This window comes from Ambystoma mexicanum, chromosome 6q, assembly GCF_040938575.1.
Source record: "Ambystoma mexicanum isolate Mex_15411 chromosome 6q, UKY_AmexF1_1, whole genome shotgun sequence".
Lineage (NCBI taxonomy): Eukaryota > Metazoa > Chordata > Amphibia > Caudata > Ambystomatidae > Ambystoma > Ambystoma mexicanum.
Genome location: NC_090937.1, coordinates 375,489,324 through 375,777,681, shown reverse-complemented (window position 1 = coordinate 375,777,681; position 288,358 = coordinate 375,489,324). Strand labels below are relative to the sequence as shown.

Genomic DNA, 288,358 nt, shown 5'->3' with positions numbered 1-288,358 from the left:
AATTGAAAGCCATTGCTCCATGGGTAAATTGTGAAAGTGAAATAAAATCCAACAGTGAACTATGTACATACTAACAAGCCAGGGTCCATTGTCCCAACCAAAGAAATGAAACCTATCTAACAACACTAACTAATAAACTAAACTATATACAAAAATGTGGCCAATGTCCAAAAGGTCCCAAAAAAATCAAAAAACAAAGGAAACCTAACACTAACTACATAACTATTTACATGGGCAGCGGGCAAGTCCAACGGCTCACTGGATGTTGTCATGGGCCAGGGCATCATCGAACTCCTGTTCAATGGCTTGGAGGCCGGCATGTTCACTGGCCCCGAGGTCTCGCAGGGATAAAGCAGTGTCCAGCTCCAACTCCCTGCGAAGACCCTCGAGGCACTCAGCCCACCTCAGCGCCCTCCGCATGGAGTTCTCCGCCCTGACCATTGTGAGCCGTTCCTCCTCTGCCCGCTGCCGCTCAGCACCTATCTGCTGGCCCAACCGCTCCCACACGGAAGCCACTCCCATTCCAGGGTTCTCCTGCCCTCCGGCCGATACCTGCACCCCTGATGTTGATGGCCCCGAGCCATGATGCCTTCCACGTCGAGCCTGCCGCTGCCTCCGACGCAACTGCCTGTGCCAGCACGACGGCATCCAGGCTGATGGAATCCACCGACGCCGTCGTGCACGTGCCCTGCCCGATGATGCCGTCACATCTTCCATCTGCTGTGGTCTAGTTGCTGGTGTGTCCACCCCTGCTGGACCTCCGACTCCAGACTGTGGCAGGGATGGGATCCCCACCGAGCCGGCTGCATTGGTCGGGGCAGGTCCACAGGGGGCCCTGGTGGCATCTGGTCCGGAAGACGGCATCGAGAACGACTGGTGCATAGTCTCCACAGAGGAGGAGAGGGTCGCCAGATTGGCCGACACATGTAGGAAACCCCCGACCATGGCCGATCCCAACTGGGCCACGTCGGCACGGTGCTCTCCATGATGACGTGCATGCTCCTCCCGGGAAGCACGCACCTCATCACGAATTGCACCTGTGCGCAACGCGACACCAATCAGGACCTTCTCCATACGGCCAGGGGTCCCCTCGTCCGCAGGTGGAGGGGAGTCAGATGACATGGACATCCCCTCTACCTGCGGATGGGCCTGGGATGGGGCATCCCTGCTGGTGCATGGTGGTGCAGTCACAGTGTCAGGGACAGTGACATGCACAGGCCCCTCCACGGCGACCTGTGCTGCCTCCTGCCTATGCCCCTGGACTGCAACACTTGCACCAGCAGGGATGCCCCCACCAGTCCCCATGTGCGCCTCAGTAGCGGCCTCCTCCTCCTCTGTGGAAACCACCAACCTGGATGGCTCCACCCCATCTTCCGCCGTTGCAAGCCCCTGTGAGGGCTCACCCACCCCTTCCGCTGCAGCCGTGGGGGTATCCCCGCCGCTTTGCTCCACAGAGCCGTCTCCGCCCTCTTCTTCACGTGGCGCTGTGTAGAGGGAGACATAGAACACAAGCATCAGGGTACTGTACAATGGTCCCCTAGACAGGAAGCAGTAGCAGATGAGTGGCACTGTCAAAGATCACTTCCATCATGTCCCTCCACAACACATGGCTCAGTGCAGGTAAAACACATGCCGTAACAGGCATGGCGCATGCTATGGACATTAGCATACATGTCCAAGGGATTCTTGGAACATACAATGTTGTTTTGGAACTCACATGCATCATGGGCCATGCCTATCACATGCACACACTTCACCCTAGTTTCATCCATCTGGCCTCGTACACCACAGACACAGTGGATACAAGGATAACTAGGCTGCATCAGTGAACCTGAACATTGCGACAGACATGTGTCATGCATCCCTGGCATTCACAAGTCACAGACACACAGGTCAGACACACAGACATGGACAGCATACATGTACACGGCATCAGCACGCATCCCTCACCCCCACCCATGTCCAGGAACAGAGACTGGCATGCTTTCATGTGGCCATTCCGCATAGGGCAACCCATGTTGCATTTGAACACATGCACCAACCGTGTGGTTCACACATTACTGGTCTCACATGCATGACGTCCCTGCACACACACATGCATACATGGCCTATGTCACACATACAGGCAAGTATCAGACAACCAGCACACTGCGACATGCCCTCTCTCACACAGCAATGCTTGGCCACTTACCGCTCAACTCCAGACGGGTCTGCCTCTCAAGGATCTGGGCGTGGAGCGCTGGGCCTATGCGTTCCAGGACCTTCATCTGGATGGGACTCATGCGGCCCCGGCCCCCCTCCACGAGGCGCCGGGCCTTCAAGAGGGTCCTGGACCTGCAGTCATCCCAGCGCTTCTTTACATGTTGGTAGTCACGGACTTCCACCCCCTCCGCGTTGATGGCATTCACGATGTCCGTCCAGATCCGAGTCCGCCCTTCCTTGTTGGCGCGCTTACTTCCGAAGAGGGCATCATACTGCCCCAGGACTTGCTCCACCAGGACACCAACTTCGGTGGTAGTGAAGCTGGTGCCCCTCTGCCTCTCTGGCCGGGGGTTGCCAGTGGTGCCAGATGTTTCAGTGCCCGACATGGCAACCCCAGAGGCAGGAGTGGGTGGGCAACTGGGTCCTGGGGCTGGGCTGTGGAGCGATGGTATCCCAGTCAGGAGTCTTCTGTTCCAGCAGGGGTGGACACAGCAAATGGACCCCTGCAGATGGCTGATGTGCAGGCACCAAATGGCAGGGCACGGTGGCAGCAGGCATGCAGGCAGGCAGGCAGCAGCGGATGGCTCGTGGGAGGCTGCTCGGGGCTCTGGGGGGCAGTAATTCGGCCTTTTGGGCAGGAGCGTGGTCTTCCGTGTGGTTACGCGTGGCCAGCTTGATACGGAGTGAATTGGCACGTGAAAATCCTGCACGTCTGCGTGTAATTCGAGGAAAGGCCCTTAGCGCGTATGCACGTCAGCACGCATATGCAATTTCATTGGACCAAATGCCCTTAGCGCCTGAGCGCGTCTGTGACGTGACACGCGCGGGTGTTTCCCTCATTGCACGCGATGACAGAACACACGTGGATTTCCACCAATCGCGTGTGAAAGTTCCCGCACACCCCAAAACACACGTACCCAGGCCAATCGCGTGTACGCTCACTTGCCTCCGATCACACGCGATGACACTCGGACGTGCAGTTTTACCACGTGTGCTCTGTCATCACATGTAATGAGGGAAACACCCGTGCGTGTCACGTCACAGATGCGCTCACACGCTAAGGGCCTTTGGTCCAATGAAATCGCATATGCGTGCTGATGTGCATACGCGCTAAGGGCCTTTCCTCGAATTACACGCAGACGTGCAGGATTTTCACGTGCCAATTCACTCCGTATCAAGCTGGCCACGCGTAAGCACACGGAAGACCACGCTCCTGCCCAGAAGGTCGAATTACTGCACCCCCAGAGCCCCGAGCACGCTCCCACCTGCCATCTGCTGCTGCCTGACTGCCTGCTGCCCACGTGCCCTGCCATTTGCTGCCTGCACATCAGCCAGGGGGTCTGTTGCTGTGAGCACCCCTGCTGGAACCGAAGACTCCCGACTGGGATTCCATCGCTCCACAGCCCAGCCGCAGGACCCAGTTGCCCACCCACTCCTGCCTCTGGGGTTGTCATGTCGGGGCAAACACCATCTGAGACCACTGACAACCCCCGGCCAGAGAGGCAGAGGGGCACCAGCTTCAGTGCCACCGAAGTTGGTGTCCTGGTGGAGCAAGTCCTGGGGCAGTATGATGCCCTCTTCGGAAGTTCCCGCGCCGACAAGGAAGGACTGACTCGGATCTGGACTGACATCGTGACTGCCATCAACGCGGAGGGGGTGGCAGTCCGCGACTTCCAACATGTCAAGAAGCGCTGGTGGACTTCAGGTCCAGAACCCTGAACAAGGCCCGGCGCCTCTTGAAGGCAGCGGATGCCAAGGGGCGCCGGGGCCACTTGTCGGAAGATCAGATGAGGGTCCTGGAATGCATATCCCCAGCGCTCCACGTCCAGGTCCTTGAGAGGCAGACGCGTCTGGAGTCGAGCGGTAAGTGTACATGCATCCTGATTGTGAGCTGTGCGTTTGGTGATGTTTCAGTAGTGTGCAGGTTGCACATCTGTTTGTAATGGGTCGAGTATGGGTGGGGGTGTACAGGGCCATGGGGCTAAGACATGCGAGGGCTGGAATGTGTGAGACATGGATGGTGCTTGTGTGTGTAGGCTTGCATGCCAAATGCAGTTGTGTGGGCACACATGTTTGGATGAATGTGTATGTAAGTAGTCATGTCCGTGATGTCACGCATGTATGTTGATTTCAGCTGCATGTATCAGCACTGTGTACATGTGCATTTGTGTGTATTTGACAAGGGTGCAACAGTGATGCAACATGGATGCATGTGACAGCCGGATGTGGAAGCCTGATTGGCAGATGTGACATGGATGCCCTTCTGAACACTGCGACACTTGCCAGAGGTGTACACATGCATGCAAGTGTGGTGGTGTATGTACATGTGTGGTGCACTTCCTGTGTTGCATGTGATGTCTGGCTCAGCTTTGCCTGCTCATGCTGTTGTATGGGTATGGATGGTGCTGGCAGTTGCGATATGGCTGTGGTATGGCTCATGTGTGCGAGTTGAAATGACATGTGTGTTGGGGATTGTGATGGCATGTCTGAGGTTTGCCAATGCCACTCATGTACAACTGTCATGTGTGTATGTGTCCATTGTACAGTGCCCTGATGCCTGTGTTTTATTTCTCCCTGTCTGCAGCGTCAACTGATAAAGAGGACGGAGAAGGTGCTGTGGAGCACAGCGGCGGGGATCCCACCGCCAGCCGGAGATGCAAGGCCCGGCTCACCTCCCATGTTGTCATCTCGTCGGGGAGTGAGGAGTCCGGTGCCGCGTCCCAGGCCGCAGCTGCCGGGGGGAGGTCCAAGAGGCAGAGGTCGGAGTTGGACTCCTCGGCAGCAGAAGGGGCAGCTGGGACCCCACAGGGACCAACGGGGGAAGATGGCACATAGACATCCAGGTTGGTGGGGGGTTTGGTGGAGGAGGAGGCCGTGCAAGCAACAGAGACGGGGTCTGGAGGTGGGGATCCCACTGGTGCTAGTGGTGCAGTGCAGGACCAGGGACAGGAGGCAGCACAGGCCGCCGCGGAGGTGCCTGTGTGCAATCCTGTCCCTGATCCTGTCCCTGCATCATCTTGCACCAGCAGGGATGCCTACGTCCAGACCCGTTTTCAGGCAGGGGATGAGCAAACGACAAATGGCCTTCCTCTGCCTGCGGACGTGGCTATCCGGGTCTGGGTTGAGCCTGTCCTGACTGGTGTGGCGTTGCATCAACGGGCCATGCGAGGTGACCTGCAGTCTTTTCATGAGGAGACTGCACGTCATCTCGAATGGCTCGTTGACCACGTCAGCCTGGGACAGGTCACCCAGTCCGGATTCCTCCGTTTGCTGGGGCTTGCTACGACCCCCTCCTCAACTGAACCCCCTACGCGCCAGTCGTCCTCCGTGCCATCTTCCCATCCATCAGTCACCTCGGTGCCCTGTGGAACTGCCTCTGACGGTGCGGCCAGGCTGGTGGAGAAGGCATCCCTGCCACAGTCGGGAGTCCGACATCCAGCAGGGGTGGCCACATCAACGACTGCACCCCAGCCGGCGGAGGATGTGCAGGCAGCAGGAGGCAGTGCACGGGCAGAGGCACAGCAGCAGCAGCAACGTGGTGGGAGCCATGAAGGCTCGAGGCCTTCAACATCGGAGGGGCAGGCATCGGCCGGAGGGCAGGAGGACCCAGGACAGAGAGTGTCTTCCGTTTGGCAGCGGTTGGGCCACGCCATAGATGCGGAGCGGCAGCGGGCGGAAGAGGCACGGCTCACAATGGTCAGGGCGGAGAACTCCATGCGGTGGGCCCTGAGGCGGGCCGAGTGCCTCGAGGCAATCCGCAGGGGTTTGGAGGTGGACACATCGACGGCCCTGCGGACCCTCTCGGCCATGGAGGAGGACCGCCTCCGGGACATTGAGCAGGAGTTTGATGATGCCCTGGCCCGGGACATCCAAATGTGAGCCGTCAAACTAGCCCACTGCCCTTGTACATAGTAGGTAGTGTTAGGTTTCCTTTTTTTTTTTATTTATTTTGGACCTTTTGGACATTGGCCACATTTTTGTATATAGTTTATTTTATTAGTTAGTGTAGTTAGATTTCATTTCTTTTGTTGGGATAATGGACCCTGGCTTGTTCGTATGTACATAGTTCACTGTTGGATTGTATTTTTCTTTCACAATTTGACCATGGAGCAATGGCTTTCAATTATTATTTCCCATTGGATTTTCTTTTGTGGACAGTGACTTTGGACACCATTACTTTGGATTATGATTTTTGCTTTTGCTTTTTTTCACGGACATGCTTCTTTTCATTTTTGTACATTCCCATTTCTGTTTCTTTATTCTTGAATCTATTTATGTTTCCTTTAATACATATTTTTTTATTGAACTTCAATGTGTAGTATCTCATTGGTTTCATGCATATCATGATATGGGTTTTGAGATTCACATTGGGTGTATGTGAGGGAAATGTGTTTGTTTCGGAACTTGCAATTGGTGTTCTGTCCTGTAATTGGCAATTATGAGTGGGTGGATGCAATACTCGGGTGGGTGTTTTGCATTTGGAGGCTGACCATAGGGTCCAGGGATCTAGATTGTGATGACATTTTGGCTGGGGAACATGAGTTGGACATGGGTGGGGGCCTGGTGGAGGCTGACCCTGCACTGCTGGGGGGTGGGGGTGGTGGGAGACATGGGTGGGGGCCTGGTGGAGGGTGACCCTGCACTGCTGGGGGGTGGGGGTGGTGGGAGACATGAGTTGGACATGGGTGGGGGCCTGTTGGAGGGTGCCCCTGCACTGCTGGGGGGTGGGGGTGGTGGGAGACATGGGTGGGGGCCTGGTGGAGGGTGCCCCTGCACTGCTGGGGGGTGGGGGTGGTGGGGAACATGGGTGGGGGCCTGGTGGAGGGTGCCCCTGCACTGCTGGGTGGTGGGGGTGGTGGGAGACATGAGTTGGACATGGGTGGGGGCCTGGTGGCAGGTGCCCCACAGTGCTGGGGTGTGGGGGTGGTGGGAGACATGGGTGGGGGCCTGGTGGAGGCTGCCCCTGCACTGCTGGGGGGTGGGGGTGGTGGGAGACATGGATGGGGGCCTGGTGGAGGGTGCCCCTGCACTGCTGGGGGGTGGGGGTGGTGGGAGACATGGGTGGGGGCCTGCTGGAGGCTGCCCCTGCACTGCTGTGGGGTGGGGGTGGTGGGAGACATGGGTGGGTGCCTGGTGGAGGGTGCCCCTGCACTGCTGGGGGGTGGGGGTGGTGGGAGACATGGGTGGGGGCATGGTGGAGGCTGCCCCTGCACTGCTGGGGGGTGGGGGTGGTGGGAGACATGGGTGGGGGCCTGGTGGAGGGTGCCCCTGCACTGCTGGGAGGTGGGGGTGGTGGGGGACATGAGTTGGACATGGGTGGGGGCCTGGTGGAGGGTGCCCCTGCACTGCTGGGGGGTGGGGGTGGTGGGAGACATGGGTGGGGCCTGGTGGAGGGTGCCCTGGCACTGCTGGGGGGTGGGGGTGGTGGGAGACATGGGTGGGGGCCTGGTTGCGGGTGCCCCTGCACTGCTGGGGGTTGGGGGTGGTGGGAGACATGGATGGGGGCCTGGTGGAGGGTGCCCCTGCACTGCTGGGGGGTGGGGGTGGTGGGAGACATGGGTGGGGGCCTGGTGGAGGGTGCCCCTGCACTGCTGGGGGGTGGGGGTGGTGGGGAACATGAGTTGGACATGATTGGGGGCCTGCTGGCAGGTGCCCCACAGTGCTGGCGGGTGGGGGTGGTGGGGAACATGAGTTGGACATGGGTGGGGGCCTGCTGGCAGGTGCCTCACAGTGCTGGGGGGTGGGGGTGGTGGGGACATGGGTTGGACATGGGTGGGGGCCTGCTGGCAGGTGCCCCACAGTGCTGGGGGGTGGGGGTGGTTGGGACATGAGTTGTACATGGGTGGGGGCCTGGTGGAGGGTGCCCCTGCACTGCTGGGGGGTGGGGGTGGTGGGAGACATGGGTGGGGGCCTGGTGGAGGGTGCCCCTGCACTGCTGGGGGGTGGGGGTAGTGGGGAACATGAGTTGGACATGGGTGGGGGCCTGCTGGCAGGTGCCCCACAGTGTTGGGGGTGGGAGTGGTGGGGAACATGGGTGGGGGCCTGGTGGAGGGTGCCCCTGCACTGCTGGGGGGTGGGGGTGGTGGGAGACATGGGTGGGGGCATGGTGGAGGCTGCCCCTGCACTGCTGGGGGGTGGGGGTGGTGGGAGACATGGGTGGGGGCCTGGTGGAGGGTGCCCCTGCACTGCTGGGAGGTGGGGGTGGTGGGGGACATGAGTTGGACATGGGTGGGGGCCTGGTGGAGGGTGCCCCTGCACTGCTGGGAGGTGGGGGTGGTGGGGGACATGAGTTGGACATGGGTGGGGGCCTGGTGGAGGGTGCCCCTGCACTGCTGGGGGGTGGGGGTGGTGGGAGACATGGGTGGGGCCTGGTGGAGGGTGCCCTGGCACTGCTGGGGGGTGGGGGTGGTGGGAGACATGGGTGGGGGCCTGGTTGCGGGTGCCCCTGCACTGCTGGGGGTTGGGGGTGGTGGGAGACATGGATGGGGGCCTGGTGGAGGGTGCCCCTGCACTGCTGGGGGGTGGGGGTGGTGGGAGACATGGGTGGGGGCCTGGTGGAGGGTGCCCCTGCACTGCTGGGGGGTGGGGGTGGTGGGGAACATGAGTTGGACATGATTGGGGGCCTGCTGGCAGGTGCCCCACAGTGCTGGCGGGTGGGGGTGGTGGGGAACATGAGTTGGACATGGGTGGGGGCCTGCTGGCAGGTGCCTCACAGTGCTGGGGGGTGGGGGTGGTGGGGACATGGGTTGGACATGGGTGGGGGCCTGCTGGCAGGTGCCCCACAGTGCTGGGGGGTGGGGGTGGTTGGGACATGAGTTGTACATGGGTGGGGGCCTGGTGGAGGGTGCCCCTGCACTGCTGGGGGGTGGGGGTGGTGGGAGACATGGGTGGGGGCCTGGTGGAGGGTGCCCCTGCACTGCTGGGGGGTGGGGGTAGTGGGGAACATGAGTTGGACATGGGTGGGGGCCTGCTGGCAGGTGCCCCACAGTGTTGGGGGGTGGGAGTGGTGGGGAACATGGGTGGGGGCCTGGTGGAGGGTGCCCCTGCACTGCTGGGGGGTGGGGGTGGTGGGAGACATGGGTGGGGGCATGGTGGAGGCTGCCCCTGCACTGCTGGGGGGTGGGGGTGGTGGGAGACATGGGTGGGGGCCTGGTGGAGGGTGCCCCTGCACTGCTGGGAGGTGGGGGTGGTGGGGGACATGAGTTGGACATGGGTGGGGGCCTGGTGGAGGGTGCCCCTGCACTGCTGGGGGGTGGGGGTGGTGGGAGACATGGGTGGGGGCCTGGTGGAGGGTGCCCCTGCACTGCTGGGGGGTGGGGGTAGTGGGGAACATGAGTTGGACATGGGTGGGGGCCTGCTGGCAGGTGCCCCACAGTGTTGGGGGGTGGGAGTGGTGGGGAACATGGGTGGGGGCCTGGTGGAGGGTGCCCCTGCACTGCTGGGGGGTGGGGGTGGTGGGGAACATGAGTTGGACATGGGTGGGGGCCTGGTGGCAGGTGCCCCACAGTGCTGGGGCGTGGGGGTGGTGGGAGACATGGGTGGGGGCCTGGTGGAGGCTGCCCCTGCACTGCTGGAGGGTGGGGGTGGTGGGAGACATGGATGGGGGCCTGGTGGAGGGTGCCCCTGCACTGCTGGGTGGTGGGGGTGGTGGGAGACATGGGTGGGGGCCTGTTGGAGGCTGCCCCAGCACTGCTGTGGGGTGGGGGTGGTGAGAGACATGGGTGGGGGCCTGGTGGAGGGTGTCCCTGCACTGCTGGGGGGTGGGGGTGGTGGGAGACATGGGTGGGGGCATGGTGGAGGCTGCCCCTGCACTACTGGGGGGTGGGGGTGGTGGGAGACATGGGTGGGGGCCTGGTGGAGGGTGCCCCTGCACTGCTGGGGGGTGGGGGTGGGGGGAGACATGAGTTGGACATGGGTGGGGGCCTGGTGGAGGGTGCCCCTGCACTGCTGGGGGGTGGGGGTGGTGGGAGACATGGGTGGGGCCTGGTGGAGGGTGCCCCTGCACTGCTGGGGGGTGGGGGTGATGGGAGACATGAGTTGGACATGGGTGGGGGCCTGGTGGAGGGTGCCCCTGCACTGCTGGGGGGTGGGGGTGGTGGGAGACATGGGTGGGGGCCTGGTGGAGGGTGCCCCTGCACTGCTGGGGGGTGGGGGTGGTGGGAGACATGGGTGGGGGCCTGGTGGAGGGTGCCCCTGCACTGCTGGGGGGTGGGGGTGGTGGGAGACATGGGTGGGGGCCTGGTGGAGGGTGCCCCTGCACTGCTGGGGGGTGGGGGTGGTGGGGAACATGAGTTGGACATGGGTGGGGGCCTGCTGGCAGGTGCCCCACAGAGCTGGGGGGTGGGGGTGGTGGGGAACATGAGTTGGACATGGGTGGGGGCCTGCTGGCAGGTGCCCCACAGTGCTGGGAGGTGGGGGTGGTGGGGACATGAGTTGGACATGGGTGGGGGCCTGCTGGCAGGTGCCCCACAGTGCTGGGGGGTGGGGGTTGTGGGGACATGAGATGGACATGGGTGTGGGCCTGGTGGAGGGTGCCCCTGCACTGCTGGAGGGTGGGGGTGGTGGGAGACATGGGTGGGGGCCTGGTGGAGGGTGCCCCTGCACGCTGGGGGTGGGGGTGGTGGGGAACATGAGTTGGACATGGGTGGGGGCCTGGTGGAGGGTGCCCCTGCACTGCTGAGGGGTGGGGGTGGTAGGGAACATGAGTTGGACATGGGTGGGGGCCTGGTGGAGGGTGCCCCTGCACTGCTGGGGGTGGTGGTGGTAGGAGACATGGGTGAGGGCCTGGTGGAGGGTGCCCCTGCACTGCTGGGGGGTGGGGTGGTGGGGAACATGAGTTGGACATGGGTGGGGGCCTGGTGGAGGGTGCCCCTGCACTGCTGGGGGGTGAGGGTGGTGAGAGACATGGGTGGGGGCCTGGTGGAGGGTGCCCCTGGTGGCTGGGTGTGCAGGGGGACATGCGTTGGTGGGCAGTAGTGCAAGTTGACATCTGGGTTGGCTGGGGGGCATGGCCATTGTGGATGGGGTGCCTGCAGGACATGTGCAGGGTAGGTCCCTGTGGTGTGAGCCACCTGCAGGGGCTGTGGAGGGTGTAGAGGGAACACCTGGGAGGACCCACACGTGCAATTCACGTGTGGTGCTCCCCGCGCACCCCTGTAATACACGTATCCTGATGGAATCGCGTGTGATACTTTCCGCGCACCCCTGATATGCACGTACCCTGCTGATATCGCGTGTGAAACTTCCCGTGCACCCCGAAATACAAGTAGCCAGGACATTCGGGTGTGGAACTTCCCGCGCACCCCTGATATACATGTACCCTGCTGACTTTGTGTGTGAAACTTCCCACGCACCCCAAGATACACGTAGCCAGGAGATTCGCGTGTGTAACTTCCCGCGCACCCCTGATATACATGTACCCTGCTGACTTTGCGTGTGAAACTTCCCACGCACCCCAAGATACACGTAGCCTGGAGATTCGCGTCTGTAACTTCCCGCACACCGAAATACACGTAGCCAGGAGATTCGCGTGTGGAACTTCCCGCGCACCCCGAAATACACGTAGCCAGGACATTCGCGCGTGGATCTTCCCGTGCACCCCGAAATACACATAGCCAGGACATTCGTGTGTGGAACTTCCCGGCACCCCTGGAATACACATACCCTGCTGATATCGCGTGTGAAACTTCCCGCGCACCCCGAAATACACGTAGCCAGGACATTCGCGTGTGGAACTTCCCGCGCACCCCTGATATACACGTACCCTGCTGAATTCACGTGTGAAAATTCCCACGCACCCCTGATGTACACCTACCCTGATGGAATCGCGTGTGGAACTTCAAGCGCACCCCTGTAATACACGTACCCTGCTGAAATTGCGTGTGGAACTTCCCGCGCACCCCTGAAATACACGTACCCTGCTGAAATCGTGTGTGGAACTTCCCGCGCACCCCTGAAATACACGTACCCTGATGGAATCGCGTGTGAAACTTCCCACGCACCCCTGAAATGCACGTACCCAGCTGAAATGACGTGAGGTACTTCCCGCGCACCCCAGTGATACACGTAGCCCGCTTGCCGTGCTCGTACAGGGTTAGCGCAGCCCTTTGCGCTGGATTGGGGATTTTGATGGCTTTTCCCTGCGCGAGAGGCGTTCTAGGGGGCGTAACTGGCGCTGCTGCAGGGTCGCTGCGCCACTGTGCGCCACGGCTGGTTTTGGTAGCTGGAATCCATGAATACGCTGTGCGCGGAAATGGGTTTTGGCGCACGCGGCTGGCGCAGGGATTCGCACGCGCACACTGTGTGCCAGCCGCGTGCGCCACTTGTGCGCTGAATTCTATGAATTACCCCCTTAATGTGAGGGTTCATAAAGGGACCTTAAAGTGGACCATGATGTCATAGAAGTAAAAGTGCACTTCTGTTTGAAAAAGTGCAAGTTAAAGGTAAACAGAAGAAGCAGACGGTACCTGTCAGTACCACCAAGTCACATTGCCAGTGAAACCTCTAGTCTATGTGCCGTAAGATCAAGATCAGCATCTGTGGATTGTGGCAAAATGCGCTCATCAGTAATTTTAAATTTCTTTTGTAATTGATGCAAAATAAAACAACTAATTAATAACAAATGAACCCCAAACCGCAAAAATGTATTTGAGAACACTTACAGAACCCTCTAAGTTGGTGTCTACAACAGGAAATTGTAATACTTATATTACAAAATTCCTCTGATATGAACAAACACAAAGTTATGTGTACAATTAGTTTTAATGTATTTCAATGTAAAAAAATGGGGGCATCACAATATGATCTCCATCACAACATGACAAACGTCTAGGGTACATATCCCAATTGATAAGATAGCATCACTTAAATACCAACCAAAGAGAATAGAGTACGTAATTTGCTTAGTTCATCAAAGGTTTCAACATCCCTTTTGAGTTAGAACAATATAAATGTAGACAACCATGTTTCAATCCCTTCACAATGAATATCGGATCTTCCTCAGGGGCCAAAGACAATTATGTGGGATGCAAATAAGAGAAACCTACAAAATAACAAAACAAAGGATAGTTATTGATCTAAAAAATACGAACATTTAATTTAATTGCAGTAAAAGGAAACATCTTTTACTGACTTCCAAAGTTTGAAGAATTTAAAGTGATGTAATCCAAGCTATGGTTTTCAGAAGAAAGCCTGTCCCCTTAATTACCTCAAAAGTTGATAAGGACCTAGAAGGGACCCAATATTTACAACAAATGCATAGTAACAATATGCATACACCAGTGTTAGCAAAAATGCACATTGGATAGTCATTAGAAAAGTAACTCATGTCTCCCCTGGAAAAACAGATGTATACTGATTCATAGGGCTATTTGCATGCGACAAAAAAAACAATAAAAAAACAAGTCTTACTAAATGATTACCAAATAAGTGGAGATGTTTTTTTTTTAAGATTGCCATCATCACTTTAAGTTAAAAAGAAAAAGAAGAAGAAATTATGCACTTACTGCTTGGTGTAAGATTGTCTCAGTAACTCTCGGACAGAGGAGACGAGCCACAGCAAGATGCAGTACTTGTATTCAAACTGCCAGTCACTGTGCACCCACTCGACTTCCTGTGCAGTGGAATTAGAACTAGACTGTTGCAATCCTTTCTTTAAAAAGACAAAAAACACTTGCATATTGAGAAGTGTTTCTATGATCAAGGGTTACCACAGTGTGAACCCCATGAATAATGATCATGTAACACCAGTCCAATGTAAATCTATTCATATACCTATTCCAAGGACAAGCTTGAATGTTTAAAATAACCCAAAGAGTGAAACTAAATCGTTACAAAAAGGGTTTCAATGTATAAGTGTAAGGCATTAAGTGAAAACAACATGGATTCAACAGTACTGAAGTCAATTTGCACTTTGATAGACACAAACTATACATTAAATCACAACCATTGGAAGTCTTCACTGGGTTTAATGACATTTGATTTGGTCGTAACATGTGGTGTTGTTCCAACATTAATAACATGTATTCTACCTCCATTCCTCCTGTCATTGAAATAATCACAGGCCACGTAAAATCAGTCTCTTTATGTCCTTGTTCCTAGAAATGAGCCACGAGCGGCGACAAAGTATGTTTGTGCTTGATGCAACTCTGATGTTCCCCAATCCGAGTCTTGATCCTCATCATTGCTAGTCCAATATATGGTAACCAACAAAACATTTGATTAAAAGTACAACCTGACTCGTGTTGCAATTAGTCAATTGATTTTGTTTCCATGGGACAGATAACCCTATATCTAGTTTACAAATGACCCTTGTTTGTGCTCATGCTATCCACTGGCTACATGGATAGTGTCTGTGGGGCCAATGTAAGCCCCATAATTCAGTAAAGGTGGGAATTTTCTTGATAATTTTGATATTAGTATGCACAAGAACATTTTTGGGATGGTTGGTACGTTTGTAAGCAAACATTGGTGGCTGTGATTGGCAAGGGCCATTTTTAAAGATATTGCAGTGTTTTACGATTATTGTTTTAGTCTTATTAGACATGTCAGAAAAGGTGTGTTTGTTCAAGCAAACCCTCACAGTTATCATTAAATACCCCTTTTCTACATCTGCAAACCAATCTATTAGGGTGGTTTCTATCAAGAGGTTATTTGATAAAATTGAAGAATTCTCATCTCTAATCTGTGACTAAGTATTATCTCTAAGGATCCTCAAAAATTGTCCATTCTGCAGGTTATCTCTTAGGCACCTTGGATGGAAACTGTAGTAAATGAGTAATTATTTTCTTGTCATCAGTTTAGAATAAAGAGCTACTTTCATAGTTTGAGCCTCCACAAAAATTGTGATGTCTAATAATTTAATGTCGTGTCTATCAATCTGATTTAAAATTTAAGGGATACATTCCAAGTGTTAAGCCATTGCACACATCCCTGTGCTTATGAATGCCATTTCCCAAATAATCAACATTTTGTGAAATACATCTTTTCCAGACAACCATATTACTAAATAATGATTATCAACAGCATAAAAGTATGTTTCTTCCATACATTCCAAGTAAAGGTTGGATACACTGCGGGCTAGAGTGGAGCTCATGGCCGTACTTCAAATTGGTTTGAAAAGTTGTTTATCAAACTTAAAGACATTTTTGGAAAGGGTCATGCCTACACACCACATGATGAACTCATGAATCTCCAGGTCTAAACCAAAGTGGAAAATATCTAAATGGTATTTGACGCCTTCAATACCTTCATCCTGTGGAATACAGGTATGTAGAGATTCAATGTCGCAAGTGATCATCAAACGTGTTTTATTTGTGTCAAAAGGCATCCTCTGTAAGACAGAAATCCAATCTCTGACCTCTTGACACATGTTGTTCTGTGTGCAAAACAGGGCTTGTGTCATGACACAGAGGTGGAACAGGAACCTGTAGAATACTGTAAAAGCAAAATGCAGGTGGAGGTTTTCAACAGAATTGGTGAGAATAATTCTGGATACACTGAAAACCATCACTGATGGTCATATAAGTAATAAAATTGCTCTGCCTTGAAGATGGAGAATAGTTGGACCTTGGTGGAGACAGTGTCAGTGCTGGAGACATGCTCCACTGTTACCTTCAAGGAATAATATGAGTCACTGTGTACATCAATACATATGAGGACACAAACTGACTCTTTATCATATGAAGAAAGGTATTGCTGAATACCTAAACAAAGTAGTGGAATATTTCAAAATAAAGTGCAAATTGTCAAATTCTGACCAAATCAATATAAGTATCCCAGTATCCCATGAATATGATGGTGTTGATGATTCAGTCTAGGAGCATGCTAAGGACAACACTGATGGCACCACTGGTAACCCCATGGATGATATCATATATGATATCAAGAATGTAATCATCAATGACATTGCTGGAAACTATAGCACACAGATGATATCACAGATGACTTCACTAAAGACACCATTTATGACATCATCAATAACATTACTATTAGTGCAGATTACATCTCAAAGTGAGAGAAATGCAATATCTAAATACAAATAATTCACAACTGCACTCTATAAAAAACTGAAGCTGGATTCAAGTGCATTGTTTGTTTGAATTTCACATCTAAAAATGTATACTACCAACTTGCATCACTTTAAAACCTTTGTATTTTAAATGAGATAGTAATGGATGGATAGTTCAAACACAATTTATTCCTGTTCATGTATATGATTTCAACCTCTCTATCCCAAAATGGGTAGCTTTTTTTCTGAAAGAACTTTCTACTAAGTTGCCTACTCAAAGTAAAGTAGTAACTTCAGTCTACAGGATATGTCAAAAAGGAGTCTGTATAGAGGTAGTCATATATTAGAAAAAGTTCAGAGCACAGTCTTTAAAAGCACAGCGATTAACTAAATAGAAGATGTGCTTAGTGTAACTATGAGTTCACATTTGTCCAGGGAAGGATGGGCATGTAAAGCTGAAGTAACAGTTTTCTGAATCATTTGTGTTTCATATGACAACCCACTATCCGTCTGTTTAACCAATGAGAAGATAGACCCATATCATGCAAATGGTAATGCTTAGGTAATATGTCTTCCAAAGGTCATTATGGAAGATATATGGGTACATATTTGTAAATAGTGTTTAGAAGCAGGGAACATACTTTTCTGCATCTTGTTAACTTTTCAGGACATAATGACTGAGTATAGTTCATCTTTTTCAATCTACAAAACATGTATGGCAGTCGAATGCTTCTCATATGCCTTGAAATGAAAGACATGATTTTTTCACACGTATATATATATATACTTTCGATTGATGCCATTGATGATGATATTTGTGTGTTATGGTTGAAGTCGCCAGTGATGTCATCTGTAATGTCATCAGTATTCTCTAGATTCCAATATGTCATGTATGATGACATAAGTGATATGATATGAGATGTCATAATTGATGTCACCAGTGTGCTAATGAAATGTCCAATGGAGGCTCAAAGTTAAGGTCGCATACGTTCTTATACTGTCACATTTCTGGGTTTTGTTGCATTCGATCAGCACCTTAACATTTCAATGGATTTGTTGCATTGAACAGATTCAGCTTGAATTTATTTTAATGAAGGTGTTTTATTATTCTGTTTCTCCCACAATCTCTAATATCAAATGTTCCTCTCATTCTTATTCTCTCATCAGCATAACATTCACATGAAATGAACACATTTTTTTCATATCATGGCTACATGTTGCCCTTTGACTTGTGTTAACTGTAGGAGATCACCAAATACAATGATTTCTTTTCTCCAAACTCTTCGTCATATCCAATCTTACAATTATGACGTGAATGAAGGCTGGTGAAGGTTGGTATTAAGTAATAGTCCATGCTTACCTTATCTGTTAGTAGAACTTTAATTTGAAAAAGAATTCAAACTCATTTAATTGCGGGTTCTGTAGATGATCTGTGAAACTCCAATTTGTTTTAATACTCAACTGGGAGAAACAGGAGTCAATGGGAAGTTAAATCTCCTACATTGTAAGCAAATAGTCATACGGGGCTGTAATAACACACTGTTGTTTATTTCTTATTGTGCAAATGTATGGATTGTTTTATTAGGAACATTTTGAATGAACCTGCTTCATGCCTGATATATAAGAGGAGAGGTTTCTATTTATTACACTTGCAAGTTTTGTTTTCATTGTGTAATCCATTTTATACTTGTTCAGTAACTTCCAGGTAAATGCAGAGCTCGTCATCATTTAACAGCAAGACAAGCAGTGATACCGTTTTTTTATTCTGTTCGCTTGGATTTCACCAGTGCATCCCCCCTCCGCCCCACTCTGTAATATGTCTGCTTCATTTTGAAGACGTGCCTTTCCAGGGGTTCTTTGCTAGCTACAAGGGATGGCTGAATTCCATGAGGAGTATCTTTTCTAAATTCCCTATCTATTTGTTCTTCTTGGCAAGGCTAATCTGCTCACGTGTGTTTGTATTGTTTAAATGTGTCATTAGAAAGGCTGCTTTCAGATGCATCAAAAACAGCATGTAAAGGGTCATACTACCCTATTTATTTTTCTTATTTTCACCAAAGTCCAAATAACTGTCTTAAAGCCATGTAATATAATTATTTCAGTTTTATAAAAAAAAATGAAAAGCAAAGCAATGTTTTTAAAATAGGTGGTATTATTCTTTTACTAGAAACATGGCTGACTAAGGCAATTGTGTTAAATTGATTCACAGTGATCCAACAATTTGCTCACAAACCAAGGGTAGGTCGTCCAGCAGGTGGTCTATTAATTGCGCTCAGAAATTCCAAATTTCATTCAATAAATATATTATCTGATACTACCTCGGATATTCTAGCCATTTCAGTGGAATTTAAAACTGGAGATAAAATTAAATATGTTCATCTTAAATTTATACTGGAACTAGAAGATTTCATAAATCGATGACTTCATAAGTACAATTTTAGATTGTAAGAAGCTGTCTAATAAATAGGGAAACTAATGTGATTATGGCGGGAGACTTAAACTCCTGCTGTACGTTAGACAATGACATTAGAAGAAATTCTAGTACCATCATAGATAGAGACATGGACGAGGAGTGAAGGTATGTGTGTCTTCTGGACAGGGATAAGCAATGGTGATGATTGAGCAATGAGAGTGTTAGAATGGGATTGTATATTGTTGTTTTGACACTCATACTGCAATGGATTTGCCGTGATTATGAGTGAAGGAAAAGGTAAACTGGATACGTAATATTTTTCTGATGAATCCTGGTAAAATTCTAGTGTGCATTTACATGGCATCGTCCCTTACCGCGTCTGCGTAGTCATTTAGGTAATGCATTTGTAGTATAAACTGGAGATCAGTAATGCAGGTTTTTGTGGACACTTTTTAAAGTGGTGTACTTACCTTTAGTGAATTGCAGTGATTCTCGTTATAGATTTATGTCTGGTTGATACAGGTTTATGTGGAAATTATTTTAATAAATGCTGTTTATGTGAATCTTAAACAAATGTATATTTGATGCAGACATGCATAGGCTGTTTTAAATAACCAGCCATGTCTATATTTGAACATTGAATTGGTACATTTTCGACAATGAAACGCACATCTTACTAAATGTGGTGCCCTCTCAATGTGCTGAAAAGGCACACATTCTCTGCTCCTGTTGGGAATAGGCATGGGGGAGGAGTGGAAGAAATGGCGATGTCTCACTCCACCATGTATTTTTTATGTGAATGAGTAATGAGTAAATTCATCCTTATTAGTTACTGTAATTAGGATGAATGTTGCATAGGTAATGACAGAATGGATAAGGATGGGAGTTGTGTGCATAATGAGGGAGATGAATGAAAGGGAAAGTTGAATCGATAGGGATGAGTTTGAAGAGCAGGGTAGTTGTGCGGGTAATTAAGGTATTGGGTAATGATGTGAAAAATTGCGTGGCAATGAGGAGCTGAAATGAGGAGGGGATTGAATGCATATGTAGGTACAGTAATGTAGAATGGATTTACATGCAAAACGATGGACTGTTATGAGGAGTGGTGTTGCATGGGAAATGTTAGACTGAGAACGTGAGTTCTTCACTATTATTTTGTCCTTTTATTGCACATGAATTTACTGTGATGGTGAGTGACGTAAAAGGCAAATGCGTTTGGTTATATTTTTTTGCAGAATAACTAACTTTCTCATGGTCATTTACATTGCCACTCGTGTTACTGCAATTGAATAGTCAGTTGGGTGATGGCTTTGTAGTACAAACTGGAGATCTCTCATTCAAGTTCTAGTGGCCACTAATTAAAGTATTGTGCTGGCTTTCTTGTGAACCGCAAAGATTCTTGTTAGTATAGACTTTATACAAATGTATAATAGAAGCACATTTACATATATTATTTTAAATATGCTCCCTTTGGAGGTTTGCACATTTAGGGGGTAATTCATGGAATCAAGCGCAGAAGTGGCGCACGCTCCCTCTGTGCGCCAGCCGAATGCGCAACTTCTGCGCTTGATTCCATGAATTACCCCCTAAATGTGACGCACCGCGTATTCATGGATTTAAACATCCATAACCAGCCGTGGCGTAGCGTGGCGCAGCGACACTGCAGCAGTGCCAGTTACGCCTCCAACCCTGCCCCGTGCACCAAAAACATCCACACAAATCCTCTACATGGCGCAAAGGCCAGTGGACCAGCATACAGCCCCCCAACAATAAAATCGCGCTATAAACTCCGCTCAGCCCTCACGCGACAACCCAATCGCGTCTAAAACTCCTTGCGTACCCCTCGGAATACGCGTACCTCGCTCGCACCAGGCCAATGGCGTGTAAACTCCTGTACCCCGTTCGCTCCAGGCCAATCGCGTGTAAAACTCTCCACGCACCCCTCAGAATATGCGTACCCAGCACGCGCCAGCCCAATCGCGTGTAAAATCCTGTACCCGCTCGCGCCAGCTCAATCGCGTGTAAAACTCCTCGCGCACCCCTATGAATATGCATACCCTGCTTGTGCCAGCCCAATCATGTGGAAAAAGTCCCCCCTGTGGTGTGGGCTGGCTGCGGGGCATGGTCAGGGTGGAGGGGCTGCCTGCAGGGCATGGGGAGGGTGGATGGTCTGCCTGCTGGGCATGGGGAGGGTGGATGGGCTGCCTGCGGGGCATGTTGCGGGTTGATGGGCTGCCTGCAGATCATGGGGAGGGTGGATGGGCTGCCTGCTGGGCATGTCCAGGGGTAATGGGCTGGCTGAGGGGCATGGTCAGGGTGGATGGGCTGCCTGCAGGGCATGGGGAGGGTGGATGGGCTGCCTGCAGGGCGTCATCATGGTGGATGGGCTACCAGCAGAGTATGGGGAGGTTGGATGGCTTCCTGCTGGGCATGTCCAGGGGTGATGGCTGGTTGTGGGGAATGGTCAGGGTGGATGGGCTGCCTGCATGGCATGGGGAGGGTGGATGGGCTGGCTGCGGGGCATTGTCTGGGTGGATGGGCTGCCTGCTGGGCATGTCCAGGGGTGGTGGGCTGCCTGTGGGGCATGGGCAGGGTGAATGGGCTGCCTGCAGGGCATGGGGAGGATGGAGGGGCAGGCGGCGGGGCATGGGGAGCGTGGATGGGCTGCCTGCAGGGCATGGGAGGGTGGATGGGCTGCCTGTGGGGCATGGGGAGTGTGGATGGGCTGCCTGCTTGGCATGTCCAGAGGTGATGGGCCGCCTGAGGGGCATGGGCATGGTGGATGGGCTGCCTGCAGGGCATGGGAAGGGTGGATGGGCTGGCTGCGGGGCATGTCCAGGGGTGAGGGGCTGCCTGCGGGGCATGGGCAGGGTGGATGGGCTGCCTGCAGGGCATGGGGAGGGTGGATGGGCTGCCTGCAGGGTATGGGAAGGGTGGATGGGCTACCTGCTTGGCATGTCCAGGGGTGATGGGCTGCCTGCGGGGTATTGGCAGGGTGGATGGGCTGCCTGCAGGGCATGGGGAGGGTGGATGGGCTGGCTACTGGGCATGTATAGGGATGATGGGCAGCCTGCGGGCCATGGGCAGGGTGGATGGGCTGCATGCTGGGCATGGGGAGGGTGGATGGGCTGCCTGTGGGGCATGTCCAGGGTGATGGGCTGGCTACGGGTCATGGACAGGGGTGTAGGGTGGTCCCCTTTGCTGAGGGCTGCCTGTGGGTCATGGACAGTGGTGTAGGGTGGTGCCCTGTGGTGAGGGCTGGCTGCAGGGGGTGCATGTGGCTCCTCACCACACTGCTGCGCGAATCTGGGGGTACGTGAGTGAGATTTCCACACGAATTCGCTGGTGCGAGTGGGGTATGTGTATTCAGGGGTATGCGAGTGAGAATTACACACAATTTCGCTGGCACGAGCAGGGTACGTGTATGCCGGGGTACGTGAGTATGCTTTACATGTGATTTTGTTGGCGGGAGCGGGTTACGTGTATTCCGGGATACGCGATTGAGAATTACACGCGATTTTGCTTGCATGGTACATGTATTCCGGGGTACGTGAGTGCGCTTTACACATGATTTCTCTGGTGGGAGCGGGGTACGTGTATTCTGGGGTACGCGAGTGAGAATTACATGTGATTTCACTGGCGGGAGCGGGGTACGCATATTCCGGGGTGCATGAGTGAGAATTACATGCGATTTCACTGGCGCGAGCAGGGTACGTGTATTCTGGGGTACGCGAGTGCCGTTTACACGTGATTTCGCTGGAGCGAGCAGTGTACGTAGATTCCGGAGTACGCGAGTGTGCTATACACATGATTTCGCTGGCGGGAGCGGGTAACATGTATTCCGGGGTACGCGAGTGAGAATTACACGCGATTTTGCTGGCGCGAGCAGGGTATGTGTATTCCTGGTACGCAAGTGCGATTTACAAGTGATTTCCCTGGTGGGAGCGGGGTACATGTATTCTGGGGTATGCCAGTGAGAATTACACGCAATTTCGCTGGCGCAGGCAGGGTATGTGTATTCCGGGGTACGCAAGTGCGCTTCACACATGATTTCGTTGGCGGGAGCGGGGTTCGTGTATTCCAGGGAACGCGAGTGAGAATTACACGCGATTTGGCAGTGTGTGCCCTCCCGGGTGTACCCTCCCCCTCCCCATGCCCCACAGGCAGCCCACACCACAGGCCGTCCCCTACACCTGTGGTCATGCGTGGCACGCAGCCCATCCACCCTGACCAGGCCCTATAGGCAGGCCACACCACGGGGGACCACCATACACCCCTGGGCATGCCCTGCAGGCAGCCCACACCACAGGTGATCACCTTACACCCCCGGGCATGCCCCACAGGCAGCCCCACCACAGGGGCCCCCCTACACCCCTGCCCATGCCCTGCAGCCACCGCCAGCCGGGGACGCAAGGCCCAGCTCCCCTCTAAGATAATCATATCTCACGGGAATGAGGAGTCTGGTGCCGCATCCATGGCCACAGCTGCCGAGGGAAGGTCAAAGAGTAGGAGGTTGGAGTTGGACTCCTCGCCAGCAAAAGGGGCAGCTGAGCCCCCACAGGGACCTACGGAGGAAGACAGCACAGAGTCATCCAGGTTGGTGGGGAGTTTGGTTGAGGAGGAGGCCGTGACAGCCCCACGCACGAGGCCTGGAAGGTGGGATTCCACTGGTGCTAGTGGTGCAGTCCAGGGGCAGAGACAGGAAGCAGCACAGGCCGCCACGTAGGTACCTGTGTGTAATCCTGTCCCCTATCCTGTGACTGCATCATCCGGCACCAGCAGGGATGCCTTCGTCCAGACTCATTTTCAGGAAGAGGATGCGCAAACAAAAACTGGCTTTCCTCTCCCTGTGCACGTGGCAATCCGTGACCGGATTGAGCCTGTCCTAGCTGGTGTGGCGTTGCGCCAATGTGGTATTCGGGATGACATGCAGAGTTCTCGTCAGGACAATGCACATCATTTTGAATACCTGTTTGGGCGCGTCGCACTACTAGGACAGGTCGCCGGCACTGGGTTCCTCCGTGTGCTGGATCTTCTTGAACCCCCTATGCGGCAGTCATCCTCCGTGCCATCTTCCCACCCAAGTATCACCTGGGCCCCCCTGTGGAGCTGCCCCTGAGCCAGCAGCCAGGCTGGAAGAGGACACATCCCTGCCACAGTCAGGAGTCAGAGGTCCAGCAGGGGTGGCCACCCCACCAACTGGACCCCAGCACGGCGGCACCAGAGGATTCCATCAGTCTGGATGCCGTTGTGGTGCCAGAGGCAGTTGCATTGAAGGCAGCAGCAGGCTCAGCGTGGGTGCCATCATGGCTCGGGGCCATCAACATCCCGGGGGCAGGAGAACCCAGGATTGGGAGTGTCTTCCGTGTGGCAGCGGTTGGGCCAGCAAATAGATGCAGAGCGGCGGTGGGCAGAGAGGGCACGGCTCACAAAGGTCAGGGCGGAGAACTCTATGCACTGGGCTTTGAGGCAGGCTGAGTGCATCGAGGCAACTCGCGGGGAGTTGGAGGATGCCATGTCTGCATCCCTGCGAGAACTCGAGGCCAGTGAACATGCCAGCCTCCGGAAAATCGACATGGAGTTCGATGATGCCCTGGCCCGGGACATCAAAAAGTGAGCCGTCGGACTAGCCCGCCGCCTTTGTATATAGTTATTTAGGTTTAGGTTTCATTTTGTTTTTTTATGATTTGGAGTACACAGACTTTGCTCCACTTTTTGAATATAGTTGTGTTTTACAAAGGGATTTTTGTATGTTTCATTTTGTTTTGGGATCATGGACCCTTCAGACTTTCATTGTAAATAGTTACGGACATGTACACAGCACCGTCTCCGCCCTCTTCATCAGTCGACGCTGCAGACAGGGAGAGATAGAACACAGGCATCAGGGCACTGTACAATGGTCTGATACACACATGAGTGGCAGTGTCAAACTTCACGATGGCATCACACTCCCCAACACTCATATCATTTGATCCCACACACATGCACAAATTAACAGGAATCGTGCAGCAGGCACCAGCATTGATACACACGCAACTGCATGAACATCCAAAGGTTGGCATGATGTCACAAGCAACATGAGGAGTGCCGAACACATGTACACACACCACCAGACAGACATGCATCTGTACATCTCCACCACCTGTCACAGTGCAATCATCGGCAACTATGTCACATCTGCCAATCGGGTACCTACATGTCTGCGTCACATGCATCCATGGCGTCTCACAGTCACACCCCCCAAACAGACACACACACATGTACACCGTGCATGTACATGAAGGTGTGACAAACATCCATGTGTTACACCCAGAACATGGCTGAGTACATACACGGCATGCAAACATGTGTGCATCTTCACATGCAGTAGTGCATTATGCTTTGGACACATACACCATTGATGTGCATCACACATGACATGACTCACATGCAGCATGGTCATGTCCCTGCACATACACATCCATACATGGGCAATGTTAGACATATGCCCAAGCTGCACACTCCTGGCACGCCTCAACATGCACTGCATCTAATGAGTACGCATGGACACTTACCGCTTGACTGTAGAAGGGTCTGCCTCTCAAGGACCTGGAGGTGAAGCGCTGGGCGAATACGTCCAGGACCCTCATCTGGTTGGTAGCAAGGAAGACCCGGCACCCCACTGCATCCGCTGCATCTAAGAGACGCCGGGCCTTCCTGAGGGTCCTGGACCTGAAGTCCTCCCATCACTTATGGATGTGTTTCAGGTCATGGGTTGCCACCCCCTCCGTGTTGATGGCACCCATGATGTCCAACCATATCCTCTGCTGTCCATCCTTGTTGGCGCGTGGTCGTCTGAAGAGGACATCATAATGCACAAGGACTTGCTCCACCAGGATGCCAACTTCTCTCACAGTGAAGCTGGCAGCCTTCAGCCTCTCTGCCAGGGTGTCGCTACTGGTCCCAGATGAAGTTTGGCCCGACATGGCAACCCCGAGGCAGGTGTGGGTGAGCAACTGGGTCCTGGTGCTGGGCTGTAGAGCGATGGAACAGCAGTCGGGAGTCTTCTGTTCCAGCAGGGGTGATCGCAGCAACTTGACCCCTGCAGATGGCTGATGTGCAGGCACCAAATAGCAGGGCACTTGGGCAGCAGGAAGGCAGGCAGCAGCAGATGGCTTGTGGGAGACGGCTCGGGATATGGGGTCCAGGAAAATGGCCTTCTGGGCAGGAGTGTGGTCTTCTGTGTGTTGTCGCGTGGCCAGCTTGATGCAGAGTGAATCCGCACGTGAAAAAACAGCACATCAGCGTGTAATTCAAGGAAAAGGGCCTTAGCGCGTAAGGCACGGGTGCATAGTGAATCCGCATGTGCAAAAACAGCACATCCATGTGTGAATGCATGTAATTCGAGGACCTAAGCGCATAAGTGATGTGATGCGCACAGCCTTTTCCCTTGGCACGGGTTAAAGGTGAGCGTGGCCCAGAAGTTCGCTGTATGTGCTTTTCGTGGAGACCGACGCATGTGTTGCTGCTTCTTGTTTCAAGCGCCATCACTTCACAGCGGATCGAGGATGTACCTCTTCTTTTGGTGGGGGTCTTGCATATGCTAGTTTTTCTTTCCCACGCTAGTCAGACGGTGAGTCGCGCACACTATTTTTCCCACTGAGGGTCCCCGTGTGTATTGCATACCTGTTTTTGAGGTCATAGTAGTCTGCGTGTCCCACGCATATGCATTTTTTGTGTCCCTGGGTGCCACCGCTTACTGCGGGAGGTAAATCCCACACACGTGGGCTACCGGGAGTTGCGTGCATGGTTTTATTGCAGATTTGGGGTGCCTGAGCATTGCGTGACCTGTCATTTTCTCACCGGGGTCCCATAGAGCCTTGCAGGAGCACAGGGGTGCTATTTACATCACGTACCCCGCCCCATTCACCCAATTGCCCAGGACAATTGTCGTGTACACCTCCCATTGGCAGTAGTACATCAGTGCCATGGTTGGGAGGCACGAAAGGTGAGGGGCGCCTCAGTTGGGCGTCCTCCATGTGGTGGTTGTGGTCAGGGACATGGCCGGGGTGACCAGGGAGTAGGGGGAGTCCAGGGTGCCAAGGGTGGCTGCAGAGGGGAAAGAGGGGGGGTGCGCCACTTTGGCAGGATGTTCTGCCACGTGTTGGTGCAGTCATGCCACCACCCCCTGCGGCTCCGGGAGATGCAGTTCTTGCATCTGTCACTGGTGCCCATGTGACCCGGCAGTTAGTTTCATCAAGTGCCACGGGCCCAACGGTAGTGGTAGCTGCAGGTGCAGCTGTGGCGACCACCACCCAGTCTCAGGGTCAGCCAGCGCATGATGCGTTGGCAACTGAGGACTCCCAGGCAGAATTCCAGGTGGTCAGGAAGCACAAGCAAATTGCGCGAAGGGTTGCTCTTACAGAGGCACATGTCCCTGGGGCAGTGTTGTCATCTGCTGTCACGAGCAGCCGGGTGTTGGCAACTGCATTGGCAGATGCAGCCAACACCACCCCGGGCTGTGAGTCTGCCACCTATGACAGTCTTGGTCACAGACCTTGGCACAGCGGCTGTTGCTGCGCTGGGTCCAGTCAAGAGCACCCAGCTGCCACTGACGCAAGTCAGGGCTTCCGTCCTAGTTCCACCTGCCACTCCCTTGGTCCAGTCCACCAGCGCCACTGCCCCTACTAATCAGGGCGGCATTTGCCAGTCAGTGTCCGGACCACTGCCCAAGAGGAGGAAGGTTGCACCTGCACAAGAGGCTGGGACCCCAGACACGGCTCTGGCCTCTGGAACGTCGAGGAAGAAGCCTTTCGGCAAGCAGGAACTGGACTTCCTTGTGGGCTACGTGTGGGAACACGAACATGATATGCTAGTAGGCCCAAATTGCCGCACTATGCCTGCTCAGCGTTGAGACCACAGGCCGCATGTTGCGGATGGTGTTAGTGCATTCGGACATGAGGTGCGCACAGCTCAGGACTGCAAAAAGCATTGGGATGACCTCCGACACTGTGCTAAGCAAAAGCGTGCCTCCAATTATGCCATGATTCGGGTGACTGGAAGTGGGCCACCACCTGAGGAGGAAGAACTCACTCCACACGAGGTGATCGCGGCAGAGTTCATCCTGGCAGAATTGGTCGAAGGAGTGGGAGAGATGCAGGATTATGATGCCCCATCTGGTGAGTGTTGTTGCGCGTTTGTCCATCCCATGTGTGGTTTGGTTGTGTGATGTCTTGTGCTTGACTGCCACTACATGCTATGTGTACATGGTTCTCATGTGCGAGTCATGCAATGCTTCACTAATGCGAGCCTGTTGTGATGCATGATGGACATGTGAAGCAGATGGGGACTGTCCTCATCACCACCCATGCACCCTACTCACATGCTAGTCACCTGGCTGCCCCTCCGGTCCATGTTCCAGCTCACTGACCTGTCTGCATGTAGCCTGTGGTGTCTTTCCACTCAGCACTCGGACTATGCCACCGCATGACTGACGTGCATGTGTGTTCAGCCTTCATGTGGGTTCTCCATGCGGGCATGCTTCCTTGCCCCTCCGCCCCCTGCAACTCAATTTAACCATGGCACTGGTGAGTAACATGTTGGTAACAGTATCCTGGCTACCTCCAAGGAGCCAGGTCCGACCCAGCAACCCCAGAGGCAGGCATCATTTCCCCCAGGGGAGTGCCAGCGGGCCCAAGCTGGGGCCCTTTGGACGCAGTCCTGGCGCCTTAGGCGCCAGGCTCATGTTGGACCCCTGTCCTGGCGCCTTAGGCGCCAGGCTCATAAAGCTAGACATGTGTTCAAGTGTTTTAATGTGCACTTACCTGATGCAGACCATGCTGCTACATCCAGGCCCTCTTGAGGCCTGAATGGAACTACTTTACCTGTGGGACTACTTTCCACCCAGGTGTGGTCAGGGAAGGATACATACCTGATCGGTGGAAGGATACACACTGGGAACTTCTTCCAAAGCTATTCAAACCACACCCGATCAACAACTCACGCTTCGCGTTGTTCTGCTCCTCGCAGCTGGACGCTCACCATGTCAGCTCCTGCACTGGACCTCAGCCACGCCTGTCAGTATCCTGGGTCACCTGCAAAGGGAGACAAAAGACCTTAACTGCTAAATCAGCACCACAGAGACATCACACCGACGATCCTGAAAAGGAAGACATCATTTTAAAAGCATTTCGCTACGATCGCTGCAGCGCTGCATTTCACTCACCTATCCTGGACTCCTCCATCTTCAGCAGCGATCATCCGGATCCACAGCCACTTCCCAGAGCCTAGAGAGAAAAAGACAAGAACAAGGTGAGAGAAGGAAAGGAATAGGAAAAGCTCAGTTTCCTTCTAAGACTTCTGTTGGGTCATTCCCATTTCATTTCGGGTCTTGGCGCTTCCAGGCATTTTCCGGACCCCGGCCCCTATGGAGAAAAAAGACAAAGACATTGAATGAGCGAATGCAAAGACATTACCCGAGGGCTCATCCGGAACTTACCTGTCATTTACTGGAACTGCACGTTTCACTTCGGGTCGGCGCCATATCTCCGGCATTCTGCAACAAGACAATGAACATTATTTTTAAGCTTGGACTTTAGAACTTGCAGCAGAACTTTTACAGTGCCTTACCTGAATAGTCAAGCTTACCTGAACTCCCATCAATCCTCAATCCAGTGAAGTAACTGGGTTTCAACGCGCCCCTGCATCAGAAGCAGGATGGAGAGCTCATCCTTCTTGACCCTAAGGTGAGACTTCACGGGGAATCGTGGAAGGGTATCGTGGAGGGCTGGAGGAGAGTGGGAGGCTTGAGCATAACTCAGTCAGTAGGTAATACTCCCTTTTCACGCACAGGGGAATATTCCTGCAAGCCAGAGAAGCCAGAGTAGAGGGGCCCTTCCTGTCCATCTTCAGGGTCCTGCGCTTCACCATTGAAGAAGCACCAGCACTCGAAGCCAGACCTGCGCCTCCGTGGGAATCAGGTGAGCGTTACAGAACGCAAAGCCTACCCACAATTTCCCACCCGGGCGCTATGGAGACTTCCGAGACTGACCAGCTGGCCCAGCTTTTGGGGGAATTGCAGGCAGAGGTGCACTCAGCCCGCCAGGAGACTAACGCTCGCAAAAGAGAACTGATCCTATCCAAGGAAAGAACAGATGACCTAGCCAAAAGGTTATTACAGGCCCAGGCAGGGCACACCCCTTTACCTAATTCCGGAGACATTTCCACATCAATGGGTTTGAATAACCCGGTACAAATCAATCTACCTGGACACATGCCTTTGGCCCCGCCTGAACGTTTTGTGGGGGATCCCAAGAAATATGCCGTCTTTATGAACCAATGTCGTTTACACTTTCTATGCAGACCCGGAGCCTTCCCTAACGACCAGACCAAGGTAGCCTTTATACTATCTTACCTCAGTGGCAGTGCTGCCGATTGGTCTATTCCATTTGTAAATCAGGATGATCCCATTCTCCAGAATTTTCAGGGCTTCCAGGCCAGCATGGAAAGATTGTTCGCTCGATACTCTCAAGGACAGGCCCTTGATAACGAACTGCTATCCTTACGACAAGGTAATCAGGATCTTCTGCCCTACATTGCCACCTTTAACAGGCTGGTTGTGGAAACTGGATGGCCAGAAAACAAAAGGATCACATTGTTTCATCGAGGCCTGCGCGGAGAGCTTAAGGATGTTCTAGCTCAGATAGTAAACCCACCCCAGGTCTGCGCAGACTACATTGACTTGGTGGTTCAACTTGATCACAGACTTCAAAACAGAAAAGCAGATGGGTTCAAGCACGAAACCCGAATACCGATCAAAACCCATGCTAACTCCAAGATTACCGACGTATCCGAACCTATGCAAATCGGTGGTGTTAAAGGACCATTAACGCAGAAAGAACGAGAGAGAAGGCGGCAAATGCAACTTTGTCTGTATTGCGGGACTTCCGGTCACTTTCTTCGAAATTGTCCAGTTAAACCACCTAAGAAGGTGGTTGGAGCTACTGATAACGAACTATTGACACCTGATTCGGGAAACGACCTAGCCCGACAAGCGTAGGAGTCCGCTTGCCGAGCTTGAAAACAAACTCTTTGACCTCGCATTTTGTCATGCCAATGGTGCTCGTGGACCCAAAACAGCCTCAGCAGTCGCATGCTATAAAAGCATACATCGACAGTGGAGCTATTGGAAATTACATAGACCGTGAATTGGCTTCCAGGATTAAGCTTCCTCTCCGCCCGAAAGTAACCCAAGTTGTCATTACTACAGTAGATGGAACCGAAATAGCCTCAGGGCCTGTAACGCATTCCACTGTTGAAGTGACACTGGTGGGTCAGGATGGTCATCGGGAAGCAATCGTGTTTGATGTGATCAAGGCCCCACAATTTCAAGTAATTCTTGGAATTCCTTGGTTAGAAACACATAATCCCAGAATTGACTGGCGAGCAAAGAAGATAAGTTTTCCTGATTGTGAACCAACTTGTTATCCAAGAAATCCAGCTATGGGTCTAGCCTCAGCAACTTCCACCCCTGTACAGTTACCGTCAGAATACCAAGAATTCCAATACGTTTTTCAGAAAGAACAGGCTAACACGTTACCTCCCCATGGGTCTTATGATTGCCAAATCGATCTGGTACCCAATGCTCAACTACCTTGTAGTAGGATTTATGCTCTTACGGAACCTGAGCACCTGCATTTGCGTCAGTATTTAGATCAGTACCTAGCCAATGGTTTTATTCGCCCGTCCAAGTCTCCTGTCTCTTCAGCTCTGTTCTTCGTGCCGAAAAAAGAGGGTGACATTAGAACGTGTATAGACTATCGCGCCCTAAATCTAATAACGGTTAAGAATCGTTATCCTCTGCCCTTAATCCCTGAGCTTATCGACCAGGTGAAAGATGCTTGTGTGTACACCAAGTTAGATCTCCGAGGAGCTTATCACCTGGTGCGTATAAAAGAAGGCGACGAATGGAAGACTGCATTCCGCACCAAGTTTGGGCCCTTCGAATATCAGGTGATGCCCTTCGGTTTGTGCAATGCACCTGCCGCCTTTCAGTACTTTATGAATGATGTTCTTCGGGAACTTATCGATGTCTGTGTCATTGTTTACATTGACGACATCCTGGTGTACTCTTCTTCAGAATCGGATCACAGAAAACATGTTAGGGCAGTTCTTGAGAAATTGCGCCAGCACAGACTATTTGCAAAACTCGAAAAATGCGTTTTTCATACCACTGAAGTTGAGTTTCTCGGATTCATCCTGACACCTCAAGGAGTCCGAATGGACTCGCGAAAGGTGTACCCCATCCTCAAATGGCCATCTCCTAGTTCGGTGAAGGGAGTTCAGAGCATGCTCGGCTTTGCCAATTTCTATCGAAGATTCATCCCGGAATTTTCCCGAATAGTCCAACCCATCACAGCTCTCCTAAAGAAAAACAAACGCTTCGAATGGACTCTTGAGGCCGAACAAGCCTTTCAGGACCTGAAAACCAAATTCACCTCTGCACCTGTATTGAAGCACCCGCACCCAGATCTCCCGTACATTGTGGAAACCGACGCATCCAGTTCGGCCATGGGAGCTGTTCTGTCGCAAAGAGACCTAAAAACTAACCAACTACACCCAGTGGCCTTTTGGTCCAGAAAATTTTCTCCTCCTGAAATCAACTACGCAATTACCGATAAAGAGTTACTGGCCATCAAATCTGCTTTCAAGGCTTGGCGTCACTACCTTCTCGGGGCAAGACACACCATCACCGTAATTACAGACCACAGAAACTTACAGTATTTAAAGACGGCCAAAGCTCAATCTTCATGACAACTCCGATGGGCTCTATTCTTCGCGGAATTTGATTTTGTAATTACCTATCGCCCTGGCTGCAAGAATGGAAAAGCGGACGCCTTATCCCGGATTGGCATGGAAGAACCTAATTCGAGCTTAGAACCTGTGCCCATCATACCTGAGCAAAGAATCTTAGGCTTAACTTCATTGCAAACTATTGAGGACATCCAAAAGCAAGTGAAACAACTTCTAGACTCTTCAACCTTACTGGAATGGAGTCAAAAGGGTCCTCATTACACCGTTAAGGATGACTTACCCTAGTTCCAGGAGAGGTTGTTTCTGCCAAGTAAAGAATTGCAAGAACTTGTTATTGCCCATCATCATGAATCTTTAATGGAAGGACACCCTGGTATAGCTAAAACGGAGGAAAAAATCAAACGCCACTTCTGGTGGCCTTCTTGGAGAAAAGACATAAAGTCTTTTGTTCTGTCTTGCGGAATTTGCGCCCAAAACAAAGCTCAAAAGAAAAGGCCAGCCGGCCTACTTCAACCCTTGGATATTCCACCGGCACCATGGCACACCCTGTCAATGGACTTTATAACCGACCTGCCTCCTTGTGCTGGTTACAACACAATCCTTGTAATTGTGGACCTATTCTCCAAAATGGCCCACTTTATCCCTTTAAAAGGTTTGCCTTCAGCTGCCACCTTGGCCGAGGAATTCCTGGAGAATATAGTTTGCATACATGGTTTCCCTTCCGTATTAGTCTCGGATCGTGGAAGTCAATTTATCTCCCATTTTTGGAAGAAGTGTTGCCGATTAGCACAAATAGATGTGCGGTTATCCACCAGCCACCACCCCCAGACCGACGGACAAACCGAGAGAACCAATCAGACTCTCGAGCAATATCTTCGGTGCATGTTACACCAATCTGAGTTGAATTGGAAAGACATTCTTTGGATCGCAGAATATGCATACAACAACTCAGTGCATTATGGAACCGGACAAATCCCTTTTTATACTTTGTATGGTCACCATCCTCGGACCTCTGACCTAGATCCACCTCTGACCCTGGAAATGCCCGCAGTAAATCATCTGCATTCCACAATAACCCGAGCCTTCAAAGAAGCTGCAAGTCATTTACAGCAATCCAAGAAAAAGTATAAAGAAAACGCTGATTTGCACCGAAGTAAAACTCCTCCTTACCAAGTAGGAGACCAGGTATGGCTAGCAACTAAACATTTACCCCTCAAGGGCCCGCGAACCTTCAATCCCAGATTCATAGGACCTTACCCCATCAAGGCTATAATCAACCCAGTGGCCTTTAAACTGGATCTACCGTCCAACATGCGTATTCATCCAGTTTTTCATGCGTCACTTTTGAAGCCAGTACAACCAGGAACCCGATTGTCCAAGCCTCCAGATCCAGTTCAAATTGAAGGGGAATTAGAATTCGAAGTTAAAGACATTTTAGACTCCAAGGTGGTAAAGTCAAACTCTTCTATCTTGTTGACTGGAAGGGATATGGACCTCAGGAGAGATCGTGGGAGCCTAGTAACCATGTCCATGCACCTCGATTAGTACAAAGGTTTCACTGGAGATTTCCGAACAAGCCAAAACCCCCGGAGGAAAGAACTTTGGGAGGGGCCTTGAGGGGGGGTACTGTCATGATGCCTACCTCCAAGGAGCCAGGTCCGACCCAGCAACCCCAGAGGCAGGCATCATTTCCCCCAGGGGAGTGCCAGCGGGCCCAAGCTGGGGCCCTTTGGACGCAGTCCTGGCGCTTTAGGCGCCAGGCTCATGTTGGACCCCTGTCCTGGCGCCTTAGGCGCCAGGCTCATAAAGCTAGACATGTGTTCAAGTGTTTTAATGTGCACTTACCTGATGCAGACCATGCTGCTACATCCAGGCCCTCTTGAGGCCTGAATGGAACTACTTTACCTGTGGGACTACTTTCCACCCGGGTGTGGTCGGGGAAGGATACATACCTGATCGGTGGAAGGATGCACACTGGGAACTTCTTCCAAAGCTATTTAAACCACACCCGATCAGCAACTCACGCTTCGCGTTGTTCTGCTCCTCGCAGCTGGACGCTCACCGTGTCAGCTCCTGCATCTGGACCTCAGCCACGCCTGTCAGTATCCTGGGTCACCTGCAAAGGGAGACAAAAGACCTTACCTGCTAAATCAGCACCACGGAGACATCACACCGATGATCCTGAAAAGGAAGACATCATTTTAAAAGCATTTCGCTACGATCGCTGCAGCGCTGCATTTCACTCACCTATCCTGGACTCCACCATCTTCAGCAGCGATCATCCGGATCCACAGCCACTTCCCAGAGCCTAGAGAGAAAAAGACAAGAACAAGGTGAGAGAAGGAAAGGAATAGGAAAAGCTCAGTTTCCTTCTAAGACTTCTGTTGGGTCATTCCCATTTCATTTCGGGTCTTGGCGCTTCCAGGCATTTTCCGGACCCCGGCCCCTATGGAGAAAAAAGACAAAGACATTGAATGAGCGAATGCAAAGACATTACCCGAGGGCTCATCCGGAACTTACCTGTCATTTACTGGAACTGCACGTTTCACTTCGGGTCGGCGCCATATCTCCGGCATTCTGCAACAAGACAATGAACATTATTTTTAAGCTTGGACTTTAGAACTTGCAGCAGAACTTTTACAGTGCCTTACCTGAATAGTCAAGCTTACCTGAACTCCCATCAATCCTCAATCCAGTGAAGTAACTGGGTTTCAACGCGCCCCTGCATCAGAAGCAGGATGGAGAGCTCATCCTTCTTGACCCTAAGGTGAGACTTCACGGGGAATCGTGGAAGGGTATCGTGGAGGGCTGGAGGAGAGTGGGAGGCTTGAGCATAACTCAGTCAGTAGGTAATACTCCCTTTTCACGCACAGGGGAATATTCCTGCAAGCCAGAGAAGCCATAGTAGAGGGGCCCTTCCTGTCCATCTTCAGGGTCCTGCGCTTCACCATTGAAGAAGCACCAGCACTCGAAGCCAGACCTGCGCCTCCGTGGGAATCAGGTGAGCGTTACAGAACGCAAAGCCTACCCACAATTTCCCACCCGGGCGCTATGGAGACTTCCGAGACTGACCAGCTGGCCCAGCTTTTGGGGGAATTGCAGGCAGAGGTGCACTCAGCCCGCCAGGAGACTAACGCTCGCAAAAGAGAACTGATCCTATCCAAGGAAAGAACAGATGACCTAGCCAAAAGGTTATTACAGGCCCAGGCAGGGCACACCCCTTTACCTAATTCCGGAGACATTTCCACATCAATGGGTTTGAATAACCCGGTACAAATCAATCTACCTGGACACATGCCTTTGGCCCCGCCTGAACGTTTTGTGGGGGATCCCAAGAAATATGCCGTCTTTATGAACCAATGTCGTTTACACTTTCTATGCAGACCCGGAGCCTTCCCTAACGACCAGACCAAGGTAGCCTTTATACTATCTTACCTCAGTGACAGTGCTGCCGATTGGTCTATTCCATTGGTAAATCAGGATGATCCCATTCTCCAGAATTTTCAGGGCTTCCAGGCCAGCATGGAAAGATTGTTCGCTCGATACTCTCAAGGACAGGCCCTTGATAACGAACTGCTATCCTTACGACAAGGTAATCAGGATCTTCTGCCCTACATTGCCACCTTTAACAGGCTGGTTGTGGAAACTGGATGGCCAGAAAACAAAAGGATCACATTGTTTCATCGAGGCCTGCGCGGAGAGCTTAAGGATGTTCTAGCTCAGATAGTAAACCCACCCCAGGTCTGCGCAGACTACATTGACTTGGTGGTTCAACTTGATCACAGACTTCAAAACAGAAAAGCAGATGGGTTCAAGCACGAAACCCGAATACCGATCAAAACCCATGCTAACTCCAAGATTACCGACGTATCCGAACCTATGCAAATCGGTGGTGTTAAAGGACCATTAACGCAGAAAGAACGAGAGAGAAGGCGGCAAATGCAACTTTGTCTGTATTGCGGGACTTCCGGTCACTTTCTTCGAAATTGTCCAGTTAAACCACCTAAGAAGGTGGTTGGAGCTACTGATAACGAACTATTGACACCTGGTTCGGGAAACGACCTAGCCCGACAAGCGTAGGAGTCCGCTTGCCGAGCTTGAAAACAAACTCTTTGACCTCGCATTTTGTCATGCCAATGGTGCTCGTGGACCCAAAACAGCCTCAGCAGTCGCATGCTATAAAAGCATACATCGACAGTGGAGCTATTGGAAATTACATAGACCGTGATTTGGCTTCCAGGATTAAGCTTCCTCTCCGCCCGAAAGTAACCCAAGTTGTCATTACTACAGTAGATGGAACCGAAATAGCCTCAGGGCCTGTAACGCATTCCACTGTTGAAGTGACACTGGTGGGTCAGGACGGTCATCGGGAAGCAATCGTGTTTGATGTGATCAAGGCCCCACAATTTCAAGTAATTCTTGGAATTCCTTGGTTAGAAACACATAATCCCAGAATTGACTGGCGAGCAAAGAAGATAAGTTTTCCTGATTGTGAACCAACTTGTTATCCAAGAAATCCAGCTATGGGTCTAGCCTCAGCAACTTCCACCCCTGTACAGTTACCGTCAGAATACCAAGAATTCCAAGACGTTTTTCAGAAAGAACAGGCTAACACGTTACCTCCCCATGGGTCTTATGATTGCCAAATCGATCTGGTACCCAATGCTCAACTACCTTGTAGTAGGATTTATGCTCTTACGGAACCTGAGCACCTGCATTTGCGTCAGTATTTAGATCAGTACCTAGCCAATGGTTTTATTCGCCCGTCCAAGTCTCCTGTCTCTTCAGCTCTGTTCTTCGTGCCGAAAAAAGAGGGTGACATTAGAACGTGTATAGACTATCGCGCCCTAAATCTAATAACGGTTAAGAATCGTTATCCTCTGCCCTTAATCCCTGAGCTTATCGACCAGGTGAAAGATGCTTGTGTGTACACCAAGTTAGATCTCCGAGGAGCTTATCACCTGGTGCGTATAAAAGAAGGCGACGAATGGAAGACTGCATTCCGCACCAAGTTTGGGCCCTTCGAATATCAGGTGATGCCCTTCGGTTTGTGCAATGCACCTGCCGCCTTTCAGTACTTTATGAATGATGTTCTTCGGGAACTTATCGATGTCTGTGTCATTGTTTACATTGACGACATCCTGGTGTACTCTTCTTCAGAATCGGATCACAGAAAACATGTTAGGGCAGTTCTTGAGAAATTGCGCCAGCACAGACTATTTGCAAAACTCGAAAAATGCGTTTTTCATACCACTGAAGTTGAGTTTCTCTGATTCATCCTGACACCTCAAGGAGTCCGAATGGACTCGCGAAAGGTGTACCCCATCCTCAAATGGCCATCTCCTAGTTCGGTGAAGGGAGTTCAGAGCATGCTCGGCTTTGCCAATTTCTATCGAAGATTCATCCCGGAATTTTCCCGAACAGTCCAACCCATCACAGCTCTCCTAAAGAAAAACAAACGCTTCGAATGGACTCTTGAGGCCGAACAAGCCTTTCAGGACCTGAAAACCAAATTCACCTCTGCACCTGTATTGAAGCACCCGCACCCAGATCTCCCGTACATTGTGGAAACCGACGCATCCAGTTCGGCCATGGGAGCTGTTCTGTCGCAAAGAGACCTAAAAACTAACCAACTACACCCAGTGGCCTTTTGGTCCAGAAAATTTTCTCCTCCTGAAATCAACTACGCAATTACCGATAAAGAGTTACTGGCCATCAAATCTGCTTTCAAGGCTTGGCATCACTACCTTCTCGGGGCAAGACACACCATCACCGTAATTACAGACCACAGAAACTTACAGTATTTAAAGACGGCCAAAGCTCAATCTTCATGACAACTCCGATGGGCTCTATTCTTCGCGGAATTTGATTTTGTAATTACCTATCGCCCTGGCTGCAAGAATGGAAAAGCGGACGCCTTATCCCGGATTGGCATGGAAGAACCTAATTCGAGCTTAGAACCTGTGCCCATCATACCTGAGCAAAGAATCTTAGGCTTAACTTCATTGCAAACTATTGAGGACATCCAAAAGCAAGTGAAACAACTTCTAGACTCTTCAACCTTACTGGAATGGAGTCAAAAGGGTCCTCATTACACCGTTAAGGATGACCTACCCTAGTTCCAGGAGCGGTTGTTTCTGCCAAGTAAAGAATTGCAAGAACTTGTTATTGCCCATCATCATGAATCTTTAATGGAAGGACACCCTGGTATAGCTAAAACGGAGGAAAAAATCAAACGCCACTTCTGGTGGCCTTCTTGGAGAAAAGACATAAAGTCTTTTGTTCTGTCTTGCGGAATTTGCGCCCAAAACAAAGCTCAAAAGAAAAGGCCAGCCGGCCTACTTCAACCCTTGGATATTCCACCGGCACCATGGCACACCCTGTCAATGGACTTTATAACCGACCTGCCTCCTTGTGCTGGTTACAACACAATCCTTGTAATTGTGGACCTATTCTCCAAAATGGCCCACTTTATCCCTTTAAAAGGTTTGCCTTCAGCTGCCACCTTGGCCGAGGAATTCCTGGAGAATATAGTTTGCATACATGGTTTCCCTTCCGTATTAGTCTCGGATCGTGGAAGTCAATTTATCTCCCATTTTTGGAAGAAGTGTTGCCGATTAGCACAAATAGATGTGCGGTTATCCACCAGCCACCACCCCCAGACCGACGGACAAACCGAGAGAACCAATCAGACTCTCGAGCAATATCTTCGGTGCATGTTACACCAATCTGAGTTGAATTGGAAAGACATTCTTTGGATCGCAGAATATGCATACAACAACTCAGTGCATTATGGAACCGGACAAACCCCTTTTTATACTTTGTATGGTCACCATCCTCGGACCTCTGACCTAGATCCACCTCTGACCCTGGAAATGCCCGCAGTAAATCATCTGCATTCCACAATAACCCGAGCCTTCAAAGAAGCTGCAAGTCATTTACAGCAAGCCAAGAAAAAGTATAAAGAAAACGCTGATTTGCACCGAAGTAAAACTCCTCCTTACCAAGTAGGAGACCAGGTATGGCTAGCAACTAAACATTTACCCCTCAAGGGCCCGCGAACCTTCAATCCCAGATTCATAGGACCTTACCCCATCAAGGCTATAATCAACCCAGTGGCCTTTAAACTGGATCTACCGTCCAACATGCGTATTCATCCAGTTTTTCATGCGTCACTTTTGAAGCCAGTACAACCAGGAACCCGATTGTCCAAGCCTCCAGATCCAGTTCAAATTGAAGGGGAATTAGAATTCGAAGTTAAAGACATTTTAGACTCCAAGGTGGTAAAGTCAAACTCTTCTATCTTGTTGACTGGAAGGGATATGGACCTCAGGAGAGATCGTGGGAGCCTAGTAACCATGTCCATGCACCTCGATTAGTACAAAGGTTTCACTGGAGATTTCCGAACAAGCCAAAACCCCCGGAGGAAAGAACTTTGGGAGGGGCCTTGAGGGGGGGTACTGTCATGATGCCTACCTCCAAGGAGCCAGGTCCGACCCAGCAACCCCAGAGGCAGGCATCATTTCCCCCAGGGGAGTGCCAGCGGGCCCAAGCTGGGGCCCTTTGGACGCAGTCCTGGCGCTTTAGGCGCCAGGCTCATGTTGGACCCCTGTCCTGGTGCCTTAGGCGCCAGGCTCATAAAGCTAGACATGTGTTCAAGTGTTTTAATGTGCACTTACCTGATGCAGACCATGCTGCTACATCCAGGCCCTCTTGAGGCACTACTTTACCTGTGGGACTACTTTCCACCCGGGTGTGGTCGGGGAAGGATACATACCTGATCGGTGGAAGGATGCACACTGGGAACTTCTTCCAAAGCTATTTAAACCACACCCGATCAGCAACTCACGCTTCGCGTTGTTCTGCTCCTCGCAGCTGGACGCTCACCGTGTCAGCTCCTGCATCTGGACCTCAGCCACGCCTGTCAGTATCCTGGGTCACCTGCAAAGGGAGACAAAAGACCTTACCTGCTAAATCAGCACCACGGAGACATCACACCGATGATCCTGAAAAGGAAGACATCATTTTAAAAGCATTTCGCTACGATCGCTGCAGCGCTGCATTTCACTCACCTATCCTGGACTCCTCCATCTTCAGCAGCGATCATCCGGATCCACAGACACTTCCCAGAGCCTAGAGAGAAAAAGACAAGAACAAGGTGAGAAAAGGAAAGGAATAGGAAAAGCTCAGTTTCCTTCTAAGACTTCTGTTGGGTCATTCCCATTTCATTTCGGGTCTTGGCGCTTCCAGGCATTTTCCGGACCCCGGCCCCTATGGAGAAAAAAGACAAAGACATTGAATGAGCGAATGCAAAGACATTACCCGAGCGCTCATCCGGAACTTACCTGTCATTTACTGGAACTGCACGTTTCACTTCGGGTCGGCGCCATATCTCCGGCATTCTGCAACAAGACAATGAACATTATTTTTAAGCTTGGACTTTAGAACTTGCAGCAGAACTTTTACAGTGCCTTACCTGAATAGTCAAGCTTACCTGAACTCCCATCAATCCTCAATCCAGTGAAGTAACTGGGTTTCAACGCGCCCCTGCATCAGAAGCAGGATGGAGAGCTCATCCTTCTTGACCCTAAGGTGAGACTTCACAGGGAATCGTGGAAGGGTATCGTGGAGGGCTGGAGGAGAGTGGGAGGCTTGAGCATAACTCAGTCAGTAGGTAATACTCCATTTTCACGCACAGGGGAATATTCCTGCAAGCCAGAGAAGCCAGAGTAGAGGGGCCCTTCCTGTCCATCTTCAGGGTCCTGCGCTTCACCATTGAAGAAGCACCAGCACTCGAAGCCAGACCCGCACCTCCGTGGGAATCAGGTGAGCGTTACACAATGGCCTTTTCCATGCTCCTGTGTACATGCACACTTCCCCCTGCTAACCTGCAAGAAACATACTGTGGGGTACATTCTTTGTCCTTGATGCAGGGTGTCTCACTCAGACTGTGCAGATGATGGATGCTCCCCGGGGACATGAGTGCCCATTCTTGCTCCATGTGCATCCCATGCATGCCCCTATGTGTCATTGGCAGGATGATCATAGTAGTACCTGTCCAGGATTACATACGTATCATGGCATTTGGTCATCCATTCTATGCTCACTCTGGCTCAGTCCTGCATCACGCACCTGTTTAGGGTGTCATTGGGCCTCATTACGACTCAGGCAGTAAGGGTTTTACGGCGGCGTAAACAGCGCCGACCCTTACCGCCTGAGAACGAGGTCCCTTAGCGCCATGGAGGTTTTAACACCTGTTTTTAGCAGGTGTTAAAATCCATGGCGCTAAGGGACCATGGAGTTAATTACGCCACCGTAATTTACGGTGGCGTAATTAACGCCTTCCCCACTCCCATTATGCCCTATGGGGCAAAATGGGAATGGGGAAGGGAAAATGGGAAAATGGGGATTTACCGCCCCGCCAAGGTTGGAATGGGGCGGTAAATCCGCCAACCACCATGGCGTAAACGTAGTTTACGCCAAGGTGGTAAAGTCACGGCCCAGGCGGTAACTTACCGCCTGGGTCTGTGTGGGGCACAGGCCTCCACCTGTTGCAGGCCCCCATGACTCTGTTCAACTTGTGAGTGCCTTCTGCATGAATGGGTGTACTACTGAGGGTTCGTCATGTGTTCTGCTTACTGTCCCATTATCATCTGCTGTGGTGTCAGTTGACTGAGATGATGCAATTGACGCTAGCCAACACTTTCTGCCAAAACACAGTTCTCTGGTTAACCTTTCATTACCATGCAATACCTCCCTGCATTTTCACTAAGGGGGGGGGGGGGTTACCTGTAGCCATGCAACCCAGTGCATGCACATTGCACATGATGGCTGAACTTGCCCTTACACTGCCTTCATGTTTAGTGATTGACATCATAACGTACTTATTGATGTAGGTAGTTGGTAATGTACACATGTTCTGCACTGCACCCACCCATTCCTGAGCCATGTTGCACCGTTCTTCATGCCTACTCACTGCAGCATTGTCAAAGTGACCTGTCATGTATGTTCAGATTGTCATCCCTTCACTATTACGAAACGCACTGGCACAGGTGCATCCTGTGACACATGTACTCTGTATTGGGACACCCTAGCGGGTGTTTAGCAAAGCTGATTGGTCAATTTGCGGGCTATACCAACTGGTATAGGCAGCAGATTGATTATAGGCTGCCAATCTGGTTGTTATTATTGTGGAGCTGCCTGCACGTGTGTATGTGTACACTTTCACATACATCAAAGCAAGCAGCATTAAAGCTGCTTGCTTTGCTGCATAGGATGCTGTTCATATACACCATACAGGTGTATATGAACACAGGTCTATTTGAACACTTTCACATATACATATGCAAGCAGCTTCAACGTTGTGTAGTGCAACATTGCAGCTACTTTCTTAGGTGTGTGTGAAAGTGTTTATTTACACATGTGTTCTCAGCAGCATTTTTGTTGAATGACTAATATGTTGTTCGTTAACGTAAATGTTGCTGAGATTTCAGCATTGCGCCCGTTATGTTGAACTGGCACAATCCTGAAGATGCACTGTCATGCAGTACGTGTACGTCCAGGCCCACTTAGCAAATCTGGTGGAGCCTCGGCGTGATATTTTGACACACTGAATAATGTTTTTTGGCACATTCAATGCACAATGTGTTGAATCAGGCCCTGAGGGGTGTTCTGGAGGCTTCATGGACCGGCAGCTCAGACCATACTGGCCGTTATGGTCCCTCATGCCTCATTGCAGGCCCTCGCTTTGCTTGGGACATTCACTATGTCTTCATGGCCCATGACGCCCGGTATGGGACGAGCTGCAGATGGATGAAGCTATATTGGTGATGATGATTTAGTGATGCATGTGCACATGCATATTACGCTTGTCATGGTGTGTTTTGATTCACTTGCAGCTGTGGCCATTTGGCTGTTCAGGCATGCTTATGCTACGTGCCATCTCTTTGTTGCCATCTGTCATTTCTGCCTGTGATATTTGCCTGCCAGAGGTGGTGTGTGATGGAGGGGATATACTACATTCAGTACATGTGTAGGCGTCGCAATTTACACACATCCATTTCTGCTTTTGGGATGCCATTCCATATCAATGCCACTGGATGCATGCCAGAATTTCAGTTGTGTGTGACATGTCTGCTTCATGTGTTGGCTGTCGATGTGATGTCTATGTGTGTGTGGGTATTTTATTCTGACATGTGTACTTATGTTTGTTTTTTTCACGTTACAGGTGATGACGCAATGGAGCCAGAGGATGGTGATGTCATTCCAGACACGGGGATGTTATTACATCAGCAACCTGGCACAAGTGGGGGTCGTAGGGTGGTAGACCACGAGAACCCACTTGTGCGCCAGACCATCGTGTCCAGGGCTGGCAATCAGTAAAGCTGTGATGATCACTCTGAACACAATGTTGAGTTGGATGCGCGTCAAGTGCATTTGTCACCGGTGAGTGATCCTGATATGGACGATCTTCTGTCTGCGACACCTGCACTGAGCGAATAGACAGTGTTGAAACATCCGCCTGTGGTGGTTCTGGATGCACAGTCACACTCCATACCAGTTGCTGATGTGCCTGGGGCATCATGTCAACAGAGGGATGTAGTCCTGCAGCCGCGGGTGGTGCCAATCCAGAAAGGACCACAGATCCTTGGGTCCCGCAGGTGTCAAGACCGGCAACGCGGTGGCCGTGAGCCACCGGGGAATACTGAGTGGCAGCAATCCATGTATGCCAGTTCACAGCAACAGGGGGTAGCTATTGATAATATCGCTCAAGGCATGGAAAGTGTGGCCCAATCCGTGCTCCCCCCGGCTAGGCAGGTGGAGCTCCAGCAGCAGGCAGCTCAGTCCATGGGCCGCTCACTCAGGCTGGGCATGGCGGCCTCAAACAGGGCATGCCGAGCTGAAATGGTGTCTCTGCACAAAGCACTTGCTGATCACGCAGAGGCACACATGGAGACCCTGAGGGATGACCATCAATCCCTCAGATCTACTTTGGGTGTGTTCAACAGGAAGCACGCGTATCACGTAAGGTCCTGCATGCTGGCCTATGTGCCATCGCCACACAGGACCGGGCTTACCAGACCTGCAGGCTTGCTGCCGTTGAGGGGCAAGCTGCGCATAGGCATGGTCAGGGAACTGTGCCACGTCCACCTTCTGATTTCCATCCAGAGGGTGACTTGGATGACGACTTATCTTCCACACAGGTCCGGCCGTGCAGACTTTGAGCCCATGGAGGTTTTTTAAAATCTCAACATCATCGCATGTGGGTGTTGCGGTGCACCCTGTACCTCGCTCTCCCTGGGTGCCCCCCCGGGTCGTATGTGGCCATTCCTTTTTTTTAATAATATTGTTTGTCTATTGTGCATTCATGTGAGGGTGTGGTGCTTTGTGGCTTTTGAAAGCATCCACTGTCTGTTCCAGCTGGGCCCATACAAGCTTGTCTCATGTATGTGTTTGTGGCTTGGGGTCCAGACACATATACCACTCCGGCTTCCCCTTTCCATGGGCTTGCAAGGATGGTTCAGTGTGACAGCAATTTACACAAGGGCATTGGACTTTCGTCATATCTGTGACCAATCTGCTGCTGTATTACTTGTGTTTACAACCCTAGTGGGGATTATGGGTGTTTTTTTCATGGCATGTCTGCAATAAATTTTGGTGAGTACATTTTTGAACTGTGCATTTATTGAAGTTGATTGTGATGTTTTTTTTCATTTCTTGCCTGTATACGTGCTTGATGTACTTCATGCTGTAGACAGTAGCCTGCACCCTTTAGCTGTCAAAGCCACACTGATGGTGGGAGGGGGCCAGGTGGTGACAATTTCAAGTTGGTAGGTGTTAGGTTCAGCCCCTCGGGATTGTGGCAAAGTTCGAAGCATTCAGAATGTGACCCAAGAACCACAACTCACGTTCCAGTTCTCACCTGAGATGCCCGCCTAGACTATTTCTCCACTCTGTTATGTTTGGACAGCACAATGTATCTGTCTTCCCTTTTGGACTTCCCTGCTGCGTGATGGCACATTTTGCCTACTGGACTACAGCTTTTTTACTCGTTTTTCACACTCTGGTGCCTTTAGTCCCTGTTTTTCTTCCTGCTACTGTCCTTGTTCAGATCTATTTGCCCTTCTCTCAGGCAGTTATTTCCACATACTCCTACTCTGCCTCGCTTTGCCTCGGTACACTTCTGTACCACAGCAACTCTCTCTCTCTCGCTCCTCCTATCTTTCATCTATTCCATCCATACCATTATGTTGACTTTGGCCTTTTACCAAAGCTATTCAACTGTTCTGGCTCTTAACTTGCTGTCAGCTGTTTCCGGCAATCTCGCATTCACTCTGCATTTCCAGACTTGTGCTGTCTCTGCCTTTCTCCGTTCATGCTAACAATGATTGTTTGGGTTCCAGCTCAACCATCTAGTTGTGCCAGCCTCCTTGGTTATTGTCTACTCAGGTTTCAGCTCTACCCATCAGTTGTAGCATCCTCATTGATTATTGTCTACTCAAATTCCTACCCATCCTGTTGGACCATTGTACAACTGTGCAACCTTGGAAGTTATTCTATCAATAAGCTTAGACATGTACTTGGCCATATTCTACAACTTCAAGTCATTTACTGGAGACTCTTCCAGGGTTTTTTGGTGCTTAGAGGCTTTTTCCCTGGTTTGGGGGTTTGGCTCCTTGGAGTTCTCTGCGATTTGGTATTTTTACCGGTCAAGGTGGCCTCTGAGGGGGCTAGACCCTAATTACATGAAAGGAAGAACAAGGAAACGAAGGAGAAGGGGGATCCTGAAGCCAGGTAGACTAGAAGGAAGAAGCCGACAGACCCCAGAGACAGTTCTTCTGAAGGTCAAGGTGATGAGGAAATGAGGGAGGTGCTTTTCTTGTCAGACCGTACGCTTGGGCTACAGTGATTGGTCACTGTCTGACATTGTCAATGTGCGGTACTATGTACATGATGTTTCTGCTGGTCAATGGATGTTCCTGTGTTGGGTTTACTTTTCAGGTGTCAGGGGATTGGTGTGGTTTGACATACTGGGGTGTCCACATGGGCAATGTTAACATGTGATGTGTACAGGACACTGAGTGTCACTTCATTTCACATGCATGTATTGAGTACATGTCCCTACTGACACACACACGTACACAATGCAACACCACACATACAGCCACCTATCCATGCCCACACATGCACACAGATTGCCTTCTCTGCCATGCTGTGTCCCTGCAGCGCATGATCACTTACCATTTTGGGATTGTGTACATGCGTCACTGGGTCATTTTAGTTGCTTGTCCTTTCTTATATGATGCTCAAGGTGTACCCCCAACACAATAGCCACTCACTGTGCTGTGTGCTAAGCGGTGTGTTGCAGGGGACACACAAAGCACACGGTTTTGGGATTTGCAGATTTGGATTGGCCAATATGCATGCCAAAAAGCATTCTGTCTTTTGTTGATGGTACCGCTGGTGGCATGCATTTGTGTATGACTTTGTATGTGTGGGAGGTTGTTGGTGAGTCATTTCATCTGATTCCATGTCAGGTGTGATTGTCTCAGGCCTGTTTCCATTTATCACGTGGCACTTCGTAACTAATTTGTTATGTGTTGTGCATTTGGTTTGCTCTTTTACTGTTGCATGGCATGTCATGGTGTGGCCGATCAGGGTGATGGGGGTTGGGAGGGTTTGGGTGACATATCAGTGATTTACATGGCCTGTTTTGCAGGGGGGTGGTGTGATATGCACCTTGTATGTGTTCCTTTTGGTCACACCGGATTGGTTATGTTTAGGTAGGTAGGTAGGGATGCATACAATGTAGTACTTCAGTGGAAACATTCTCAGGGTGGTAAGGTTGTGACAGTTGACTGTCTTTTTATCATCATCGATTGTCACCTGGTATATATCAGGCCTGTGTGCACTCCGCAGGTGTGGGAGTTTAGATGGAAAATGTGGCCACAAGCTGGGTCCGGGCTGCCTCGCCATGTGCCCTTCCCCTCCCATGTGTCTGTGGTTGAGGATGTGGGGGTACCACCATGTCCACCGGTTCACACTGCCGTGTTGCAACATTGTGCAGGACACATGCTGCCACAATGATCCTGCACACTACTGGGGGTGCATATAGTAGCTGCCTGCCAGAGCGGTCAAGGGATCGGAAGCGTGACTTGAGCACTTCGAATGTGTGCTCCACTTGCAATGTGGGCTGCGTTGTATCTTACCTGGGGTGGTGTGGGGGGTCATCCTGGCATCATCATGTGGGTGCTCAGAGGGTAGGAACTGTTCCCTGGGGAGGTGATGATGGTTGTCATTAGTTGGCTTTGCGTATTTGTCTGTGTGTGACATGCATGCATGTACACAGACATTTGTACTCACAAATGAGCCTTGTTTCGCCATGCTTCCCAGCTTCCAGGTGCCGGCTCAGGGCGGACATTCTGTATATGAAACTGTCATGGGTAGACCCAGTATAGTTTGCATAGACAGAGGTGATGATTCCATGGGCATCGCATACAACCTGTATGTTGATGGAATGCCAGTGCTTGCGGTTGCCGTAGATGTTCTCAGTGGCCCTAAGTGGACGTAGGGCCAGATGGGTGCAATCTATGGCACTGAGCACTTTGGGGAAGTGTGCCACCCTGTAAAAGTCCTGGACCATGGCCTGCCTTTCTGCGGGTGTTCTGGGCATGTATATGTGCCTGTGGACTGAGGGGCGCGCAGTCATGATTGCCAACACCTGGTGTAGGTAGCGTGACTCTGTGGGCTGTGAGACACCCCCAACTGTGGCAGTTGCCCACTGAAATGACCCAGTGGCCAGAAAATGCAGGACATTGAGCACTTTTTCCAAGGGTCTCAGTGCTTGGGAGCACAAGGTGGGTGATGTGAGCTCATCCTCCCACTCAGTGACCAGGTCTAGGATGATATGAAACCTATACCTGCCATAGACCTCGTCATCAGTCATCCCAAAAAGGCTGGTCCTGGGCAAAAAAATGCAGGGCCTGGCTATTCTGTTCCTCCTGCGGTGTCCCAGGGACGCTTCCGCCTGCCTACGTGTGGCAGACGTATTTACGCCTGTGCCTGTCTTTTGGTGTGCACAGGTTTCCCCAATTCGATTCCATGTATACGTGTTTTTCGCGCACGTGTGGGTGTTCCAAGTATTTCCCAGCAGTACTTCCCCAGTTACGCCCTCATTTTCACAGGTTGTTCCCCATTCTGCGTGTTCCGCCCCCTTTTTGGTGTGTACTACATGTTGTGCACTTTCGCTGTGTGCATTGCGCACGGCGTTCGGGATGTCGCAGTGACGTGTGTGCCCGTATGCGCCACTTCCAGTTTCGGCGCAGCTCCCTGGAAAAACACACACACAGACTTCCATGAATCGCTTGCGTGCGATTCGCATGCGTGTGCTGGTTTTTTCTCGCTTGCGCCACCGATTTCAGCACAAAATTATTCCATGAATCAGCCCCTTAACTGGTCCTATGTGGCATACTGACATGCATTTACTAAATCTACACATAAGATGCACCTTTAGATGTGTGGACATGAGACACATTTGTTGCTACTGTTGGGATTCGTCATTGAGGCATGTGGTAAAAATGACTGATTTACTCTGCCATTCAATTTTCTTTCAGTGTTGCAGCAGCAGTTTTGAAATGCTGCTATTATTCCGGCATTTCTATGTATTAAATAGAAGTGATTTGTTTTTTTTACATTTCAGAATCCTTGGAAACTGGAAGGCTCTTTACTGTGAAAGACACAGCCAGTGACATGTGTGCAGGGAGTTGGTTATATTTTAACACTGGGGGTCTATCATGATAGGAAAACATGTGATGGGTTTGTTCAGTGCAACTTTTGCACTGCTGTAGAGTTTCAGGAAATGCACAGATTCCCTTTGTGAATAAGGCGAACTGTACATTTCGAAAGAAGTACAATTAAGGTATTGACAGCAATGGCGAACATAGAGCTGTGATAAAGACAGATTTATTTCTTTAAAGAGTACTGTATCCAATTCACTATCTGGTAAAGCTAAACATGGATGGTGCGATGGGTACATTTGGTAGCACATTTCAACTGTTTCCCTAAGAATTTTGCACTGCTATTGTAAGTCTATGTAAATAATTACAGCAAACGATTTACCACTTTTCTTTATTTATTGCTGAAGAGATCACTGTAAAATTTGGATGAGATACTTTTTTGTGTGAATCCATAGCTCTCAACCATTTGTGCTGCAAAGGCGGGTGAAATCACCGATTTTGTTTTTGGCGGGTGAGAGGCCCATTGGAATGAATGGGCGTGCATGAGGCTTGGCGGGTGATTCAGCCCTTTACAAGGCGGGTGACACCCGCCAAAAGCGTGTGAGTTGAGAGCTATGGTGAATCTGATTGTTGGATGCCACTATGACTACTTGAATCTAGCCAATCGAAGTGGTTTGGACATATGTGCGGAAGGGGAAGAAGGGATTATTTTTCTATGTGTGTATCCCATGTGATGTCCACAGACACATGCCTTTGTTTACAGACACTGCATGTGTCATCTGGTCACTCAGTCATGGCCTCTTCATACCATGCCAGGAAAGAGGACTTCCAACACTTGAGGACATTCATATATGTCCACAGACATCAGGGGACTCAGTCAACAAGGTGTTCTTTTTGTGAAGGAGGAGATGAAGTTAAAAGGATAAAGGCAAACACTTCTCTCATTCTATGCACTGGTGAAGGCATAGAGGTCAACATGAAGACTGTGTGGGTCGAGGGAGATTTGTGGGTTCATTAGTTGTGCTAAATGCAAAGTGCCATGGTATTTCAAACAACCTTTGGTTTGGAAATTGTGATGGTTTTGTGGTTTGGATTTCATAATATGAAATCGAATCAGGAATTATCAATGTGTTAACACATGGTCATTTGCAAATACCCACAGACAATAATTATTTATTATCAGGTAATAGTTTAGTATATGTTACAGGCATCTGTTTGCAGGTTTTAGAGAACAATACATTTGCGGATCGGCCTGGCAAAATATGAATAATTCTGCCAGTGCATTTCTTTCTGACCACTGTAGGACATATTATGAAAATGCCAACATTTAATATGATGCCATCAATGGTGTTTGAAAGGATGAGGTACATCTGACTGATCTTTTCAATTAGCTATTTTTATGTAAATATCAGGATGCTGCACATTTATATTTGTGGAAGAAAGATACCCAAAAGGCTCTTTTGAGAGCCATCATTGTTGAATGTGAGAATATCTTTTGTATTTATAATGTTGGTAATTCTATTCCATGGTTTACAATCCTCTAGTCTGTGGGCATCCATGGTGTTCTGTGGAAATAGAAGTGGGAGGGAGAATATTCTGTTTTCTAACCAGAGAAGGCAGCTCTGAAAAGAACCTTCTTCATTTTTGTTTAAAAAATATATTTTTTTGTATTTTTTTATATATACTGAACACTACTACAGAAATCATAGGAGCAGGAGAAGGGTCAGAGAAATGGGTAGGTGCATAAAAAACGTTATGGGTGGGGGAAATTCTTTTAATGTGCTTTGACCAAAGATTCAAGGGAACTGCGGAATTGCTCCCCCAGGGAAATGAGAACATTACAATATATACAATGCATAATTGACTATTATAACATCCTCTGGTATAGATTGTGATGTGGCAGGAGAAACACTCTGCCCAACTGGGAAGTTGTAGAGTTGGGCAAAGGTGGAGGAAGTGGATGAGGTGGAGGAAGTTTGGAGGGGTCCTGTGTTAGAGGCAGCTTTCTTTAAGGCAGCCTTGTAAAATATATGGGTGTGGTGGTACATAGATGCCATACCAAATAATTTCTTCCCTCGTTTGCTGTGCCTGAATGTGGCTCCACACTTAGTGCAGTGCACTTGGGCAGCACAAGCCTTTGACATGCCTCCAGTGGTGGGAAATGACTCCAAGACTCCCTTTGTCCTCTAGATGTCTTGGGAACACTTTTCACTATGCAATCTTATTCCTGGCCCACCTGCAGCTCATTTGCCATCATACCCTGCCATGCCTTCCTCCACATCGTCGAGGTAATTGGGTGGTGTTGGGCCTTGGGTTTGGTGTTGCCATATCAACTGCCTTTCTGCACTTCCATGCTGCAATCCAGTCAAGCATAAGGCAGGTTACATCAATACCATTTGGAGTGAGTGTTTATACTTCAAGTTTCACGTTCACGCATTTAGTGGTATACAGTTAGTGTTTGTACCTTAATATTGTTATTCCCACTCTTTATACACTTGATATTTTGTTAGATTAACCTTAACTATTGATTACAAATGCGTCCTGTAAAAATGTAAACAATGCGAAGAAATGTTAGAAGATGAGCGTCATCAAGAAGAACAGATAGAAACAGAAATTGAAAAAGAAACTTCTGAACAGAGTCAACCTTCTCTTGCAGGTAACCAAGAACCACTCGGAGACCCACCTATTCAAAATGAAGAAGTAATAGCACTGAACAAAGTACAAAACATCATGGTACAATCCAAACAATCTGAAAAAGAGTTATCAGTGTTCATATCACAATTACATTTTGAACTACTCAGCATTTACCTGGAAGACTTTGAAAACATCGAACATGGATTACATCATGAGAACAAAACATTCAATTATAAGTATAACAAACCTCTGCTCTTGTATATTAGTTGTGATGCTGGTTCTGGCAAACATGTTCTAATACAAATAATAAGTAATATTTGCAAGAAAAACAGACAACAACCTATAAGGTGTTATTACAACCCACCAAAGTCTATCCTGTTGCAACATAAGAGGTGTAACTTTACACTTACTGCTTCTCCAGCCTGTTGAAAATCAGAACAAACTACAGTATCACAAATTGTCTGCAGAGGCTGCACTTGAATCAGGCAGAATTCTACAACACATGAAAGTTCTCCTAATAGATGCACGTGGTTTCTATCTTAATGCTAGCAAACATTCACCTCAGAATTCTCCAAGACATCCTTAAGACTGGATTAGAAGAACTGTTTGGAGGAAAACATAATTGCATTTGGTGATCTTCTGCAGTTAACAGGATTCAAAAGCCAACATATATATTCAAAATATTAGGTCACAAAGATATGCCTAATTCAGCGGACCCAACATATGCCTATTCTCAAATACTAAAGAGTTTAAGAATTGGTGTACCCACTGAATCGGCAAAACCATTCTTAAGAAGTCGACTTTTACATCAACTATATCGACAAAACAAATCAGGCCCTCAATTGATGGACAAAGTAGCTCTGCAAAATCAACAATGTGTTTATTTAATGTCATCCTTGCAGACTGTACCCAATTTAATAAGGCAATGCTTCAAAATGAAAGGCAACCCATTGTCCATATAAACAGCATAGACACGTTTGAAATTCATGGTATGACAACCCATAGGTGTCAACAAGCCACTGCATGCCTACATTTGTTTTCAACACAGCTGGATTAGAAAGAATATTGACTCTCTGTCTCTCCTGCAGAGTAATGCTAAGACACAACCATGACATAGACCATGTTTTAGTTAATGAAGCAATTGGAACAGTTCCACATGAAAATAATATACAATTTGTCATGATAGAATTTCACAAACTTGAAGAAAATAAACGAAAGTTCCTGTAATGCAGCCCATTTCCTTCTTTTTGAAGATATGTTTGTCTCTTGCATATGCTGTAACAATTCTCAAGTCACATGGTCTAACCCATGACTATGTATTTGTAAACAATGGCAATACAGTATTTAAAAAAGGTATGAGTTATATAGCACTCTCACATGTTCATACACTGACAGGTCTATTTTGGCTCAATTTTGATGAGAATAAAGTCAAAGCACGCAGCTCTTCCAGTCTTGAATATAACATAGAATGTACACTCTACAATAGCATGTGCACCCGCTACCTGAAAAAGAAAACCTTCAAAAAGAGAACCAATGTCAAATGAAACCTCACCAGACCTCTCTGCCATTCGCATTGAAAACAGACAATCACACAGACCTCAACCCCATCTCCTTCCACAACTGCTGGTCCTTCTACATTTTAAAACATCACCAGAGTCAATAGCTAGGCAAATGTAGCCAGCAATCTGCTATTTAATTGGCACCACTTGTGATGATTTCTACCTGCAAGACTCAAATCAACTATGTTTATATCTCCTTCTGCTGAAAATACATGCCATAAATGAGCTACACTGAATCAAGTATAAAATAAATAGTGGATCAATGTACAGGAATTTTTAGATTCATCATAAACACGCAGGAGGATCCATAATAATTAATTGTGTACTTACTGTAAGGTCTAGGGAGGATCACATCCCTACCAATGAAATTCTAGACATTTCAAACACTTGGCACATACACGCTGTCTGTGCAACCATGTTTCACATGATCATGTTCCATATCAATGCTTCATGCATATTTCTATACCAAAGTGTGATAGTGCAGAATTTCAACAACTTCTAAATAATGGAAAACATGCTCACATAACCAATATGTCATACTAATGCTTCAAAGCTGATGTAATTCACATACAACATGTTTCTATCAGTGGAAAGCAGTCAACATAGTAGACATAATATACAGTCTAGGTTCCACAGCAACTTCAGTCCACTACACTTCATAAGTAAAACACACAAGTGGTTGGTTTGAATGTAGTAACACTTTTGTTACTCAAAAACAATGATTACCTGCACAACTACAGAATACCTAATTAATATGCTTTCAAACAATATGCATTCATTAATTTATTCTCCAAATATACAATCTGTGTAATGTTAGAGTAAGCATAGGCTGATGGGTATCCAACTATTTCAAAACGTAAAGTACTCCACATAATAAACAAACACAATAGTCAATAAAAGAAACATATTAACCTGTCTGGCAGAAGTTACGTTTTAAATAAATTATAGTTAGACTACTTTCACTGCACCACAAAACTCAAAACACATAGCTACCAATTTCCCAAAACTAAAATATGTTGTTTCAATCCACCTGGGATTTTTTTCCCTTGACCCAATGATTAGAAGCATGTTAATAAAACATCAATGCACAACACATAAATGGTGTTCAAAACAGGATACGTACAATTAACTTTTTATGAGGGTGACAAATAAACATAAGGTTTGGTATTCTTTCCACATGATATTTACAGAGAATAATCTTTACTTTTGGTTGCAGACATACTGACAAACTATTTTTCAACATTGTACCATTATAACAGCCCTCAAACTGCAACATGAATATGTACACAGGCAATGATCAATGCATCATCAGTGCCATAAAAACGGAGCCCTCCACACAAGACACTCAAACGTGAGCACTTAGTCGATGCCCGGTGGCATTAAACCTTGAGATTTTAAATGTACAAAGACACCAAGCTATGCATTATAACGCGCTAAGAAGTGATAATATAAGTGCTTATATTTGATCAGTACTCCTCTTTTGGTTGAAACATTTGACCCTTAGATTAATGTTACCTTTGTAAATCACCTGTTTTCTTACATACATTTTGTTTCTGTTAGTTGTGTCCCTTGTATATGTTCTAATTCTTTACACCGTCATAAACTGGCTCAATCTTTGTTCTCATCTTAGTGCTATTGTAAGGGCACCCTTTCTTGGGAACGCTTCTGACATTAAATGTGTTATTGTAAGTCATTCCTGGTCTTCAAATGAATACAAAAATGCCTGATGCCTAGCAGTCCCCAGACCTACTTTTTAAATGTTCATTCACAGCACACATTGAATCAAAAAAGTCCAAGAAAAAAAAGAGGGCTCTGGGCCTGGCCGCCCTGATCGTAACAAAACACACACCAACAGCATGACCAGTTAAAAGAAGGCCCAGGACCTGTTCTTCAGTCATACCCAAGCTCACTGTTTCATGGCCCTGACATTACAAAACTCACAACATAAACGAAGTCATAGAAAATAGTCCCAGTGTACATCAAAGCTGCAAAGTGCTAATTTACACTTTCCACTCCTCTTCTCTTTTCTTCCCAAGCCATAACCTGCAACTCTATGAATCACCACCAATCAGACCACCCAGCTTATGGCGATTTTGCGATTTGCAAAAAAACCACAAAATTTGCCTTTTCCCGCTATGGCCGCTATAAATCATTAAATGAGCGCAAAAAAGACACATTAGCTTTATGTATCTTTTTCACGCTCATTTAATGATTTATAGCATCCACAGAGGGGTTGCCAATTGCAGCAGCTCAAAGGTTAACAACTCCACTGAGCAAAAAGCAAATAAACCGAGGGGCTTCAGTTCAAAGGTGTGAACCAGGGTTGACACCTTTGAATTCAAGCCCCTCCATGGAGCTGATCGAGCTGTGGCCCTCTCCCCCCTCCACACCCCAAAATGTTAGGCTGTGGTGACTCAGCCTGGCTGTCCTAAAGAGCGTGGCCAGACAGAACGGGACACAAATGACAAAGGCCTTGCAATTAATTACCATAGCAGCAGCTGGCAATTCCTATACACAGTTATGTTAAAATCAAGTCAATACTGTTGGATTTGCAAATGCTTGTTTTTAGCAGGACTTCAGTGAATGACACTCATAGAAACTATCTTGGGGAAGGAACCCACGTTTTGTGTTTGGCAGAGATACTGGACCTGATTAAGTGTAACAGAGTTATTCTAGGGAGGGTCTGCACTGACACCAAGCTTGCCGAGACCAAGCTTCGGCAACAGCAGTATCCCATATCCTCTTCACATGGCAGCAAGCTCCTGTAAAGCGCATTGCTGCCACAGCTGTGCTGTGACCCTCACAGGTGATGTGGCCTGTCCACCGCACTAAATGACTTAAAGGATTTAAGGGGCCAGGAAACCTGGCAGGATTACTGGCAAGAGCGCTTACTGGATCCCTTGAGCTTAAGAAGCATCTTGAGGGACCCCTTGCCCAAATAACACAGTGTTGCTGTGGAGGATTGAGGCTTTGGGAGCAACTCACAGAACACTAGAAGCGATGGACCGACTGTGGGAGCACCTCAGAGTGTTATGCGGTTTCGAGAGTGCTTCCAGAGGAGCAGGCAGTGAATCTGGTAGAAAGCTGGAATAGGAACTGGGAAGGAGGTGATTTTCAGACGCAGGTGACCCACAGTGAAGACTAAGAGCTAAAGGAATTACATAAATGCCCTGATTTATGCAAAACAATTCTAGCAGTGCGCAGCAACGGACTGGGAGTATAGATCTGGGGGACGAATGCTGGCGAGGGAAGTGCCTTCAGCCTTGGAGGCAAGCCAGATGGCCTGCAGAGGATGCTCCTGTCCTCCGCTGAAGGGAGGATTCTCATGGCTCATTTGGATGGGAGACTGAGCCTTTTTGAGATTATCGTATCGACGTTGTCATCTTTAATTAAGATACACCTTCCATTTACTTTTATAGGGATCCCACCACCCCCATGTTACCTTTGGATTTCCTCTTTCTTCACTACACTCACCCACTATCTATACCCAACGCTTTACTCCCCAGTCTTTTAAAATTTTCGATTTTGGTACTTATCTGCCAATTTAGGCTTTGAGGGTGTTTAGCTCCACTTCAATGTCATTGTTTTGAAATGTGTGGACCTAACCCCGGAGGACTGCCCGTACACATTGGGTTCACATGCCATGACTAAAGAGTGGTAGTGAAGCAGTGATGGGCTTCCAGAAATGGACCATAAGGGTTACCTTAACTAGGGACAGGTGTGCCTGGACGCACCTGTGTGAGAGGATCTCAGTAGGGGGATAGCAGAAGGGGCGCATTTTAGAATTTAGATAGATCAGCAGAGCTGTGTGCGTGTGTGCCTGTATGTGTCTACATCCCAGTACTGAAAATGCAGGGGTTATAGCTGGGCAGCATTATGAAGGTACCAAAGCAGGAGTTGCGTAGAGTGCTGAAAGTCAGGACTGAGGTCGACTGGTAGAGCTATATTTAGGAACCCACAGAATAAAAGAGGAGCTGCAAATCAGGACTGATGTGATTAGGGGAGATGGGATTGAGACCAAGTACTGAAACTGATGTAGCTCGGGAATGGACGGGGGTGCTCAGAAAGCTATGCAATCAGTGCCATTATAGTGCTTATAAATCAAGTGGCAGAAGGCATTAACTCAGAAGACTGCTTTGAAAAAACAATGACAGGCATTTCAGGCTCAGTTTGATGCTATTGCTCGAAAAAGTTAGCTCAAAGGTTTGTTAAAAGTTCTCCACATCACCTCAAACATTCCTGTTTCAATGTGCAACACTCTGTACTGTTCAAGTTCTCTGTTTTTGGATAAAAAAGATGTTAAATGATGTATTTTTCGACAATAAATAATGCCGCAAAAAATGCAGTTGTGTGCCGCAATTTTTTCTTTTTTGTGCCGCAAAATTTTCCATTTCATGCCGCAATATCCTGGAGGGTCTGACCAATGGCTAATAGTATCCACGTATTCCAACAGAAACACCAACCTAGTAGGAATCACATATACACATTTCATTTGGAAGTTAGATACTGGTAGTCGAACTTAAACAGAAAGAAGATTCAATACTCCATACTCACATGAATGCCCTTGCTAATATATTGGCAGATGCTACTCATGTTGAAATGAGGAAACAGCAGCAGAACCCCAAAGCTAATGATGAAAATGCACATCAATGAAATAAGCACAAGTGCTTTGTCATGTGAGTACTGTAGTGTGTTTGTGTTCATGGAGCCAAAACGAAGTCCCCGAATAGGTTTGTGTCTGCAGACATTGCAAAACTAAATAACACGTTTTTCCCTTATCACACCTATTCCACGCCATCTTCACCATCCGCCAACTCCACAGACCTGCTTTTTTTTATTTAAGACGACTGTTATAGTATTCGGCAAGCCTCTGAGCATGCCATTGTCTGCGAACATCACAATGAATCCTCAAACTTTGTAGCACAAATAACTGCATTTTGTTTCCGTTTGCAACGTATATTTGGTGCCACCCTACTCAACCCACACCTCCCCAAAGATTCTTTCATGTGCAAAACAAATATAAGCTTCTGTTTTAAAACTTTTTCCTACTGCACTGTCCGCAAACCATGGGCACTGGTCACGAACGCAACATGTCCTTGGTTTCAAAATATCAGACCTTCCTCATATTTCTCAGCTTAGTGTCGTTGCACGGTGTCCATGAACATTGCGTGGCTCCCTGATTAGTCCAGAAGTGGACACCAAATCCGGAAATTAGTCTGCAGACATGACTGAGATATCATTAATTTTTTTGTCCTACTTTTTGAACATTTAAAAAAAAAATCCATTGGATAGTGAAACATGCAATACATACGATTAAGATGTGAAGTGGTAGCGAAATGTCGAGTGAAGCACACTGTTTTGTGCATGAGTGATTTTTTAATGTGTTACCACCAGAGAGTCAAGGTTACCTCGCACTGTGCTATGAACTCTACAATCTCCCACTCGCTCCCAGACCGCAGCGTCCATAAATGCATCATCAACAGCAGAGGGCTCCTGGTAGTCACAGAGTGTGGCAGTTGCTGGTCAATCTCCAGTGAACGTACAGTTAAGAGCCCTGCCGTTCATGTCTAGGTCACCAGCTATCTTAATGTTCACAGAAGTCATTACCTGATTCAGCAAAGACAGAATACCTCTAAGGTGGTCAGACTGTAAGATTATCTCATCATCCGACTCCCCAGTCCTTTACACTCACCCAGAATGAGAGAAATACTATTCACCCATGTAATTTACCCCTGTGATGCCATCTAAAAAAAAATAAAAAAACAGATGCACAGAGGACCACAACAGAGTAACCATTGGGTCCACAGTCAGTCTGTATTATGCTGGTTTACCATGGCAATACCTCTCTCCCCAACATCCCACAGTAAGAATGTTGTGGGTATTGGTTGGTAAACACTTAGTAGAGTCTGACAGATTCCTGCAGACTCTTGCCATTAAACTGCTACTGAGCATCTCCTCCTAATGAAAGGAATTGCTGGTGCACAGAATGTGGTGTAATCAGATATGTGAACTAGGTGCAGAAACCAGGTCTCTGGGAGAGAAGATATATCTGTTCGACTCAAGTAAGCCTGCCAATCTACAACCACAGCTTCCCATGAATCCCTGACATTTTCCAATAGCAAACCACCAACCTCTCACTTCCAGGGGATGAGTCAGATGGATAAAATATGTACAAGGCGGTGCCAGCAGAATTGAGCAGGGCCTCTGGTAATTAGGGGAACATAAGGGGCTTGCCCTAACTGCCATCACTCATCCGATTGAAAATTCACCCTTTGCTCACATGTGTGCATTGTTTCTCCTTGCACAAGACCGTTCACTATGTTCAAAAGCAGTTTTTTTTTCAAAGGATTCATGTAATCTGAAGATTTATAAGATTTCCTTATCACAGAAATAATCATGGCATGCTGAATTATTAAAAACAATGAAATAAAAACAAGGAACACATAAGAGCTTACATGTTAGTGCACACTGTGGTAGGGAGCCACATTCACCTACATTCACCTACGTCCCACCGTATTCCATGACTCCTGTGCATTGTAGAACAACAGTGGATGAGTAGATCTGGTCTCCTGCCACTGTGTGCACTAAGAACTGAGAAAGAGAGAATGCAGCTTCTGGTGTGGCATTTGGCACATACTCATTTAGTCACCAATGTCATGGGAATGAACTGGGAAGCTACTCAAACCTGTACTTGCCTGAGATGCAAAGCTAAGAGGGACAGATGCAGACCCCAGGCCATAATTCAATCTCAATTATATAGGAACCACCGACTTACAAGGAGCCTGAGGAGTGCAGAGAAGCATGCGGTATATGGATGCTGTGTGAGGCCTGTGCTAAAAACACTGTGAGGGGCACATTCCATATAGTGTTTTTGAATAATATCAGTCCTAATGAAGGCTGTTGAGCAATGTTAGCTGGAAAAGAACGGTGTTAATAAGAAGGCATAAACACAGAGGGGCCATTTTTGAAGTCACTGGAATGTTAACACATGCGTACAAACTATGAGTAAAGGGTTTGCACATGAGTACATGACTTTTTCTACAGTCTGGATGCATTTGCATTTTTTTGACCGGTAGAATGGTGACACAAAATTAAATGAACATATCCAACTCCCCATTCACTTTTCCTGCTAAATACACATGAGTCTTATTTTGATGCTGAAGTTAATTCCTATGGAATATGTTATTTTATGTTATGTTATCGGTACTTGTATAGCGCACCGTCACCAACCGAATTGGTCCCCAGGCGCTCTGGCGGATCTGTAAACAGGAAGGGTTGGGTAGGGTTAGTCAGGAGGAGGGGAGAAGGACAGTGGGAGATGTGGTGTGCTGTTGGCAGCTTCAGCTCGGTATACACCGAGTGCTGGGCTTTGGTGCTGGTATCGGATCGGATGAAGGCCCCTCGAGTGCTGTGGGTGAAGTTTATGTGTTGATACGGTGTGGTAAAGTGCATGCGGATTGCTGGGAGAGAGATGGTTGTGTGGTTTTGTGTGAGTTTAAGTATGCAGAAGATTGAGGGTTGGGTTAGTGGGGTCTGTATCCAGGTTCAGGTACTTATGATTCTGTTAGAGTTGTATACCTGTGGGTTCGGATTTTGCTGGTTCCTGGTGGCCAACTCGATTTGGTGGTGTTGTGCTGATCCAACTGTATCCTATTGAGTATAGTTTGGATCGGTGGGTGCGCCTGAACCTAATCCTCAGGTGTGGTACTGGGTGGGTGATATCTATTCTTCGGTGATCTAGTGTGGCCCTGGTCGGTTAAGGCTTTTAAGTGGTTCAGTGTTGCGGTCATGTTGAAGTGTGTCCTAGTGGATCCGTCTTGGTGAGCGTGTGTATTAGACGTTCGTATCCTTCTGTCGTGACTGATTCTTAGATTTCCGTGGGGTGAACATCCTTGAGACTGTTGTTTAGTTGTAGTTTGTGTGGTGGGGCATTGTGCTTCCTGCTTTGTATTGGTGGACCGTGTGTAGTAATGGAACATTCTGTTTCTCACCCATAGAATTGGGCCCGTGATGCAGTGCTTCCTTTCCCTCTATATATTTGTTCTAAGGGCTGTTGGGGAAGGCCATCGTTCGGTCCTGGTCCTCTTGATGATTCGTTCTAGTCTTTCTGTCTTAGTTTGCTATGTTTACTGTCTTTGGTCGTATTGCGACTGTCTCCCGTTTGGTCCTTTAGTATGCCGTGGGATATTTACCTCTGCTTTTCCCATTGATTGATCGGTGCATATCGCGGTCGCTGTCCGTTCGTTGATGTTTTTTGGTATGTCGGTGCCCCTGTGACCAGTCTTTCTAGTTATGACTGTATATGCCAGCTTTTGGTACCTGCTAGAGTTAGAGGCACAACACAGACACAGGGGGAGGAGATGGCTGTTTGTTATTTTGTTTTTTTTAAATAAAAATGTAGAGAGCAGAAGGGGATGGCAGAGAAGATCGGAAAGGGGGGAGTCGAGATTTAAAATTAATATAGGGGAGATGCTTTCCTACACACGTCTAGCCAGCAGTCACCAAACAGTTCAGAGTCAGGACGTGCAACAGCAGAAGTCCGTTTCTCGTGCTGCTTCAGTGCAGTGGCCTGCACCAGCCACACCTGTGCTGCATCGAGGTGGGGACCTTGCAGACCCCTAACATGAGGGGGGGTCGGCTCAGGTGCATGGTCCTATTTAACTACTGCTGATTGGGAGCCCCCACAATGAAAAGGCCTCTATGGTGGCGTGCAACCTTTGAGGGGAGGTTGTAGGGAGGTGATTGGGACTAGACGGACCGCATCCATTATATTGAGACACTGCAGGAGTAGAATATTACCTGTGTCACTGAAGGTGCCTAGCCGCATCTACCACTTCCTCAGGCAAGGAGTAGCCTCCCATGCCCTGAAGGCTACATTAGCTGCCAGCACTCACATATGTGGCTGTTACTGTTTTATATGAAGCTGGACATGTTGCACTTTGTTGTCAACCGTGGGGTCTGGTATGCAATCACCATATCGTATTCAGGTCGGAATATGTAACTGTTGGTTTATTATACAAAAGCTGGATACTTTTTTCTTTGTTGTCAACAGTTTGGTTAAGATCGTCATATCTGTATTTGAAAAATGGAGCAGTCGCACATCCTATCATTTATAGACTGCTAAGCAATTACCAGTGGAACCGAGCCCACGCACTAATCGACACGTCACGACACGTCACAAAAAATCCTGTTGATGTATGTTACAATAATTTTTTTTTTTAAAGTGTAAACCACACACCGGTTGAAAAAATCTGTGTTATATTACTGCATCAAAAATGCGTGTTTCTATGTTCACTGTATTCTAAATGATCAATTGTGCATCGTATGTAAAAAAGACTGTTGGAAGATATGCATCCGACAAACCATATGGAACTAGCAAAAGTATTATGTTCAAACATTGTTATTTAAGTATTTGTCGTGCCCATGTTTGGTCTTTGGGATGCAGAGTCCATCACTATTGATCCAAATAATTACTTTGCCACACATATGTTAGCGTCCCGACGCCATGACAACAAGGGGCCATGACTCTGTGAGACACGTGACCAGGGCAGGTGACCCGGGAAGGCAAATCCCTGGAGCCTGTATAGGTTACCATGGACACGCCAGGACTCCAAAATGGCAGCTTGGCTACAAATACATGCATTGCCATGACAACGGCAAACGGCTTTCTGCTCGCTGATATGATATGCACAGCGGTTCTGCTGCACCCTTGCGCGGATCGTGCAGTCCTGTTTCGGGGATTAATTCACACCAAATTTCTAATCACTCGGAGGTAAGGATCTGATCTCCATTGCCTTTACATAAGGTACAGGTTCACAACACATTGGTCGGGCCGGCGAATCAAACGTTCCACATGGAAGCATAAGCGCACCAAATATGGCTATCCGCTTTCACAATCTTAAAAGATCATGCTTATTCATGTCTCTATGGTGGCTACCAAAGCACGTTAAATGCCACAGGTGCTTCTAAATCGGCATATGCAGCTCTAGGGGCCGGGTGTAATTCAAGCATTAAACTGGCTACAATCATGCCTGGGCAGGTAACCCCCCCCACTCCTTTTTATGCATAGTGGTGGGTGGTTTAGCTTAGCTGGGACAGATACACTTGAATCCATCAAGGGCTTCTCTTGACCAGTTTAAAGGTCAGCATGCCAACCGTGGGTTTGATATTTCAATATTAAGATATGCCTGACCCCGTAGCAAATCCCTGTGGCACAATCAATACACCTTTTTCCACCCTTTTTCTACAGCAATGGGATTAACTCCGGCCAAGTAATTTACATGACGACCATGAATCCAAACGTCCATTGAAAGGACATTGAGCTTTGTACCCGATACGATTTCCACACAGGGTAAGACTCTTTTGCTAACCACTATCTGCACCACCTGTATCATCTGTACAGAGCATCAAGGGGATAGTGTAGCTTTACTAGCAACACTGTGTTCTTTTATTACCCACAGGGATCCGGGTATTCAAGAAACACCACAATTTCACAGTATCCTTCTAGATATAATCAGCAGTTTCTGACCATTTTGGATCACGCCATGGCAAAATTACAACACATTTAGATCAGTGACCTATTTCTTGTTAGAAATAGGGTCCGCCTTTTTCTAATGAAATCACATCAAATGCACCTTTTAATTGATGTAATTAGTTGCTGAACTAGCATTCACTCTGAACCACACATCTATTGTCATTCTCCAATAGAGAGAAATAGGATACCTCCATTTCAACTTTCTTCCCATCCTGATGAAGACCAACCACTTGCCAGCTTTATGGATTAGCTGATGAATGGTCGAAACACTGTTGTGTTGACTCTCTTGTCCCCATTGTATAGTGTCAATACTGTAAATAATGTACTGCTATATACCATGTTCACATGTTATTTGTTCACCATGATCACTAGATTATGTAAGGGATTATAAATGCCCACATGTAATTAGATCCAGTAACTGGAAAAACATCAATGTATTGTCTAAAAATATTGTTATGTTATCAATTTGTTATCTGTCGAAAAACAACCTTGAAAGCGACATTTTATGCATTAAAATAATTGGACAAAAAGCCAAATTGTCTATATTTCAATCTAGAGCAACATCTTTCATTATGTAGGTTCGAATTCGTGAGTGTACATCAATTCAGTCACCCTGATCATTTCTTTGTATAGTATTAACCCACTGGGGTAGATCAGGATCAATCCAGGAGCCCTTATTCTCACTATGCACACACCATTGGAAATCAAAGAGCTATAAGTGAAATCTGATGGGAGCAATGTTACGTCATGAAGGAAAGAAACAAAGACGCACTGAAACAATAAGCAAATACTTAAAGGATAAAGATGTCTCTGGAGTTATCAGAGAAACATGTAATCAAAGCCAAATAAATCATATGCACCATAGAAATGAGTCAGGAGAGATGAAGTTATGTTATGTTACAGGGATTTATAGCACACACGTTCACCTTAGGTATCTTGGCGCGAGGAAAACACAGGCAGCAGCCATAACTACTGAACAGGAAGCTAGAACAACCAGCTTGAAGTGAAGTGAATGTACATACACAGAAACACATGATAGCTGGGACATATAGAAGCTTGCTGCTTAAGAAAACATAACATGGCTAGGGCGGCCATGAGAAAAAGATGAACACCGGACTTGTGTTGAAACCAATGAAGCTACCTCAGAGACAGGCGAGGATGGCAGAGTCAGGAGACAATGGAAACAGCTTTGTGTGCGGAATAAAGAGTCTGGGATCAAGGATGTCACATAAAGGAACATTTGCAAGGCACAAAGGGAGTCAAGAGGATAAGCCATGTACGTAAGACATATTTCTCTTAGATTAAGAGATGAAAAAAACACTGGCAAGCATCAAGTATTGCAAAATCAAAGATGCAAAAAGCTTTTGCGAGGTGGAGTGAGCAAGTCTCCAGAGGCCAAGAGGTGTAATGACACCCAGCTTAATTAAATCAAATTATCTTGTCTGCACTCTCTGCCTCTTCTCTCTCTCCCTCTACCTCTCTCAGGCCCTCATTTGCCACACCCTCTCCTCCTCTCCTTCTCTCCTCCCTCTCTCCTGTCACACATGATGATGATTCCAGATGAATCCTGTCTGTGAAAGTCTAATCCAAACAAGTGTCCCCATGCTCCTCCAGAACTAAGGACAACATTGGTTCTCTCACTCGAGCCTTGGATGAATTCTGCAATCACTCTTTCGCCACTGGAGTCATCCACTATCCTCTCAAGCACTCCCTTGTGCACCCCCTACTAAATAAGCCTTCTGCTGACCCCTCCATTCCAGCAAACTATCGCCCAATCCCTATCACTCCTTTCCCGGGGTAACTCATAGAGAAGTTGGCTATCTCCCAGCTAACCATCCACACCAAAGCTATTGGTTGTCTCCATGATCATCATTCTAGCTTCAGAGCAACTAGAGGCATGGAAACTGCTCTCCCAAACACCTGTGAAGATCTGCTCTATAACCTTGACTGTAGCTCTCCCTCTATCCTCATTTTCCTTGACCTATCATCTGAGATACCCTGGGCATCATGGATCAGACTCTGGCATGGCTGTATCCTCCTTCTCCTTGCTCATTCCTGACTGTCTATCCGTTATTCAGGCATAGTGCACCTCTAATGAGCTCTGCTTTCATGCCAGTGAGACTGAGATCCTTCTCATTCGGTCCCCTGCTCCCGCTTTTTCACCTCTCAGTCTGGTTGGCCTCCCTGGGCCCTCTGCCCTCAACCTCTTGTTAGGCAAAAAACCTCAGGGTCATCTACGACTCCACTCTCTCCTTCTCTCCACACATCATGGACCCTGTCAGAAAGGCCCATTTCAGCTGCACCTCCTTAGAGTTATTCTCCCTTTTCTCACCTACCCCTAGAGGCTCACTGTCTCCAGAGCCCTGGTTCTCTCTAGGCTGCGTTACTGAAAGGCCTCTTTCTCAAACTGCCTAACTCTACACTTCAGCCTCCACAAATCATCCAGAACAGGGCTGCAAGACTTATCATTGGCATCAAGCCCAGGGATTGCTTATCTCTGGCCCTGAAATCCCTTCACTGGCTCCCACTGACTCCCAGTGACTACAAGGATCAAGTTCAAGACCCTCTGCATCGTCCACAAGGCTTTCTGTGGCCAGGGCCTCACTATCACCAACTCTCTCTTCCTAACTAACTTCCTACTAGAGCCCTCCACTTGTCTATTTCTAATTCTCTGGGGGTGAGTCACTTCTCCAAGCAGTGATTGGGGGGGGGGGAGGTAGACCGCTCTTCTTTGCAGGTTCCTCCCTCTGGAATGGCCTCCCTGTCTCTCTATGCCTTGAGCCGAATCTCCTTAAGTTCCAGAAGCTCCTCAAGACCTTCCCTTTCTCCTCTTCTTCCTCTCTCCTCTTTGCTAACCTTTCCTTGCTCCTGCACCACACTGCTCACTGGCTGCTTGGTGTGCTTGGTGTTACTCTTAGTCTAACAGGACACCAGCCCCCCCCTCACTTATCCAGCCGTGGTGTGGCTCTGACCTAGCTACACTTAAACGTAAGTGTAGGGCGGCTGAGAGGAAGTGGAGGACTTCCTGTTCATCCTCTGACAAACTACCCTGTCGCCTGCTACAAAGGCAATACCGACTCTCTGTCCTCACCAAGAAGAGAGTCCACATTCAAGCTTGCATCTCTGCGGCATCTAACAACTCGGCCGAACTCTTTGAAATCTGCAAGGAGCTGGCCAACTCTGCTGCAGTCTGTACCCCTCATTTTTCCTCCCAGGCTCTTTGCAATGCCATTGCCTCTCACTTCATTTAAAAAACCCAGGACATCCTATCCACCCTCTCCACCCACACCCATCCTCTCCCCTCTCCATCTGTGCTTGCTGACCCTCCTTTAGCCACCGCCCGACCATCCTTCTCGTCCATTCCTCTTTTCTCCCCTGATGAGGTCGCTAGACAAGTTCGATCTATGAAAACCTCGTCAAAACAGGTTCATCCCTGCCTGTTCCTCTAAAACCATCAAGGACCACATTGACACCCTCGCTCCGGCCCTTGCTGATTTTCGCAACCACTCCTTTATCTCGGGATCCTTCCGCTCCCCTCTGAAGCACTCCTTTGTATATCCTCTTCTCAAGAAACCCACAGCTGATCCTTCTTGTCCAGCTAACTATCACCCAATTTCCATTGCTCCCTTTCTGGGCAAACTCCTGGAAAAGTTGGCCATCTCTCAGCTTAACCTTCATTCCAATTCTGTTGGCTGTCTCCATGACCACTAGTCTGGCTTCAGAGCTGCCAGAAGCACGGAAACTGCTTTCCTGAACATCCGTGAAGATCTTCTATCCAAACTTGACTCTAACATTCCCTCTGCCCTCATCCTCCTCGATATCTCTTCTACCTTCAACATGGTCAACCATACCATCCTGCTGAACCGTCTCCGTGAAAACCTGGGTATCACTGATCAGGCCCTGGCCTGACTGACCTCTTTCCTCTCAGATCGACCCGCCCTTGTCCAACTTGGGTACTTCCTTTCATCTATCTTCCTCTCTACCTGTGGTGTTCCCCAGGGGTCTAACCTCTCGCCCTGGCTTTTCAACCAATACCTGGCAACTCTCGACCACTGCATTGCCACTTTCTGCTCAAATTTCCAGTGCTATGCTGATGACACTCAAATCATTTTCAGGCTGCCCTCTGCCACCTCCTCTCCCTCTCTCATCTCTTTTTTTTTTTTTCAACTTTGTTTTATTAGCATTTTCATAATATAACAAAAGGGCGCAAGACATTTTCACAAATTGTGCAAGTAACAGGCCCAAACCCCCCCCTCACCTACCCCAAACGCTCCCACCCCCCCCCCAAAAAGGGAAAAACCAAAAAACTTAGTTCTCATAGAAACGTTTTGCTGGGGAGCTGCTATGTAAGCTCCGAAAGTCTGGAGCTCTAGGAAGAGCGAGAGCGTTGACTTTTAGAATGGCTGATGAACTACCATCATCCCCCGGGCCAAGGGCCCTGTCCACTCCTCGTCCCCTCTGAGGATCAATGCACATCCCAGCCCCATGTCTGCTGTGCCCCGTACCAGTTTGCATGGAAAGAGCCCAAGTCATTGTTCATCATTGCCGTCAGTTTATCCATCAGGTACATGTTTTTTACCTTTTTTAGCCAGTCCTCCTTCGATGGGGTCTCCAGGCTCTTCCATTTCTGGGCCAGTGAAACCCTTCCCGCCCTTAACATTGTCTCCCACATCCTAGGGTATCGGGGTATGTCCGTGTCCTCCGGGGGGAGGCCCAGAAGCATTGTCAGGGGGTTCTGGGGGAGAAGCTCATCAGAAACCTCGGCGATCCATCCCCTCACCTTCTCCCAGTATGCCTGGGCTTTCGGGCAGTGCCACCACATGTGCCCTCTGGTACCGACCTGGTCACATCCCCTTGGGCATGCGGGGGACACTCCCGTGTACATTTTAGCCAACTTCACTGGATCTCTGTGCCACCCCTGTAAGATCTTGAAGTTGTGTTCCATGTCCGCCGTGAATAAGTTCCCATGGAAGGCTATTTTAAATATTCTCGACCAGGCGTCCTCCGAGATCTCATCCACCGCTAAATCATTCCAGAACGAGCGGAGCCCCCTTCTCTCCCCTAGGTTAACCATGTTCAGTAGCTTGTACATTCCTGATACCGCACCCTTCCTGGAGGTTGCCGAGTCCAGTAGTTTCTCGAAGGGGGTCAGCTGTCTTTTCAGGTTCTGGCCCCAGGCCTGGTCACATAGAATTCCCTTCAGGCGGATGTATTCAAATATGGAGAGGGACCCCTGACCGAGGGCATCCCTCAGTTCCTCATATGGCCGGAATTCTCCTTCCCTGAACATCTGCCCCGCCCACTCCATTCCCAAGTCAGACCAGGACTGGGCATTGCGGAACCCCCTGCTTCCCAATTTGAGGGGGTGACCCCAAAGGGAGGACATCGGTGATGGCCACGATGTTAGGTGTGCCGTCTGGGGGCCCTCCCTCCAGATCGTCCAGAGGACTCCCAGGGTTGGGTGGGATTTGAGTCTGTTCGGAATAAACTTGCTAGGGGCCCAGAGGAGGTCTTGAATCTTCAGTGGGTGAGCGTCAATGTCCTCCAGGTATTACCAGTAAGTGCCCATACCATCTTTCATGTGTTCTAGGAGGACGCGTAGCTGGGCGGCCCGGAAATAGAGTTCCCTCTCTCATCTCTGATTGCCTAACTGCCATTCAAGATTGGTGTGCTGCCAATGATCTTTGTCTGAATGCCAGCAAGACAGAGATCCTCCTCATCGGCACACCTTCACCATCCTTTCGCCTCACTCTCTGGCCGGACTCCCTTGGCCCTCTTCCTACCCCCACCTGCGAGGCTAAGAACCTCGGGGTCATCTTTGACTCCACCCTTTCCTTCTCCGGCCACATCTCTCAGGTCTCTAAAAAGTCAAATGTCCTACTGCACCTCCTCAGAGGTACTCTGCCTTTCTTCTCCTTCCCCCAGAAGCTCATGGTATCCCAAGCTCTGGTTCTTTCTAGCTTGTAACAGCCTCTTTCTAAATCTACCTGCCTCTACTCTCCGCCCTCTGCAACTAATCCAGAACAGGACTGCGAGACTTGTCCTTGGCCTCAAGCCCTGGGATCGTATCTCTCCAGCTCTGAAATCTCTCCATTGGCTCCAGTGGATGCAAGGATTAAATTCAAAACCCTCTGCATTGTCCACAAGGCTTTCTGGGGCATAGATCCAAAATAACTTCAGCTATCCCTCCGCAAACACCTCCCCTCTCGAGCTCTTCACTCCTCTACCTCCAACTCCCTCAGGGTCAGTCGTTTTTCAAAGAAATGAGCTGGGGGTAGATCTCTGTCTTCGGCTGGCGCCTCCCTCTGGAACAGCTCCCTGCCACTCTAAAACTTGAGGAGAACCATCTCTGGTTCCGGAAGCACCACAAGACCTTCCTCTTTTCTTCTGCCTTTGCTCCTACTCTCCCCTGCTTATCTGTTCTTTCGTAGCACCGTGCACCTGGCCACCCTCTGTCCTCTGGGCCCAGGTACCTTCCCACCCTGCCACCCTCCCGCACTGCTTCTGGGCCACCCCTTGCACTGGGGTCTGTATCTGTACCCATACACCGCCCCCACTCTTTTTCTTCCTGCACTTATCAGACCTACCCTGTCTGCTGCCTTAAACTTAGCACTTGCAAATTGCTGGCTGCACTACCACTGTTTGTTGCCTTTTTTATTTATTTATTGTTATTTATCTGTTTCTCCTCTGCTTCGCACTTTCCACTTCTCCCCCTTCCATGCACTTTTCCCCTCCCCCTCTCCCATGCACTTGCGCGTTCTCAATGTCACTGGGCCTAGTAAGATCGATGTTTTGTTCTCCCCTGTTCCCGTCCCTTGCCTTGTCGCGCTCTGAAACACCAGTGTACAAGCGCAATAGAAATAAAATATCAATATCAATATCAGTCCCCCTGCACTTGCCTGCTGGCCTCGCTTGCACGATTGGGCTGTGATTACCCTTGGAGTCCAAGTCTTCCTTGCACTTTATTCAGGGCCCTGCTGCTCTGGGTGCACTTCTCCCCGTACCGTCTCTACTGCCCTTCTTGTCTGCGCACTTGCCCAATATAAATGATACTAGGCCTAGTAAGATTGTTTGTTTGTCCTCCGTTGTTCCCTCTCCATTGCCTGGTTGCACCTTGAAACACATTGTTTGAAGGCGCAACAAAAATGTCATAAAATATCATATCATATATCATATCACATCATATAATTTCATATCATATATCATATAAAACAGCAATAAATAAAAGGGTGAAATGGACAAAATCGTGGTCTCCTCAGACATGACTCGGAAGTTGCAAACAAGGGCTATGCATTAAGCTCCAGATGAAGATAATGGGGGGTCATTACGAGGTTGGCAGTAGGGGTTTCACGGGGCCGGTAGAGCTGCCGGCCCCGTTAAACCCCTACCGCCGCATTACGAGGTTTGCTCGCGGGACCCGCAAAGGGCGCCTGGTAAACCCCCCCCATGGGGGCTCAATTGGGAATGGGGATGTACAGGGTCCAGGTTCCTCGAATGAGGAATTACCGGGTCTTCCAAGGTTGGAATGGTCCGGTAATTCCTCATTTAAGGAACCCGGACCCGGTACCCGGTAAGGGGGTAACCATGCCACAAATTGCAGCATGGTTACCTCCTAGGTCGTAATGACCCCCAATGTGTACCTACCCCCCCTTGAAAGTCCTAGAACAGAGAGCAGGCTGCAAGGTCAACTATAAAGAAGTCTTGGCTTATGGCCTGACCAATGAGAGATGATGGTCTAATTGGGCAAGTGAGTAGTAGTTTGTTTGCTCTCTGCACCTGAGTTTAATTTCACTTAAGTGCTGCTAACAAGTCAAAAGTCCAAGATTGGGAGAGAGTGCCAACCAATCAGACGGTCAATGTAGCAACATGCTATACAATGTTGCACAGCCCAACGTTCTGCTGTCATTCTGCTGTAATCTGCATTATACATATTTAGAGGTTGTTCAAGGCGTGCCTATTAGATAAAGGGTATCCAGTGATATTACTAATACTTATATGATATATAAGTACATATGTACCCTTAATCAATCCCTCCCTTCAATAGGTTTTACAGTTTGCCACGTAGGATGACATCATATCTGGCGTACATTGAGGAATAAAACCTATGTGTAACCAAAATTGAAGTGTGAGTGCATGGACAACAGTTTGTTGTTTGCCAGATAGCCCTATTTTATTTGAGCTGACAATAAGTAGAACTTTGCCGTAGTCTATGAGTCTGTCTGTTTATTTGGGACTGAGATTGTTAGTGGAAATTCCATTTAGCACATGAGACACTTCAAGGAGCTAGAGCACATTTTGGTAGCAGTGCGGAATGTTCTGGTCCAGTCGACCTGGGCCCAGATCTTGACTCTCAGACTATCGACTACTTTCGCCATTAGCTGGAAGATCATGTAGCCTCCTGTAGACAGCAGCGCACAATACACACATGTGAAAAGAATTGGTGTGCAGGTCCACTTTGAAGAAATTCCCGTCCAGTCCCTGCAGGTGTCCTGAGGATTGAAGGCAAATGCATCACTTGGGGAAGAGTCGATGTTGAGGGACTCCAGCTAAACTACAGATGTAAGTAGAGCATTGAAAATGGCTAATATAGTGTCTGGGGCTGGATTGTAAATACATGTATATACTTAACAGGACTTAGGGGGATTAGAAGGAATAGAACTAGATACCTCAATTCCTGGTTCTAAGAGGGGTGAACGGGTACACACTAAAACTCCAAATATTGGTATTATTAAAGGCTTCCTGAGACAAGGCCAAAAAGAAGAGTGTGTATCAAACATCAAAATGGGGTAAAAGGTGATATGTGATGCATTTACTAGAGATAGTGAAGAAAGGCGTATGAAAAAATGTAAAGATCACATGTGTATTGGGATATATATATATCAGCATAAAACTTTTATTGTGTCTTGATTAGGAGATCTAAAAGTATAGACAAAAATTAAGGTGATGATCAGATTTTTAAATCAAGAGATTGATGTCAATCTGGAGGATAAAAATCAAAGGAGAATAATAAATAAATAAAGAAGAGATTCTTAAGGTGTCATAAATAAAACAACAAGACAATAAAAACAGATAGAAACTGTTACAAAGCAATGAAAAGAACACCACTGCATAAGATTTTAAAAATTGGTTAAAATGGTAATGGTCAGCGATTGACGGTGCTTGCTCAAATCAATTAGTGTGGTAAATTTGATAAAGTCAATAAAGTCAATAAAATAATAAAAGATCTGGTAAATTTTCACAGTCGAAGTTGAATTGTCACCATGGGGGACACTCCCCTTTTACATCTATCCAGGGCACTGCCAAGATGTACACCCACAATAAGGCTTTACCAAGCGGAGTGGGCAAAGGGCACAACTAATAAAACATTTATGCTGTGGCCCAATAAGGCTAATTGTCAAAAACAGTATTGCAACACATGACAACATACTTGTATGCTACATATAAGTGTAAGAAGTTACAGAAAAGATTGGCCGTTTTAGATTTATGAAAGATGTACCAAAATGAGAAAGAAGATCCATCTGAGAAGGAGTCGATGCTTAATCAGCATAAATAGGAAGATGTAACGCCTTTCGGCTCCTGTTTCCCTTTCGGAAAACAAGAGCGCAGATACTGAGAAGAAGGGATGTCATCCTTTAAAGGAATTGAAAGCAGTGGCAGGGTATGTTTATCCAACATATGAGCAGTGCACAGTGAGGATATGGAAGAGCGCAAAAGTAGAGAAAGCAAATATATGTTAAAATGCGATGAAAGTAAACAGCGTGATGAGAGAAAGGACAGACAAATAAAGATAAAGGAAGAAGTGAAGAGACAAAGAAAAGTGAAGGACTAGGCTAAGGGAGTGGCAATAGTATAGAATGAATGGATGGGAGGACAGATATTACTCAAACTAGATGACAAGGACATTGATGGGGTTAGAGGAAGCGAAAGGAAGAACACAGAAGTTACAGGTAAGGAAATAAAAGGAGAGACTAGAAGAAAAGAAACAAGAGGAAATCAAAACACTGAGATTGAAAGTGCTTAGGTTGCAAAGAAAGCAAGAGGATGAAGAGATGAGAGAGATGAGGGGAATCGACTAAGAATGGAAGAAAAGTAGGGGACTAAGGAATGATGAAAAATATCATCTGTTCAATAAAGACATAATAATAATAATTTTGCATTTATATAGCGCTACAATCCCTCAGGTATCTGAGCGCTGCTTACTATTACCCACCATGTGTGGTGCTCATTTATCGACCTCAGAACGATGAAAGGCTGAGTTTGTCCCTGCCAGAATTCGAACCTGCATTAGCAGGCTCTGCACGGCAAGTGCTCTACTCGCTGTGCCACTTGACCGGCTCAACATGGTGCCAATTGAAGCACGAGAATGATCGGAAGAAGAGAGAGGGTCACAAAAGCCCAGCAGAGAGTTGCAAGGGATGTCAGGAATAAAAACATGGGCTGGCAAGCATGAAGCTGAACACAGAGGGAAAAGGATTGGGTATTTATATAGGAAAATAAGGGATAAAGATGGATCATTGTCAAGGGAAACAGGAGGAAGGTCAGATGATGTACTAACAGACAAACACAGAACGCTGTCTTTAAGTAGACTAGACCTTGATGATGTGGAAAGGGACGAATGACATACAATTTGGGGCATAATGATTTCAGATGAAGAAAGGGGAGAAAACCAGAAAGCACAAAGAGAGGGCTCCTGTGTTTTTTTTTTTATTAGACTCAAGTGTAGAAAAAGGGATAAAACAGTCAGACTTAGAGGACCCTAAAGAAAAAACATCAGAACTGACACATATACTGAGCGACCACTAGCACAAATGTGCAGTACAGTAGATATATCCCTGCCTTATGTAAGCAGATTAAGGCCACTGCCAGGACTGAGACATACGGACGACACTAGCCCCACCTGGAAAACAAGAAGTATAGGTGGGTATGATTACAGATCAGGATTTTCACAATTCCCATTATTAGAGAAAGGGGTGGGGGCGACCACAATATATACAGTGGCTGCCAATACACAAGGATATTTTGAAATGTAAATTACCTAGTTGGACTTCAGGTACAGGAAAATGGATTCATGAGTTAGATAGAATGTCATCAGGAATGATGTTAGCAATGTGTGACATAAAAGGCCTGCTGGCAGTCACTCTAGGGGAGAGGGCTGACTACATTTGGATATGAGCAGGGTATGCAGGTGTGACTGCAAAAAACACGACAATTGGAGAGCACATGTATGGCGGGCACTCAGGGTACAATATCCCGATACCACAGACAGGGGTGCGAAAATGGGTGAGGATGAAGATCCTGTTGCCTTTATTCAAGATATTCAAGAGCGATGTCGTCTCGAGATGAGAGAATTGTAGACTACAACAGTGGCATTATTTTACCACATTTTATGCCAGGGGCTGCCTGAGCCAGCGCAACGGCAGATGAAGAAACAGGTAGGGACGGAAGCGAAGCCATGGCTAGAATACTAATTGATGATTGTTACAAGAGAAGAATAAGAAGAAAGCTGAGAGTAGAAATCAGGAGGAAGAGAAGTTAGTGCAGAAAGCATTGTCAAAACTAGAAGAAGGTGTGATGACACAGGAGATGCAACCAGCACAGCAAAGCAATGTAGTGTACCCTATGGATCAGAGTGGGTACAATTTATGGTCAGAGGGAGTGCGACCAGACCTAGCGGAGGACCTGATGGACTTCAAAACCCTAACGTAGGTGAATGATTATATTGCAGACAGGCAAAGCAGTGTTGGAACTGTGGAAGGAAGGGATATATAGCCAAAACATATACATGCAGAGGGGCATGCAACAATACTGGCAAACTCCAACAGGGGTGATGGGCTATAGTGTGCAATACATTACAGAACCACAGGTGTAGTATGCCCAAGATCACACACAGAAGCAGACATGTGCGCCGCAACCACAGCAAACACAGCAAGCTCCATTACAAATGCAAGCACCACAAAGGCAACAATTGCAAGTGGCTATGAAAACACAACAGATACAAACCCAGCAAGCACAGACACAATAGTTCATGGTACCACAATGGAATATCAATGCAGAAGTCCCACAAGCACCCACACCTAGAACAGGCGGTGTGACCATGGTAGGAGGAACTCCTTTCACATGTACAGGGGTGAATTTATATCCACAATAGGACAGCCTACAGAGCGGCCTGATGTGTTCAGTATTATCAGTGATACCGGACCCCCAAGAGGAACCAAGGGTCAAAGTAATGATAGGAGGCAAGCCATTTTTGTTCCTTGTAGACCCTGGAGCAACTCGTTCCTGTGTCCATGAGGGAAAATACCCAATGTCAGGCATTGCCATGAATGCACAGGGATGCTCTAGGGCAATGAGCGTAGTTCCTTTTACAGATGAATTACCAATCTCTAGAGGAGAACACGACATGTCTATGCCATTATTATATTCTCTGTAGTCACCAGTTAACATATTAGGGCGTGAATTGATGACAAAAAACTAACATGACAATATCTTTTACTGACGAAGGAATAGTTTGCTCCACTCCAGGGATACATTAAATGAATGTAAAAAAGTTTATAGGGGGTGGCAGTCAGGAAATAAGGGTGCCAGATGCCCCATAAAGGCACCCTTTCTGGACTGCCACACTACAACTCAGCAGGCGGGGGCCTTTGCGCCCGGCAAGTCTGAACTCCACACTCACATGGATCGGACTACATGGGAATGGGGACTACATGGGAATGGGGAATGGGGACTAACATTTTCTGGCGCCTGACTACCCCAACCGCCATGACTTGTAATGTCCCTGTGGCACTGCGATATCAGATGCCAGAAATATGTTGCGGGTCCGGCATCAACCCACCGGTAGCACCAGCCGATTTACAGCCAGACTTGTAATGAGGCCTATACCCTTTACAGGCCAGAAGGCATTACAAGGAGTCCCTTTAGGTCCAGAAGTATTTATGTATGGAGTGACTGTTTTATAAACGTGGTTACCCAGGTTGGTGGGTAAAATGTTGAGAATACCTGAAGAGTTTTTGTTTAGACCAGAAATACCTATGGATGATGAAGGACAGGTTATCCCATTAGAGTCAGAAGCAGCAGTGGTCAGAGAAGAAAGGGTGGTTGTCCATGGGACAGATGACAAGGGAAGGAGAGCAGTGATAGTCCTCGGTGAATGATATAGGTTAACAGACTTGACAGACAAGGAGCTTTTCAGGGATGATTATTCAGATGATGAGTAAGTATTTTTAATAAGTCTCACTTATTGGATTAAGGTGGAGAATAGAGACATACTGCAGTGAATGGCAATGATAAAAAAGAAACCATAATTTTTCCAAGATGATTTAGAGAAATTGGCAAGTATTTTATGGACTACAAGTCTATATGATGTGCGTCTATTGAAAGGAGTAGGAGCAGTTACATCAAGCTTAAACCAGGAGCAATCTTGCCATGAGCAAAGCAATATTCTGTATCCAGAGAAGCAGATATTTGAGACTATTTCTGTTCATAATAAAGCAGGGAATATTGGTGTCATCTGAGTCCCCATGTAACAATGCAGTGTACACAGTAAAGAAATCAACTGGGGGGTCTTGGAGATGTATTCAGGATCTCTGTCCCCTAAACAATATTGTTGAATTTGAGTTTCCTTAAGGTCCAAATCCTGCTACATTATTATGCAACATCCCATCTAAGGCCAAATATTTTATTTATAGATTTAAAAAACATGTTATTCTCAATTCCCTTACATGAGGACTCACAAGATTTGACTTCATTTTCATATAGAAATACGTACCTGAACATACTTCTTTGCTTCAGGGGTACTGTGGACCCCCCTCCATCTTTAACAGGTTCCTCCAAATGGACCTATGTAATATACAGCTTGAGAGTGCAATAATTCATTATGTAGATGATATATTAGTGTGCAGTGAGACAGAGGAAAGATGCAAAGAAGACTCAGTATGACTCATGACCATACTAGCAGAGAAAGACTTCAGAACCTAAAACAGCGATGGAAATGCAACAATTTGTATGCCTATATAACTATTGCAGAGTCTAGGTTTTCAACTACAGCACATATATTTAAGAACTTTTAAAAGAACTTAAAGAAGGTAGAAGGACAAATACAATGACTGACAAATTTGAAGAATTAAAAAAGGAAGCCCCTGTGCTTGAAATTCCAGACTAACATGAAGAATTGTACCTATGTGCACATATTGTGTCATTTAAATTGAGAAGTTATGACAGAAGTTCTCACACAGAAAACAACATTGGGAAATGTGAACCTATTGTTACTCAATGAAGACAAGAGCCAAGATAAATCGTCATCACCCCTGTTTATTCATCCAATAATTTGTGCCCTTTGGATGACACGTGTTTTGGCTTTGTGCCTTTCTCAAATCAGGGCATGTTAGTTTTGCTATTAGTGTTAGACATAAACATTAGTTACATATAGTAACAGTGAATTAAAATATATAACCTTCACATTATTTATCCAAAAACATACATTAAATGCATTAACAATAGATATAAAATCATGACAGACAAATCTGGTTGGGGTCAAGGAGGGGTAAAGGAGGTTTCAGAGAGAGAAAAATGTAAAAGAAAATAGGTGAATCAAACAGAAATTCAAACTAGTCGTTAAGAAACCAAACAAATATCCATGTCCCTATATAGTACTGAATTCAATGTCATTGAAACATTTCTGTTGTACCATAATTACTGCCTAAAGGTGATTAAGTTCAATGGATTCTCTATAATTACTTCCAAAATACCAAAGTACATAGGCCCTCATTACAACTCAGGCGTTAAGGGTTAACGCCACCATTAACCCTTAACGCCTGATTCTGATTTTAACGCCTGCTTTTAGCAGGCGTTAAAATCCATGGCGCTAACCTGCCATGGTGCTAATTACGCCGCCGTAATTTACGGCAGCGTAATTAGCATCTTCCCCACTCCCATTATGCCCTATGGGGCAAAAATGGGAATGGGGAAGGGAAAATGGGAAATGGGGATTTACCGCCCCACTCACCTTGGAATGGGGCAGTAAATCCGCCATCCACCATGGTGTAAACAGAGTTTACACCATGGTGGTAAAGTTGGTGCACTTAGCACCAAGGTTGTAATGAGGCCCAACCTGTTTTAACATTGAAATGTCACATGCTGTTCATTTTAGCGTTAATGGTTACCATTAATCCTGGGTGGTCTCATGGACTCTCTCATGTTATTTGGTTAAATTCCTGTAGCCAAAAAGTAGTTTCACTTAGACGCTGCATGTATGTTTACTATAATCCGTTTATTTTCTATAATTTCCATTACTGATTCCTGTTTAAACTATTGTCATATTTATAATTCTATACAACTTTTTTTCCCACAATTGTGCTTGACAAATTATTTGAAATGTAACATGAGATCTGACCACTCAAAATATTTGATCTCAGTTTTCTTGAACATTTGATGTTTCTTCTGCCAGTGTTGGGCTATTAGAAATTTGGGTCTTGACTTGCTATTTTTGCTAGATGTTCCCTTATTCTTATTCTCATTTCTCTAATTGTGTTTCCGATGCATAACTTCCTTGCATTTGCAAATGATGCCATACATAACATACTTGGTCCGGCAATTAATTGCACCTTTAATTTTTTATTTCTTTACCATTCAAGTCCAGGAAGATGCTTGTTTTGTCATGCACATATTTGCACATGGTGCACGTTCCACACTTTCTAAAACCACTGTTGTCAGACTGCAGCCATGTTCTTCCTTAGTTAATAATGATGGGCTCAGTTTGTTATTGAGAGTGTTGCTCTTCTATATATAATCTGTGGCTTTTCTTCCACATATTCTCGTATATGTTCATCTAGTCTCAATAGATATGAATGCTTCTTCAAGATTCTGTTGATTACATAGTAGTCTCTGTTATAGCATGTTACAAACCTTACATTGGTGTATTCCATGTCGTGTTGTTTGTTTTATTTTGTAATGTTTGTTCCTGTGAAAGTTCACATGCTTTTTTATTTGCCTTATAAATGCATTTTTCCGTGTATCCTCTTTGTTGAAACCGCTCATGCAATAGCTTGCATTCCTGTTCAAATTTATGTTGGTTCTGACAATTGCGACAGGCTCTTATGAATTCACCTGTTGGTATATTTTGTGCCATTGGTTCATAATGGCATCTGGACGTGTGCAGCATTGAATTAACCTCTGTTTCTTTCCCATATGTCCACGTCTCTAGTTGACTGCCAACTGCATTTATCATCAGGTCTAAATATGGTGCACGTGAAGTCAATGGAAACAGAAGGCAAACACGGTAGTCTTACTTTGCCAAGGAACAACATCTTAAAACACTCAAGTAATGGCGCCGGCTCCCCGTAGACACTATGTGAGCTGACGCGGATGACTAAGAATGCTGATTAAGCTGGTAAGCACTTTAAAAATGTACACTTTAGCGAGAGATCTGGATATAGCTGTCAGTCCTGCGGTTTCCTCTAGGTTCAATTCACCTCTCTATACTCATGTAAAGCACAATATGTTACAGAACAAGCCAAAATGCATTTATTTAAACACTAGTAATGTTACTTTTCGTGCCACACATCGCAAAAACAGAACAGGCAGCCTGCACTACATTTCCCAGACACACCGGCGTCTCTTTCACAGTAGCAACTATGGTGCTGGTTGGCGGTTGCCGTGGAAACTAGGGTTGCGTGCGGAAGTCGCTAGTATCCAAAGCTCAATGCGATCACGTGACAAAGGCTACTGTATTTAGTTCACTTCTTCCATTACGGCGCTGCTTCTGCTGAAGTGTTGCGTTATTGTTTATTGTCCTGCTGAACCTTTGAACTTTTACCTGTTTTCCGGATTTCTTTTGCTCGACCCTAGCTTGCCTTGGCGTACTGTACATTTTTCTTGCTTGTTTCCTGCCTTGCCCTCGGACCGTCTGACCATCTCTCGGATTGCTAATTGTCCCGCACCTTGGAACTGTTATTGTATTTATCTGGCACTCGACCCGGACTGTTCAGGGAACTCCTCTACTCCCTGTGATCTTGGACACCTCGTTACCTCGACTCGGATTGTGTTTTGGGACTTCCACAGTGTTTCTTCCTCGGAGCCAGCCTTCCGTTTCCCTACCATCAACAGAGCCTGCTGTTTTCATCAGGACCCATCCTGTGACCAACCGGTACTCAGAAGTGGAGCACAACTCAACTGCCCAGCTGCCTTGCGCGGACTGTGATCCATACTGGCAGTACTCCTATAGGCGTACGCGTGCCGTCGGGATAGTCGGTGGGGCTAGAGACTTTCTTCCCGTTTCATGCATCCTCGTTTCATCCGGTTATTCCACTGAGAAGCTCCTCCTTCTGCAGTACCAACTACACAGAATGTACTTCCTTACTTGTGGTAAGTCTTGTCAGCTTCTACTTATTGCTCAGATACCCACTATCCATCTTTTAGCACACTACACTTAGTCTCCTTCTGTTCATGATTACAGATTTTGATAATACTGGGTAATACACTCCTCATCCATTGAACCATTGAACAGGACAGTTTCTCCTCTCTCCATACAAAGGTTAGTCCTTAACCATTAGGTTCTTGATTAGTGAATTGTTAGTACAGTTATTGATTGTCTCCTTTTGCGTCCTAGGTTAACGAGTGTTTGCTGGTTTCCATTCTTTCAAGGAATCCATCCTCCTGTTCTGTTTATTGGTATAGTCAGGGGTTTCTATTGCTAGAAGAATCCGTCGGCTACACTACGGTGTCAACAACCTGGCGGATTCTGACAATAGCACTACGGAATAGCAATTTTATTGATCTGTAAAACGGATCATGCAGGGATAACACTGGGAAACAGGCACATGCTAAAAGTGGATGTGCGCAGAACCCCGGGGACACAAAAATGTCATTACAATCTAGCGAGATTCCAATTTTAGATATACTAACCTATGATAGGAGTTATTTCAGTGGTCAGATCTCATGTTAATTTTCAGATAATTTGTCAAGCACAATTTCGGGAATTTTTTTTGTATAAAATTATAAATATGTCTAGAGTTTAAACAGGGATCAGTAATGTATATTATGGAAAATAAACCGATTATAGGAGACATACATGCGGTCTCTAAGTGAACTATTTTTGGTTACAGGGATTTAACCCAATAACACGAGAGAGTCTGTGAGATCACCCTGAACTAATGGTAAGAGGTTTTTCATACCATTAACACTAAATTGAACAGCATGTGACATTTTAATGTTAAAACAGGTGGTCTCACCGGGCCGTTACTATGTACTTTTGTATTTTGGAAGTAATTATAGAGCATGCATTGAACTTAATCACCTTTAGGCAGTAATTATGGAGTGAAGTGGTCCTTGGTGGTCTCCCTATGTGTGTGCAGCTGTTTTTGCAGTATTTATTCTATTGCCATTTCGAGCCAGGAGGCAGAGCTGGTGCAGTCGAACCTGTGCCTGTGGCTATAACTACCTCAAAATAGCACGGAGCATGTGCGGATGGAGTGGAGTGAAGTGGTCCTTGGTGGTCACTGGTGGGATAAGGTGGGTTGGGCACCCCACTGGCCTTTCCCCGGTCGACCAGGTTGCCTCCAACAATTTGCTACCCGATGGCAAAGCACCTGTAAGAGCGGGAAGAAAAAAACTTTAGAGCTATATTGCTCAACTTATTTATACACGCTGTTTATGTAAATGTGCAGACTTTGTGGCTGTTGTGAGTGGGGCGAGCGCCAAGCATAGGAAATACACCCAAAGGAAGACCCGATACTGTGAAACTACTGGGGGGGAAACAAAACAAAATAGACATTGTGCGAATTGTGTCCCCTGCTGTGAAAAATGAAAACAGGATCTTTGACAAAGACCGGTGCTCAAGTAAAGCGCGGCCTGGCTAAAACAGTGTCAGATGAACCACTACAGCTTTCAGGTGCAGTAACAGCAGTTGAGCAAATGAGTGTTTTGCAGGGGAGTGCATCCCAAATGGAACTAATCACACTCCCAATTACGAACGCTACCTCGACGATGCGGGTGCCAATAGTTTCCACCTTTACACTTCAGGCCAATAGGAACTCAAAATCTGGCACCGCCAGCGCTAGACAGCCTCATGTTGGGAGGACAAGCACGGCGTATAATGACGAAGTTTTTGACGAAGGAGAAACCGTGTCCTTGCCCGAGAGTGAAAAAGAAGTAGTGAACGAGATAGTTGGGGCGGAATCCAGCAAAAATCTCAACTTAACTGGTCCATTTAAAGGAAAGCTAAGAGTACTAGATCAATTTCGAGAAACTACAACTTCGGTGGAAGCTCCCGAAGAAGTGCCAGCTGCTCAGTGCAGCAATGAAGATGCAACCCAGGTGGACGAGCTCACGTGCTCCGCATTGATACACTGCCCTCAGACACATGGAAATCTCTTAGCATCTGTACCCTCGCCTCAACTCACAAACATGGTAGGTATTCCCACATCATCAAATAACAATACATTGGTTCAAATACTAGACCTCTGTAAAATCCATGCGCTCCCAGAAATTCAAATAACGCAATCGGAGAGCCTTGACCAACGAAACATGAAAGTGATGGATGTACAATCAGTGAAACCATCTGCCGGCGATAAGGTCACTACTAAATCTTCTAACGTGAAGATCAAAACCAAAGGTGTTGAGGAAATTATGCATCATGGAGAAATACAGACGGAAAAAAAAATGCCTGAAACAGCTGATGATATACTCCATTCACGAAACTATGTAAAACTCCCTCGACCAGGTTCTTCCCTAAAACTGTTGGCTTGGCTAAAAGTTGCAGAGATGCACAAACCGACTCTTGAAAATCAAAAAGAATTAAGGGCAAGAGATGATGATCAGCAACCAAAAGAAAGTGTAGCGTATGAGGCCATTATGGACCAAGCGCCCTCAAGAATTCAGAAAAGAACAAAGTCTAAGAATGAGGAATTAGAGGGAATCTGGGCTCACACAGAAGCGTGGAAAACACGAATTGAAATGCAACAGCAAACACAGCCCCCTAGCCGCAGAGACTCCCTCGGAATAGCTGACCAAGTGCTAAAAGATCTCACGGAGTTAAACTCCAATCTAACACATTCAAAGAAAGCCATGATTACAAGCGTTTGTGGAAGATCAACTCCGTTCTCGGAATGGCCACAACACAAGGATAAGAACTTAAGTGACATGTTGTCGCTAGAATTGAATACTCCATCTTTTGAGGCCCGAAATGACGAGATCATGGTCTCTCAAAAGAGATCAAGAGACACTGAAAGCATCGAGAGAAATGAGTGGGGAGCAAACAAACGTCTGAAAAGTGGGACAAAAATGAGTTTAATGGTGGCATGTTGGACGATGAGAATCATGCCCCAAAAAAAACACAAGACGAGACGGATAGTCCATCTTCATCTGAGTCTGACGATAGTCACAGCTTTCTAGAGAGAAGAAAAAGGCAAACTCATGATGCTGGTTGTTCGCGAGAAACAAATGCAACTCAAACTACCTCAGCTTTGGTAGAGAAAGTAATTGCAAAATTAAGTCCAATTTTGATGTCAGCAACCACAATAGCTGTTGCTCCTCTGCTAAAATTATATGAGAATATAAATGAGAATGTGCGAGACCAAACAACTCTGGTCGCACTTCTCAACTCTAAAATTCTAAAACTAGAGGCTGATCTGACGGAAATGACATCACAGATCGTCACGACGAGAAGAAGTAACAATATCTCGTTAATTACACTAAAAGAAGCTCTAAGAAACAATTCGGAAGATAAGAAACTGCTCGCAGAGGTGGCAAAACAAGCACTACTCCTGCTGCAAAAAGAACGAGATCCGGTTGCGATCTCGGTCCCAAAAGAAGGGCCACACACAAATTGTGCACCTAAAGAGATCGAGAGGAATCCAATAGGAACTGGTCAGTCTCACCGTCAAAAGAACAGCAATCCCCATCTCCCTGATTCGAGGCAAGTGGATACGAAAAATACAGCTCAGAATTGTCGTTACGACAAAGAGTTGACAATTAGTACAGAAGAGAAAATCAGTTCAGAAAAAGTGAGCGAGAAAACAGCAAGGCCTCCGATATTGAACTCAAATAAGAGCTGCCCAACGCCCCAATCAGCTGTAATTGAGGAGACTACAGAGGACTTTATGTTGATAGAAGAAAAGACAAGTATGTCGGATGAATCACCGACCGAGCAAAGTTTGAGAGAATCACAAGGTGGAAGAATAGAGATCCAGCAAACAGGCCATATACCGAAGAATAAAGACAGTGAGTGGTTTGATATATTTGAAAAGCCAAAAAAGCCTAACTGATCAATCCAAAGCAAATAAAGAGCTTGCCTTAGAAAGAAAACAAGGCAAATGTACTAAAAAGACGAAAAATATTCAGTCGCAAAAGAATAAAAACGCCAGAAATACTGCTAATTTCTTCAGAAACATCAAGGCCTTAAACATTACAGTACACAATACGGATCAAATGAAAAAGAAAAACAATGAAATAATAGAGGTGATTAATCTAACGGACCAAAATGATTCTGCATCAACTGAAAAAACGGTTCAGAGAAGAATAACGATCCAAGAGTGGTCGAAATGGAGGATGTTATCCCCAAGGACTTATTAAACTTATCAACCTACAGCAGTCCACCCAGTGATGAAGCTGAGGACGAAAATGTTCCTGAGGAAAAAAGTCAATGCAAAGCCAATTTGAGTGACTTAAAATGCTCTGAAGATGGGGAACATTCGCTTTGCACTTCCGAAAAAAAGGAGACCAGTGTCAGAAAAAGAGTTATCTTGTGGCCTTTTTCACCACAGAAAGTACAGCCCAAAAAGAATGTCAAAAGTCTAGTGGAGACGGAAGTGCCAAGATTTTTAACTCTTGAAGAGAAACGAGCGAAAAGCATACAACATACGGAACAGGAGAGGAGCTCTAGTAAAAGTACTTTCACAATTGCAGCCTCCAAAAGAACCGCACAAGAAGGAGATCAAAAAGCTTCAAAGGAATTACGAAATACAAACGAGACAAACCACGAAAAGCTAAAAAGGTCTGTCAATCAGGAGCAGCAAATTCCTTCCTCAGTCCAGAAAGATGCAAGACATCTACAGTTCTATAGAATTCTAGTTGAGAAAATAGAACACAGAAAAAAAGACGCTCCACTCAATAGATACTCTATATTGTAACTCTTCCAAACGATCCCGGCGCTGAGAAGGATCAAAAGCTCGCAGATTGAAAGAGTTGAAATCATTGCAGATAAGATTCAAATGTTTGTGCTGTTACACATCAAAGAAAAGAAAGATGTACAGACAATAATGACGTGTGAATGCCAGCTGCTTGAGTAGGGATTTCAAGTTTATGAAGTCGATAATGCGCTGACAAATATGGAACAGCCAATAAACAGTGAACAAAACTCTCCACTAAAAAAGAAAAGTATCAGCAAGCCAAATAATGCCACCTTGAAGGAAACAGGCCGAGACGAACAAGATAACACGAAATCACAGAAAGAGGAGATCGATTATATCACACTATTCTCAATGGAGGAAATAAAACAAAAAAAATTGAAAATAACAGTGGGGAATGTTACAATCAAAGACAAAAGTATAGATACAACTGATGAAATTGGAAATTAAAAAGAAGCGAGAAATGAGTGGTCTTGGATTGCAAAAGCTTTAAGTACACCGGGTAGAAGTTAATGTCAAAAACAAAAATCCAATATTAGGTTCGCCTCTTGGAACACGAGAACGAAAGTTCGATTCCAGAAGCTCTTGTAACAACGGATGTGATATGTTTACAAGAAACATGGTTAACTAAAATTCCATGTGTAGAAGGATATGATGTTCTAATAAATCCAGCAATTCAAGGCAAAAGAGGATGCCCAATGTCAGGGCAAATGATCCTAGTAAAAAGAAATAGTGGGCTAAGAATTAGATCAACTGAAATAATCTCGCCACATATACAAACAATCCGTCTGGAATCAACAGAAAAGCCTTCTCTATTTCCGAGCAACCTTTACTTAGTGAACGTATACTGGAATGCACCTACAGGACTACATATGGAATTTTCTGAAGAGATTCTGGAGACTATTGATAACATCTTAATATCCGATCAGAAGGCCCACGTTATAATGTGTGGAGACTTCAATATGAAGTTGATCGAATTGGAACAATCAAGAACTCCAGCAAGTGATAGTGAGAAGAGAAAAGGCGAAAGTTGGCTGGAGGAAATGGAATTCAGAAACTTTGCAATGTTTAATGGCACTATAATAGGAGATACGCCTCCGAATCCAACTTGGGAAAGGGGAGATCAAAAGTCAATATCGGACTATTTCTTCGTCTCAGAAAACATGCTGCAAGAAATAAGCTCTCTAAAAGTGGTAAAAACTACACAAAGTGACCATAACATGTTGCTAATGGAGTGGCGCGACCAACAACTAGCGCGGTGCCAACAGTGGAACCAAAAAATAGCGCTAGAACCTGGCCAGAACAGACTGCGGCTGAGAAATGATGACATCGTGTCAATAACAGATACCTTATGGTGGAATCTCAATGAATCTCAAAAAGACCCAATTGAATATCACCATTTGTTCGAAATGTATAAAACCAAAAAGAAGAACACTGAAATTAAAAATAGCTATCATAAACATCAATATGATCTTGAGGTGGTCCAAAAAAAAGGGAACTAAGAAAAATCTTAAGAGACACCTGCACCTCTAAAGGGCCTGGTGATAAGATTCTGAGAAAGAAAGTGAAGAACAACTACAGAAATTGGGTCAAAGCGCGTGGAGCTTTGATGGAACAAAGAGATGAAGAGATGATGCTGTCAGTGCTAAACTTGAAAAATTCGAGAAGTTTCTGGACAGTCATTAACGAGTCGACACATCCGGAAAAAGCAACTCTCACGAATGTGGTCACTGAAAGAGAGTGGGAACGCCACTTTACAGGGCTATTTAAAAAGGTGAAAAACTCACGCTATGATAATCCTCAATTAGATCAAACATGGGACCTTAAGATCATCAAAGAAGATATTCGAGCATGTATCATGAAAAGCAGTGCCTCACGAGCAGCCGGACCAGATGGTCTTTCCAACGCAGATCTTAAAGAAAATATAGAGGAGTGGACTGATTTCTGTGATACCATCTTTCGGCAAATAATCAAAGAAGGAAGGATTCCATCAACCTGGAAAACAGGAATCATAGTGCCCATCTATAAGAAGGGCATCCATACGTCTCAATTCGAATTATCGGCCAATAGCCCTGCTCGATGTGGTAGGAAAGATCTTCGCTAGCTTACTACTAGCCCAACTAACGGCATGGTTGCAGAAATCACATATCTTTGACACCCGTCAAACCGGTTTCGTGAAAGGAGTCGGATGCAGCCTCAATCTACTTATTTTGAATCTATTGAAAATAGATGCAATAAGATCTAGTCAAAAGGTGTATCTTGCTTTCATAGATATGGGGAATGCTTTTGATGGGGTAGATCACGATTTGTTATGGATCAAACTAAAAGAACGTGGGTGTAACAGCAGCTTAATCGCAGCCATCAGAGAACTATATTACTACATTAAAGTTCGGCTGGACAACCATGAAAACCTAACAAACGCGATCCCCACAGAGAGAGGTGTGAAGCAAGGCTGTCCACTTGGTGCCACATTGTTTAACTTCTTTATATCAGAAGATGGAGACGCATTAAAAAATGTGAAGTCATTTCCACCAAAAGTAAATGGACAGCAACTTAACCGCATTCTATATGAAGACGATATGGTCATCTTGGATCAAACACCCATAGGACTTCAACAAAAATTATCAGCGTTAAAAATCTTTACAGAGGAACTAGGTCTCGAAATTAACGTAACAAAATCAGAAATCCTAGTTCTGGAAAACAAAAAAGGAAGGAAATCCAACAAGACTAAATCGAGCTGGGAACTTGGGCTGCAGAAATTAAATAAAGTTCCTCAAACAAGATACTTAGGAACCATCGTCAACTCAAGTATAAACGATGAACCCATGAAGAGGAACTGATAAGTACCTGTAACCAATAGACATCACAGGGGATCATCATACATAAAAAATACAGAACATTTTCTCTGGTTCCTGTTAGGAAATTCTATCGAAGTAAAGTAATTCCAACACTAATTTACGGAGCTGAAAATATGTTTGGGTGCGATTTCAAGATATGGACAAGATGTGAAGGACACTTATGGAAAAAAGTTCTGCAGATCCCACAAAGCACGCCAACAGCATGTGTTCTATATGAAATTGGTTTATCTACACTAAACGCCAGAATAGTTTGGAATAGACTAGCTCTATTACGTAAGACCAACGAAGAAGCCAAGCTAGCGCCCATTGATATACTAATTCATAAAAAAATTAGGAGGAAAGACAGCTCTGGCGGAATGGAGAGAACAAAACAAAGCCATCTTAAAACGGATAAACACCGATGAATTTACATTGTGGAAAAGCCCAAATACAGTTAAGAGGAGACTGTTCGAGTTGAACTGGATAGAGACTGGCGAGCGAAGATCGGCTCATAAATCTATGAAAAACTCACCAACTGAAGCCAGACCTGTCAATATGCTCTCAAAATATCTGACCATCGCTCCATGTAAACGGCTAAGAAGATTATATCTAAAATTCCGCCTCAACATATTTGAAACAAAAGAAATCCTTAAAAACAGGAAGATGATTGTTGCCACCAACTCAATCTGCAGATTCTGTTCGCACAGAGATGAAAATTTAAAACATCTAATTCTCTCCTGTGATAAAACGAGCGATCTACATCAGAATTACCTAAGGATTGAGATGGATAAACGTCAGTCTTACAGTGAAGAAGAGTGGTGGTTCCAACTACACAATTGCGAGAGTAAATTATTGTGGATAGCAATAACAACATTTTTGGATCAACTAGAGTCGATGCTGGTGTTGGTGCCCCCAAGTATGAAGAGCACATGAGGAATGACGGCTAGATTTCCATCTCCAAAAACCAAAAGACAATGGCAGCAAACTTAGAAGTTTCTTTCTTTTTATTGTTGAGTTAAGAACTCATGGAAATGTTGTTTTAAGAATTTATGAAAATGAAAATTAGTGTAGGGTTTTTGTGAGAACGGTATTTTATTTTGTATTTCAAAAGTTTGAATAAACTATGTGAAATTAAAAAAAAATAATAAAAAAATAAATAAAATGGTACAATAGAAATGTTTGAATGACATTGAATTCAGTACTATATAGGGACATGGTTTTGTTTCTTAACAACTCTTTGATTCACCTATTTTCTTTTGTATTTTTCTCTCTCTGAAACCTCTTTTACCCCTCCCTGACCCCAGCCCAATTTGTTTGTCATGTTTTTATTTCTTTTCTTAATGCATTTAACATATGGTTTTGGATAAATCACATGACTGTTATATATTTTAGTTAACTATTACTATATGTAACTAATGTTAATGTTTAACACTAATGGCAAAACTAACATGCCGTGATTTGAGAAATGCGCAAAGCCGAAAAACATGTCATCCAAAGGGCACAAATTATTTGATGAATTAATAGTGGTAATGTCGATTTATCTTGGTGGTTGTCTTCATTGAGTAACAATAGGTTTACTAGAAGGAACAGCATTTGGATTTTCCTCATTATACTCTTTTTAGACGCAACAAGAACAAAACTAAGGAATTATCATTGGAGGAGTCACCTAGCAAATCAGTTTAAAGATAAAAGACACTAGGACATGGACACACAGCATTGGCTTACTTTAGTGGGATTTTAGATTCAGTAATGACAGGGCATTACCCTTGCGAACAAGCGATAGCTGCTGCATTTGCTATTGACAAAGCCTCAAGTATTACAATGGGGTGTTCAGTGACATTATTTGTTGAGCACAAATTATTTGCTATTCTAGAGAAACCTAAAAGTACATTGACTACACAAAGAGTATCAGGATATGAGATAATTATTTTGAACCCTGCAATTAAAATTGTTAGATGTAGATGAGTGAACCCAGCATAGCAGAACCAGTACGTAAGGATTATTATGTATACAACTGCACAACATATACTGAGTTTCATGAAGACGTTCCCTGTGTTAGAGAAAATGCTCTTGTGTTAGAGAAAATGCTCTGGACTGGGGGAAATTATTTTCATTGATAGTTCTTCAAAAATGGACCAAATGACTAATGAACACCATATTGGATCAGCTGTAGTGAAGGTGAAGGTGATGGTGAATTTGAAGTAGTTACAAATGAGAGATTGCCTTCAGATTGTTCAGCACAGGCTGCAGAATTTGTGGCACTTGTTGCTGCACTTCAAAAATATGAGGATGAGGAAGTGCAGTTGTATCTGACTCCTCCTACGTGATGTCAACTGTACACGCAGGTTTGTCACACTGGAAAAGGAGGAGTTTCCGCTGTGCAAATGGCACACCAGTGTAACATGCATCCCTATTGGATAAGCTCATTGAGGCACTAAGACTGCCATTGGCTATCGCAGTTGTGAAATGCCCAGCCCACACCAAACAATAACAAAGCTGCAGGCTTGGAAGTAACAATTGTTAAACAGACGATGGTAAAAGAGGGTTTCAACATGCTGTCTATTGTTCAGTTAACTGAGTTACAAGGACAAACCCCACAAGAGGAGCAAGGTTTATGGGGAAAGTGGGGGTGTTCTTTATGCCCCACTGAGGCAATATGGAGACAAGACAGTGCTGGAAAGTCAGTTATGCCTCTAGGGAGCGCTAGAGCAGCTTCACTAACCCAAGCATACGACTCAAGAGAGTCTTGCTACAATAATTGCAGAAGATTGATTTTCACCTAATTTATTAGCACATGCTTCAGATATTTATTGTAAATTGCATCGTGTGTGAGAAATTCACAGCTGGGCACACTTTGCAGACAGTGAGAGGAGCAATCCCTAGAACCAAAGGCCAGTTTCAGCATCTACATATAGGTTATGTTGATATGTTGCAGACATGCAATGGCTATAGGTACATGCTGGTCGTGGTATGTCTCTTTTCCAGATGGATTGAGGTAGGTCCATGCACACACCACAATGCCAAGTTCCTTGTGCATGAGCTGTGCAAATCATGCGGTCTGACCATGCCCTGGATTTTGTAAATGAACTCTTTGAGCCGGTTACATTTTTATTAGGAATAAAGCTTGCATTCTCTTCTGCCTATCACCCACAGGCGAATGGAATGTGTGAGCAATTAAACTGACTCCTTAAAGAAAGGATAGCAAAAATATAGATCACTTAGAGGAAGGGGTGGTTACATTGCCTTCCCCTTGCATTATGTGAACTGCAAAATCAGCATCGCTTAGCTCACCACCTAACTCCTCATGTGTTGGGGACTGGACACCTGTGTGAAAATACCTCTTCCTCCTTAAATACTGATGCCCACAGTGTAGTGAAGACATTAGGTGATGAGATGCATGATTATTTGGGAAATATGACTGCTACTGTCTTTTATTTCTCAACAGATCAAGAACCGGAGGGAGGGGTCAAAGAGGATTGAAGAAGATAGCCAACCAATTGATCCTGACTAGGCAGCCTAGTTTATATCCAGGGGTCCAAGTGTTGGTACGAAAGTTTGTTCGCACTTGGAAGAAGTTACTACCACAGCTGTCAAGCTACAAGTGAGACAAGCCTGGCTGCACCTGCACGACATAAAACCATACAAAGAAAATACCTTGCCCCCTCCTATATCTGCTGACAGTGAAGCAAGAGAATAAGTTCTACACATACAGACCAGTTTGGTTACCAAGAGCAAGGATAAAGAATCTATGAAGTATAAAAACACTCATGAATAAGACTGATATTTCTTAAATCTAATAAGGAATGAACGGACTAGCGGCTATTCTATTTTAGATAGGTACACGATATGATATGATATGATGTGGCATTTTTAACGTGCTTGTACACATGTGTTTCTAGGCATGAGAAGAGAAGGAGGGGGAAACGAAGGGAGGACAAATTAAGGACCTTACTAGGCCTTGTGTCATTCAGATCGTGCAAGTGCGGGGAAGAAGGAATGGGAGTAGTGCCAGGGGGAAGTGGAAGGGGGAAGTGCAGTTAACTCACAAGTGCAGCCAGAGGGTTGCTCATGTGTGCAGAGAGAAGGGACTGTAGGGTTGCAGATACAGACCCTTAAGTGCTAGGGAACCCAGAGGCAGTGCCAGGACAACTGGACATGCAGGAACCTCGACCCGAGTTCAGAAGGTGACCAGGTGAAAAGTGCGCTGAGCAGTCAGGTGCATCAGCAGGGGAGAGGAAGAGAGAAAGCAAAAGCAAAATAAAAGGTTGTGAGTTACTTTGGGAAAAAGAGGTGGCTGTGCACAAGTTTGAGAGAGGCAGGGATGCTGTTCCAGAGGGAGGCCCCAGCTGAGGAGATAGATCTGCCCCCAACTCTCTACTTGGAGAAGATTCTGACCCTCGCTGAGTTGGAGGTGGATACGTGTAGAGCTCAAGAAGGAAGATGTTTTGGAAGAGAAGGTTGTAGGAAGAGCAGCCTAACAACAAGGCCCAGAAAGCCTTGTGGATGATACAGAGGGTCTTGAACTTGATCCTTGCAGCCATTGGGACCCAGTGAAGAGATTTCAGAGCTGGAGATATACAATTCCTGGGCTTGAGGCCAAGGACAAGTCTCGCAGTCCTATTCTGGATACGTTGTAAAGGTCGAAGAGTAGAAGCAGGAACCTTTAGAAAGAGGCTGTTGCAATAGCCCAGCCTAGAGACAGAGAGCTTCTGGGGGAAATTGAGAATAGAAAGAATACCTCTGAGGAGGTGAAGCTGATAGTTTGACTTCCTAAAGACATCAGAGATGTGAGGAGAGAAGGAGAGGGTGGAGTCGAAGATGACACCAAGGTTCTTATCCTCACAGGAAGGAGCAGGAAGAGTGCCCAGAGTGGGCGGCCAGAGAGAGAGAGGAAATTAGGGAGTGAATGTCCCAATGAGGAGGATCTGAGTTTTACTGGCATTAAGGTAGAGATCATGGGCAGCACACCATTCCTGAACAGCAGCCAGACAGCCTGGTATGAGAGAAGAAGCAGAGGTGGCTGAGGGGAGCCTGAAAGAGAGCTGAGTGTCATCTGCATAACAGAGACAATGGGCCTCATTATGAGGTGGGCGGTGAGGGATTACCAGCACCGGTAAGGACACCGGTGCCGGTAATCCCCTACCACCCTATTCCGAGGTCCCTTAGCGGGTCCCTTCCTCAATGCCTGGTTTTGCCAGGCGTTATGGAAGGGACCCGTTAACGGACTTCAGAGCTAATAACCGGCCTGCTAGTAGCGGGCCCGTTATTAGCTCCATCCCCATTCCCATTGAGCCCTATGGGGGCTTGAATGAGAATGGGGAATGGTTCCCGGAATGGGGACTCACTGGGTCCTCCAAGGTTGGAATGACCGGGTAAGTCCCTATTCCGGGAACACGGACCCGGAATGCGGTAAGGGGGTAGCGCCATGGCTACCTCCTACCCCATAATAAGGCCCAATGTATTAACGTTCCAAAGAAAAGGAACCATCTACATCTTCTATGTTGCCAATCATAATAACATTACACACATTCTTGTATGCTGTTTTTACCTATATATTGCAGTCTTACCCACCTCTGATACGACGACACGTATACATTGTAACATTTCTTGGCAATCCTAAAACAATCATATTATTTTCAGAATCATTATCGCTATTATCCTGCAGTTTTTGATGTAAAACTAATTTACAAAGAATAACAAAATTACATATTGAATTAAAACAAGATTGGGAGGTTCCAAAGAGACTGACTACCATCAGGAAAGTTGATGAGATGTTCTGGAATGGTAATTGTGATTTCATTTTGCATTATGATTTGCCTTTTCTTTCTTATTATTATGGCATTTAGAAACATAATGATAAAACATGCAGATACAGTGGTTACCAATTAAACAATGAAGCATTTCTTATAACCCCTAACAAAAGCACGAGTATCATCTTCCCTGATTTTTTTTAAACACATTTTTTGAGTTAAAGGGATGCTGGTGAAGATAAAGACAATATAAATACATATCTTGATCATTTGCTCCTTTAAAGAATAACATGTGGTATCAGCACATGAAGGAGGTGCGAGAGAAAATGTTTTCTACGTATGTTCTCTCATTCAATATGCCATGAACCTAGCCAGAACATTGATTGCAAGAGAAACACCTGCAAATGATGCAAAGTGTCTCATTCATCTAGCATCTTGCACAACCATAGTAAAATTTGAAGGAAGGTGGGCAGCCCTACGATGGAGATCAAGGAGAACGTTTCCATATGAAGATGCTTATGTGAAGACACATAAGATGGAGAAACAAATAAAGGTTTTTGAAATGAAGAGGCTGGGATGTTCAGACATACTGGAAAAATCAGGATTACTAGGATGCTGGGAGAGACCTCAGCTTTTTGTATATGGACGAGTTGCCACCAGTAAAGGATGGGAAGAAGGAATTTTACGTTGCACTGCACACTTCTTGAAGAAGGAAACAGTAAGCATAGTACAAATAGTAAATTACATGAGTCAATTATTTTAAGCTACTAAAATGAGTGAAGAATAAAGCAGGACCAGTGTCCATAATACCAGTAAATAATGTGAAAACATCCTTCAGGACCAAAGGCCTGGTTCTAGTTGGGGAAAATAAAGGATGCAAGCAGATACGTGAAGTACCAGGAATGAATCGGGGAACTGCTTTGCTGATGTATCGATGTTGGGCCTGTGGATCCAGAGCTTATATGCAGTTGAGCAAGAATTGGTGAGCAATATGTTCTATTGTGGTCATACATTTTCCTGCATTAGTGATTCCCCAAAGTGACCTTCATATTGAAGAGTTCCCAAAAATGAATGAATACCAGAGAAGAAAAAGGTCCCTCAACCTCCATCAACTGAGGAGTGAGAATTATTTCTCCTCAAAATCAATTTGGCCTCTCACGATATTCCAGCAGTGCACAGATTATTCAGCAATACGGCAATGATATATACATGATTATTTATGCAGGGACACCAGGCTGCAGTGAATGGCGAGTGGTTACAAATCACCAGATGGGAGTTGCTGCAAGCAATCAATGTGACAATAAAATTATTTAATGCATTCAAAGACCCTCCAGAACAGGTAGGTCTTGGATTTAATTACAGTAATGGAAGGAGGCATGTGCAACAAGATCGGGCCTCCTTGCTGCACATTCCCACCTGCCCATGATGGAGAAAATGGATCCCTGACAGAAGCAATATCTGTCCTGAAAAACCTGCACATGAAGATGGAGGATGATACTGATGAGCCGGAAGATGATGATTGGTTATTGTCTCTGTTTTTATGGATTCCAACTTGGCTGGTGAATGCCTTCTAACTACTTGGAGCAATACTAGTTTTGGTATTGCTAGAATTCTGTCTTACAAGGTTCATTTTAGGACAATGCAAGACGACGGTCAATAAATCTAATGGGATAAAGATCATGATCGATGTGAACGGTGACCATACAACACGGACTGAAGACACCACCTGTGTGAACATAAATACGAGTTTGCTGGCACATCCACGGATGAAAATTTATAACCCAAAAGATCATAAGAACTATATTGGATATTGGTTAGTCTGTCAATCGACTGGAGAATGATGTCACATGACCTGGAGTGTGGATGAACATATAAAGAATGCAGACGACCTGAGGAGGGTGACAAAGTTAGGGATTTCAAAGAAACCAATGTATGAAGAGAAGATCAAGAAGATTAAAGATGAGGTGGTCGAGAACTCGACCAGAGGGGGGAATGTAGAGGAGCAGATGGATACGTCATCCCTAGTTACCACCCCCTCACATGAATCATATTGAAATAGCACAAGAAGAGCCCTATTTGGGACACCAAGTATTGCCCCAATACTGCATTGATTGTATGAGAGACGATATGCACTCAGACAACCATATTGAATGTGCCACTGTACTGAAAGCATGGAAGGATGTCTGCACACACCATTGTTCATCGAAGAGCGATACGTGAAATCTGATGAGAGCAGTGTGACATCATGAGGGAAAGATACGAAGATGAAATGAAACAATATGCAAATACTTAAAGAATAAAGATGTAACTGGAGTGATAAGAGAAACATGTAATTGAAGACAAAGATATCATATGCACCAAAGAAATAAGGGAGGAGAGATAAAGTGGCACATACACAGAAATGCAAGGTAGCTGAGACATATAGAAGCTTGCTGCAGAAGTAAGCATAACATGGCCAAGACAACCATGAGAAAAAGATGGACACTGGAGTTGAGTTGAAGCCAATCAAGCTAACTCAGAGACAAACCAGGGCTGCAGAGTCAGGATACTCTGCAAAACAGCTTTGTGTGAGGAATGAAGAGTCTATTGGCCTGGGACCAAGGATGCCACATCAAGGAATAATCGCAAGGCAGAAAGGGAGTCCAGTGCATAATCCATGTACCTAACACATATTTGTATTAGATTAAGAGAAGAAGAAGATATCTGCAAGTGCCAAGTATTGGGCCATCGAAGATGCAAAATATGCCTATAGCAGGTGGAGTGAGCAACTCTCCAGAAGCCAAGAGGAGTAATGACACCCAGCTTAATTAAATCAAATAGCAGCAAATAAAAGGTTGAAATGGACAAAATTGTGGTCTCCTTAAACGTGAATCAGAAGTTGAACACATGGGCTATTCATTAAGCTCCAGATGAAGATAATGGTGTAGCTACACTCCCTTGAAAGTCACAGAACAGAGAGCATGCTGCAAGGGCAACTGTAAAGATGAAGCCTTGGCTTAGGGCTTGAACGATGAGAGATGATGGACTAATTGGGCAATTGGGTAGTAGTCTGGCATTGCTCTTTGCACCTGAGTTTTGTCTTGCTTGTGTGCTGCTAACAAGCCAAAAATCCACTGTTGGGAGAGAGTGCACACCGATCAGAGAGCTATTCAGTGTTGCACAGGACACCCCGCTGCTTATTCTGCTATAATCTGCATTATACATATTTACAGGTGGTTCAAGGCGTGCCTATCAGATAAAGAGCATCCAGTGATATTACTAATACTTATATGATATATAGGTACACGTGTTCCCTTAACCAATCCCTCCCTTCAATAGGTTTTACAGTTTGACACATAGGATGACATCATAGCTAACGTATATTGAGGTATAACACCTTTGTGCAATCAAAATTGAAGTGTGAGTGCGTGTACTAAACTTTGTTGTTCGCCAGATTGCCCTACTTTATTTGAGCTTTATTTATACAAACAATAGGGGAGCCCCTGTGTGCAAGCCTGAGACAGGGCAAATTATACTCAATATCCAAACAAAGAAGTACCCACGCTTATGACAAACATTGTTCTTGTCATTAACTTCAATTATTTTTTAAAGAAGTAAAAATGTGCTTCAAGAGTCACATAAAACCAAAGAAAAACATACTTAGGGTGCAAGCTTAATTTAATATCAAGAGAAAGTGTTTTTCTTGTTTAAATTCTTTGAATTTGTAAATCTTTTTTACATAAACTTGATAGAAATATTGAAAAAAGAAAAAGCATAAGACAAAACATTGACAATACATACATGAAGCATAAAAGAACAACAGCAGACCATCCTTATAGAACAATAGAAACGGTTTTTGCCAGATTAGTTGGATAACACTGCCGGGGGAGGATTGCTGCTGCAGTAAAAAACTACCAGGGTGTATTAAAAATTACCCTGGTAGGTTGGTAAAGGGTATCAACATGATTAATCGATAAGCATGACTTTTGTTATCTGCCAAATAAGCATGACTGTTGCTATCTGCCTATGTGTAAGAGAAATCAGAAAACAATTAGCAATGCTGTTCCTTAAGAAAAGGAGCCAGACATGGAGACACGTTTCGGTGTGCCTGTATTCGTGGCATCTGTAGTTGAGCCTTCCTCAGGGCAGGTGTGGTGGGTCACCCTATAGGGGGCAGAAGATAGACAAATTTTGAACTAGAGGCACACACTACTGGACGTGTTCTGAGGTTAAAAACTGAATCATGCTGCTGATCCAAATTAGGGTCCACAGACTACTCACCCTGTATAGACATCAGGGACAGGAGGAAAACGCAGGATTCCTACAAAACAAAGACTGATATCAGTTATTTTTGACCAACATTGTGTCGTGTCAGGCGCTCTAACTCCTGTGGAGTTGTAAGCAGTATTGTTGCTGGTACAGATTACAGGAAACAATATATGCAACAGTGTTGATAAATCACGATGCAAACTGTAATACCTGTGATGGTATGAGCATGGCACAATTGATTGCAGGGTTGTCAAAGATGAGTAATGCTCAAGGGTGTGTATCCAAAGAACCTCAGCATGGAAAAGACTTCAAAACCGCAAATAAGAGTTTAAACTGACATTTAGGCGGGCCGGGGCTGCTGACAGAGGGATGAGAGGGGAATGGGTTACCTCCTCAAATGAATGTTGTATACTACATGTGCGTATTGGAAGGGTCATGGTGAGCAATTACTTACTTATGCATCTACCGGGAGCTTGCAGGTACTTTATTTGATTTGACAATAAAGTAGAACTTTGCCATTTTCTTTGAGTCTGTCCGTTTATTTGGGCCTGAGATCATTAGTGGTAATTCCATCTAGCACATGAGATGCTTCAAGGTGCTAGAGCACATATCCACCACCCACAAAATCTTACTTTGGTGTGACACTTGGCCTCTTCTGGTAACAAAACCTGCTGACTCGTTGTCCCCTCCAAATCACTTGACTGCTCCTATTACTGGTTCACTGGCCTGCAGGCAGCTGCAGTAAGGAACAATCACGTAAAACATTATACAAGTAACTTCTCACCGTGGTGCTCATCACACTAACTACTTAAAGGACAGGTTCAGATCCTTTTAATATTTCAGAACAACAGCCAAGTGTTAACATTCTACCAAGAAAGTAAGGCCTAAACGCACAAATCCATATGCAGAGAGATGAGACTGGGCTCTAGAGTTGGAACACTCCTGCGCTAAGCTCTGGTTATTTTGTGTTGCTAGAGATGTTGATGCAAGGTCACAGATTTGGTTGAGGTGAAGCCTAGACCTGTTTGTATGATTGGGAAAAAGGGGTCCTGGCTACCATACAATTCGGATTTTCGGAAAAGTAGATTTTTCACGCTCTTTGCGGTTTAAACAATGCAGATTCATTTAATATTATAGTGTGGACTCATAGTCCTAGTAGTGGTCAGCCAACATGTGTTTCAAACTCGTGGGTCTTTATCAAGGCTAAAGGTTAATTCTTGGGTCTGGCCTTGGATGGGGTCCCATTTGTGGTCTGTGCAGGTCCTGTGTGTTCACAGCTTGGGTCCTCAGTGGACCTATAGTTTGAAGTATCAGTGGAGATGTTGCTTCCTCAGTGTCTGCCAGGACACTACAATATTAAATAAATCTGCACTGCTTAAACCGCAAAGAGCATGGAAAATCTACTTTTCCAAAAATCCGAATTGCAAGATACCCAGGACCCATTTTTCCCACAAATCCATATGGGTGAAACGTGAGCCAGTTATCCTTTGACATTTATACAATCACATGCACAGAGCATTAGGGTGGAAAAGTATTTATCCTTTTTGGGAATAAATTGCCATGTCCTGCACATAGAAGCAGCTAGCAACACACAGTGTTATCATATATCATACCTATATAAATTAACATAGACTACACAAATTATCATGCTCCATGCATGGCAGTGGATTACTTTTTAAATTGTATTTTATTATGGGTTGTATACCTTTAGACTAATTTAGGACTGCTTCAGAGGGCTTACAATACAGGAAAGGACAGGTCTTCAGTATAGTGGCAGGAACAGTAAGTAGGACATTCTTGCTGGGTCTTGACAGCTGTGAGAAAGCTTCTGAATAAAGGTGATAATGAATTGGAAGGGATTCACAGGGGAAAGGGTCTTGCATATATGCTGTTCTAACTCCAAAAAGATTGCTTCTGTATCAACTGAAGGTCAACCATAGGAATTTGGACTCATGGTAATGAAGGATCACTATGGTGAGGTGGTCAGAGGCTGGATCGCGATAGGCTCTGAGGGTCAACCAAAGAGTTATGGAATCAATGTGTCTGTGGTTTGTGCAAAAGGGACCTGACTTAGCAGTTCAGCTGGACTTTCTCTTATGGGATTGGACAAGACTGATAGTGTAAGGTCTTTCTCCTTCAATAATGGCATGGTAGACTGACAACTGATGGTTTGGAGGGCTGCTGAAAGCAATGGATATACGATTGAATCAAAACCGTCAAACCATCAAATTTCAGGTTTGCTAATGTTACTCAAAGTGAAACGTCTATGCCCAGACTTGGGTCCCGAGCCTGCTGCCTAGTGCCCCAGTTACACTTCCTGTGAAGAGGGGATATAATATAACTGATCTGGCTGGAATGCCCCATTTGAGATAGATTCACTCGACATTATAGCACTATACACCAATATTCCTCATGATGAGGCCATTGAATGCATAGGCTCCAGCCTGACACTCTCTATATCATTCAGTAAGGGACAGGTGAAATTCATTATGGAATTACTATCACTAGCGCTTACTAAAAACTACTTCAAATATCAGGATCAGTTCTATGAACAAACTCAAGGAACGGCCATCGGGGCAACATTTGCCCCCAACTTCGCCATCATATTCATGGCAGCCTTTGAAGCCAAATTCATTTTTTCAGATCTAAATGCATACCGTCAGCACATTGAGAGCTGGCGAAGATATATTGATACCAATAACACTGAGGAGGAAAAGAGGTAAGAAAAGCTTGTGCTGGACCACCGTCAAACAAAGGTTAACAACCTTTAGAACTAAACATACAGGTCCGACAGGTATCATGTTTGAATTCGACGTAGGTAACCTCGGGTCAACAAAAGGTTTAAGAGAAGAAGGCCTGCCCTTATTCCATTAAATCAATAGACATTTTTTTAGAAAAATATACAATTTTATTAATATTCATAACAAATGAGCATAAACATCTATACAAAGATCATACACTCACTGAAGAGTATAGCAGTACATTTGAAAAGATTGTACTGACATTGAATAGTTCAGGGAGGGAGTTTGCTGATTCTCAAAATCACCCTCCTTGTTTCTTCAGTGATAGCAGTGATGGACAAGAAAAAAGAAAAAAGAAAAACATCAGTGCAATGACATAGATAAAACCGTCAGTCTAGGGTGTACAGGACAGAGCAAAATGGCTCTCCTGCAAGTTTGAGGTATTGTGCACATAAAATGTCACGTGCAAGTGCAATTACGCAAAAGTTTAAACAAAGTAACACCAGGTTTTCTCATACATAGCATTCTCTCGTTCAACATATCTCATACATACCCTTCTCAACATACTATTATCCATTACATTATTTTCATCTGGCACAGCACTGTAGACAACATTAACACTTTTTTGATGTGGCTTAATCAATGCCACCATACAATTAAATTCACCATCTCCATGAGCAATACCCAGATACCTTTTTTGGACCTTCTCATTCAACATCAGGCCAATAAACTTATTTGTTCATTATTCACTAAACCCACCAACCGCAATACATTATTGCATTTTGATAGCTTCCATCCGCGCAACCAAAAAGAAAATGTACCCTATTCTCAGTTTTTGAGACTAAGAAGAAATTGCACATTAGTATCTGACTATGACCACAAAATTCAAACAACGGGGCTACCCGAAAAAACTTGTTTCAGATTCATATAAACGAGCCAGGTTTACCCCCTGTGAAACTCTTCTTGAATCCAAAAAGCAGACACCACATGAGAAATTAGTCTGTGCTCTCACATACAGCCAACATACCTTCTTAATTAAAAAATAAATAAAAAAATACTGGTCTGTGGCACAACCTCCTCTGCCAGAAGAACCACTATCGATCTTCACCATGAAAAGGCAAAAAAACCCAAAAATCAACTGGTCCATGGATCCACTCAAATTAAATCCTCAAGATCAAAACATCCAGCTGGGACCTCCGGCCCCTTACAGGCCACTTTTCCTGTGGTACTTGTTCTGTTTGCAAATGTGCTTTAAAAATTAAAGCTTTTCCACTGAATGGTAAAATCTGGGAGCTACGTCACCATTCGAATTGTAAAACCTCTTGGGCAGTGTACTGTATTGAGTGCCCCTGTGCCCCTGTGGGCTCAAATATATTGGTAAAACCACATGCTGGGTCCATACACCCATTACGGAACACCGTTCCCGCATTTGATGCAAAGCCATTAATTCGCCCCTCGTAAGCAATTTCATGGAATACGGCCATTACACCGAAGACCCATGTTGGTGGGTCATCGATGTCATTAAGAATGCTGCTAATCAACACCAAGCATTGGCAAATAAGGAAGCATGCTGGATTTTTTCATTGGACAACATTGACCATGGGCTAAATGAAGCATTTCAGGTATGGTAAAATTGTACCTTTTTAAAAATGTTACCCCCTTTTTGTCATGGCATCCACATCAATAATTGCACCCTTGAGACCTATATTTCATTTCCATATTGATTCTTTAGGAATTTTGATTATTTCATTGTTTTAGTGTTCCTCACTATAATGATCTAGTTACTATATATATTTCATGTTTTCCTGAACTCTTTTAGATCTATAAATTGCTTTTCACTGTAGTAGTCCACAGCAACCTTTTTCATGTACGCCCATTAAAGCACAGTGGTCTTATTGAGAACAATACACCCTTCCTCACTTGCTATTGAATCTGACCAGCCCATGGTGAGTCCTCTTTCTATTTCTTTCTTCGGATCCATTGGTGCACCTATAGCCACGCCCCCGGAAGTCAGGACACTTCCTTCATCTCCCGCAGTAAACTCTGGACTCTTCAAACAGCTGTACGTCGGCTGCCGCACAATGCACTCGGACTTTGTCTGTTAAAAGATTAGTAGCTGGATACAGAACTTCCCCATAATACTAAACATAACTAAGCTATGCCTCCGAACTAACATATACATTCCTTATCATAGGCTTGTATACTTCTCTGGTGCCGGGATTATGTGGCTATATAGTGAGCCCCCCGCAGCACGGCTTCCATTCACAGACAGCATTTAAATAGACGGCATTCATTGCCGCAACATCATATCACGGAGCACAGGTATGTTAATATTTTTAAAAAATGCCTGTCTCTGCCTACAAGCTCTCTACGGCCCCGGTATAAGGGGACGTACACAGATTTAGAAAATCTACATCACTCCTGGTACTCTTTCGCCGCATCAGCTTACACTTCAGCCTCTTGAAGAGGTGACCCCTGAATTTCGGCAAGGGAATACAAATATCAGCAGCATGGCAGCAGCACGCCTGTATGCTCGCCATTGAAGTAGCGCAATAGGTAGGCAATAATAATCCATTTAAGTTGATCTCTGATTAATTATATTTCAGTTTTCTATTTCCTACTTTCCTATCATAGGTATCTCATGAATAATACCATGGGAATGGCACTAAGGCTTCTTTCTAAGCATGTGCACACAATGAATGCGGCACTCTCTGTTTCAGTTTTGCGTTGTCCACCCACTTGGGATGCTTGGGCACTATCACCAGTTAGAGGGGTGCTGACCTTGGTCACCAGTCCAGTTAGGGTGAACACCTGGTCTTGCATGTTACATGCTGTTCCTCTAGTACCTTTCATACGTATGCTTGTTTGCAACACAACCGATTTATCAGTTTTTGTTTGGTTGTTCTCTAGGGGCTGAGCAAACGATTTATATTTACTGTGTACAAGTTCTATTCTTTCTCATTAGCTCTGTGACCAGAATTTAGCTAGTACCCAACTAAATTTTGGGTTGACCTTGTTGCATAAAAAGGCTAAAGATATTAGGTCCAATTGAGTTAGGGACAGGTAACCATATACGATCAAGTCAGCATATTAAGCCCTACACACAGGCTTAGTCTGCTTTAACACAGATGTCACACTGAGCGTGATTAGTTAAATTCAGCTTCTTCGTTTTCAAATTGTATTTGTTTACTTTCTTAAGAAATGTTTGTTGTTGATTTGGAACATACCAACAGTCATTTAATGGTTTGATATTTATCTGGAATATATTAATTCCGGTCATTTATTTCCCTGAGTTTTATATATTTGTCATACTTATTAGATTCAATTGTTTGTTTTGTATGTATTCGTCATCTCTTTGTGAAATTCACTACTTTTTGAGAAATATTGATTTAATATAATATTGTTTGTATATGTTTTAGATCTTGTTATCTTTTTTCTTTTTGGATTTGTGCCAACAACAAAAAAATATATATTGCACAAGCATAGTATGCTAGGTACCATATTCTCATTAAATTGTGTGATTGATTCATGACAGTAACCAGTTTAGTAAATGTTGGTAGCCTTCAAATCAGTTGATTAATAGTACTTACACGGGAACACCTCATTGTTTGGTTTCCATTTGGGATGGGACCAAGCATGATTTTTATATGGTTATTTCTCCTCTGCAATCTGATACTTTTTGGACGGGAGGAACAAACACAGAATTGCCTGTGGTTATGATAGATTCAAAACCTTTTAGCAATAAAACTTCAGTGTTGCACTTTATGGGGAGCCAGTGGAGGGTTCTCAAAACCAGAGAGATGTGATCAAAGATTTCCAAAGAAAATGCTCTCGATAATGTGCTCACATTGTTCAGATTTGTCCTAAGAGTGGGGTGACGTGTGCATTTGTTGCATTGTGCCACGCTTTCAATTAACAATGTCCATAATATCGGCAAAATCACCAGGGTGGAATGCCTGTCCCTTGTTGTATGCACGCCTGCAGGAGGGGATGAGGTGGCATACAAATCTTAACCAGGCGAGCAAACTTGGGCAATGTAAACATACTAATCCATGTCTGGTCCTAAATAATATACTGTAACTAACAAAAATAAAGATATACTTCCAAAAAAGAACATTATAACGTGGGGGGAGTTACATGGTACTCCCCCAGTGGCTATTTTCCTCATACGAGTTGGAATGGCTCAGGAATTCAGTAAAGGTACTGGAAATAAGCCAATGCTAGGGGGGGCCACGTGACTCCCCCAGTAACCTCCACTGTCAGCACAACACTCCTTTTATGATAAGGAGCATCACGATGAGAGTCCTGCAGGTGGCGGAGCTGTCAGCATGGTGCTCCCTTGATGAGAGGGAGCATCACATTGTCATCCAAGGGCCCTCTGTGTGTTGCTCCCTCTGATCACAGGGAGCACCATGCTAACAGCCCCACCACCTGCAGGACTCTCAGCACAGTGGTCCCTCTCACCATGGGGAACGCTGTGCTGAGAGCCCCGCATCCCAGCTGGGCTGAACCTAACAGAGGTGGCCCAGGCAAGGAGAATCCCCTGTCCCTCACCGCTTTCTCCATACCTTAAGGTGGGGGTGGATGACACTCAGTCACCTTCATCTTCGCCCTACCCCACCCTCCTCATCGGCTGTACATGGTTGCTGGAAACTAGGCAGTTCCCAGAAACCATTCTGGGTTGATTTTGTTTGTGACCCCCTCTTCACCCCAAAAGGTGATCATTCATTACTTTATAAACGATGCCCTTGGGCCGTGCAGGAGTTATGGGCCCTGAAGACCTTGTTAAAGGAAATAAACATATTGAAGACTGGCAGGAGCCAGCACATCAACTGTAGGGCACTAGTCTCTTCCTCCAACAATTCACTTCCACCAGCATCACAGATGGTGCAGTCAAAGTTGCTTATTTGAATGTTAGAATTTACTTTAATAAGTCAAAAGTATTTAAGTGAAAGAAAATTCAGCATATTACGTAAATGTGAAAATGAATTCCCAAACGTCTGGCTGCACAGATTTCTAAGCACTGCAAATGCATGTTGTTTTCCTGATATTCCTGCATAAGTCGATTTTGCCATTGAGTGCACGATTAAAAAAATGAAACGTCTCTTTTTTTATTTCTAGTGCCCTACTGTAAAAAAATAAAGAGATCATTGGACACTATGATTGCTCGTAATGCAATCGCAGAAGTTGTGATGTTGGCACCTTTATTCGGGTGACCGACCTTCTTTTTTACTTTAGCAGTTTATTAATAGTAGGGCCAGGCATTCCGTGGGTGTTAAAGACCCAGTGGTGTAAGGGCTAAAGGCGCACACTGCACCCTTCTGTTTGGTGTCTTTTGGAAATTATACGAAGAAAAAAATAATGATATCATTGTTTTGTACACGTTGATGTACACTGATGTAAAAACGGAAAGTGCAAAAAATTATCAGGAAATGGATGGATGCCTGTAAATGAAATCTCACATCCGTGAATAGTTTGATAAGATTTCTTCTAAAGTGTTGTGGACTTTACTGGCCTAATTATTTCCCCGCTGAAAGGGCCACTGCGTTACTATCTTGACATTTGGCGAAGTTGCATAGCATGCCGTGCGTGTTCTCATGCACGCCCCCATTGAGTGATAGGACATTTCTTTGCATCAACGTGATTATACATCCGTAACGCCGTACAGCTAAACAATGCATGCCACTATTCAATATGTATGTTAACAAGGTTTCAATCATGGAGACATAATGATCTGTTTGTTTTGCCTGGATTAGATTTGATGCAAATTGCATTGTCTGAAAGGCTTTCAAATTGAATGCAGATCGCTGATTGATGTCAAAATAGCAGCAATCAGTCTTCCTATCGGTAGAACCTTGAGAAAATGGTGTTCCAATGTTTTATGCGCAATGCAGGGTCCTGGACTGTAGCAATGCAAGTCTAGGGCTCGAAAGTTTGACTCCAGTCCCGGTGTTACCCTGGAGAAGGTGTTCTTCATAGAGCGGCCTGTCTTGAGTATTGGTAGGATATTGATTCAACAATCATATATCATAGTTGCAGGCGGTCTCTAGAAGGCTCTGCGGATTTGCATGACTTTACATTCTATTGACTTTTACGGAGTATAACCTCAGCGAACCACTGAAAGGACAGCCAGTGCCTGGCACAAATGGAAACCTGCAAGGCTGGGCAACCAGAAACCACTGTTCACCATTATACCATTACAGCAAATGTGTGTCAGAATGCAGCATAGTGAATATCGCAAGGATATAAGTATATGGCACTGTGTGCAAGATGAGTTCCAAATATGCTTGCAAACTTAAAAACATAATTATGCAAATACTTTTTTTAAAATACCTATCACGCTATGCTGTTAGTGAACATGTGTAAGTATCTCCAGGCCATAGAATCTAGAACACTCCAGTTCCACTTTATTTAGGTTCATCAAGGCACATTGTGGCTCTGTGATGGATTTCCGTTTGCTGGTAGTCGCTCTACACTTTCAACCATGACTCGAGTAATAAGAAGACTGGTTTAATGCTGTTGAACTGCAACTAGAGACTAACTGAAGGTCTGAATGCACTAGAGGCCCCTAAAAAGGCAGAGGGAAAATGTGCAGACAAAGATCAACCTGTTGGCGAATCTGTGATTTGATTATTTTTTGAGCTTGTAGCCGTCAGCAATCATGTCCCTGTATTTTGTGTGCCCAATACTAATCATCAATATAGTAAAACAAAGGTGGGGCATATAGAAGTTGTGCCACCTGTCAGTCTTAAAAATGCACTTCAAGTAAGTAAGGTGATGAAAAACGTTTTAATACACTTGGGTATGTCATCAAATAGAAAAGAGAGGAATTGTTTCTATAACTTCAACACGTGTTTCTCCACTATCCTTCTAGTGGGCCATCAGGAGGTATTGTGTGACCACTAATTTACATGTATCTAATGAAAAGGAAAATATCAAATAAACACTTCTTACATTGTAAACAAATCATGTCCTTACATGCATGTGTATGTGCTATGATTGTGACCAAAAAAAAAAAAATTGTTTGATAATTACTGTCTGATTATTGCTCACCCTTTGTTGCAATTGGTCGAAGGCAGGTTAACTTTTTAAATTGCCCTCTTGAAGAATGCTTCTTTTTTAGTTTAAAGTTTCCTAGAAATGACAAACATGCTTGTCTATGTAACATTGTATCTCCAGTCAGTCTAGGGATTCATGCAGGTCATATAACAAAATAATAGTAGACTAGAGAGATTATTCTCTTGGTTACCTCAATATGTGGAAACACAAGGATACACTTGGTTGTCCTTGTGCTCTCCAGAAACACTGACCCATGAAAGGGATCAGCTTTTCAAAATGGCTTCTGTTTTGTTTACTGACGCAATGACATCATCACATATTTGTGCGCAATGACAGCATTACAAACAAGTTTGCCACGATCTTGCCCGAGTGGGGATTTTTCTATGTCTCTTATAACAAAATAGAATAAAAGTCCATGTTTACACACATCATTAAAAACACTCTTTACGATGTATCATAATAGGAAAAGAATGTCCTCTTGAAAAAATATGTATGAAGGTAAAGGCAGAACGTTCTAGGTAACGTGTGTAGAATACATAATTTCCGGGTAGTTCTAATATCCTTAGTCCTCAAATTTAGGAAAATGTTCGATCTGTTCCGAAATCTTTCCAACTTCTATGGTCAATTGTTTAGAGAAAGCTGAACATGTCATTGTCCTGATTGAGGCCAATCATGCAAACATCCATTAGATGGATCCATCTGGCTCCTCTTCTTCTAAGGAGCGGTCCTTCCTTTCCTCCACTTGGTGGTCTCTCCAATTTTCTATACCAAAGAAAGTGATTGCTTCTACTTTGCTGGTAGGGTGTGCTGTGTGAAAATAATTGGCCAACGGATACTTGAGATCCTCTTTATTGATGGCTCAACAATGTTCCATAATTCTTAATTTCAACGGTCGTATTGTGCTGCCTATGTACAATGTGTTGCATAGGCACTGGATTCATATATGACATATTTAGTGTGGCAGTTAATTAGTTGTTTGATCTTAATGTTTTTACCATTGGGTAAATTGGATAAAGTGTTTTCCATTCATCATTTGGGCCATATTATACAATTGCCACACTTGTGGTTGCCCTGGATGGGTTTTAGGTTCCACATGGTTATGAGGTCCTGTGGTTCTTGTATAGGTTTGAAGAAACTTGGGCTTATTTGGTTTTCAATAGTTAGTGCATTTTGATATGTGATGGCTGGTATCTCCTCTAGGTATTTAGTCAGATCTTGGTCTAGTTGCAGGATGTTCCAATGTTTACTTAGAATTTTGCGTAGCATATGTGTGTCCGAACTGTAGGTTATAATAAATCTTAGATTCTTTGTAACTTCATTTGACTGTTTTTTGAGTTTGTTGCCAAGTAGTTCTGTTCTTGCCTTCTCCTTGACCTTAGTTATGACTTTGTTGAGAGCTTTTTGAGTGTATCCTCTTTGTTTGAACTTATCATTGGTCTCTTCTGCATGTCTCAATAGATCCTCATTATTGCTGCAATTTCTCTTGATTCTAATCACTTCTCCATATGGAATATTTTTAATGTTGTTTCTCTGGGGATTGCTGTATGCATGAAGTATGCTATTGCCTGCCATTGGTTTTGCATATAATATTGTCTGGATGATATTGTTCTCCACATATAGTTCCAAGTCTAGGAAATTGATCCTCTCAGTGCTTTCATTCATAGTAAACTGGATATTGTAAATATTGGTATTGAAAAACTTCACATATTTCTGTAGTGATGCTTTATCTTCATCTGTTATCATTAGGATGTTGTCTATATAACATCTCTAGTATATAATATTCTGGTTGTCTGTAAATGCTATATGTGTTGAAGCATGTTCAATCTAGAAGGACCCGATAAAGAGGTTTGTATAGCATGGAGCGAATTTAGCTCCCATAGCTGTTTCTTGTTGTTGTGTATAGATCAGTTCATTAAAGCAGAAGACATTATTGTTGAGTCTGAATTTCAATATTGATATAAGAATATTGTTATGGGTTTGATACGATATTGATCTTGACTTTAGGAAGTATTCTGTTGTCTGAATTCCCTTTTGGTGTTGGATACTTGTGTAAAGGGATGTTACTAACGTAACCATCCTAAAGGTTTCCAATGTGATATTTCTGAGCTGCTGAATAACATGCTTTGTGTCTTTTATGAATGAGGCTAAACTTGAGGCAAGGGGTTGCAGGTGTAAGTCAATATATTGTGAGATTATTTCAGTCATTGATCCTATTCCATTAATAATTGGTCAGCACGGTGGACATTTCTTGAATCTTTGTGTATTTTGGGAATCAAATATATAGTTGTCATGATTGGGAATTGTATATTCATATATTGGTATTAATCGTCTGTTAGTAGTCATTCTTCACACCAGGTTTTACTCATTAGGTGCCATTCTTGTGTTAAGTCTGGAAGCGGATTGTGGCTCAAATCTGTATATCATTTTGAGCAACTTAGATGGTGTTCTGCTTCTTTTAAATAGTCATCTCTTTTCATGATGACTATTTTGCCTCCTTTGTCTGCCATTTTGATTAATGTATCAGGATAGTTTCTTAGTTCTTGAAGAGCCAGTTTTTCCTTTTTGGTCAGATTGTGCTGTATTTTTAATTTTTTGCTGTAGAGATAGTTTTGTCTTAAATCTTTAAAGACCGCTTTTTGACACAGGTCAATTACATTGTCCGTAGGTAATATTGGATAAAAACATGAACGTGGTTTCTGATTCGTTTCTTCTGAGAGGTCCCTTTCAATCCCTAATTCTTCTGTGAACCATTGAATTGTATATTGTTCCTCAATGTCTTGTAAATTCAATAGTGTAATAGTGTCTTCAGTTGTTTGTATTGATAGATCTGACGCTAATCACCATGTTTCTGAGCTTGTTGTTTTTGTTTTTCTCGGCGTAGTTTTAAAATATTTTTTGAGTTTCTGTCATGCCGCTGAGTTCCTGGCGTCTGTGGAGAAGCTGGCGACAAGGATCTTAGTCCCGTTCGCCCAGCCACGAACAGCCATGCCCCCTTTCCCTGGTTTCACTTTCTTTCTGTTTTCATTGGCTGGAGCGTTCCCCGACCCGGAGTTTTAACCAGCTCCTTCCGGGTCGCGGACGCGTCGCAACGCTTCCGGTTTTTGTCCTGTTAGCACTGCTTGCTGGCTGTTACTACTCTCCGTAGTTCTTCGCCTTTTTCCCCGGTTGGGTCCTCGCGCCCAGTCCGGCCCCCTTTCCTTGCTTCCCCGCTCTTCCGCTGCTTGCTACGCTTTTCTCGCTTCCTTGCTAACTCTGTTCCCCACCTTCTTTGCCCTCCTTCCAACTTGAGCTTACCCTCCCCCTTCCCATCTTCGCTCTTACCGCTTTCCTTCCTCTCGGCTGTGTTTCTGCTCGTTCGTTAAACAGCCTTTCTGCTTCCTTCTTTCTTCTTGCTCTGCGCTACTTCTCCCGTGTACCTGACCCCTGTTTGTCCATTGGATTGCTCTCGCCAACCGTTTTGGACACTGTGCTGTATTTTTCCCGTGTACCAGTCCTCAGCCTGTATTCTGGATTGCTTCTCGTCTGCTCTTTGGATACCTCTGCCTTATTGATCTTCCGTGTACCATTTCCCCGGACAGCTTACTGGACTGCCTGTTTTCTGCGGGGTACACTTCCACGTGATATCACCAGACCCTATCGACCAGCCAACACCCTGCAAGGATTCCTGGTTCCACTCCTCTGAAGATCACTGTGATAGCACAGGGTTTTTTTGTGCCTACAGGCTTTTTCCCCTCCTGGTCCTTCCCGGGGGAGGGGCCCCTTGGTCTCCCTTTTGGGGTGCACGGTGGCTTCCTCCCGGGGTCGTCCCTATCTACATAAAAAAAAGGTGCGATCACGAAGAAAGGAAAAGAAGGGCTCTTGGAAGGAAGAAGAAGGTGAGGAGTCGGGGGTGATCTCGGAATCTACATTGTCTGACGAAGATATCACCGAACCCGGTGACAGTTTCATTCTCCTACAAAACATATATATGTCTAAGTTGGTTTCAAAATAGTCTGAAGCTCAAGAAGGCCTAAAAGATAGGCCTTTGTTGAGGGCTGATGTGAGGTTTTCATTTATGTACATCTTTGACAGGTTAACTATCAGGTACATTTGTTGTGATCATGATTTCTTGATCTGGTTAGCATGTCTGTTGCACTTTTCACCAGGTTTCTTGATGCCTCCCCTCTTACCTCTATGATGTGATTTCTTGATGTCATAGTATTTAATTTTGATGTGTTTCTCATGTTTGTGTCTAGGTTGTCTCTTAGTTGGTAATTCATATGCACTTCTGTTGTTTCTCTTTAGTTCTTCTAAAAAAGGACATGCATTATTATCAGTGGCTGGATTTTACATTTCTCCTTGTTCTACCTCACTACCATTTGTTGATTCAACATTGGACATTGAGGAGGATGATAATGTGGTTGAGGGTACTGTTATACTGTTGATTTAGATTTGTATGGTCTTGTGAGTGATTTAAGGAAGCAACAGGTGCCAGCCAGCTTGGGATTGGGAGAGGAGTCTCTCCTGCTGCCGATGAGAAAAGAGTGATTGGTCACTTCTCGGGCCTTAGTTGCAGCAGCTCCATTGAAATAAACACCTCATGCACAGTGCACAGGCCCCACACGGGAACTCAGCATTGATACACAACTCCTCTGCAACATGCCATAGACACCATCTAGGAAATGGGATAAGATGTAAAACCCCAACAACCTGCACTCTTTTTGTTTCAGGTCATATCACACATACGTCACCAGGATTCAAACTAAAGATAACATTGGCTCAGCTTAATAGACTCTCGTAGCACCATATGGAACAGCAATTAATGTGCTTCAATACTGCAGGAATTGCCAGTGCTCAAACCCGCTCCAAATTAAGGGACAGAGCGGAACACAGGCACAAAGTAAGCACTGTGCCCCCTGTGGAATTGTCGTGGGAACAGCTTGCATTGAGCAAACAAAAAAGCCATCTTTTGTTTCTGAAAAGCCTCAGTGCAGTAATGCACCATGGGTGAAACGTAAAAACATTTTTGGACCGGTTGCAACCTCTTCTCTGTCAAATTTTTAAAAAAATACTGGACAGATTTACACCAAAAGGCACATCTGCACCATTTTGTGTACTAATAGTATTTTATTTGGTGCACATTTGTTCAGCAGTTTTTGCTTTGTACATGCCCAAAGGATGCACCTTTTCACCTAAAGGAAAGTGAACAAATCACTCGAAAAACTGTTTTTTTATGCTTAATAACTTTTAAACCATTATTCAAATGTGTCACACATTTTCCAATTTAGGGGCTTTCACCAGGGGCATTACAGCCACATATTTTCCACGATTCAAAAACTATTCTCAATAGAATGTTCATAGGTTTCCCCTTAACTATAGGTAAGCGACCAACTCCCTACAATGAAATGGTGGCAGAGTGCACCACTAGTCAGCACCCATGTCTCATTGATACCCATTCCAAAGGTCATGTATGAAATGTTTTTAGTCTTCCATACTGTTAACAAAAAGTCTGGCATTGCAAAATGTTGTCACAGCATATATGCCCATGACACTTAAGATCATGTAGTATTACTGCTATTTCATGCAGGCTAGCAGTAACACTTGCTCAGGACACTTAACATTGACACCCACTTTGGGAAGTTCTTTTAGGTCTGGGTGGACACTCTGTGCTCTCTTTTTCAGCTTTTATAGGTAGCGGGACACCAGTTGCTCTAAAAGGATGATGAGCGTATTCTGCTGAAACCCCCTTCCAGTCCCTTTTTTAGAAATGTACAGAGCTTTTTAAGATGTGGAGAAATTTGCAAATTATGCTTTTAATAGCATATTTTGTTTCCTTGCTGCTTGGTAAATGTATGTGTTTTCTGTTTCAGTGCTGCTTTACACTGTGCTTGTATTATTATTATTATTATTATTATTATTATTATTATTATTATTATTATTATTATTATTATTATTATTATTAATAATGGATGCCTCTGTCCTGTCAATCTACATACACTGACGTTCCCAATCCTTAATGGCCTCCATTGTATTTTTGATACGCTACTAATGAGTAGTGGTCCTAAACATTGGAACTACAACTATGGAGACCCTAGACTTTATAAAACTGCTAAGTATCAATACACTTGGTTAAACTAAGTGAGTTTATGCCTTTTTATCTGTTTGCTGGTGTCTGGGTGGCACAGATTAGGGAGGATGGTAGTTTTAAAACACTATTGTGTTTTTCACAGACATTCATAGAATTTAAACAGATGATTTTACCAATGATTCACCTATGAAAACTACTCCACTTTCCACCGGAGGTAATTATGGTTTCATTTTCGATCTTAGGATGAGGACATTATATTTAATTTCCGTACTAAACTAATAGGACTAATGGCTATATTTTCTTTCTTGGTATTTTATAGTGTGGAAGACGTCAAGTGTATGCAAGAGACACTAGCTTTGCGTAACTTCCAGAGCACATTAAGGGTTTACTATCTGAGTTTCCTTGCGTTACAAGTGACCCAATTAGAAAGCTCCTGTGGAATTTTAGCCATTTGTTGCACAATTAACAGAAACATGTCATGTAACAGCCTCTGCTCAATGCAAAGGCATATGTACAATTGACTGCTACTACATGGAGTCATAATAACTCCACAAAATCTGATATAAATGTATAGACTGTATCAAACTACTCAGATTTTGCATAGAACAGCCTGTCCCTACCTTGTGAGAATACGATTCACTGTTTGCATATTTTGCACATTGTTTTGAATACTTGCACTGTATTTATTACTGTGTATGTTAGTCTCTGTGATTTTAGTCTTCTATTTTGTATGCACCACAGCCATGACAGGCTTCAAATATTTATTGAATAAACATTTTTGTATGTTTTCATTGAATTGATGTGATCGAGTTTTATTGTACACATGTACACTTGCTTTCCTGACGCACTATACATGCCCTGATCTCCTAACTCCACTTTTGTTTAAGTACTTTCTAATTCCAGGTAGGGATTAGGACCGCACCTTTATCTCCAAACGGGGGCATCCCAGTGTTCCCCTCTCTGGTCTTTTGCTAACACAGTGGCCAAAGAGTCACAGGAATGTGCCCAGTGGTTTTAGTCCCCCTTTTTCTTGAGCCACCTAGAAATAGTTTGACAGTTCAAGATAGCAGACAACGGGCCTCATTACGAGGAGGGCAGCCACATAATGAAGGGTGCCAGTAAGGGACCAGCACCGTTCATTATGGGCCGTCACTTTATGGGTCTGCTCGCGGATGGAGGTAAGGACGTCTGGTCCAGACCAGACATCCTTACCGGCCCCTGCGAGCAGACCAGGATGCTAACAACGGGCCTGTTATAAACAGGCCCGTTGTTAGCATCCTCCCCTTTCCCATTGAGCCCTATAGGGGCTCAAATTGGAATGGGGATGTACCGGGTTCCCGGTCCCGAGAATGGGAATTACCGGGCCCGCCAAAGTCGGTATAGCCCGGTAATTCCCTATATTCGGGACCCAGACAGGGTACCGGGTTTGGAGGTAGCCATGCCTCTAGCCATGCCATGCCTCCTTCTACTAACTGTACAGGCTTGCCTGAATCCTCTATTTTCTACCCCCCAGCTAATTCACACTGCCCAGAATCCTTAGTGTTTGAATGCAAGGTTATGACAGATATTGAAAGATTAGAGTCCCCAGAGCAAGAATTGTTTCAAAATCCAAGTTGTGAAGAAGGGGCAGCCATTAAATCACTGGCCAATAACAATGTCATTCTCATCAAAAAAGTGGGCAAAGAGGGTGGAATAGTAGTCTTCAATAAAGGGGACTATATTTAAGAATGCCCCTGCCAACAAAACAATTTGGATTCTTACAAAATCTGAGGATCCTACTAAGGCATTGCTAAAAGTCATGATTTGAAAGTCATTAAAGCAGAACAGAGAGGGTGGATTAGTAAACAAGATGTGGCCTTCCTAGTAAATGAAAAGTCCCCAGTACCCACCTTCTACTGTCTGCCAAAAATCCAGAACACTTTACTAAACCTTTCCGGACGTCCTATAGTGGCTAGGATAAACTCTGTTTTGGAGCATTGCCCAAGTGTGTAGACCATTATCTGAAAGTTTTTGTGATCAAGATGACATCCTACCTTTAAGACACAACTGAAGCCATCAAGAAATTTTAAAAATAAAATTTCAATCTAGCAATCTAGCACAGAATGTACTGATGGGGTTAGATATATTTTTGTTGTATACTAACATCCCACAGCAAGCAACCCTAGAAGGGATAGAAGAGGTACTGCTAAGTGGAACTGTTGATGATCCAGTGCCAAATTCTTCTGTCATGTAGTGTATGAAATTCACACTCACTAAAAACTATTTTGAATTTAATGGAAGTTTTTTTCCCAAAAGACTGAGGGGACTGCCATGGGGGCAACTATGGCTCTGAGTTTGGCTAAATGTATGTGGAGATGTTTGAAAAAAGCAAGATGTATTCAAACTCTAACCCTTTCAAACAATACATCAAATCATGGACTCGCTAAATAGACAATATTTTGGTAATCTGGGAAGGTCCGAAGGACATGGTGGAAAGTTTTTGTGAGTGGCTTGATACCCAGAATCACCATCTGAAATGTACTAAAATGATTCGTAATGACTTTGCACATTTTCTTGATATCACCATTTTTCATGAAAAGGGCCACTTACTAGTGAAACCTTACAACAAATTTACAGACCGTAATTCACTTTTGGACTAAACGTGTTACCACATTAAACACTTGAGGGAAAATGTACCTTTCAGGCAATTCCATCGACTCAAAAAAAGTTTTTAAAAAGAGGCATTCGTAGAAGAGGCCACAAACTTGTCTCATAAACGTCGCAAGCAAGGTTATCCTGAAAATATAGTCAGGAAAGCTGCTAAGAGAGCCTAAACCAACAACAGAGATGCTCTATTGGAGACTAACCCATCTATGACCATCGAGAATCATCATCTATTTAATCATATGCCTGTGCGGCCTTAAGTACATCGTGGGCCTTAAGTACATAGGGAAAACAAATAGAAAAATTAAAACTAGGATCATTGAATATAGGAGATGTTTAAAAAACAAGATCAAACAAGCACCCATGATTAAAACATTTTTGGCTGAAAAACATGCCTGGGAGGTGTATGATTGGACTGTCCTTCAATGTATCAAGCGACAACATGTACATGCTAGAGAAGATAAACTCTTCAAACGTGAACAAGATCTTATTTTATTAACCAAGAACTATACCAAGGGACTGCATGAATCATTAGAGTGGCACAACATTAAACAATGAGGCTCAAGACCACTCATGTGCTATCCCTGCTGCTTCTAGTCAGTATTAGCATTTTCTGCAATATTTGCATTTTTTGCTTGATTTGCCTTTTTATTTTCTTTAAGTGTTTGTTTAAGCTGCTTCCGGCATGCAATGTCCCATAGAATAACCCGTGGCAGGCACCATGTTTGGGGCCTTTGTTTTTCAGTGAAATTTGAAAGGAAGCCAGGACCAAATTATGATCCAACAGCGACATGGCTTCCAAATCTGTTCTTTCCAACTGATGCATGAGGCTGGAAGTGGCAAGTATGTAATCTATCCTGGAGGCTGATTTATGCACACAAGAGTAGTGGAAGTAAGCTCTATCAGCTGTGTCTTGTATCTGCCACAGATCCAACAAATTGAGTCTTTTAAAGGAGCTTTTTAATTCATGTGTGGCTGTGACAATCATGTAGAATGTTTTCTGTACTGATCTGTCATATCACCAAGTATGAGAATTTCGTCCTCACACATAGATCTTAGGGCCCTAAGGAAGGTAAGCAGAAATGATTATTGGGCTGCATTAACCACATAGATGGAGGCTATTGTAATTCTCTTATCCTGTAAGTTTCCCTTGACTATAATTTACCTCCCTGACAGATCCCTCTTACAGTGCAGCTGTTTCAAAGCCAAGTCTTTATGGAATAGCAGGGCTACTGCTCACGCTCTCTTGATATCTGCTGAGGAATGGAATTGTAATGGGTAGTCTCTATGGCGTAATCCAGACTGATCTGCTCACAGTAGGTGGGTCTCTTGAAAGGCTCCTATTCAAATGTGTAATCCCTTCAATTCCCTAAAACGTTTTATCCTCTTGTTAGGCGTGTTAAGGCCTAGTACATTGAGAGAACCAAATATTTTAGCCATAATTGTTTAACCAAAGATTTGTGTCTGCATTAACCTCCCCTCTAATATGATGCTGTGATTAACACGTCAATTGTTCTTGTATCAGTATGATCCCAGTCTTTCGAGCTAAAGGTTACTGTTTCACATAGATAATGCTGCATTGTTATAACATGAATTCACATATTTACTCCCGTATAGGTTTTGTAATTGACCTTTAGGAAGACTATACGCCCCTACCCCAATAGATCCCTGGGAATAATATTGAGGTGGTAGCAGTTCTGAATGCCATTGTTTCTCTTGGGGAGCTAAGCAAAGCGCTGTCGCCCCCACTGACTGTAACCAGTTTACCAAATTCCCCACAGTTCTAGTCCGAAAGGTGCAGCACTGTGTTAGTAGCGCAACCAGAATCTATTTGGTCATTGTCGTTATTGTGACCCCCTTTTTCACATGTAATAGCTAATATAACCAGTCTCAATATGCAGCTTGACTATTTTTTCTGGGAGTCTTTGTTTGCCACGCTTTAAGTTTTTCTCCTGTCTGGGATTTTTCTCTTAATGTCTCTTCTTGGGCTGGCTCCATATTTTGAAAAGTGAGGCCTAGTAGCTGCATTCCAGTTTCCACAGCGGATACCATATGTATTGTTCCTTTTAGGTTAAATTGTAGGTCAAATGGATATGTCCACTTATACCTGATGTCTCTTTTCTGAAATTCTTCCGTTATCGTTCTCGTCTGCCTCCTCTTTGTTAAATTAATTTGTGTGACATCTTGGTATATCTGTATTTTGCCATCCAGAAAGGTTATCTGGTTCCTTTTCTTTGCTTTGCCCAGTATCAACTCTTTGAATTTGTAATTGTACATCTTGGCTGCTATGTCTCTGGGAGGGCGTTTCTTGTCAACTCTGGTAGGTCCTACTCTATGCAATCTATCTATCCTAAGGTCAGTGTGCAAAATGCCAGAGAGTATATCTATGAACAACCAGGTAATGCAGCCTTCAATGTGTTCTCCCGTCAACCCTTCCTTTAGGAACCGGATTCAGGGGATATCCCTCCTTGCCCTATTTTCCAAGTCGTCACATTTGATTTGGAGGGCTTCAGTGGTTTCCATCAGAAATACATAACAGTTCTGATTCGAGCAAATCAATTTCCTTTTTACTATGGTCAACCCGGTCTCCCAGACTAGCTATGACACTGCTATTCTCTCATATGGATTCCAACATTTCTTTCTGCAGTACCACCATTTCAAATTGAAATATCTCTATGATATCCTACTTCAAGGATTCTAAGGATTCCAGCAAAAAGTCTGAGGTAAGTGGGGTCCCAGTGGATGGGGTTTCATCCATGGCATCTTCTGTCCCAGTGTGCCTGTCTTGGTGGTGTGCTTGTGTTGACAAAGTCATAAAGGCCTGTGTACTGCGGCCCTTCATTTTGCACGCAGACTTGGACAATTCTGATGTTCACTAGTCATACAATCTCAGTGGTGTAGCTTTCCTTGCAAAGCAAGGTAAAATGTAGGTCTGTAAAATCCAGTTTTAATGGCAACCAGGGGAATCACTGTTTCAATGGAAGCTCTTAACCCTCTCTGAGGTTCCTCAACTGGTTTGTGACGTTCTATGGCGGCCAGGAAATCGGGCCCGGCCTGCTGTGTGTGCAGCCTCATAGTTGTGTTGGTAATGGGCCCACATGCGGCATACAAAATGTAACGTTACAGCTGTCTACCTGTATTCATGCTGCCATCACTCCAACAGTTAAAATAGTGGCTGTGCAACCCTCCCCGAGCACCCCTAGCCATTCTCATGGGGCTTTAGTGTATCACACTCCCTCGCTCTCCCTTGCAAAGGTGCAACCAGGTCTTGCCACACTCACCAGGCTTCCAGCTTCCATGTGCCTCACCACTAGGCTGTGGTTATTTGACGGTGCTCCCGGAAGAGCTGCACCATTTTGGATCCTCCTCTGTTCATGCTTACTGCCTCAAGCCACTTTATCTTGCGGTGCAGCTAGGGTTTCCAGGTCTGTTTCAGTTCTCCTCTCGAAGGAATGGGTGGCGACTTGTTCGGTGGGTTCGATTGGGGTGAGAAGCTCTCACCTCCCCACCTTAATAGAGATCTGGGTGTCAGGGTTCAGAGCAGAGTGCAGAGGAGCATCCGCTCAGACCGCCATCTTGGCCATGCCCTTCTAATGATCACAGTTTTTGTCATAATACCAGCACAAAATAAGTCTGTCCACTTAGATCAGTAATTCACGATAACTGTACTATATCTGTGCTCTTGGTGCATTGCATCTAATGGGCCATTTCAATCTAGTTCAATATTATCCCATGCAGCAGATGGTATTCCTGTGAAATCACTTGTTACCATTTGCAGCCTCTTGATAATTCATTAGGGCTGTGTGTATATTTAAGTTCACTCTGTGCACTAGTATAACTCTCTTACTCTCCTCTTAGTCATGGCATGCATAGGTGGCCAGCGTGTGCTCTATTATACCTTTCCTCAATCCTTGCAGGGGTATGATCATGCCATTGCTAAACAGCAGTCAGTTGTCTGCATACAGCTTCTCTACTACCTTCCAAAATGGCCATAAATCCGCTGGTACTGCCTTTTTAACAGCCAAACCCATCCACTTTTCTCTTTGCAGCATGTTTGTGTCGTGCTCCATTTCTTCTGCCCAGTGTTGCTCACACATAGTGAAACAATGATGATCCTCTCATTTCTTCTATGAATGCCAATACAAATTCTATGTCAAGACCGGAGGCTCGAATTATGCTCTTCTCTCAAATTTATTGATTAGCAGCAAAGAACAAACCAATAAAATGTAACTCAAAACCAATAAAACTACCATAACCATGTTTTTGAGTCTTTGTAGTTCATTTCCTATTGGTCCTCAAACTGACCATGTCACATTTCCAGTCAGCCAATCAACATGTCCTTAGTCCTTAAAACCTCCTGTCCTTCTATTCCTCCTCTTTCTTTGCTGCTCGGCAGCGAGTTAAATGGCCTTTTTTATTACCTATTGTGTGTGAATGGTTTGTTTGTGTATATACAGATTAGCACGCACACGCGCGCACTGTTAGAGGGTGGCGGAGAATATCTGCATTAGTTTTCAGGGCTTCGAAGTTACGGTTGTGACGGGGCTGGTGCTCCAGCGACCGCAAATTCAAAGACCCAACACAGAAGGCACTGCGGTCACGGAAGAGAGCGCGCGACGGGACCGCGTAGATCCAACGCTCTCTCTCCTTGATTTCACGGCCGTTACGAGGACAATCAGACGGAATTCTACCAGCACTAGTCAACATCTTTAGATCGGAGAGATCTACAATTATATTCGTTTGCTTCTGAGAGCAACGTTCAGTCAGGATCGAGTTACAGGATCACAGCGCCCCTGCAGGCCAATATAAGGTACCGCATAACAACACAGGCACAGTCCCATGTAAAACCTGACATATTCCATATATTCCATATATGATATAACAGACCAGGTGATCACTACACACACACACACACATATATCATTACTGAGGGTATATAAAGAAAGATCTTAAATCCTGGTATATATTATATACTACTGAAATCCCCAGTGTTTCTGTGCAGACATGAGCTCCTCCAGTGATGAGGGGAAGGCTAGCATTAGCCAGAAGAGGAGCCATGCAGAGATGACTCAGGTCCTCCAAAAAGCCCTGGGGGCCTCGTTGGGACACAGACCACAGCAGATAGCTCTGATGGAGGACTGGCTCAAGTTCTCACAGTTCCTAGAGGAAATCAAAGGGCTCAAGGCACAGGGGAAATCAAAAGGGGGCAGAAAAGCAGCCCGCAGGGTAGAGGAAGCCCACACCCCCCCGGGCACACCACCAAAGAAGAAGGGTGGTAAAAGGAGGAAAATAAGAGGGAAAGCGGGGCCTAGCAAGGGACAGGAAAGATCCTCAGATACCTCGGATGAGGGTGAGGACTGGGAGGAGGAATACTCAGAAAAGAAGTATTACCTATATCCTCCTCAGAGGAAGCGCCAAAGAAAAAGAAACGAGAGGAGACAGAGGAGGATGGTGCATTGGACGATTACTTCGACCCAGAGGCACTAATTCAACCTAGGTCATCCGAATGGGAGCCAGCGAAAAAAAGAATAGCGGCCTACTTAAGAAAGCACTTGAGAGCACCACTAGCCAAAGAGGCTAGGAGTAAAATGAGGGTGGAATGCCCTAGGCCTCACCTCCCGGAGGGTGCAGCAGACACACCCGAAATAGACAAAAAATGATTACATTTATGAGCAAATACACAAAGGACGTGAGGAAGGGTCTGGATAGATCCTGGCGGTCATGCCAAGACAAAATGCTAAACATAACAGGACCCCTCACAAAAATTCTCCAAATTGGAGAGGAGGCCAGAGAAAAAGGAGAGCCGATACACCTGACAATCTTATAGCCTGATTCATGGAATTATTTGCATGAAGAAATGCAGATTTGCGTGCCTTTCTGCCCGAAAATCCCTATACTTCAAAAAGGGATTTTTGGGCATAAAGGCGCGCAAATCTGCGTTTTTCACGCAAATAAGTCCATGAATCAGGCTGTCTATCGGGTGGGCCCAGAGGGCTACATGTATGTTGCCAACCACACTATCACCACAGAAAGAAGGAGATCTTTGTTGTTGAAAATTGATCCGAAGTTGAGCGAGTTGGCCTCCTCAAAATCAGCGTCAACCGCGAAAGGAAAGTTATTAAGGGACTCCTTTATCAAAGAGCCAACCGAATTTGCGAATTCCTATGCGGCACTGGACATGGCACAGGCCTCTCTCAAAAGAGTGTTTGGGAGGCACATTTTTGGACGGACCAGCTGAGGCAGGGGTCGCTCAGCTGGCCGATTCCACTATAATAGATCCTATCAAGACAGAGCACAGTGGCGAGAGCAGGAGGATCGAAGACAAATGCCTTTCTTTCCATCAAGGAGTAGAAGAAGAGGCAGAAACTGGCGACATGGGGAATGTCAGCAAAACAACACAGGTGAGAACAGAGTATCCACACCTAAGTACCCCAGAAGAAGGGGGGAGGACAGCAAAGTTTTTACAAAATTGGCTGGCTATATCGGGAGATACCTGGGTAATACAGACCACACAAGGTTTTCACATAGACTTTTTAGAGACACCTCATCTGGAAGACCCACTAAGGGGGCTAGAACTGAACAGAGAGGACAAGGTATTACTGGAAACTGACCCCACCTTAGGATTGTTAACGATCTTGACCTGGAGTGATAGCAGGCGAAACAAGCTTTGTTCGATTCTAAATTGCCATCCTCTTGTAAAAATCATTTTCTTTTGATTATGCACAAGTAAATAAAAAAATAAAAAAATTACTGGAAAGAAAATTCCGAGGGCTAGAAAGCAAAAAAGCTATAAGACCAGTAACAGTTCACTCAAAGGGATACATAAGCAATATGTTCCTAGTAAAAGGGAAACACAAGACAAGGACAATTATAAACCTGAAAGGCCTAAATGAATATGTGGTGTACAGACACTTCAAGATGGAAGGGATACACCTGTCAAGAGATACATTAATTCAGGGAGACTGGCTAGCCAGGATAGATTTAAAAATGCATACCTGACCATTCCCATAGCAGAGGAACACTGCAGATTTCTGAGATTCATCTGGGAAGAAGCAACATGGGAATTTCGATGTCTGCCCTTCGGCCTAGCATCAGCACCATGGTGTTTCACCAAGATGATGAAACCAGTAGTGACACACCTCAGACGTCAAGGGATACAACTTATAATCTATCTAGACAACATATGTCTGATGTGCCAAGAGAAAGAAACGCTATTAGATCAGGTACAGACGACAATAAGATTGTTAGAGAGTCTGGGGTTCTTAATCAATTGGGAAAAATCCAGTATAGTACCAGAGCAGTCAATGGAATTTCTGGGGTTCATAGTGGACTCTACTCGGGGAACTCTCAGTCTACCCATTCCCAAGGTAAACAATATAAAAAAACAGCTAAGACACACACTAGTGAAGGGAGAATTGTCGCTGAGGGACATTGCAAGATTAGTGGGCCACCTAGAGGTTGAAGATCAATCACCTCAGGAGGGGCGCTTCCTACAAAGCAAAGGTTGCCATCTTCCAAGAAGTGAAGGAAGAATTGGAATGGTGGCTACTCCACATGGATGCATGGAACGGGAGAGCGATATTTGGCTCATCCCCGGACCTAGTCATCGAATCTGACGCCAGCAGACGGGGCTGGAGAGCCCGATGCGGGAACCTGTCAACAGGGGGCAGGTGGTCGGATCAAGAGATGACTCTCCATATCAACTGCCTGGAGTTGCTAGCAGGGTCCTTTGCAGTGAAATGCTGGACTCAAGAGAGAGCACAATATTGTGTCCTACTAAAAATGGACAATGTCTCAGCGGTCGGGTACATAAACAGACTGGGCGGGACAAGGTCCAGACTACTGGCAGAATTGGCAAAAGACCTCTGGGAACTCTGTCTTCAGAGGAGAGTCTCATTGATGGCGGAATACCTGTCGGGCCATCAGAACAAGGTGGCCGATTGGAACTCCAGATACCTCAGGGATGCCAGCGATTGGAAGCTGGACGAGGTAGTGTTTCAAGATCTAATGATTTGCTGGGGACCATGCCAGATAGATTTATTTGCATGGAGACTAAACAAACAATTACCCCAGTTCTTCAGCTGGAGACCGGACCCAGAGGCAGAGTGGACAGATGCCTTCCTACAGTCATGGGGCCACCAGACGAACTACACATTCCCTCCTTTCTCCATGATAGCGAGGATGCTAGCCCAGGTGAGATGCCAGAGAGTATCCCTAGGACTAGTTACACTGGAATGGAGGGGGGCAGGTGTGGTTTCCCAGTCTACTGGAATTGTCTCACGACAACCCAGTGGCATTACCCAATGACTATTTCATTATTCGAGATCCCAGAGATCTCAGCCATTCGCTAGTGAGGTCAGGAAGACTCAACCTGATAGCATGGGCAATTTTAGGAGATCTTGGGTTAGTCCAGGACTATCGAATGAGGCTGAAAACATCATTAGTGAATCCTGGGCTCCAGGTACACACAGGGCATATAAATCAGCATGGGCTAGATGGAGTAGCTGGTGTCTGGAGAGGAATATTCATCCTGATGGAACGGATGTAGTACACGTAGCTAATTTCTTAGCATAGCTAGCAACTCAAGGAAAAGCATACAGGACTATAAACACGGCCATGTCCGCGATATCGGCAGGACATCCTAGAGTAGAGGGATTAGCTATAGGGGAACACTCATTAATCTGTAGATTAGTAAGTGGAATAAAAATTACTAGACCCCCCAGCGAAAAGTATAATCAATTATTGGACGTAGACAGAGTCTTGAGATTATTTCTAGCATGGCCAGATAATCAAGACCTTTCCAGGAAAGCTATTTCAGGCAAGCTAGCCATGCTTTTATGTCTTTTAGCTTGTATGAGATCCTCAGATGTTAGAGCACTGGAAATCAACAGGAAAAGTGTATCTCCGAGCGGAGTGACTTTTCTCATAACGAGAAGGACCAAGACAGGTTTGAGATCCATTTCTTATGAAGCCTTCCCGGGACAACCAAAATTATGTCCGGTCAGATTCTTAGCAGCATATGTGTATATGACAAGAGGAGTAAGACCTCCAGGAGTATCCCAATTATTGATAGCAATTTGTAAACCATTTAAAGCCATTACACCTGCTACCATAGCCAGATGGCTTAGATGGGTGATGGTACAGGCGGGCATTGATATAGTGAAATATGGCGCCCATTCAACTAGAGGAGTGATGGCTACCAAGGCTTTCAACATAGGAGCCAGAGTAGAGGACATTATGAGGTTGGCAGATTGGTCGAATGAATCAACTTTTAAAACGTTCTATTTCAAACCTATGGAAAGTGCGACATTGTTAGTGGTGAGTAAGCTTTGAACAAGCATAATCCGAGCCTCCGGTCTTGACATAGAATTCAGATTTTCAACACATTCGTTCCAGAAAGTCATAATTCTATTAAAGACACGGAGGCGAAGGATTATCCCACCCTATCAATCGTAATAATGTAATGTATTATAAAATACTGAAATGTTTACAATTTCTTTTTTCTATAATTAATGAAATGATGCATGATGGATACAATAAGATGGTAAAGTTGTGAAATGCACAGAAAGAGAATGTAAATATTTTGGTTGAATTTACGATTGTCCCACCCTGGTTTCAGTCTATAGTCACCTTTTTAATTTATATTTCTATAGGGATGGTGGCAGACAACAAGCAATCCGGGAATTGAACTAGGCTTGGCATGGAATGGACGGAATTACAAAAGTGCACTGGATGCAACCTCGACTGGACAAAGAAAGAGGAGGAATAGAAGATGGACAGGAGGTTTTAAGGACTAAGGACATGTTGATTGGCTGGAAACGTCACATGGTCAGTTTGAGGACCAATAAGAAATGAACTACAAAGACTCAAAAAACATGGTTATGGTAGTTTTATTGGTTTTGTGTTACATTTTATTGGTTTGTTCTTTGCTCCTGATCATTAAAGTTGAGAGAAGAGCATAATCCTTCGCCTCCGTGTCTTTAATAGAATTATGACTTTCTGGAACGAATGTGTTGAAAATCTGAATTCATCTTTGAGAAATGTTTCATCATCAGGGACCAGAAGTCTGTCTCTGAATTGTTTCAACCTGGGCAATGCAAAATAGTGCATGTGTTTTCTTGTTGCGTAGCTGCAATGCGGGCTAGTCTAGGGGAGGCACTTCTGGAGCCCTCCAGGCATAATGAATGCCTTAGAGGCTTGGATTCAAGAACTAGCCACATTTATGTATCCCCACACATATGCCTAGAAGTATTCAACTGCCCAGGCTCAGGCCGAAATCTTTTTATATTCAAAAATTGTTTTCAGATGCAGACAGCAATTTGGATACAAAGACCACCACTTGTTCTACTTCAGTTTGTCTCTGGAAGCAGCTCCTATTCTATATGCACTGACATCAATTGAGACTTTGGTATTCCAGTTTGGGAATAAATGGTTTTAGGCATGGCACCTCCTTTGTTACCTTCGTTAGCATTCTAAACTTTTCGTGCTCTACCAATGTCTAGATACGAGTTGCTTTAAAAAATAAAATAATTCTGATATTGGGCATCTTTATTGAGAACAAGGGAACCTTTCATGAATAATACGGGCCATTCTTTGAAATGACCTAATCCCTTAGTTGCTCCTGGGTGCTGGTACATCCACAATGGCCTGAAATGTGGGTGTTACTGCTTGTGCTAAAATGGTAGATCCTAAGTAGTCTACAACACTTGTCTTAAACATGGACTTGTCATGTTTCAATTTGATGCTTGCTCCTTCCAGTGTATGTACAACCTAGTTTACGACTTTGTCATGTTTCTTCTCATCAGCTGCATATACTAGGATGTTATCTTGGAAACAGGAAATATCTCCTACTTTGCATGATAGTGAGTCCAACAGCCTCTGGAAAACAGAGGAAGCAGAAGAGAGACCAATTAGTGAACTGAAATGTTACAAATGTTGTGATGAAAGCCATCAGACGTCTGAATTGTTTGTGCAGTGATATCTGATTATAGACATCTCTCTTGTCTAGTTTGGAAAACAAAGTTGCTTCTTTCAGCATCATAATGAGTTGATACTCGTCAGTGGATGACTATCTGTGACCACTTCTTTCAGACTGAGCTGGCCGATGCAAATTGTTAAAGATTTTGAGTGTGGTTTCATTATCAATACTATTGGTGTAAGCCATTCTGATGACTCAAACGGCTTGCTAATGTCTTCTAGTACCATTTTCTGTAAATGGTACTGAGGTGGCTTCCCTGCTGTGCCAGGGACTGGATGGACTTCATGCTTTACCGGGATGGCTCGAGGTCTTAATTGTATTCTGTATACAGAGTTGATGATACATCCTAGGGAGTCAGTAAACAATTGGGGTTGTCTCTGCTCCAACCTTCTCTTCATTATCCACTGGCAGAACTTCTTTACATGTATGGCGGTACAATAGAAAATAGGTGTAACAGAGCAGTAATTATGTTACTGCAGCATTACTGCAGCGAGGTACAGCAATTTGAGCGGTGAAGTGGGGGATTTACCTTCAGCAAAAAGCTGGAGGCAAATCTGCCGCTTTACTGCTGAATATCAGCAAATTCAGAAGAATTACCCCCAGCGGCATTATCACCAGCGGTAATTCTGCCGGAATCTCCATGGAGGCCTATGGATTCCATTAAATTGGGACTAACAACGCCTACCAGCACTTGTAATCCAGCTGTAACTCTGCTGAAATACCACCAAAAGGGTAATGAGGCCCTTGGTATGTTATATCCGACTGTTACCGGATGTCTAACTTTACCTGGTGTCACTGATAGCTTGTATTATTCCATCAACTCAGGGAAAACAGCTCAAGTTTTTTGTAATGTGTGATCTTTTCAGGCTGCGGGTGACCAGAATAAGGGAGCTCCATAAACCATCTATCAACCTCCTGAGGGCCCCCGCTACCCTCACCCATGTCCTCCTATTCGCCAGTAGTCTAAGGCAAACAACGATTAGTACATTCTAATTTCTAGTCTATCCTACTTTGGTTGAGGGACTAAAGGCTGCAGCCTTATCTATGTTATTCTCACTGGGACACTCTAAGGATTCCCTAGTCTCCTAGTGCCCCACAATGTGATCAATAATGTTCAAAGCCTGTCTGTCCCATCACACCAGCTCTCACTCTTTCTCTTGCACCGGTCCCTGTTTTTATCTCTCCTTAATCTCACCAATGTTCCTCTCCTACTCGCTTCTCCTTCCCTATATCTGATCTTCTGAGTTCCTCTCTCTTTCTTGTCACTCCCTTTGCTCCTACTCCATCCTGTGTCTCTTTTTCTCTCCTCCTCTGTCCGTCTGCTCTTCTCACACTCCTCCTCTCTCTGTCTCTCTCTCTGTCTCTCTCTCTCTCTCTCTCTCTCTCTCTCTCTTTCTCTCTCTCTCTCGCTATGTATATTTATATACATATATACTCCCCCTCCTACTAATCTCCCCTAACAACAAACTCCCCCTCTGTGCCTATCTCCTCTCTCTGTCACTCACTCTTCTACTCTCCCTTTCATTCCCCCCTCTCTCCCAGTCTCACCCTGCATTATCCACTCTCAATGGTTTCCTATCTCTCTCTAGTTCCACTCACTCTAACATACACGTTCACAACCACAACTGTGATTTTTCACACTTGGTAACATTCCACCTCACATCCAATACCTTACATGCACGTGTTGCCAACAGCTCCATAGACTTCTCAGAACTCTGCTTCCTCATCTGCTTTCTCCTGGTTTCACAGTCCACCACCGTACCTTCTGACATTACCTGAGCACCTTTCACACTATCTTATGAATGCCACCCTTTTTATACCTGTGACTTCCTGATCCTCTGGTTCCTCAGCTTCCCATTGGTTGCCTGCTTTATCTGACTCTAGATGCCAATCTAGTTTTGAGCATTTGCCCAGCGCATGACTATAACAGTACACAGCTTCAAAAACACCTTTTTCGCCAGACTAATTTTCATTCAGAGGTGTTCATGCAGTCTCAGATATCCATGCAGGTTGCCATTCTCTGGGTGTTTCATCTTCCCTTCACTTCGGTCTGCTACAAGTTCTGCTTGATGGTTGATGTGATTAGGAGCTTCTTGATCATCGTCCTTCTTCATCTTCTCACTTTTTTTGGTTGTTCATGTGTTGGATTCTGGATCATGCCGTCCTGAAAATGGCAAAAGAATACTGTCCATAATAGTGGTATTGTGTGGTCGAGAGTAGTATCTACAGCAGCAACAAGGCAAATAAGTGGCTTCAGGGACTTGGGCCCCACCAGATCTCTCAATCAGCCTGTTGGGTTGGATTGGCTCTGGCATACACTGTGGTAGACTGCCTACCCAGGTCAGGAGGGGCCCCTCTTCCACTGTGCAATGGTCAAGCCCCTATGATGTCACAGTGGTTATCAGAATCTAAGACAGCAAGATATTTCTGCAAGAGATAGGTTCTTGTTCTAGCTTTTCTTCTTCCTTTGTAGTCTATCCAAAATGTCAGATATCGCAATAGTTGGAAACTGGCAACAATAAACTAAAGATGCTCTGTAGATCTGATCAATGTGATTTCTTTTTGTCCCACCATCTTTTTGTATGTACTCATGGGAAGTATTGTTAGAGCAGACCCTAAGTTAACCATAACTCTTATTTCATTACCATCCACTCTGATTATGCAGTGAGGTTTCTCTCTTGTATTCCTTTTAGAGCTTACAGTCAATACTGTGAGATAGTCTTCTTCAGAGGACACCTCATTCTCTCTGTCCTCTTTTACTTCTACCAATGTTACTTTTCCACTTCTCATTCTACATCCCCTTTCAAAATGGCCACATTTGTGGCAATTTCCACATACATTCTGTAACCTTTTCTAGACATGCTCTGTTGTTGGTCAGATGTCAGATGTCTGGAACTGCCACTTCTGTGACATCTGGTGAATTCTTTTCTTTTTTCCTTACTTTCTTTCACATCCCCATAGTGTCTCACTGTTGCATAGTGCCCCTCCTGGGAGCATGGTAGCTCCCAGGATGTTGTCATGGGTCACGTGGCCGTAGAAGTAGGAGCCGCTTCCTGCTCGGCAGTCACCCCATCTGATCACCGAGCCCACAACACTGGGGAGCAGCCCCCACACAGCCAATAAAGAGGGGCACACTACGAGTGCCCGGCCATACAGTGGGTTGAAGAGCACCCAGTTCTGGCAAGGAGAACGTCAGTGCCTGCAGCACCGCCTCCTTCTGCCGTCATGAGGGAGCGAGGACAAGACGAAGCAGCAAGGGGAATATGCTGGCGGGCTCCATCACAGAGGAGAAAGGTAACAAAAAGGGCGGCGGCCCAGCATGAAGGAGAACAGAGTTGCCCCGTCCCGCACTGCAGTGGTGGGGAGATGAGGGAGGTGAAGCGCCATAGAACCGCACATCACCCTGTGAACATCAGACACAGGCCCAGGGTCTACACCTTCCACACAGAGAGGCCTGAGTTCATTGCCCAACAACAGGGTAGCGGCTCCATCCAGAGTGCTCATGCACCCTCAGCATCACCTAACTCTCCGAGCCAAACCAGGTGTCGGAACAGTATAGATGCCATCATTGGTGTCCCTTTGTCTGCGTCCCCCCGGCGTTTGCATGCGCCATGGGGTCGGCCCCGGAGCAGTGCAGTCATCTGGCCACCGTACATGCCACGAGGTTTGCCTTCTAGACTGTGGACTTGTCTGATGTTGCCCCTGGGCCTCTCCAGGTGCGGCTTTGCCGGCCCTTGTTTGACTTTTGGTGAGTGTCCAAGGTGAACATTTGTGAAGGGTTTTGACCCATGCTGAATCAATAGACTGGGTAGATGTGAGGATGAGCTTCCGCCGCCCATCATTCCATCCCAGAGTCCAGGAGAACCGCGCAGTTGGGTGCATACCAAAAGCGCCAGGGGTGAAAGGTGGTGCCAAAGGAAAAATAGCAGCACCTGTCAGAGCAAAAGCGCTTTTAAATCCCCTCTGTTTCTTTGAGGGCAAGCTCCAAATGTCAAGTTCAAACATTGCAAGATAGCTAATACCGGAGACCTTTGTTCAAAAATCTGTTTTACTGATGTCAAAAAGTTGCTGAAATCATGGGCACAAGACCACTCTAAAGATTCAACCTTCTTGTGGAGGGGTTCCACATAACCACTCTAATGTAAGGATGCCTATCAAAACAATAGCAAAAATCTCCTGTCAAATTCAAGACAACTCCTAAATGGATGCAGTACCGACAAATTCCACAAGGCGGCGCTAGCGGTCTAAACTCTGACAGGAGAACTGGCTGACTAAGGGACCTGAGTCAACTGGACTTCAAAGCCTGTTGGTTAATTAAAAAATCTTAGCCACCTGCTGTTCCCAGAGACCAAGAGGCTGGGAAACCTTCTCACCTCAGAGATTCCCACACCAGGAGGCAGGATATCACATGGCCCTTCTGAGTGAGAAGGAGGGGTTTTCCTTCAGCTTGCTGGAGCTCACACAAAAGACTCTTTCCCTTGAATGGGGTATGTTAATTTTGAGTGTTTCCTGTCAACAGCCCTCTGCCAGCAAGGAGAGACATGTGATCACTGACCCACCCAGACTTCTGGAGGCGGACCCAAACACTTTGGGGAGTTGAATTGAAGGCAAATATATGTTTCATAAAAACACTGATAACTCTTTGTAACCAGATGACAGAAATGTGAAATTTGGGGATCCTTAAAATGAAAACTGTGCCCACAATTCAAGACCAAACTCCAATTTGTGTGATGTTCTGGGGCAAAACCCCGCTAATTATGAATATTGTAGACACTGTATTTAAGCTAGAGACCTGGAAATTTACTGGGATATTTGGAGAAGGGGGGTGTACCTTTGTATAAGTTTTGATGAAAAACCAATGTTGCAAAACCCACTAAAATCGAAAATAAGTTGCCTATTTTGAATGCAAGCTCCTAGAAACGCCAGAGTCGGAACAGAGACTACCTTAAGCAATGTATAATATGTACATGTAATGTCAACCACTTGTGTACCTGGGAAATATGTATTTGGATCAGAAATATATTTGTGTGCACATTGACCAAGGGAGTGTCATTTCTGCAGGTCATAAAAATGACATCACTCTGACACACTATCCCTTCCCAAATCAGGGTACAAAGAATCTATTGACCTATCAAATTAAGAGAGGGGCAGGCTTAGTGAAGCTAGCCTCTCCACCCACTTTCTAAACACATAAAACCAGATAGTGCAGGACAGATAGACATTCAATTCCATTTTCTGCGGACGCTCTGCCGGGAGACTCCAGACTTCACATCCATCAATCTCCAGAGACCAGAACTTTACTTCAGAACTTAAAGCAAGGGCCTAAACCCACAAACTGAGAACTCTTCTCAGCAGGCCTCAGCATCCTTAAAATCATTTGCAAACTATTCCACAGCTGGGCGAGCTGTCTGAATTCTTTGCCAAGAACTTTTGTCAGTACCCAGAAAGCAGTGTTACATCCAGAATCAACTTGATCCGGAGCGGAAAGCAGAGCAGTATCCAGAACCAGAGGCCATTGTATCCAGAGAGGCTAGACCAGCAGAGCAGAGCTGACCGAGACGCTGGGAGCAGAACCGCCTGACGTCCAGTCCAGTTGACCAGATCCGTGACGAGGCCCATTCATTTCAAAATTAGGAGTGAGTATCTGCCAGAACTGTGCAGAACCCAATCTCTTAGTTAAAATAATCTAATCCAAACTATTTTAACCTAAGTAGAACTGCCTCCTAGAAATCGTGTCATCTGTCATTCTACAGCTGCGAGCTGTCATCTGTCATTCTAAAGCGGCAAGCTGTCACCTGTCATTCTGAGTTTTACTTTAAATCCGAAAAACTACCTTTACTAAATTGTCCGTATCTTCGGAACCGTTTGTCCTAGGAACGTGGTTTAACTTTCATTTTAAAGCTGAGATTCTAGGCTAGAAACTAGAACTGACTTATACTTCCTCCGTAACCACGATCCACGTACTCGCGAAATTTTACCGCGATTTGCGATTTGGCCTGATTTCTTCACCTGTAAAAGTCAGCAGCTCCTTGCTTTCCTTGGCTAAAATCCGTTTAACCTGCTAGTTACTCATAGAGCATTGCTAAAGTGAGCCTGAACTAATATAAAGGATCTCTCCCTCACCCTGAACCTCCTGCAGGGAATTCAAATCAATTTTAGCATCTTTTCACTTCATTGCCACCACATTTCAAAGTAATTCGCCTTTGTTTAAAACTCATACCTGTTTTCTCTAAGCTTGCTGGGGGAACTGGATCTGTGTATTGCATTATAAAGTGTGATTTGTTGGGATTCTTGAAGACTGTGTGCTCTCCTTTCCATCTCCTTACATTTATAAAGGGGGGGAGTGAGTTGCCAGAGAAAGGTGATTACATTGTTGTTGGTTGAAATCATATCAAGTTTATTTGCTGTACTGCATTTTATTCCACCTTGCATTTCCTTGAAACCATCAAGCATTTTCAGCTACCTCATCCTCTATACTACTCCTAAGTAATCAAGTGTACCACTGTAACATTACCCATTGTGGATCCACATCATATGTATAAGTGTACTATCAGATATTAGTTTGTTATAAAAGTTTGTTCAATTTTTCAAATAAAACCTTTTAAATTTGCAAAATACACCTACTTCTTGGCTCAGTGGGGTCAGGGGGATTCTCAGAGAGGGGTGTTATACAAGGGTTCATCATCCAGATTATAACTTGCCATAAAAATATATGAATAAGGGCTTCCCTTGGGCATCCCAGACGAGGCACTGACTTAGTGGGATTGCTTGATTGGAGTCACTTACATATTGGTGAAGACCCTAACTGGTCTCCTGCAGCTCCACCAGTGCAGAAGATGGGCATCATTATCGACACCCCTGTGAAGTCCGAGAGCCGGCCAACACTGCCTTGCTTGGAATGGCCCAGTGGGTGGACAATGCTATGTGGAGTACATCTGTACACATAGAATGCTTTGTGTGGTGCCAGTGGCTTGCACTGGTGGTTTGTGTGTTAGTTGAACCACTCACCCAGGTTAATAAAGTGGTGAACAGTTAGTAGAGTGGTTATAGGAGCAGTAGTGTGTAGTGGCATGTTTTGTTTTGATGTTATTAAAAAATGGAGTGGTGTTGCATAGTGCCCCTCCTTGGAGCATGGTAGCTCCCAGGATGTTGTCATGGCTCACGTGGATGTAGTACAGAGCCGCTTCCGGCTCGGCAGTCACACCATACTCTGGCTCCGGTGTGGTTCTTTCCGTGCGCCTTCCTGGCGCCCCTGCAGGGCAACGCCGACCTCCACTGAAGGATGGCCATGTGATCGTGGCAGGTCGTGGCGACCCCGGCCTGGGTGCCCCCAGAGCCGGGGCCGTCGTGTGCTGGGTGCCCCCGGCCAAGTATGGGCTCCAGTGACCTGGAGCCCAGTGGGGTGACCCCCACTGTATTATCCGCGGCATGATCGCGGCATGATCGCTGCACAGCAGGACCCGTCGGGTGATCCCGACATGAGCATGGGGCCTGCCCGGTGACCCGGAGCAGGCCCCCAACATTCACTTCATATCTTTTTTTTCTTATTTTAATTGTGTGTATTGTGTGAACTTCACTGATGGGTATGCCAGCCTCCATTCCATTGCACCATATTTGCATTTTTTCTGTCACTTTAGCAATCTGAATGGCCTTGTCCATTGTAATTTCTTTTTCTTGAATACATGTAGGCTGTACCTTTTTACTGTTTGTGTGAACAGCTAGCATATCTCTGATCATGTCTCTGGACTGTTTCCATATTCAGATAATGCCGCCATCTCCATTATTCTGATAACATAGCCATTTACTGGTTCTATTATGTCTCGTTTTCGTGTGTAAAAGTGCGATCCGGGCAGTACAAACTTTCTTTACTGGAGGACCTTTTTGCTATCCCTCTCGTAGGTTCTCTGTGCACATCATCATCACTATCATCCGCTCTTCCTGTAGTTTCTGAGTTCAGCCATGGAAATATTCTTTGTGCTTTGACACCCTTGCATGGACAAGCATCACTTTCTTCCTCTCAAGCACATATCCAGCATCACCTGAATCCTCCACATATGTGGTAAACAGGGGTGCCCACTGTTGCAGTAGAATCACTGGCCTGCCTAAATCCGATAAAAAGGGTGGAGCTGGTTTAAAATCAAGCTATGAAAACTAAAACATGTCTTTGTTCCTGCATCAATGCGTCTCTCTGGCGGAGTCCATTTTTAGTGTTGATCACAGACAGTGATGTATCAGATTCAAATGTTGCAGTGTCGCAGACTAGAAAGGTTAATTTTCATTGTCAATTTTTTAGTTTAAAAACAGCCATTAGCATACACATAGGCAGGGTCAGAGATTCTGGAGGCAGTGCTGGTGGCTGAATTGCGGCATGAGGGGCAGCTAGTGGGAAGGGTGATGCCCACACAACTTTCAGACTACTCTGAACTGCAGGCTTGCACAGGTAAAATCGGTCTTTAGACTAACCGGTCTGATTGGCTGTGCGCCTCTTCCAGGGTGGTAACATGGGATATTTATATTGGTTTCCACCTTTCTAAGTTAGAAAGGTGCTCATTTTTTGCGCTGAGGAGTTCATTGTCCAGTGGTGGGCTGACAGCAGGGCAGAGAAAGTCTGCACACACCACTGGCTCCTTGGAATTGTTCATATAAATGAGTGCTTGACTCACCCATTTAAAATGCTGGCCATCCTTCTCACATTTATTCCTATGATTCCAGTGCTCTCCCTGTATTAGTATATACTGAGTCACCTGTTAACTGTTGCAGTTGCACAATACCATGTGTGAGCAGATTTTCCAAACATGTTTTCTTTTGGAGACATCTGTTTTTCTATATATACGCTTTACAGCAATGTCATGCAAAATGACAACCTGGAATCATCAAACATAGAACATTCCCGCAATCCCAATTCTGCATTTTGGAGTTGCTGGGTCTCCTTCCTAACATGCATGCTTATACAAGTGGAATAAAAGGTTTGCACCTTTTTATTGTAATTGACCCAGCCCCAGCTCTTCCGTCCAACCTTGTAGTTTAAACTGTTGTAACAAATCAATTCCGTGAATTGTAGTTGGACAGCTGGAGCTCTATTCATTTCATGGAAATTTAAAATGCACGTTTTTAGCCAGGAATACAACTGACTTCCAGAAAATAAACTGCGTGTCAGTTATGGATGGTGCCATAAATTGCTATTTGTTAGGAAACAATGTGCTGATTGTAAGCTCTTTTGTGGAGTCCATTATAGATATCTGTAAAGTGCATCATCTAATGTAATACCCCCTGGTAAAGAATCCCAACCCTACGAGTCTGCACAAGAAACAGGATGTATTCAGAGTTGAAACTCACATTTATTTAAATAAAACTGAACCAACGTGTTCACCAAAATATATGCTGGGATGTCACCACATAATATATGTATACATTTGTAGCTGGCCTGTGACAATCTCACTAAGATGCAGTGGAGACATGCATTACATTTCTTGAATCCAATGAATTATATTTCTGAATATCTAATTTTGATAGGACAATCTTACTTCTAAAAAACACAATATAGGCCTATAATTGTGTTGCAGCATATTAACCAGTGTGTTTAGATACTTTGCGTAACATATAAATAAAGCTAACCTTCTTTTTATAATTGACAAATTATAAAACATATTTTATTTTCTACAAAATCAATATCAAGTATTTGCATCAGAAAACAATTGCATAAACATCAACATTGCCATGTTTCTTTGGCGTTGAATTCCACCCCCCCTCCCATGCAAATATGGTGCTCGGGACTCATATGCATATAAAGGAATTACAAGCCAATATGAAGGGTGTCACAATCTACAGGTTTATGTTTAGGGAATGTGCGTCATCAATTTAGATAACACAGAATATTGATTTATATGTGTCCAACCAAGATTGTGATTTTCTGAAAAGACAACTGTCCCCCCAAGTTCCATAGATGTTTTTGGTGCATCTTACATCAACACAATATCATTGAGGACACTTTACCTTTCATTTGAAATAGCATCCATCTCTATGGATATGGAAGGGGTTCAGCTGGCTCCCTTTCTTCCCAATATCTCTTTTTTAATGTCTCGTATTTCCAGGTCACAATGTATCAATCAATCATATAAATGTGGAAGTTGCAAACAATTTCACAAATCCAGTGTCAAACTACACCTGTGAAAACATGCAGGATTCAATTTATTTATCTATGATATACAGAATACTGCTATCTCTGTGCAGGGACATCTGTTTTACAGTGCACACACAGCACAGAGAAAGGCAGACACATGTTATTTGTTCTCACTTGGCTTTGAACATAGTGATAGCAAGATGCACTTCACACTAACAAGATGCATCCTCATATTCCCACTTGTGTGTGTGTGTGATAATCTGCTTCTGGCTTCTTCATGGACAATGCCAATTCACCTCAAGATAGTAGGTACACTCAGTACTCACATGTTTGGGGCAGGGGTTCCATTTTGTACAGTCTTCACTATCTCAGAGCTTTTTCTCAATTCCCTGTGTCTAGGTTTCCCTAGTGTTTTATCTGACAAAGCACTTTTTGATTAGTAGAATAGTCCCATTAGTCAACTTTAGAGAATAACACTCCTACTAAATACACACCTTCTTTTTAAAAGAGCAAACTATTTCTGCATATGACAGGGGTGTGCTCTGCTCAATCCTGGACTCATAATCATACTTTATACCATATCTCATTTTAGGAACATGACACATCGATGAAATATGGGGTTCTAGACTTCCATGATGCTCGCAAATTCACTGATAAGTGACATGCATGTGTACAATTATTTTTGATTGAGAGAGGATGGAAAAGAACAATCAATTGTGGGATTGAGAAGATTAGAATGAGTAATTAATTGTTGAATTGGAAAAAAACATTGACATTTAAATATTGATAAGCCTTTAGTTTATTTCAATAAAAACCAATGAATATCGAATGTCACATAGTTTATGCTGTAGTTTTTTTTAAGGCAACACTGCACGTATGCATCTGCATACCTTAACTGATAGTCAGTTTTGGTAATAAGAGCAGTTCATTTCCAATCGAATGCAATGCAGCAATTAGCCCATAATTCAGTAGTTTTAAAATAATTTTAATAGTAGCACACTGGAGGGATTATAAAACTGCTCCTTAAGACATTGCTGTTAATGCAAACCCAGCCTTTCGTCCTTCTATGATTGTGAAATTCAGTAACATTAATTTGGGTAGAAATAGCACCTCCTATTGCACTCTGCAACAGCACACACAGTGAGAGCAAATGATAAACAAACATGGAGCTTATTAATATTGCCACACTCATTTATCCCTAGAGTAATCATGAACTGGACAGCACATGCACCAACATGTTACTTGCTGATTCAGTCAACAGAATCGCTTTATGATTGTGGGGAGTACTTGTCATATTACTGGCATGATCCTGAAAATGTAAATATTGTTGCCTCTTTGAGTTATTTATTCATTAATTTCTGCGTGGAAGCTCCAGGGATCAGTTGAAAATGGTGTCTGCTGTAACATACACGTTTTTGCACACTGGACTAAAGACCCAAAGCAGAATGAAGCACAAGGCAAATTCCCTGTGTTACATATAAATTGCAACTTGAACTAACTGGCACCTGTTGCTGATTCAACACGTGACTGGTATCAGCCAGATATTTCTCACTAGCACGTCCGTAGATGGCCAAACCCACCTCACAGGAACTGGAGACACCCGTCTATAGTTAACTGGTCAAGAAGAATACCTCCACAGGGTTAAAGGTCGCTCACTGTGTGAGCCACATGCCAATTGGAAGCATGGCATTAATTGTTTTGCTAAATCTCTGCGTTACTTTCATAGCTCTAAGCACATTCTGAAAGGTATCGGAGTGCGATAAAACTATACAGTGTGGTTTTGATATAGTACCAGGCAGAACACGTCGGTTTAGCCAAGGGGCACGTAGTCGACACCCCTCGCAGAGCCAACTCTCACTTTTCCTCATTCGTGCATCGATAAAATACGAACTGTGGAGCTGGATGCTAAATTGACATGTATGTATAAGGGAAGGGACAATAGACCTGGACATAATGTGTGCTTTACAAAACGTGGCATATGTGACATATGGCAATGCATAATTCAAATGTCAAATTCTCACCATAGACCTTGTGACCCCCTAATGCCGACTGTGATTTGCTCCTGAGTGGCCCAAGGTAATGTGTACCCTTCTTTTATGTTGCAGCTAAATGTGTCATTGTAATTAGTGCACTCATCTGATTTTGCTCCTACGTCTCCCAAAATAGTCTGTAGTCTGTAGGTTTGATGTTGCTCCTAACAGTCTCAATATAATGTGCGTCTAATCTGATTTTGCCCCTTGGTGCCCCAGGTTACCTTTTGCCCTAATTTAATGGTGGTTTGGTGGTCCTAATGCCATTCGTGACCTGTTGTGGTTTTGCCACTGGGTGCCCTATTGCAATTTATGGGGGCAGATAAAGCACTCAGATGCAGAGGGAAACTACTATATGATGATTCGATGCATTATAGCAACTTCATAACATAACACATTTGTTTGCCCTAAATGTTTCACTGCTAGGCAAAGAATTGAGAAAGTGAGTTTGAAAAAGTGCATTTTACAAAATGAGTGAGAAGGGAGATATTGTGCTAACCCCGATTAAAGGTGCAGCTTTTGGGCGAAACTCCACCAAGGCACTGTTGGGATTACTTTGCTTTGAGTCCCAAGTGCCAGTGCCTAGGTGGCTCTAAACCTCTGGGGTTTGGACATTCAGCTGGTTGAGAGGGTGCAAGGCTGTAGTGAATGTGGCCGATTTTCCCAGGAGATTGGTGTGGAATCTGTCAAAGGCTGCTGGTGGGAGGGGTCAGAGATGGACAAAAGACTACTGACTAATTCACCGACTGAAGAATAGATTGCATCTTCACAACACAGGGGGTTATCTCTCTACGGTATTTATGGCATAACTTTATTGCAAACTCTCATACATTCCTAAAGGTACCCTCTCTTACGGGCTTATTGTACTTAATTGTGTTGGGATGCCTGGAATTCTTCCATCGATAACCGCAGATTCACTAAATACGTAAACATATTCGGGAAATAAACACGCATCAAGTTGTATGTTCATGTCATACTCACAGTTATCTTCTTAGTGTTGCAGAATATAATTTATATTTTAAGCGCAATTGCACATCATTTGATAACTATAAGTATAGCATGAAATATATAGGGTATAGTCACCAGCAGATATCAACCTTAGTACACATGTAATTTATGAAGCAGCTATGTCAATATCTCATATTTTGTAGTTTGGCACAGTAAGAAGTCATACTTTCTAGTTTGGGGAAGATAATTAAATGGGTCATATAAATCTACTTCATCTAAAGCAGCGGTCTGCAACATGTGGCTCTAAAGGCGTTTTGGACCATGGTTCCCATGATTCCTCACCATTCACTATGCTGGCTAGATATTATGGGGTGTGTAGTTCAAAACATCTGGTGAGCCGAAGGTTGCAGACCTACGACCAGGAATATCTGTGGACTCACTGATTGTACCTTTCGCATATGTATCTGAACACATACTAAAAAGGAAACACAGGGTCTGTTTTACGATTGTAGTGGGGTACTCAGTGTTATAACCTTTACACCTACTTCAAAGTAAAAATGCACAGGAGTTTAACTTAGCACCTAATAATGATCACTCAATTCCATCCCTCATCAAGTGGTCAACCAGGTCTGGCTCTTGAAGGATCAAGAAAAACCCTTATTTCTCTCGCCTATTTCCCCTTTGTGTTCCCTGCAATCACCTTCAAATGGCCAACTCGTGGGTCTCGCTTTGCTGTCAGGTGAATTAGCACCACTGATTTCCTTATGGTTAACCAGGAGTGATGTGTAAAAACAGTATTTGGCAAAGCAGCCACCACACTTCAAGGGCATTTGTAAACACATTGCAAGTGCATCACGCAACCATGAGCAGACTAATTCAATTCCGACCAATCATTGTATGAGAAACGGCCCTCACAGAAAAATGCTGGCCATCTTGGGTGGTGATGTGGCAGAATACCTATAATATGCTACCCATAGTCCAGTAGGCCCTTGCTTTACTATCTCACCCCCGTCTGTGGCCTCATACTGCTCACAACACACATGACATGTCCAGCCCCTGCTTGGCATATCTCGCGTGCCCCGTCAACAACAACAGAGACATCTCACATCCACCACCTGTTCATCCACTATCTTTGCCATTGCCACAGACAGTAGGTCTTGCTGTTTCATGTAACCAAGTGAGCTTCTGTGTTTTTATGTAACTAAGTAAGCCTTGTTGTAACAGTGCCATGATGCTCCAGGGCTGCTTTGTGTGCTTTATAAATGTAAAATAGATTTTGCATATGCTGTCCATCTGTTTTTCAGCAGAATGTACTCATGTAACGGCAAGACTTCTTTGTGACCAAGTTTTCAGTTGCTACAAGAGTTCAGTACCGTTGTGGAAAGTAACACCTGGACCCATACCAATACATGCCTTTATAGGATGCGCTCAGAGGCAAGAATGGCAGAGCACCTTCTGGCAGCTGCGACTGCTGTCACTTGTCATAATGCACCGATGGAAGCTCAGCTGACCTTTTGGTGTATTCTGATTATCTTATGCATAATTAGAAATCTGTTTCCTCATCAGCTCGGCTCCTGTGTATATTATTGCTGCTGGGTCCAACCAAGGACACCGGGGCCTCTTTAGGCCTTAACCGTGGAATAGAAATAAAAAAAGAAATGGAGCTTTTATATCATGCTTCATGCCAGAGACCAGCCATTAACCACACGACCGGGTTTTGAACCTATGATACTTTGCATTGCCTTGCTTCCAAGACACAATCGTTACCCCTGCGCTATCCTCTCAACCCTCACTGTGTAAAATCTTTCCTGATAAACATTAGTTTGACCAACTACCAATAATTACACATTCACCACTGCTGCCACAGTTCCTCCAACTACACACATCCAACCTACTTCACCAATCCACCAATCAACGCAGTCCCATACAGCAACCACGCATTCACATCCATGCATAATCAAATGCTCATACAAATACACCTATTCACAAAAATACCTTATCCAGTTAATCCTAACCATTCAATCTCATTCATTCATACAGCTAGTCACACTCATCCAAACACCCATAGAATGTCACTGATTCAAGAATCGCACCCATCTATCCTTCCACCCAGTCACAGCCATCCATCGTTTTGTGCACAAATACATCTATAGATCAACCCAAGCACATACATTCACAAAATGGCACCCTGCATTCCTCAACACAGTCATGCCCAACAACCCACACATCATCCCACATTCACACAATCAGCTCATCCTTCCAACATTCTATCCATCCGTACACAAACACTAACACCTGAAAAAAGCCAGACCCGTTGGTTCTATGTTATATTATTTTAAGGGATTCTTGTATAGCAAGACAACTGCCATGGTTGGCTTCTTTGCAATTGTAAATGAAGCCCTTTGAGAAGGGCAGTACAACAGATCAGCAACCCAGGGAGAATGTGTGGGTTTTCAGTGCCTTTCTGATTAAGTGCTCCTCTGTGAAATGGAGTTTAGAGGGAAGTTAGTTCCAGAGCTTAGTTGTCAAAACAGTGAATGGCAACCCGCCTATAGATTATAGGTCTGTAAACAAGATACATATCCTGTACAAAAAGTTTTAGCCTTTGAAAAAAAGTGTGTGATGAGCCATACAGAGAACACAGAATTCAATTCTCCTCTGGACTGGAAGCCAAAGAACAGAGAGCCGCACTGGTGAAATGTGCTCTCTGCGTTGTAAATGCAGGATTTGGCAAACAGCTACATTTCACAATCTCTTTTTTCTTATGAGAAATGTAGGTAAGCCTAACTAAATTCTGTGTGCATCATCAATTCTAGAAATCATCAAGACCATTTTTGGTTGGTCCTTTTGATTAAGAGAAATAAAAGTGAAGATGCGTCGTAGCATGCTTATTGCACAGAAGCCTGGAATAGTTGCTGCAGTAAAGTGTGAGGCTAAAGGTAAGGAGGAATCAAGAACGATGCCCAGATTTCTAACTTTCTCAACCAGGGATGGGGCAAACGCCTAGCTATGTAGGCCAGAGTGAGTCAGGCCATGTCTCTCAGGAGATTGTTGTACCCACAATCAAACCTTTGCTTTGTGAGACTTTCCTTTTGAGTTTATTTGTCATCATGTTAATTTGGAGAAGGCAGAAGGGAAGTTGATTATGGGATGAATTATCATCTAATTGCATACTGATTAGCAACTATGTATCATCAACATAACTGTAAAAGGATACAGCAGATGTTTCAAGAGTCTCTTGTGTAACATGTACATTGTGGAAAGTATAGGAGCCAGCACAGTATAAGAGACAGTGACAGTGCAGAGCCTTGTGGGACTCCACATTTGCTCCTATTAAAGTAGGACCTAAAGGGAACATCATGAGTGCCTCTTCTTTATCTGATAAGAATAATTCAAGCTTGGCTATGGGCTTGTCCTTAACACCATGCTCCTGTAATCGTACAAGCATTATCTTTGCTGATAGATCATCTTCGATTGATACCACGATGGAATCAGTTTCCTTCTATGGCCAAAACCCCTCAATATTATGATGTACAACTCTATTATTTTTGATGAAGTCTTGCACTTCAGTGACTACCACACAAGCCAGAAGTTTAGTTATACATGATAGTTCACATAAAGGTCCGCAATTTGCAAGATCCTTTTGATCTTCATTTGCCATGATATAGTCCATTTTAAAGACATAGGTAGCTGTGCAGAGAATATAGATATATTCCAAATTGTATGACCACTTCATCTAAGGCAAGGATCCCCTTAAAGGGGCTTGCTGGACACAGATCCAGAAGGGATGCACCATGTTTAGTAGAAACCACTAGTTTCTGGGAGTGGTGTAATGTAATGGGTGCACATGATTGTAACCTAGCCGTGGAACTTCTTTGTCTATATGCACGTACATTGTACACATGGTATCTTGGAACACACAAAGGAGATTGTAACATAGAGTTTGAAATGGAGGAGGAGTCCTTAATTTACTGAATTTTGCTGTTCTTAGTTAATATGCCTTAGTAGCCTGCTGGATCTTCTTTCCGTAGCTTCTGGCAGCAATTAGGCATGACTCCTCAATCATTGGTTTATAGGTGCTGCTCATTTGCCTTTAAATACATTTTTTTTATTTGTCATCTCTGCCAATGAGAGATGGAATCATTTAGCTTTTTTATAGGCTTTCAATGTCTATTTTGTCATTTGGGCAATTGATTATCCAAGCTACATTATAACATGGTTTTCAAATTGTGTAACAAACAATTCAAGGGTTTCAGCATCCAACATAATATTCAATGGCTAGATTATTTCATGGAATTGAGAAGCTGACAAAGAATTCCACTGTCTCTTAAGGTGTTACCACCTATAAAACTCTTCGATTTCATTGCCTTATTTCCCAGCAAAAGGTGATAAAAAAAAGTGGTCCGACCAGCCTCTCTGTGCTGGCTTGTGTACTAAAAAGTAAGGTTTAGTTGAATGGAACGTCTGAAATGTGCCCCTTCCCAAGGGTCAGACTCTGGATTTTTTGTTTAAACACCAGGTTCTCTCAATTGAATGAAAACTCTTTGTACTACAGATGAGTTGTTTATATCAGCCCATATGTTAAAATCTCCAAAAATAACCAGTGATTTTAATTCTGTACCGAGATAACTTATTTCTGCTTATCTGCTCTTTTCATTGTTCTTTTCACTGTTCTCTTCTCTCCCTTCCCCCATCTCTCCCTCTCCTCCCCCTCTTACTCTTTTCTTTGCACTTACTCTATCTAAATGGTCCCTTGACCTAGCATGATAGTAACTTTGTTCGTCCCTCCCCCCTCATTACTTGCATTTACCCTCCTCAACCTCCAGCACTATCTGAAATGTCACTTGTTTTGTTCCTCTCCCTCCTTCTCCTCCCCTCTCCCTCTCACCTTTAATTCTCTGTCTCTACCAGAAATGTCGTCAGGCCTAGTACGTTAGTCGCCTGTCTGTTTCTCATTTCCTACCTATCTCTGTCTTAGCACCTGCACTATCGGAAATGTCGCTAGGCCCAGTACGATAGTTTGTTTCACATTCTTGTTGTTATCATATCAATATAGTCAATCAGCTCTTGAAGATCTGATGGAGAAGAGGAGGGTGGGCAATACATCAGTAAAAAGTACACTGTTATTTGAGGTGATAAGCAGCATTTATGATGGCATGTTTGCTCTTTCCTGCTGGAAGGCAGGTCATATGGATGGTAAGAAAGGCCCCTAAAATATGTAACTATTCAATTTCTAAAATATTGACTTGTTTACATTGGTAGACAGGCTTGAGTGATCTATAAAAAAGGCCACCATAGAAAAGCCAAGTACATTTTAAAAATGTTTTTTTAATAACAAACACAATAATAATTACAATCTAAAATCCATTAAAAGTCAAAAGTTAGAACATATAACTATGTTTCCTCTCATAATGCATTAGTGAAATCAGAACAAATACGCATTTCATTCCAAAAACAACAAATAAGATAGAACAATGCCATCCCATACACTTAAAACATAATTCATCTTATTCTTACATTCCATTAAAAAAACGAGTAGTTGCTGCTAATGCAAGAGATGTTATAAAACCCACTAGAGCAATTACTAAAGAGGATGTCCTCCCCGCCAGACAAGTGTGCACAAATTGTTCTCCATCCAGAAAATGGTTTTGAGGTAAAGGGCTCACAAAATATGACATTTGCTTACCCTGCAAAAGTTTTACAATCAATCAGAAAATGTCTCTGAGTTTCACAAGAACTGACTAGATGAAAAAATTGGCAGATGACCTGGTCAGCAGGAATGTGGCATTATCTTGCGAAAATCTGTTTTGTGAGTAGAAGATTCCAAAGGAATCGTAAGAAAATGGCCCTTGTTAATTTGTCTGCATAGATGCATAAGCAAGGCGCTGTAATACCCAACATTGGCTTAAAGGAGGGTATTAGTGCAAAGCATCAGTTGTTCTAATCCAGTCATAATTGTACAGAGATAATTTCCCCCTAGCTGGAGTATTCACCAGATCTTCAATAGAGAATCAAATAGTATCTAAAAGAGCCATGCTTCTTTCAAGGATCAAATGTATCCAAGTGCAGCCTTGAATGTTAAGGATTTCTTTTAGATCCACAAAAAGGGACTCCATAGGAGGACACAGTATCTTCCGAAGGAGAGATACAATTCTCCAATCTGCTCTTGCCTTTAGGGATACAATACCCAACTCGAAACCGTATAGCTGTTACCAGCAAAGAGTTTTGAAGTGTAAGTGTTCTCCTTCAGAATATCACCTCAAGGGCCATTAGGTAGTTTACTACACAGGGGGGATACATTTCAATACAATAGAGAAGCTTGGATACAAGTTTACCTTCCTACAATTCTATAGCTGGTTTCAAGGAGAACTTACAGTATTTCTGGTCAACCGTTACAAGCTGAGAGGAGAGAGCATGGACATAGTCTTTAAATCGCTGTTTCAGTTTCCCTATACTAGGCGTAGAGTTAATCATAAAGCCTATAAGGTCATAGATGATACAATCTCAATTTGTAAATCCCGTATCTTCCATCGATAGGAACTCTTGGTCCTTAGTCTAGAGAACTGCATCCCCTTAGTCTTTCCGGGGTTGACCTTCAAAGAGTGAGCCTTGATGAAATTTACAAATAATGAATTACTTGCTAATGGCCACCCGCAGTACAATCGAAAAATAAAAAATCGTCGGCATAAGCCAACGGACATGACCTTAGGTTGCCCAGTTTAGGTGAAAGAAAGACTAAAGATTTCAACAAGTCTTGTATGTCGGCAAGGTATAAATTAAATAAACAGGCCACCAGAACAAACCCCTGCCTGGCCCCAAAGGCAGTAGAAATAGATTTAGAGAGGCCATGGGGGTGGTTCAGGCAGACCAGTATCTTCGTGTTGGTATACAGTCCCACAATAAGTCTCAAAAGGTCTGGAGGAATACTCCATGCCTGAATTTTCGTCCACAACCTATTGAGGTTAACTGAATCAAATGCAGAAGCGAGATCAAGCCACACCACAAAGATAGAGTCATATGCCCCTCCCCAGGCTAAGCAATTTACCGTTAATCCATTTAGAGTGGGCACCAGATTGTGTCTAAACCCGGTTTGCCATTTACTAAAAATCTGCAATCCATGATTTGAGAGGATTCAGTAAGATCGGGGCAAATACCTTTCGGCATTCTGGATGGCAGTGGGTCGATAATTCAATGGACACAATATGTCCCCTCTCTTGTAGATTGGAATTACATAAGCAGAGGACCCGAATTCAGCCATTTCACTTGTTAACACCACATTCTGAAACAAGATGGATAATTATTCGGACCATAGACCTGGATCACTCCTAAAAGAAAATGACTAAGCCCACTGTGGCCGGGGGCCCAGGAAGGACTAAGGTGCAGAATGGTCCTGAATAGGACTTCAACTTGAAATCATCAGGATTCATACGAATGGGACTTTCATAATAAGATTCCACCAAACCAAATTCATGGTCTTTTTTAGCAGTATAGATACGTTTAAAATGGGCAACCCACACCATTCTGTTACTGCATTAATTTGCATGCTGGTTGTGAGAGAACAGTGCTATTAAATAGCCTCCAATAAGCTCTTGAGTTTTTCTTTTTTAGACAAACTAACATGCTTCAGAGTCATCCTGTAATCTTCTTGCTCATGAATTTCGTGTCCAGTTTTTATAGGACTGCCGGGCCTTGGTGACATGCAAAAGAGCCTCTTTCCACAGGAGGTCTGAGTGGAATTTAAGATGTCTTATCCTCTTCCTCATTTCTCATTCTCTAATTACCAATTACTCACTAAAAGTATGTAGATGACATTCACTTTTACATTTAGGCAGCCTTCTATCATTGTCAATAGCGCCAGAAATCTTTGTAAGTTATTTAACAAAAGGGCCAAGGTTTCATACTTCCAATCCTCTGAAGAGGAAGAGAGGAGGTATGAAAGATGGTGATTAATGCAGTCCACACTACCCGCTTTCCAAAAGATCCTATTACCAGCCCAGTTCAGGATCAGGTAACAAGGTCCCATTTGTGGTTCCCCTCCACATTCCAGCACAATGCTAAAAGCCGCTTCCAACATAGCATGATCACTGAAATTGGAAGGCATGACCAAAAACGTTGTACAGTGGGAGTACAACCAGCTGTTGTTAAAATATAGTCAAGAGTTGAGGATCTAGACCCATCAGACCAAGTGGGTTCTACCTTAGATGCTGAGGAAAAGCAGTCATTCAGAATCTCTAGTCCTAAGCCATTCAAGCATTTAAGCCAACGTCTACAATTTCCACTTTTATTGGAGCTCCAGGTTCCCTTCGTCCCCATCTCTTCGAGCAATTCTGGAAATATGCAATGAGAATTCAAATCTTCCACTAAAGCTGTGTGGCCTCCCAGAAAACTAGAGGACCATTCCAACAGAATATTAGTCAATAGTTTCAGATCAACGTCCAGAATCTCCATTGTATCATGCCAAACACATGCAAAGCCAGATAATCAGTTGGGCCCTTTTCCATCAACCGTATTCCAACACATACCTCATTTGACCCAATTACCTGAATTGCGGAGGAGGAATGTACATCTATTAGCAGACCGCCAAATGGGTGGCCAACAACCTCCCGCTCGGTCAATTGACAGGAAATATGGTAGTTGTCGATAACAGTTGAGTCTCCTGAAGGGCGAAATTGTAAATGTTTGAAGCTTACTACCTAACTCAACATTAGAGAAAAATTGCACGTGACCCCTTATGTTCCAAGAAATCAAGGTAATACCTGATTTCATATTTGTATCTAATACAAGCATGGTTCACATTTGTTGGGATGCTTCAATAACCATGACCAGTTATTTGTCTGTTCGGAAGTCTGTATCATCATCTTCAAAAATTGGATTTCCACCCTGGGATCTGACTCCCACTCCTCCACACACATATCTTTTTCTATCACATTAGGCCAAAAATACTGGGAAATGCCAAAACCAAGAACTCTAAAGTTCTCCCACTGATTCATAATGTATTCAAACACGAATTTCTATTTTACAAAGACTATGGAGCGATCTGCTCTCATGCGGTCGATAAGGTCCACCCTATGTAGGTCATCAGAGGAGATACTGAGTTGGAATTACAGAGAGCAACTGTAAGATTACAGTTCTTCTCAGAATCACTGAACAATTTTCTGACAGTATTCTTTCAAATATAATACCATATAACTATTCTTCTGGTACATCTCTCTCATTTACCTTCCGTCCTAATTGGTATAGGTCAGAATATTTGCCTTATCATCAGCTCTTTGATTTTTGCTTTGGGATTTACTTGGAAGATCCCTAACAGATGGTAAGTTAAGGTGTGGCAAATTAATGATTTAGTTGTTCCATTATATCTGATACCGCCACCCTTGTGTTAGCGCACCCACTCACACTAAGCCATGATCCACCACCATATTAGCATACTCAGACTTATCTCTCACCCCGATTAAGCCATCATGACAAAGAGGAGTTTGTCACAACAGCCATGAGGAGTGATTTTCACTCAACACCATATGGGTGCTTTCTGATTTACTATTAAGGGCCAGCTTTGCATCACCATCTTCACCTATCAGTATGGGCTTATCGGAAAGAGAGCCACTGGGAACGATTGCTGAGCATACTGCATTGGACCATGCATTCCTGTATTTATTGCAGACCTCACAAAACATTGTTTAGCGATTATGTGTATAGTGACTTCATTCACACTATCCTTTTAATCCTCAGCCATCAAGCAAGTGTTCCCCTGGCCCAGCATTAGACAACTCCTTAGTTGGAGTATTGTAATGTATAGGTACATCCAGTTTCACTTGGGTGTGATGTAATTTAGAAGTAGAAGAAGTAGTTTTCGAAAGTGCTGCCTTGACCTTGGGCTGATTAAGAAAAGAATGGAATTACTGTCTTGATGACTGATTATTAACTTTGTTTTGAGCATGGAGATTCTTAGTTTTCTGCTGTTGCTGACAAATCTTCGGTCCAGATTTCTTCTCGAAGATTTTCGTGGTGACAATAGGTATAGAGGAGGCAAAAGATACAGAACAGGAAGCGTCTGTTTCAAAATCAATATTAATAATAGACATAGGCTGCAAAGGTATCATAGAGATCACATCTTCATCAGACGCTGAGTCAGATATTACCACCAGTAGAGTTTTATAACAAGATGTTATAGGTGGAGCGTGCCTGATTGTTATATCTTCAGTTGAAGGGGTGTGACACATTCTTCCCCACCAATATCGGCCCCCTGGGGTTTACCACATTCAGAGCATCCTTCGAGTGTTTCGATCCAGCCACCCCACCCCCCACACCTCAGGTTTTCAGGGCTCAATACTTGCTCAACTCCTGTAGTCTTCAAAATCGAGCCTCCCATTTGTTGAAAAAGAAACTCCTTTGCTGTTATAGCTAATGTTATGGTGTCAAACTTAAACAGCAGTAACTCCAGTGCTGCTGAATTTGGCGTAACCTCAAGCTTCAAACTCTCAAAGAGAGAAACCAGGATACATAAAACCTGATTAATCTTCAGTCAAGGTCTGATTCGAAGAATTCTAAAGACAGTTAATTCCTGGAGTCAATGAGGAGAGACGTCTTGGCTGCACAGACGCTGGGGGAGAGTGAAAGAAATAATACATAGCTGAGACACAATGGGCCTCATTACGACCCTGGCGGTAAGGCAACAACGTCACCAGTAGTGCTACCGGCGGCGTTGTTGCCTCACCGCCTCATTATGAGTTCTGCTCACGGGGCTGCCCTGTACACCTGGTCAGACCAGATGTGCAGAGTGGCACCCGCTAGCAGAACAGGATGCAAACAACGGTTCCATCATTAACGCGTCCGTTGTTAGCATCCTCCCCATTCCCATTGAGGCCTATGGGGGCTCAAATGGGAATGGGGACGTACCAGGTCGGGGTCCCGTGAATGGGAATTACCGGGCCCGAAAAGGTCAGAATGGCCCAGTAATTCCCGGTTTCTGGGACCCGGATGCGAATTTGGGGATAGCCATGCCGCTAAAAACAGAATGGCTACCTCCAAACTCGTAATGAGGCCCAATGTCCGAAGGAGAGTCAGCAAAACTGGACTCCACAGAGTCTTCACTGGCAAACATATTGGCCCCTTTCCCCAATGTTTTCCAAGGACCTCCCTGTATCTGTATTTGTGGAGGAGATAAAGGTAAAACGTCTAGCAAATTGATCCCAGTCTTAATTTTCCCTTGAGATGGAAAGAAAGAGTTAATCAAATTATTCGTTTTGTTTTCACTCAGAATTTGCAGATAGCTTGGACACAATAGAACTGTTACAGCCTCACTTAAGGCTACTGTGGTCCCATGGGTGTAATATATAGGCAAGCTTTCCTGGCCAGCATCAGGGGAGGGTGGGAGCGGCAGCTTAATTTCAGCAAGCATCTCTGCGTTATATATTTACTGGGCTGTCTTATTTGATAAAATCAAAGTTTTTCCACTGCATAGTTCACACATGATGTTAAAATGTGCTTGCTTCTGGTCTCACTGGAGCAGCGCTTCTGATCAGGACTAGTCGTACTTCACGGTCCAAAAGTGTTGTGAGAACTCTGTGTTAAAGGAGCGAGGGCTATGAGCTTTTAAACAACAGCTCACACTCCCAAACCCCCAGAAATAATGCGATGTATATGTATATGTACTCTTGTCTCAGATCCACGTGTAGAAAGAGGGAACGTGAAGGCAGACAGTTGTTGGTAAGTATCTTGGAAGGCGGGATACTAGAAGGACTCCTATCGCCACCTCGCCAATAAAAACAATGCTTGTACACCGCGTTCCCAGCTAATGTTGTCTCCTTCAACCTCGATTTGAGGCAAACAGTTCAAAGGGGAGTGATATCAGAGATAAGTAACCGCTGTTTGCAGTTGTTCGCTTTTCAAATAGCAAAGCTCTGACAACCCGGTCGCGGTTACTCACCCATGCCACTTTAAACAAGTATGAAGCTCCTCATAGCTTTTCTCCACAGCAAAGCAGGTGTCGCTGGCAACTAGCCCAAAGGAAAGCCTAGACCCACAGCAGCAGCACCATTTGCCTCTCAAGAAATGGCCCCGGAAACCAAGAGCCCACTGGAGACCCACTGGTCTGGTCACTGCATTCGAGTTACCATAAACTGATATTCCACCAGTTATCTACCAGCCTGGTGTCTGGGTACTCAGCTCTACTGGGTGCCTGAATCAGCTACGCCAAGTAAAATATAGATGTGGATTCACAGATCATGTGGGGAGTGTAATCAGCAGGCTGAGTAGCTGAGGACCAGAAAGAGAAGGAGAATGATGTGTGGGATTCCCACTGCAAGTGAGAAGGCATATTAGTGGGGGCCTGGGCTGCAGCAAGGGAAAGAGAGTGAGGGGGCAAGGGAAGGAGGGAGGTAACACATCCTAAAAGCATGCCATTTGGACATGGCAGAGAGCTGAGTAGCAGGGAAGTGGACAGGGAAGGAGAACCGAAGGCAGAGGGGCCTACTTCACAGAGAAACCAACAAAAAAGGCTGGCGATCTATCTTACTCCTACAGAAGTGTACAATTGTTTGTTTAATTCAATATTTTATTTGCAATTACTACAGTATATTGTATGCAAATTCAAAACAGCGACCATTCAGTCCCAACCTTAATATAATGGCCAAGGAGAGATTAGTCCCTCTTCCACTTCTTTATTTCCCATTTGTGATTGTTGCCTTGTACTGTACATTGCCAATTCGTAGTTTTTTTCAGATTATAAACCAGATTAATCAGGGGAGAATTTGTAAAACCTTATCTGAGGATGCTTCAAGGGAATGCTTCAGCACAACTCAAGTCCATCACAGAAGCATGCGCTGAGTACCTCTAATTTGCCTTATCAAGATTTGATACAATAGCAAAGATTACACATGTACCCCGGCTACCTCTAGAGAGAATGTAGTGGTTTATGCCTGGTAGGGATAACATAGTCCGCTAGCTGGACAAGCCTCAGCACTGTAACGCTGCTATGGCGGTGATGGGCCCAGTTTAAAAGCTTATTAACACGAACATTCTCGTGTGCAGAATACCAATATACAACATTTCTTTTAAACAATAAAATAGGGAGGTTTTTAACACGTGAACCCTGTTGTTTCTTGATCCTTCCTGGAACATCAGAACTCAGCTCTTTGATACATCTTGGGCTTTCAAAACCTCTACATGACTCCTGCAGCGGAACCAGCAGGTACATACACCCCATGACACATTGTACTGATGGGAGTAGAGTAACCTCTCTCACTGGATCATATCATAAGTGGTCTAAGCCCTTCTCAAGATCACCAACTTTCTCAGGCCACTTATGTGTTCTCCTATGCGTGTGTTTGCATTCTTGGACTTGCAGTTTTGATTTTTGTCTGTATAAGTCGTAGAGCACAAAGATAAAAGAAGGACCAGGACGGACTGTATGCAACTGTCCTGCTACACGTGTACATCCCTTCAGCCAACAATTGGCGATTTCTAGCATGGGGCACTGTTAAAACATTTTGTCCATGAACATAACTAATACCATCTACTCCATGCACTAGTTCCGTGAAGCATGAGGGTATTAACTAAGCATATACACATATCTCAATCGGAGTGCAATGTTATGTGTAAATATCTATATGACAAATGTACAAACATGTATATAAAAATAGTGTAATTGCAACATGGTCGAAAAGAGAATAAGGGGTAGTGACGGGCTCCATATAGGCTGATAACTCCATCAGTAAATTAAGTCAGATGTTGCCCTTCCAGGATTCTCTAATACATAGTAGCACTTGGCTTGTGCAGCTCAGCCAATAAGATCGCATTCATTGCAGACTGTTATAGCTGATACAATACTTACAAAATATGCGTATACCGTTGTGAACCTCCTTTCTCATCCATCGAGGAGTTACAATGCATTATTTCCGGGCCACCCTAAGACCTCATTCAAAAAAGAAAGAGAGCTCTTTCTCTACAGCAACCCTTTCCAATTCCTCTGGCAGCCATGTTTTGGGTGTTCTGCCCATTTAGGAAAATATGCTTGGGTACGTGCACAGCTTTTCCTAAGGGCATGAACACACGCAGAGGCGGACTGTACCACAGGGAATGGCACCCCAGTTGTTTGCACAACATGAGCCTTTTTACTCTACCTGCCAGACGCTTAGCAACCAGTAAACCCTGCTGCCCAGTGTGATCACCTTAAAGATACACCCTTTGTAGATGTGATGTGTGTGCAATAGAAGGCTGGTATTTCAAATGAACCACTTTTGTATTCCTACACACAACTGTGTTCTATGAGTGCCACCACACTTAAGAGGAGTTATTTGATTGTGTGCATACGAGGAATCCCAGCTGCCAATCGCACATATGTTATTTGAGAGTTTCACCTGTGCAATACTGTGCAATGAAAATAGATGATAGCCTTTCCCGGGGATGGTCTAACACAGCAAATGGCCCCCTTTTGGGAGTCAAGGTGGTCCCATAGGGATCCACTGGGGAGGGCCCTTTGTGGGAGATTGTTGAAATAAAACTCATTTGGGCCTCATTACGAGTGTGCCGGTCCGGTAACAACGGTGCCGGTAAGCCTACCTGCACCGTTGTTACAGGACTGGCACACTCCGAGTCTGCGGGTGGGTGCCATCCCAGCCGTCAGGGTCAAACCTGGCGGGCAGAACGGCACCCGCCCGCAGACTTTCACAGAAGCACCGGCACTGTTGCACACAGTGTCAGTGCTTCTGTGCTCCTCATTCCCATTGAGTCTGATGGGACTCAAATGTGAATGGGTATTTACATTTTCCAGTGTCTGACTTCACACACTGCCGGAGCTGTAATGCCCCAGTGTTTCCGTGAAGTCAGGCTCTGGAAAAATGTGCAAGTCCGGTGGCAAACTGACGGTTTTACCGGCACGGTTACTGCTGGAATTGTAATGAGGCCTATTGTCCTCATAAAAGTTGATGAGAGGCTGGTCGCTTTACAACTTTATTTAATAAAAAATCCTCTTTTAAACCCTTCAATTTTGTGTCAATCAACTTTCTTCACCTACTTTTCTTTTAAGACCCACAATTTTCTTCTACTTCTTCCCTGCTTATTTTACCACCAGCCTGGTCTCTCTTTGTTGTTTGGTGTTCCTTCTGTGCGTCCCTCTGTCTCTTTTCTTTTTTCAATCATACCTGCCCACAGTAACACCAAGTACTGTTCTGCTTTTCTCTTCGTTTCAGTAAACCCAACTACTAAATAACTGAGTCACCAAACAAAATTAACTGGGCTTTTTTCAATCAGGTTTTCGTTCGGGCTGCGTTATTGAGACAGTTCCATTACAGATTCTTGATGATGTGTACAAAGTGCGGGATGATGGTGGTGATTGCCTGTTGGTGTTACTTGATTCATCAGTAGTTTTCGATTCCATCTACCATGAGGTTCTCCTGAAACATTTGTCTAACCGAATGGGCATCAAAGGTATTGTCTTGGCCATTCTTTCTTATATTCAAGAAAACAGTTCATAGTTCTGGGCCAAGAACCTATTGAGGCTGTTTTAGGTTAATCAGGGTCACCCAGAGTCCCATTTTATCACCTATACTTTTTAATGCATATATGGAACGATTGGGTGTCCTAGCCAAGAAACATGGTGTGTTCATGCATCACTATGCAGATGATACTAAAGTATATATTCACATTTCTTCTGAAAGTGACGTGATACAATTAAGGAATTGCCTGTATGATTTGCAAAAATGGATGGCCTTCTATTTCTTAAAATTTAACACTAATAAAACTGAACTTGTATTGTTTTCCTAGGCTCACTGTACACCCTCGTATTCCAAATGGTTAATTGATGCCAAGATTCCCCAAACATCCGGTGAATTTGCAAAGATCGTCAAATCTCTGGGGTTTATGTTGGATTGTCATTTTTTATTTACACCCCATATTAATATTGTGGTGAAATTGGCTAATTTCTATCTACTGGCTCTAAGATCTGTGAAACATGTTTTAACTGCACATTTTAGACTTCTTAGCTCTATCATGGTTTGGTTATAGGAATCTGTCCTGATAGGTCTTCCACAATCCACGTTGGCACCTTTGAAAGCCATGTTGCACGCTGCTGCCCGTTTAGTATCTGGGGCAAGAAAATGTGATCATATTATGCCAGTTTTAACAAATCTACACTGGCTTCCCCTTCATGCGTGAATTTTATTTCAATTATTGTGCATTGTATATAATGCAGTTCACCTAAAATAAAAACTCTTACCTCGCCAAGAAATTGAAGATTCCAGTGGGATTCAGAGGTCTTCGCAGTTATGATTACTGTACCTCGAAGTTGGCCATTTTAGATCTGTTATTTTCTTCTAAATGTTCCTTTCCTAGAGCTGCTGTATCCTCCTGGAATAGCTTACCTCCTAACCTACACAATATTCCTGATTACCTTACATTTAGGGAATCTTTAAAAGCGTGGTTATGGAACTCTGTATTTTAATAATGTATCATGATCTAGATCCAGATGCTTTTAGTTGCACTATGCCCCGTAGGTTAGTATTTTACTTGTACATTTTTTGATATTTTATCTTGTTGTCTATATATGCTTTTTGCATTGTCTGTCCGTTTTTAAAAAGTATATTTATATTGATAAAGTATTGTTTTTATGTGTATACAATGTACAGCGTTCAGATGCACTCATGCCATGTCCGTGCTTTGTACATGTAAATAAATAATTACATTCTCTTTTGCAATCTTTTAAACTCCCATTTTGTTGATCTTTCTTTCTAGTATTTTTCTGTTCTCTATTCTCTGTTCCAGCACTCAGTGGGACCATTCCCATGGGGTATCTTGCTTCCCCCCAATCTCAATTCCCACTTCCATCATGAAGCTGCCGACCACATCCATTAAGTTCCTCAGGTATATTTCTGTTCCTAGAAAAGACAGATGTACTCCATCCTGCCTAAATTACACTGGATCGTAACACCTTTTTACCTGTGTTCCATTATCCCTGTATCCACAGCCTTGCTAAATTCAGACACTATTCTGTTTATATCCTTCTTAGCTTTATCCATAGCTGCTGGTTTTCTTGCACATCTCCAAACCCTCATTTAAGTCACTGTGTCCATACAATCTTAGTTCCCGTCCACAATCTTCTTATAACTCCCAATTCTTTCTTCCTCATCTTAATTATCTCTAGTTTAGTCCATGGCACAAGTAATTTTCCTTCAAATGAATGAACCACAGATATGCTTCCTGTTGCTTGGTCACTAGTTCAAACAGCATGTGCAGCCCCCAGCGTCCCCCCAACCCAGACTATATCAGCTTTGCATCATTGTAAGCTCTCCCCAGTTGTTTTCCATACACCCGTGTGTCCGTCTGCCATCCTGCCCATTTAACAATCGAACGTCCACAAGCCCAAATTTATTTCAGCGCTTTTTGCACAAAGGGTGAAAAAAGACACATAAAGTGCATATCTCAGTTACAGTAATTTCTCCAGTTTTCTAGCATACCCTTTAAACGTGTATGACTTCCACCTCCCTAGGGCATTCATTCTTCTTTCCCCCATACCTAGGACTGCCCTCTCTTAAGCCACCCCAATATGAAAGGAGTGTGTACCAAATGTTGCCAGATCCAAACCCCCACACTCCAACACTTTTCTTACCATTGCTAGCACCTGCCAACCTTTTACTAAGTTGCCATTCTCACCCACAAAGAACACTTCCCCTCCTTTTCCCATTTTGTTTTCAAAACCCCTTAGTGCCTTCACTGGGGACATTCCTTGCATGTCAGACTTCTTATGTTACACTGCCACTCCACTGCCACTCTACTGCCACTATGGTCCCTTTTACTAGTAATCCACAACCACACACTTTCTCCCTTTTAGCTTATGTCCTTAACCCCTAAAGGATTGGATTGGCCCCTCTACCTTTCGGCCCGTGGCCAGGCTGAAATCGTCCCTTGGGAGTGGGGGCCAGTTTCTGGCTATGCCTGGGCCGGTTTGGACAAAAAGAAAATATTTGGAAAAAATATATATTTGGAAAAATATATATATATATACTGCATCCATTGCAGACATAAAACTTTGCAGCACAACTACTGAAACTGGTCTACAACTTTCTCTACTCACTCGCCTTCTTCTGACCCATCCTTCCAACATTCTTCTGCCCATTCCGCCCAATGTGGGCTCATATCCCCAAAACCATTTTCCATAGAATGCAATCCCAGCCAGCTTAGTTGAAATTGTCACTGGCAACAACCGTCTCTTTACTAGCCTCATTATAAATTGCCCTATTACCTCCTTCCTTTCCCATTGCGTCTCACAACCGCCCCCCCCCCCCGCCCCAGCCCATCTCATCCTAGAGCCACTTTCCCGAAATCCTTCCCATGCTAATTTATATGATGCTCTTGTGGATTCTGCCAACAAGATTTCAACTAATGTTAGCACTTCTTTCTTCCTGTCTGCGAAAGCTCTTTGGCAATGTATCGGCTGTTGGAGGTAGAGCGCAGGGAATCTCGACCACTGTGAAGGAGATAGTGTGTGAGCAATACAGTTGTCCAACCCTGGTATATGCTGAGATCTAGTACCTTCTTATTCTCCCACCTCTGCCCCCACAGTTCCAGTGTCACCAGCACTGGAAAAAACATTCCAATAATGCAGGGCTGTATTCTCTCACAACCACTCTTCTGGCCGCTGCACACCAACTCCTTTCCCAGTATATTCCAAAGCCATGTTATCCTGCTGCATCCGAAAACATCTCCACATTCCATGGCATCACCTTATCTTCCAGCCACATTCAAATCCCATTGTACCCGACCATGAACCACTGCCACACTTCCAGGTCCCTTCTTATTATTGCTAACACCCTGATCCTATAGTGTGGACTCTTTGCACCCGGAAAGGCTAAAGACATTTTCCTAGAGAAAGCCCTGCCAGGCACCACTACCCTACAAGCAAAGTTAAAATGTCACAGAAGCTGCTGTATTTTTCTCACCTTGCATTATTTTCCTGTGTACACTCCCTTTATCAAGCCTCTCAACTTCAGTATTTATTTTTGTGGCAACCTTGATTCAATTGTTTTCTGCATCCAGCTCAATGCCCAAGATTGTTGGTACTGGCACTGGCCCTTCTGTTTTGTCCAGAGCCAGTGTGACACTCAGGTCCACTGCCAGCCTCTCGAACTCCAGCATCAGCCTGGTATATTCCCTCCATTCTTAAATACCATGAAGCAGACCATCCAGTTTATAGCCATTTTGCGTGCCTGGATAATGCTACAAAAACAGATGTTTTTTTAGAAAAATTGCAAAAACGGTGGTTTTGGAAAAACACCTGAGAAAACAGACGTTTTTTAAAAAAATGCCATTTAAAAAAAAAGCCACAATAGGCCGTGGTTTCAAACCCTTTTAATGCAAGTAATGGAATGCATGCGCACACCTCATTAACTCTGCCCCCCAAAAAGTAGCCGAATCTACAAAGGTCATCAAAATGGGCGCATCTTATATGCACCCATTCAGATGGCCTTTTTCAACGCTTTGTGGATTTGTGCAAATACGGGGGGTTTCTAAGCATTTAAAAGCACATACCGAATGTACAAACAGGATGCGCTTTTAAATGTACAGAAAACTAAGGCAACGCCATGCACCTGCTTTGAATAGGCATGGGGGAGGCAGGTGCACACTGCATGACCAGGTCTTTTGTTACCCACTCATGCAACATTCTGTTTTTTTTTAAGTGTGACAAGTGACAGCAGAGGTGAACCGTTGCTGTCTTACTTGCATTTCTTTTCCTCAGACGGGATAGAAATGCTTTTTCTTTGGATCACATTGTACACTGACAGACCCCTTAAGGGCCTGTCACAGTGAAATGTGGCGGGAGCCTGTTGAACATCTTGGCAGGAGAGCGCTTCTGATACCAATATATTCAAGGCGGCTTGCCAGCTCATTTGTGCTGCAGCTCCGCCCTGTGAAAATCCTCAGGTCATCTTTGAGAATGAAGTGGCCTGCCCATTTGCAAAAATGGCTTATCTAAAAATAGCTTATCCCCTGCTTTATTTGTCAATGCCCAATTTTTTGCAGATCTGGGCCAGAATTTAAATTAAAAAAAAATAAAAAAATAATCACAATATGAGAGGGAAAGCAGAGAGAGGGAGCGGACGGGTCAGATTGGGAGTGATAGGCAAGAAAGCAGCGGGAGAGCAGTGGGTCAGAGGGAATAGCATTGGGCAAGAGAGCAGAGAGGAAGCAGCAGGCGGTAGGCCAGAAATCAAAGAGGGAGCAGCAGCCCGGAAAGCAAAGGGAGCGTGGGCTTCAGTGGGAGCGTTGGGCCAGAAAGCAGAGAGGGAGCGATAGAATGAGAGAAAGAATGCAAGACACAGAACAAGCAAGAAAGAATGAAGGACAGAAGACTGTGGGAGGAATTGGGGAGTACAAGGTGTGAACATGATTTGGAGTGTGTTAGGGGACTCGGGAGTGCAAATTGTGACTTGGCACGTGAGTGTGTATGACAGAGTGAGAGGTTCAGGAGTTTAAGTTGTGAGGGGAAATTGGTGAGTCTGAGGGATGTTGGTAAGAGGTATGTGGGTGTTTGAGGGATTGGGGAACATAGAAGGGGAATATTTCCTCTATTATATCTGATAATGATCAATACATTTAGTAATATTAAATAGGCATGCAAATTAAACCATAAACATGGCGCAAAACACACACTTCTGTCAAGCCATGGACATCTGGGATTCTTCCCAATAAAATGGATACAAAAGGTACAAATAATGACATCCTGGCTCTCTTGTAGTGCTGCACACTGCCACCTTCCTGCAACGTGGCAATCTTACAACCTCCAATCAATAGAAAATGTGCTGCAAACATGCTGCAAACATAAAAGATTGTGCTGCAAACTTAGCTTTTTTATGCCGCAAAGTTGACCATTTCGTGCAGCAATATCCTCAGGGTCTGATGAAGAAATCGTCTGAATACTCCACTATATGCTGTGACCCTGTGCACTGATTGAAAACCCATTACACAAATATGCTTAAGCACACAAAGAGTGAGCATAGCGCTGAACATCCCGTTGGCAGCAGCGTGTCAACATATATATTTCCTTTAAATGGAACCTCCAATAGCTGAAATCATCTGGGTGCAACATACATGCTGATTTGATGTCACATTTCGGTATCATTGCCCAAGTCCTGCAACACCTAATCAATGCAAATGCATCATCTATATTTCAATATTCCACGGCACAAACTATTGTGTTAATAAAGTTAACGGGCCTAACCATCGGCCATGACGGGTGATGCATCAATCTAAATTCCCTTTTTTCTTTCTTGGGGAAAATGTTCAATGGTCATATTATTATGTCTTGTATCATTATTCTGTGGAATGGGCATGCCCTTCTCCCTCCTTTCACTTCTTTCCCCAACTTCACCTCTACAAAGACCTTGTGTTCTTTTTTGGACTTTGCGGCTTTCTGACTACCACCCAATTCGTGGGTCCCTTTATTGTGTCATAAAACTTTCTTCAAATCCCACTGTCAACAAACAAGCTGCTCTCCTGCCTGAGAATTCTAGCCATTCTTTCAGTCTTTCTAATCTAACTGGACTCAGCGCCTTTTCCCAGAATCCCCATATTTTCGCCTGTTCCCCACCCTTCATCTCCTCATTGTAATTATATGCAGCTGAGAGCATTTTGTACATTTGGGGTTGTATTTACATGCAACACAGATACATGCTTCTCTGTTGTATGCCCAGCATGCGCCTCTGTTTCCAAAACATCCACGTTGTTGACCCGCCATCCCTCTCGGTGTGGGTCGCTCCAGAAGGGGCACACGCGTACTGGTAGCTCGCTAGCCGTATGCATGTCTGCCACTGGCCTGGTTGAGGCCATCCATTGCAGCTGGAACTCTGCATCCATTTCCCCCTGTTGTTCTCCCCCATAATCCGCCTTTCTTTACCTGAATTCTTCATCCTATATTAGCCAAGCTAAAATCCTCAAAGTTAATTTGTTCTTTTCTAATCACATCTATATACCTGAAAAGTGCAACACTGTGCGCGGGGAGCTTCTCACAGTATATATTAGCATATATCAGGAAGGCTGACGTCCATTTCTCAATAGTCGATGGCACCCCAGGCTTCCTAGATAACTCCCATTCCTCTTCCTTTGAACCTTCTGTGCATCTCATCTCTCTGTGTAGTAGCTTAAATGCCTTTACAAACAACCCTTTCCAAATTATTTTCTTAATCAACATTATTCAATGTGACCCAATTGTTTTGCTACCACCATGGAAGGAAACTTACTATCCTGATTTTCTTTTGTAGTCTCCTTTCTCCCTCCTCCTCAGTCTTTGTCCGTCTTTTCTTCTTCTTTCCGATCTTGTTTTAATTGTTTCTTTTCTTTCATGTCCTTCTTTGTATCTTTCTCCCTGACCTCTTCTTTTCTTGATCCTTATGTCATTGTCTCTGCCTTATTCCCACCATCTTCCCTTCTCTGTACCTACACCCCACCACAACCTGTGTTCTCCTTTCTCTTAGCTGCACCCTTCTTTTTTTCATTTTTTCTTTCAAGAATATATCCCATTAACTACACCATCTTACTTGATTCTTCCACGGAGTCTGGCAGCAGAATCTTTGGGACTTTAACTCACTTGTGCATCTTACCGGCGTGAGCATTTGGAAATGTGAGAGGAGCCCAGTCCTCTTTTGCTGTTTGCTCTATAAAGTACCCAGCAGACCGTGGAGTGGGCCGCAGCGTCTGGCAGCACAGTCTATGGGACTATAATTCACTTGTGCATCTTATCGGCGTGAGCAGTTGGAAGTGTGAGAGGAGACCAGTCCTCTTTTGCTGTTTGCTCTATAAAGTACCCAGCAGACCGTGGAGTGGGCCGCAGAGTCTGGCAGCAGAGTCTTTGTGTCTATGGGCTCTGCAGGCTCCGTGGTGCTCTGCTTTTGAATTCTGGCCTCTCAGCGTCATTCCAGTGTCATCTACATTGAAGCCAGCACGGAGCGGCCCCTACATCCCTGCGCCTCGAGCAGATTGAAGGAAACAGCTGTGAGGAGCTTGTATCAGGCGCTGCACGTCCGAAGTCAGATTATTGTGCTGGTAAGCAAATACAAATTAAGATTCTATTAGTTTGGTTGTGCAACTCCAATGCGAGATGGAGACTGCAGGGATTGACCCTTTGATCACGCTCGCTCAGTGTTTTCTGCAGTTTCGGGCGGGTTTATAGTCTCCTCTCCCCACTTTATTAGGTCGCGGCCCCAATATCATCTGGAGATCCCCAAGGGGCGGACATAATATCCATCAGAGACAGTGAGGCCGTGCCTCATATTATCGGAACTCGTAGTAGTAGAAGGAGCTATTCCGGGGCACAGGCCGCAGGGGGTAAGAGGAGAGAGACTTTATTAAAGTGAAATCTACTTTTGTCCACACAGAAAAAAGTGAAGTCAGTGCCATCCTTCGGAAAATATACAGAAAGACCACAGTACGGAAATGGTATCAAGATATAATCTAAGAAGTGTTTTTTTGATGGATGACACCAGAGCCCCAGAGTGGGAGGGCTCATTTCTCTCTAAAACAACATCATTAAAAGAGAGATGTAGCCCTCAGTTGCCAAAAGTACTCGAAAGCGCCTAGGTGGGCCATGCAATTCACACTCTTGCTCAAATACACGCAATGGACACTGACCAACCCCCTGAAGGGAGAGAGGTGGGAGATGGGTCCCTCCTTGAAACAAGATCTATTAGAGGGAATGACTTCACTCTGTCTGCTACGAACATAAAGGGGAAAATTAACCAATAGTTCACCCGACGGAGAAACAGAAGCCCAATTGATCTCCCAATAGATCTGCAGACCTCCCAACTTCTAAGTTTGAATACTAAGGGTGATATAGGAAGTATTGGCCCTAGAGTTCTGGGTCTAGACTTTTGCCAAGGCCTTATCCTTTCACCTATACCCCCCAAAAATGTCTCGAACCCGTCGGCCATGTAAAATTCAACAGAAGATGTTAGACGGGAGACACAGATGTCAATGTCTCATCAACAAAAATCTAATGGGGGTGCACCCCCCGTCAGCCAGGCTGTAACTCAAACTCCATATGCAAGTGAGACAACATTGTCAGCTTTGAGTTTTGTTCTGAATTCTTTAGTGAAGGTGTACGAAAGCTTAAAAGGTAATGTGCAGACCCACATGGGACTTTTGATGGAAATGACAAAAGACATCAAGCAGTTTGAGTTTGCAGTCGCAGGTCTAAGTAATGCAATTAATATATCAATCGCCTCGACATTAAAAGTAATCTCAGATCAAACGTCCTTACAGAAGACCGATATACAGGACCTTAAAGCATTACTACACAAACTATGTGTGGAGGGAAAAGAGACTAAATCAATGTTTTTTAATCTCATTCAGATCAAGGATGATGACAAAAGGAACGAGGAAGTAAATAATTCACCTACAATGAAATTGGACCCCCCCATTCCCCCTTGACGATACGCCCCTCTCCCAATCGGTCCTCGAAGAATTCTGCCATCTGACCCATACAGCCGATCTGATCTCTTCGAAGCACTGGCCGATACAGAGGAGATCGATTCTATGGAAGAGCAAGTGGGCATAGTAGAGGGGAAAGCAAGGAAGGAAAGCTCTCAGCAATCGTATGGGAGACGGAAAAGGATAAGGAGAAAGAAAGAAAGATGGTTCAAGGAACTCTTCCACCCTCCATGAAGGTCAAGAAAACAAAAAATATGAAGCTAAAGGCATTTCAGACACAAACAGGTTTATACAAAATTTAAGTCTTCCTCCCAAAAAATCAGATGTCATTATAAAGGCAGGTACAGACGATGAACAACTGAGTGGTAACCTGAAGTGTGCTTTGGCTCAAACAAAGAACAGTGGGAAGAAACAAAAGCCAAGTCACACATTAGAGTCGGAGGATATAAGGGTGACAAGAATCACCATAGGAATTCAAAAAGATCCGGCCCATGACTAAAGAGGAACATGCCCACAGCCTGAAGTGATGACAAATAAGAAATCAGACAGGGTTTTGCAAGGGTCATGCCATATCCGTAAATGGCATAGTATTAGCCACATTGCTAAATAGCAAAGAAGGATGTAATTCAACAAGGCTATACTGTGCCTTTATTGATTTGGTAAGTGCCTTTGACCTAGTCAACAGAGAGCGGCTATGGTCTAAGCTTGCAATCGGGGGTTGGGGGGCACCGATTTCCCTGATTAATATTTTATTCTCCCTACACGAAAACAACACTGTGAGAGTAAGATTATATAAGGAAGGCCATCTTTCAGAACAGATTCCTGTGGGAAGAGGGGTAAGACAGGGATGCATGATTGCTCCTTTTCCCTTTAACTTCTATACGGCTGACTTCGGACAGGAACTTGATACCGTAGGATTAGGGAGCGCTAAACTTGGCGCAATGATCATAAAATGGCTCATGTATGCAGACGATATTTCTTTATGGACAAAACAATGGTGGGTCTACAAGGGAACCTGAATGACCTTGATGACTTTATGAAGAAAAATGACTTAAAGGTGAAACCAGGAAAGTGGAAAGTGGTGGTCTTTGGAGATAAGAGAGACCCGGGGAAGGCAGATTCCAATGGAAGGTGGGAGGTGCTGCCATCTCGGTGGTTGAGGAAATTGTATACCTAGTTTATTCAATCTGACTCAGTCGGAGTTCACAGCAAAGGCTAACCAGTTAACTTCACAATTGCAGAGAATCATTGGCCAATTGTGTGGTTTTTCACTGCTACCGGCGTTGAAGTTCTACATGGCAAAGATCATACCAGTCCTCTTGTATGGGATAGAGGCCAGACCTATAGCCTGGTCCTTTGATTGGCAGACAATAGAGGGGCTGATATGGAAAAAAAAAACTAGGGTTACCGAAGGGGGTCCCAATGACAGGCCTGCGATTTGAGTTAGGTCTCAGGTCCTTGAAGTCCCATATGGATTGGAAGTCATTATCACTATATAGATTGATTTTCAATCCACTAAAGAACTCATTATATGAGGACCTATTTGGTCACCTCCATTTGGGCCATTTATCAGTTTTACAAGATTTGAGGAGGTTGGTTGTCGAGATACTCAGTAATTGTGCGAGCGATGTAGACACTCTAATAGCAAACCCAATGAAGACAAATAAGGAGCTAATCATAATGGATTGGATCAGAACAACTGATTAGATGAGGTCATCAACTGTCACCATTTCTCTCTCTAAGTGTGATAAGAAACTTGGCTACCTCCCAAGATACCTGGTACAATTCTCTGATAAAAAGGTGAGGCAGAAATCTGATTCACACAGGGTCAGTTTTAGCTCGTTGGGGTTGGGAGGAGAAAACCTCAACTCTATGTCCAAGTTGCAAAGACTCCAAAGCTCAGACAATCGAGCATCTGTTGAGATTTTGTGGAGGAATGAGACTGGCTAGAGAGAGATATCTGGGGCCCTTGACTGTCTGTTTGGATCGGCTATCTATTGAGATGTCTTGGGAAAGAATGACAGCGGGTCAAGAACTGCCCTAACAATTAATGTATTACAACACACTGGTTTTATTTTGCCAACATTTTGTTAAATTCTGTGGATTGTATTAGAACTCCCTTGTTTAAAGAAATTTAGATCATTTTAAGAATTTGTAATCTGTAGTTTCTAATGTGTGATATGGTATTTGTCATTTGTTATTTGGTTTTGGCAGATGTGTAGTGTTCTTTCTAATTTGTTAGCTCTTTTTTCCTTTTCTTTTGTTTTGATGAAATGTTTTGTGAAAAAAACAATATTTGGTTGTATCACAAAAAAAAAACGATTCTTCCATTCACTCCTTCCTTCATTTCTGCTCCTTTCTCCCACCCCTTTCCTGTACCGTGAACATTCTTCTTTTCACCCTGAGTATCTTATGTTTTTCTAATCACATTGCCTGACATTCTGGGGCTGCACCACGACTGAGCCCTGTCTTCCTTTTTTCTCATCTTTGACCATCACTTATTTTCCTAACTATTTCTCCACTGCTTGCAGATTTCGTCCTGGCCCGCCCATTCCTGTACATATGCTGTCCATTCTCCATCGTATCCCATCAAGCACTTACATCACCCTCTTTCTCTGTTGACTCTGCAGGTGACCACTCCCCCCTTCTTCTGACACCGCCAGCTCCTTCTTGCACTTGTTCTTCTTGCCCGTACTAACTTACTCTTCATCTTCCAACTTCTTATCCTCACCTCCCTGCTCACTCTTTCATTCACCCTCATCCTGTTTTCACCCGCCCCATGGTCATGATGCCCTTTTGGCTAACGAGGCAATTTCTATGTCCATTGCAGCAAATTTTTTATATTTTCATTTTCTTCCCAATCTGTCACACCCCCAGATGGAGCCCAATCTGCTCTAAGGACATGTACCGCTTTATTTCTTCCATTTCCCACCTGCTTGTTTATTCTATGCATTCTTTACTTACAACCCTCTCCACTTCACGCATATACCTTTTCTTCATACCTTTTTTATTTGTCTTCTCGTGTTCCTGTCTTTTTATTCCCTGATTTCTTACAAATTACATTGTGGCCCTTCTCTTTTTCATATCGTGTGTCCCTCTGACCTGGCCCTATTATCTGGTAAATTATCTTCCTTTACCACTGTTGTCTTATGTGTCCCCCTTTTACCTTCTTTTTGCCCCTAGGGCCTGTGTCCCTCCACTCCTCCTCCTCCTGTTGGTACTACCACAAGCCCAAATTGCTGCTGCCACCCTGGCCAATGTTGCCCTTCTTTTTGGCCTTCCCCTCTCTTCCCTCTACCCTCCTCTTTCTTTTCCATTTCCCCATTCTCCCCTCCTCCCCTCCCCCATTGGACCTGCAGCCATTAATATTTTAATGGTGGCCTCAATCTCCTCCTCTGAGCCAGCCTATGCCTGCACCGCCATTGCTGCCTCCTCACCGCCCCCTTCAAAAGGAAGTTCTCATCCTTTGTTTTTGCACAATGCGGATCTGCTAACTAATCAGCGTTGGCCAGCACCATGCGTCACCCCTCGCTTTCCTCCCACAATGTCCCTCTATGCTAACCTGATCAAGGTGAGTTGTGTCGACAATAATTGTATTGCTCTGCAACCGCACACTCTTCCCCTGCCTGTATTAGGGACTGACTATGCCAACATTTCCGCAGACCCCAGCCTTAACTGCAAAGAGCTTGCGGGCTAGCTCAGTGTACAGTGATAGATGTTAAGCAACACCCTCCTTGTGTCAATGCGCATTAGGTTCAGTTGGTGGTCGGAGCAGCCACATGATGAGTACACCGCACTGTACTTGTCCGGGTGGATAGCTCATGGGATAAACCCTCAACTCTGAAATGGGCAAGCCTGCAATGCACATCCCAGCAGGGTTGACACAACTCTTTATCCATCCCAAATTGCTAATAGGAGCAGCTTACTAAAGCACTTGGAAGGATGAGAAATCCAGCATGAAACCCAACACAAATACCAGATAAATGTATTAGTCAGTAACATGTAGCCACATTTTACTCTGGGAAGAGTAACTTAGTCACTGTCCACAAAAGTACAATGTGAGGTGTGTTACGTGGTGGGTATCCTCTCCAGTTTGTTTCTCTCTCCAAAGTTAGGAAGACATTGGGCCTCATTACGAGGTGGGCGGTAAGGGATTATGGGCACCGGTAAGGGCACCGGTGCCGGTAATCCCTTACCGCCCTGCTACGAGTTCCCTTTGCAGGTCCTCCCTTAATGCCTGTTTTTTCCAAATGTTAAGCACGGGACCCGCAAAGGGACTCTGGAGCTAATAACGGTACCGCAATTTGCGGTACCGTTATTAGCGTCTTCCCCATTCCCATTGAGCCCTATGGGGGCTCAAATGGGAATGGGGAAAGGCCCTGGTGAATGGGGAATTACCGGTCCCGCCAACCTTGATATGGACCGATAATTGCTCCATTCACCAGGGCGGAGTCGAAACGAGTTTGGAGGCAGCCATGGCCCTAATAGCGCCAGGGCTACCTCCAACCCCGTAATGAGGCCCATTGGGTCTCATTACGAGTGTGGCCGCAGCCATGGAGCTCAAAGCTCCATGGCTGCTGCCAAACCAGACTCCTTTACGAGTTCGGAGGGCACGGTAATTCCTCCCTCAGGGATCCCTGGCCCGGACCTTCCCCATTCCCATTTGAGCCCCCATAGGTATTCCCTTACCGCCCGGGTCGTAATGAGGCCCGCTGTGTGTTGTGGTGGCTGTGGTATCTGCAATGCAGAGGAAAGTCTATCACCTCATTCTATCATGCTTTCAATAATTTCATGTTAGTGAACCAATGTTGTGTGGTGGGCCTCACTTGAAAAACACAAAACCATGAAAAAGACGCTTTCCTGGGCTTCTGGCTGTGTTACTGACACCGGCTGCTTGCATTTCTTCTTTGCTGGGCTGTCACGTACCAATGAGCTCGTGTTTGAAGTCGCCTCGTCGGAGGTGGAACTGGCATTAGCTCCTGTTTTATCCTGCTCTGTAGGACGCCAGTAGATGCTGCACGCACATCGCAGCGGGAAGGAAGAGGGCAAACAAGGGGGGCAAAGCATCGAATGAAAAAAAAAACTCCCCTTTGCTCATGGGCGCACTCGCTGATCCCCTCTCTCTCCTTCCCTGCTGGTATTTTACTTCATTCCGCGTCAACAAACTCTTCCTTTCATGTTCCTGAGCAATACGCGCTGATATTGTTCACAGAATCCACCGTGCCTCCATCTTTCCATTTCTTGCCCCGGCAGTACGCATGCGCAGCTAATAAACCTGTATATATCCCGTTCTTCTCTGATGCCTGGAAACGCATTCTGAGGATCTGAATTTCTTTTCCTGAATCGTGCAAATCAAGCTAGATTCTGCACGCATCTCTAATATTCTGTAGCACATTAGGCAATTCAATATGATGAGGTTTTGTCAGTGCAAATTCTGCATAAATTGGGAGATCTGACAATTGAGATAGTGCTATGTGGCCTCTCGCTGGAGCACACACTGTATGCTGTTAATGTATTTGGAAATGCACATACTATTACAATAATGATTGGGACACATTTTTTGCAATATTGTAACTCGGTTCCTTTATTCATGTCTCCCTTAAACATAAAGACTTTTTTATTTTTATTCCCCTCATCCATTACTGGCGGCTGGTGTCCAAATTGCGCTTAGTGTCAGTGTTGTTTTGAGGCTGTCAGGCTTCCCCCAGCCAATAGAGGAATGTGCTAGGTGGCGATTACAGCTAGTTCAGAACCAGGCAGCCCCCGGCTTTTCGAGACAGCATAACATCTCCCCACCTCATGGATACCTAAAATGCCACCCTGTGCAGTAGAGATCATTAGATTATTGTGCATCAAGCACCCAGCTTACTGGGAAAGGGGGTCTTTCCTTATCTAGGCATTACGCCCCCACCAGATACATCACTTCAACATCCCCTGGTAGTCACTGCCATGCAACAAGCTAAAAAAGCAAGGCCTGGTAGAAGGTTGGCTCTTCTAGGTCCCAACCTATGGAATTGTCCTTGGAAAGAGATGAGACTGCAGAAAGACTACTTTAACTTTAGGAAGGCATTAGAGACCACCCCTCGCAGCAAGTCTCCCCTCACCCTCTGGAGAAGACATTGAAGTCAATCTAAGACCAAATCTTACTCTGCAAGACCTAATGGCAATAACGAGGTGTCACAATGCCCACTCATCTGGGGCATCGGCCCCTTCCTCACTGGAGTTTGGGTGGCACTGCCACCCAAGCTCCTCTTGTACCTTATGTAGTGCCCTCTCTCTCTTGTTGCCTGCCCTCTGTGGGTGCTGCCATTTTGCTCTCAATGTGCATGCACAGGGGACCGCTGATTACTTGCCTGCGTGTGCAGTTAACCAAGTGTAGTTTGTTGCCACTGGCAATGAGGGGAGCAATGCAGAGACTCGTTCCCTTGCCAGTATGATGTATATACACTGTCAATCGGGACCCCAGCATGTTGCAACGTTATCTTCTGACTCTGTGACAGGTGACGCTGCCCCGTTACCTTCCCTTTCTCCAGTCACCTCCTTGGCTAACCCTTATCTACCTGTTGACCTTTCCTGTTTGGCCTTCTTGCTCTCCTTCCCCGCTTGGACTGCTTGTATCTTCCTCGCTATACTTCTCTTCTGGCTCCCTGATCGTCTCTAACCTTCCATCGTGCTACCCATTTTAAGTGGTTGTACTGCCCTGACACCACATAAATCATGCGCTGCCAACTTTTATGTGATGTTGGGAGAACTGACCTCAACGTTTGGTCAGGCTTGCCTTTTCGAGCGCCAGTCTGAGGACCAGGGGTAGTTTCCCCATGCTACCTGTTTTGTGGCCCACACAATATTCTACTCCCATGCCTCATTAGCTCGAACAACAGGTGCAACGAGAGGCATAGCTTGACACAGTGCTCCAGAAGGCGACCCTTTGCTGGGTACGGAAAGATGTGCATGTCCTTCAAACTTGCAAATGTTTTCCAACATGCTTCCTTCCCATGCCCTGCACTACCCGTCTCCTCTTTCCCCCTTACCCTCTTGCACTCGGAAGTGGCCTCAAATCACAAGGTAATGGCTAATTATTCACCAATAAAAAATAAATGATATTTCTCAATTCGATTTCAATATCTCAATTTTGCTGATTATACTGAACACTATCTGGACATAGGAAGGCACATTCACTATGACACATCATACCAGTCAACATCAGTCTCGCCCACTCCCACCCATGCAATTTAGACAACACATTGGCCCTCATTACGACCCAGGCGTTGGACCATGGTGCTAGTAGCACCATGGTCCATGCCGGTAACTTACCGACTCCGCCATGGCGGAATGGGGAATTACCGCCCCATTCCGAGTTTGGCAGGGCTGTAATTCCCCATGCCGCCATGGCCCTTCCCTATTCCCATTTTTGCCCCATAGGGCTCAATGGGACTGGGGAAGGCGCTAATTACGGCACCGTAAATTACGGTGCCGTAATTAGCTCCTAGGTCCCTTTGCGGGTTGGTTTTTTAACGCCTGCTAAAAGCAGGCGTTAAAGTGCCACCCGCAAAGGGACCTCGTAATCAGGCGTTAAGGGTTTAACGGCGCCGCAACCTTTTACGGCGCCGTTAACCCCTTAACGCCTGGGTTGTAATGAGGGCCATTGAAATGCTTCTTTTCAAGGTGCACTTTACTCATACCCTGTAAGATACACCACCACAGAATCCACTCACCCCAGTATCTCCACTAACCATAAGGAATATGTATTCCCTTGTATCCTAAATAACCTGCTGACAATGCATGATATGCTGCAATCAATGTCCCTCCCTTAAGCCATCTAATATGCACTTAGAATGAAATAAAAAAGGTACAATCAGTTCATTTTACTTCAGGATCTTGAGAAGATCACTCATGCTTGATGGGCCGAGATTAAGCTTCCCTTTGTAGCACAAAACAAGAACACAAATCACCATTGATAAACAACTGCATAAAAAAAACAGCAACCATCTCATAGTTTTCACAACAAGCAAACCTGTTATCTCAAAAAAAAGTACCTGGAGCGTGTAATCGTTCGATAGTTAAAAGGTTAAGTAAAGGGCACATGAATCAGAAAGGGGAAGAGCCAAGCAAGTAAAAGTGGAAACTTGAATTTGCAGACGTCCCATGAGATGGAAAAAAAAGATTACATTTGCAAAAATCTTGATTAACTGTATTTTTTTTTTTTTTTCATTCAATACATTCAGCAACTCGAGAAAGAGCTGACTTCTTTTTAGGACTCGATAAGAACATTTAAAAAATGAACAAACACACACATAACACTGCTTTTTTTCCCTGTACAGTGCAGCTTCCACCTATATAAGAGGAAGCGTAACAATGAATCATGTTGCATACTAACGTACCTATTGATACAAGAAAAAGCGTTGGGCATGTTGTTTTGCAACTGTTCAATGGTTGAAGCCATAAAGGTCACGCCCCTGGGCCCAGAATAACTCTAAAAGCTTTGCTAAATAGACCTAGAAATAAATGAAGGAGCACACTATGAAATAAAATTAAAAAAAAACAATAAATGGTACTGACAAAAAGAAAGAATTCGGAAACTTACTTAAAAAGAAGGGGTGCCATTGCAACTATGCGCTAATCGTAAAATCGTGACTTTTTGAAAAATGTTCTTAATTTTCAAGGCGATGTTGACATGGTATACAGTATCATCCTAATCATCATAAACTCCTCCGTGACCACTGTAGGTCAAAGCTATCACCATTGCAGGAATCCTCTAGCGTTCAGTTGGCTAACTTATGAACTTTCCCCTTTTGATATGCAATGCCATAAGGGGCGAATTCCCCCAGAATGTGTAAAGCTCATCTTGAGGTCTGTAATGATCAGTAAAGGTATTGGGCCATATGATGAGTATGGTGGCATAGTGAAAGACGTGTTGGTAATGGAATTACCACCAATTTTACCTCATTGCCATACAACTGCTTCGGAGTGATAGCTCTGCTTTGTTACTTACAGATAATGGAGGATACACCTGGGGGAAAGACGTTCAGCAGTACATACTCCAAATCCCCAATAGTGTCCTACTAGAGTCTGCCCTTGCACCACTCATACTCTGGCCTATGTATCGCAACACTAAGTGCTGGAAAAGGTAAAGGTAAAGATGTTTGGGGGAGTTTCCATGGGAAGTACTGCCAAACTCATAATGAACTCGTAATGAAATCCGCAGTGAAGTAGTGGCAGAGGCAGGAAGAATTATCCTTGGCCTGCCACACTTCTCTGCCACGCATGGCAGCACGTAAAGTTGGCAGGCTGGGACGCCGGCTTCTGCAGTGCAGAGCAAGCAGTGCTCTCACACGGGCAACAGACTCATGTGTTACTTTTTCTCTCTGCGCAGGTGATCCCAGGGTCTTGGGGCCCTGATGATGGCGTGCTGTCCATGAGTTCACTGCCTTCATGCCTGCTCCAAGCTCCTTCATTCAATGCATGGCGTGGCATGGCCATGCGGAAATCATATTTACTTGCCCGTGGCTATAGACAAGCGATCTGCCCAATTGTGCTTAAGCCTGGATTTGTACGCAGACCAGGCCCTACCTACAAGTGGTGAGGCTTGTGACTGCGTAACACCGTGGAGCTTTGGTGTTGAAAGAGACCACAGTGTCTGTGTGATATCCCTCTCTTCTCCAAAGCACTGGCACCTTGGCCTCTCACAATATTTAGACCGGCTTCCTGCAGCTGCTCTCGCGGTCAGTGGCATTTTTTTGGGGGGGGCACATGGCAACAGTAATGCCATAATGTATGAGAAGAATGCAGAGCAGGGAGTGCTTTTTTTGTCTGATTGAGCAGGTGCTTAAACAGCCTTTGCACATTGGGCGTTAAAAGCCAGACTGTAGGGTCATTGCTGTAATGGCAAATAACAGACTTGCACAATAGTAAATCACAAGAGAATTTAAATATGTGAAACCCAAAAAGGATATGTGCTGCCCACTAGAGGGGAAGATTACCTTTCCAAGGTAACATGAAGGTCCTCCCCACCCCCATCTCACGCCTTTGTAAACACCCTGCCTTCTAACAAGGAAATAACACACACAACAGTCATACGGTTTCCAGGGCAGGTTCTGTCAGCAGGCACTTTCGAGCTCGCCCAGTCCATAAAGCTCAGAATGGGTGGGAAAAAGCTCTTGCAGTGACAGATGGGAAATGGCATGACAGACAGATAGCACGCTTTACTAGCAGGCCCACAGCCACACCTCAATGTCCTCAGTCACTATCCGTCCCTCTCAGAATGGCCCAGGACCTTATCAGAGGTGGCTTTAACCACTCTTGCCTCCTTATGGGCCTAGGAACATGCAGGCCAATTAGCGTGGAGTGAGAGGAGCAGCTGCTCATTAGCTCCGTTGATTCTTCAGCCCCATCAGAGGTCCTACTGTCGCATCCACTAGCCGCATTCTGGACTTTGTTTAATGGGTGGAGACCACCCGCTCCTCTTTCCTTTTCTCTTGATTCTCTCTGCTATGTTCTGCTGAGCTGAGTTACACGCAAGAGCAGGGCAGTTGCTTCCTATACGCTTGTAGTTAAGCAGCGTCCATCAGAGATCTCAGTCTGTCTACCCCAGCCTTTATTTGGTGGTGCTTCTATCAGTCAACTCTCAGCTGTGCTCTCAGGCTGGAGTCCCCTGGAGGGTCATGTTAAGCCCTCACCATCCCTTGTCTCGGATATTAGAACCTTTGCATTTCACCTGGCGTTCCTTGCTTCATTGTCTGCCATGGTGGTGCATACTGGTCTTTACCCTAGCCCACCGCCTTTTGATGGGCTCCCTTTCCGCAGTGTAACTCTCAAGACTTAGGGCCTAATACATGGAACGTTTAGCACCGTGCAGAGTACTTTTGCAATGCAAATTGACTTTGCTCCCCAAAAATACACTTTGTGCCACTCTCTGAACTAGGCACGCTTCAGCATATGTTGGCAGTGCTAAGTGACTTTGCGCTGCGCTAAACATTCCATGAATTAGGCCCTTAGTGAGCCAGAATCTCTTTGTTTTCTGTGTACTAGTGTCCCCTATTGTGAATGTGTATCAGTTATGCAGGGCCATATAGAATTTTGATTTATTTGCAGTGGAGCTTTAATCTAGAAGGGACTGATGAAGTTTGTCCATAAATCCTTATTTCGTATGACAGCAGCCAGACTGGTTAAGGAAAGAAAGGAATTGGAATTACTCGAAGTATGATTGGTGGGTACAATGTGCTTTCATCGACAAACTTTTTTGTGATGTTTTTTTTAATGAAAATGTTTAAACGAAAAAAACTCATTGAAAAATATAGGGGGGTGGGAAAGTGCATATAAGGTGTGGGGGGTTTGGAATAGAGAAAAAACAATAAGGTATGGAGAGCTTGGGGGAAACCCCCAAAAATAAAAAAAATAAAATTCAATTACTTATTTTATTGAAAGATATTTGTAAACAAACCCATTGAATAAAAAAAAAACTCAGTCGATTAAATGACAGAATCGATGGGTGGATGCAAGGTGTTTAAGGACTTGCTTTATATCATAGGTTAAAGAATGGAGTGCCATCTGATTTGCTACCGTGATGTGCACGTCGCGCTCTGAAATACTTGTGTACGAGTGCGATAGAAATAAAATATCAATATTTGTCAATTGAATTGTGTTTGGACATGGAGATCTTTGAGAGAAAGAGTCAAAGGCTAGGTATGGTGACTTTTGCTTAATAGCTTGTCATCCAGGAATTCCTGGCCAAACCCATCAAGATTTGCCTGTAGCTAACATAGGTGGGTATATCATATAGTAACCAACCAGCCTGACAGCTAGACTCCAATCTCACTACAGGAATGGTGGGAGGACTGTGTCGGTTGGGGTATTATGTATGAGGCTAGATGTCTTTGTTTTGTTTGTTGGGCAAGACTGGTGTTGCAGTCTTGGCTCATTAGTGCCGACATCAAGAGCTAAAACCCCATTTTATTTTAAGATTTTGTAGGGCACAAACTCTCAGGAGTACCTCTTCAAAGAACCAGGGATGCAGAGGGCCAGATTGTCATAAAGTAGAGCAAGTACAAAAAGTCCAAACAATGCACATGTTTTACTTGTGCCACTTTAAGGAATGCACGGGTCTCTTTATTTACAAAGGTGACCTGCACATTTCTCGGGTGCTGTGCAGCAGTGCAAGTGATGCTAAGGTGTTAGGACAGTTTTTCTGGAGTCCAACTAAGGGCTTCTTCAAAACCATTCAACTGAGGCAGTGCAAGACTCCACTCTTAGTATAAGACTGTTACACCTGAGTACATGGTAGCGTAGGCAGAGCAGCCAGGCTTATTTTAGGAGGGAGAGAGGGAAGCAGACTCAGTACAAGTGAAAATTGTAATACAAACTATCCAAACAAACACTGAAACACTATGTATTGTAAAAATAAAGGATTTATTTAAATAAAGGTAGGCCCAGATAAATCTAGGGGTTAAGTAAGTACTAACACATTATATGAAATCACAATATAAAACACAACACTATACTTGAAAGTACTTTGGGACTAAAAGACCAATGGTTACTTTTAGATTACTTTTGGTAATACAAGGACAGTAGGCCCTTCCAGTTGTACAGTGACTCTTGGAACAAATCACTTATTGAAACACTTATTCTAGGTGCAGTAAAAACCTATAACTACTTTTGTTGTAACACACATTTATACCAGGTGAGTAAAACCTAAGGATGTAATATACAATTACAGATGCTTTGGAAATCAGGGAACCCCAGATTGAGGTAAGCAATAACTCTGGTAACTTGTTTTGGATGGCACACAGCTATCACAAGGTAAGTAAAACCCACTTACTTTAACTTCACAATGAAGGGAAAAGTAAAACCCAATGTCACACTTTACTGAATAGTTATTCTAGGTAGGCAACAACCTAATGTAGACTTATTAAGGACAGGCTAGCAGCAAGTCAGGGGAAGCAAGACCCAGTTGGGGGACACTCATACAGTTATCCTAACAGGACTAACCTGGTGATACCAACAGTTGGAGGGCACTCATACAAATACCCTACAGGAATAATCTGGTGAAACTAACACATTACTTTTGTAAAGAGGCACAACCTAATTACAGGAGAGTAAAATACCTTTGCATCTACTTTCTTTTAGACTGGTAAAACAGTGGCTAAGGAAGAAAAGATGTTAACCTGTCATGATGCCTACCCCCGGGGAACCAGACCAGGTCCAGCAACCCCGGAAGCAGGCATCACGTTATTTTGAGCAAGCCCAAAGGGGATGTTTGGGTGCGGTCCTGGCGCCTATGGTGCCAGGCTCATATGGAGAGTTAGTCCTGGTGCCATAGGCGGCAGGCTCATAGAGTAGAACTTACCTGATGCAGATCATGCTGCAAGTTTACCAGATGCAGATCATGCTGCAGAGCTCCAAGTCAAATGAGGCTTGGAAGGGACTATTTTACCTAGGGACTATTTCTCTACTCGGATGGGGCTGGGGAGGAATACTTACCTGGGACTACTTGGAGGCTATTTAAACCACGAACGAAGAGCAGCAGACGCTTTGCATTATTCTGCATCCAGCAGCGTAACGCTCACTGTGTCTGCAAGCCTGTATCCAGTCTTCTGCCTTGCCTGCCTCGAGTCTGCAGCTCCTAGAAAAAGGGAGGAACAGAAGGAGAAGAGGTTAGAATAAGAGCAAAACCTTTGATCCTTACCTGAATTCCAGATCCACCGCGCCTTTGAGCTGGAAGAAAGAAGCATTTTACGCGCGCCGCCTCGCCTGCTGCAGCACCGCACTGAACTCACCGGCCTTCGCAGCATCCTCACTATCCACTGCATCCTTCTGCATGTTCCCGCCGCACTCTGGCACCTAAGGGGAACACAAGAACAGCAAAGGTGAGCCAAGGGAATAAACAGAGGCACTAGTAACTACCCCCATAGACTTACCTGATTACCGCCGGGGGTACTATTCCTCTTCACGGGTCGGCGCAGTCTCCATTGCATCCTCACCGTACCCCGGCTCCTAAGGGGAACAAAAGGACAACAAGGTGAGACAAAGGGACAAACAAGGGGAACTCTTCTCACCACAATAGACTTACCAAATTTTATCGCCGGAGGCATTATTCCCCGAACTTCATATTTTCTCTCCACACCTGAATAAGGGAGCAAGCAACAGGTTACATTCTGGCCTTATTTTATTGAACTGTGTAGGATAAGCCAAATCCTTACCTGAACTTCGTCAGCTACCACGAGGAACTCTTTGCTGGGGTCAAGCTGCAAACTGCAAGGAATCGGACAAGAGTAAAAGTCAGACATGTGAACTCTTACGAACTACATACCTTTCGGAGTCAATATTGTTCTGGAACTCACCAATTCCTTTCAGCCAGTGAAGCAACTGGTTATAAACGCACCCCTGCGCTCAATGCAGGATGGAGAGCTCATCTTTTCAAACCATCAGGTGAGACTATAAGAGGGGACATCAAAGGTGATCTGTGGGGAGAACAGCGGGGGTGGGGGGATTTACGCTCAACTCCACGGGTGGTTAATCCACTTTCTCCATTTGCAGAAGAATATTCCTACGGGCCAAGCAAACAAAGCTAGGTGGGCCAGTCCAGTCCGTCATCTCGGCCCTATGCGTCACGTTGGTGGAGACCGTAGCTGTCCAGTTCAGATCGACGCCTCTGTGGGACCCAGGTGAGCGTAACACAACGCAAAGCCTACCCACAAATTTCCACCCGGGCGTTATGGATACCTCAGAGACTGACCAATTGGCCCAATTACTAGGGGAACTGAGGGCTGAAGTGCATTCCGCCCGTCAAGAAACCAATGCTCTTAGGAGAGAACTGATTTTGTCAAAGGAGCGAACTGATGACCTTGCTAGGCAACTATTGCAAAGCCAGGCTGGACAAGCACCCCTCCCTGGTTCCGGGGGAAATCCAGCTCCTGTGTTATCGAGTACCCTGTGCAAATAAACCTACCAGGAAATATTCCATTAGCTCCACCCGAACGCTTTGCCGGAGATCCCAAAAGGTTCGCCGTGTTTATGAACCAATGCCGTTTGCACTTTTTATGCAGACCTGGAGCCTTCCCAAACGATCAAGCCAAGGTAGCCTTTGTATTGTCATATCTCAGCGGCAGTGCAGCTGATTGGTCAATTCCACTAGTTACTCAGGATTACCCAATTCTTAGGGATTTTCAGGGCTTTCAAACTAGCATGGAAAGACTATTTGCCCGGCACTCCCAAGGACAGGCCCTGGATAACGAACTTTTGTCCCCACGACAGGGTAACCAGGACCTTCTATCCTACATCGCGACCTTTAATAGGTTGATAGTGGAAACTGGATGGCCAGAGGTAAAACGAATCACGTTATTTCATCGAGGGCTTTGAGGAGAACTCAAGGATGTCTTGGCTCAAGTTGTGAACCCACCTCAAGACTGCGCTGAATATATAGACTATATAGATATATAGTGGTCCAGTTAGATCACAGACTTCAGAACAGAAAGGCTGATCGAGCCAAGTTTGAGAATCGGGTGTTGGTCAAAACACACACTAACCCCAAAGGAGCAGATGGTTAAGAACCCATTCAAATCGGAGGGGTTAAAGGACCCTTAACCCAGAAGGAAAGACAAAGGAGATGGCAAATGCAATTGTGTCTATATTGTGGAACTTCTGGGCATTTTCTACGGGATTCCCCTGTAAAACCACCCAAGAAGGTGGTAGGAGCTGCTGATAAAACCCATATGGAGTCAGACTCGGGAAACGACCACGCCCGACAAGCGTAGAGGTCCGCTTGCCGAGCTTGAAGAAGGATACTCAGATCTCGCATTTCATCATACTAATGGTCCTCATAGACCCAGGGCAGCCATCGCGTATGCACGCAGTAAGGGCATACATTGATAGCGGAGCCATAGGAAACTATGTAGACTATGAATTGGCTTCCAGGATGAATCTACCTCTCTGCCGTAAAACCACCTCAGATGTCATCACCACAGTCGATGAAACTGAAATTGCCTCTGGGCCTGTAACTCATTCCATCGCAGAGATGACACTATTGGGTCAGGATGGGCATCGAGAGACAATTGTGTTTGATCTAATCAAAGCCCCACAGTTCCAAATAATACTGGGGATACCTTGGTTGGAAACACATAATTCTTGTATTGATTGGCGAGAGAAGAGAATAACCTTCCCGGATTGTGCACAAACCTGTTACCCAAAGAAAAATCAGAACGCAGGCCTGGCCACAGTAACCACAGCAGTCATGCAACTACCTCCAGAATACCAAGAATTCCAGGATGTCTTCCAAAAGGAACAGGCAAACACCTTACCTCCTCACAGATCGTACGATTGTCAAATCGATCTCATACCCGGTGCACATACCCTTGTCGCAGGATCTATGCCCTTACGGAACCTGAGAACCTTCACCTACAACAATACTTAGTCCAGTACCTTGCCAATGGCTTTATTCGCCCATCCAAGCACCCTGCATCTTCAGATTTGTTCTTCGTGGCCAAAAAGGAAGGTGACCTCAGAACGTGCATAGACTACCGCGCATTGAACCAGATAACTGTCAAGAACCGATACCAATTGCCTCTGATCCCTGAACTACTAGACCAAGTGAAGGACGCTTGTATATACACTAAATTAGATCTCCGGGGGGCATACCATCTGGTACGTGTAAAAGAGGGCGACGAATGGAAGACTGCTTTCCGCACTAAGTATGGGTTATTCGAATACCAGGTGATGCCTTTCGGGTTGTGCAATGCACCAGCAGCCTTCCAATACTTCATGAACGATGTCCTTCATGAACTCATTGACGTTTGTGTTGTCGTGTATATCGAAGATATTCTAGTATACTCCTCTTCAGAATCTGACCATGTGAAGCACGTTCGAGCAGTCCTTGAGAAATTGCGCCAGCACAAACTATATGCAAAACTAGAAAAATGTGTTTTTCATGCCACAGAAGTTGAATTCCTTGGGTTTATACTGACCCTAAAGGGAGTCCGAATGGACTCACGAAAGGTGGACGCAATCCTTAAGTGGCCATACCCAAGTTCAGTTAAAGGAGTACAAAGCATGCTCGGCTTTGCCAATTTCTACCGCAGATTCATCCCAGATTTTTCACATGTCGTACATCCCATCACAGCACTCTTACGAAAAAATAAACGATTTATGTGGACCGAAGAAGCTGAAAAAGCCTTCCAAGAGCTGAAAGCGAATTTCACGTCTGCACCTGTGTTAAAGCACCTGCGCCCTGAACTTCCATACATAGTGGAAACTGATGCATCCAGTCTAGCCATGGGAGCTGTCCTGTCTCAAAAGGACCCTGAAACTGGCCAGCTTCACCCATTAGCATTTTGGTCCAGAAAGTTCTCGGCACCCGAGTTAAACTATGCGGTTACCGAAAAGGAATTATTAGCCATTAAATCCGCCTCAAGGCTTGGCGGCATTATCTTCTCGGTGCCAGGCATACCGTTACTGTGATCACCGATCACCGGAACTTGCAGTATTTAAAAACAGCCAAGGCCCAATCGTCACGTCAACTCCGATGGGCATTGTTCTTTGCCAAGTTCGATTTCGTTATAACCTATCGACCAGGTTGTAAGAATGGTAAAGCAGACGCCTTATCCCGAATAGGGATGGGAGAGGCAGAAGTGAACCCAGAACCAGTACCTATAATTTCCGAACAAAGGATTCTTGGCATGACTACTCTACAGACACTAGAGGACATTCAGGTAAAGATCCAGCAACTCTTTGATCCTACAGCCCTGCAGGACTGGGTAAAGAAAGGCCCGGACTACTCTGTCACCAATGATCTGCCTTATTACCAAGGGCGGCTATTTCTGCCACACAAGGAAATACAAGAGCTAGTCATTTCCCGTTATCATGATACCCTAATGGAGGGGCAACCAGGTATTGCAATACTGAAGCTAAAATTAAAAGACAATTCTGGTGGCCCACCTGGCGAAAGGATATTAAATCATTTCTGATGTCTTGTGGCATTTGCGCCCAAAACAAAAGTCAAAAGAAAAAACCAGCTGGACTCTTACAACCTTTAGACATTCCGCCTACACCATGGCACACCTTATCGTTAAACTTTATTACCGATCTACCTCCTTGTAATGTGTTTAACACCATTCTAGTTATTGTGGATCTTTTTTCCAAGATGGCCCACTTTATTCCTTTAAAAGGACTACCTTCAGCCTCAATCTTGGCCAAAGAATTCCTCAAAAACATTGTTCGCATACATGGATTTCTGTCGATGTTGGTCTCTGACCGGGGCAGTCAATTCATTTCACATTTTTAGAAGAAATGTTGTCAATTGGCGCAAATCGACATGAGATTATCGACCAGTCACCACCCCCAGACCGATGGTCAAACGGAGAGGACCAACCAGACTCTTGAACAATACCTGCGTTGTATGTTACATCAGACTCAGAGTAATTGGAAGGACATTCTTTGGATCGCCGAATATGCATACAATAATTCAGTACATTCGGAACTGGACAAAGCCCCTTTTATACCCTATATGGGCACCACCCTCGAACTTCAGACCTTGACTCACCCCAACACTTAGAAATGCCTGCAGTGGACCATCTACACGCTACGATTACACAAGACTTTAAGGAGGCAACTGCACATTTAAAACAGGCGAAGGAGAAATATAAGAAAGATGTTGATCGGCATAGAAGTGATACTCCACAGTACCAGATAGGGGACCAAGTATGGTTGGCCACAAAACACATACCTTTCAAGGGAACGCGGACCTTTAACCCTTGATATTTGGGACCATACTCTATGAAGGCCATTATCAACCCGGTGGCCGTCAAGTTGGAATTACCTGCTAATATGCGAATTCACCCCGTCTTTCATGTGTCACTTTTGAAGCCAGTGCAACCAGGGACAAGACTAACCAAGCCACCAGACCCCATCCTCATAGACGGGGACCCCGAATTTGAAGTTAAGAACATGCTGGACTCCAAGATGGTGAAGTCAAAACTTTTTTATTTAATCGACTGGAAAGGTTACGGACCACAGGAAAGGTCTTGGGAACCTAGTGACCACGTGCATGCACCTCGATTGGTGAAAAGATTCCACCAAAATTTCCCAGACAAACCAAAACCATGGGGAAGAACGACTTTATGAGGGGCCTTGGGGGGAGTGCTGTCATGATGCCTACCCCCGGGGAACCAGACCAGGTCCAGCAACGCCAGAAGCAGGCATCATGTTATTTTGTGCAAGCCCAAAAGTCAGACATGTGAACTCTTACGAACTACATAACTTCAGGGACTGCAGCCAAATACCCGGTCAGTGGATTCCTTGACCTGGAGACTCAACGCAAGACCTTAGAAGGGACTTTGCAGCAGGGATCAATGAAGAAGGCTCTAGGCAAGATTTCTCTCGCAGCTGAATGCGGTTCTGCGGGTTTGGCACCTTTTCAAGGAGCACAGAAGAAGACAGAAAATCGTGGTTGAATTCTCGTTGTTACAAAGGTCCAGGACTCTTGTGAGGGGACTTTTCAGACTCGATTGGTGTCTCTGGAGATATATCAGGATGCCCACGAAGTTTTAGCAAGATTCGGAATTCGGAAGACCGCGCACCACACAGTGGCTGCAGGTCCCAGGGTATAAGGGTATTGCATGAACGCAAGGTCGCAGTAACCCATGGGATGGCTCAAAATGCAGAACATCTTGAGACTAGTGGGTCTCACCAGGCTCTGGGTTTAGGCCATCGTTTTCCGAGACCCCAGGTCGATCGAAAGGAAGGGCTGCAGCAGGCTCCAGTTACACAGCAGGCTCTCCGGTCGCTGGAAATCATTCCCGCCGCTTTTCCTTTGTCATCCCCTTCGGTTTTCTGTTCCAGTCGTCGACATGACTTCAGCTTCCAGGTTTCCAGTATTTATCAGGAACTGCAACACAACCTCTGCATTCTCTCCCCGCATTTTACAAGAAAGGGGCGTTTGGCTGTCCAATCAGGACAGCCAACCCCGCACTGGGATTTGGCACAGTTGAAGGAAGGCATAAGACAAAGGAGGGGGAAGTTTTGGACTCCTCCCCCACTTTCTGTGCTTACAGACTGACTGGAGCCTGGGTGGGGTGTCCAGGGACTCCCGCCAAAGACAAAACTCAAACAAAGGAATGTCCTGCCCTGGAGGTCAGGGGAATGAACAAGAAACGACAAGAAACACTAAAATGGCAGAAAAAGTAGACAGGGGCCATTTTGGTAAAATGAGCACCCTTAGGTGCCTTTACTGCAGCTGTGATTACAGCCCACGGTAAAGGTGCACCAAATTAGTAAAAGGTATCACTGCCACCAGCCATTAAAGGTACGCTTGTCACTGTAACAGAATTGTTACAGTTTAAATGTGAAAGGGGATACCTTGTATCTCCCCAGCACTCCACATAAGGTGGGGTGTGCTGGTTTCACAGAATAAAATGTAAAAGGGATCCAAAGATCCTTTCTACCCTTGGGAACTGTAGTTCACTCAAGGTTAGCACAAGAAAGTTAAATGGGGATCCCCTAGGGCAACCCAGCAACAACAGTCACTTATTGCCAATAAGTTGTTAGACATGACAACCTTAAAAAGACAGTATGGAGAGTCTTAAAAATGACACCCATAAAAATAGTTAAAGAAGGGTGAGTGTGGAAAAAGGTTCCCACCCACTGAGGTATTAATGAAAAATATCCCACTAGAAAAGCAAAACAGTTCTGGAGTTGAACCAGGAAAGGAAGATTTACCAGCTTTGTGGAAATCTTACCTAACATAAGGCAAGCCCCACCCTCTTCATGCAATAGCGTCAGAAGTGTGCTCTTGATACTAATATATGACAGGCTAACATCACCATGCTGGGAGAGCATTTCACAGTGACGGGCCCTCAAAAGGCCCTCATTGTGAAAACAAGTGTTTCTATCCCTGTTTGGGGGTAGAAATACATGTGTAGCAGCAGCAGTTCAAACCGAGCGTCACACTTACAGAAACATGGATGGCAGGGTCAAAAATGACCCTGCCATGCTTTGCACATTCCCATTTACCTGTTGCCAATAGGCACGTGGCAATGTGTCACATTTTTGACCATTTCTACGCACATCCCTTTAGTGAATTTGTGATGCACGTGGAAATGCGTTGTGTAAATGGGTTGAGAAAGGGTATTTTAATGTGTGCATCTCTGATTGATGCACACATTCCTATGTTCTTTGAGATTGTGATGCATATTTCTTGGCACAAGTGATGAGATGAGATATGCATCCCATCATCTGCGCCAACATTTTCTGAGAATTTGGCCCACAGAGTGTCAAATTCAAAACAAGCCGTGGAACAGTTATACATAAAACACCAGATAACCAAGAATGTATAGACAGGCACTGGATAGGCAACAGGCCCATAGTGCCACCGATTCTGTTAAATTGGGTTTGCACAAAGAGCAAAACAAGAATTTTGCTAATTGATTGCTACACATGTGCAACAGAGTAGGCGGAGGTGTGATAGCATTTGAAAGGGCCAGAGCTGGATGGTCTAAGGTAAACGAAATGGCAAAAGCCATCTGGATTCTGTACAAGTTCTTTGGTTTCATAGGTCAGTGTTGAGGATCCTGTGGGTCATGGATAGCAGGGTGAAACCATATAGTCATGGAGAAAGGCTTTCACTGTGGGCTGTGTGGTTAGTGAGCCAATATTTTTGAGGTCATTGAAATCCCTTGGATTATGTTTTATTTCAGTTTGAGACAGTGGTGGCTTGTCCATAATGGGCAGCTGGGCAACGAGACGCAAACTCAACACAAAAAAACGAATTATGGAGGCACAAGCAAATCAAGCCAGCCAAGTGAAAACAATGAGCACATCCTTGGCTGCAGTAAGTAGCTAAGGATGCAATCCTGGCTGACTTTCTACTGTAGAGAAACAAGGGGCCATTACAAATTTGGAACAAGAACTGTTAAAAGATCCTAGCCTGTGGTTATTTTTTATTCAGGCCCACCAACTCCAACAAGTTATTAATGTGAGTAATGGTGATCTTTTTTATACTTGGACTAATGGGCATCGGTATTCCTGGATAGATTTTATATTCACAAATGAAAATGGTTTTGGATTGATTGACACCTAGAGATACTCTGAATTCCAAGTCAAAGGCCTTATACATATGATTTGGTGATTTTTCAAAGGCCTTTGACACAGTGAATAGGAGTAGTTTATTGGAAAAAATGAAAGCCTGGCAATTGCACCGCCAAATTGTGTATTTTGTAAAGGCTTTTTACAATGATAAAAGAGTCCAAATTATTTATGAAAGATATGAATTTTTTGATGGACATGATATGCACTGATAAGACAATAATGTATGTTATTATAGCAGGGGATCTTAATCTGCATTGTTTCGAACCATCAAATAACACCATTAGACTAGACATATTGACTCACTTTGTGAAGACACGAAATCTCCAAATGCTAAATGGCACATTCATAGATGACATCCCTCCACATCCCACATGGCATCAAGGTACATCCATAGCAACAATTGATTATGTCTATGTTAACCAGGCATTAATAACCAGGCAGAAGTAACAACATTTCGAGTTAATCCAACTACTCTAAGTGATCATGACATTTTAAACATGAACTGGAATATTATAGATACTGTAAAAGATCTTCCATCTATTTGTACAGCAAGTATAGTCTCAATTAATGCAGGTTGTAATAGAGTGTGGTGGTCTGAAACATCACTGAGAAGATTTAATCAATTTTATGCAATGGAGGTACACAAAGCCAGTGGGGTGCTAGGTAAAGAGATTGTATATCATGATTTGATGAAGAAATCTCAGGTTAAAGCAACTACTAGAACATTGCCTAGAGTATCACATCAGCATATATTTAACAAAGACCTTCAAACTGCAAAAAAATCATTTCGATCAATGAAGAGACAAATCTTAAGGCTGCCAATTACATCCAGAGATGAGCAATTAACTAAATGAAAAGCCAAACATAAGAACTAGATGCAGGAACAGAAAGCAGTCTTGTACCAAAATGATGGGTCAACCATGTTAAAAAATATAGCTGGGAAAAACACTGCCCAAATTTGGGCAATTATAAATCAAATGACAACAGGACACCAAATCGCCCTGCAATCCAACAATGTTTCGGAACAGGCGAGTATAACACACTTTTCAAATCTGTATAAGGCACCTTTAAATTCAAACTCTAAAACAGAAAATTTGACTCACGATAATTTCTATCTCTGATTTGATAAAGAAGATATAACTTACTATATAAATAAGGCAAGTAGTTTGAGGGCCCCGGGACCTGATGGTCTGTCAAATTTGACCTTTAAACAGCATCCAGAAATTTGGGCCAACATATTATGGAATATGTTCAATAACATCAATCGAACTCAAATAATTCCTCAATCTTGGAAACATTCCATTGTCTTACCGGTCTACAAGAAGGGTAGTAGGACAGACCCAGCCAGTTGCAGACCCATTGCTTTGCTAGATGCACCAGGGAAAATCTTTAATCGCATCGTTCTTAGAGATCTTAATATCTGGGCTACCAACCAACGGAAAAGAGATCCATTTCAAGCAGGGTTTGTTTCTGGCTTAGGTACTTCCCCTAATATCATCAGTTTACACATGATAATCTCTAGCTGTGCCACCCGGAAGCAACGTTTATACTTGGCATGTATTGACTTCCGGGTTTCATTCAACTCTGTTGACCTATGTCTATTGTACACGAAACTGACACAATATGAATGGCCATCTGCACTGCTTCCTATAATTAAGCTTCTTCATACTAACACTACTCTACAAGTTAGGCTGACGACACAAGGAACACTCTCTGCCCCAATCCTAACAGAACGTGGGCTTAAACAAGGCTGTATATTGGCCTCATTCTTGTTTAATCAGTTTATCTTGATTTGGGAGACTCATTTAACACTATAATAACTGATGCACCAAAAATGGGCACGGCAACCAATATCATGGTTGTTATATGCAGACAACTTAGTTCTTCTGTCGACAACACCTAGTGGGTTACAGAATCTATTAAATAAATTGTCTGTCTATTCTGAGAAAAACAATCTTGTCATTAATTTGGAAAAAACTCAAGTTGTTACCTGCCATCCGCACAACAACTTTGTTTGTAAAAAATACAAATGGCATTTGCAGGGTCTAGAGTTAATGAATGTACATGAATACAAATAACTAGGCATAATTATCTATAATCGATTGTCTTACGCTAAATACATAACATCATTGGACTGTAAGTTGCAAGCATTGAAATCTCAGGCTACAATATTAACATCAAAGTATGGTAAATTTTCATATCAGCATGTAATGACCTTTTATCAAGCGAAAGTGATCCCAATTTTATTGTATGGTGCTGAAACCAAGCTGGTGTTTAGATCAAAATGATGGGATTTACTTGAGTCCAGGTTTTGGAGATCGGTGCTGAAATTACCTAACTGTGTTCCATTACCTAAGATTAGATATGAACTTGGTTTGCCTACATTGTATGTACAATTGATATGGGAAATGTGCATTTTTTTTTTGGGAAATGCCTTTTGGGTCTCGAGAATAACAACATTCTAAGTACTGTTGCATATTATCTTATAACCTCCACTCATTACTTCCCCTGTACATGGAGAAATTGTGTCATGAACGCCTTATCTGATGCTTCAATTGCGTTAGATCTTCTATTAACTAATCCAAATCGTGCTAAGATGAAATTGTATCAATATGATTGGATATGTACTCGGGCAAAATGTAGTACTTACAGAGACTTTGATACACAATTGTTTGGCTACAAAAAATTTCGAGTGATGTCTGATTACCTGATAACATTTCCATCACCCTATGTAAGACATCAGTACTTGCGATTCAGGTTCAATCTAATACCGACAACTGAAATCATGTCTAGGCGAGGGAAGATTCCAAATGAATTGAATTATTGTCAATTCTGTCAAAACATGCAGAGTCGAGAGACATTAAAACATGTGATAGTAACATGCCCAGCCTTGGAATTAGTGAGACTCACTCGCTTTAATAAGTTGTTGCAGATATATACCCCGATGAATGAGGATGAAATTTGGTATAAAATCTTCACAAGCAGAAAATTGGGAATAAGAGTTGCTATAGTACAATGTCTAGATATTATTTATCCAGTGAATGATGAAAAACAATTTATTGTGTCTTGATTTGTGGCTTAATTCAAACTTGGACCATACGCTAGATAAAATCATAATGACCTTACATTTTAAAATATGTTGTATGAGTTGATATTGTGAAAAAATTGATTATATAGATGATGAGATGATTGTATAAATGATTTTATTACTAATATGTAAATAACAAATTGTAAATCTTGTTGTTGATTGAGTTTTGATTGTTGTATTTTAATTTTGTATTTGAAAGGTTGATTTAATCAGCCAACCAAATAAAATAAAATAAAAATAAAAAAAGAGAATAGGAGTATTTTATTGGAAAAAATGAAAGCCTGGCAATTGCACCACCAAATTGTGTATTTCGTAAAGGCTTTTTACAATGATAAAAGAGTCCAAATTAGGTTGAATCGAGAAGGACTCTTGAGTGAACAGATCATGGTTAATTATGGCTTAAAGCAGAGTTGTACTCTGGCTCCGGTGTTGTTTAACATCTATGCTGCTGAATTTGAGCATGTCTTGACTAATTGCAACAATGTTATCATACGTGGATAACATTGTAATATTAGACCTAACGGAAATAGGACTCTAGCATAGCCTAATAGTGTCCTAAAACATTTTGACTAATCATAATTTGATTATACATTTAACTAAAACTAAGATTATGTCTATTAAAGCTAATAGAAGAAATATTTAAAAGTATGGATGGCCTATACAGAATACCTTACTAGAAGAGAATATTAGTTTGTACCTTGGCATGACTATAACTAACAATTTGAATAGGGTGGTATTCTCTCAGAAGATAATGACTAAGGCCTCCACTAAGTTAAAGGTGATCCGGTCATTCATATTAAAAACCGGTGGCCAATCGGTTGATGGCCTATAGTTCCTTCTATCTTGTATGGGCTGGTGTGTTATACAACCAAAGAGACAATGTGGTTAAACGTTTTAGAAGGTAAATTATAGAGAACGTGTTTGGAATTGTCTCAGTCGGTGCCTGTGGAAGCCATATGTTGCAAGTTAGGTATTATTTCACTCACCACACGGAAACTGATTGCTACTTGTAATTTCTACGCAAAGATGTTAAAGATGTTGATGCATCAAAATAATAGTAGATCTATGTTCTCTTATTTCTTTTACCAAAAAGGTTGTGGCGATTTTAATGAAGTTCTCGAACCCTGGCTCTAAGAGATTTTTTTCTTAACAAGGTAGGAAGTTCCTGTTCTTCAACTGAGAATCTAGCTGTTAAATTGAAAGAAATGAAGGCTAAGGCAGTCATTTGGGATATAAATGAATGTGTTACTAGGTTGGTAAAGAAATGAAGTTACCTTGAATATATCAAGCAATCTTTCTTATTAAATACCACCTGCACATATAAAACAAACTTGTTAAGGTAAACTGGTTAATTATGAGTTTAAGGTTTAATGAATTACCTACTTTATCTCATATTGGGGAATGGTATGATATTCGCAGAGAAGAATGCCTGTGTAGGCTATGCAAGGGAGCTATTGAAACTCATAGACACTAACTGAGTGCCCTGCCTTGTCAAAAATATATGCTAAGGGCTGTGAAACGCTAGTGCACCATTAAACATGTATACAAACTGACCTATTTTGGTGTTATCTATTCTCAGGGAACAATTTAGTTGTGAATTTTATGATGATCATTTTAAAGAAACTATCTCAGGATGAATGCATTTCTATCTTATTGTGGATTGAGATTAAAAAAAAATCGAACTTTTATATATCGGGTAAATGTTTTTGTATGCAATTATTTTGGTATGTACTAATGTATGCCCAGTAGACGCTCTGTGAAAATTGCATTTAGAAGTATACCCAATAGCCTCTCTGGTAAATTGAATTTAGAAGTGTGCCCAATAGCCTCTCTGGTAAATTGAATTTAGAAGTGTGCCCAATAAACCTCTCTGTGGAAAAGTGTATTTAGAAGTTCGCCCAGTAGCCTTGCTATGGAAAATTGAATTTAGAAGTTCGCCCAGTACCCTCTCTGGGAAAGTTGCATGTAGAAGTGTGCTCATTGAAAGAGCATATAACCCATCATATCACACCACCACGCTTACTCTCTCCTTACATCACCACTCAACTAGAACACAGAGATACTATGACACCATTCGGTATATCTGTTCTCATACCAACATCCGCCGCTTACTCCAAATCATTCTATGTAAACACTGCTGGTATCACACCCCCAGCCAGGCGTTTTCCTCAGGCCTAACGCAGCCACATCCGTTCCGGATAAATCCTGCCAGAACGAAAACATTCTCCTGATCTCTAAACCACCACATCTACCGCTAAGAAGCAGCTATTACACGAGTACCGCACGAGCTGCACACATACCCGGTGCTCACACGCACCTTTCTGACTCTCCGTTCTCTCTCTACTGATCTGAACTTCGGTTCCCAAGGGCGTTCAACCTACCAGCGCCTTCAGACCATACCAATGGTATATAAGGCGCTATATAAGTGCAAAATAACAATAACAATAACAATAACAATAACAATAATGTGGATTAATGTGTGTGTATTATGTACGTGCATATCAGTGTTTTAAGGTTATATTTAATCAAATACAACAGTATAAAACATAGTTTAAAAGACTGTAGAGAAACATGTTTTCCCTTTTTACAGTACAGTTCTACAGCTGTGCAAGTCAAATCCCCCATGCATATCCAGGGTATTTTGCTTCCCAGCCTTTAATTGCCCATTGGGCAAGCAGGCCTGTTTAAATGTGTTTAGCGGGTGCTCACGTGCATCCCTGCACATTAAGGGCTTCTGGAGCAGCTAGATGTTGGTCATCCAGCTCACCAGACATGTTAGAAATGTGGAGGCCAGAGATATTTTTTGACGCCTCTCTCTGCATCTTAGCGGTGTTTATGGGGAGCATGGAAACCAGAGTGCCATCCTTTCAGAATGGGTTTCAGCATCTGGTGTCCATTTGTATGTGTAGGTATATATATACATGTTCAGTGAAAAAAACTTGGTTAAAGGGACAATATGGTTAAGTTGCACTTATTGATACCCATGAAATTCAGTGAAAAAACGTTGTTCAAAGGACGTTATGGTTACAAGTAAAACCGAAAGACCCCAGAAATTCACAAGTTATGGTAATCTAAGCAAGCATAACTCGCGCCACCACCATGCACTGCTAAGACTAACACCCAGGACATCAAAGATGACATCATAAATGTCATTGTTGACATCACTGTTGAAATGACATATTAAATTTATTTTTGATGAAAAGTCCCTATAAGGGGTTGTGTTTATAATGTTGTTAACAAGATGTCAGGGGCGATCAGGAGACCTGTCATGAACTAATTAATGCATTAAAGAATGTAGGTTTTATGCAATCCTGTCCAGCACATCGGGCTGTAACCATGAGCAACATTTTTTTCCCATTCAAACCTATCCCAATTTCGAAAAACTTTACCACATAGCCAGTCCCTGGTGGCCATGCCCACTGTAACCCCATTGCCTGTCCGTCTGGTCATGGGCAATAGCCAGATTGTCCGGTCATGGCCTTTGGCTATGACTCGGACAATCTAGCCACTGCCCATATCCACAAGCTATACCTCAGTCACAAAAGGTATATTACTATTTTTTGTGCCTACATTATGACACTTTTTAACAACAACAAAAAACACAGCCACCTTTGCAAATCCATGCTTTGAGGTCCTTGCCAATGCTCCTTGCACAAGTTTGCTGCAAATTCGTCCAACACTTCGGGCTGTAGCCGTAAGCAGAATTATTTTTCCCATTTAAACCTAGAGCTTCGACCATGTCGCATGCCCCAATAAGTAAATTAGAGTAGGCATTTGTCTTTGCAGAGGACAAGGCCCACGGTCCATGCACCAAAGTTATATCACTGTTTTGTGTACTCACATTTGGACACTTTGGAAAAATAAAACACAAGACCAGTCAAACACTTCAGGCTGTAACCCCAAGCAGAATATTTTTTCCCATTCAAACCTAGGGCTTCGGCCATGCTGAATGCTCCAATAAGCAAATCAGAGTACATGATTATGAAGTAATTGCATGGCGGTAAAATGGGTAGATCACTGCGCTTGATATAGTAATTTAATCGGATTACCCGACTGCTGGTGATGGGGTTCTTTTGTGAAGGTGCTCTTCCTTCTTCAAGTGTTAGTTTTCGAATAGGAGAGTGGGCCCTGTTCAGCTGAGTATTGGGTTATTCAATAAGTACCTGTTGTTGTAATAAAGCAGTCTTGAAAACCATTGCTGGTGCTATATTTGTTGTTCGAATTCAGCCAACACATATTCCGACCCTCTAGGTTGTGGAAATGAGTCAGGGATGCAATCCCAATATCTGTTCCCGGTAGGGTCGCAAATAAGGGTGGTTGATGATTTGCTGGGGTGATCTGGTGACCATGTGGGCGCATGGTTTGGCATGCTCCGTGATTATTGGCTGACTAGCATTGTTGCAGAGCCTTCAAGGGCTTGCAATGTATGTAGCGTTAGTCACAGCGATCTGTTGATGCAATCCTGTCCAGCATTTCAGGCTGTAGTCAAGGCAGAATTCTTGTTCCCATTCAAACCTATCCCCATTTCGAAAAACATTACCACATAGCCGGTCCATGGTGGCTATGCCTACTTTAACACCATTGCTGGTCCCTCGTGCTGGTCAAACGTTTGCAAAGTTTGTTGAGGATTCATCCAGTGAGCGCGGGGAGTTATAAGCTGTTCAAAAAGTGCTGTTCAAAAAGTGGCCAGTAGCCATATTGTCAGAGTCATTTGTCATGGCCTTTGGCTATATCTCAGTCACCAAAGGTGTATTACTATTTTTTGTACCTACATTATGACACTTTTCAAACAATAAAACGCATAAACATTTGCAAAAACATGCTTTCAGGTCCTTGCTAATGGCTCTTGCATGAGTTTGCTGTAAATCCGTTCTTGTTTTATTTTTTGAAAAGTGTCAAAATGTAAGTACATAAAATGCTCATATAACTTAGCCCCCACTTGACAAAATCCATTTAGACTTTTCACAAATATTCCAGGTTGGGTCCATAATCTTTCTGAAATCTTTTGTGCACATTTGTCAAATGGCAGCAAAGTTATAAGCCATCTCAAAATGTTTTGACCCCCCCTCTATTTTTTCCTCTCTTGACACAATCCAACCAAATTTTGCAAAAACATTCAATCTGAGTCTAAAATCTTTTTACAAACTTTTGTGTAGATTTGACAAATGGCACCAAATGCCTTTCAAATATTTTGGGACCCCACTCATATTTTTCTCCCAACATGATATTGTTAAATTTCAAGCAGCTTCAGTGGTGCCAAAGTTGTAAGCCATCCAAAAAACTGCTTTTCACCAACTCTGTAATGCAGAAATATGTATGGATGTCCCAGGACATCTGAGATGTTTGCGAACATCAGAGGGCTGTTTCTGAACATCTGGACTGTTTGCTGAGTTCAGAGATGAAAAACACCTGTATTTTGGCTTTTTATGGCCATATCCCATCCCATCCTCATCACCCCTCACCTCCCCAGCAATAGTTTCATTAGTTTGACAAGTGCAAAGTTGTGTTTTTTAATATGTTTTTAACACAATGTCCATGGACTATGGCCGCTGTTCGTGAATCCAACATGGTGGCCATTTTAAAAAATCTGACACACCTCACATTTTTAATTGACCATTCAGCATGCACATACAATGTCTGCAGACACCAAGCTGTCCCCTAATTGGCCCAAAGGCCTGTCCATGCAGCGAATAGGGATTTGAGTCCATGGAGTGAACCTAGATATCACTAATTTATTTTACTTACTTTTTTGCAATTTATTTTAGAAACAACTGGACGGCTTTACACCAAATTTACAAAAGCATGCTTTTGGGACCAAGCCGCGGCTGCTATTAAGAATTTGGTTAAAATCCTTCCAGCGGTTTGGGCTGCAGGTGGGAGCACAATTCTTTTCCATTGCATCCATGAGGAAAACCACACATGTTGGGACCCTTCTATAACTAAAACCTTCCTACACTTTGCAGAATCAATCCGATGGGGCCATATACTTTTTTTGCAAAGTTTGTTGAGGATTCATCCAGTGAGCGCGGGGAGTTATAAGCTGTTCAAAAAGTGCTCTTCCTATTTGTTAACTACACAGCCGCTCCGGGTGATCTGCACAGCTTGATGGTGGAGAGTATTCCTGGAGCCCTGATGAGTTGTGGGGACCAAAGGAGCAGGCGTCCCCTGTCATCCGAGGGTGGACAGGCATGCCGCTGCAATGGTAAGTGTGGCTCTAAAAGTTTGCCTATGTACTGTTTCTCTCCATGGACACCCGTAACAGCAAAATTGACCAAACTGTTTTGTTTCATTTTTTTCGGAGCGAACATTGGTTCAAGTTGAACATAAACCATGGCAAACTCCATTCACACATTTCCAATATGATGTCACAAGTGGACAGAGAAAATGCGTGTAGAGAACAAGCACTATATCTTTTCTCTGAAACACAACCAGTGAACAAATCTACCAGCAAGAGCATAGCTCACCAAAAAGGAACACTAAATAATGAAGTCACAATGCTTTGAGAATTGAGAAACTCCAGAATAGGGAAATAAGCAAATGGTGGGAGGAACACTAGATACAAAATTACATTGATGGGGGTAGGATCCCGAGGGGTCTCCGCGTTCTAACTTTACCCTCGTTTGAAGATCAAGACCTTTCCATGCTACAGGAGTGGGGCGATTAAACCAACACATGTTCAGTGACATTCTTAAATATTCTGAAGAAATATGCCTGCATTGATAGGCACAAAATTGCATTAATTCCTTTTAATCCCAGTGAAGAAGACAAACAAATTTGTACCAGCAATGAGGGAGGATGGAAATCATTTGAAGATGACATTAAATTAAGAAAACAAAGAAAGTTCCTCAGGGACAAAGAAGATTATTAAAAAGGACACATGTACACATTTGCACGTCGATTTGATTATCTGAGAAAGACATTTCCCTGTAATGCTCTGTAACTCTAATGTTGGTGAAAATGCAACTTCCAGCACAGCAGTATCCTCTTTAGAACTGGAAACAACAAGTAGCGAAAATGATCAACCATCACAGAAACTGAATTTTTTTGAAGAAATAAGACTTCTGGGCATGAATGGGAGAAAAAACTATAAAAACAGAGGGAGAGGTCATGGAACAACTATGGGGAAGAGAGGAAAGGGAAACCTAGGTGGGGACAATGGTACAAGCACCTCCAATACAACAAGTCAGAGTGGTCGACACGCTCTGGAAAAAAGACAGTGATGCAATGATTAATAAAGTCCAAGATATGTCTATAGTGAACCTCTCTTCCCACATTTTCAATCCGGAACAAATTAAAGTTTTGAAATCCGGCCTCAATTTTTGTCAAACAGCACAATATTATTATGCCCAGACTAGAATAAAGTTTGACAAGTACATGCAGAAAATTCGACCTAAAACGTTTTTTGCCATCAATCCCACCTAAGCCGCAATGAAAGGCACCTCTAACACGTCACACAGAAGTGGCTATTGAAGACATGCATACCTTGCCAGATCTTTTGCATCTCCAGTCTGACCTAATGACTGGGGAAGAGGTTCCTGAAATTGAGTAGGAAGTATTCAACATCCACATAGACTGGCCCAAAAAAAGCAAGCTCAAACCAAAATCAAGGTTTAATCCTACTTTCCAACCAGGAGGACATATTGAAGTTTTTCAGGACCTTGTTATACATGATTTGAATACAATACAAAAGAAAAAAGGTTGGTTCAAGAGCAACCTGTCTATGCGTGAAAGGAAAGTATTGATCGACCTTCATAATCGACCTGACTGATTGCATAAGCCTCTGACAAAGGTACCAATATAGTCATACAAAACCGACAGGATTATATTCAGGAGGCTAGATGACAGTTTATGGACAAAGTGTGTTACAACAAACTTGAGAGTGATCCTTCAGGAATCATGAATCAGAAACTCACAGAATTGTTAATGGAATGGAGCAATTTGGGCATTCTGGATGAAGAAATCTGCAGTTACTTACAACCCAGTTTTCCCATCATGCCTACGATATATTTCTTAACGAAGCTCCATAAAAGTATGAAGGCCGACCCATCATCGCTTTGAGTGGAGCTGTATTTGAGAACGTTTCCAAGCTTGTAGATCAGACACTGGTTTCTTGTGTAACCTCGTTGCCATGTTATCTAAGAGACAACAAGGAATTCCTCAATAAAATCAATGGCATCCCATGGGAATCATCTTTTTTGCTAGCCACTTTGGATGTCGTCTCTCTGTATACCTCAATCAGACATGAATACCAGATCTATAAATTGTTTAAAACATGGCAGAATGATCACTGAGATGATTCATCTACGTCTTAACAATGACATCTTCTTGTCTGACAATTTGTATTATATTCTACTCCAAGGGACAGCAATGGGCACCACCTTTGCTGCGTGATACGCAAATCTCACCATGGGCTGGTGGGAAAAGTTTGTGGTTTGGCATGGAGATAACAATCAGTATACAGACAACATCGGCTCTAGCTGCACTATATTGATGATTTGTTCACCATATGCAAAGGAAGTGCAGAAGACTGTCTGGCTTTTGTGAACATTCTCAATGTAAACATGTTAAATCTTAGATTTACTGAAAAGCCACAGTCGGAAGTCGATTGTTTTTTGGGATGTGTTGATCAAAGAAGACCAGGTGGAATTGATTATTGAATTGTTCAGGAAAACCCACCAGCTCTAACACACCACTCCACGCCACCAGCAATCACCGACCGTCGCTCAAATGGAGCATACCATACAGAGAGTTCATATTGATATGTAGGAATTGCTCTAGCATTGAAACTTTTGCTAAAGAATGTGCCATTGTGGCACAATGTTTTCACAACTGAAGATATCCTAAGAAGGTGCTTGAACGGGCCTACATCAAGGCTCGCAATCTGGATTGAGATTCTCTGCTACAATCCAATTTTGTTGAGAGCATTGCCAATGAGGACAAGGCCATTTGTTTGATTCTTTCATACAGTGAAGGTTCTGTGAATATCCGTCAAATTATACATGCTCAAATCTGACAAGTACCTAAGTTGCACCATTGGGGACAGAGTCAACATCACGTTTCGGAAATCCATATCCATTAAAGACTGTTTAGTGGCCAAGTATATGAGGCCTGAGAAGATGAACCAGACAGATGTATGGTTAAGTAAATTGACCCCGGGCTTCTACAGGTGTATGAAATGCAAAGCTTGCCAGTATGCCAACAATCAAAGTAGCTATAAACATCCATTTCTGGGGAATGAAATCAAGCTAGTGTCACAAATAGCTTGCAACACTGAACATGAGGTATATGTCCTCTCCTGTCCATGTGAACAATGGTATGTGGGCAGCAGAATTGGGAAATTGAAACTCAGGATCCTCCAACATATTAGAGCCATTAAGAATAAAGATGCAGCATATCCTATGGTGTTGCACTTAGAAACAATATATGGAGGCAGTCTAGCGGGTTTTACTTTTTTTGGCATCCACGAAGTCAGGAAACCTCAGAGAGGCGGACATAGGGAACTGCAATTGCACCAATTAGTAACTACGTGCATTCTTCATTTTGAGACCAAGAAACCCTGTAGGCATAATTTTGATGAAGAGCTCCTCAGTTTCTTGGGAACGTGAACTGTTTCTCTGGTTCCTGGACTTTACGGTCCTTGTTTCTCTCCGGTTTTCTGTTTCTACAGCCATATTGTGACATCACTTTTTTCATTATTGATTAAATGAATTGTTTCCAGTTGATCAGATGTTGTTTGATTAAACTCAGCTAGGGTAGTGGTGAAACCGGTTCTGGTCCTCCCATTTCTATGACTTGGTCTATCAACTCATTTGTAATTTTATTTATTTTCCTTGTTCTAGAGGATAACATGTGGACAAATGTCCTATGCGCCAGTTTGTCAGTGCAGATCATATGTGTGTAACAATTGGCATTAGTGCACAGGTGTTTGATATACAAATAGAATCTTGATTTTAAGAGGACATAAGGAGCCAATCAATGTGGGGTAGCTTAAATGTGGAAGGCTGATCGCCTTCATGTAACAGCATTGGCCATCTTGGAATTTGTTTTCCTTCTTGGAACTTCAAAGTTGTATGAAGTTTGCTGAGCAACAGCTATTCGCAGGGCCTCCAATCTATGTGGCGTGCACCACAGCAGATATGTTGTGTGTACAAAGTATCACTTTGCAGTGCTTCACAGCAATAAGGAGCGTATTGTGGAAATCTTTTTCTTTTTTGTTCACCCGCAGTTAGGTCGCATCAGAAAAGCCACAGGGCTTACCTTTCTCAGATGAGGTCAGCACGCTGCTCATGCAGCGGGTGAATGGCGGAGAGGATCTCCAGCCCTCTCCTGATCCTGTAGTGAATACCCGAACATTTTAGGTGGGACAATGAGACTTCATCACCTCCATTCCGAGGCACTCCTCAAGGCTATCAATAGCCAGAGGAAGATCTCCCTTTCATACCCTTGATAGCTTGGTTAAGATAAATCAAATACACATCTAGCACTGGTGCCACACATAACCAAGTCTCTTTGAGACTTATTATATCATAGTAATGAAAATCAAGTACCCCTCTCTAAAACCTTGTGTATTCCACAAGGCCAAGTAAAACTCTTTAGGTTCTCCACTGGCCTCGTGTTAGACTTTACTTGTATCCCAAACTAATGCCCGTGCCAGCTATGACCATGACTTGTCGATCCTGTATCTGGTTGACCACTTTTTTTATTTGATCTTCGTTCACACTGACAGTGATTGTAAAAGGCTGTCTTGAATTTAATGGAATTGTGCTCTCACTATTTGCGTGCTTGTGACTCTCTTTTGGAGTCACTAACTTTAGGTTTAATAGTAATATTGGGGAAATTAAACCACCTTATGACCCGGGTCTTTCTTGCTCTGAATTCTATTTATAATCCTAGACATTTACATAGGTGCCTCCCTTAGATCAAATCCCAATGGCAATAAGCCAGGGGCCTCCTCCAAGATCATGTCTTTCACAAGATTAGAGCTCAAGTGAAGCAATACTCCACCTAAGTGTACATCACTCATAGATTCCACTAGTTCAATATCCTGTGAACAAATAGAGCTCAGTTTAAGTATGTGCTGAAACAAGCACAATATGTTTCCTCTGTTCATTATCAGGGCATCTTCTGAGTTCACAAGTCTTTCCAGTCAAATCATCTACTCATCAGGCACCGCTTAGTGTGTAAACCCACTTGTCAGCCTCTTTATCAATGGCACTCACCTTTCTTCCAATGTTAGAAAGACCGGAGTGGAGTTGGATTATACCCCCACTGTTGACTTATCATTAGCCCTGTGACTCTCGTGGTGATCTATTCGGCATGTCTGATATTTGTCCTGATTCAACTACTTGTGAAACGGTATCAAATTCAACGTCCTGTGAATTAGTTGACAGATTCAATAGGCCAATAGTTTCCACTGCATTATCTGTCTTTGAGTTCAAAATAATTCTGAAGTGCGGGCTTGTTTCTTTCTGCACGCTCAAGTTGGTAGCTGAGTGCTGACTCTTGGCAGATTTAGTGGGTTTCACTCTATTCTTAAATATAACTTTAGGGAGGGTCGGGAAGACTATATTCCTTAAGAATTTTCTGGAATCAATTAATTTAATTTTAGCTGAGCACATATTCGTTGTTTTTTTCTCTTGTTGTTGAGGTAGCTTTGACATTTGCTTCCTTTTCTATTTCCCCAAAAACACTGGGTAATCCCATCTTAAAGCTGTTTCATTAACTGAAATAGTCACAGACTCTTGGTCTACTTCCTGAACCGATACATCACAGAAAGACATTTCTTGTAAGGTTTGCATTTCTTGATTGATTAAATCTCTGCTTGTTTCATCATTTATAAACATTATTTCTGCTGTAATTCCAGTGATGTCTGTCAGTTGACACATATCGTTCTGAGCCGGTCCCGTTAGTTTATTTTCAGTAGCCCAACTCAAGAGTGTTTCATTTGGAGTTTGTTTAGTGAGTCATTCCACCTCAGAGCGCAAACAAAGTTCTTTCCTGTCATTGCGTTCATTAATTACTGGATCCAGCATTCATTGGGAATGAGCTTAGAATGCAGCATCGCCAATAAGGTAGAATTGTCTTTGAGATTATCATTTAAAGCTTCATAGATTTTCAAGAACAGAGCCAAGGTGATCGTTAAAGCTGACATTGTGCTTGGATTGATAGCCCCAGCCATATGATCAGTCACACCGGGGTCTAACGGGGTCCTTCCGTCTGTTATGTTTTAGTTTCTACTTGCACCCATTTGCTATCTGCAGTTTGAGGAATCAGAGCTTGATGAATTGGCTGAGACTACCCTTGTTAGTGCCATCTTGCAGTGAACATTTTTCCGCTATATGCAGAACCTCCTCATCGTACACAAAACAGTTGTTAGAAAATAAGGGAGTGATAAGTGGTTCTGCCGCCATGATCTCTGAGATCCTTGCTATCTCGTCTTTTAAGGAGGCTGACAGAGGAACCTGAAGTGAATAACCACTCCTAATTGATTCGTAAATCATCACCGTCCCGTGGCTCTGAGCTTGTCTACCTACTCTGCTCGGCTCTAACCCAGACATTATAGTTGGCTTGTTCTGCCCAGGTTGTACGTTTGCCAGAATTACACTAGGGCTTTCCAACTCTGGCTCAGATTCAACCGTTTTCCTCATAGGTTCTGCAGATTGATTTAGAAACCCTACGTGAATCCAACTGCTCAGTGTTCTCTAGTAGGACATCATCCGCTATATCTTCCATGACCCCCAAAGCCCCTGCTGATCTCATGTCACCCTTTATTTTTTGGTTGAGGTTCAGGATTGTGTTTTTTAAATTCGACCCTTTAAAAACAAATTGTTTAAAAAATTGAGCGATAGGGTCCTGGATATTAACAGGGTTGTTTTGTGTATAGGCAGTTTAAAAAAAAAAAAGAAATACGTTGCTTGGGGGGCACACCAGAGTCAGGTGCCCGTTGCTGAAAGGTGCAGTAATCACCACCTTGTCGACTTCCTTGTCGGCTCCTAAAGCAGACAACAAGCTATTCGAACTGTTTGTTGCAACCGAGGCCAGGGTACTACCTACTGTTTTCATCCCCAAGGCACTGGCGTCCATGGCCGCATCTCATGTTTCAGACTCCTCTTGGGCAGCCAGAACAGCGGGTGCATTTTCTAGCACATTTGGCCCCCTGCAGCTATCCCCTGTATTCACGGTAGACCACAGTGACTCAGCATCAATTTTACTAACCAAGCTATCAGAGGCTAGTTGATCAGTGACAAAAAACATTACTGTTGTCCATATCAGTAAAGTCTGGTGTGTCTACGTGAATGTGCATGCTAGCCACTACAGCAACCACATCCATGGCTACATTATCAGGCACTGTTTATTTACAAGTCTCAACCAACGCACTCTTTGGCTTACTGCCATTGAACGAAGCCCAGGATGCATCGCTACCAGAGCTGTTTTTTTTGCCCACTCCATCTCCATGCAAGCGTGACATTCACCTCGTTCTCGGAGGCAGGACCAGGTACATCGCTGCTCCTCTTGCCATCAGACAGCAGCACGGCTGAACACTTCATAGCACTCGCTTTACTTTAGCTTGCTGTGAGCGTGCACAGCAATGACAGTCTTCCCAACTTCCACAACCAGCTCTCCCGATCTCCTTGGCTATATCAGTCACTGCTACAGCACTGCCTCCCACGCTGCTATCCGCGCTCATGTTCGAAGTCCACTAGCCCTGGCACAAGGACCATGGAAACACGAAAACACAATGCAACACACTGCTGTAATCTCCGAGCTTTGGAGCTTTCCTGTATAAAGTGCCTGCTTCAGCACGTTGAAACTGTAGACAGACTCAGCGCTGTCATTTCACCAAAACAAAATCACTTTGCAGCACACGATGCTCTCCGTGAATTTCAGAGCTTTTCTGTGTAAATTACCTTCTTCAGTACAGTTGAAACAGGAGACGGGCACAGTGCTGTCAGTTCACCAAAACATTGATCCCACCCCCATCCTAGGTCCCCAACCTGCTAGGATGAGAGTCCCGTATATAAAGGTTCGGGTCAACAGTCGCCACAAACTCAGAAAGCACAATTCAATCCCTCCAACCATTGAGGAAGAAAGTATGCATGAAAAGACATAGATAACTATAAATACTAGCCTTTGCCATGCAAGGCAAACCATAGCAATACAAATAGCTAATTAAACTTACAGAAGCCACGACAGACACATATAGACACACAGACCGTCAAGATCCATTCCTCACATCACCTAGACTACCAATGATGATGCTAATGCGCCCAGCTACCAGCTAACCACTGCTTGCACTAAAATATGTATGCAAAAGGATTTCCACTCAGGTCTGAGGACATCATAGTTCTTGAGGGCAGCACAGGAATGCATATAGTCTAGGACAGACCTTGAAATAAAACAACCTAAAATCCCCCAGAGCAGTGCTTCAATGCAATTGAGACTGATCAGCCAATTAGGTGGCCGAAAAGTGGGCGAGAATTCACTGTGCACCGCCGCTCCTTCCAGCCACCCAAGGCCCTTCCCCAGGTGGTGCCATCTTGATTGTGGGGAGGCAACAGGGAGCCACTCCCTGTTACCTCCCCATGTCACCACTATCCCACCCCACTCCCAAACACATCCATACATGTTCCCCACCTCCCTCCCTCCCCACTAACCTACTGGACCGGAGCTTTGTGCTATGGACCTGGCTCTCCTCTCACCCGCGACTGCCACCATGGACAAAGAAAAGGGACTAAATCCCTTTTCCTATGGCGTTGGTAATCTTGTTTTTTTTTCAGGAGATTCGGCTCAAACAAGACATGCAGAACGCATCTCCTAAAATAAACCATTTGCCTCACGGGGGAACCCCAAGGTGAAAATAGCTATCTCCCCTTTATTGGGGGCCTACATGGCTTTTAATGACCCACCACCCTCGTTAGGCCTGCATTAGCAGTGCACTTCGCACAGGACTGCCTAGGACTGGGTTAGCAGGCTATTACAGGCCATGTACACCCCGACGCATGGGTGATTGCTATAATATTGACACACTTCCTCTCATAGAGCAATTGTCGTGCACGCTACTCTGTAGAAAGAGCCTAGCATTTCCTTTGCATTGGGGGACCTGCAATGGTGACGTGTTTTTCTTAGCATGCAACATGCTAAATGCGTAAGGCAGGTCTCCCCTCAGATGTGGGGACCAACCTCATTACAATGCCCGAACAGCCAGGGGACAAGAGCTCCATGATGACCTAACTGCTTACTGCAGTGCCGAAGTACATGATGTGAACTAGGCAAGTTGGCAAGCTCCACCCAGATTGGTGCCACAAAAGGTCTGGGAGATTTTGGAGGAAAACCAAGTAGGTGCATAGTGAAAGCCCCCATACTCTATATTATAAAGCATCTGGGCCAGGTTGAATCTTTACTGCAAAGCAACACTCGCCTCTGCACCGTCCCACAACTAAATGGCATAGGTGCCATGTGATCACATCAGTGAATGAGGCAGTAGTAATGGCAACGTCCTGGCAACAGTACTAAAGGCAATAAAGATGACAGGAACATTTCTGTAGTGCATAAAACAACAACAGGCAGTCACTGGCAGAAAGGATGAGAGCTGAAATGAGAGGCTGATATGCAGTGTAAAGGCTGAAGGAGTGAACTCTTCTTCTGGGGTTCCTAGATATCTTTTTTTAATTTTTTTTATTTGTTTTGGTTACACAGTAACTTTTACAAAAACAATATAAAACCAATAAGAGCAAATCTTAAAAGGAAACACATGCGTAAAATTTTGGTTACATGGATTCGATTACATTCCTTATAATACATCCTAATACAACCAAAAAGTATAAATGCATTATACATATAAATGAACCATATTAAAACAGAAAGAAAAAAGACACACAAGATGCATAAGCCTACAAAAAATGTTGTAGCTGAACTACCTCCCTATAGTTCGCATTTAGCTTTTAGAAAACACAGTATGGCCAGTTGAAGTTTGACCCTAGATCCATACAACATGTCTTTCCATAGGGCAACCAGATCCACATTCTCTGGGTTTGGCACGTATTTAATAAAATAATCAATGCGTGCCGATCCTAAACCCAAGCAGTGTGTCAATAGGTGTTGTAAGGTTACTGCTCCAATGTCTGAATCACAAAATAGACATTTAACCATTTTTGGAGGCAAGGTTTGCCTTATAGTCATAATCTCAACTGTATTAAGGACATTAAAACGAAAGCGCATAAATTCCTGTCGAAGTCCTTTGTTTGGAAATTTTATGAGGTAAGGTTCTGTTGTTGCAATTTTTTTGTGACTACCTGCCAAATGCACATAGTTTTTTGCTTTGTATTATGTCAACAGTGTGATTCCACTCTGCATGCTGGAGAAGTATCTTCACCTTGGTAGGGTTGTTGATAAGCAGTTCTTTAGAAACCCCCACTAATGCTAGTACTTCATGTACCTCTTTTTCCAGATCACACACTACTGCAGAAGATTCCTTTACCGCCACTAGACACCGTCCAAGAATTCCATATAGAGTGGATTCTTTATTTACAAGCAATTTCCTAAACAAAGACACTCTACGCCAGAGAATTACGCTTGAAATGGAGTATAGCCCAAGTTCAAAATGTATTGCTGCTAATGGAACACATTTCGGAAGATACCAAACCAATGATCTTAACATACGTGCTTCATATTTAACAAATTCGCTCTTAAACCATGACGGTACCAGTTCCATTCCGTAGCTGAACTGAGCAATCATTTTACTATGGTACATTTTTATACATGGTAACATTGAAAATATCCCATATTTACAATCGATTTTGAGTAATTGAGAAATCAGTGTCATCACTTTTTTATCCAAATAGTTACGTAAATTCACCCTGGTGACCGTCTCAAAAATGGGATAGCCTAGGTATCTGAAGGCATGACATATGGTGAGTTTGACGTGATCCAAAAACCATGCACATTTTGCTGGCCTTTTCCTATAACTGAGTTGCATGATAAAGGTTTTTGTCTGATTTATATCCAGAGCATTGTCCGCCGTATACTTCTTAAATGCAGACAGAACAAGTTGCAAGCCCATGGGTGTTAAGTCAAACAACAACACGTCATCTGCATATGCAGTCCATGCAATTCTAGTACCTTCAACCTTTGGTGCCGCGAACGATGCCTCATCTATGTGCGGACCAACATCAGACAAGTACAGATTAAAAACAGTAGGGGAAAAAATACACCCTTATATGAGACCATTTCCTGTAATTATTTCCTCAGACAGGGATCCCTCAGTGTTTAATCAGACTCTTATCTTAGATTTTGAGTGAAGATAATATAAGATCGCTAGGAGCTGTGGCGGCATACCTATGGCAAGCAGTTTTCTCCACAGTGTGTCTCTATCCACTAAATCAAAGGCTGAACAAAGGTCAATAGAAGCCAAGTAGATAGGTTGGCTACCTCTCTGTCTGGTCTGTTGCTGCATGATAGTTAGGAGAAGTCCACCTGCATCAGTTCCAACCCCTTTTCTAAAACCAAACTGTTGTGCTAACAATACATCCTTTTCCTCCATCCACACATGGATATGTTCAAGAACCAAGGAGGCAAATATCTTAGAATCAGCGTCCAGCAAGGCAATAGGTCTATAACTTGTTGGTATAGACCTATCGCCCTTTTTGTATATTGGGACCACATAAGACATGTGCCAAGTAGTTGGAAATACCTGGTTTATGACAATGTTCTTAAATAGTAGGAAGAGAATTTTGGCCCAGACAATCGCATTACCTTTGAAGACCACGTTAGCTAACATATTAGGACCTGGTGCATGGGAAGATAAGCACCTAGAGATCATTCTTTGCACATCCTGTAAGGTGAAAGGGAAATTCCACGGACATGAGGCAATCTCTTCCGGAACCACCCAGTTACAAACCATAGGTTTATATATTGAGCCAAAGTGGCCTTTCCAAATGTCCGAGGATATACACACACCTTGTTCCTTGGTGTGCACCTCCCCGCGTCTATTAACTAGGGACCAAAAATGCTGAGTATTAGTTTTTGAGAGTGCCTCAAGTATGTTTTCTGCATCTCTTTGCACCGTGTTTGCTTTTAGTGCACGTATCCTATAACTCCAGTGTTGTTTTGCTTTTTTGACCATTTCGCCCAGGGATTGAATAAATGGAAGTTTCTGGAGTTTACGAATCTCACGATTCCTCTCTTTTTTAAGCTGATGGATGACCGGATCGTAAACATGGGAGTGAATGTTGCCTTATTTCAATGATCTCCCAATACCTTTTGTTCTAAGGATAACCTCCCTGACATAGTTGTTAAACTCCCCATGTGCATACATCAAGTTTTTTTTTCTCACAGCCATATTTGTTATAGTCCTTAAAAAAGACCTTGTTCACCTTTTCAACATTATCCAAATGCCAGGTTATTCTATTCGTAGCTGAGTCGAACTCCAACGTCAGAGGAAGAACAGAGGAGGATTCCGGGGAAGGGTATACCCTCATGGTGATTTTGAGGATACTGTGATCACTAATCAAGGATGGTATAATTGTAAAATCAAGCAAAGTGTGTATTAAAGACATACTTACAAAAATAAAATCTATTGTAGAATATTCATTTCCATTAGACCATGTGTAGGCACTCAAATCTTTACCCAAATAATCGTTTACACAGATTAGGCCCCAATTTCTCATAAATACACTCCACTGTTGGCCCTGTATTTGCTTCCTTGATGAACCAGGATTATAAGAGCATATGCCCACATCTGAGTTGAAATCACCCAAGACCATAATGTTCAGAATTTGATATGTTGTTTGACACTCTTGTATAGTTGCATCCACCATACTAATGAATTATTTTAGATCTAACTCAGGACTCCAATATATGTTAACCACCTATAGCTAACCAAGAATCATGGGCGGTGCAAAATGTAATAGCATAGCGATACATCCTTTATGAGGAGAGAAGACTTTCAGGCACTTAAAAATCATACTGTTTTGTATCGCCATCAAAAGACCCCCAGAAGGCCTTCCCCTGGACTTCTTCTCAGCTGTTGTCTGGTGTAGACTATACCCATCCAGCACCAATGGAGAAAGAGCCCAGGTTTCCTGAATACAGCAGATGCTAGCATCTGTAAGGAGGCGTAAACTTTCAGACTCTGCTCTCAAAGATTTGTTACCACGGGAATTCCAGGATACCACTGAGAATGTTGACTTGTATTATGATTTCACCTTCAGTTCCTGTATCTTTGCTAAGGTTTCAGTTAGTGTTTGTGTAAGCCATTTTAGATCTGTCTCAGAAGATTGTTTCTGTATGATGGGGCCCTCCCCTCCCTCATACTGCATGTTAGAATCAACATTCGCATGTTCAAAGGACTCGATCTCCACTCCTCTGCTCATCAATTGATTATTGAATGGTTCTAAATCAAGTCCAAAGGGGTGGAAGGCGTCTATTTCTGATATGACTAGATCCATGATAGCCTGGGAAAAAAATACCAGTCGTACACAGTCCAGTCTCAGTGGATGTATGTAATCAACGAGTTTAATATCACCTGAGGAGATCATAGAGAGCCTTGGTATTTCACTAAACAAGGTAAGAATTTGATGGCGATTCAGAGAGGAAGAACCCCCCTGCGAAAACATGGAATACAGCATAATACTAGGGTAATCAGTGAAAGAGGATTTAACTTCCCTCTCTACCCCAGGTATTCACCACCTCTTTATACAACTCTTTGCTGGGAAGCCTCCGTCAGAAGCGCCTTAGAGTTACCCTCCTCTCTGTGATGTGCAGCTTGTACCAGATTCATCCATGCTTTGGGGACCAAATTAGTGGCTTTCTGTCCTAATTGGGTTCCATGAGCCGTATGCAAGGATGAGGCGTTCAACTCCCCACCCTGTCCAACTAAGTCTTCCCGGTTCCGTGACAAAATATTTTTATCTCTGCCCAGTCCATTCTCAGCTATTGGCTGGAATGGTTGTAAACCTTTTATTTCTGTATCCTGTATACGTCGGTTTCCTATACCATCCCCAAGCACTCCTTCTAGATTGACCTTATTGCTTCTGCTCAGGCTCCTTACCTCAGTCCAATTCTGGATATCTGCCACTGTAATGCCTGCCCTCCTTGTGTCTTCAATCAAATTCTGTAATGCCTGTTTTACTAGGATTTTGATATCCTCACTCGGAACCAAAGAGGCTGTTGAGGATGACAAGATTTCCCCCTTCACACTCCTACCCAGTGTTGCTTCCATTATCTGTGCTTCCCCTCTCTGATGTTTCCCCCCCGTATTCGGCAAGAGGCCCTCCCCCCTTGGCATTTCGATGGTTACATTATCTCCTTTCTTCTTCTCTTGCTCCTCGGGTAGGGAATTATTTATTGCTTGTTGTGGTGAAGTAGAAGTATGAGTAGGCGAAGAGCACTTAATCTCTTCGCTGCTCAGAGAGGCTTTTTTAGATTTGGAGTTGAAAAAGAGCTTAATGTCCATTTTTTCATTTGCAACCCTAGCATTTTTGTTGCCGTTGGTTCTTTTTATGACAATTTTAGAGTCTTGGGCTCGTTTCCCCCCAATTATTTTCTTGTCAAGAGATTTTTCTTTTTTATTTGTTTCATCTTTTTTTGTTAGTTGCTTACATTTCTGTACCATTCCCTTATGAGTCATAGCATCAATCAAGGTGTCGGATGCTTCCCCATAATCACCATCTACAGTTACTGAGTGGGTGGTAGGACTTAAAGTATGATGGTCCAGCTCTCCTTTACTAACGTTATCTGGTGCCTCCAATTCTTTCAATTCCAATGCTTTTTTGCTTTCATCGTCCAGTTGAGATAAGTCAATACAACCTTCAACCACCAGACTACATATATCTTTCAGATTTGCATTGGAATTGTGAATTTTTAATGCTGGTAAATTCTTTGTTTTTTTTTCTCACAGTTTTTTACTGTGCCATTTATTCTAGCCAACCTACATCTAATGGCCCTAGCCCTCATTTTCTTCTCTCTTCTAGACTGCGGTGGGTTGTGGTTAATAGAACTATCTAGGGTAGAGTCCCCATCCAAGGCACACCTTTCCTCACCGCCTGGTTCTACTCCCTCCTCTAGGGCCCTTATTAATACAGATGGACTATCCGTATCAAGAAATTTAGTTGAGGCCTCTCGGTTGCCTATACTGGATACCACTTTCTCATCTAGACTTGCAACATTTGTACAAACCAATTCAATTTTTTCGCCTAGGCCCGTGATCTGTGTGCCAATAGTAGAAGCCATTCCTTTGAGCTTGTCCAGTACAGGCAACCAAGCAGCCTGCAAATCCTTATTGCCTTGAGCAAGGACTTCTGCGTACGTTTTAGGACAGACCACAGGCTCACAATCAGTCTGAATCATCTGGTTGTGGGTGATCATGTTAAAATTACCATGCCCTCCCACAGGTCCACATCTTCCTATTGCCATAAGGAAACCCTCCATTTTGCAAATCTTTTCCGTGTTAACCAATAATATTGATCTAAGTTCCTGTATATCCAGATGGGTACGATCATGCCCCTTATCTAGAAGATTCAGGATCCTGGTTAGCACAGGAAAGGTGGCGAATGACACAGCCGAGTCCTCTTGATTGATGCCCTCAAAGAATGGTCCTGTGTGGGGATCGATAGTTCCAAAAGATTGATTTAGCATGGGAAACACATGAGAGACTAGACTGGAGGATTGTGTCTGGTTGGGCACAAAAGCACCCTGTCTCCCGTCACCCCCCAATAATGGTTCTGTCTCCTTATTCCTGTAACTGCTATCATAATTTCTTTTATCCCTCCTAGGAGGATGCTCAGGAGAAAATGGAGCCTCCTCAGTAGGTTCATGTAAATGCACATTGTCAAAACCCCCGGCTCTGAATCTAATAGGTGTGGATGGCTCATTTGACAGCCGGACCCTTCTATCCAACTCAGCCCTAACAACCGGTGCCAAGAGGGAATTGTCGGCTCCTTTTTTGGGGTTTCTCCTTCCTCTATTTGTCCCAAAGAATATCTATGGGACTTCTCTTGTGTACCTGACATACTCTTCTGTGTCTTGATAGGTGCTGGGCTGGTATAAGGAGACGTTTTTCCCCAGTTAACATCCTCCCTAGCTGGAGGAGCGACACCTGTGCCATTAATCAAGCGATGTGGGTGCAATTCTTCATCTGGTACGTTATCATTACCAGGACCTTTAGTTGAAATGGGATCTGACAATGGGCATTCCGCCAACAAATTATCCATTTTATACACAAAAACTGGTTTGGCCAAAGGATATAATTTTTTGGCTGCTTGTAATGGTCTCACCAATTTACCATTTCGGAGTGTGCCCACCATACTCCACCATCAAAACAAATAGTAGTGGGTTTGCTCAATATGGCATTTATGTGACACAAATCCCAATAAAATGTAGGCTTTAACTTCCTTCAGATGATTAGTAATGTCATCCACAAAGCAGATGTAGCATTCCCACCCTGTTGTAGCAGATATTTCAAAACAATTCTAAGGAGCACAGCACACTATGCCCCCCCATGCACACCATACATTTTCAGAGCCACACTCACCGGGTCAGTGTCTTTTTTTTCTTGAAGCGGGACTTGCCCTAGGACAATGTAATCCTATTTGAATCCCCAAAACAAATGAAAAAACCTCTGCCGCCCACGCCCCGCGCCGCGCACAGTGAACAGTAAACAGTACTTGATGTACTTGCCGAGTGCGCGCGCGGCTGCGCTGATGCGGGTGATTTTATTTTGACAGCGTGCACTTCAGGGGGGCGTAGTCGGCGTGTTAGGTCCTTTTTCAGTTTCTGTCCTCCAGGCAATCCGGTGTTGCTGAATAAGACGTCCTCCCTGCTCTCTTTACAAGTGTAACCACTCCATCGTCCACAGAGATTGTGCGCACGGCTTCGTTACAGCTACTCGTCGGAGAAAGTACTGTCGTTACTACGACTACAAGTTGTCAGCTGTGAAATTCTTGTTCTTCACTGTTCGAGTAGCGTGAGCAGCAGCGTTGTCGCCCTACAGCACTCCTTAGGCTATCTCTCCAGCACAGCACAAGCAGCCATAAGGTAGCATTAGGTCTCCTTGTCACCTATGTTGTATGGTGGACTGTCAGGTGAAAAAGCCTGGAGCCAAAAGTACACAAGGAGTAGTCTTTATTCTGATATGTACAGGCTTTAGACATACTACAGGCCCAGCAGGTAAGTAGCAGCACAAGACATAAGAGGCATCTACCGGCACACCCTCTCTCTCAGCTGTCACCTATAGAGCATTCATCAGCACTCTCAACAACATTCAAAACTGCATGCAGGCAGGGAGGACAGAGCAGACAGAAAGCACATCACAACAATAAGCTTTACAATTGGTGGTTTAGTGGTGTTTGGTGTGCTTTTTGCAAGCCTGGGAGTCATTTTGAGATGGTTGTTATTTATTTGTTATTTTGGTGTTTCCTGGCCCCTGTTTTGTTCCCTTTTATCTGTGTCTGTTCTCATGTAGGCCTCTCTAAAATTCTCTTTCTAACCTTATTTCAACAAATAAATCCTCTTGTATTTTGCCCTGTTCCATTTGTGTCAGCCCAAAAACATTTAGAAATGTTCCCTAACTAAGTTTCTTTCCTTTGTTTGTAGCTAATCTTTGTGTGCAATTCCAAGAAGTCTTTCCTGGCTGTGCTCAGATCATTTCCCTACTGTTGTCCTCTTTTGAGAACCATGTGAGTTTTATGAGAATCCCTTTTTTTGTCGTTGTCATTTGTTCTGTGTTTTGTACATTGACATCATAGGCACATTAGGCATATTTGAGATTTGCACATTGAGACCTTAGGCAACATTTTTTTTTACCCTTTTTTACGATTAGCAGGGGAGATGAGGAGTTGGACTTCTCCTCAACCTCCATGTAGGAGGAATGCAGCCAAAGGTTGAGATGGCACTTGAGGAGGTTGAAACAGTGGTTGATGAGTGTATGATTGTGGCTGAGTAGGGGTAGAAAGCTTATGAAGGGGGCAAGGTGGTACTTGAGGAGGGGAAGATGGTGGTTAAGGAGCGTAAGGTATTGGTTCAAGAGGGGGAGATGGTGTTTGAGGAGGGAAGATTGTGTTTGAGGAGTGGGAAATGGTGTTTGAGGAGGAGGTTGTTCATACCATTCTGGAGCAGGTTGTGATGTCTGACGATTCACTCTAGAAATTTCTTCAAAAAGTGGGTGAGTAACTAGACCTTTTGATTGGCAGGCAGGAGGAGGTAATCCAGCAAAATGAGGGTGATGTAGCAACAGAGCTGTAGGGGGATAATGGGCAGAGGGGAGAAGATGAGGAGTTAGTGGTGCTGCAGGAGTCCGAAGAGCATCAGGAGGATGAGCGAGGGATGGTCCCTGAACAAATGGCACAAGAGGTGGGAACAGGCATCACTACACCATTGGCTGTCTGTGTGTAGGGGTGAGGCTTTCCACAAGGTGTGATTCAGGTGAGAAGACATCCCCACTCATGAATGGCGTGACTGCCCATCTTATCATGGACATTAGAGTACATGAAGTGGCCAGATGATGCAACTGGGATGTCAGGGTGATGAACGGAGTGTAATAGGCAACTTCTGCCTCAGGCACCTTCTCAAAGTGAGAGCCCTTTAGACCTGAGGCACAATGAAGTGTACAAGGAGCCAAACAGTACCATTGACCTGCATGGCCACTTTACCACCAATAGCAGTTCAGCATCCTGTTCTTGGTGGTAGAATTCAGGGTATGTTGTCACTTTATTATTCTTTTATTTGTGTTTCAGTTCAAAGAACGTTTCACAAAATTAGTAAAAAATACACACATATCCATCCATACATTTTCATTATAAATTAAAATAAAAGCTTTCAGTGCGTTAGTAAAAGAATAAAATCACATTAAATTCCAATAAACCTTTCTACGGACCACATGACATTCAATTTAACCACAGGATTATTGCACAGATGACAATAACACTTCAATTATTTTTCAGAGTTTAAACAATTCCATATATATATATATATATATATATATATATATATATATATATATATTTTTAAATGTTATAGTTTAATTTTTAAACTTTTCATTTGTCTCAAGTTTTCCAAGGTTTTCCTTTTAGCACATTGCGAGTTTGTCAAGACTTAAAATTTCTTGTAGAAATTGCCATATTGTAAAGATGAGTTTATGTGATCTGCCGTTGAGCATCTCCATATCTCCATATTAAAATGGTAATTGCTATCCATGAGACATCTAGTCCAAAAGATTTGCTCTTAATTTCGTCCACGTGCAAAAATATTACCCCAAATATGATATGTGCAAATGACCCAGGACACAGCAGCTAGTTATAACATGATGAAGAGACTGCAGTTGGCCTTGGCATGTGCACAGTCTATAGTCATGCTCCTCAATGCTCTTTCCAACCCTAGGCCATTTGACACCAAGAGTGGGAAGTTTGTTAAAACGGAGAGGCATGACAAATCTTCTTAATGCAGGTGGAAGGGATCATAGCAAATAGGGTTGTGGCCTCGAATAGGAAGTCTGATATTCGACATAGTCCCTATAGGTCTTTATGCCATATAGATGTATATGATTTCGGCCTCAGTCCCAAACCTTCAACTTTTCTGTAAGCTCCTTCTTCAAACTAATCTCATGTTTATTGCACTCTAGAGTCCATTCTATACACTGAAAGAGCTCCATGCATGACTTCCTACATTTCTGCCATGACCATCGTGTCATTATTTATTGCGCTACCCAGAATGGTTAATAGGGAACACTTTGGCCTTTTAATGGCCTTTATGTATAATAGGTCACGTTTCAAGCATACCAGGCCAGAGATGGAGATCAGTCCTAACTCCAGGCATAACACCTGGATCAGTAGACAGTGGGGGTGTCCCAGAATACACCTCCATATTTTGCCCTCCAGTTTATCGAGGGCATTAAGCCTTATATGATAGAACGCCTCCAGGCCGTAAGACAATACACTACCCGTAAATTCTGATCACCCCTTTTAGGCTGAATCCTGCTGTGTTTTTTGTAAATTCTTTTGTTGATGCTGAAAGAGCCAAGGCCTTATTTCTCTTGGCCTGTAGCAAGACTTCAGCATTTCCATTATTACTTAGGGAAATTCCCCGCCATTTGTATTCTGTCACTCTTTCTATGAGAGTGTTCCCAATGTACATACTCACTTTCTTTCCAGCCTTTTGCCCAAACACCATGAACTTTGTCTTGGCATAGTTTATAACCAAGTCATTACAACTAAAGTGGTTCTGCTGTGCGTGTCAGTCCCACTTTAGTATGGTCCAAAAGGACTATGTTGTCTGCGCACATTATACATACCACCCGGTTTCCACCCACCTTAAAGGCATGGTCTAGTAAAAATGTTTATTGTCCCTACGGGTCGGCCATGTTTTTTTAAGCCTAAGTGGCTCGATTTTAGAAAACTTTCCTATGGACCTTACCTGAGTTTTCGTCCATTGAACGCACGCGAAAACAAGCACCAGGGAGCCGCCATTTTCTGATAATCCTATCTTTTCCCCGATCGCCCTGGCTGACCTGCTTTTGCGGCACTAAATCAATTCCCCCGCCCCTGAGCCTGTCATCAGCAGACTCGTACCGCCCATTTCCCAACGCCAAAGCACGTCTCGTGTCAACATTCGCTGCGCTTCAGCTAATGACGTGTCGCCATGGAAATGGCAGGATGCCTCTCTCCTCAATAAGTATAAACAGACCGTTTCACAACACACAGCAGCCGATTTTCGATTCCATTCCTCTCTCTGTGTTACTTTGAGTTTCAGTGCTCTGGTCAGCTTACTTCGCCGCTTGTAGCCCGTGTGAACAGATACCAGTACCACCGCTATAAATTATTTTAGTTTGTTTAACACACAATGGCTACAATAATGCCCTACATGTACGAGCCCGAGTATACCGAGGAGGAACTACTGGAAAGGGAAGCACGCGAAAACGATGGGGATTCGGACGGCAGTTGGCAGGACGAATCAACAGATGAAGAGCCTGGGCCTACTCGAATGGACGGCGTCTCCACCTGGTGCACATGCAATCGGTGCAAGCTAATGCCAACCGAGGACGAGAACTGCTGCTGCCGAGAAAACTCGGGATGCCTGGCCTACATTTCGGAAGTCGAGCCACGACCGCAATGCATCACCGAGCTGCCAGACTTCAGGGCAGCCTGCCTCACACGGGCCGTGTTGAGAATAATGATGGTGCTTATGCACGAACTTCGAGCAACTGTTCGTCCTCGTAATCCGAGTAACGAGTAAGTATACTCTGCTTGTCATGCCACTCCTATTTCATGGTCTTCTACTATATCCAAAATTACATCTACATATTATTTTAACGCATGTAAGTCGTTGAATAGTGTGCATTGTCTAGATAGCATTTGTCCGTGTAAAATGCCATTAGTTACAAGAATTGTCATTGACAACAAACGTTTATTAAACTTATCTTGGTAATTTAAAAACAGTTTGTTTCATTCCTTTTCACAGGTGGTACAGGCGGGTGGCCTATCGTTCCTTTACATGGTGGCTTCACGGGAGGCTTGGACACCGCGTTCGAAGAGTGATACCCGCCTGTGCCGTTCGTGCCATTAGCGAAACGTTCCCGAGTGACAGCGGTCAGTACAGGGGATTTTCTCTCGCTGTGCTGCAACCTGACCTGTATAATCTTTAAAGTCTTGTATTTTTGTGTCATGAAAATAACATACAAAAAAAAACACCACATATATTTTAACAACGGATGTCTCGATTTTTTAAATGAATCAAGTGTGTCTCCATTCAAGGATGGACGTCAGACATCTGTGCTCCGAATGGGTAAAGGTCTGGTTGCTGTGAAGCAGGGTGGTCACTATATATCTAAGCTAACATAACATATTCTCGATAATGCATGCACTAAAACACACTTGTTCAAAGTCTTTCAGTAGGTTATGTCTCTATAAAAGTCACACATATATCTATACTAACATTTACCATTGGATTATACAGTCTTGACCACTATAATACACCGGTTGAAGTGTGGGTCTGTGCTCACAAGAATCTCCGGTATGTGGCATTTGTTAATGATAAGCAACAATATACTGATGCGCGCTGGCATGCAGGGCTGTGACGGGCGCGAACGGCCAAGGTGCCAAAGTACATGTACACTTCAAAAGGTGTCCCACGCCAAGGGGCCATCAGTCACATGGCCTCCTCAGACCCTGTGTCTCCAGGCAGGCCTCCCCTGAGGCAGGCCGCCCCCCTGCAATCCACATAAGTGTGTCTCCATTCAGCAGTCTTCCTGTGCCTTATCTGCACGCCCCAGGCCCATCCATCCCACCCCCCTCTATCAAAGGCGGTTCACACCCGGGGATGAGCGCTGGCATGGGGGGCTGTCAGGGGCGCGAACGGCCAAGATGCCAAACTGCATGTACACTTCAAAAGGTGTCCCACGCCAAGGGGCCATCAGTCACATGGCCTCCTCAGACCCCTTCAAGCAGGCCGCCCCCCTAATACCACGACATACATACGTCATTCATTCACAAACACACCCCAGTTTCTAATACTTTAAAAAACACTCGATATGTCTCATGAGAACATCTTTGTGCTTTGCAAGTCAACTCTTGAACGTGCTACCTGGGAACCACTGAGATCTATGCTAATCTGCTCGTCATCGTGCTATCCGTGAACTTCTGTGACCGCTTCGAGCATACCCATCAGTGCGCTACCTGTGGCCATCCACCTATTCTCCCGCAACATACTGCTCTGCTTGCTGTATCCAACTGTTTGTTGGTGAAGGTAAGGCCATGTATCCTGGTCATATTTCACAGATTTTTAAATTTCTATCTATTTTCGAGTAGAGTACACAATAGTGCTATGTTCATTGGTCTCATTGGTAATGACTTGAGTTTCCATTGCTATGCTATCAATAGAACAAACCTTGCATTGATCATTGTATGATTCATTTACTTTTGTATCAAATCTTTACTCTTGAAGATTGTATAATAATAATGTCGATATTTACTTTTCAGATTTATCAACAATGCCTGCCTGTTCGATTAGCGGTTGCCCTTCGAAGACCCATGCAAAATACGAAGGAACTACAATGCATGTATTCCCGAAAACTGTTGATCGAATAAGAGAATGGGTCAGACATTGCGGATATCCACTGGATGAGCTGGAAAGTAGAGTCCAACAAGTCTTAGAGGACAAGAGGGGTGATCGATACCTCATCTGCAGCCGGCACTTTTCCTTGGACATGTACACAACTTCTTGGGTAACAAAGAAGAATAAACGGCGAACGACACGGAAATTGCGTGAAAACGCTATTCCCACTCTATTCGTCCACATTCCGCCACCGGTGAGTCAAGTGTCCGGATTTAGCTTTCGGCCTTGCGGTAGTGTGTAGCCGAATGAATTAATAGATATTGTAGGTGTTCTATCCCTTGTAATAATTTCGATATTGATATGAGTGTATAGTTTTTTGAATATTGACATTTATCAATATATTCTTTTTCAATTTAATAACCCACAAACGCAATGTATATATATATGGGGACAGGGAACTGTGCTGTATTGAGCATTTTTCAAGTATTCTGTCGGCTTACATGGCTATTTTTAATATTGGCATTTCATTATCAATCATTAATTGACCTTTACAACTTCTTGACTATCCCTTGAATCTGAAGCAAGAACATTCTACATCCTTGACGTGGTCGCAGTTATCAACCACTTCTAGCGCCTATCAGGTAATCTTACTAGGCTAATCCGCTACATACTTGTTTTATGCATGTCAAGTAATAGTTTTATTCTATCGTGTAATTATTTTACCGAATGTTTGGTTGCTGCTTTCCAATTGATATACACCTTAGTTATCGTCCACTGGTGTTTGTTTTCAGTTATAATTAGTGTTATCCATACTAATGCAAGTACTGTCTTTCAGGGAGATGCTGAAGCTTCCGCCACATCTACAACATTTCTAGATGTTTTTCAACATCTGGAGGTATGGATACTGACAGCTCCATCGAGCGTCATCATCAGAGCTGGAATTCTTGTCGTTTGATTGTTCTACACAATGTTTCATTCGTGGTTAGCCGTTGATATGTACCTGTGCTGTCGACCCCAGGTGTGTGTTATGTTTTCACAATTGTAATCCTCACTAATGCAAGTACTATGTTTCAGGCAGTTGATGGGGCGTCAACCCCTGCACTTGATGCAGAGCCTGACATTCAAGTATACGAATCGGAGCAACAGCTTTCGGAAGTGCGCACTACATTTGCAACATCCATAGATATTCTTCAGCAGCACGAGGTATGGATAATGACAGCTCCATCATGCGTGATCATATAACGTGATTCCATTTGCTATACTTTCTTCCCTATTAACGCAAGTGCTGTGTTTCAGGGAGACGACGAAGCTTCCACCACAATCACAACATCTCATTTAGATGATGCAGATGTAAAGGAATCGTTGAAATAAGTCGATGAAATGTGATCATATTTGGATTTTCCTTGATTCTTTTGGGCAATGCATCTTTCGCGGTTATCTCTTTATATGTACCTGTGCGTTCGACCCCAAGTGTGTGTTATGTTTCCAATATTGAAAACCATACTAATCCAAGTACTGTGTTTCAGGGAGACGACGGAGCTTCCACCACAATCAGAACATCTCATTTAGATGATGCAGATGTAAAGGAATCGTTGAAATAAGTCGATGAAATGTGATCATATTTGGATTTTCCTTGATTCTTTTGGACAATGCATCATTTGCGGTTATCTCTTTATAGGTACCTGTGCCGTCGACCCCAAGTGTGTGTTGTGTTTCCAATATTGAAAAGCATACTAATGCAAGTACTGTGTTTCAGGGAGATGCGGTTGCCTCCTCTCCAATACAACCATTCATGGCAGTCCATGCAGAGCCAGAGGTATGGATACTGACAGTTCCATCGAAATAGATCATCACTGGTCGAATACTTGTCGTTTGATTGTTGCACACAATGTTTAAATTGTATTTGGCTATTGAGATGTACCTGTGTGTTCGTCCTCACGTGTGTTTTATGCTAACAATATTTTGATACATAGTAATGAAAGTACTATGTTTCAGGGAGACGATGGAGCCTCATTCTGTGCTGTCTATGCGGATACTGAAAATATAGTCGTTGCAGCGCAAGAGGAAGGGAGGACATGCGGAAACGAATCGGAGCTACAGCGTGCAGATGTTGAAGGTCCAGTCAAAAAAGTTGCAAAGAAAAAAAAACAAAAAAGGTTAGTTACAAACAGTTCATAACTTTAAAAAAATGTTTGTGCTGGGGACTATTTTATGTTTTTTTCCAGTCAATTCTACTACACTCCATCTTGTGTTTAAACTGAACATCCCTTTTCCAATCTCTCCTCCAGTTACCCGTGGGTGTCAGAACTATACACACACAGACAGTGAAGCGAATGAGAGATGTGGCTTGCCAGACCGTGTACACTATGGAGGAACTATTAATTGAGGCGAGGCGTGTTCAGGCTCGAGATGCTCATGTCCAATGGCCAGAACATGAATTAATTGTGTTTGGAGACTACAGCAAAGTTGCATTGGACCATATCTACAGTGCGACCGCACCACCACAAGAAGATGTTATTGAATGTATTGAAGATAGCTCTGAAGTAGTTGCAGATCAATTTACACAATCTACACCCGCCAAAAATTTGCCACCAAAAAACCTGTCGACATTGTTGTGTTCTCCCATCAATGTCGAAGTAATAGATGTTGAAATGACAGAGAATGAACCAGCCGCAGCATCCATAGATGCATCAGAACTTGATATCAGCGATATTACTTACCAATGTGTTGAAATCTCCACAACGTCAAAGGCCGAAACAACGTTGACGCAGGATGACAGTCTAATGAAAGAGAGCAAATACATTGTATTCGACAGTTGTTTGATGGAAATTATAAGTATGCTGAAATGTGTGCATTCCATTAGAGGGAAAGTATGTGGGAAGCCATTGATTAATGTGACTCGTCAAATAAAAGGCAATAACGTCAAAATAAATGCTGCCTGTAGATTAAATCATAGGTTCTCATGGTTTGCACAACCGATGCTGGGGAAACTGCCAGCAGGCAATCTACTGTGTGCAGCTGCATCACTTTTTAGTGGCTCCAGTTTTAGAAAGTTAGAGGCTTTCTTTCAGTTTGTGGGACTCCATTTCATTTCTAAAGCGCTGTACTACACATACCAACGTGATTATCTGTTTCCAGCCATTAGTGATGCTTGGAAAATTGAACAATTGTCTCTAGCAAGTACATTCAAAGGCAAACGATTCAGGCTAGCCGGCGATGGACAGTGCGACAGCCCTGGATTTTCTGCCAAGTACTGCACCTACCACTTTCAGGACATGGATAGTAAGAAAATTGTGAGTTCGGTGGTCGTGCAGGTAACACAATGTACATCCTCAGTGGCCATGGAGAAACTAGGTTTTATAAAATCAGTGGAATATCTACAATCGAGGGGAATGCACATCGACCTCATAGCCACGGATAGACACATTTTAATTGCCAAGACAATGAGAGAGCAGTTCCCACATATTAAACATCAATTTGAGTATGGCATCTTGCTAAATCAATCAATAAGAAAATCTCGGCTGCAGGGAAAAAAAAAGGTTTTGAAAGTATTTTGCAGTGGTCACATTCTATCACCAACCATCTTTGGTGGAGCTCAAAAACTTGTGAGGGGTCAGTGGAAATACTACTTGAAAAATGGTGGTCACTGATGCACCACTGTACCAACGTTCACCGCTGGACAGCAAATGAACATTTCCACCAATGTGAACATGGCCCTTTGTCCCCAGAGGAGGCACGGAAGAAGAAGTGGTTGATTCCATTTTCACCGACACACAAAGCCATTGAGAAGATTGTTTTCGACAAAACTCTAACAAGAGATTTCAGAGGACTGACAGAATTCTGTCACACAGGAGATTTGGAGGTGTTCCACAATATGTGCCTAAAGTACAGGCCAAAGCACTTGCATTTTAGCTTTCGGGGCATGAAACATCGCACTCTACTAGCGGTCTTGGCCCATAACAGCAATGTCGGACGTGAACAATCTAGGACTAGTGGTAAAGTAAGGATGCCTCGCTACACTAAGGTGTTTTCAAAAAGAAGTAAGCAATGGGTGATCAAACCAGTCTATGATGAAATGCAGTTCGACTTTGTGAAAGGCCTTATTGTTGCTGTGTTAGAGAAGCACAGATATGGAATTTTGGACGTTTCTGTGCAGAGCAGTGATCCATTGCCACCGAACATTGCGACTGTGCCATGCCCACCCAAAGCACAGCTGATTGTGAAGTACAAATCCCGGTTTAAATAATTGCAATACGATTGTCTTTTTGTAAATAAATGTTATTGTACAGTGTACCTGTAAACCTAATCCCTACCTTCACCATCATGGGTGGCAAACAAGCTGGGTGTCATCTTTGAATTCTCTCTATTCACCTCACATATGTGTATGTATATATTTTTCTCATGTCTCATCTCATGTAAATGTAAATGCTGCGCACTGTTAACGGAGGGGAGGCTTGCGTATTGCAAATAATAAAACAAACAAACAAACAATAAATCTCACTTTTAACTCAACTCCTGTGGTACTTTATACTTTCCCTGACCTTCTGCCAAAAATTAAATGTCTCAATTTGGGCTGCAAAGCTCGCAGACAACAGGGACAAAATTGGGGCACTTAGAACGCGCCAGCCAAGCGGGCCGTGGCATTTGGGAGAGAAGCCAGTTCGCATTTGCACATTGAGGCGCACTACATAGACGGATTCTAAACTTCAAGTTCTCACAGATGCCTATACTACGTGATGTTGCAAATAAAGAATGCGAAGGACAGCGCCCAGATGAGGCCCACAAGTCGCACTGGAAGTATAAGGGTCTATTGTTTTTTGACCTTGAGACAGGGACCATGCAGAAAGAACTACATTTGAAGGGAGTGCGCAATAACGTAAGAGACGATAAGGCAGAAAATTCAGAAACTAGACCGAGTTTCATTTTAGGTCAGTATACGAAAAATCGTTGTCAAGAGCACGGTCCATTTTACAGACTGCATTACGAAGAGACACAATGGAAATTTCAAATATAATGTAAGTAAATCTTTACACGCTTTTATACCGGAATGAAGATTTAATGAATGGATGCATGAATAAATGAATGAATGAAGAGCTAGGAAAAGCAAGTAAAACTGTTCGTAGTGGGCACATGGGCATGCAGGTCCACTGGTCTCACCGATCTCGGTCCTTGGCCCAGCCACTTTTTCCTGCACTGCCTACCTGCACTACGGGACTGTCTCTGTATCCTTCAGCCCCTTCTCCCGGCATTTACCTTGCACTTGCCACCAGCTGGCCCTATTATTTAATTTGTATTCAACTAACCATGTACAGCCCTTCCCCATGCGCGATCAGAAAGACACCTGGCCTAGCAGGATCGTTGTCTGTCTGCCCTTGTTCCCCATCTGCCTTGTCACGCCTAGAAACACTTGAGTATAGGCGCGTTACAAATGCCATATCATATATCACATCATTCCTCACACATGTAGACTACCTGTTGTTTATCATTGTGTGTTGGCCTCGATTTATCTCGTTACTTTTCGCATTGATTTTAGAGCCGAACATACTCCATTGAACTATCCTTGCAAGCAAATAGTTTCTGATCGGCCGTAATAAATAAAATGAGTAATATTAATGAAGTTCGGCTAGCGAGACTAATTATCATTTTTTTTGTTTTCATAACAGGTATTTGATCCCTTTCTGCCACTGCCACCTGTTTGAGACACCGGCGGATGGATTCTTCAGCAGACACCTGCAGCTTCGTGTCAACAACTGGAGCACGATCACCATATTATGGGACGATCGCCAAGGGCCCACATGCCCTTACGCTGTACTAGTGGCTAGAAGCACCATATCAACCTTTATGCTGGACTAGTGCCTAGTTGATGGAACAGCCTTGCGGTTCACCGTGCTTCCAAAGTGATTCTTTTTACGAAAATGAACACCCTGTGTACCATAAAGGAACAGCGCGTGACTCAAGATGAAACGGAACAGTTATTGCGGATACAGATAAAAGAAAATAAATGGCTTCCGGAGTTCATATGTCAATTGCTGAATATTCTCTAAACATTTAATGTCAAATAAATGTACTTTGCCAAAAGTATCGTGTTGCTGTTTCATTTTAAAGTACAGTTTCATATTCCGAATTGTGGCGCGCTGTGTTGTGAGTTGATCTGTGTTGGTTTCCGGGTTCTGTGTGGAGTCGCGCAGAAGACGACTGGGTGCGTTTGCCTACGCAGCACAGTAACGTCACGGGGAGAGGCGGGGAATATGAATGTTTTGATAATGTCAGGCTCAGGGGCGGGGGAATTGATTTAGTGCCGCAAAAGCAGGTCAGCCAGGGCGATCGGGGAAAAGATAGGATTATCAGATAATGGCGGCTCCCTGGTGCTTGTTTTCGCGTGCGTTCAATGGACGAAAACTCAGGTAAGGTCCATAGGAAAGTTTTCTAAAATCGAGCCACTTAGGCTTGACCCGTAGGGACAATACATATTTTTACTAGACCATGCCTTTAAGGGGGAAGTTCTTTACCCCAGCCAGGTGAGACAGCATGTATAGATTAAATAACATGGCACCAGCACATAGCCTTGCTTTAGGCCTTTAGTAGTGATTATTTCTTCTGTGCAAGCGCCCATGCTACCCAGTCTCACCTGCACATTTGTACCAGTGTGGAAATCCCACAGAAACCACAGTAGGCTGTCAGGGATCCCCAACCCTCTAACTTCCTCCACTGCTTTTCACGGTTTACAGTGTTGGACGCTGACCTATAGTAGATAAACATGAGATGCAAGTGGGCATTACCCTTTCTGAGAGCCTCAGTGATAAGAGAATGAATCAATAACAGTCCCTGGAAAGTGCATGATCCGGGTTTAAACCCTATCTCGAATGAGCCTATTATATGCTACTCCTTAGCCCATTTATTTAACCAGTCTTACACCAACGATACACATAATTTCCCTTTCAAGTCCAACATGGACACTAATCAGTAGTTAGATGGGTCTTTTCTGCAGTATTTTCTGTATGTAGGAATTGCATGTAGGAATTAGTACGGCTTTATGCCAGCTCCCCGGATTTCTCCCCTCCTTAAGTATCCTTGTAAATAGGTGCATCAGAATGTCCCCCCATGTGTCAGGGTTACTCTTGAGAACAATGTTGGGTAGTCCATCGGGGCCAGGCATCCGGGAGCCCTTTGGGCTTTTATTTTTATTACTATAGACAATTTATGAAAAGCCCTTTTGAATTGACTATTTCTGTTTTGGGCCCCCCTCAGTTCTATCAAGGTCTTGTACTGCAAAGACTTTAGAAATGTATCCAATCCAAGTCTGTTCATCAATTGTGTTAATTAAGTGTTCAGTTTTATTACCCCTGACATCGTTAAAATCTTTCCACGTTCACTTAGAACCCGTGGTGGCCAAGATTTCCAGCATTTTCTGCCACATTGAATTCCTAATATGAGCATCCCATCTTTTCAGCCAGTACCTGTGGGCATTTTTCAATTTCTTTATGGAAGGGCCAGGAATCTCTAAGTCTGGAATTTGCCTTTTTACCTTTCTGATGCTTTGGCGAAGCTTGCATTTAGCTGCCCTGATTGTTGGATCATAGCATCTGATCTTTCACGGCCTGCCCTTGTGTACATATCTATTACTCACAGGAATGTGTCCATATCTATTACTCACAGGAATAGCTCTGTTTATCAGATGTTTATACCACGCCACTATATCCTCACCATTGGCATCAGCATATAACCAGTTTATCCTTTTTCCCCTGTATTCAATTCCACATCCCCAATGTTTTATGTGTAGGCGCAGGCCTTTCAGTGTTAGTGAACACAATGTGGAAATTGCTGATATATTAAGTGTATTCATCACTGATAAAAAATTAATCTAGAATGGCCATCCCATTTACCTCCTTCCATGTGTAGTTTTGTTTAATATTCCCTGCTAGCTTGACATTAGTGTTAACCGTTGTGGGTTCTAACTGCACTGGCCTTCTCCTTCACCTATATAATTCAAGTGGGTTCTTAGCGCTTTGGCCTCTCCTGTGTTTATAAAATGCATGTGAATTGCACTGCCCCTCCAACTACAAACGGTATCGCGTTCTTTCATCGACACCCATTTTTACAACAGGTGTTTTTCCGCAGGGTTTTTTCTGAAAAACATCATTGATGTTTTTTGGGGGTAATGGGAATGGGCAAATAAAGCGTTGGGGGTCAGGAATAAAAAAAACTGTTAAATGAAGGTGGGTTGGGGGAATCCCCTAAAATAATCTGAAAAAGATTTTGATCTGAAAAAATCCAGCGGCAAAACACCCATCGTTAAACGGGTGTCGATGAAAGGAAATAGAACCCTACAATCCACACCCTGCATCCAACCACAATTCACATGCCCCGAAACTCCTTCCAAAAAAAAACCTAATCCCCTAACTCTACCTCTGTCCTATTATCAATTCAATTCGACTGTTACCTAAATATCCTACAAATCCCTTCCTTAACCAGTCTGAGCCATTCCCGCCTCTACAGATGCCAACCATGAACTGTCCTGAGTTTCCGCTGGCCTCTCCTTTTATTGATGTACGGTCGAACCCAGTAAAACCTCATATCACAACCTCAGTAAACACCTCAGTTCAGCCTAGATGAACCCAAGGGTACTCGATGGGTTTGAGTTTTGCACAAACCATACAGATCATTGTTAATTTCAAGTGAAGGAAAGTGTCCCAAAAAATGAGGATCCCTCACATCACCTGCACAGCACTAAACTGAGATGAAGTCAAAATTCATCAAAGTGTAAATATTATTTTAAACCAATTCAAAATGGGAAACAGTTTAAGAATGAACAAATAGTTATTTTAATAATGCAATATGTGAATTAGAACTCTATGTGTTCCGTGATTACCCCTTTGTGAGGAGCAGTTTAAGAATGATCAAATAGTTCTTTTAATAATGCAATATGTGAATTAGAACTCTACGTGTTCCGGGATTACCCCTTTGTGAGGAGCAGAATTATATCATCATTCCAGAAAATGTCAATCTTCCTTTTCTACCAAGTAAACAAAATACATTTAAAAATTAGATAATCATATGTCAAACTCAAGTTCGAGGACATTCTTAGTCACAAATATAGAGACATCTACGTAGGCATGAGTCCGTATTCACCTGGATTGTAGTGAAAGTCATTGCTCGTAGAGTAAAAATGTTCCTTAGTGGGAGAAACTTTGTTCATGGTTCTTTTTGCACTGCAGTCTATGTCACTCTAAAAAAAAAGTATAGTATAACTAGATTAGGGTCTAAACTCAACACAAAATAATAATGACAGGTAGATGGGTACAAATGTAGATGCCCAGTAATGGACAATTGACAATAGGGCATCTGTGAGCTGTTTGCATGACACATTATGCTGAACACAGGGCTTCACAATACTAAGAAATTAATCTTAAGGATCCAACTCTGTCACAGAAATATAATGGTCCATTGCATTCAATGTTTTTGATTAATTTAAAAATGATTTTGCTTATAGAAACACAGCCATATAGTGGACTAAATTACAATTATTAGTTTTAATAAATTAAAGAAAAAATATATTTTTTATAATTTATATTGTGTCATTGGTTTAGTAAAGATGCCGTAATCCATCAAAATTACACAAATACACCACAAAATTCAAATACATGGTACAAATTAAGAAAGGATAATTCAATACAATAACTAACCTCATACAACAACAAATTACATAAACAACCAGTAACAGTAGAAGCAAATACATTATGAATCAGTCAACTAAACAATGAGAAGAGCAATTAACTGAGGGAGTTAGGTTGGGAAGGGGAGAGGGAGTGGATGGGAGGGGAGTGGTGAAAATGGTAGGAGGAGGGATGGGGAGGGTGAGAGGGGGGATAGTTAGGGGAAGAATAGGGAGGAGAGGGGGGAAGCAGGAGGGGGGAGGTGATTCAGGGAGGAGAATGGAGGAGGAGAGATTTAAGGGAAAAGCGGAAGGAGGTGAAGGTGGGGGTAGAGCGGATGGCAAGAGGAAGAGAGTTCCAGTGTAGAGGTGCTAGGAGTTGGAAGGAGCGGAAGCGAGAGGAGGCACAGGGGGAGGGAGCTAAAGTGAGAAAGAAGTGGTCAGCTGAACGCAGGGAACGGGAGGGAGAGTAGAAGGAGAGAAGGGAGGAGAGATAAGGGGGAGCGAGACCATGGAGAGATTTAAAGACAAGGCAGAGAAATTGAAATTTAATTTGGGAATGGAAAGTAAGCCAGCCAAGGGAAGAGAGAGAGGTAGAGATGGAGTCACGGGTGGTAAGTATACAGAGGGTTCGAACCGCAGAGTGGTAGATGGATTTAAGAGGGGCAAGGTGAGAAGTAGGAAGCCCAAAGAGTAGGGAGGAGCAGTAAAAGAGGCGGGAGAAGATGAGGGAGGAGATTAAGAGTTTAGTAGCATTGAAGGTGAGAGAAGGATGGATTTTGCGGATATTGAAGAGGTGGTAGCGACAGGTGCAGGAAGTGAGGGAAATATGTTGAGAGAAGGAGAGAGAAGAGTCAAATAGAACCCCTAAATTACGAGCTTGAAGAGAGATAGGAAGATTGGAGGGAGGAAAGTGAATGAATGGGGGAGGGGAGGGAGGTGGAAGAGAGTTGGAGGGAAAGAATAAAACTTCGATTTTGTCTGGGTTAAGAGAGAGAAATCGGGAAGACATCCAGTTTTTAATGGCAGTAAGGCAGGCGGAGAATTTTTGGTGAAGGTCAGATGAGAAGGAGGAGAAAGAGAGAAAGAGTTGAGTGTCGTCAGCATAAAAGTGGTGGAAGAAACCAAACGAGGAGATAACAGGGGCAATGAGGAAGGTGTAAAGAGAGAAGAGGAAAGGACCAAGTACCGACCCTTGGGGTACACCGTATTCAAGAGGATAGGTAGGAGAGGAGCGGTCTCCCCATGAGACAGTAAAGGAGCGTGAAGAGAGGTAAGAGGATAGCCAGTTGAGGACAGAGTCTTTGAAGCCAAAGGAAGAAAGAGTGTGAATAAGGAGGGGATGATCGACAGTGTCAAAGGCTGCAGAGAGGTCTAGGAGAATAAGTATGGAGGATTGTTTGGCGTGGCGAGCAGAGAGAAGGGAATTGAGAATAGAGGTGAGAGCAGTTTCTGTGGAATGTTTGGGACAGAAGCCAGATTGGTAGGGTGGAAGGAGAGAGGAGTTAGTGACAAAGGATGAGAGTTGGGAGTAGGCAAGGCGCTCGAGAAGCTTGGCGAGAAATGGGAGAAGAGAGATGGGTCTAAAGTTAGAGGTTAGAAGAGGGTCAGCAGAAGGTTTCTTCAGAATAGGGATGATTGTAGCATGCTTGAAGGCAGAGGGGAAAGTAGCTGAGAAGAGGCAGATGCTGAAGAAGGAGGTGAGGTAGGGGATAAGAAGAGGGTAAATCTTAAAATATTATTTCTTAAAGAAAATAATCTGAATGTTCACAAGTGACTCACATTCTACTTATAGTTGTCTTGATGTTTTAATTCCTCCAGAACAATATCTCCAATATGGATTTTCTCCCCCAATTCCTTATCACAAATTTACAATTGCTTGAGTAGGTAGAATATTTCATCTGAACCTCATAATCGACCTTGCAAACCACCATGATGGGTACTTAACCAGGTATGACACATGATTTCCCAATTTATTATGGGATTAGGCTAAATCATTGTACCTCATGTATTCACTAAATCTGTCACATGTATTGCACCAATCTTGTCACCATAAATGTTTTGTATTGGTGTCAGGGTCCATGATAAGGTCTTCCCGATGCAGACCCCTTTTTTTTTGCTGTGATGCACAAATTGCAACATAAGAATTCTTAACCTTTGCTGTATCTTTTCTAAAAGAACCACACCATGACTCCGGTGGGGATGGGTGATTCACAAGCTTTTCAAACAACATCAGACGTTTCCACATAACTTTTGCATTCAACGACAGAATTCCTAACTCAAACTGAATGACTGTCTTGGGTATTGATTGAGCTAAGGCCAAAGTGCCTGTCCAGAGCAGACCTTCTATAAAATCTAAGTCAAGGTTGGCCACTTGATGATATATTTCCAAACCATAACTAATCGTAGGGATAGTTTTATCCTCATAAAATGTTACAACAGTTATCAGTGAGAACTTCCCCTATCGCCTCTGCAAGTGCTTCTTTTGAGAGCGTAAGTATTTGGCTTTCTCTTTCAGCCTATGGATCAGGAAAAAACAATCTGTAGGGTATGTACATACAATCCTAATTATTTCAACTCCTTCACTACTTCAATCTGCTGTCCTGATAACCACCAGACCTGCCTGGCTGGTTTCCTGCACACTGTAAATTCCAATACCTTTGTTTTAGTTACATTTATGGTAAGACCTTTAGCCTTACCTTATTGTTCAAAGGCATTCAACAGGCATTTAAGGCCTACTCGGGTACAGTGAAACAGCATTATATCATCCGTGTACATGATCCAGGTTAGCTTTTGACCATATATCAACGGAGATACAAATGAAGCCTTCATCAGTGCTTCTTCCATATCTGCGAGGTTTAAATCAAAAAGCCTGTGTGCCAAAATGCACCCTTGACACAATCCATTTTCAGTCACGATTTATTTTGTAGTTTGTCCCAGTAAATTTAACCTCACTGTTAATACAGTATTGAAGTGTAAGTGAAGGAGTATATTTAAAAGGTGATTCGCAATGCCTCATTTCTTTAACTTTTTCCATAGAAGGTTGCTGTTCCTTTTCACTTTGTCAAACACAAAGGATAAAACAAAGCATGTTGTATAAATTACAGGAAGCACCTTTTGCCAGGTTAATTGTTGGATTTAATCCATAAACATACCTGCCAAAGATGTACCCAGCCCTTCACGGAAGCCAGTCTGGTTGGGTTTAATAATCGCTTTTGTTACCACCCAATGTTTTCATTCCTTGAGGGTCAGAAAGGCAAATGCTTTAGAGTTTGCATACAGTAGGGTGATAGGCCTGTAATTTAAAGCATCAAACGTATCGGATTTTAGAAGTGCTCAATCCATATCGATTCTAGCACAGGTTTATTTTGGTCATAGTTATATAAAATAGACAGCAGTATTTCTTCCCCTTCCTGCTGAAGCATGCAATATTGGAGGGACTTAACTTTATTCTTAAACTTCTGTTTCTTGAGGCAAATCCTTTCTGACTTCCCCAACTTGTTTTGAAGATGTTTTTTATGACATATATACTTTGTCCCAACTCTCGTTTTAAATCTTGAACATCCTGTTTAAATTTCCACGGTCCCATGGGTTTCTGAAAAGGATGTACATGTTTATAGATCAGGCAGTTTTTAATAAAAACATGAACAGTCATCAAGGTGCACCTGTTCCCTCTCACAGCTCCCATTATTCACTCCAATTGCTGCTTAACATTGCCATTAAAGGTATTTATTTGTTTCTCAGACCAAATGAGCCTATTTTCCACCCATTTTACTGCTACCATGGACAAGAAGCACCCATGATGAGTGGAGCTTGGGCCTAAATAATGGTCATCTATGACCTGGTGATCACTAGGAGTACCATCAGCCACCAGAAATGTATCAAAGCATTGAACAAACTTTTCAGAGACAAAAACTCGATCCTGCAGTGCTGATCACCACAATGCCAAGTAAATCTTCCCTCCCAATAAACAATTATTGTGCACATGGGTGCCACATGTCCCCACAGCCGTCTAGGCTGGGGGATCCCAGAAATCCTTATTTATTTATTTATTTATTTGTTTGTTTATTTATTTATTTATTTTAGAAAATATATAGCACGCCAAGCCCAAAGGCATCTGGGCACTTCACTTTCTTACAGGATGGAAAAGTTACATTTGTTACACAGAACACATTACAAGGACATGGGCATGGTAATGACATTACAGATAGAAAATGGATGTGCAGAACACAGTAAATGCAGATTTAAGGAAAGAGCAGGAGGAGGTGCTGGCGGGAAAGGCTAGTAGGGGTAGATTAGTTACTCAGGCTTTGCGTGAAGAGGTGCGTTTTGAGTTGTTTAGGAATATTCAGAATGATTCTTGAGCTGTGAGAGGGGTCAGCAGCGTGTTCCAGAGTTTGCTGGCAATCGTAGGGAAGCTGCCTGCATTTTGGAGCTTGAAACTAGGAGTGTTGAGGCGGTGCTGATAGGTTGCTCTTGTTGCATAAAAGGATAACACCTGTTCCAAATGGATGTGCGCTGACCCTGGATATTACCTGCAGGATTAGCACTTGTCCATGAGGGAGCCTCAACCAGATTAACCTGACACAGATCTCCTTTCGTGAAACAGGGAGGAAGGGACCAGGAGACGCTAGCTTACTGGCAAATCCCTGGGAACACTTGAGGCTCTCTGCTGGATTTGTGTTTTGAAGAATTATTCCAAATTGATTATGGACACTCCACCAAATGTAATTAGTTAAGTCCCCTAGCATCATTGTTCTGCTGAGTCCCTGGAGTGGGAGGAAACTAGGAAGGTGATGCCACTAAGGGGCACCCATTTCCAATATAATACTTTAATATGATAATGAGAAATACATGTTGCTTTCTCACTATTTTTAAGGCCAAGTGCGATTTGACTTCTTATAGAAAGCATAGCACATTTTTGTGCATAGAGCACAAGCGGCTGTTAAATAATTACTAACAGAATGAGAAAAGGATGTTGTACTGTGTTAGAGTTAGTTGTGCGCCTTGAAACACTATTTATTTGATGTATACGTGCCTTACAAATGCACAATAAAATAAATAAATAAATAAATACATCTCCTGCTTTCACTGTACCTAAAGGTGAGTGGAATTTCAATTGAATGCTTTCTCTGTGCTTGTGTGATGTGTAAAAAAGGGAGCACTTCCCAGTGCCAAGAGTGCAGCATTTTGTAAATGATAGTGTTGGAAAGGTGGGGTCTTTCTCACCCTCCTCGACATTCCCGCGTGAAATGGACCTCATATTTACCCAATGGCGTGAGACGTCCCTGCGTTTGTTCATCTGTTTTTATAATTCGGACTTAGAGTTAACTACAGAAAAAGACGGTAGACAAAGCCATTTGGTGAGACATGCAGACTCCATTTTGTGCCACCCTAAACAGCATCTTTTCCTAAGCCATGCAATGATATCTAAAAAGCCTTCCCTCCCCCTGTCCAGCGCTGAGCATAGAAGAGCCCAGCTCCCTAACCCCAACCTCCAGGCAGCTCAGCACAAACCCATTTCTAACGGAAGCCCATCTTCATCTTGTCCTCCCTCGACCCCCCACCTTTAGAAGTTACAGCTTACAGAGCTCCTACCTACATTCCCCACCGCCTTGATGCAGATACACTTCTAACCCCTTTTTTAGTGATCAGACCAAGCACCCACCACCGTCCTAATACCTTTGCACCATATATTCACTGTAGAAACAACACATGTCAATGTATATCATGAGGCAGATCAAAAAACCCTCAAGATGGGCACCTGGCTCACAATACTGTGGTTTATGGGTCCCTGGGTGTAAAAGGTAGGATAACCATATACTTGTCAAAATGAACTTTGAAGCACACCAGTTAATGTTATTTTTTATGATAGTCATTTGTTTCATGCCTTTATTTTCTGTTGTGCGAAGATAGCTTAGTTAGAAATGTTGCCTTTTGTGCGCCTGACCTTCACCCCGCAGAGAGGAGCCCAGCTGACCCACGTGTTTCCTGCTGAACCTCCAAGCTACCAGCTAATCCTGTGGAGCCAACCAATATGTCTCTATAATGTATCCATGTATTCTGCCAATCCTGATGTAATATAATGTACCTATAGGGAAATGTCAATAGTGATGTTTCTAAAACTTATAATGTACTGTTTGTGTAATGTTTGGGAGAGTGCTCTCGGGGCAGCAGAGTTCTCTGCATGCACAGCTTATCTCATATTGTCAAGCCACTTTTGGGGAGACCGGGGTCCGTTGCACCCGCATCCTCTCCCACCTCCTGGCGGATCTACCCGTGCTTTCGCGCTTGGTCGTTCGCCGGGGGAGAGGTGCTGGGGCCGGTGCTAGAGGGCTGCGGCGCATGCGCGGGAAACCACTGTCTCGGTTCCGCGCATGCGCCGTAGATTGGGCCTCCGCGCTGGGAAGGGCTTGCCTTTCAAGCCTCGTTCTGGGTCCGCCGGCGCTCGGAGACGAAACGGCTTGCGTTTCACGCCTCGAGAGTGCCGGCGGCCCATAAGAGGAACCGCGAGCAGTAGCAATTCGTATCTCAACGCGGTTGCTACGGTCGTGTTGCTCGCTCCTGCTTCTTGTGGTTCCTGTTCCCTGTGCCTGGTCTTGCTTCAGCTCCAGCCGTCTCTTTGGTCTCCCTGCCTTGCTGGTCCCCAGCCTGCCTGGTTCCCCATCTCCTGTTACCTGCTTGGGTTCTCCTTGGCTCCTGTCTGCTCCACGAGCCTCCCTGGGGTCCAGTTCCCAGTCCCCTTCTTTTCCCTGGGGACCCCTGCTCCTTGTCCTGGGTTCTCCCTGGGTCTTTCTGGGCTTAGCCTCTCCTCCAGCTTTCCTGGGGCCCTCGTTCACTGTCCTTGGATTTACCTTAGGGATCCCAACTCTTGGTGGTCTCCCCTCCCAATCTGGTTCCCTCTTCCTGTCTGGACCTGCCTGGTGCCTCGAGCAGATCAGTCATCCCAGACCAGTTACGTGAAGCTGCTTGAACTTGTCTCCCTGTGGACTGGGGGCCTTACCTTGTATTCATCTGAGAGGTTCCTGGACTATCTTACTTCATCACCGGATCACGTACCTTTGGAATAGACTCTTTTGGACTTCACCCGTATCCAGTAACTTTCCATCAGACTGTGGCTTCTCCTGCCTGTGCTTGCACAGTCCCTTCGTCACGTTAATCAGGAGAGTGCTTTCCGTGACGCTGGGAGTTGGTCCATTCACCACCCTGTGTCATTAGGGTGGTGGAGAGGCTGGTTCCCCGAGTCACATGCTCGTCATTTCACTGGATGCAGCCTGGCGGTCCCCACTAGATCCACTGTCAAGAAAACAGGTACACAGTTCTCACGCACTTCTCTGCTTGACACATATAAACCTTTATTCAACTTGCAATCCATCTCCTGACCTCATTCCCTAGTGTGGTGTGTCCTATATTTGGCTTGTTGGTATTGTGTTGGGACCAGGTTGCTTTCAAGTGGTGACCAGTCCAAAATGATTGTTCGTTGATGTCCACATGCTATGGCGAGATCTGGGGCTTCCCCAGGAGGTCCAAACTCCACCTATGGTTGACCATAATTTTACAAAAAGCGTACGCTCCTGAGCAGTTTATGTGGATCCCGGCTTTGCAATACCCAACTGCTCGCCGGAGCTGGGCAGGGCCCACCACGGGGAGGCTCCCCTTCTGGATAGAATGCAAACGGAGGCTCTTGGAATACCACAGTCCCATGAGTATTGATTGCAAGAAGAATTAAAGATGGGAAGTATGAAGGGAATGGATCAGATTTAGTAAAAGGGTCAACGTTACGGGTCGGGTTGCGTGTGAGTGAATAGAGTGATTGTTGAATTCAAAGGGCATTAATTATTCTTTTTTTGGCCATTCATGTTTCATCTGATCAAGGTAATGGAGTATGCGGAGATACAGGAACCTAACTCCGAAAGGGGGTGGAAGATAGCACTGTCCCGACCAGTGCAGGAATTGAAATGAGGAAAAGGATAAAAGTGGGTGCCTCACATAGTTGGTAGGCACGGGAACATATTTGTGACTCTTCTTTTTAGTATCTATAATATTCTGGAGAAAAGCCCAGAAGGGGCAGGGATGATATGAATGTTGAGTGTGACCGGGGAAAAATAAACGTTTAACTGAGCAAGGGCTTGGGGTATCAGAGACTATTTTAAGGTTCTATGTTCTCTGATCAGTGTTGTTGATATATTTGTCAGTCTGTTGTGTCCAAACGTTAACTGGTCAAATGTTCTTTATGTTATGTATGCCTATCATTGCAATGTATAAGTAATTGATTTAAGAATGGAATAGAAAGAATACGTAATATATCAAAGGTTAAGAACTAGCAGTGTCAACACACGTTTAGACACACTGAAGGAAGCGAAAGATATATAGCAGCATCATGGGTGGGGACACGCCACTCTCGCATATTTGTAAACACCTCCTTCTCTATAGCGACAAAATAAAGAAATACCATGGGCAGTGGGTGACAGACATGAAAGAGTAAGGGCCACCCCAGGTCTGGCCAGAAGAGGGATATTTTGATACGGTAGTATTAGATCATGTGGACACATACTTGATGGCTAAATACAAAGGGAAGCAGCTGCAAAATAGATAATAATTGTTGGATTTATGAAGGATGTTCGAAGAAATGGCCTCTATAAATAGCAAAGAAAAGGGGTCAGAAGCTCCAGCAGTGCCAAATGGCGAGGCAGGGGAAAAGGACAAAGGAGGGTCAGAACCAAAGAAATTGTACCTACTACTCACAAGACCTGCTGAAGGGTATTGTGATCCACTATACTTATCATAACCAAACACACCAACCACCCCAGTAGCTCCACCACCTACCCCATATATTCCAGCTAATCCCACGGGTGCCCCTGATTTCGAAATATTAATGATGAATACGCAGGTTGAGTTAGCACGATTGCTGACATTATGCAAGACAGCCTTGCCAACACAGGGGGGAGGACAGCCATAGTTGCCACCCCCATTACAAAGTTCCACTGTGTTACCAGAAGATGAATGGAAGTTTAGGGATTTCCTGTCCCGAATAGACATGCACCAATTAAAACAGCATGGGTGGAGCGCAAAGGAGAACTAGTGACTGTGGGATATGACACAGTAGCATCAGATAGGGAAGAAGAATGTTAGAGTGACTTCGATGAGTTAGAGGAGGGGTCAGTGGGAGGAGCATAACAGATAAAGTGGGCAACTCCACAGGTGACAGAAGCAGGAGAAGAAGGGTGGGAAGGAAGGCTCTGCAACAGAATGGGGAGAATGGCGATAGCAAACAATAAAGGAGCAAAGGTAAGTAGCGGAAAAGTTAGATAAAAACTGCAAATCCCTCTCATTCACAAGGGAGCAGGATATCCTCATTATATCCCCTGGGCATTGATGGACAAACCTAATTTATTAAAAGCACTAGCTCCGCTTTCGTAGGGGGTGGAAAATGGATATACACATTCAAGAAAAATACAGCAGGAGTGCCCCTGGCCATAGTGGATATCAAAAGCCTACTCGTATCAGCTGTGGGTGATCAGGCAGACGGAGTGTGGGTGAAGGCGGGGTTCCTGGCAGTAACCAGGGCAACAACCGGCATGACGGGTCATCTTTTAACAATGTAAGGGCACAAGTGTGGGATGCACTGAGAAGGACCTTCCCCAACACCCAGGATTTACATTCTGCCATGCAGTGCACTATGGGGGACGAGGAAGAAGGTATGCAGTTCATTCTTCGCATGCAGGATTTGTGGTGAGAGGAGACGGGTACAGCATGGGCCTCCCAAAGGAGGTACAGAAGGCCCTTGATAAAATTGCTGGGATAGAAGCCAAGGGTTGGCCAGAAATACAGAGCATCATAGTACAGCACTGCAGGAGGATCAAAGAAAGGGAAAAAGAAATAGAACAAAGAATATTAGCAGACGAAGCAAAGCTGGTACAGAGTAAGTTGGTGAAGGTCACGGTATTAACAGCAGGACCACCTACGGAATGACAGGAAGAAGAGGGGGAGGGAACAGTAGCTTTACAGGCTAGAATGGCAGCAACATGGACAAACAATGGTCAGGAGCAATGGGGCAGAGAAGAGCAGTATACAGGACCCCAGTGGCAAGGAAGGCCCGCAAGAGGAAGAGGTGGGTACCGAGGACCATGCGGTGGAGGATATGGAGGGCAAGGACTTAGGGGAGGAGGACAAGGGGCATTTTGGTAATGTGGAAGATGGGGTCACTTTCCAAGGAAATGTCATGTCCGCCCTACGCTAACTACCAAAATTATCAGAGATACAGCAACGGACCCCAATATGGACACCCACACCCAGTCAGCCCCTATGGATTGCCTATTGGAGGTTATGCACAGGATGAACAGCAGGGCAGCACACATCCACAAGGGCCAAACATACAGAGACAACAGCCACAAAATAGGCAGACACGTCTCACTTGTCAAAACCAGATGACACACACTCACAAAAACCCCTTTGCTACAACTGCGAATTGCGCACCGGCACCGTTTCGGGAAACGTGTATGCTCGGCGACAACATTTTCTCTTGCCCTGGACCAGACACTCACTCAGATTAGGACAGCCCACAGAGACCTGTTGCATGTCCAGGCCTATCGACTACCTTACGCCCAGACGAGGAACCATTGGTGGGGGCAGAGATGGGAAACAAACAGTTCATCTTTATGGTGGACTCGGGGGCAGAGACATTATGTCTATGTGAAGGCAATTTTCTGCTGTCAGGCAAAAATCTTGAAACGCAGGGATTCTCTGGGGCTGTGGTCACGGTTCCTTACACTGAAGATTTGGACGTCAGAGTGGGGGGGGGGAAGAGTACGACCACCCCTGCTTTTCCACAAAAATTCACCAGTAAATTTATTAGGAAGAGACCTCCTAAGGAAGCTGAACATGACAATAGCATTCACAGACAGGGGTATAGTGTGCTCCACACCCGGCATGTGCACTCTCAGGTACATGCTTTTGATACAGACATTGGCAAACAGTAGTGCGAGCAACACCGATAAATGGGGATATGTTTATCTATGGCATACAGGTGTTGGCAAGAGTAGTGCCACAAATAACATGAAAGGACTGGAGAGTGCCCTCAGATTTTGATTTTTGCCCAGTAGTTACCCCCGAAATAGTAACTGGTACAGGTCTCTCACTGGATTTACAACGTATTGTGGCGATTCGCCTGGACATGCATGGGTGTGAATGGTGGACAGTGTTGCGCATAGATCCAAACATAGCATTGCGAGATTTGACAGACGAGGAGTTGTTCACTGACAATGACACTGATGGGGAGATAATAATGAAGATTTGCATGCCTTGTAATATAATGGTACGAAACAGACAAGTAACAACCTCCCTATTGGCCATTGTCGGTACACCACCATCAGTTTGTAATACAGATTTGCAGCGAGTTACGCAATTTTGTGGACAACCAATCCACATGATGTTGGACTATTCAAACAAGTGACACCCGTAAAAATAAAACTGAAATATTGAGCAGTACAGGGGTGTTGCTAGGTCTGGAAAAAACCCGGGGCTACGCTAATGTCAGAACTGTCGGGACTGGGGGCTAGCTAGCCTTTTGGCTGTAGCTCCTGAGATTCTATCTGGGGCTACAACCAAAAGACCAGGGGCTATAGCCCCCTTACCCCCCCGCCCTAGCAACGCCTCTGGAGCAGTATTACCCCAAGTGAGACAATACCCCTTATCGAGAGAGGCGGAGGAAGGAATAAACGACACAATACATGCAGTGCTACAACAAGCCATCATTGTCCCCTCCACTTCCCCATGCAATACTGCAATGCATACTATTAAGAAAGCGAAAGGGGGGTCGTGGAGGATGGTGCAGGACCTTCGCCCACTTAACGATATTGTCCAAAAAGAGTTCCCTCCTGTCCCAAACCCAGCTTCCATTCTGTGTAGCATCCCAAAAAAGGCGACACACTTTACCATGGTTGACCTGCAAAACACCTTTTTCCCAGTGCCCCTTGATCCAGACTCGCAATATCTGACATCATTCATAATAGGGGGAAAAAGGTATCAGTACTGCAGACTACCCCAGGGGTACTGCAAAAGCCCCAGCATTGTCAACAGAATATTGCACAAGACCTCAGCAATATTGCTGTCCAATGGACGATCATCCAGTACGTTGGTGATTTACTGATATGTAGTGAAGGAGAAGAAATGTGCTGAAAAGATTCTATTGAATTGCTGACTTTGTTAGCCTGCAAGGGCTATAAAGTGGACAGAAATAAACTCCAATACTGTCTTACAGAAGTATTGTATCTGGGACAGCTGATATCAAAGGATGGTTTGTTTGTTTGTTTATTGATTTGGTAATGCGCACCGAACACATGGGTAGCTGGGCGCAGCATGTACAAGGGTACTTAAAGCTTAGTTACAACATGGAATAGGTACAGTGAGTACAGCAAAAGCCAAGTAGATACAATGCAGGTAGATACAGTGAGAAAGGGTACTCTGGGTTGCATACATACGTACATAGGCAGGTGCATACATATATTTAGCTGAGTGTCCAGGGGATCATATGTCATTAGATCGCAGCCAGTTTAACGTATTGCATCTGAAGCTAAGATAAGACTGAGCCATTCTGAGGGCTGGAGGTAATACATTCCAGGATTGCGAGGCTTTCACCGGGAAGCTACTTCCTCCCGACTTTGTTAACTTAAATCTAGGAATCTCTAGACAGTGGAAGTTGGCTACTCTGGTGGGGTGGGTCGAAGTTCTCCTAACCATTCTCTCTGTGAGGTGTGGGGGTGCTGCGTTATTGAGGCATTTGAAAGTGAGTGAGACGGTTTTGAGTAGGATCCTGTCACTTATTTTTAGCCAGTGATGATCCCTTCTAATATTTGAAATATGCTCTCTGTTTGGTATGTTCAGGGCTGCTCTCAGGGCGTTGTTTTGTAACATTTGTATTTTGTCGATGATTTATTTGTTGGCTCCTAGGTATAGGGCATTATAGTAGTCTAGTTCTGACAATGTTAGTGCATTGGCTAGGTTGATGCAGCTAGCTTTAGTTAAAAATGGTCCTGATGAGTTTGCAGGTGCAGGTGGCGGATGATGCCATGGAGTTGACCTGCTTCTTTAGGTTTATAGTAGAGTCGAGGTAGAAACCTAACGTTTTTACCTCAGTCACTACAATGATTGTGTTGCCGTCTATATTGAATGCAGTATAGATGGAACTCAATTTTTTTAGGTTAGCATCAGAGCCGAGAATCAAGATCTCAGTTTTGTCGTCATTCAGGCAGAGGCCATGGGATGCCATCCATGTGTGAATGAGAAGATATATATTATTTACCAAGGCTGTATCCTTGTCAAAATTGCCGAAAGGGGAATGAGGATCTTGGTGTCATCCGCATAATTCATGTAGGTGACACCCAGTCTATCCAATTTATCGAATAGGGGTTTGGTAAATATGTTATACATAGTAGGCGAGACGCGTGATCTTTGTGTCACACCACAGGTGGTCTGGATTGGGTCTACGGAGGGGGAGAAGACTCTCATTGTTCTATTCTCTAGGAAGGACTGGCAAGCTATGGCATCTTTCCAGAAGTGGGCTGCTGACGCTAACGGGGTAATTCATAGATTTCAGTGCAGATGCAGCGCATGCGAGCAGCGCAGAGAGGGATCTTGCACCAGCGTGCACCAGCCGTGTGCGCTAAACAGCATTCTGGCGCACCGCGTATTCATGGAATTCCCAAGCCATAATGATCGCTGGCGCAGAGAACATCCCGCTGCGCCAGTTACGCCCCCAAGAATGCCTCTTGCGCAAGGAAAAGCCATTGAAATCCCCAATGCAGTGCACAGGGCTGAGCTAACCGTGGACCAGCTTACAGGTCCGCTACACTGCAATCACGCGAGTGGGGACCGTGTATTTCTGGGGTGCTCTGGAATGGTCACACGTGACAGGGCTCGTGCGAGCGGGGTACGTGTATTTCGGGGGTGCGCATGGAGAATCACACGTGATAGGCCTTGTGCGAGCAGGGTACGTGTATTTCGGGGGTGCTTAAGGAGAATCACATGCGTAGGCCCTGTGCGAGCGGAGTGCGTGTATTTGGGGGGTGTGGGTGGAGAATCACACACGAAAGGCCTTGTGGAGTGAGGTACCTGTATTCTGAGGGGTCCGCAAGGAGAATCACACGTGAAAGGCCTTGTGAGAGCAGGGTACATGTATTTCTGGGGTGCGCGTGAAGTTTCACATGCGATAGGCCCTGTGCGAGCGGGGTACTTGTATTTTGGGGGTGCACGTTGAGAATCGCACGCAATAGGCCTTGGGGAGCGGGGTAGGTGTATTCTGAGGGGTGCGCGTGGAGGATCACACGCGAAAGGCCTTGTGCGAGCGGGGTACGTGTATTTCGGGGGTGTGTGTGGAAAATCACATGCGATAGGCCTTGGGGAGCGGGGTACGTGTATTCTGAGGGGTGCGTGTGGAGAATCACACGTGATAGGACTTGGGGAGCGGGGTATGTGTATTCTGAGGGGTGCGAAAGGAGAATCACAAGTGAAAGGCCTTGTGCGAGTGGGGTACATGTATTTCGGGTTTGCGCATGGAGAATCACATGCGATAGGCCTTAGGGAGCAGGGTACCTGTATTCTGAGGGGTGCGCGTGTTGAATCACATGCGATAGGCCTTGGGAAGCGGGGTACGTGTATTCTGAGGGGTGCATGTGGAGAATCACACGTGATAGGCCCTGTGCGAGCGGGGTACATGTATTTCTGGGGTGTGCGGGAAGTTTCACACACGATAGGCCCTGTGCGAGCGGGGTACGTGTATTTCGGGGGTGCGCGTGGAGAATCACACGCGATAGGCCTTGGGGAGCGGTGTACGTGTATTTTGGGGGGTGCGCGGGGAGAATCACACATGAAAGGCCTTGTGCGAGCGGGGTACGTGTATTTCGGGGGTGCGCGTGGAGAATCACATGTGATAGGCCTTGGGGAGCAGTGTACGTGTATTCTGAGGGGTGAGCGTGGAGAATCACACGCAAAAGGCCTTGTGCGAGCGGGGTACATGTATTTCGGGGGAGCGCGTGGAGAATCACACGCTAAAGGCCTTGGAGAGCGAGGTACGTGTATTCTGAGGGGTGCGCGTGGAGAATCACACGCGAAAGGCCTTGTGTGAGCAGGGTACGTGTATTTCGGGGGTGCGCGCGGAGAATCAACCGCGATAGGCCTTGGGTAGCGGGGTAAGTGTATTCTGAGAGGTGCACGTGGAGAATCACACGCAATAGGCCTTGGGGAGCGGGGTATGTGTATTCTGAGGGGTGCACGTGGAGAGTCACACGCGATAGGCCCTGTGCGAGCGGGGTACGTGTATTTTGTGGGAGCGCAGGAAGTTTCACACACGATAGGCCCTGTGCGAGCGGGCTATGTGTATTTGGGGGGTGCGCGGGGAGTTTTGCATGTGAATTGGCAGTGTGGGTCCTCCCAGGTGTGCCCTCTATCCCCTCCCCAGCCCCTGTAGGCAGCCCACACCACAGGGGACTACCCTGCACCCCATGTCATGTCCCGCAGGCAGCCCATCCACCCTGGGAATGCCCCCCAGCCACCCCACATGTCACCATGCACTAGTGAGCACCGACTCATGTCCTCCAGCACCCTCACCCATCCAGCATTGACAGGCACCTGCCAGCAGGCCCCGACTCATGTTCCCCAGCACCCCCACCCATCCAGCATTGATGGGCACCTGCCAGCAGGCCCCGACTCATGTCCCCCAGCACCCTCACCCATCCAACATTGACAGGCACCTGCCAGCAGGCCCCGACTCATGTTCCCCAACACCGCCACCCATCCAGCATTGACGGGCACCTGTCAGCAGGTGCGACTCATGTCCCCCAGCACCCCCACCAATCCAGCATTGACGGGCACCTGCCAGCAGGCACCGACTCATGTCCCCCAGCACCCCCACCCATCCAGCATTGACGGGCACCTGCCAGCAGGCCCCGACTCATGTCCCCCAGCACCCCCACCCATCCAGCATAGACGGGCACCTGCCAGCAGGCCCTGACTCATGTCCCCCATCACCCCCAACCATCCAGCATTGACGGGCACCTGCCAGCCGGCCCCAACTCATGTCCCCCAGCACCATCACCCATCCAGCATTGATGGGCACCGGCCAGCAGGCCCCAACTCATGTCCCCCAGCACCCCCACCCATCGCGCATTGACGGGCACCTGCCAGCAGGCCCCGGCTCATGTCCCCCAGCACCACCACCCATCGCGCATTGACGCGCACCTGCCAGCAGGCCCGACTCATGTCCCCCCCAACATGTCATAAAGATGCGCATTCATGGGCCTCATGTCCACCAAAATACCACTACACGCCACCCCAGTCTCGAGACCCAATCAAGTTTCCCATCCACCCCAGGCCTATTTCATGACACAAACCAAAAGTCAACTATGTACATCAACACATGTCCGTCACACACACACACTGGGTGCCAGTGATTGTGTAAACCCATATTGTGACATGCAGTAAACCAATTAGCGAATACCACACATGGAAGTAATAAAACAAAATGTATTTTGCACAAAATGAAGTAAATGGAATGAAAACATGAAAAATATTTTAAACAAGAAAAGAAATGCATGTCCAAAAATGAAAAAAATAAATTAAGTCTCAATCCAAAGTAATCACAAAGAAAGTTAGTCCAAACTCTCCGTCCACCAAAGCAAATCCAAACGAAACGTACATTTTAAAATCCATTGATCATGGTGATTTAAAATACATTTTTTGTCATAAATCCACAGTTCAACTCCCGGAGGCGGGCCTCTGCCCTGGCCCCGAGGTCTCGCAGGGATGCAGTCATGGCCTGTTCCAACTCCCTGCGAGTTGCCTCGAGGCACTCAGCCCGCCTCAACGCTCGGCGCATGGAGAACTCTGCCCTGACCATGGTGAGCCGCGCCTCTTCTGCCCGCCACCGCTCTGCATCTATCCGCTGGCACAACCGCAGTCACATGGAAGACACTCCCATTCTAGGGTCCTCCTGCCCTCTGGCCGATGCCTGCCCCTCTGATGTTGATGGCCTGCACATCCTCCATCTGCTGGTCTCCAGTTGGTGTGGTGTCCACCCCTGCTGGACCTCTGACTCCCAACTGTGGCAGGGATGGGATCTCCACCAGGCTGGCTGTGTTGGTCAGGCCAGGTCCACAGGGGGCCCTGGTGGAATCTGGGCCAGAAGGCAGCAGGGAGAATGACTGGCGCATAGTCTCCACAGAGGAGGAGAGGTCCGCCAGAGTGCACGACACATGTAGGAACCCTGCGACCATAGCCCCTCCCAACTGTGCCACGTTGCAACGCAGATCTTCATGATGGCGTGCGTGGTCCCCCCAGGAAGCACGCACATAATCACGAATGACACACGTGCGCAACACAACACCAATCAGGACGGTGCCCATACGGTCATGGGACTCCTCGTCCGCAGGTAGTGGAGAGCCAGATGATGTGGGCCTCTGCCGTACCTGCAGACGGGCCTGGTACTGGGCATCCCTGCTGGTGCATGGTGGTGCAGTCACAGGGTCAGGGACAGCGACATGCACAGGCCCCTCCGCGGCAACCTGTGCTAGCTCCTGCCCTGGCCCTGGACTGCACCACTTGCACCAGTGGTACTACCCCCACCAGGCCCCATGTGTGGCTCAGTAGCGGGCTCCACCTCCTCTGTGGAGACCACCAACCTGGATGTCACCGCACCATCTTCCGCCATTGCAAGCCCCTGTGGGGGCTCACCCGGCCCTTCCGCTACAGCCATATTGGCAGACGCGGCACCAGTCCCCTCGCTCCCGGATGAGGGCAATTCCTGGGAGGGTGGCTGGGCCTTGCATCGCCGCCTGGTGGAGACATCTGCGCCGCTTTGCTCCACAGCGCCGTCTCCGCCCTCTTCTTCACTCAACGCTGCGTAGAGGGAGAAATAGAACACAAGCATCAGGTACAATAGTCCTCTAGACAGGAAGCAATAACACATGAGTGGCACTGTCAAAACTTCACTTCCATCCTGTCCCTCCACAACACATGGGTCAATGCAGGCAACACACATGCAGAAATAGGCACAGCGCATGCAATCAACATCAGCATCCATGTACAAGGGCCTCTATTGACATAAAGGTTTGGCTTCAAACTCACATGCAACGTGGCTCATACTGATCCCATGCACACACATCACCGGAGGGTCATGCATCAGGGCTCGTACACCACAGACACAGTGGATACAAGGGTGACTAGACTGCATAAGTGAATCAACACATCGCACAGACAATTGTCATGCATCCATGGTGTTTCAAAGTCACACACGCTTCTCCGACACACAGCCATGTACACCATACATGTACATGAGAGCAGCACCCATCTCCCACCCCCCATCCATGTCCAAGAACAGAGACAGGTATGCATTCATGTGTGAATTCTGCATGCAGCTCACCATGTTGCATTGGAACACATGCACCATCCATGTGGTTCCTGCATGACTGCTCTCACATGCAACACCATGATGTCCCTGCACACACGCATCCATACATGGCCCATGTCACACATACAGGCAAGCAGCTGACTACCAGCACACTGCAACATGCCCTGTTTCACATAGCAATACATGGCCACTTACCGCTCAACTCCAGACGGGTCTGCCTGTCAAGGACCTGGGCGTGGAGCGCTGGGCTAATGCGCTCCAGGACCCTCATCTGGATGTTGCTCAGGCTGACCCGGCACCCCTCTGAATCCTCTGCCTTCATGAGGCGCCGGGCCTTGCTGAGGGTCCTGGACCTGAAGTCATCCCAGCGCTTCCAAACGTGCTTGATGTTGCGGGTTGCCACCCCCTCCGCATTGATGGCAACTACTACGTCCTCCCAGATACTCTCCCGTCCTTCCTTGTTGGTGCGCAATGGTGTGAAGGGGTATCATAATGCCCCAGAACTTGCTCCACCAGGACACCAACTTCCTTGTTGCTGAAGCTGGTGGCCCTCTGCCTCTCTGGCTGGGGGTCGCCAGTGGTCTCGGATGGTGTTTGCCCTGACATGGCAACCCCCCAGGCAGGTGTGGGTGGGCAACTGGGTCCTCGGGCTGGGCGGTGGACCGATGGTATCCCAGTCAGGAGTCTTCTGTTCCAGCAGGGGTGGACACAGCAACTGGACCCCTGCAGATGGCTGACGTGCAGGCACCAAATAGCAGGGCACATGGGCAGCAGGCAGGCAGGCAGCAGCAGATGGCAGGTGGGAGCGTGCTCGGGGTTCTGGGGGGCAGGAAAATGGCCTTTTGGGCAGGAGCGTGGTCTTCTGTGTGTTGTCGCGTGGCCAGTTTGATACGGAGTGATTTGGCACATGAAAAAAGTGCACGTCAGCATCTAAATTGAGGAAGGGACTTAGCGCGTAAGTGCGTCTGTGACGTTACGCGCCTGGGCGTTTCCCTCGTGATGGGTGCATAGTGATTCAGCATGTGAAAAAACAGCACGTCCGCGTGTCAATGCGTGTAATCTGAGGAAAGGGCCTATGCGCGTAAGTGACGTGACGCGCGCGGTCGTTTCCCTCAGCACGGGTTAAAGGTGAGCGGCTCCCGGCAGTTCGCTGTATGTGCCTTTCGTGGAGACCGACGTGTGTGTTGCTACTTCGTGTTGTTTCGCGCACCATCACTACTTCACAGCGGATCAAGGACGTATCTGTTATTTTGGCGGGGGTATTGGCTACGTGTGTTTTTCATTATCATGCTAGTCTGACGGTGAGTCGCGCACGCTATTTTTCCCACTGCGGGTGCCCCTGTGTATCGCATACCCATTTTCGAGGTCATAGTAGCCTGCGCGTCCCATGCGTATGTGTTTTTCGTGTCCCTGGGTGCCACCGCGTACTGCGGGAGGTTAATTCCACACACGTGGGCTACCGGGGTACGTGCACGGTTTTGCTGCAGTTTTGGGGTGCCTGAGCGTTGTGTGACCCATCACTTCATCACCGGGGTCACATACAGCGTTGCAGGTTCAGGGGTGCTTATAACATCTTGTATCCCACCCCCTTCACCTCAATTGCCCAGGACAATTGTCCTGTACACCTCCCATTGGCACTTCTCCATCTTTGCCGGCACTATTCCATCTGTGCCATGGTTGGGAGGCCACCAAAGGTGAGGGGTGCCGCAGCTGTCTGTACACCTCGTGGCGGGCGTGGTTAGGGACGTGGCCGGGGTGACCAGGGAGTAGGGGGACTCCAAGGTGTCCAGGGTGGCTGCAGAGGGGGAAGAGGCAGGGGTGCGCCAGCTCGGGAGGATGTTGTGCCACATGTTGGTGCAGTCATGCCACCACCCCTTGCGGCTCCAGGAGATGCAGTTCTCGCATCTGACACTGGTGCCCGTGTGACCCGGCAGTCCGTTTCATCGACTGCCAGGGGCCCAAGGGTAGTGGTAGCTGCAGGTGCAGCTGTGGACACCACCATCCAGGCTCAGGGTCTGCCAGCGCAGGCTGCGTTGGCACTTGAAGAGTCCATGGAGGATTTCCAGCAGGTCAGGAGGAAGACCGTAGGTGCATGCAGGGCTGCCCTGACTGAGACACGTATCCCTGGGGCAGTGATGTCATCTGCTGCCCCAACCAGCCGGGTGTTGGCAAGTGCAAGGGCAGATACAGCCAACAACACCTCGGTTGTGAGTCTACCAACCAGGACAGTCGTGGTGAATGACCCTGGCACAGCGGATGTTGTTGTGCAGGGTCCATTCCAGGGCACCCAGCAGCCACTGACGCAAGTCAGGCCTTCGGTCGTCCTTCCACCTGCCACTCCCTTGGTTCAATCCTCTGGTGCCACTGGCCATACTGATCAGGGCAGCATTCACCAGCCAGGGTCTGCGCCGCTATCCAAGAGGAGGAAGGTTGCATCTGCAGCACAGGCTGGGACCCCAGACACAGCCATGGCCTCCTGCACGTCAAGGAAGAAGCCTTTCTGTGTGCAGGAACTGGACTGCCTTGTGGACTACGTGCAGGCCCACAGCCGTGACATACTAGTGGGGCCGAATTATAAAACTACGGCTGCCCATCGGAATACCCACTGGAAGCATGTCGCGGATAATGTGAGTGCATTCAGCCATGAGGGGCGCACAGCTGCCGAGTGCAAGAAGCGTTGGAATGACCTCAAATGCAGCACTAAGGCCAAGCATGCCTCAAATTATAACATGACTCTCGTGACTGGCGGTGGGCCACCACCTGAGGAGGATGACTTCACTCCGCACGAGGCACTCGTTGCAGAGTTCATACCAGAAGATTTGGTCGAAGGAGTGGGAGAGATGCAGGACTTTGATGCCCCGTCCAGTGAGTGCTGTTACGTGTATGTCCAGCCCATGTGTGGTTTGCCTGTGTGATGTGTTGTGCTTGACTGCCACTACATGCAATGTGTACATGGTTCTCATGTGCTATTCATGCAATGCTTCACTGATGCATGCATGCTGTGCAGGATGGTGGACATGTAGAGCAGACGGGGACTGTCCTCATCACCACACTTGCACCCTACTCACATGCTAGTCACCCAGATGCCCCTCCAGTCCATGTTCCAGCTCACTGGCCCTTCTTCATGTAGCCAGAGGTGTCTTTCTTCTCAGCACTGGGACTATGTCATTGCATGACTGACGTGCATGTGTCCTTTGCCTGCATGCAGGAACTCCACGTAGGCATGCCCCTTGCCCCTCCACCTTCCCTGCACCCCAATTACACCATTGCACTGGTGTGCATAATTTTGGCGTACTGCATTGGCCTGTTCAAGCCTCCTGTGTACATGCTGACTTCCACCAGCCAACCTGCCAGACACATGCAGTGGGGTACATTCTCTGCCCTTCATGCAGGGTGTGTCACTTGGACTGTGCAGATGGCAGATGCTCCACAGGGAGATGAGTGCCCATTCATGCTCCATGTGCATTCCATGCATGCCCCTATGTGCCCTTGACTGGATGATCATTGTAGTACGTGTCTTCAATGAGCAACATTTCATGGCATATCTTCTGCCATCCCATGCCCACTCTGGCCCAGTCCTGCATCAGACGCATGTTTAGGGTGTCACAGTCTGTGTGGGGCACAGTCCTCCCCCAGTTTCAGGCCCACTGCCTCTGTCCAACTGGTGTAGTGGGTTTTTCACACATGGGTGTACTACTGAGGGTTCGTCATGTGTCCTGCTTACTGTCCCATCATCATCTGCTGTGTTGTCAGTTGACTGAGTTGATGACATTGATGCTAGTCAACACTGTCTGCCAATACACAGGTCTCTGGTCACCCTTTTGCTACCATGCAAGGCATCCCTGCATTTTCACTGCGGGGCGGGGGGGTTTGCTTGTAGCCATGCAACCCATTGCATGCACATTGCACGTGATGCCTGAACTTGCCCATGCACTGCCTTCACATTTTTTGATACACATCATGAAGTACTTGTTCATGTAGCTAGTGAGTAACGTACACATGTTCTGCACTGCATCAACCCACTTCTGAGCCATGTAACACCATTCTACATGCGTACTCACTGATGCAATGTCAAATTGACCAGACATGCATGGCAGGTTCTCTTTTGTGTGTGACATGTCTGCTTCATGTGTTTGCTGTCTGTGTGATGTCCATGTCTGAGTGTGTTATGTGCTTCTAACATGTGTACAAATGTTTTTCTCTCTACACTTTTCAGATGATGACGCTATGGAGCCAGAGGATGGTGTTGTCATGCCAAGCACAGGGTTGTTATCACAACCACAACCTGGCACAAGTGGTGGTCGTGGGGTGGTAGACCATGAGAACCCACGTGTGCTACAGACCATCTTGTCTTTGGCTGGCAATGAGTCCAGCCCAGATGACCACTCTGACGACCATGTCGAGTTGGATGTGCATCAGGTCCATACGTCAGGGGTGAGTGATTCTGATGTGGACACTCCTCTGTCCGTGACACCTGCACTGAGGGGCCAGACAGTGGTGGGACCTCCGCCTGTGGTAGATCGGGACACAGGGTCACCCTCCACACCAGTCACTGATGTGCCTGGGGCATCACGTAGATGGGGGCATGTAGTCGTGCAGCCACGGGCGGTGTCAACCCCACAAGGATGCCCAGTCCTTGGGTCCCGCAGGTGTCAAGCCCAGCAACGCGGTGGCCGTGCGCCACCGAGGTATACTGAGTAGGAACAAGACATGACTGCCAATTCAGAACCTCAGGGGGCAGCACGGTCCACGGCCCGCTCACTCAGGTTGGGCATGACGGCCTCTGACAGGGCACGCCAGGCTGAAATGTTGTCTCTGCGTCAAGCAATTACTGCTCATGCATAGGCACACATGGAGTCCCTGAGGGCTGAGTATGAGTCCCTCAGATCCACTCTGGGTGCCCTCTTGACATCCCAGAGGGTGCGGTCAGAGGAGAGGTTTGAGCAGCTTGAGTGTACCATCTCGGCTGAGCTACGTGCTGGTACGTGCTGAGGTGGTGCCTCAGTTGTCCAGCCAGACCACGCAAGAAGAACTCTGTGTTACACGTGTTACCTTGCAAGAGGAAGCACGTGTATCACGGGAGGTTCTGCATGCAGACCTGCATGTCATTGCGGCACAGAACCAGGCTCCCACCTAGGCGTGGTCAGGCTCCTGGCCCACGTCCTCCTTATCAGGATGAGGCAGACTCGGACAATGAGATATCTCCCACACAGGTCACACTGTGCAGACGTTGAGCCCATGGAGGTTTTATTTTTGTCTTAACATCATCGCATGTGGGTGTTGAGGTGTACCCTGTACCTCCCCCCTCCTAGGTGCCTCCCCCCGGGTCGTATGTGGCCATTTTTGATTTTTGCTTTTAGCTTAGTTAGTTAATATTAACTATTTGATAGTTATTTTAATTAGGTTATGTAGGTTGTTCATTGTTAGTTTAATTAGTTAATATAGTTTGATATTGTTTGTCTATTGTGCATTCATGTGATGGTGTGGTGCTTTGTGGCTTTTGAAAGTATCCACTGTCTGTTCCAGCTGGGCCCTTCAAGCTTGTCTTGTGTATGTGTTTGCAGCTTGGGGTCCTGACTCACATAGGCCACTCCTGCTTCCCTTATCCATGGGCTTGCTAGGATGGTTCGATGTTACAAAATTGTACACAAGGGCTTTGGACTTTCTTAATAACTGTGGTCTGTCTGCTGCTGTACTACTTGTGTTAACACCCCTAGTGGGGATTGGTTGCATTTTATCCACCCCATGTCTGTAATCAATTTGGGTGAGTAAGAGATTGATGTCTCCATTAATTGATGTGGATTGTGATTTATGTTATTTTCTTGCTTGTATTTGTGCTTGATGCACTTCATGCTGTAGACAGTAGCCTGCACCATTGGCCTGTCAAAGTGACACTGATGGCGGGATGAGTTTGGATGTAGGTCTGTAACCTGGCCCAGTGACAACCAGCATGTAGACACACACATAGGGAACTTTCCAGCCTTATTGATTTATTTAATACCCTTTCTGCAGGAAGATGAGCCTCCAGACTACCTTTGCCAGCAGACACAGGGACGACTAATCCAGATTACTGGCCACGTTCGGTGGTGCAGACGTGTGGATGTGTGCGCAAGCAGAAGCACAGGGCTTGTGCTCAGACGTCCGACAGAAGCAGACATGATTCCAGGAGCTCCTGGCAAGGTGAGCAACACAAGGGCCCCCACCGCAGATTACCTTCCACCAGGCCACTTGCACATGTGCTGGGGAGCTTTGCCAGGCATTGTTGGAGAAGCACACAGTACAGCTGACATGCGTTGAGGGGCAAATGCCAAGTTGCTTTACATGTTGTCGGGGGCACATGCAGGGGCCATCAAACATATCCTCGAGTACCCTCTTCTCCATTGAAGCAGAGTAATTAGGGTAGTAGCGTTCCTAGCCAGAAACTGATAGAGCGCACAGGGACAACCAGGGAGGCTCAGACTCGTGGTGAGTGTGCACTACCTATTTAAATCTGCGGCAGCCAGAACACAACTTGTACTGAAGTTGCACCTTGCTACACGCGTCTAGCAGCTCACCTAGGGACCATTGTTTCATGTGTGATTCTGGACCCATTGGTCTTCCATTTCCAGCGCGCCACATGCACCAGCCTTACTGCATTGACAGTGTATGTACCATTGGTGGGCCAAGCTAACGTATGGGTACATAGCAGCAGACAGGGGAGTTTGTTTGTGGAGATGTCACTTACTTTGGGGCATGGATGGGGGTGTGTGTGTGCTGTAACCACACATTCAGATTAGTAACTCACGCTCTCTTTGCAGCATTGAAGTGCTCCTGTTACTGGACCTGAGAGTGCGCAGGCAGGAGGCCAGCACTCACTCCAGATATAAGTCTCTCTTTGGCTTGCATTTGACTAATTTTGTACAATGTGCATGATGAACATGTTTTCTCTAATTGAGTATGTGTTTTTGTGAATAGTTGTATTTTGCCTACTTTCCCTTGCAAATCCACATCCAATCTCCTGCCCCTCTTTCCGGTTATCCTGAATACCAATGCCTGTCCATGCAACATATCCCTGACCCTCCTTCCCCGCCGGGGTCTCGGAGGCCTGTGTTAGTTTGACCTTGCAGGTGCCCAGACCACGGAGGGGGTGGTTGGCTCGTGCCACTCCTGCGCCTGGAAACAGGAGCTGTGACAGTACCCATCAGTTGTTACATCATCACTGTATGTTATGTACCGTAAATGGTACCCATCCTGTTGGACCATTGTTCAACTGTGCTACCTTGGTTGTTCTATCAGTGTGCTTGTACGTGCGCTTTGACATTTCCTGCTACTTCAAGTCATCTACTGGACACTCTTCTAGGGTTTTTTGGTGCCTACAGATTGTTTCCCTGGTTTGTGGGTTTGCCTACTTGGAGTTCTCTGCGATTTGGCATCTTTACCAGTCAAGGTGGCCTCTGAGGGGGCTGGACCCTATTTACACGCAAGCTGGAACATGGAGACCAAGGAGTAGGGTGATCCTGTAGCCAGGTAGACTTGATGGGAGAAGGCTACATACCCCAGAGACAGTTGTTCAGAAGGTCACAGTGACGTGTAAGGGAGGGCCTTTTGTTGTTGGACAGTTGGCTTGGCCTACAGTGTTTTGGGCACTCTGACATTGTAATTATGGGGTACTATGTACATGATGTGTTGTGCTGGTCAATGCCTGTTCCTGTGTTGTCTTTACTTTTCAGGTGTCAAGCGATTGGTGTGGTTTGACATGCTGGGGTGTTCACATGGCCAATGTTCACATATGGTGTGTACAGGACACTGAGGGTCATTTGATTTCACATGCATATATTGAGTGCATATCCCTAATGACACACACAGTTGCACAATGATCCACCACACGTACATCCACCCTTCCATGGCCACAGGTGCACACAGATTGCATTCTCAGGCCCGCGGTGTCCATGCAGCACATGATCTATTACCATTTGGGTATCCTGTACATGCGTCATTTGGTTGTAGATTTCATTAGACTTTTTCATGTGATACTCAAGGTGTATCTGCAACACAATGGCTGCTCAAAGTGCTGTGTGCTGAGCAGTGTGTTGCAGGACACACACACAGCACACAGGTTCGGGAGTCGGGATTTTGCCATGCACAATGTGCATGTGAACGGGCATTCAGTGTTGTGTTCATGCTATGACTGTTGGAAAGCATTTGTGTCTGACTTTGTATGTGTGGGAGGTTGTTGGTCAGTCATTTCATCTGATTCCATGTCAGGCATCATTGTCTCAAGCCAGTTTTCATTTATGACATGTCACTTTGCATATTATTGGTCATGTGTTGGCCTTTTGCTATTGCATGCCATGTCATGGTGTGACAGACAAGGGTGATGTGGTTTGGGAGGGTTTGGGTGACATACCAGGGATTGTGATGGACTGTTTTGCAGGGGTGTGTGAGACACACCTTGCATGTGTTCCTTTTGGTCACACAGGATTGGTTATGTTTAAGTAGCTAGGGATGCACACAATGTAGCACTTCAGTGGCAACATTCTCAGGGTGGTAAGGATGTGAGAGTTGACTGTCTATTTGTCATCATTGATTGTCACCTGGTATGTGCCAGGACTGTGTGCACTCCACAGGGTTGGGAGTTTAGGTGAAGAATGTGGCCACAAGCTGGGTCCGGGCTGCCTCGCCACGTGCCCTGTCCCCTCCCATGGGCAGCGCCTGTGCCTGTGGTTGGGGATGTGGAGGCACCACCATGTCCACCGGTACCTCCCGCCGTGTTGCAACATTGTGCAGGACAAATGCTGCCACAATGATCCTGCACACTACTGGGGGTGCATATAGTAGCTACCCACCAGAGAGGTCATGGGAGCGGAAGCATGACTTGAGCACCCCGAATGTGTGCTCCACTATGCCCCTGGTTGTAATATGGGCATCATTGTATTTTACCTGGGGTGGTGTGGTGGGGTTCCGGATTGGAGTCATCATGTGGTTGCTCAGAGGGTAGGCACTGTCCCCTGGGGAGGTGATAATAGTTGAGATTATTAGGGTTTGGGTATTTGTCTGTGTGTGACTTGCATGCATGTGCACAGGCATTTCTACTCAAATAGGAGCCATGTGTCGCCATGCTGCCCAGCTTCCAGGGCCCGGCTCAGGGCGGACATTCTGTATATGAAACTGTCATGGGTGGAGCCAGAGTAGTTTGCATAGACAGAGGTGATGATTCCTTTAGCATTGCATACAACCTGCATGTTGATGGAATGACAGTGCTTGCGGTTTCGATAGATCTGCTCAATGGCCCTAGGTGGACGTAGGTGTCATGATGCCTACCTCCAAGGAGCCAGGTCCGACCCAGCAACCCCAGAGGCAGGCATCATTTCCCCCAGGGGAGTGCCAGCGGGCCAAAGCTGGGGCCCTTTGGACACAGTCCTGGCGCCTTAGGCGCCAGGCTCATGTTGGACCTCTGTCCTGGCGCCTTAGGCGCCAGGCTCATAAAGCTAGACATGTGTGCAAGTGTTTTAATGTGCACTTACCTGATGCAGACCATGCTGCCACATCCATACCCTCTTGAGGCCTGAATGGAACTACTTTACCTGTGGGACTACTTTCCACCCGGGTGTGGTCGGGGAAGGATACATACCTAATCGGAGGAAGGATACACACTTGGAACTTCTTCCAAAGCTATTTAAACCACACCCGATCAGCAACTCACGCTTCGCGTTGTTCTGCTCCTCGCAGCTGGACGCTCACCATGTCAGCTCCTGCATCTGGACCTCAGCCACGCCTGTCAGTATCCTGGGTCACCTGCAAAGGGAGACAAAAGACCTTACCTGCTAAATCAGCACCACAGAGACATCACACCGACGATCCTGAAAAGGAAGACATCATTTTAAAAGCATTTCGCTACGATCGCTGCAGCGCTGCATTTCACTCACCTTTCCTGGACGCCAACATCTTCAGCAGCGATCATCCGGATCCACAGCCACTTCCCAGAGCCTAGAGAGAAAAAGACAAGAACAAGGTGAGAGAAGGAAGGGAATAGGAAAAGCTCAGTTTCCTTCTAAGTCTTACCTGTTGGGTCATTCCCATTTAATTTCGGGTCTTGCCGCTTCCAGGCATCCGGACCCCGGCCCCTATGGGGAAAAAAGACAAAGACATTGAATGAGCGAATGCAAAGACATTACCCGAGCGCTCATCCAGAACTTACCTGTCATTTACTGGAACTGCACGTTTCACTTCGGGTCGGCGCCATATCTCCGGCACTCCGAACCCTGGCCCCTAAGGGGAAAAAGACAATGAACATTATTATTAAGCTTGGACTTTTGAACTTGCAACAGAACTTTTACAGAGCCTTACCTGAATAGTCAAGCTTACCTGAACTCCCATCAATCCTCAATCCAGTGAAGTAACTGGGTTTCAACGCGCCCCTGCATCTGAAGCAGGATGGAGAGCTCATCCTTCCTGACCCTAAGGTGAGACTTTACGGGGAATCGTGGAAGGGTATCGTGGAGGGTTGGGAGAGAGTGGGAGGCTTGAGCATAACTCAGACAGTAGGTAATACTCCCTTCTCACGCACAGGGGAATATTCCTGCGAGCCGGAGAAGCCAGATTAGAGGGGCCCTTCCTGTCCATCTTCAGAGTCCTGCGCTTTACCATTGAAGAAACATCAGCACCCGAAGCCAGACCTGCGCCTCCGTGGGAATCAGGTGAGCGTTACAGTAGGGCCTCATGAGTGCAATCTATGGCACCGAGCACTTTGGGGAAGTGTGCCACCCTGTAAATGTCCTGGACCACGGCCTGCCTTTCTGCGGGTGTTCTGGGCATGCATATGTGCCTGCAGACTGAGGGGCGTGCAGTGATGATTGCCAACACCTGGTGTAGGCAGCATGACTGCGTGGCCTGTGAGACCCCCCCCACTATGGCAGTAGTCCGCTGAAATGACCCAGTGGCCAAAAAATGCAGGATATTGAGCACCTTCTCCAAGGGGCTCAATGCTTGGGATCACAGGGTGGGGGATGTAAGGTCATCTTCCCACTCCCTGACGAGGACTAAGATGATACGAGGTGGAAACTTATACCTGCCATAGACGTGGTCATCAGGCATCCCAAAAAGGCTCGTCCGGGGAAAAAAAATGCGGCCCTGGCTAGTCTCCTCCTCCTGCGGTGTCCCACGATCAGTGCTGCGACAAATGGGGTATTCATCGTAGCTGTGTATACGTGTTTTTTTGTTTGCGCGCACTTTTATACTGTGCATGGGGATGCTTCCGCCTGCCTTCGTGTGGCGGATGCGTTGATGCCTATGTGCGTCTTTTGCCGTGCGCGGGTTTCCCGTATTCAAATCCATGAATACGGGTTGTTCGCGGGCGTGTGGGCATTCTGTTTTTTTCCCTGCAGTACTTCCCCAGTTACGCCTTCTTTTTCACGCATTGTTCCCCATTCCGCGTGTTACGCTCCGTGTCCCGCAACCTTTTTGGTGTGTGCATGGACGTTGTGCGCTTTCCCTGTTCGCATCGCGCACAGCGTTCGGGATGTTGCAATGACGTGTGCGCCTGTGTGCGCCACGCACGGGTTTGGCGCACATCCCGAGGGAAACACGCACAGGGACTGCCATGAATCGCACACATGTACGTGTGCCTGTTTTTTCACGCTTGCGTCAAGATTTTCGGCTCACGTTTGTTCCATGAATCAGCCTGAAAGTGTTTACACAAGACTGCGTGGTCCACCAAGTCGAAGGTTGCCGACAGGTCGACGAGTAACATGGCCATTTTGCCCTTGTCCTTAAGCTCATCAATTTGCGGTTTTAGGACAATTAACGCCGTTTCCGTGCCATGTTGTGGCCTGAATCCGGATTGGCGAGAGCCTAGTAGGTGGTTTGCTTCCAAGTAGTTCTGAATTTGCAAATACGCAACTCTGTCAATTATTTTAAGGAAGAACGGTACCGTGGTGTCGGGTCTATAATTTGTAGGGATGGACGGGTCTAGGGTTTGTTTCTTGAGCAAAGGTAGGACCCAGGACTCTTTGAGTTTACTTTGGACAGTGTTCGTTTTGAAGGAGGCATTGATTAATTTTAAGATGAATGGTGCAAGGCCTCTTGCTGCATCTTTGATTATTTGAGCAGGCAGTTGTCACCTTGGCCGTTTGATGGCTTCAGAGATAAGATGATTTTCTCGGTTTCCAGGATAGAAAATTTAGTGAATCTGAATGGTGCTAAAGTACTGGTAGCTTCAGTCGGGGTGGTGGGATGCGTCTCAGTGGGGATCAGGGAGGCCTTTTTATTGGTTATTTTGATTTGGAGTGATGTTATTTTGCTAGACAGGATATTCAGAATGCTGGTGCACCATTGTTTGTCCTTCGGTACATTGTCTAGGGGGGTAATGGGGGCTTCCAGTTCCCAGAGGATAGTGAATAGCTCCTTAGTACATGTTTGCAAAGTGAGTTAGTTGTAGTTTGTTTTCATCCGAGGGGATGTGTCGCCATAGGGATTGTAATTTTCTTTTTTTGAGCCTTAGTTCTTTAAGGTTCGGTGTGAAGCAGGCATTAAGATGAGCCTACTGTTTACTTTTGCAAAGTTTAACTGGCGCAATGATGTCTAAGGCCTTGGTCATGGTGTTGTTGAAGACCTCCACGAGGAGATTAGGGTCAGAGTTGCTTGGTAAGGAATTAAGGGATGGGAGGAGGTGAGGTAGTAGTTTGTCTGCCATGATGTTTTTTTTTAACATTTGTTAGGAAGGGGTGGTGCCATAACTGTAACTTTAGGTGTTTGTTTATCTATTGCTAAGGAGAAGCCGATTAGGTGGTGGTCGGTCCATAGCTGGGGGGTTATTTTGGTGATAGAAGTAGTGCAATGCAAGTCAGCTACCCAGTCAATGCTAAAAGAATAATACCAGACAGGGCTGCCACAGTTCATGCAGCAGCCAGACCCCAAACAGTGAAGGACATGCAGACATTCCTTGGCATTTGCAACTATTGCCGTGCATGGATTTTAGATTATGCAGCATAAACCAAACCCTTATTGCAGGGACTAAAAGAGGCCCAAAAGGAAAACAAAGCAATAACATCGACCCCCGAAATGCACACTGCCTTCAACACATTAAACAAAATGATCTGCAAAGCACCCGTCCTTGCAACACCTGATTATGAGTGTGCATTTTTCCTGTTCTCACACTGTAATGGAACATTAATGACAGCAGTACTGACACAGAAAACGTCTTTGGGACCAAAGCTGATAGCTTATTACAGCGGTTCCCTGGACTCGGTGATGCAGGGTCAGTTTGTGTGTGAAAAAGCCTTTGCAGCAGCCCCATTTGCAATTGAGAAAAGCTCTAGAGTCGTGATGGGATGCTCTATCACGTTATTTGTTTTACACTCCTTGTTCGCCATCCTTGAACGATCCAAATCTATACTCACCATACAAAGAGCGACAGCTTACCAAATAATTATTTCAAGCCCAAACATCCACATAGTATGTTGCAAGACCGTAAACCCAGCCACGTTCCTTACAGAGGAATGTACAATGGAGGCCATACAGAACCATGATTGTGCCACTTATGATGTATTCCCAAAGCAAGTGAGAATGCACTTGATGAGGGATAAGTGTATTTCATAGATGGATCAGCATCAATTTGCCCAGAAAAAGGAGAAACTAATTGGCCTAGAGCACACCTATTTCGAATACGGTTAATATCTTAAAGTAATTGATGGGGTGCAGGGGAGAATAACAACCCTCACACTGGGTTGTGTCAAACAATGTGAGAACAGCAGGTGTCCACAGTTTTGTGGATTCCTCCCATCCCCTGCACACCTTATTGTTGTAATGATAACCAAATACCCATGTATTCTTGTGCGTTAAAAATATACATTTATGTAATGATGATCACAACATCAAAAAAGTGTCAGAAAAAAAGTTGTTCAAAGACAGTTTAAATGTGTAAACAAAAGTAATTACGCAAATAATTTTTTGTAGTGATAAACATAAATTGTTACTATTACTTCATAGTCTGATTTAAAAAACAATCTTTCAACATTCTATCGTGTGTTACAGGTAAACATTTGCATGTTGTAGATTCATATATAACATATAATTGTCCATCTTTCTCAGTTATATATGATCAAACTGGTCTTAAATACAATACTCTTTAGGCGTTTTGGGGAAAGCATGTCCCCTTCGTCAGAAGATGTCTACCAATGTTTTCCTTTCTCAGTATATCTCCAAAATATGGAAATTAAACAAGTATTTTAGTAATCTTGACACTAAATAATGTATCTCTGTCATAACTGGATGACTCATAATCTATAATCACCTGGTTGTGTCATTCACTGCTCTTTGTTTTGGACCCTTGTGCCTTCTTAGTTTTTTTGATAATGCCAAACCTAAAGAGCATAACAAGAGACGATATTTAAGTCCCAATCAATGATGAAGCACTTATTACAAATAGCAAATCTGACTCAAGAATGATTTAGTAGAAAATATTGCCCGTAATTACCAGTATTTCAGATTAGATTCTCCCTTAATTATGTGATATAGGGATTTTCACAACTCCTATAGTAAAGGTGGGTACATGCAGTCAGCCATAATGTGTGTTTCCACGAGAGAACATCACTCTGTATTGATTATCCTGTGGCTAGAGAAAAGCCTACTACAGCTATTTACATACTGGTACATTTAAATTCTACTGAAGCCATTAAAGAGATCAGTTTGTGGAAATATTCCTCACACTGTCAGTAATTCTTACCATGCTTTCATGGTGAACCACAATGTGTTGCCAAAATCCAACTATCCGGATTCAGTCATGTATGTACAAGAATCTTCAATCCCCTCCTGAAAGAAATATGTAACTAAATATCAGTGGTTGTGGTTTGCCTCTAAAAATGGTATATACGAGTCTTACTATGGTTTATAACCTCTTATAATCAACTGCAGAATATTCATTATGTTTAAGTACTACTAGCTTACCTATGAGGGGGGACACTCTATTATGAGCTCTGTATTACAACAGCATTAGATTCAGCGTTATCCAAAATAGCCGCTATGTTTTTTTGCATCCTCTGCATCCAATCAATAGTACAATGATGCCCAATTGTCAACGGAAATAATATTCAGACGGACAGTATTACCGCCTAAGTCTGTCAGTGAGAAAGTCTCACTAAGATATAAATGTATAACAAAGCTTAGAGGGGCTTGGCTTCGTTCAATACTATCTAAGCTTACCTTAAAGGGGACAATCGGGAACGAGCTGCGTCTGCAGACGCTCAAAAAACGGCATGTCCAAAATGGCCATCGTTTTGTTTACGTAACGCTGTGATTTCATCACGTAAAGGCGCAATGACATCACTTTGTTTACTTTTTACCGTGATGCTGTTTTAAGCTGCATACTCAATATTGATGCTTGGCATAGTCCTGTCCTCATTTATTTTAATAGTAATGTAGTTCAAATATGAAAATGAAAAAACAGTCCTTTGAAGGATCCTATTCTGGTTGTAATGAATTCTAAACTGTCTGATTCATGATAACTCATTTAAATAGGAAAATCTGTTCACAAGACTATTAAGCCTTGACATCATCCAGTGATTATAGAGGTAACCAGTATGTTCACAATCTGATATATGCATATATGAAGGACACATTTACATAGTCCTAAATTGACAATGTGTATACATTTAACAAATGAACTGGTCAATTGCATGTTCACAATCTGACAAGTATGTGTATCAGGGATACCTCTGCCCCGTCTTCATTTTTCGGGTAGGTACATAGGAACCAATGGATTTAGTCAACAGATAGCTCTATTACCCACATGTATACTGTGTAGCTGCTGAAGCTTCTACAAGAAGGAGCCCAAGTTATACTCCTCGTGCATTCCATTTGGAGATAAACTGTTCAATTTCTCAATCCAGTAAAGTTCCCTCTGACTCATGTGTCTGAAATGATCTCCTCCTCTTTGTGATTTTTTGACCACTTCTAAAATGATCACTTCAGGTTGCGCTATGGTATGTTTATTTTGTGCAAAGTGTCCTGTTACTGGTGATTTGATGTTATTTGTACGTATACTGCTCTTGTGCTCATTCCATCTTTCCTTTGCCTTTCTGATAGTTTGTCCCACATAGACAAAGCCGCAAGGGAAGCTCAGTCCATATATAACTGATTTTGTGTCACATGTGGTATAATCATTAAGTCTGATCTTATTGCCATGATGGAGGTGTCTCACATAACTCCCTTTCATGACGTTGTTACAGTTGCAACAGTTCAGGCATGGATATGTGCCTGTTTTCATCTTTTTCAAGGTTTGTTGTTTGTCAATCTTTGTCCTTTCTGCTTTCACAAGCTGATCTTTGAAATTCCTGCCTCTCTTGTATGCAATTATCTGAGGTTTTGATAATAATCTGTCCAATTGTGGATCCATCTTAATAATACTCCAATTCTTTTCGATTATTCTTGTGATATGATGGCTTTGTGCAGAATATCTCAAACCGTGGAGAAAAGGAATGTCATTAGATTTGTTCTAAGTAGTAAGGAGATATTTCCTATTTAGTTTGTCAACTTTGTCTTTAGCCTTGTGAACAATTTCCGTTGGATAGCCTCCCGTTTTGTATTTATCAGCCAACATTTGATTGTTTTGCTGCAGTGTTTCCGTATCTGATGTTATTCTTTTTAACCATAGAAATTGGCTGTATGGTAAATTGTTCCTTAGGTGGTCAGGATGATGCCTCAAATAGTGTAGAGAGTTATTGACATCTGTAGGTTTGTGGTATAAATTGGTGATGATTCTTCCTCCTGGTCTAATCTGTAGTTCCACATCCAAGAAATGCAATTCAGGTTCTCCTACCTCCATGGTAAATTTGATGCGATTATGTGTGTGATTTATGAAATTCAAAAAGGCTTCTTACTCTTCTTTTGTTCCTCTCCAGACGACAAAAATGTTGTCAATATATCTCTTCCAAGTTATCAAGTTCTTTTGCCATTTATTCACATTCAGTATATGCATGTTCTCTAAATGGAACATAAATAGGTTGGCATATGCTGGGGCCATAGATGAGCCCATTGACGTGCCTGATGCTTGTAGGTAAAATTGTGATTTGTTCCGGAGGTAATTATTGACAAGTATGATCTTACTTAATTCCAAAATGAAGGTTTTATTGGCTTTGCAGTTATTATTCAGTAGTGACCACTCTAGTGCTTCTAGTCCGTCCTGGTGCGGAATAGATGTATACAGACTTTGTACATCAAAAGAGACTAATATATCATCCTCTTTGATAGTTGTTAATGTGTTCAGATGGTTAGGAAAGCCTGTAGTGTCTTTCAGGTAAGTATGCGTATTTTGGACTATTGGTTGTAAAGCTTTATCTACATAGATTGCTAGCGGGTTAAAGATACTGTTTGTGCCCGCCACTATGGGTCTCATAGGTGGTGTTTTCAACTCTTTATGAATTTTGGGCAACCCATAGAAGATGGGTGTGATCGGATATTCATTGGTAAGGAATCTTCTCATTTTTTCAGAGATCCAATTGTTTTCTGCTGCATTGTCAAGTACATTTTTTAACATTTCAGTGAGATCAATGAACTACTCGAGGATGAAAATACATATATAAAAATTGATCAAGATCCCATTAAGGATATCACTGAAATGTTAAAGAATTTACTTGACAAAGCAGCAGAAAACAATTAGATCTCTGAAAAAACGAGATTCCTCACCAATGAACATCCGATCACACCCATCTTCTATGGGTTGCCCAAAATTCATAAAGAGTTGAAAACACCACCGATGAGACCCGTAGTGGCGGGCACAAACAGTATCTTTAACCCGCTAGCAATCTATGTAGATAAAGCTTTACAACCAATAGTCCAAAGTGCCCATACTTACCTGAAAGACACTACAGACTTTCTTATCCATCTGAACACATTAACAACTATCAAAGAGGATGATATATTAGTCGTTTTTGATGTACAAAGTCTGTATACATTTATTCCGCACCAGGACGGACTAGAAGCACTAAAGTGGTCACTACTGAATAATAACTGCGAAGCCAATAACACCTTCATTTTAGAATTAAGTAAGATCATACTTGTCAATAATTACTTCAGGAACAAATCACAATTTTACCTACAAGCACCAGGCACGTCAATGGGCTCATTTATGGCCCCAGCGTATGCCAACCTATTTATGTTTCATTTAGAGAGCATGCATATACTAAATGTGAATAAATGGCAAAAGAACTTGATAACTTGGAAGAGGTATATTGATTACATTTTTGTCATCTGGAGAGAAACAAAAGAAGATTTAGAAGCCTTTTCATAAATCACACACATAATTGCATCAAATTTACCATGGAGGTAGGAGAACCTAAATTGCATTTCTTGGATGTGGAACTACAGATTGGACCAGGAGGAAGAATCATCACCAATATTTACCACAAACCTACAGATATCAATAACTCTCTACATTATTTGAGACATCATCCTGACCACTTAAGGAACAATTTACCTTACAGACAATTTCTACGGTTAAAAAGAATAACATCAGATATAGAAAGACTACAGCAAGAAAATCAAATGTTGGCTGATAAATACAAAATGAGAGGCTATCCAATGGAAATTGTTGAAAAGGCTAAAGACAAAGTTGCAAACTAGATAGGAAATATCTCCTTACTACTAAGAACAAATCTTAAGACATTCCTTTACTCCACGGTCTGAGATATTCTGCACAAAGCCATCATATCACAAGAATAATCAAAAAGAATTGGAGTATTATTAAGATGGATCCACAGTTGGACAGATTATTCCCAAAACCCCAGATAATTGCATACAAGAGAGGCAGGAATGTTAAAGATCAGCTAGTGAAAGCAGAAAGGACAAAGATTGACAAACAACAAAGCTTGAAAAAGAGGAAACACTTGTGTCCTGATTCCTGGCAGAATCAGGAGATGATGTGACAGGCTTCACATTGCCCTTCTGCATTTTTAGACAGTTTAATGTTTGTATTAGACTGTCAGAGAGATTATGTTACTGCACATTCAGGAGACCATGTGTACTGCTTTCTGACAGTCAAACAAGAGTTGCATATCATGGAACAGGTGCCAATGGAGCTGTCAATAGAGCCTTTTCAGTAAAGCCTGCCGGAAGGCAAAGATTTAATCTAGAAAACAACTTGAGCTTTTCTGTAAGACTAAAAAGCAACAAAATCTCAAAGACGAACAGGAATCCGACCTTGCAGGAAGGCGAAGAGGATGATGATGATGATGATGAGGACGACGACAATGATGACTTAGGAAAGGGTGACTTTGACGATGAGATTGAACCAGACCCTAACCTGCCAAAACATTATAAAGATCTTGTCAAATCGGTGCAATCCTTTCGGTACAATGTCGTAATGAAAGCTGGCCTGGATGTTGCAAGAAACAAAGTGGAAGATGCATTTTACGGTAACCAGCTCAGACTGAACGGAGAGAAGCTGTGGAAGAAAAGCAGAGCTGTGAAAGTTGGGGACAGCTTGGATTTTATAGTTAAACAGGATAAAGAAGCTGACACTGTGACAGCTATGAGAGTGATCGTGAAAAATGTGCCAGAAGAAAAAAACGCAACTGAAAAATACAAAGTATTGCTCAGACGCTGGAAAAGCCTGAAACTTCCAAAGCAAGATGTTTTAAAGTAGCTGGCTGGCATATGAAAGTAGTGTACAACAAACATTTGTAGTTAGCAGATTGAGGTGTTTATTTTACCATGTTAAAAACAACTTGTAATAGGTGAATGTTCCCTCACCCCTTTTTGTCCTAGTATCATGTTTGTTTGCTGGTGTGCTATTCTGGCCAAAGTAGATGTACACACATTTTTTTAATGTGTCATGTCTTGATGCATGATCACTGACTGTTGCCTTAATACTAAACAGAAGTGATGAAATACAGTGAATAAAGGTTTGTAACAACGTCATGAAAGGGAGTTATGTGAGACACCCCCATAATGGCAATAAGATCAGACTTAATGATTATACCATATGTGACACAAAATCAGTTGTATATGGACTGAGCTGCCCTTGCAGTTTTGTCTATGTGGGACAAACTATCAGAAAGGCAAAGGAAAGATGGAATGAGCACAAGAGCATTATACGTACAAATAACATCAAATCACCAGTAGCAAGACACTTTGCACAAAATAAATGTACCATAGCGCAACTTAAAGTGATCATTTTAGAAGTGGTCAAAAAATCACAAAGAGGAGGAGATCATATCAGACACATGAGTCAGAGGGAACTTTACTGGATTGAGAAATTGAACAGCTTATCTCCAAATGGAATGAACGAGGAGTATAACTTGGGCTCCTACTTGTAGAAGGTTCAGCAGCTACACAGTTTACATGTGGGTAATGGAGCTATCTGTTGACTAAATACATTGGTTCCTAAGTATCTACCTGAAAAATTAAGACGGGGCAGAAGTATCCCTGATACACATACTTGTCAGATTGTGAACATACAATTGACCATTTCCTTTGTTAAATGTATACACATTGTCAATTTAGGACTATGTAAATGTGTCCTTCATATATGCATATATCAGATTGTGAGAATACTGGTTACATTTATAATCACTGGATGATGATAAGGCTTAATAGTCTTGTGAACAGATTTTCGTATTTAAATGAGTTATCATGAATCAGACAGTTTAGAATACATTACAATCAGAATAGGAACCTTCAAAGGACTGTTTTTTTCATTTTCATATTTAAACTACATTACTGTTAAAATAAATGAGGACAGGACTATGCCAAGCGTCAATATTGAGTACGCAGCTTAAAACAGCATCACGGTAAAAAGTAAACAAAGTAACATCATTGCGTCTTTACGTGATGACATCACAGCGGTACGTAAACAAAACGATGGCCATTTTGGACATGCCGTTTTTCGAGCGTCTGCAGATGGAGCTCGTTCCAGATTGTCCCCTTTAAGGTAAGCTTAGATAATATTGAAGGAAGTCAAGCCCCTGTAAGCTTGCTTATACATTTATATCTTAGTGAGACTTTCTCACTGACAGACTTAGGCAGTAATACTGTCCGTCTGAATATTATTTCAGGTGACAACTTGGGCATCATTGGACTATTGATTGGATGCAGTGGATGCAAAAAAACATAGCGGCCATTTTGGATAACGCTGAATCTAATGCTGTTGTAATACAGAGCTCATAATAGAGTGTCCCCCCTCACAGGTAAGCTAGTAGTACTTAAACATAATGAATATTCTGCAGTTGATTATAAGAGGTTATAAACCATAGTAAGACTCTTATATCATTTTTTAGAGGCAAACCACGACCACTGATATTTGGTTACATATTTTTTTCAGGAGGGGGTTGAAGATTCTTGTACATACATGACTGAATCCGGATAGTTGGATTTTGGCAACACATTGTGGTTCACCATGAAAGCATGGTAAGAATTACTGACAGTGTGAGGAATATTTCCACAAACTGATCTCTTTAATGGCTTCAGTAGAATTTAAATGTACCAGTATGTAAATAGCTATAGTGGGCTTTTCTCTATCCACAGGATAATCAATACAGAGTGATGTTTTCTCGTGGAAACACACATTATGGCTGACCGCATGTACCCACCTTTACTATAGGAGTTGTGAAAATCCCTATATCACATCATTAAGGGAGAATCTAACCTGGAATACAGGTAATTACGGGCACTATTTTCTACTAAATAATTCTTGAGGCAGTTTTGCTATTTGTAATAACTGCTTCATCATTGATTGGGACTCATATCAAGTCTCTTTTTATACTCTTTAAAATTGGCATTATCAAACATACTAAGAAGGCACAAGGGTCCAAAACAAAAGCAGTGAATGACACAACCAGGTGATTATAGATTATGAGACATCCAGTTATGACAGAGATACATTATCAAGTGTCAAGATTACTAAACTACTTGTTCATTTACCATATTTTGTAAATATACTGAGAAAGGAAAACATTGGTAGACATCTTCTGACGAAGGGGACATGCTTTCCCTGAAACGCCTAAAGAGTATTGCATTTAAGACCAGTTTGATCATATATAACTGAGAAAGATGAACAATTATATGTTATATATGAATCTACAACATGCAAATGTTTACCTGTGACACACAATAGAATGTTGAAAGATTGTTTTTGAAATCAGACTATGAAGTTATAGTAACAATTTATGTTTATCACTACAAAAAATCTTTTGCGTAATTACTATTGTTTACACATGTTAAACTGTCTTTGAACAATGTTTTTTCTGAAACTTTTTTGATGCTGTGATCATCATTACATAAATTTATATTTTTAACGCACAAGAATAAATGAGTATTTGGTTGTCATTACAATAAGTTGTGCAGGGGACGGGAGTGATCCACAAAACTGTGGACACCTGCTGTTCTCACCCAGAAAAAGGAGAAAGATGTGGGTGCAGTAGTGGTGAGAATGGAGGAGGGGGAAGTATAAGAATTTGGTCCAAAAAAGGTTACCCATGCATTATTCAGCACCGGCCGTGGAACTAGTATCTCTAATTGAGTCTTTGCGCGCAGTAAAAGGCTGCGCAGTGACAATATATTCAGATTCTGCTTATGTCACCATCACAGTGCATGTTGTACTGTCCCGCTGGAGAAGGAGGGGATTCTGGAGGTCAGATGGGGCACCTATAAAACATGCAGCATTGTTAAATGAATTAATTGAGGCACTTGCAGAAACATATGTGGTGGCACTGGTAAAATGCCAAGCCCACACAAACAGCAGTTACAAATTATCACTGGGAAACGCAGCAGTGGACGCTGCAGCCAAAAAAGCTGCATATTCTACAAAACACTGCCTGTAGAATGTGTTCAGAGACATAGATAAGAGGAGGAGAAGGAGGACGGATATAATGCCTTGCCTATAGCAGAAATAATAGAATTACAAGAGAGAGCTCCATCCGCAGAACAACACCTATGGTTAAAAAGAGGTTGTACACAGTTATCAACAGATCTCCTTTGGAGACAGGACACAACAGGGAAAGAAGGGATGCCCGTAGAGCTGTTACAAATAGCATTCCAACAATTGCATTTCCCCACCCACACAACAAAACAGCACATAGCTGCAGATATCCAGGACGGCTGGTTTGTTCCAAACCTCCACGAACACCTCATTAAGATGACCATTGAATGTATCACGTGCCAGACATACAATTCAGGAATGACTCTCCGAACGTACCTGCCCATTTGGACCTTTTCGTGAGGTGCACATTAATTACAGGGACATGGGGGAAAGGTGCAATTGTGCGAGCTACTTGATAGTGGTGGTCTGCCCTTTCTCACAGTGGGTGGAAGCAGGACCATGTGCACACCCAGACGCGCAGTGAAATATTTGGTAAGAGAGGTGTTCCCACGTTGGGGAATAGGTGATGTCATCCGTTCCGACAACGGAACACATTTTGTCAATGACCAGTTCAAAGAAGTGACTACACTATTGGGAATAAAACATAAAATGTGTTTGATTTAGCACCCGCAAGCAAATGGGGTTGTACAGAAAACCAATAGCCTCCTCAAAAGCAGACTGTCTACATTGTGCCACACCCTTAAGAAGAATTGGGTCTATTGCTCTGGCCCTGTTCCTTCTATGTGCATATCCTAGCAAAGACCACCACTTATCCCCCCATGAAATAGTGACAGGGAGATGCATGCAAACACCCCTGTCAATAGTAAGGAGTGTGACCGATGCTCACAAAACTGCAACTCCTTTAGTTGAGGAATTTAAAGAGTATCTCACACAGTTCACACAAGGCGAGAGAATCATTGCCAAAAAAATTGCACTGCCCTTCACAAAGGATAATGAAACAGAGACAACAATGGCTGTAGTGGTCAGCCCGGCAAAAACATTAATGCCAGGTGAACTAGTATATGTGTGCAGCTTTGTAAGAAGGTGGAACTCACCAAGATTTCATGGCCCTTATGAAGTAATATATTGTACCGCTCTGGCAGTTAAAGAGAAGGGCCTGAAATACCGGATCCACCTATCAGAAGTCAGAAGTCAGAAAAGCACATGAAAGTCTAGTTTCATGCTCAGTAGAAGAAGGGGAATGTGAAGTAGCAATTCCTTAAAAATGACTGACTGAATTGGGAAATGGCTACTACTGAAATACTGATATAATAAAAAGAGCAGAGGTTGGGAAATGTATGTACTAAAGAGGGGACACACCTATATGGAATATATGGAATATACATTATTATGGCAATGTAAAAGAAAGAGGAGAAAGGGGAAAACTGATACAAGAAGGTACTAAGCTAATATGGGATGGGGTAAAATTGATATGGGGCCATAATACCTCTGCAAATCTCACTGCATTGCACACAAAAAAAGCACAGTAAAAGCACACCAGCTTGAGTTCCCCATAACGAATGTCAGTGAAAATGTAATATATGTATATGATAACTATCAACCAACCTCATCAGCATTTGCAGTACCAGACTCTCACACACAAACAACCTCTGATCCTACCTCAAACATCGAGTCTATGTATACTATGTCACCGGCTACCACGTTGACTACGCCTCCAAATGCACAATATTGGCAGTATGATAATGATCAAAAAGAAATGTTGAACACAGGTATTTTTCCCATCTATTTCCAAAACGCTATGCATGTCCATAATGACCTTGGGGGAAAGGGAGGAGGAATAGGGGAATACAACAGCACAAATATGATGTTTATCGTGGACTGGGATTAGATACAATTGAAGACCCCCGTCACTCAGAACAGTCCAACAAATGGCACTCAGACATGAGCACCACCGGCAAGCAGGCCACCAATGAAAATTGTTAAGTGTGTTCACTTATTCTCCATGCATCAGGAACACCTAAGGTCTTAGTGCCACAAGAAACTCCAATAGTGGAATCCCAATGTCTCCTTCATCTTGCATTGGATAGAATTCAAAGTACCTTCCAGGCACACACAGTGAAACTACAATCATCCCTCCTGATGAAAAATTATGCAAGAAGAAACCAGAAGGTGCCACAAGCTTCAAAGAGGTGTTTTTTGCAGTAAAAGGTACATTGTTTACTGAAAGCAAATGGCATGACGCAACAGTGATGTGCAAGGCTAAAGCAATATGCAAACATACAGATGAGAGACTGAAATGGATGGAAGACATATGTGCTGGAACATGGTCGAAACACATCACAAAGCTTACTTGTGTCACAGCTCCTGAAAAAACAACCAAAATACACCATGAGGAAACAATCGAACGTTGCTTTCGTGTAGAAGGGAAGGTGCCCCTGGGATCAGATAAATATTGCAATAGAACACTTGTCATCCCAGATATGCAAAAAGGAACTGCTGCCTTGATGGACAATTATTGGGTGTGTGGCAACCAGGCATACTTGCACCTCCCGCAATCATGGAGGGGCGATTGTGCTCTGGCATCGTTGCATTCAGCCCTGATGATCATTCCAGAAAGTCATGTCCAGGGGGAAAGGGTGCCCTTCAGAATGTCATCGGCACCCCAGTCAGCAAAAGAAACCCCCCCCACCTATAGTGCATTATTGGAAGAACAGCTGTAAGCTAAAGTGTCGTGTAAAAGAGGATCCTCGAATTACCTTTCCAAAGATTTGTCAAATCTGCTAGCACAAATTCAAGACCAGTATAAATTATTTAGTCCCGCAGAGACATTGTTTGCATCACTAATACCCAGTATCCAAGCCCGAGCAAATGCCAAATGGCTGCAGATCGTGAGGTGGGAGCTAATCCAGCTGGCCAATGACACTGAAGAGGGTTCAATGTCATCAAGGTAGAACTCAGAGCCCTGTAGTTGAGGACAATGCAGAACCGCTACATTTTTTACCTCCTCACAGCAATGGAAGGTGTTGTTTGCCAAAAATCAGGAGCGCATGTTGCACTTTTATACCTTCTTCAGATGCTGATAACGGGACACTATCACCTGTAATTGCTGCAAAACATGACCTTGGAGAAAGAATGAAAAAGGAAGGTGGTGTCCTGCCCAGTGATTGGTTCAACACAGTGTTCAACTGGGTACCATCGTTGTTCGGGACTGCCATGAAGCTACTGTTCACTGTCATCGTTTTCCTGCTACTGATCTTCTCTGTGTGCCAAGTAGGGGTTCGATGCTGTGCTGAAGCAATCTTTAGTAGTGCTATGATGATGGCGACAATGGGAAACCCAAACAAGATGCCTCATGATAGTACGGAGACACAAGTACAGATGGACAGAAATAGTGAGCCCAAATATCGTATGACAGCAGTATACAATACGGGAAACATAGTGGATAATCTGTGTCATACAACCATTGAAGAGCCTGAAGACTTGGAAAACCATCAAGAGGTGTGGGTGGACCTGGCCGGGGATTGCATTTATATGACATGCACTCCTGAAGAATATGCAAGAAAGGGTGAAGCTTAAGAAGTGTGTGCCGTGCATGGATGCCAATAAAGGGCACTCCAGCATGGGATGCATCAGTAAAAAGAGGTAAGGAATGCAGGCGTACTGGGCAGGGGTATTTGTTACTTTAGTAGTAACAAAAGGGGGGAATGTTGGGGAGGAGGGGTCTTTCTGACCCCCCCTCGACATTCCTGCATGAAATGGATATCATATTTACTCAATGGTGGGAGACTTCCCTGCGTTTGTTGATATGTTTTTATAATTCGGAGCCATGCAGACTCCATTTTGTGCCACCCTAAATGCCATCTTTTCCTAAGCCATGCAATTATCTCTAAAAAGTCTTCTCTCCCCCTGTCCAGCACTGTGCACAGAAGAGCCCAGACTCCCCAGCCCCTCCACCTCCTGGAAGCTCAGCAAAAAACCCATTTCTCACAGAAGCCCAGCCATGTATTGCTGCAAGTATTCAGTATCCTTTCTTCTTCCTATGAGCTCACTGCTCCACGTGTGACCGGAGAAAACCATGGCCTGTGTGCCCATCCGTCTCCACGAACCTGCTTGTGCTCCCTCGACACCCCCAGCTTTAGAGGTTACAGCTTACAGAGCCCCTGCCTACATTCCCCACCGCCTTGATGCAGATAACTTCTAACCCCTTTTTTAGTGACCAGACCAAGAACCCACCACAGTCCTAATCCCTTCACACCATATATTCACTGTAGAAACAACACATGTCAATTTGTATCACGAGGCATAAGGTAGATCCAAAAACCCTCAAGATGGGCACCTGTGGTTTATGGGCCCCTGAGTGTAAAGGGTAGGATAACCATATACTTGTCAAAATGACCTTTGCAGCACCCCAGTAAATGTAAATTATTTTGTGATAGTCATTTGTCTCATGCGTTTAGTTCATGTTGGGCGAAGATGCTTAGTTAGAAATGTTTCCTCTTGTCATAAATCACCAATGTATCAACTGAAAAGGATACGGTAACCAAAAAAGGATACAATTTGGTAGGGCTCTTCCGGATCCTATTTTCACTCGACTTGATTGTAGACAGGTCAAATTAGACCTTCCAAATGATACAACTCTCTGACTGGATGAAACAGGCAGAGCGATGGATCACTGGAAAGGGCGTGGGAATTGCTGAGGAAGTATGCCTAGGATAGATAAAGTATCATAAGAAACTGTCCCAATCGAATTACTAAGATAACACAATTTTAGCATTAATTCAGATACTGACCTTATGGCAAAAACTGAAGTAATCCACGAAAAGTTCCTTGAAGAAACCCAGGAGTTGAACAAACGACAAAGGAAGGGAAAATTAGTAAGGGAGACTTATCCCGAACGGCACAAGGCTCTCGCTAGATACCGGGTTGGTGCACCACAGGATAGCGTCCAAAGTACTGTGCACAATAACCTTCCAATAGTTCATGAAATACTTCCTTTCCCACGATGAACAAAAATTAGAATTTCACCTGTTAACTGTCACGGGTACCAAAGGTTCAGAAATAGTTCAGAAAACCACGTGCAGGATTGCACGCAATAGAATACACGCAGCCAGGCCAGTCGGGCTTGAAAACAGCATCCGCATGTAGATATTTAGCACGCGAACAGGATACACGCAGCTCAGGACAGCCGCGCTTGCAGACAGTGTCCGCGTGGGGATTTGGCACACAAACAGGATTCACGCAGCTCAGGACAGCCGCGCTTGCAGACAGCGTCCGCGTGGAGATTTGGCACGCGAACAGGATTCACGCAGCTCAGGACAGCCGCGCTTGCAGACAGCGTCCGCATGGAGACTTGGCACGCGAACAGGATTGACGCAGCTCAGGACAGCCGCGCTTGCAGACAGCGTCCGCGTGGAGATTTGGCACGCAAACAGGATTCACGCAGCTCAGGACAGCCGTGCTTGCAGACAGCATCCGCATGGAGATTTGGCACGCGAACAGGATTCACGCAGCTCAGGACAGCCACGCTTGCAGACAGCGTCCGCGTGGAGATTTGGCATGCGAACAGGAATCACGCAGCTCCGGAATTAGCGTGTGTAGGAAACACGCTCAAATAGGCCAAAGAAGTTGCTGAAGGGAATGCAAAAACGCAGGTCCGGAGTTCAGCTACCAAAACGCCAAAATTGACTTAATCAGAAGCAGCGATCGAAGTTACCACGCTGCTTATGTACGCACTGCTGTGATACACGTGATGGACCTAAGTCACGTGAATTTTAACAACGTGAAAAATGCAGACGTCTTCCGGGCAATGCATCTAACAACCTCCATCTTGAGTAGAATGGTCTAGTGGTTCTATGGGCGTAACTCATTTTGTATGGAGAGGTCGTTCCTGGTCCAGAGGTATGTCCAGCAGGCATGACAGTGCCACCCCCCAAAGGAGCAGCCTCTCCCCTTTTCGAGTGGAATCACCTTAATAAAGCTGGAGCATGAATGTTAGACAGAGGTTCCCAGGATCTATCCTCGGGACCATAACCTTTCCAATCCACCAGATAATATGGTTTCCCAGACCTTAACCTCATGTCCAGAATGTCTTGTACTTCATATTCGTCTGACCCTTTCACAGAAATAGCAACAGGCCGTATAGGCAATCTAGTAGCATCCGAGCACGGTTTGATGAGTGACACGTGGAATACAGGATGCACTCGCCACCGTTGTGGCAATGCCTGACAGACAGCAGCCGGATTTATACCGTGGAGCACTTCATATAGCCTGATGTATTTAGGCAACAATTTCTTTTTACCGGGTATCCTCAAGTTTTTTGTAGACAGCCATACCTTCATACCTGCTTTGTAGACAGGTGCAGGGATTCTATGAGCATCGGCATAGGTCTTCTCTCGTTTTTTAGCTTGCTCCAATTGCTGTTTAACTTTCTTCTGTAGACTCTGAAGATCTCTAAAATTATGTCCTGCTGCAGGAGTATCCAAAGACAAACTGGAATCCAAAGGAATGGATCGTGGGTGTTGCCCATACAAAGCATAGAAAGGTGAAGTACCTATGGCACTATGATAGGAATTGTTATAGGCGAACTCCGCTGCCGGCAGAACATTGAGCCAATCTGACTGAAACTGCAGGCACAAACATTGCAGATATTGTTCCATAGTGCTATTGACTCTCTCAGTCTGTCCATCTGTTTGAGGGTGATAAGCACTAGACAATCTGTCATCAATTAGTAATGCCGAATTTAGTGCTCTCCAAAAACGTGATGCAAATTGTGAGCCCCTGTCAGTGATTATCACTGAAGGTAGACCAAAAAACCGGAATATATGCTGGATGAATAGATCAGCCAGACCAGCAGCTGTTGGTACACCAATACAGGGGATAAAAAGGGCCAATTTTGTAAAGTAGTCCACCACCACCCATATGGTATCGTAGCCTTTATTTCTTGGAAGTTCAACCACGAAATCCATTGATATCATGTCCCATGGTTTTTTGGGAACAGGTAGAGACTGGAGTAAACCCACTGGTTTGCCAGGAGTGTTCTTGCATTGACTGCATACCGAACATGTTGAAACATAATTTATAACATCTTGTGTTATATACGGCCACCAACACCATCTTTTCAGTAACTCTAGAGTCTTCTTCTGTCCAGGATGGGCGGAAATCAAAGAATCATGACCCCAACTGAGGGCCTTGTTCTGAGTGGTACCAGTTGGTAGATAGAGTACTCCTTGTTTAAAAGGCAAACCATTGTATATATCAATATTCAATCCCTGAATCAATTGTGGGTTTAGTTTCACCCACTCCTGTAACTCGTTTTTTAGGGAAGGTTGTGCAGAACAACTACATATCACGTGATCTGCCAACAACTTATTTTGCACCGATGATTCTTCTTTCACCTCTTCACTGATGCGAGACAAAGCATCCGACTTGACATGTTGTCTGGCAGGGCGATAAGTAATTTGAAAATCGTATTGAGCAAAAAAGACATGCCATCTGGCCTGTCTAGCTGTAAGACATTTCATAGTTTTGAAAGCCTGAAGATTTCAATGATCCGAATACACCACCACCTGATGTTTGGCCCCAAGAAGATGATGTCGCCATTCTTGGAAAGCATCGTTGATTGCAAGTAATTCACGCTCAGTGACAGTATAGTTTTGTTCATATGGTGTAGGTTTGCGTGAGAAGAAAGCAACTGGATGCTCCTCCTTAGTTTCTGCACAAACCTGCGAGAGTACAGCACCTGTAGCGACACTGGAGGCGTCTGCTTCAACGATAAACTGACCATCCGGATCAGGATGTTGAAGTACAGGTGCAGTGGTAAATGCTTCCTTTAACCTCTCAAAAGAAGCTTCGGCATTCTGGTTCCAACAGAATGGAATTTTAGAACTAGTTAAAGCTGTCAATGGGGCCACTGTTTTGGAGAAAGAACGAATAAATCTGCGATAAAAATTCGCAAAACCTAGAAATGACTGTAATGACTTCACATTGTGTGGAACAGGCCAATTCAATATGGCCTTCACTTTGGAACGACTCATTCGAACACCTTGATTGGTAATGTCGTAACCCAGAAATTCCACTTCTTGTTTATGAAAGACACACTTCTCGGCTTTAACAAAAAGTTTGTTCTCTCTCAGTCTTTGTAAGACCGATAAGACGTGTTTAACATGTTCTGGAAAAGATGATGAATATATCAAAATGTCATCCAAGTAAATCACCACGAATTGGTCCATCATATCTTTGAAGATATCGTTCATGAAGAACTGAAATGTGGCGGGAGCGTTACAAAGACCAAAAAGCATCACTAAATATTCATAAAGGCCGTACCGCGTCTTAAAAGCGGTCTTCCATTCGTCTCCTTCGCGAATGCGAACCAGATTGTAAGCACCGCGCAAATCCAATTTAGTGAAATACTTGGAAGTTCTTAATTGATATAACAGAACATTAATCAGTGGTAAAGGGTACTGATTCTTTATGGTGATGTCGTTAATAGCCCTGTAATCAATCCAAGGCCTTAGATCTCCTTCCTTCTTTGGAACAAAGAATAAAGGAGAGGCAGCCGGCGATTGAGATGGCCGTATAAATCCCATATCAAGAGCTTTATCGATGTATTCTTTCAAGACGACATCTTCTTTGAGAGTTAAAGAATAAACTCGAACAGTAGGAATTTTAGCTCCAGGAATTAATTCAATTGGACAATCATACTGCCTATGTGGAGGCAGCTGTTCTGCCTGACCTTTGTCAAACACATCAGCAAAATCTGCATATTCACTTGGTATATGTGTACCGCTCTGATGTACCACACTAATAGTGGAAATTCCCTCAAGTGAGGCCAAAATATGTGATTTATTTGACACCACCTGACTGGTAAAGCAATGTTCGTTGCAAAAAACAGAAGGATATTGGATCAATCCCGTAACCCAGTCTATGGCGGGATTATGAAGAGTCAACCAATTAAGTCAAGTAATATTTTGTATTGAGGAGCCGCAATGACATCGAAGATTATTTCTTCCGAATGACCATTTGATAAAGTCATCTGAATAGGTACAGTCTCTTGAGTTACCATACCGGAAATCAAGACCGATCCATCCACAGTATTAACAGTTTCAGGTTTGTTCTTGTCTATAAGAGGTATAGAACATTTCTTGGCATATGTGATATCAATGTAATTATTAGTGGCTCCAGAGTCAACCATAGCCTTGGAAACCAAGTCTTGATCATCGAAATGTAAAGTCATCTCAACAGCTATCGGTGCATGCGCTGGAAATGTAATGGAGTCTGATGTAACACTCGACACAGGGACTTCTGCTACTGTCGAGTTTTGGCGTTTCCCGAAGGCTTATTTGGTCTTTTAGGCACATGCCGCCAATAAATGATCAGATGAACCGCAATACATACATAAGTTATTTTTCCTTCGGTTCTCTCTTTCGGTTCTAGACACCCGGCCTCTCACCACACCAATTTGCATTGGTTCAGGATCATTCGAAGAAGGTGCCGGTGTATCAGAACGAACCGGTGCATGAAGGAAAGGTTTTCTCTCTCCTTTGCGGGCATTTCTTCGGGCATCAATTTGTAAAATTAAATCAAGAAATTCAGAAAAACCTGTAGGAACCACTGGGACCGTGGACAAGGCATCTTTGAGTTCTTCTGAAAGACCCTTGTAGAAAACAGCCGTCTTCTTGTCTTCTGGCCATTGGGTTTCGGCTGTTAATTGGTTAAATCGTGCAATGTAAGCCAACAGAGGTTGAGTGCCTTGTTGTAAATTCAGCAACTCCAGATCTGTGGCTTGAGTAGCGTAGCGCATATCAAAGACTTTGTTCTTAGCCAGCCAGAAGATCATCGCAATCGTACAACAAGGGGCTATTTGATGCCAATAAAGGATTTGCCCAAGCAGCAGCTGTACCCCCCAAATGTTAAAGAACGAATGCTGCTTTAGTAGTTAGATCAGGAAATGAAATAGGCCGGCAAAGAAAATGAAGTCGGCACTGATTAACAAAAGTTCTATAGGTTTTAGGATCACCTGTGAACCTTTCCGGGGGAGCCAAGGGAAACTGTGTGGGCATAACCACTTTAAGAGTTTCCTGTGATAATGATGGTGTCGTAGTCCCAGATCCAGATGCAGTGGCTACTGGAACCCGTGCTCCCTGAGGAGTGGCATGCATGGCATCTTGCATAACATCCATTCAATGCCGTAGCATGTCCTGTGCCGTAATCATTTCATTTCTCAAGTCAGTGATTAACTGAGTCAAAACAGTTAAAGGATCCGTACCCTCCAGGGCTTCTGATTCTGTCATAAATCACCAATGTATCAACTGAAAAGGATATGGTAACCAAAAAAGGATACAATTTGGTAGGGCTTTTCCGGATCCTATTTTCACTCGGCTTGATTGTAGACAGGTCAAATTAGACCTTCCAAATGATACAACTCTCTGACTGGATGAAACAGGCAGAGAGATGGATCACTGGAAAGGGTGTGGGAATTGCTGAGGAAGTATGCCTAGGATAGATAAAGTATCATAAGAAACTGTCCCAATCGAATTACTAAGATAACACAATTTTAGCATTAATTCAGACACTGACCTTATGGCAAAAACTGAAGTAATCCACGAAAAGTTCCTTGAAGAAACCCAGGAGTTGAACAAACGACAAAGGAAGGGAAAATTAGTAAGGGAGACTTATCCCGAACGGCACGAGGCTCTCGCTAGATACCGGGTTGATGCACCACAGGATAGCGTCCAAAGTACTGTGCACAATAACCTTCCAATAGCACGCGAACAGGATACACACAGCTCAGGACAGCCGCGCTTGCAGACAGCGTCCGCGTGGAGATTTGACACGCGAACAGGATTCACGCAGCTCAGTACAGCCGCGCTTGCAGACAGTGTCCGCATGGGGATTTGGCACGCGAACAGGATTCACGCAGCTCAGGACAGCCGCGCTTGCAGACAGCGTCCGCGTGGAGATTTGGCACGCGAACAGGATTCATGCAGCTCAGGACAGCCGCGCTTGCAGACAGCGTCCGCGTGGAGACTTGGCAGGCGAACAGGATTCACGCAGCTCAGGACAGCCGCGCTTGCAGACAGCGTCCGCGTGGAGATTTGGCACGCGAACAGGAATCATGCAGCTCCGGAATTAGCGTGTGTGGGAAACACGCTCAAATAGGCCAAAGAAGTTGCTGAAGGGAATGCGAAAACGCAGGTCTGGAGTTCAGCTACCAAAACGCCAAAATTGACTTAATCAGAAGCAGCAATCGAAGTTACCACGCTGCTTATGTACGCACTGCCGTGATACACGTGACGGACTTAAGTCACGTGAATTTTAACGACGTGAAAAATGCAGACGTCGTTTTCCGGGCAATGCATCGAACAACCTCCATCTTGAGTAGAATGGTCTAGTGGTTTTATGGGTGTAACTCATTTTGTATGGAAAGGTCGTTCCTGGTCCAGAGGTATGTCCAGCAGGCATGACACCTCTTGTGTACCTGACCTCCACCCCGCAGAGAGGAGCCAAGCTGACCCACGTGCTGTCTGCTGAATCTCCAAGCTACCAGCCAATCCTATGGAACCGACCCATATGTCTCTATAAGGTATCCATGTATTCCACCAATCCTGTTGTAATATGATGTACCTATAGGGAAACATCAATAGTGACATTTCTAGAACTTATAATGTACTGTTTCTGTAATATTTGGAAGAGTGTCCTCAGGGCAGCAGAGTTCTCTGCATGCACAGCTTATCGCATTTAAAACTTTGTTCAACTTGCAATCCATCTGGTCTCATTCCCTAATGCGGTTTGTCCACTATTTGGCTTGTTTGGTATCGTGTTGGGACCAGGTCGCTTTCAATAGCTAAAATAAATTCAATCCTGTCGTATCAACAGATACAGTCAAACAATTTAGGCTGTGAATCAGTGTCAACGCTTTGTAACCAGAGTAGAGAATTGATCAATAAACACCTATGAAAGACATTTTTAATATAACATTTTTTAAAAAAAAGATTGGAATGGAAGTGAGTTTAGCATTTGTATTCATATAGAAAAGATGCTATCATTTCACCACTGGTTTTAGGTTGGAGTGGGAGGATGCCTAACGAAATATACCCAAATAATTCAAGGTGGATTGAAGGAACATGGTTGTTGTTCTTTCAGAAAGCCAGAATCTGGATACATACAGTAGATAAATCAATGCTGTGATATCTAAATTGATTGATCTGTGTTCCCAAAAGCATGCCTGTAGATCATTATGCAATTTATCAAAGTTTGTATTGTACTTCAATGCATATGCCAGAAACCCACAACCCCATTGTGAATGTGTTTACATAAATTTAATTTGTCTATGTACCTTTTATTTCAACAATACGTGTTTGGATATTGGAGAAAGTTAAAGTTTTAGAGGGTAATTCATAGAATTTCGCAGAAAAGTGTCGCAAGCGGCTGGCGCAGAGTGTCCGCGTGCGATTGTCTACGCCAGGCACGTGCGCTAAAACCGATTTCCGCGCACAGCGTATTCATGGATTTTAGGCTCCCAAACCAGCCGTGGGGCAGAGTATCGCAGCGACCCTGCAGCAGCTCCAGTAACGCCCCCAAGAACGCCCTCGCGCAAGGAAAAGCCATCAAAATCGCTAAATCATCGCAAAGGGCTGCGCTAACCCTGGACCAGTTTACAGGGCTGCCAAACAAGGAACGCAAAGTGGGTAACGTGCATATCAGGGGTACGCGTGAAGTTATACACGCGATTAGCCAGGGTGCCAGGGTACGTGTATTTCAGGGGTGCGCGGGAAGTACAACACGCGATAGTCCAGGGAACGTGTATTACAGGGGTACGCGGGAAGTTCAACACGCGATTGTCCAGGGAACGTGTATTACAGGGGTACGCGGGAAGTTCAACACGCGATTGTCCAGGGAACGTGTATTACAGGGGTACGCGGGAAGTCTTACATGCGATTAGCCAGGGCACGTGTAATACAGGGGTACGCGGGAATTATCACACGCGATTTGGCAGGGTACGTGAATTACAGGGTTGCGTGGGAATTATCACACGCCATTTTGCTGGGTACGTGTATTACAGGGGTGCGTGGGAATTATCACACGCGATTAGGCTGGGTGGGTCCTCACAGGTGTTCCCTGTACACCCTCCACGGCCCCTGCAGGCAGCCCACAAAACAGGGGACTACCCTGCACACCTGCTCATGTCCCCCTGCACCCCCACCCCCCAGCCACCAGGGGCACCCACCACCAGGCCCCCACCCATGTCTCCTACCACCCCCACCCCCCAGCAGTGCAGGGGCAGCCTCCACCAGGCCCCCACTCATGTCTCCCACCACCCCCACCCCCCAGCCACCAGGGGCAGCCTCCACCAGGCCCCCACTCATGCCCGACTCATGTCTCCCACCACCCCCACACCCCAGCACTGTGGGGCACCTGCCAGCAGGCCCCAACCCATGTCACCCACCACCCCCACCCCCCAGCAGTGCAGGGGCATCCTCCACCAGGCCCACACTCATGTCCCCTATCACCCCCACCCCCCAGCAGTGCAGGGGCAGCCTCCACCAGGCCCCCACTCATGTCTCCCAGCGTGCTACGTGTATTCCAGGGGTGCGCGGGAAGTTCCACTTGCGAATAGCCTGGGCGCGTGTATTTCAGGGGTGCGCGGGAAGTTCCACACGCGAATAGCCTGGGCGCGTGTATTTCAGGGGTGCGCGGGAAGTTCCACACGCGAATAGCCTGGGCGCATGTATTTCAGGGGTGCGCGGGAAGTTCCACACGCGAATAGCCTGGGCGCGTGTATTTCAGGGGTGCGCGGGAAGTTCCACACGCGAATAGCCTGGGCGCATGCATTTCAGGGGTGCGCGGGAAGTTTTACACGCGATTTCAGCAGGGTACGTGTATTTCAGGGGTGCGCGGGAATTCTCACACGCGATTTGGCTTGGTACGTGTATTACAGGGGTGCGTGGGAAGTTACACACGCGATTAGGCTGGGTGGGTCCTCACAGGTGTTCCCTGTACACCCTCCACGGCCCCTGCAGGCAGCCCAGAAAACAGGGGACTACCCTGCACACCTGCTCATGTCTCCCACCACCCCCACCCCCCAGCAGTGCAGGGGCAGCCCCCACCAGGCCCCCACTCATGTCCCCTATCACCCCCACCCCCCCAGTCACCAGGGGCACCCTCCACCAGGCCCCCACTCATGTCTCCCACCACCCCCACCCCCCAGCAGTGCAGGGGCAGCCCCCACCAGGCCCCCACTCATGTCCCCTATCACCCCCACCCCCCCAGTCACCAGGGGCACCCTCCACCAGGCCCCCACTCATGTCTCCCACCACCCCCACCCCCCCAGTCACCAGGGGCACCCTCCACCAGGCCCCCACCCATGTCTCCCACCACCCCCACCCCTCCAGTCACCAGGGGCACCCTCCACCAGGCCCCCACTCATGTCTCCCACCACCCCCACCCCCCCAGTCACCAGGGGCACCCTCCACCAGGCCCCCACTCATGTCTCCCACCACCCCCACCCCCCAGCAGTGCAGGGGCAGCCCCCACCAGTCCCCCACTCATGTCCCCTATCACCCCCACCCCCCCAGTCACCAGGGGCAACCTCCACCAGGCCCCCACTCATGTCTCCCACCCCCCCCACCCCCCCAGTCACCAGGGGCACCCTCCACCAGGCCCCCACCCATGTCTCCCACCACCCCCACCCCCCCAGTCACCAGGGGCAACCTCCACCAGGCCCCCACTCATGTCTCCCACCACCCCCACCCCCCCAGTCACCAGGGGCACCCTCCACCAGGCCCCCACCCATGTCTCCCACCCCCCCCACCCCCCCAGTCACCAGGGGCAGCCTCCACCAGGCCCCCACCCATGTCTACCACCCCACCCCCACCCCCCAGCAGTGCAGGGGCAGCCCCCACCAGGCCCCCACTCATGTCCCCTATCACCCCCACCCCCCCAGCCACCAGGGGCACCCTCCACCAGGCCCCCACTCATGTCCCCCTGCACCCCCACCCCCCAGCCACCAGGGGCACCCTCCACCAGGCCCCCACTCATGTCCCCCTGCACCCCCACCCCCCAGCCACCAGGGGCAGCCTCCACCAGGCCCCCACTCATGTCCCCTCTCACCCCCAACCCCCAGCCACCAGGGGCAGCCTCCACCAGGCCCCCACTCATGTCCCCTATCACCCCCACCCCCCAGCAGTGCAGGGGCAGCAGGCAGTCAGGCAGCAGCAGGTGGGAGCGTGCTCGGGCTCTGGGGGGCAGTAGTTCGGCCTTCCGGGCAGGAGCGTGGTATTCCGTGTGCGTACGCGTGGCCAGCTTGGTACAGAGTGATTTTGCACGTGAAAATCCTGCACGTCAGCGTGAAAACTGAGGAAAGGCCCTCAGCGCGTAAGCGCGTCTGTGACGTGACCCGCACAGGTGTTTCCCACACAGCACGTGATGACAGAGCACACGTGGAAAGACTGCACGTCAGAGTGTAATCGCGTGTGATTAGTGGAAATGGCCCTACACGCAGAAGTGACAAAGCGTGTGATTGGTGGAAATGGCCCTACATGCAGAAGTGACAAAGCGTGTAATTGGTGGAAATGGCCCTACACGCAGAAGTGACAAAGCATGTAATAGGTGGAAATGGCCCTAGCGCGTACAGGCCGCGTAAGTGACGCTGGACGTGTGGGCCTGTATAAAAGGTACGTGTAGAACACGTTTTCCTTGTACGTGCTTTTCGTGGAGAGCGAGTGGGTGAATTCTGTACTTCTTGTCGTTTCACACGCGATTTACTACACAGCGTTTCTAGTTCGTATTCCCTGTTACCTCTGACAGCTTTTTCTCTTTTTTCTCTTTTACTGGTTTACCTGGGCCTGTTCCCTCAAACAGTGTTCCCTTCTACTGTTGTCCTGTCTCCTCAGACAGCGGACAAATCTTCTTTTGTCGGGGGTGTTGCCAACCAAACGTGCTCCTTTTACACGCTCGTTTACCTGGCAGACGGTGAGTCACGCACATATCTAACATCAGTGCTTGCCCCGTGTGTAGCCTACCCCTTCAGAGGTCATTCTAGGCTGCGTGTGACACGCATACGTTCATTCTTGTGTTTCTGGGTGCCACAGCGTAGTGCAGGTTTTTCTTTCTGCACACGTGGTCTAGGAGGGGTTGCGTGCACGTCATCTCCCTTTTTTGGGCCTCCTGTGCGTTGCGTGACCTGTCATCTTTCCCCAGGGGTTACATTCAGCCTTGCTAGAGCACTAGGGTACAATTACCATCTGGTACCCAACCCCTTTGACCCCCAATTGCCCAGGACAATAGTCTACATCCACTCCCATACGCACATTAACATCAGTGCCATGGCTGGGAGGCGAGGATTCCGTAAGGGTGGCAAAGGTGGAAGAGCCACAAGTGGTGGCCGTGGTGGATCCGGTAGGGGACGTGGTCGTAACTTGCAGGGTGAGCCTGTCCCCCCATGTGTGGAGGACCAGTCACGGGCACCCATAATCCCCCCCCCCCTCCCATTGAGGCTGATGTGGCTGACACCATCCATGCTCAGCCCTTGTTGGACCAGCCCATTGTGGCACCAGACCTGGCTGACTCCATGGCTGACTTCCAGGTCAGCAGGGCTACGACACGTGCGCTGGTGCACGTTGATGCCATCATGCCACGTGGATCTGGGGCAGCAAGGTCATCTGCTGCACCAAGGAGGCAGGGCGGAGAGGCTGCAGGGGAAGCTGCGGCTCCATCCACCCCAGCCCTCACACACCCAGCCAGGACACTATCGGTCCTAGTCCATGCTGCTGACATTCCCCCTGAAACCATCACACTAGAGCTAATGCCTGCACCAACTCCCATGCTGAGTGTGCAATCCCACACTCCTGATACAGAGTCCACCAGGGCTCCTGCCCCTAGTGTCCAGATCGGCGCAGGACACTCAGGATCACCACCACCTTCCAAGCGGAAGAGGAAGAGTGCTCGTCCGGCACAGGCTGATGCCCCAGACACGGCTACACAGTCCGGCCCGTCCAGGAAGCCCAGCTTCACGGATGACGAACTGAATGCACTTGTCGAGTATGTGTCCGGACATGACAACGAGATGGTCATTGTTGCAGGATCCAAGACCACACCTGCACAACGCCAGGCACACTGGCAGACCGTTGCGGACATCGTAAGTGCCCTTGGAATTGTGAGGCGCACAGCCAATGATTGCTATAAGCGCTGGAATGACCTAAAGCGCAGGGCAAAGAGTAAGCTGGCCTCAAGTCATGCCGCAACTCTAGTGACTGGAGGTGGGTCTCCAGTAGTAGACATGGAACTCACTCCACATGAGTCAGTCGCTGGGACCTACGTCACGGAGGAACAGATCCAAGGCGTGGGAGATCTGGCTGATTACGAGGCATTGTCCGGTGAGTGCACATGCATGTGTGTGTCATCCATGTGCATGGTGTGTGTGTGAGGGCTTCTGTTCGGGTGCCAGGTGAGAGTGTGTGCGCCTGAGTCGTATGGGTCAGCCATGTGC

General features: G+C 45.0%; 1 pseudogene; it reads left to right on the top strand.

Annotated features, from left to right (window-relative positions):
• The first annotated feature begins 101,322 nt into the window (after positions 1 to 101,322).
• Positions 101,323 to 267,849, top strand: LOC138515220 (mitochondrial transcription rescue factor 1 pseudogene; annotated as a pseudogene).
• Positions 267,850 to 288,358: the final 20,509 nt, after the last annotated feature.